General features: G+C 39.2%; 1 protein-coding gene across 1 annotated transcript; it reads left to right on the top strand.

The window, feature by feature from the left end:
• Positions 1-33098: 33098 nt before the first annotated feature.
• MAP3K5 (mitogen-activated protein kinase kinase kinase 5) lies at positions 33099-258911 on the top strand (the record flags this gene model as incomplete). The annotated part of the gene is made up of 30 exons (XM_079716111.1): positions 33099-33522; positions 107268-107407; positions 120368-120391; positions 126246-126439; positions 127211-127379; positions 128546-128652; positions 131130-131300; positions 157652-157764; positions 168984-169143; positions 170584-170737; positions 182934-183041; positions 188946-188995; positions 191300-191395; positions 195028-195109; positions 208884-209017; positions 216364-216491; positions 217141-217277; positions 218207-218312; positions 223564-223721; positions 226125-226302; positions 227021-227041; positions 229993-230170; positions 230261-230429; positions 236091-236276; positions 239876-239981; positions 249742-249985; positions 254631-254743; positions 255731-255843; positions 257365-257441; positions 258157-258911. The coding sequence occupies 30 exons, from the start codon at positions 33099-33101 to the stop codon at positions 258215-258217; spliced, it is 4101 nt and encodes a 1366-aa protein (XP_079572237.1). The 3' UTR covers positions 258218-258911.
• Between the last annotated feature and the right edge of the window lie 5582 nt (positions 258912-264493).

Genomic DNA, 264493 nt, shown 5'->3' with positions numbered 1-264493 from the left:
TGCAGTTAATAATTAAGCCAGGTCAACAGGTACAAACCTAGTCATACAGCCACTTCATACACCAAGTACAGTGCTAGGCACTGGGGATTCAAATGCAATAAGATATAGTTTGTGTCATCAGTTAAGTGTAATCAAAAAACTGTAGGTGCTATGAGAAATATATAGGGGCTATTTTTAAAAGGAATTGTCAGTACTGGAAGATGGGGCATGGGAGAAAAACCTTCAGGAAACAAGTAATGATTGTGTAAATGATGATAAGGTTTTCTTTAAATAGACAAGGAGATGGAGGTCATTATAGTAGCAGGAATAACAGGAGACCTAAAACAGCATGACCCATAGGAGATTGTGGCTGCCAGGTATCAGCCTGCCCAGATGGGGTATGGTGAAGAGTATCGGACGGAGAGACTAGAATATTGTATTGATTCATGAAGAGTCTTGTGTGCAATACCAAGGGAATTTGACTTCTACTGTAATGTAAACAATGGGGAACCATCAAAGTTTTCTAATGTGAGAAATTAGATGACCAAGCTTTCATTTTAAAAGATCTTCTGGCAACACAAAACTGGAAAACAGAGATTGGAAATGGGGAGGCCAGTTGAGACTTTAACAATAGTTCAAGCAAAAGATAAGAATTTAAACAAAGATTATGGTAATGGGAGTGAAAAGAGTCATGCTTTACATTATTGTGAGATTTACGCCTAGGAGGCCAGCCAGTTTCTCACAGTAAATATCGGGAAATAACCACTTTGTGCTTCCTGCGGAGGGAAGAGAAAAGGAACCATTTTGAAATAAGCCAGCGCATTCTGTTCTTCTTAACAAGGCCTGGTCTCAGGGAAAACTAGTTAACCAGAGCCTAACCTAGTAGGATATTTTCAGAGCCTAAATAACCTGGAAGTTCCCTTGTGCCCGTTTTCAATCAAACCCACCCCTACCCCCTGATACAGGTTTTTCCTGTTAAGGACTGCCTGAAATTCCAGTAGTAGAAATGTATTCCCCGAGAGTTTTTTTTTTTTTTTAATTTATTTTATTTATTTATTTTTGGCTGTGTTGGGTCTTCGCTGCTGCGTGTGGGCTCTCTCCAGTTGCAGCGAGCGGGGTCCACTCCTCGCCCCGGTGCACGGGCCTCTCACTGCAGCGGCCCCTCCCGTTGCAGAGCACAGGCTCCAGGCGCACGGGCCTCAGCAGTTGCGTCACTTGGGCTCAGCAGCTGTGGCACGCGGGCTCCAGAGCGCAGGCTCGGCAGCTGTGGCGCACGGGGCTCAGTTGCTCCGCGGCATGCGGGATCTTCCCAGATCAGGTATTGAACCCATGTGCCCTGCATTGGAAGGCGGACCCCCAACCACTGCACCACCAGGGAAGCCCTTACCGTGAGTTTTTAAATTACTTGAAGACTCCTCTTTTATTTTTTTTTGCTCTGGATGCGCAGGCTCAGCGGCCATGGCTCACGGGCCCAGCCGCTCCGCGGCATGTGGGATCCTCCCGGACCGGGGCACGAACCCGTATCCCCTGCATCGGCAGGCGGACTCTCAACCACTGCGCCACCAGGGAAGCCCGAAGACTCCTCTTTTAAAGGCAAGTAGGCTATAGGACAAAGAATACTGAGGTTCAATCTCAATTTGCCCTTTACTTTTCAGTAATATACTTTCCCTAGATTCTTGTTTCTTCCTATGTAAAAAGGAAAGGTTTCAACTGAATCAGTCATTTCTAGCCAGGAGGTCTTTAAAACTATAACAGGATTAGATAAACTAATCTAAATATTTCAAAAGCCAAACAGGAATTGCACATTTATAATTCTGCATCAAAGGCCAGCCTGAAATTCTAATTTTCTTTGTTTTCAGGATGAGATTATATGAATGCAGTGTGGTTACACTCATTCTCTAATGCTGATATTAAGTTCTGATTGATTGCTTATGAAATCGTAATGTTTCTGGAGCTCATGAAGGAAAAAACTTTGAAAAGGTTTATAGATACTGAACAGGTTGATCTCTAAGGTTCTGTGCAGCCAAGAGGATTGAGGAATGTAGTTGCTGGCTGTCAGGCACACCTTATTGGGATAATTGAAAACTATGAATGGTAGTTAGATAAAAACTATTGTATCCATTTGTGTCCCAAATGTGGTGACTGTATTGTAGCTACATAAGAGAATGCCCTTATTCTTAGGAAATACTTAGGAAGTAATACGAGGTAAAGGGAATTATAAAAGGATAACTCTTCAAATGGTGCAGAAAAAATAAATAATATAGACAGGCACAGTAGAGAGAAAGATAAAACAAGTGTGGTTTAAAATGTTAAAACTTTGGTAATCTGGGTAAAAACATATATGGGTACTTCAAGTATTATTCTTATAATTTTTCTGTAAGTTTGAAATTATTACAATTAAAAGGTTTTCTTAAGTATATGATTAAAGATTTTACTAATTCAGACTTCTCTTTGTCCAGTTAGTTTGAATTAGTAAGAAATGGCTCTAATTTGTTAAGTAACACCTGGGGGGCCTGTGAAAAATTTCCTATACTGATGCCCACATAGTCCCTATGGGTGAGTCACATACCAGAAATGTCTGTTGTGTGATTCTGCTAGGACTTCTGACATCTATAGATTTGAGGGAAATCCAGGTCAACTATAATTCCCATCCTGACTAAGTGGCATAAAGACTCAGAATATGGTGACCTAGAGCTGACCTCAGAGAGAAATCACAGTCGGATCAGGATCACTCATTTCCAGGGTTCTTTGTAGGGTTGACTCGACAATTCATAAATCTTACCATTTACAATGAACACAAACCTAGGTCACTATATATATTTCATTCTCTCAGACAAATATGCTCAATAATACCAAGCTATTTCTCAGGACTGTGTATGTGTTTATATATTCTTAAGAAAGATAAGTTCAGATAGAGAAACAACTTACCAAGTACAAAAGCAATATACATGGTCATCTTAAAAGTGAGTGTCAGACATTAAAAACCTAGTATGTTCATTACCTGTCTTGGATTTCTTAGCTCTGGAAAATAGCATATTCTTCAAAAGCTATCGTTTTCATTAACTAAGAAGTAGAAACAGCACTGATTTCCTTCAAACCTGTGCAAAAAGGCAGGCGTGCTTTCATGTGAAAGAGAAATCTTAGAAGTTGTCTGGCATTCTTCTCATAGTCCCCAGACTGCGTGATGATTTACAGTACAGTATTATTCACAGTAAAAAAAAAAAAGAAGTGACTGCATTGTGAGTCAATTCATTGCAAATAATGATGAATACAAATTTTAGCTCAGATGTGTTTGATGGTATGATTCTGAGCAAATAATTTATCTCTTCGAGCCTCAGTTTCTTCATAAAATAGAGCTTCTGAGAAGGGCAGGCAGAACAGTGAGGGATCTGGAAGCCATATGACTTAGAGAATTATTAAGAGTACTGGGATACCACTACACACCTATAAGAATGACCAAAATCCAGAACACTGACACCACCAAATGTTGGTGAGGATGTGGAGCAGCAGGAACTCTCATCCATTGCTGGTGGAGTGCAAAATGGTACAGATACTTTGGAAGACAGTTTGGTGGTTTCTTACAAAACTAAACATACTCTTACTATACAACCCAGCAGTTGTGCTCCTTGGTATTTACCCACAGGAGCTGAAAACTTATGTCCACAGAAAAACCTGCACATGGTTGCTTATAGCAGCTTTATTTATAATTGCCAAAACTTGGAGGCAACCAAGATGTCTTTCAATAGGTGAATGGATAAATAAGCTGTAGTGTATCCAGACAATGGAATATTATTCAGCACTAAAAATAAATGAGCTATCAAGTCATGAAAAGATATGGAGAGACTATACATACATAATACTTAGTGAAAGAAGCCAATCTTACTGTATGATTCCAACGATGGCATTCTGGAGAAAGCAAAATTATGGAGACAGTAAAAAGATCAGTGGATGCCAGGGGGTGGAGATTGAGGGGGTTGGAAAAGATGAATAGGCAGAGTACAGAGGATTTTTAGGGCAGTGAAAATATTCTGTATGATTCCATAATGATGGATACATGTCATTATACGTTTGTCCAAACCCACAGAATGTACAACACCAAGACTGAACCCTGATGTAAACTATGGACTTTGAGTGATTATGATGTGTCAATGTAGGTTCATCAGCTTTAACAAATGTACCACTCTGGTGGGACATGTTCATAGTAGGAGAGGCAATACATGTGCGGGGTCAGGGAATGTATAGGAAATCTCTGTGCCTTCCCCTCAGTTTTGCTGTGAACCTAAAACTGCTCTAAAAAATAGTCTTAATTTTACAGAAAGTCTGGTGCATTAAAAACAAACTTTAATGTTCTTAAGTAAATTGAAAAGTTTTATAATTTAATTTTATTCTCCACCACTCTTCAGAGAGAAAACTTTCAAAAAGCTAAAAAAGAAAATAAAATCTCCCCTCCCCCACCTCACTAACACGGATTGCCTACAGATTTCTTCTGAAAGCTTCTTTTGTTCCCTACACCCACTAACTTTTCTGGGTGTTCTCTAATGCTACCCCCTACGCAGGAAAAGTCTTTGCTTTGTTATCCCACAAGCTCTCTGTCCTCTTTCATATTCTCCCTCAAGGTTGAATACTTCCAGAAGTTCTAACTCATCTCTAGAACTTAACTTCTGAATATGAAAAGAACATGCATCTAATATCATTTTTAAGAATTGTAATTGCTTTTCTTATTTTCTCTTTTTTTGGGGGGGGGGGTTGTGCAGGTCATATCCTTTTTATGACAAGTCTAATGAATAAAATATTTATAAGGATAATGATTATTAAGGTTTTTTTTTTAATGGGAACAGTAGTGGACTGAATGTCAGGAATCTTTGTTTTATGTTTTGGGACACACTGCTTTACATTTTGGTACTCTCTTTCTCAGGTGTACAATAAGTGTGATAGATTCTGACTCTTTTTATCTCTTAATATCATGACTCCAAGATTTGTCTTAAAGAAAAGTGATTGTAAATGAAGGTTTTTTAAATTCAAAGTAAGACCACCAGGCTGTAGCCATACTTTATTGGATTCTACATTTCATAGACAACAGAGTAACATTTCCTGTTAGAGGTGAGTTGATTTTAGGTAGCATCACAACCCAAAGCTTAATTCAGAAGGTAAATATTGCCGAAAATCATGCTCCTCAAGAAGAAGAAATTGTGCCACAAAATTAAAAGAGACATAAAATGGCCTTGAGTTGGTTTTCTTTAAAATCTTACTATCTGTTTTTAAGATCTTTATCCAAATATTAAAAATATGCAGACGTTTTCTTGTATGTACATTTTACAACTGAGAAAAATAATACATGCACATGGTTAAAAAATTATTCAAGAGTATATAGTGAGAAGCAGTGTCCTTCTCACTCTTAACTTTTCAGTGCCCCTGGTCAGAGAGCAATATAGTGTTTACTAAAAAAATAAAGTACGGAACAGGGCTTTAATATGCCACCATTTGTGTTTTATATGTGTATGTGTGTAGATGTCTTGTTATTCAATTCATAGAATATCTCAAAAGAAACACAAGGAAACTGGTAATAGTGGTTGCCGCTGGGAAGCAATAATGGAGACACTAGGAGATAAGATGGAATCAAGACTTGCTAGTCACTGGATATTTTTTTAAATCTTTTAATTTTAAACCATATGCAACTATCAATTAAAAATTCCCACAATATATCTTGGAGACCATTCCATAACCACACACAGTTTTAATCCCATGCTTTTTAACAACATAGAAGTTTCTTAATCTACTTTGAAATTATGTATATTCAGTTTTACCCCAAATAATATTGCTGAGAACAGGCTTTGGAACTAAGCAGATCTGGTTTGAAATCCGGGTTCCACCCTCTCAGTTCAACTATGGGCAAGCCACTTCAATTTTCTTCTCTGTAAATGGATATAATAATAGCCTCTAGGGTTGTTGTAAGGATTTAGTGGTCAGTTTATGCAAAGGGCCTAGTATTATGCCAGGTACATAGTAAGCGCTCAGTGAAGTTTAGATTTCTTTCTCTCTTGGCTTTTTAGTCATTTGAAAAAGTTAGTTAAATGCCTGAAATAGAAAGACAAAAGTATGTTGTTGTTGTTATTAACTATTTCTGTCTTTGTGTTCATAGTAGACTTCTGCTCTGAAGAAATAAATTCTGAAGAGTAAGTGTTAAATTAAATGGGTCTAAGACCATGTGCCCTTTGAAAGGAAGCTTGTTTTTTTTATTTTTCAGGTAGTTAAATCAGGGAAATGAGAGCGCATGGAGCAATTATCCAGTCTTATAGTCAGTTAAGCTATCCAATTTGAATAATTAAGGCCCAAAATGAAGAAACCCTTTGAGACATTAAACTAACATATAGCTTATGTATTTCATCTACTGCGTTGCCACAGTTATCAAGAAATGATGGTAGAGCACGGCTCTCTGTGTTACTGTTTGTGGTGGCCTGAACTGTCTTCCCCCTCCCCCCACCCCCAGTTTATATGTTCAAGCCCCAACCCCCAATGTGACCGAATTTGAAGATAGAGCCTTTATGGAGGTGATTAAGGTTAAATGAAGTCATAAGGGTGGGGCCCTGATCCAAAAGGATTGGAGTCCTTATAAGAAGAGGAAAAGACATGAGAGTTCTTTTCTCTCTGCGTGTACACAGTGGGATAGCCATGTGAGGGTACAGCAAGAGGGTGGCCATTTACAAGCCAGAAAGAGACCCCCCCACCAGAAACTAAATTTGCCAGCACCTTGATCATAGACTTCTAGTCTCCAGAACTGTGAGAAAATGAATGGCTATTGTTTAAGCTACCCAATCTGTGGTGTTTTGTTATGGCAGCCTGTGTAGACTAATATACTACTGAAGGAATTTCCCCCCTGTCAAGGCATCTGGAAAATATGCTGTTGCTTTTGTTGATATATATGCCAATCTTTCAATCAAAAGTGTTTCTAAGACAAAAACAAAAACAAACCAGAGATATAGTACAAATTCAGAATTCTTTCAAGAAGTTACTGTGACAGTAATTGAACTTAATCACTGTCATTTTACAAATTAGGAAACTCAGGCCAAAAGAAAGGAAGTCGGCTCTTCCACAACTGAGCCAGAACTGAGCGTATTCCAGGTGCACAGAGCTCTTACCATTACACCCACTACTTTAGAGCCACAGGTCTCTTCCATTCCTGGGGCTACAGGGCATGGTAAAGAGGAGAGGAAGGGAGAAGCTGAATGTGCTCTCACCTCCCCGCTTACATCATTAAGACATCAGAGGTTAAGGACACACACTCTTTTACCTGAACCAAATACAGGACCTCTCAGAGGAGTCCTTTTTTTTTTTTTTTCTCTTATTTACGAAATCAGGGAGATCTTTTTGACTCAGATTATAAATACAGTAAGGAATCGGCAGATTATTTTGAGAACTAAGGATAGTGGATTTCACTCAGTGAAATGAGTGACAGCCCATACCCCACACTCCTTAAACAATAACTGTCTAGGTGGGATAATCACTGTAAAAATTTAAAGATGGGTAGATGTCTAATATGTAAAAATTTAAAGATGGGTAGATGTCTAATATTTAAAGTTAGGGTTTATATATATGATTTTTTACAAGGGTGAAAATAGCCCCCCAAATACTATATATATATGATGAGTCCCCTTTATGATGCTCTAAAATTTCTCCTTGTACATCTGCCTATCCATCTACCTACCTACCTACCTATCATCTCTCTATTTATAGATACATACACACACATGCACACGCATTATATTGAAGATTAAGATATATGTGACAAAGAGTATTGCTTACCCAACATCCATTCTCTTCTTCTTTCCTGGTAACAAAACCTCTAAATTGTTGGCTGCGTATACTTGCCATGTTTAAAGCTACAGTTTCCAGGCTCCCTAGCAGATATCCCTTCTCTAAGTGAATATAATTGGGCGAGGCTTCTAAGAAAGCTATTTTAAAAGAGCTGATCAGCATGAAGTCACGGTCTTTTGCCTGCACTCCTCTCCTTCCTGCTGCCTGGAATATAGACATGATGACTGGACTACATCAGCCATTTTCTGAGTATGAGGTGATCCTGAGGATGAAAGCTATGACACAAGGCTGAGAAAGAACGAATAGTGAAGGAGTCAAGATCCTTAGTGACAGTGGAGACACCAATGGAGCCTTGGACTGACTAAATCTGGACTTATTTTATAAGAGAGAAAAAATTATATTTTGAGCCTCAATTATTTCAGATTTTTATTATATGTAGTAACTGGAGTATATGTTCCACGAGGGCAGGAATCTTTGCCTGTTATGTTCAATGGTGTATCCCAGGGACCTGAGATAGGCATTCAGGAAACATTATTATTGAGTGACTGCAGCGTAATACAAGCCTAAACCCTCACTGTACTTTTTGTAATAGTGCAAAGAGTAAATTAGGAAATTTCTGGAGTTTTTCGCAATGCTAAAGAGAAGTTAAGAAAATATTGAAGTGAGCAAGCACAAAACAGCTGGAACCTTGGCCAAGAGTGGTACAGGAAAATTTCCAGTCTAAGCTAAAAATAGTGTGGTCTCTATGGAAAGGACAAAGGCTGGTTCCAACTGGGGTAAATTGTTTATGATAATCCTGACCATGGAAAGAATTCTGAAGGACTCTGAGATATTAGCCCTAGTAATACATGACTACAGCATTGTAGAATACTGTAGTTCATCCCACAGGCTAGGTTTTCTAGAATAAAAACAAACAAATACATAAATAAACCCACTCCTATACTGGATTTTAGGCACTTGAAGTCAAGTCCAGGTCTAATTTGTTTGAATCTCCAGAATCTTAAAGAATGCTCAATGTACAGTAAGCCTTCCATAAATGTTTGACAACTTGAGTTGAATTGGAAAATTAAGGAATAAGAGAGACATGAAATATTTTTTATGTTCTCCTATCTCTCCCTTTCCCTCTCTTCACACCTCTCCCCACACCTGTACTCTCCAAGTGGAGTCCAGCTTTGCTAGGCGTATGGATGGAAGTAGAGTCAAAGACTGCCTGAAACTCCAGTACTAGAAATTACTGGAAATTACTAGAAAGTACTGGAAAGTACTAGAAATTATTGGAAACTCCTAGAAATTACTGGAAAAGCACTAGAAAGTACTGGAAATTACTAGAAAGTACTAGAAATTACCCAACGCAGCCAAAAATAAATAAATAAATTTATGTATTTATTTATTTTAAAAAAAGGAATTTATTCCCTGTGACTTTTTAAATTAATTAAAGATTCCTCTTTTAAATGCAAGTAAGCTATGGGACAAAGAATACTGCATTTTAATCTCAATTTGCCCTTTAATTCTCAATTCCATACTTTCCCTAGATTTTTATTTCTTCCTCTGTAAAATGGAAAAGTTTCAACTGGATCAATAATTTCTAGCTAGGAGGTCTTAAAAGACTACAACAAGATTAAACTAGTCTAAATATTTCAAAAGCCAAACAGGAATTGCACGTTTATAATTCTGCAGCAAAGGCCAGACAAAATTCTAATTTTCTTTGTTTTTAGGCTGAGGTTATATGAATGCAAGGTGGTTACATTCATTCTCTGATGTTGATATTAACTTCTGATTAACCGCTTATGAAACCATGACATTTCTGGAGCTCATGGAGGAAAAAACTTTGAAAAGGTTTATAGGTATTAAACAGATTGATTTCTAAGATTCTGCACAGCCAAGAAGACTAAGGCATAGACTTGCTGTCTGCCATGCACACCTTATTGGTACTCTTCTTTCAGCTTTATTGGGTAATTGGTAAATAGAAATGGTATATATTTATACATGTTTCGCTATCATTGTGAAACGATCTCCACAATCAAACTAGTTAACATATCCATCACCTCACATAGTCGTGTGTGTGTGTGTGTGTGTGTGTGTGTGTGGTGAGAATACTTAAGATCTGCCCTCTTAACAAATTTCAAGTATATGATCCAGTATTGTTAACTGTAGTCACCATGCTGTACATTAGATCTCCAGAACTATTCATCTTGCATAACTGAAACTTTGTGTCCTTTGACCAACATTTTCTCATTTCCCCCACCCCAGCCCCTGGCGACCACCATTATACTCTGTGCTTCTAGGTATTCAACTATTTTAGATTCCACATATAAGCAGGATTATGTAGTATTTGTGTTTCTGAGTCTGGTTTCTTTCACTTAGCATAGTGTCCCAAATCACAGGCTTTCTTTCTTCTTCAAAACTGAATAGTATTCACTTATTGTGACTTTTAACAGAAGTCTTGAAGAGGAGGTAAGATACCAGGTCATTCAACGTCCGGCAGAGAGACCATTTCCAGCACTTAGAACACTTAGAGCATTAGCAGCACGTATACAGAGCTCCCTTTATTATTATAATATGCTTGTCTACTACCTATCCTCATTATCATTTCAGGGTATTGGTTTTTCACAACTGAGATAGAAACTGTTTTCATCTAAACATTCATTAAACCTCAGAATTGTGTAACTCTAAACTTGGCCAATGCTGTGGAAGCCTAAAATAACGTAGGTAGACATGGCTAGATGTCAGGTTTATGCAAGGATCTACAATTATATTTAAATTGTTTTGCTTTTATAACTGCTATGGTGACCTCATAAAGACTCTAATTGCAAATATTTACCAACCCACATCTTTATTGAAACTAGTTTATCTTTCCCATGGAGATAGACAGGAAGTAAAATAATTGAAATGCATGGTCTTTCCACCCAGGTGCATCCGATTATCCAAGGTAAATGAACAGGTTGCTATGTTTAAGGCTGCATATGGTAGTTATAGGAAAGAATTCCAGAAAAGGATGGGTAATTTCTTTTTCCCTTTTAGTTCTGTGCAGCATTGTGCTGGGCACATAGGAAGCTTTTAATCAATGTTTGCTAGAGGATAACATAATCATCATCCAAACACTTTAAGCGTTATCTTCGAATATGAAGGATATTTGGACTAATGTACTGTAAAGTCTCTTCGAGCTCCGAGAGTCCATAATTGTGGGCTAATTGTCTGTATTACTCATTGTTCATCACTAACCACTTGTATATCACTTGAAATCTTGTAGGAATGCAATACGATACAGTCAATGTGCAAAACAGTATAGCAGTTCCTCAAAAAATTAAACATAGAATTACCATATAATCCAGCAATTCCAATTCTGGATATATACCCAAAAGAATTGACAAACAAGTATTCATACACCCATGTTCATAGCAGCATTATTCACAATAGCCAAAAGGTGGAAGCAACTCAAATGTTCACAGACAGAAGAATGAATAAACAAAAGGTGGTATATACATGCATACAATTCAGCCTTAAAAAGGAAGGGACTTCCTGGGACTTCCCTGGTGGCCCAGTGGTAAAGAATCCGCCTTCCAATGCAGGGGACATGGGTTCGATCCCTGCTCAGGAACTAAGATCCCACATGCCGCAGGGCAACTTAGCCCACGAGCCACAACTACTGAGTTCATGCGCCTCAACTAGAGCCTGCGTGCAGCAAAACTACAGAGCCCACACGCTCTGGAATCCGCGCACCACAACTACAGAGCCCACGCGCCCTGAACCCTGCGCGCCACAGCTAGAGAAGAGAAAACCCACCCGCCACAACTAGAGAGAAGCCCGCGCACCACAAGGAAGAGCCCACTCGCCCCAACGAGATCCCGCATGCCTCAGTGAAGATCCCACGTGCTGCAACTAAGACCCAACGCAGCCAAAAAAAATTAAAAGAAAGAAAATAAAATTTTAAAAAAGGAAGGGGGACTTCCCTGGTGGTGCAGTGGTTGAGAGTCCGCCTGCTGATGCAGGGGACACGGGTTCGTGCCCCGGTCCGGGAAGATCCCACATGCCGCGGAGCGGCTGGGCCCGTGAGCCATGGCCACTGAGCCTGCGCGTCCGGAGCCTGTGCTCCGCAACGGGAGAGGCCACAACAGTGAGAAGCCCACGTACCGCAAAAAAAAAAAAAAAAAAAAAAAAAAAAAAAAGGAAGGGACTTCTGACACATGTTACAACATAGATGAACCTTGAGAACATTATGCTAAGTGAAATAAGCCAGCCCCAAAAGAACAAATATTATATTATTTCATTTATATGAGGTACATCGAGCAGTCAAATTCATAGGGACAGAAAGTAGAATGGTGGTTGCCAGGGGTAAGAGAAGGGGGCAATAGGGAGTTATGGCTTAATGGGAATGCAGTTTCCATTTGGGAAGATGAAAAAGTTTGGGATATGGATGCCAGCGATGGTTGCCCAATGATATGAGTGTACTTAATGCCACTGAACTGTACACTTAAAATGGTTAGATTGGTGAGTTTAGATTGGTATGTATATTTTACTACAATAAAAATGTTTTAGCATCTTAACTAGAGTGTTAGTATTTACTGAATCTTTATGCAGAAAGAGAGGCAAAAATCTGTATGATTGACATAATCTGAACACAGTAGAAAATGCATTTAATCATTTTTCATATCTTCTGGAAAGACAGAGCTGTTAAGAGCACAGGCCTTCAGAATCAGGGACTTAGGACTGAACCCAGGCCTTGTGTTTTTTAACTTGTATAATGAGGAGAGTCTGACATCTTTTTGTCCACTTTCAGCTCTGGGGCAGGATAACATTTTAGGTGAGCTGCACATGTAATGACAGCCCCTTGATTAGTCATAGGATAAATGAGATAAATGGGTGGATTTATCCCATAAATGGATATTGGCTCACATGGAGAAATGGCTGGATAAATGAGTGCCCCTTCTGTAGGCTCAACTCAACATAATAATTTGGGTGTGATAAACTGGCCTCCTCAAATCTCCGTAAAGATAAAATCTCCCTCAAAACGTTGCTGTAATGATTAAATGAGGTAAAATGTGTAACCGTTAAGTCCTCATTTGGTAGAGGCTATTATTTTAGTTGTGCACCATCTAGCTTGGCTCAATTACTAACGTTACTTTTTCAAGGCAGATAACTGAACTCTTTAATTCCATTTAAGATTCAATTCTCTCCCTTAACCTTTTTCACTATCACCAAGGAATGGGGTTTCCCAATGCTGTTAGGTCTCGGCTAATTTTTCACTTCTGTACTCCCTAAAAGAATTTAGAAAAATTATGAACCCCACACAGGTTTTAAGTTGCCTTCTAAAATGTTTTCTCATAAGTTTAAATAGCTGCAAATGATATAATTTCAAGCTTATTGAAAAATGTCATTTTAAAATTCAAAATATTTTCTCATTCCTAAATGCGTCCAACAGATTCTAAAAACAATAGCCATTTGATTCACAATTATTATATTAGTTACCTAGTGCTATGTAACAAATTGCTCCTGCTCCCTCTATTGTAATAGCTGACGTCTGCTCTCTCTACCCCTCACTCCACAGGCCTGGGTTGAAAACCAAGGCCAAGCCTTTCCTAGTCCTCTGATCTAGATATAGTCTCATTTTGGAGATACACATGACCCTAGCCACAGTAGTTATTCCCTGGCACTTTTTTTCTAACAGCCTTCCAATTTGAGAAAGGCAATATCCTAGTGAATATCCTAGAAATAATGGAAATAGAATTACCAGGGTATGGGCCTTATTAAAGTGCTGTGCTCCACTGAAGTTTGCCCCAACTATCTTAAATGAACTAAAGACATCTCCCCAGAAGAGGTCAGATGTACTGAAATTAACTTCCTCATAGTCTAAAGCTTAGTATTTCAGAAACTAAAAATCAGAATAAGCCTAGACTACAAAGAGTAAAGAACTTTCCATGTTTGAAATAAAGAATCCCAGTGAAACAGAGGCAGTAAGTGAGCTGTTGATGAACTTTATTTTTTTATTTTTTTAAAAAATTTTGGTTGCACCGGGTCTTAGTTGTGGCCAGTATGCTCCTTAGTTGTGGCATGCAAACTCTTAGTTGAGGCATGCATGTGAGATCTCTTCCCTGACCAGGGATTGAATGCATGTACCCTGCATTGGAAGGCAGATTCTTAACCACTGCGCCACCAGGGAAGTCCCCTGTTGATGAATTTTAAATATTTCTAAATGTTAAGACTGTTTTACAGTGTGGGGTAATCTGTTATACAGACAAAATTTTCTATTCTATCCAAAAAGAGCTTGGAGTGCTGTGAATCATACAAACATAGTAGAAGTCTATTGAACTGGAAATGGCATTCAGAGATCTCAGGGCTCAAGAATGATTATCTAAGACTTGTGTATTCCAAACATGATTTAATTGAAATTAGGAAGTTTTAATTGGTAAAATACATGAAATAAAATGAACTGGAGGTTGACTATTGTACTTGAAATTGCTTTTATCCAGAAAGGGGGTAGGGCTGTGAATGTATTTGTATGAAGCTAAAAGTGATGTGAAATAAACTTTTAAAAATAATATATTTTTTCTGAAATCAGAGGTAAGCTCAAAAAAGTAAAAAAGAAATGTCATAGGCCACAGGAGAAGAATAGGAACTTCAAAGGGACTTCAAAGATAGGAAATAGACAAAGAACTTCAAAGAAATAAGGGAGAAAAAAAATGACAGTTTTAAATTTTATCTAGTTTTAAATAAAATCTCTGGTTTTACAAAGATAGGGATTAAACCAACCCTCCCATCCCTTTTGGTAGAAAAATGATTTATGAATTTCAGGATTTTTTTTAACATTCCAAATTTGGTTATTTTATATTAAACATATTTTAACTACCTAAAGATATAAAATAGTGCACAATGAGTCTGGAAGATTTAAATGTTTACCTTAATTTTTAAAGAAATATAGTTTTATTGGTTTTCTCAGTAATGACAAGCACAGTTACTAAAAAATACCAAATTGGGAATTGGGATATGGTATGTTTGATGGCATGCACAAATTCAGAATCGTGTACTAAAATTAAATAGTTAAATTTATGTAATGAAAAACATGAGGCTTCAAATGAAATGTATTGTGCTTGAAGTATATAAACACTTGTACATTTTGTGAATTAGTTCTAACACAAGTTAGGAAAATTGAAAACTTCTTGAATCTAGAGAAAATTTTCTGTTTTGAAATTGTGGATAAAGTTTAAATGTTTAGCATTTGACATATTTTTTTTTTATATACATAGTGCAGGTTAGAAATTAGGGCAGGATTTCTATGTTTCAGTCTTGGGGCAGAATTCTTTTTCCAGGAAACCTCAGTCTTTGCTCTAAAGGTCTTCAACTGATTGGATGAGGCCCACCCATGTTACAGATGGTAATCCACTTAAAGTCAGCTGTTGTATGTTTTAACCATTCAACACAATACTGTCATAGCAACGTCTAGACTAGGGTTTGCTCAAACAACTGGGCACTGTAGCCTAGTCAAGTTGAAACATAAAATTACTCATGACAATGATCAATTTAATTAAATGTTATTATCTAAATAAAATGTTATTTAAACAAATTCTTCTTGGTTGGCTTTTGTAAGTTTTAGTTCACAAATCATTAAGACAATAAATATTTGTATTTATTCAAAGGTCTCCTAAATTGGAACTCTATACTAGAGATCTGTAATTAAGATAAACATAGTAGAAATATATATGATATTTTGGCCCATACATTGAAACAGGATTTCAGATTATCTCAAGGCCAGCCTATATTTATATGTATCCATCTTTACTATTCATATAGCATTCCAAGATATCAGGATAATCTTTGATCATCCTAATGGAAATGAGAGACTGGTACTGGGTCAAGATATCACCGAGAGAATCATTTAGATTTACACAAACTATACTTTTAAAATATAATAATGATACATAACATGACATAAAGTTGATAGGGAGATGTTTGTCTTTTTTTTTTTTTTTTTTTTTTTTTTTACTTTTGGCTGCATTGGGTCTTCATTGGGCTGCACAGGCTTCTCATTGCACTGGCTTCTCTTGTTATGGAGCATGGGCTCTAGGCTTGAGAGCTTTAGTAGTTGTGGCTCTCAGGCTCTAGAGCACAGGCTCAGTTGTAGCACACGGGCTTAGCTGCTCCCCGGCATGTGGGATCTTCCCGGACCAGGGCTCGAACCCGTGTCCCCCTCATTGGCAGGCGGATTCTTAACCATTGCACCACCCAGGAAGCCCCGAGATGTTTGTCTTTTAAAGGAGGAAACTTGTAGCTCATAAAAGGGAAAAAGTAATTTTAAAAGCTTTCACCTGAAAAATCTTTAACATTTCTGAGACTCATATTACATGCATTTTAGAACACTTGATATCCCACAGGTCACTAGGCTCTGCTGGATTTTTTTCATTCTTTTTTCTCTGTGCTTCATTTTGGATAAATGCAGTTTCTATTAATTAAAGTTCACTGATCTTTTCTTCAGTAATGTCCAATTTGCTATTAATTCCATTCAATTCAATTTTAATTTTTAACACTGTATTTTTCATATCTTGAAATTCAATTTTGTTCTTTATTATATCTTCCATATTTTTCCCTCATTATGCTCATGTTTCTTTTGCATCCTTGAGCATTTGTGCATATTTGTAATAGCTGTTTTAATGTTTGTCTGATAATTGTACCATCTCTGCCATTTCTGGGTCTGTTGCTGCAACTGATTTTTTTCTTTGTTAAGAGTCACGTTTTGTCATTTTATCTAAGATGCTAGATATTACATGTTCTAGTTGATTGAATGTTATATTTTTGTTGTTTTTCTTTAGATATCAGGTTTTTTCTGACAAGCAGTTACCTACTTATGGGTGAACTTTCTTGTTTCTAAGCTCATTTAAGGCAGGGTTAGGGTCTTGTATACACATTTCTAGAATTCTTTTTCTGTATAGCATCCTCCTCTTGGATACTCTATCTTTCACATTCTAACCACCTAAGCTTCCCCAAATTCCAATCTTTTTATCTTCATGTTAAGATACCTGGCCTCTGTTGGAGTTCTCCTTCCTTACAGCACTGTACAGAAAATGACTTCTGACAGAAGTCACCTCATTCATTTCCCTTATTTCAGGGTTCCCAGTCCTGTACTGCTTGTTGTCTAATACCTGAAACCATAAGCAGTAGACAATTGTATATCACGTGTTACCATTTTATTAAGAAAATGAGACATATACATGTATGTATGAGTTTATATTACAAAATTCAGTAGCAGTATAACACATTACTTAAAAAAATTATTTCTTGAATTCACCTGGGATTATCATCCTAGTGAAAATAACCAGAAAACTAGAAAAAATGGTTATGGTTAGAGATAGTCAACATTCCTTTTTATAGCTGCATAGTACTCCATTGAATGACTATATCATAGTTTATTAAACCAGTTCCCAGACACTTGGGTGATTTTCAATCTTTTGCTATGGTAAATAGTACTAAAATGAACAGCCTTTAAAAGTGTCTTTCATAATTTCACCAGTGTAAACTCAGGATACATTTTTAGAAGTAGGATTGATTGGCCAGGGGTCAGTGAGTACATACTTTTGCTAGATATTGCCAAATTTCCCTCTGCAGGTATTTTATCATTGTTTTATTCCACCAGAAATGAATGAGTGCCTACTTTCTTACAGTCTCACCAACAGAGTGTGTTGTCAAAGTTTTGGATTTTTGGCAACTTAGTAACTGAAAAATGGAATACTACTGTAATTCGAACTTGCATTTACCTCATTATGAATGAGGTTGAGCATTTTTTATATGGGTAAAGGACACCCGTTTTTCCATGTTTATGAATTGCCTGTAGCTTTCTATAGCTCATTTTTCTATAGGGTTTTTAGTCTCTATTTTTAGAAACTCATTTTATGAGCTGTGCTATCAGCTGCAGATATTTATTCCCAGTTTGCTATTTGTCTTTCTAGTTTGTGACATCTTTTGCCATATAAAGACTTTATTTTTATGCTATCAGGCTTATCTATTTTTCCTTTTTAGTTTTTGAATTTTGAGTCATAGTACTGAAAGTTTTTCTTGCTCCTAAGCTGAAAAGAATATACCCATATATTTATTGAGTACTCATATCGTTTCATTTTTTATAATTAGATCTCATATCCATATGGAATTTTTCTTGGTGTATGGTGTGGGAAATGAATCCAATTTTATCTTTTCCATATGGCTTTGCAGTTATTCCAACACCACTTTTTTGAAAGTCCCTTTTTCCCAATACTCTAAAAGGTTGTTTTTATCTTATACTAAATTTTCCTATGTAATTTGATGTATTTCTGGATTTTCTATTCTGTCTGATTGATTTGTCTATTTATTCATGAAGTAGCACTATTAATTTTAGAAGTCTTATGTCTTTAACAACTGTAATTCACAGTTGTTTTCTGTGACAAAGAAAAAGTCACAGATATTGTTCCTGTGGAGCGACCTCAGCTATAGCTCCTGGCCTTTGAAGGCTTTTGGTTTCTGCCTTTCCTGAGCCTGGACGCCAACCTTGCATTGATGTGTGAGCCCCAATATCCTCATAGAAAATTCATTTGTTGGTTTTGGTAGTCAAAGTTGGTTTCCATTTCTTACACAGAAGCTCTTACTGTGGCTCTATCTATGTATTTGCCATGATTTGTTTATCTAAATTAAAGGGATGCCTTTAACAGTAAGAACGTTAGTCGAAGTGAGGGAGGAAGAAGGGGACACGTTGACAGTCTGGGAAATGGTGAGTATGTGCGTGGGACATAGAACAATACTAAATAGATAAGGCCTTGGTCTTCCTTTCACAAAAAGTGAAGAGAACCATTTCTCTGCATTAAAATTGCTTTAACTTATTAGGACAGAAATAGAAATGAAAATGTTGGCAACTACACTTTTAAAAGAAGCATATCGGGCTTCCCTGGTGGCGCAATGGTTGAGAGTCTGCCTGCCGATGCAGGGGACACGGGTTCGTGCCCTGGTCCGGAAAGATCCCACATGCCGCGGAGTGGCTGGGCCTGTGAGCCATGGCCGCTGAGCCTGCGCGTCCGGAGCCTGTGCTCCGCAACGGGAGAGGCCACAACAGTGAGAGGCCCGTGTACCGCAAAAAAAAAAAAAAAAAAAAAAAAAGATTACATCAAAAATCATTCCAGCTTGAGGAGCCCTGAGAGGCAACAAGATCACTACTCCTTCCCGAGGCCAGGCTTGGAATCTTACAGAAGCATCTTAACTTCCTTCTGGGTTTAGCTACAGGCCTAAACTTCTACAGCAAGCCATAGTTTTCTTTCTAAAATATAGATGGGGTCATATTACTCCTCTGCTTAAAATCCTTGAATGTCTCTTTTTCTTATAGGATGAAATTAAACTTGACTTTCATGAAGATGATTCAAAATCCGACCTCAGCCTTGGTTTCCATATTTTCTTAACAACTACCATATCAGACATGCATCCTAGTAATAGTAGTAGTAGCAGCAACAATAGAGCAGTTGTAGTAGTAGAAGTAGTTTTGTAGAAATAATTGTTACTGACCTGGGTTCTTGGACTCTTTAGAAATTGATAAGAGGCCAGGTGAGGGGAGGAGGTGTGGGTTAGGCCGAGGGGTGGCTTAGGTGGGCTGCCCACCCCCTTGGTGGTGCTGTATGCAGGCATCACATGCAGTACACTGCTTTTGCTTCCGGCACCTCAGAAGTGTCAGTTGGGTTTTGGTCTTTTTGTATTCTGTTGTTCATAATATGCCCCAACTGCACATGTTGGGCACGCATACAATTATTTTTAGTCCCTTACAGTGTCTTTGTATTCTGTTGCTTGAGGAGATGTTTGTCCAGGTGCAAGCGCTGCAGCAAAGGGTCTCAGGTCCCAGGTCCCAGGCTGTCTCATAATGAGTAGCAATAGCTAGTAGTGGCGGACTGCAAGACCATAATTTCTATGAAGCTATTACTACTATGACTCTTTTACACGTAATAGTACTTGAAATGCTTACAGTTTTCTAGAATTCAACATACCAATTCCTGTCTGTACTTTTTTTTTTTTTTTGCGGTACGTGGGCCTCTCACTGTTGTGACCTCTCCCGTTGCGGAGCACAGGCTCCGGATGCGCAGGCTCAGCAGCCATGGCTCACGGGCCCAGGCGCTCTGCGGCATGTGGGATCTTCCCGGACCGGGGCACGAACCCGTGTCCCCTGCATCGGCAGGCGGACTCTCAACCACTGCGCCACCAGGGAAGCCCGTGTCTGTACATTTTTGCATGCTTTTGCATAGGCCACAATTTCTTCCCATTCAGGGGAATAATATAGCTCCTCCTCCCACTCTTTCTGTACCTATTCTATCACAGCTCAATCTCTTTACACATCTGTCTCCAGATAGGAGTGAACTCAGTTGAGATCATACTTTATTGTTTAATACTTAAAGCTTAATGTAGTGCTAAATGAATGAGTACAAATCCTTTGAAGTATTATGGCAAATCCCTTTTTTTATTTTTTCAACATCTTTATTGGAGTATAATTGCTTTACAGTGGTGTGTTAGTTTCTGCTTTATAACACTTCATAACAAAGTGAATCAGTTATACATATACATATATCCCCATATCCCCTCCCTCTTTCGTCTCCCTCCCACCCTCCCTATCCCACTCTTCTAGCTGTTCACAAAGCACCGAGCTGATCTCCCTGTGCTATGCGGCTGCTTCCCACTAGCCATCTATTTTACGTTTGGTGGTGTATATATGTCCATGCCACTCTCTCCCTTCGTCCCAGCTTACCCTCCCCCCTCCCCGTGTCCTAGAGTCCATTCTCTAGTAGGTCTGAGTCTTTATTCCCGTCTTGCCCCTAGGTTCTTCATGAGCTTTTTTTTTTTTTTAAGATTCCATATATATGTGTTAGCATACGGTATTTGTTTTTCTCTTTCTGACTTACTTCACTCTGTATGACAATTCTTTCCATTTTTAAGCATTTATTGAGTCACTTAAAGATGAAAAGATATAAATAAATTTTTACTGATCTGAAAAAAAAAAGATGGAAAGAATCCCAAGAGTAAGATCTCTAGATAACAAAATTGCTTTCTCAAATCCTATAGGTATATTGAAAGCCTCCTGTTCTTAAACTTATTTAAATCATATCTCTGGGGTTAGGAGTTGGGGGGAGGGTCTCTATGTGTGTAAAATTCCTCAGGTGAATCTGATCTGAGCCCATGGCTAAGTACCATTGCTCCAGGAGTTTGCTGAAGCAGGTGGAGGGAGAATTAGAAGCTAATATATAAACCAAGGAACCTGGTTCATCTTCCACGAGCACAGGTTTTTCTCGGAGAATTAAGAAATCCAAAACATGATTTTGTATTAAATTAGCATTAATTATGAAATAAATGGCAAACTTCAAGACAAAACAGAAGCATCAAACAAACACAAACCACATTCACCCTTGTGGACTTTAGAAACACAGCTACTGTACCCAGCTGCCAGGATAAGAAGAAAGAATGGTCTTTTGACATGATATTTCAATTCCAAATTTGGCAGATAGGCTCTGTCAACTTCTCATCAGCCTTCGTTTAAAGTTCATGCAGCTTTAAATGAACTGGTTGTATGTCCTCACACCACAATGAAAAAAGCAGGTTGTTTGATATTTTCAGAAGCAATGGTCTTATCCTCCCATTATAACAAGCAGCACAAGCTCGGTATTGGAACCCTGGTCTTGTTACTAACTCCTTGCCTGATATTGGGTAACCTTTTTCCCCTGGGTTCCTGGATTTCTCATTATAAAGATGTGAGATGTGAGATATGCATAGAAAGCAGTTAGCATGGTGATGGGCACTTGTTATTTTTTCAAATGGAAATGGCTCTCAGACACATTTGATCATGTTATTACTAGAAAATGGGCTTAACGTCATTTACAGTGGTAGTAACTTACTTGTGCAAAAATTAAAACCAGTCCTTTGCTTGCAGAATTTCCCACCATCTAGATTTTACTCATTGCATCTCCAGAGTATTTTAACCTGTTTTTTTCTTCTTTGTATTTCCTGGAATTAGTTGTTGAACCTCAGCTTTGGATTCCAGGGCTTTGACGAGATTCACGCCTACTGTTTTTGGTATGACCACCTCATAATTGGTGGTCTGTTTTCCTATCAGGAGGCATATGACACACCCGGTTGTCTCTCCTTTACTGATGTTAGTAACAATTGATTATCCGTACCTGGATCCAAATTCACTGCGTTGCAAAATGGTGACATCCTAACTACCTCAGACTCTTTATATGTATTAGCTGAAATATTTCTATAAAGATAACATACCTTCATCCACTGTTTGGTTACCCAGTAGTACTTTGATTCTTTACACATTTCAATTCAGTATAAGAACAGGTATCCCTACTGAATTCTTAAACGAAGCACATTAAGGCTTTAAAGGATTTTCAATTTAATTTAATTCAACACTCTATTTTATGGATGAAGAAATAAATTCAAAGAAGTTAAATTAGTTTTCTAATTTCTAAAGGCTCATTGGTAGTTATTAGAGTCTCAACAGGAAACAGGATAATGTGAGGTGGGTTTATTTACAAAAAGACTAATTGCAAATGTGTGGAGGGGTTATAGGGAAGTTTTAAGGTATTGTGAAGTAACTTGGAGCCAGCAGTTTCAGAGCCATCATCATTTCTAGGTGCCAAAGGACAAGGTGAGGGATGAGTATGAAAGCCTGTGCTTCCTTTAAGATCTGCCACCTTGAGAAGAGCAATGACTTCTTATTGAGCAAGACAGCCAGCCTGAGGTGACTCATGAGTCCCAGTATTTGTCCTTCCTCAGAACCCCTGCTGGACTCTGCATTGACCAAACCCAATTGGTGAACAGAAAGCAAGGAAGCCCATTGATTTAACTCATACAGATTAGCCTCCGGAGACAGAGTCTATGGGGATATGAATGGAGAGTGGAGGGGAGAACTCAGGAACAGCAGGCCAAGGCAGGATGGGATTCGTATTCTTGTTCCTACTCTACCATTCTACCATGCACTAAAATGTTTGTCTACATCCACGGATCTTATATTTATGAAATAATTCACGGTCCGGGCCTCCCTGGTGGCGCAGTGGTTGAGAGTCCGCCTGCCGATGCAGGGGATACGGGTTCGTGCCCCGGTCCGGGAGGATCCCATATGCCGCGGAGCAGCTGGGCCCGTGGGCCATGGCCGCTGGGCCTGCGCATCCGGAGCCTGTGCTCCGCAGCGGGAGAGGCCACAGCAGGGAGAGGCCCACGTACCGCAAAAAAAAAAAAAAAAAAATAATAATAATAATAATTCACGGTCCAGGGTGATTTGTCTTTCTCTGGAGTGAATTTTGTTTGTTGAATGCCTGGAGTTACCTTAATCCAGTTTCAGGGTTTGAGACTTTTTTCTGGGTTATATGTTTGGAAGGAAGAGTTGCTATCCACGAAAGGGTCATTTTGTGTCCAATTCACACATACTTCTAGACTAGACTATAACACCCTTACTTTTTCTTCATCCTTTGAGGTGTCAGAAATGCAGTTCAGCCTCCCAGTCGCCTAATTCCTGTGCACAAAAATTGCCAGGCCCAAAGCGGCCCCAACTGTAGGCATACCCTCTGAATCCCATTCCTTTCTTTCAGAAGCTGGCCAGACAGTTCCTCATTGTCTCATTAGTTCTTTGATGCCTTTATTTTAAATGTTAAATTTTGTCCAGCCTTCTTAGTCTTCTCTAGTGAGAGGGTTGATCAGTATTACCTAATCTGTTGTAATCAGAAGCAGGCAATTTCTCCCTTATATTTCTCTAGCTCTTTATCAGGAGAATTCTTTGCCCTACCTGTAGGTGTTCTCCAAGGTGTCCCCAGGGCAATCTCTAAGTGGAAGTGCAACGGACTCTGAGGGAGGATATAATTGTGACTAGTAAACTTCAGTTCTGTTGCCTTTGCCTTTTTAAAGTGTAAAGATGTCACAGACTATTTACGAAGTTATAATTCTATCATTCATTGACTGTGATTTAATCTTTGCCAAAAGCTTCTAGGGAAGCCTGCTTTTGTGGTAAGGATCCAAGCAATATGTCACTTCTCTATTTCCTTGAATTCTTTTTTTTCCCTGCTCTGGAATGCCAACTTGTGAGCTTTCAGTGAACAATATAATCCCCTCAGTTCCTCTTTTTTATTAAGTTAATATAACCAGAAAGCATTGTATCTGACATATTATTTTAGATTCCTCTAAAATAATGCCTTCACTGAATTAATATTTAATATCAGGTTCTTGGTTTTAAAAATATTAAATCTAAATTTGAAGAACATATATAATTTTTTTTACAAATCCATATTCAATTGCACTGTATTCCCCAATGTCCTCTGTATCAGATTCTATGTAATAAAGTCTTTATAGAATTCAGTGCCAGGTTAAGACTTGACTCTTCACATGAATATATGTACTATCATGTGCTTTCTTTTTATTTTGGCAGTCAAAACACAGAGCTAAATTTAGCAATCAATTGAATTCTTAATTTATCTTAGCTGCTTGATATGTCTTTTACTGGCTTCCTTACTGATTTCTGATAACTTAAAATTATATATACCTTGTTTTGTATGTAGCATTAAATACTTTTTAGAATTAGGAGTATATAATATTCCTCACTCCCTATTGTGAGAGCACCAGAATCACAACTGACTGCTAAACAATCATCGACAGGAAGACACTGGAACTCACCAGAAAAGATACCTCACATCCAAAGATAAGGGAGAAGCCGCAATGAGATGGTAGAAGGGGCACAATCACAATAAAATCAAATCCAATAACGACTGGCTGAGTGACTCACAAACTGGAGAACAATTATGCCACAGAAGTCCACCCACTGGAGTGAAGGTTCTGAGCCCCATGCCAGGCTTCCCAACCTGGTGGTCCGGCAACGGGAGGAGGAATTCCCAGAGAATCAGACTTTGAAGGCTAGTGGGATTTGACTGCAGGACTTCGACAAGACTGGGGCAAACAGAGACTCTGCTCTTGGCGGGCACACACAAAGTACTGTGTGCATCAGGACCCAGGGGTGGAAGTAGCAGTGACCCCATAGGAGACTGAACCAGACCTGCCTGCTAGTGTTGCAGGTCTCCTGCAGAGGCAGAGGGAGGCTGTGGCTCACCACAGGGACAGGGACACTGGCAGTAGAAGTTCTGGGAGCTACTCTTTGGCATGAGCCCTCCTGGAGTCACCATTAGCCCCACCAAAGAGCCTGTAGGCTCTGGTGCTGGGTCGCCTCAGGCCAAACAACCAACAGGGAGGGAACTCAGCCCCACCCATCAGCAGACAAGCAGATTAAAGTTTTACTGAGCTCTGCCCAACAGAGCAACACCCAGCTCTACCCACCACTGGTCCCTCCCATCAGGAAGCTTGCACAAGCCTCTTAGATAGCCTCATCCACCAGAGGGCAGACAGCAGAAGCAAGAAGAACTACAATCCTGCAGCCTGTGGAACAAAAACCACATTAACAGAAAGACAAAATGAAAAGGCAGAGGACTATGTACCAGATGAAGGAACAATATAGAACCCCAGAAAAACGACTAAATGAAATGGAGATAGGCAACCTTCCAGAAAAAGAATTCAGAATAATGATAGTGAAGATGATCCAGGACTTCAGAAAAAGAATGGAGGCAAAGATCAAGCAGATGTAAGAAATATTTAACAAAGATGTAGAAGAATTAAAGAAAAAACAACTAGAAGAATTAAAGAACAAACAAACAGAGATGAACAATACAATAACTGACATGAAAAATACACTAGAAGGAATCAGTAGCAGAATAACTGAGTCAGAAGAATAGATAAGTGACCTGGAAGACAGAATGGTAGAATTCACTGCTATAGAACAAAATAAAGAAAAAAGAATGAAAAGAAATGAAGACAGACTAAGAGACCTCTGGAACAACATTAAATGCAACAACATTCGCATTATAGGGGTCCCAGAAGGAGAAGAGAGAGAGAAAGGACCCGAGAAAATATTTGAAGAGATTATAGTTGAAAACTTCCCTAACATGGGAAAGGAAACAGCCACCCAAGTCCAGGAAGTGCAGAGAGTCCCAGGCAGGATAAACCCAAAGAGAAACATGCCAAGACACACAGTAATCAAACTGACAAAAATTAAAGACAAAGAAAAATTATTAAAAGCAACAAGGGAAAAACGACAAACAACATACAAGGGAACTCCCATAAGGTTCATAGCTGATTTCTCAGCAGAAACTCTGCAAGCCAGAAGGGAGTGGCATGACATATTTAAAGTGATGAAAGGGAAGAAACTAAAACCAAGATTACTCTACCCAGCAAGCATCTCATTCAGATTCTATGGAGAAAACAAAAGCCTTACAGACAAGCAAAAGCTAAGAGAATTCAGCACCACCAAACCAGCTCTACATCAAATGCTAAAGGAACTTCTCTAAGTGGGAAACAGAAGAGAAGAAAGGGACCTACAAAAACAACCCCAAAACAATTAAGAAAATGGTAATAGGAACATACATATCGATAATTACCTTAAATGTGAGTGGATTAAATGCTCCAACCAAACACACAGTCTTCCTGAATGGATACAAAAACAAGAGCCATATATATGTTATCTACAGGGATGAATTTCAGACCTAGGGACACATTCAGACTGAAAGTGAGGGGATGGAAAAAGATATTTCATGCAAATGGAAATCAAAAGAAAGCTGGAGTAGCTAGGCTCATAACAGCTAAAATAGACTTTAAAATAAAGACTGTTACAAGAGACAAGGAAGTACACTACATAATGATCAAGGGATCAATCCAAGAAGATATAACAATTATAAATATATATGCACCCAACATAGGAGCACCTCAATACATATGGCAAATGCTAACAGCTATAAAAGAGGAAATCAACAGTAACACAATAATAGTGGGAGATTTTAACACCTCACTTACATCAATGGACAGATCATCCAGACAGGAGATTAATAAGGAAACACAAGATTTAAATGACACAATAGACCAGATAGATTTAATTAATATTTATAGGACATTCCATCCAAAAACATCAGATTACACTTTCTCCTCAAGTGTGCATGGAACATTCTCCAGGATAGACCACATCTTGGGTCATAAATCAAGCCTTGGTAAATTTAAGAAAATTGAAATCATATTAAGCATTTTTTCTGACCACAATGCCATGAGATTAGAAATAAATTACTGGGAAAAAAATATAAAAAACACAAACACATGGCACCTAAACAATATGTTACTAAATAACCAAGAATCACTGAAGAAATCAAAGAGGGAATCAAAAAATACCTAGAGACAAATGACAATGAAAACACGACGATCCAAAACCTATGGGATGCAGCAAAAGCAGTTCTAATAGGGAAGTTTATAGCTATACAAGCATATCTCAAGAAACAAGAAAAATCTCAAACACACAATCTAACCTTACACCTAAAGGAACTAGAGAAAGAAGAGCAAGCAAAACCCAAGGTTAGTAGAAGGAACGAAATCATAAAGATCAGAGCAGAAGTAAATGAAATAGAAACAAAGAAAACAATAGCAAAGATCAATAAAACTAAAAGCTGGTTCTTTGAGAAGATAAAATTGATAAACCATTAGCCAGACTCATCAAGAAAAAGAGGGAGAGGACTCAAATCAATAAAATTAGAGATGAAAAAGGAGAAATTACAATGGACACCACAGAAATACAAAGCATCCTAAGAGACTACTACAAGCAACTCTATGCCAATATAATGGACAACCTGGAAGAAATGGACACATTCTTAGAAAGGTATAACTTTCCAAGACTGAACAAGGAAGAAACAGAAAATATGAACAGACTAATCACAAGTAATGAAATTGAAACTGTGATTAAAAATCTTCCAACAAACAAAAGTCCAGGACCAGGTGGCTTCACAGGTGAATTCTATCAAACATTTAGAGAAGAGCTAACACCATCCTTCTCAAACTCTTTCCAAAAATTGCAGAGGACGGAACACTCCCAAACTCATTCTATGAGGCCTCCATCACCCTGATACCAAAACCAGACAAAGATACTACAAAAAAAGAAAATTACAGACCAATATTACTGATGAATATAGATGCAAAAATCCTCAATAAAATACTAGCAAACAGAATCCAACAACACATTAAAATGATCATACACCATGATCAAGTGGGATTTATCCCAGGGATGCAAGGATTCTCCGATATATGCAAATCAATCAGTTAACAAACTGAAGAATAAAAACCATATGATCAGCTCAATAGATGCAGAAAAAGCTGTTGACAAAATTCAACACTCAATTATGATACAAACTCTCAAGAAAGTGGGCAGAGAGGGAACTTACCTCAATATAATAAAGGCCATATACGACAAACCCACAGCTAAGATCTTTCTCAATGGTGAAAAACTGAAAGCATTTCCTCTAAGATCAGGAACAAGACAAGGATGTCCACTGTCGCCACTATTATTCATCATAGTTTTGGATGTCCTAGCCACAGCAATCAGAGAAGACAAAGAAATAAAAATAATACAAATTGGAAAAGAAGTAATAAAACTGTCACTGTTTGCAGATAACATGATACTATACACAGATAATCCTAAAGATGCCACCAGAAAACTACTAGAGCTAATCAATGAATTTGGTAAAGTAGCAGGATACAAAATTAATGCACAGAAACCTCTTGCATTTCTATACACTAACAATGAAAGATCAGAAAGAGAAATTAAGGAAACAATTCCATTCACCACTGCAACAAAAAGAATAAAATACCTAGGAATAAACCTACTTAAGGAGGTAAAAGACCTGTACTCAGAAAAGTATAAGACACTGATGAAAGAAATCAAAGATGGCACAAACAGACAGAGAGATATACCATGTTCTTGGATTGGAAGAATCAATATTGTAAAATTGACTATACTTCCCAAAGAAATCTACAGATTCAATGCAATCCCTATCAAATTACCAATGGCAGTTTTTACAGAGCTAGAAAAAAAAATCTTACAATTTGTATGGAGACACAAAAGACCCTGAATAGCCAAAGCAATCTTGAGGGAAAAAAACGGAGCTGGAGGAATCAGACTCCCTGGTTTTAGACTATACTACAAAGCTACAATAATCAAGACAACATGGTACTGGCACAAAAACAGAAATATAGATCAATGGAACAGGATAGAAAGCCCAGAGATAAACCCATGCACCTACAGTCAACTAAACTGTGACAAAGGAGGCAAGGATATACAACGGCGAAAAGACAGTCTCTTCAATAAGTGGTGCTGGGAAAACAGGGCAACTAAATGAAAGAATGAAATTAGAACACTCCCTAACACCATACACAAAAATAAACTCAAAATGGATTAAAGACCTTAATGTAAGACAGACACTCTAAAACTCTTAGAGGATAACATAGGAAGAACACTCTTTGACATAAATCACAGCAAGATCTTTTTTGACTCACCTCCTAGAGTAATGAAAATAAAAACAAAAATAAACAAATGGGACCTAATGAAACTTCAAAGCTTTTGCACAGCAAGGAAACTATAAACAAGACGAAAAGACAACCCTCAGAATGGTAGAAATATTTGCAAACGAATCAATGGACAAAGGATTAATCTCCAAAATATATAAACAGCTCATGCAGCTCAATATCAAAAAAACAAACAACCCAATTAAAAAATGGGCAGAAGGCCTAAATAGACATTTCTCCAAAGAAGACATACAGATGGCCAAGAAGCACATGAAAAGCTGCTCAACATCACTAATCATTAGAGAAATGCAAATCAAAACTACAATGAGGTATCACCTCACACCGATTAGAATGGGCATCATCAGAAAATCTACAAACAACAAATGCTGGAGATGGTGTGCAGAAAAGGGAACTCTCTTGCACTGTTGTGGGAATGTAAATTGATATAGCCACTATGGAGAACAGTATGGAGGTTCCTTAAAAATCTAAAAATAGAATTACCATATGACCCAGCAATCCCACTACTGGGCATATACCCAGAGAAAAACATAATTTAAAAAGACACATGCACCCCAATGTTCATTGCAGCACTATTTACAATAGCCAGGACATGGAAGCAACGTAAATGTCCATCAACAGACGAATGGATAAAAAAGATGTGGTACATATATACAGTGGAATATTACTCAGCCATAAAAATGAATGAAATTGGGTCATTTATAGAGACATGGATGGACCTAGAGTCTGTCATACAGAGCGAAGTAAGTCAGAAAGAGAAAAACAAATATCGTATATTAATGCATATATGTGGAATCTAGAAAAATGGTACAGATGAACCAGTTTGCAAGGCAGAAATAGAGACACACGTAGAGAACAAACGTATGGACACTAAAAGGGGATAGCGGGGGCGGGGGTGATGGTGGTGGGAATAATTGGGAGATTGGGATTGACATATGTATACTAATATATATAAAGTAGATAACTAGTAAGAACCTGCTGTATTAAAAAAAAAAGTATATATTATTTCTACTTATCTTACCTGAGGATACAGAGAGAGGCAAACTTGTCACCTAAAGCAAAAGCTAGTTAGCTAGGAGACGCTTGCCCATTTCAGGTTTAAAATTCACCATTTTGCATCTTCAAGAAGAAACCTGGAAGCCCAAGATAGGCAATGAGTTTTCTCCTATCCACCATTACCATATTAGATGTGCTTTTGGCCTAGAAAAATGTGCACCTTCTATACAGACGAATTGCAAAAAGCACAACTGCTGGGTGATCGAATTAGAAAAAGGCTTTCATTCCTCCAGACAGACACCCTGAGGCAGGCCTGGCAAGCTGAAGGCAGGCAGAATTTCAGCACTACGCCCATGCCCTCTGCCTGGTGCCCCTGCCTATGCACAGGACTCAAATTTGAGTTGTAAATTGAACCATCTGAATTTACATACTTTCAACTGTTTATCAGCTATAAAAATGGAAATTTCATGTGGTTACACATTGTGCAAGATTAATCAGCTAAACCATGCCTTTTAGGTGGGAGAGCCTTGGGACCAAGGCTTGGGACCAATGTAGTCTTTCAGCATTGCATTGGGGTTTGGGTGCCAGTAATCAGTAACATCTTTAAAGTTATTAAATCAATTCAAAGTAAAACAAAGTGAGCAAAATAAAACAAAATTATATATGAACAATGTCTCTGAAAAGATCTGGAAGGGAAGCAAAGGTGAAATGGTCTAAAAATTATGGTTTTTAGAAAATAGTTTTATATATAATTTTGGGCCTTATTTGTGTAGTCAAGTGCTCTTTGAGAATTTGGGCATTTTAATTTTCCAGACATGGTCTCAACGACTTTCCTGTGTTTATTGTTTTGGGCCAGTATGGGGTGGAGGATTATACTTTCACAGAAGCTTGGAGGTTTGACAAGTTGTTGGAAATATTAAAAGATACACATCTATTAGTAGTCCATCAACGTTTTGTTTCCTTATGATCACGGATTCAGTAAGTAATTACTTTCCCAATGATATCAAGTTCAAAAGCAGATGTGGATCACATAGAATCCAGTTTCCTTGCTAGAAATTTACTTCTATCGTTTTACAAGTCTTTAGAAAAAGCTAACGTCACTTTGCTTCATTAAGGATACAATTGTGCAGATGCAATTGTTCAGCTGCTAGGTGTTTTCCGACATTACTATTTTCTTCCTTCTTTTCACCGTTTACTACTCAACTGTTTTATCCTTCCTTTTCCCCCTAGCTTGCATTAATTTGCAATATTCTTCAACCTTTTTCATAGAACACATTCATCTGGGTTCCTGGAGATGGGAAGCCCAAACCTGTTACTTTATTTCACTTCAGCTTTCACTGGTTTTCCTGAAGTTATAGCATTTTGGAGTTCTCTGAGAACTTACACATCTGTTTTTGTTTCCCAAATAAGTAGATATTTTTTGATTGCTCTGAAGCAATTCAGGCATTCCCCCCCGCCCTCCCGTGGTGCAATTTAAAAAAATAGAAGTAATCACTTAATTTCCCTCTTTCATCTGGCGGATGATGAGTTGCCAAGTCCAGTATAGAACCGGTTTTCTATCTGAAGTAAGTATGCGTGGTGTTGGGGGAAATTTTAAGAACCTAAATGGGAACGCTATACCGTTCAGCACTTGGAGCTAATCAATTATTCATGATAGCAGAGCTATTGAAAATTTGAAAATGAAAAGTACCAGGGCCGACCCGATAAATTTAGCCTGCCACTTGCGGAGAGCCACTGTCACCAATAAACCACCCTCCAGTTCAGGCCGGCTGCAGGACTGTAGTTGAAGTCTTCCCGCCTCGCGCAATGCTGGCCTCCAGATGCTGCCCTAGTCTTGCCAGCGCCGCACGCGTGACCGGACCGCGCTGCCGAGCGAGGCCGGCTGGGGCCGGAGGGGGGCGCCCTGGCCAAGGGGAACGCTGCAAATGCCTCCTGCGCTGGCTCTGAAGACTCGAGTATTCGCAAGAGAGACTTTTTTTGCGCCATCCTGTCGTCGCGTGCGCTCCGGGCTTTTGCCTACTCCAGGTCTTCTTGGGTGGGGGGCCCGGTGGGTGACGGTGCAGAACCTTGGCCCCGGGCAGCGCTCGGGGCTGGGTTGAGGTCCGGGAGCCGCGGCGCACTCGGTTTAGTCCGGACTCGAGCTTCCCAGCAGCGCCCTCCCCCCGGGGCGGGCCCTGACTCTCGGTGCCGCGACGAGTGGGCGGCCAAGAAGCCGGTGGCCGACTGGGCGAGGGGCTGCAAGGAGCGGTGAGACTGGAGCGGCCAGGCTGTTGCCAGGACGAAGCGGGCGCGGCAATCGGAAGAGAAACGAGGCCGGGGAAGGAGGAGGAAACAGAGCAGATGAAGGGGAGCCGCCGCCGAGGAAGGAGGCGGATCCTTTCGGCGGCCGCTGCAGCTGTTCCGGGACGCGGTCCAGGGAGTCTGCCCACCTGTGAGGTGCTGGCCAGGTAGCTCCCCACCCAGAGGGCGCCCTCCCCGACCCCTCCCAGAGCGCCCGGCACGGAAGGAGCCAGGACCGCGCTCCGGGTGGCTAGGGCGCACCGCACCCCGAGAGGGGCGCCCTTGAGCCGCGCCGCGGCGCAGGTTCGCTAGCCGACTTGTCCGCCAGCCAAGAAAAGGAAGCGCCGTCCTTTCCCGCTCAACCCGGTTCCCCACCCCTTGTACTCTACACCCTGCAGCGGGCGAGCGGCGCGGCCACGGAGGCGCCGAGGAGGGGCGAGCCGCCGCCGGGCAGCGGCGTCCCTTCGGGGGAGAGGGCGCCGGAGAGAAGGCGGCGGCGCGGCGCGACGCGGGATGGCAGCTGCTTAGCCCGGCGCGCGCGGAGCAGCCCCGAGCTGTGGCTGGCCAGACGGTGCGGCTGGGCGGGGGACGCCGCCGCCACTGCAGCCCGGCCGGGAGAGATGAGCGCGGAGGCGGGCGAGGGCATCACTTTCTCCGTGCCACCCTTGGCCGAGGGCGGCAGCTACCGGAGAGGAGGAGCGGCGGCGGCCGCCGAGGGTGAGGAGAACCAGCTGCCGCCGCCGGCACCGGGCAGCTTCTGGAACGTGGAGAGTGCCGCCGCCCCTGGTGCTGGGTGTCCCAGTGCCACCTCCGGGAGCAGCGCCACCCGGGGCCGGGGCAACTCTGGTGGCGGAGGAGGCCGACGGACCACGGTGGCATATGTCATCAACGAAGCGAGCCAGGGGCAGCTGGTGGTGGCCGAGAGCGAGGCCCTGCAGTGCCTGCGGCAGGCGTGCGAGACGGTGGGCGCCACCCTGGAGACCCTGCATTTCGGGAAACTGGACTTTGGGGAAACTGCGGTGCTGGACCGTTTTTACAATGCAGGTGCGTGTGCAACCCCTTCCCCATCCTCCGCGGTCAGGGTTCACTTTTTCTCAGGCCGCCGCAGGGGGGAAAATGTTTTTTGTTTTCTTTCCTGGGCAGGAAAAAACAATTTCTGGGCAGCAGTCGTGCTTCCTACTTATTTACTTCTTGCCCCATCTTAGAGGCAGCGAGGCGCGCTGCGTGACTGCTCCGGGCGGCCTCTCGCAGCTCTGGGGAGAGTGTATTTGTGCGAGAGTCTGACTGCCCAGCCACCAGGAGCCTGGGGTGCGTGTGGTCCTCTTAAGGAACTTCTGATCTCGTGCATTGCGAGATATTTGGCCCAGTCAGCCTTTCTACATTTAGTGTTTTGGTTTCTGTTCTGTTAGGTTTGGCCCACATTTTCCTTCTATATATACCTGTGCCTGTTTTAGATGATGTCCTCATTTTTTCTGTGTACTTTTGAGAGTACAGAAATCATGACTTCTGCCACTCAGCCAGCGGCAGGCAGAGCGGATCTGTATGAATTTGCATGTTATGTCATGATCTTCCCAGCTCCCTTTACCTTAAGTTTAGTGGTTTGATTTCCCATCTCTTACCAATTTGAAGTTTCAAGTAATTACTTCCAAAAGCAACTCTGTAATTTACACTAAACTTGTATGATATCTTTGTTAGGATTTTGGTGAAAGAACCAAGGCCTGTTTTTTTATTACTCCATATGCCCTGATGGGCTGGAAAGTATATAATTTTAACATTGTTTATGCTATTTTAATAACTAAGATTAGATCGGCCATTAAAGTGTGCCCATTAAAGTGGTTGCTAGAATAATTCATGAAAAAAAATCTTTTCAACCTATTACAGATTTCAGAAAGTGTCACTGCAATTCAAGTGACTGCAGCAATTTGCTATCTGTTAGCAAATGTTAGGGATGAAAGCATGTTATTGAAATTAACCTTTAGCACCCTGTACAACCAATGTTGAGGATATATATGTATTTATTTTTTTTATAAGTGGGGGCATAAAATTTGATTTAATGGTGGTTTCAAGCAATAAGGTTCTTGCATTTGTGATCACGTAGAAGGTTTTATAATCCAATCTTGTTGCCAGTTCTAATTCTCTTCCGTCTCTTCAAAACACCTGAAGTAGGCTTGTGTCCGTCTTGGAATTCAGCCAAAGCTGAATATTTTAAGAACAAGAAGAACTTCATGTTAAGGAAGCCAGACTAAATAAACTAGGACTTTGGTTCGGGTGTATTTTACAGTCTTGGTTTTCATAACTGGACATGAGTATAATATATTTTAGGTTGGTTCTTTGTGTGGCTTGCTTTTCTAAACAAGGAACGTAACTTTTCTAAAAATTACAACACTTTTATTTTTGGATTATAATTTGGAAGAAGTTTCAAAGAACTGAAAGGTATGTGAGGAAAACACCCAGTGAAATAATAAGCCTGTTTTTATTGCATTGATAGATTGGGTATTTTTTTATAAAAGTAATCTTAAATTCTAAGCTAATTCGAAAGAGTTTCCTAACAAGGCTCACGTACTGTTTATTCTCCAAATACCGTCTCTGAGAAAGGGAGAGAGAAAGATTAGACGGACCAGACATTTGAAATGTATCTCATTTAATCCTCCAAACAAGCCTGTGAAGGAAGTACTTAGCATCCTTCTTAGATGAGAAAACCAAGGGGTCCATCACTGGCCCAGGGTCATAGGTAACAACTGGTTAATGGAGAATTTCACTTTGGGTGCCTGATTCTAAAAAGTCCGGCTTCGCCCTTGCTACCTGCATTTAGCTGGGCTGATTTACTCTCAGAATCAAGAGAGGGAAGCATCGAACTCATGTGACAGAGAGCTGGCAGGGACCTTATGAGCCATCTTGGTGCAATGTGGAATAGTGGGGAGGAGGACACGCTCTAGGAAAACCAGTGTTTCCGGGCCAGCTCTGTTCCATCCCACTGCTTTGTTCAACCTGGGCAGGCCCCAGTTTCACCCCTGCCTGTGACATGATCTCTGAGCTTTCTCATTCAGCATGAAGATGTTGAAGATGTGACCGAATAAGGATGGTATCAGTTTTGTCCAAACCCTTTGTTTTTCTAAACTGAGGGCGGCCAAGTTAGATAGTAGTAGAACTTGACTTCTGATTTCTAAGAGAGCGCTTGCTCGTGCTCTACCAGGGTTCAGCAGATTTTTCTGTAAAGGGCCAGATGGTATAAACATTTTAGACTTTGCAGGAGGTGTCTCTCACAACTCCTCAACTCTGCAGCTATTACTCAAGAGGACCTAAACAAATCATCGTGGCTGTATTCCAGTAAAACTTTGTTCATGGACACTGAAATTTAAATTTCATGTAATTCACAAAGTCTTATTCTTTTTTGATGTTTTTCCCCCAACCATTTAAAAATGGAAAAACCAATCTTAGCTTGCAGGCCTTACAAAAAACAGGCCTGGCAAGGTTTTGGCCCCATGCTGACCATTGCTCGACATCCACTACCTCCGCTCGAAAGTTGAACCGTTATGATATAGTGGGAAGAACATCGTCCCTCAAGTTCCATCTGAGTTTTCATCCTGGCTCTGCTCTGAACCACATAATTGTGAGTGAGGCCCTTTGTCTCCTTCAGCGGCCTATAAAATTGACCAAGGATGGAAGTAGAGGGGGAAATTGAAGTAAATTTCTAAGATTCCCTCATGTAATCCTGTGAGTTTGAAAAGGGAAGACAACAGGGTGTGCGGGGACAGAGCATCGGAACAAGAGTTTCAAGATCTGGATCTGGTCCTGGTTCTCCAATTTGGAGCAAGTAATTTAAAATCTCAGAGAAGGGTTGTAATAATTGGGTTCTACGATTCCTTCCAGCCCCCAAATTCTGTACCTTAAAATTATGACAGTATTGATTAAAAAATGAACCACTTTAGTCCACAGAGATGAATGAACTGCTTGTATTAATATCTATCACGTTGCCGCCTCCAGGAGCTCAGGGTCCATGAGAAGCGCAGATTCCAGTCCTGGTTGTGAGGGTCTACACGGAATGCCTTGGGCTTCCAGGAAATAGCCTCTAGAATCAAACTGGGGAGTGGGGTTCACAGGTGGCCCCAATCTGTAATAGAATGGTAAGCAAGAGGGACTTAACAAGGGCCTCAACATTTAAAAGGGAATGTTGGTGTTAGAACAGCTCAGCTTAATAGAATGAATAAGAACTTAAAGCTTGTTTACATTTTTAGAAGCTTCCGCTATCTTTGTGTACTGGTATCTTTCTAAAGAATAGATTGCAGTTAAAGGTTTTCATTGATTTTCCCTATTTGATTATCGTTTAACTGTAATTGAGTTTGTTCTTTGACTACACTTGTCATTCTCTCTTTCATTCCCGTTCTGAGAGGAAACTAATGTTCTATCAAAGATTTTATGAAAATTCATTGTACTTAGATATACAATACTGTCACTCAGAGATGGCAGTTGCCAAGCTAACAACACCCCTTCCCAGCCCCCTGCATTGTAGGCAGTAAATTTCTGTAAAATCTAAGAGTTGTCAGTGATACAGATGTTAGTGATACAGATGTTAGTGATGCAGAACTATTCCATTCAGGTAGACAGACCCCAACTGGCAGGGTCTCAACATTTTTAAAAAAATGAACATTAGTTTTGTGAAATATGGCTGGTATAGGCTTTATTATTCCCCTACTTTGCTTATGGAAAAACTGAACCATAAAGAATTATATTCGTTCATTCAGGCTAAATGATTCAAGATTGCTGCTTAGATCCAAGAGCACACTTTTTCTTAGAAATAGTATTATAGCTGGTGGTTAAATTTGGGGCTAGACTATAAGAAGCCTTGTTAACTCACTGTACTTGAAGTGTGAAACCCATTTATCTGTTTAAACATTCAGAAAATTATGTTCCTGCCAACCTAAAACTGGGACTTCTTAAAAAAATTAATTAATTTATTTATTTTTGGCTGCATTGGGTCTTCGTTGCTGTGTGTGGGCTTTCTCTGGTTGCGGTGAGCGGGGGCTACTCTTTGTTGTGGTGCGTGGGATTCTCATTGCGGTGGCTTCTCTTGTGGAGCACAGGCTCTAGGCATGTGGGCTTCAGTAGTTGTGGCATGAGGGTGCAGTAGTTGTGGCACGAGGGTGCAGTAGTTGTGGCACGAGGGTGCAGTAGTTGTGGCTCGCAGGCTCTAGAGCTCAGGCTTAGTAGTTGTGGCGCACGGGCTTAGTTGCTCTGCGGCATGTGAGATCTTCCCAGACCAGGGCTCGAACCCATGTCTCCTGCATTGGCAGGCGGATTCTTAACCACTGCGCCACAGGGAAGTCTTAAAACTGGGACTTTTTTTTTTTTGCGGTACGCGGGCCTCTCACTGTTGTGGCCTCTCCCGTTGCGAAGCACAGGCTCCGGACGTGCGGGCTCAGCGGCCATGGCTCACGGGCCCAGCCGCTCCGCGGCATGTGGGATCTTCCCGGACCGGGGCACGAACCCGCATCCCCTGCATTGGCAGGTGGACTCCCAACCACTGCGCCACCAGGGGAGCCCAAAACTGGGACTTTGAATACATCTTTTCCTGTGTTAGAATCAGGAACTTTTGCGTTCATCTAGCTTCTGGTAGCATCCTGGCTGGATGTAGGAGCATCACTTTGGATTGGTGGTGTTGAGAAGAGGGGCTCTGGTGAGGCAGGGGACAAAGGAAGGATTGGGTGGCTTTAGGGAGAGGAGGGAGGCTGGGCAGGGACGGAGGAGGAAGGATGCTCAGCGAAGGAGGAAGCGATACCGGCAGGGGATCCATAAACACGTTCACCTTCGTCCCCTCCAAACCTATTTATGGGGCTTGACTTCCAGCTGATGTAAGACCCAGGGACAGTGCTTTGCTCAAGGCCACCTCACTCCCTCTCAGGGGGCTCAGGATTGGATGGCTGCCTGCTTCCCCTTTCCCTGCCCCTAGCCAGAACATCGCCTGGCCTTTCTCTTAGGCTCTCTGTATTGCAATCTCTTACTCAGCCTTTCACCCAGTAGCAACAGTGGGTAGCAGGAAGGAAACACATGGAGGCTGAAATTTTAAGAATTTAGCCTTTATATTTTCATCTCTATAGTGTTCCCACCTTACTTGGGTTTGTGATAAAAGTCACCCATTTGGGCCATGTCACTGGACAGGCATCTGAACTTTCTGGGTTTGGTTCCACTTGCTTCCAGCACAGCTCCTTAGGACTTCCAGTCTTATTTGATAACAAAACAAAAGCAAACATAACCTTTGTCTCCTCTCTATCTCAGACTGAGAAGTTCCTAAGAATCTTCCAGCCCACTTCTGCATTTTCTACTTTTAAATCCAGTGAGGCTTTCATATATACTGTCTCATATACTTGGAGGGAGAAGTATACTTGGGTGACATCAGTATTTCCTAAATAGTGGTTCCCATGAACTGGTTTAAAAAAATTGAAGACTGACATGAGTTTGTCAACATTTTATCTTTCCAGGTAAGTGTATAATAAAGAGAGAAAAAGAAACCTTGACAACCAGCCAGCTACTGCCACGACTTCTTAAAAAGAAAACACATTTTTTATGTTGAATTAGGGAAGGCATAACCTTAGAATAAAGAATAGCTTTTTGCATACAGTAAATGTATGGCAAAATGCATTGTTTATTATTCTTTTTCCCATTTCACCATGATGGATGAAAACTTTATCATGCTAATTAACAGAGCAGTGTTTGAGAGCCTCTAATCTAAACCGCCTTATAGCCCCTTCCTACCTCCAGTCACTGCTTCTTCACCCAAGAAACAAGCCTTAGCAAAATTATCAAAAGAGCAAACATAGGCAAACTCATAAAGAAAAAGTCTAGTTTAGGAAGGGACTAAAAAAAATATCCCAGTGGAGGCCCACTCATCGTTTTTCTCTGGGCTGTTGACTTTTTGCTGGCATATCATTGCCTGCCCCCTGTGAGCTCAGAACACTGTGCTTCCTCTTGCTTTCTTGGAGGCAAAGCTAAAATTTTCCAAAAAGAGCTTTACTAGAAAATTGGAAAAAAGCAAAATGAAAAACAAAGCTCCAAAGCACAAAAATAACATTTGTTTTTAGAGCACCTATTTCTTATCCCAGATAGTCAACTGCAGCTTGTCACCACTGGCCCTGCTTCCCAGGCTCCTGGGATCCTGGTTTCTTGCTTCAATTTGGTTGCCTTTTGTCTGCTTCATATGTTCATCAGTTGATAGTTCAAGTTGGTTCCACCTCTAGGTGAAGGCTAATTATGGGCACACAACTTGGCCTTGTCTCACCAGTGGCCTTGGCTGGTGCCAGCCTTCTGGGAGTTCTCTGCTACAAGTCAGTTCCCCTCTGGTGGCTGCAGGGACTGTCCCTTGCTTCCTGTTTTGGAGGCCTAGTTAGAGGCCCGTTCAGTTCCTGTTTCTTGTTTGCAGGATAAAATTGGTTCACTGCTTCTTTGTGGAGCAGTGGGAGGTTGACAAGCACAATGCCCAATGAATGTGCAAGTTTCCACCAACAGGTACCAACTGGTTTTGCTTTGCAAGTAGTTGCCCTAAGCGGACCCTTCAAACAGCACCCCGCTCTGCCTGAGGCAAGGTGAGAGTTGAGACTATAGTAAATGAGGTGGGTGTGGGCAGTGTTGCAGGAACTACAGCTGTGTGAGTATCAGGAAGAAACCGGTAACCAACAGCCTTGGGAAAGGTGTATCTTGGGAAAACAGCCTCACTGTCCCATAAACTGGATATAGGTAAGTGGGGAAACTGGCTGTTTAAGAAAGCTACCCCTTATTTTCAGGGAGCAAAATTAGATTTACAAATTTTATTAGTGTCATAAAAGAAAAATAGGAAAGCAAAGCAAAATTATAATTTATTTTAAAATCCACTGGTGATTCTAATATGTTGACTTCTTTCATTGCTTTAATATATTGGCTTTTATCTCTGGCTGGAGATGTTGACTTAAGAAACTCATCAAGGGCTTCCCTGGTGGTGCAGTGGTTGAGAATCCGCCTGCCAATGCAGGGGTTACGGGTTCGAGCCCTGGTCCGGGGATCCCACGTGCTGCAGAGCAGCTGGGCCCGTGCGCCACAGCTGCTGAGCCTGCGCTCTAGAGCCTGTGAACCACAACTACCGAGCCCACGTGCCACAACTACAGAAGCCCGCACGCCTAGGGCCCGTGCTCTGCAACAGGGAAGCCACCGCAATGAGAAGCCTGCGCACAGCAACAAAGAGTAGCCTCCGCTCGCTGCAACTAGAGAAAACGTGTGCGCAGTAACAAAGACCCAACACGGCCATACATAAATAAATAAATAAATAAATTTATTTATTTATTTTTTAAAAAAGAAACTCATCAAAATATGTGTCAGATTATTGGCGAAGGAGAGAGGGTATGAGACAAAGCTGATTTTTTTTTGCCTTTTATTTTATTTATTTATTTATTTATTTTTTACATCTTTATTGGAGTATAATTGCTTTACAATTGTGTATTAGTTTCTGCTTTATAACAAAGTGAATCAGTTATACATATACATATGTTCCCATATCTCTTCCCTCTTGCATCTCCCTCCCTCCCACCCTCCCTATCCCACCCCACTAGGTGGTCACAGAGCACCGAGCTGATCTCCCTGTGCTATGCGGTTGCTTCCCAATAGCTATCTGTTTTACGTTTGGTAGTGTATATATGTCCACGGCACTCTATCGCTGACAAAGCTGATTTTTAAAGTCTTGTCTAATTATTCCAAAAAAATTTGAAAGTGAGTACTTACATCTTATGTTTTATTTTGTAATTTTGTTTTTTTCCAAAAGAAAACATAAAAACTAAAAGATACAGAACCCAGGCTACATTGTGGCAGTTTTCTTAGGGGGACACAGAAGAGAGGAGAAAAAATTTAAATGTTAACAGCGTCTTCTACTGAAAATCCTAGCAGAGCAGATCTGTGTAACTTGAATGCTTCAGAAGTTGCACAAGGTAACAGTAAATATTCCACAAGCAAACCATTTCTGTTACAGTAGGTAATCAACAATGGGTAAAGCAATTGCCTTTGGTATATGATTCATGCAGGAAGGAAGTTATATTTCTTTGTACAGCAAGGCTTTAAAAGAGGTTGTGACCAGTTACATTAGTATTTTCCAATACTTTTAGTCTCTTCTAAGAACTCTTAAGAAACAGAAACATGGAGGAGAACTACTCTAGTGAGTTATCAGTGGATGTCAGGCTATCTGACCACTGACTCCAAACCATGTAAAACCAGGTATTTGCCTAAGCCAGAGAATTCACTCTCCTTTCAAAATCTAAGTTGCCCCTATTTCTTATTTAAAAATCATCCCCAAAGAATTAAGGAAACCCAGGCTTTTACATGTCAAATACCTCTTGATATCACATTCAAGTTTTCTAATAAGTTCATTGTGACAAGTATCAGCTTAGAACCAAGGCAACCCAGGACCAGGAGTGTGATTCCTGCTGTCCAGGGGCCATGGCGGCTTTTACCTCCAGCTAGGTATTTTCCAATTTATAGTTTGGTCACACTGGGGCATAGGTGATTTTACGTGGCTAAATCAGAATGATAATGTAAATGTATATTGTTCTATGCAATGCAGTCCTCTTTTGATTATCTTATTTGCTGCAGAAAATAAATAGATGTGGCAGTGTAGTCCTCTGTCTTTCACAGTTGAGGCAACTCCTCCTTGGAGAAGGGTATTTGACTTGGCCAGAATAAATCAACTTGTTGATTATGAAGTCGAACTCACCTCTTCTGAATCCCAAATAATCCAGGGTTTTCCCCAGTATACTACAGAGAAAACCATGAAAAAAACAGCAAGAAAATAAAATTGGTTCAAAGGATAATTTGAAAAGCAGATATTACACACACACACACACACACACACACACGTGCATGCACACAATCAGGAATGCTGAAATGAAATTGCTAATAGATGCCAAACTGCTAATGTACTGTAAGGCAATTTTTTTTTTTTTTTTTTTTTTTTTTTGTGCAGTACGCGGGCCTCTCACTGTTGTGGCCTCTCCCGTTGCGGAGCACAGGCTCCAGACGCGTAGGCTCAGCGGCCATGGCTCACGGGCCCAGACGCTCCGCGGCATGTGGGATCTTCCCGGACTAGGGCACGAACCCGTGTCCCCTGCAATGGCAGGTGGACTCTCAACCACTGCGCCACCAGGGAAGCCCACATGACTCTTTTTGAATTATGGTTTTCTCAGGGTATATGCCCAGTAGTGGGATTGCTGGGTCGTATGGTAGTTCTATTTGTAGTTTTTTAAGGAACCTCCATACTGTTCTCCATAGTGGCTGTATCAATTTACATTCCCACCAACAGTGCAAGAGGGTTCCCTTTTCTCTACACCCTCTCCAGCATTTATTGTTTCTAGATTTTTTGATGATGGCCATTCTGACCGGTGTGAGAAGATATCTCATTGTAGTTTTGATTTGCATTTCTCTAATGATTAATGATGTTGAGCATTCTTTCATGTGTTTGTTGGCAATCTGTATATCTTCTTTGGAGAAATGTCTATTTAGGTCTTCTGCCCATTTTTGGATTGGGTTGTTTTTTTTTTGTTATTGAGCTGCATGAGCTGCTTGTAAATTTTGGAGATTAATCCTTTGTCAGTTGCTTCATTTGCAAATATTTTCTCCCATTCTGAGGGTTGTCTTTTGGTCTTGTTTATGGTTTCCTTTGCTGTGCAAAAGCTTTTGAGTGTCATTAGGTCCCATTTGTTTATTTTTGTTTTTATTTCCACTTCTCTAGGAGGTGAGTCAAAAAGGATCTTGCTGTGATTTATGTCATAGAGTGTTCTTGTAAGGCAATTCTATAAGTATAAATGTTGGAGTCATCTTTTCTATAAGGTGGAAATCAATTATATCTCTACCAAACAATATTCATTTGTATCTCTGTGGACAAGTATTATTTGCATTACTATCAGTTTTATACAACTTAACGTTTATCCCAAAAGCATTATAAAATGGTTTTATCACTAGAAAGACAGTCAAAGGTCCTTTTTTTTTTTTAAATCAGATAGTTCCCAGAGGGTGCCTTGACCAGAAACAAGTCAGAAATACACCAGTGTGTTGCTTGCAGTGTCTGCAAACCCAGCTTCATTCATATACTAGGAAATCATCATTACTAACAGGAACTTCAGTAGTCTAGATCACTCCAAACAGGTTTATTTTTTGGAGGGAAGAATGCATATAATACTATAGAGGGCTGGCAAATTGCTCTAAGACTCCACACACCAAATATGTTACTTTGATCTTGTAATTTAAGGCAAGTCATTCCCAAATGAACACCATGTGTTACTGAGTGCCAGGTGCCGTGCCAGTCACTCTACATGCCTGATCTTATTCAATCTTTATGAGGCAGATAATACCAGTGGATCAATTTTACACATGGGGAAACTGAGACCCTGCAGAGTTATCCACGTTCCCAGTGCCACTTGGTAGAACCAAGTTTTGAACCTAAGACTGTCTGATCCCAGAGTCTGTTCATTTATAACTATGCTCTCCTGTCTCCTAGAAATAAAATTTCTGTTTGACAACATTAAATTACAGTCTTCTCATCAGTAGACATTTGTTGACTACTTAAAATCTGCAAGATTTCTTCCTAAAGTCTGCACAGAATTAGGTTAAGAGTGCAATTTCTGCCTTTTATGGTCTTACAGTCTGCCCATTGAATTCAACAATTTAATAAATAATTATTGGGAGCCTACCACATGCAAGGTGATGCTCTAAGTAGTGAATAAGTGAAAAATCCAAGGGAATTTTTTAAGGACTTCACAATATGGATGATTTCATTAAACTGGACACATGAGAACAGTGTTCATTACTGCTATAACAGATGTGAAAATGCATTGAAAATAATAATCTTATACACCTGTAAACTATGCGTTAAGCTCTTCACTTTATTTTTATATGAAATCAGTATCATCTTCCAAAAGTAGTTAAATAAATACCCAGATTTTATTAAAAACCTTTAAGGTCTTTTATAAATATTGACAAAATCTATTAAATTGACTTCAAGGAGGTATTGTAATTCTTTAACCTGGAAGAATTTTTTTATATAATGACTCATAGAAACAAGTGGAGTTATTACTTGAGACTTAGGATCTTTTTTCTTATATACTGTTTCTACAGTAGTGGAATTTGATCTGTATTTAAATTCTCTTGTATTAATCCTATCAGTTTGTGAAAAAAATTGAGGCTATTTTAGGTAATTGCAACATGTCAACAATGTAGTATCAATATAGGATTCCTTAGGCATATAGTCCATGATAAAATTGTGTTGCTTGCTTGTTGATAATGCCTGGGGCCTACGTATGGTCCTTGGTTGACAGAAAATAGTCAGCTTGAATGCCAAATTACTGAGTGGCTGGGCAAGAATGAAGATAGTAAACAAACAAAATTCCATTTAGAGAATGGAATCTAAATGGCAGACAAGTGTTAGATACCTTGTTGATGCTTGCAGAACCATATCTGTGTTATGGTATACATAAAAATGACTAAGGTTGAAATCTGGGCTACCTTTGAACTTTCTAAGCAACATTATGAATGTACACTTTACGTAACTTTTCTAATTATTTTTTTTACTGTTTATTTATATTTTATTTATTTATTTTTGTCTGTGTTGGGTCTTCGTTGCTGCATGTGGGCTTTCTTTAGTTGTGGTGCGCAGGCTTCTCATTGCAGTGGCTTATCTTGTTTCAGAGCATGGGCTCTAGGCACACGGGCTCAGTAGTTGTGGCTCGCAGGCTCAGTAGTTGTGGTGCACGGGCTTAGTTGCTCCACGGCATGTGGAATCTTCCCAGACCAGGGCTTGAACCCGTGTCCCCTCCATTAGCAGGCGGATTCTTAACCACTGCACCACCAGGGAAGTCCTCTAATTATTTTTGAGTCACATACATACAATTGATGTATCTTAGATCTACCAAGACAATTTCTAGATTTTTAGGAATTGGTCTTGGGAAACTAGCTTTGGTTGATCCAGTGAAAATTCAGATCTTCGGATCTAGATAGTAGGATTTTAGCTTTTCAAAGCTAACTCTTGGTCAGTTTACTGTTTACTATTTATATGCAGTCAGAGTAAGAAAAGATTTCTAGACTATGTAGAGTGGCAGAGTCTGGCTTTAAAACCTAATGTATCTGTGTGTGTGTGTGTGTGTGTGTGTGTATGTGTGTTGCAAAACAGGGTTGGGGTGTAAGTTGCTTGGCTTGATCTAGTGAAATTCGAGAACAATGTTGTAGCTTGCACGTGAGTTATGACAATAGTTGGCCTAACTTTTCTTGCCCAGCAACTTAGTGCTGCCAATAGTTTACATGCTTAAAGTACACTTGGCAGTTGGTAAATCTGAAATAAAGTTGGAAAGGAAATGCTAGCCTAGACTCTTCTTTCCTTTGTAACTCAGTAGGGTAGAACATTTATTTGATCATTAAATATGCCACATGAGTGGGTTACCCAAGGACTGATCCTGCTGTGTTTACAAGAGTGTCAACCTGCAAATCTGCATTTGTGTTGTTTCCAAAGTCTAAAATTAAGGGTTGTCAGCATTATGAAATCTTTGCACAGTCAGCTCTGCTTTTGACTTAACATTTAATTTCCAGGAGTATTTTATTAGTGTTTACTGGTCCATATAGCATGTATTCAAATGAGTGACACACTTGGTCATAAGTTTTTATTTGGATTGATTTATGTCACACCAAGGTATAAGTGACAAAAATTCATATTTATCACGAACATAATATGTTTCCAAAGCTCACTTTTTAAGGTTCTTTTGAAGAAATGAGTTAGATGCAAAGATGTACTAATGAAGAAGTAAATTGCAGGAGCGTTTACAAGCTGCTAACATGTAAATATTCATTGGCGTTCATTAATGACAAGGTTAAGGCATGGTTTGCTTGGATTTACAGAAAGTTTAAAAGTTCAGACAGAACCCTGTTCTCGATTCTTTGTTTAAGGCAACAGAAGTCAGAAAAAAGGCAGACAAGAATTGTAGGTGACTGAGCTCAAGTAACCTCTGTGTAGTTTTATGGTTACATTTATAACTGTCGTTCGGTGCCCATTTATGAAATCTCGGAGAAGGTAAAACCTTGATAGCACGAGAGTGACACTTTTCTGTGTCAGCCAAATCTCTTATACACTTGGAACCAAAGTTAAGATATTGCTCTATCTCTTTGGTTTGCCTCCAACATTGAATCATATTTTCACTGTTTGGTGAAAGGGAGATAAGTAATGGAAAATTGCTACTTCACAATTTCCAAGCTGCTCAGAGCTCAGGACTCTGCATTTAATAAAGCTCTGTTTTATTAAAGAAGCAGGTTTCATCTTTATAAATATATAGTGAACATTCTTCGTGATTGATAATCTCTTGATTATCCAAGGCTGGTATCTTCTTCTTATTACCTCTTTCCATTCATGGTTAATCTTGGAATAGCCCAAGAGGGGCTAGACACCATCCTTAGCAGCAAGTAAGTTGTTCACACAAAAGCTGTTGCCCCTGTGTTGTGACACTGCTTGGGAATTTTGAACAAAATTGTACTATGATATTTATGTGTTGTCATGCCTTAATTTTCCCAGACCACCACTATTTAATAGGTTTGTGCTTTCCTATGAAAATATCATTAGACATGTTGGAATAAGTTTGCAGAGACTTATTCTGCAAATAAGGCTGCAGAATTGTATGAAGGCTGCAGGGCTGTATGAAGCAGCCCTGATTTTTCTGTTTTCAAATTCCACTTTTTGGGGTTGGTTCTCCTTTATTTATTTGTCAGGGGAGCAAGAGCATGTTCCCTAAACAGAGTTCTGTGCCAGAGGATAAGCCAACTTAATTTGAGAAGATTTTCTAAGAGCATTAAAGGAGATAAAATAAAGCTATGATTGGAGAATCCAAGGCCCTAATCTGCTTTCAGTTTTCAGTTACCTGGTCTAACTTGTGAAAGCTCCACCTAAGACTTGAACTGGCTTATGAGCTTCTGATGACTTTATATTTAGTCTATGAGAATTACCTTCTCAAGTCTTGTAATTGTCCGCTTTAACCACAGAAGAAAATATTGCCCAACATTTGAGCTATAATATGTGGTCACCAGGGAAATTCCTTCCTAAATCCAGCATATTGCATAGTTATTTATGAGCTGGAGCTTAGCATTCTTTTTTATTTAAGCTAAGAATAATCATGGAACTCTTTAACTTTCTATTTTTTAGCCCCTCTTTAAGATCTGTGTAATTTTTTATTGATGTTTATGTTAGTCTATCTGTTACCTCTTAAAATAATCTCTTAAGAACTATTAAATACATCTCTTTGGGGGATATAAAAAAAAGCTGTTGCTCCATAAGTGTTGCATCATATGTGAAATGACTAAGAAGGAACAACCTAAAAAGTCAAGTCCAATGTTGTGGGATAATGAGAAATCCTTTGTTAGAAAGGTCTGACTGACATAGAAGAAGCAGTTTCAGGTACTTTAAAGGATCGTTAAAGTATAATTCCATGTCTCTTTTCCTTGTCTGTCTTGTTTATCCTGTATCTCTAGTACCTAATACAGTGCTTGGCACTTAATAGGCACCTGACACATATTGATGGATTGAATGTATGAATATTGCATTTTCCCTTACTGGTGTTTAGTTATTGATTTTGAAATCTGCCTTTTCTACTTAAGTGTGAGTGAAGTTCCTAGGTGGCAAAGATCACATTTTATGGATCTTGACATCCCCCAGGTCTTCTGTATCTGTGCTTGACCTATAGATCTGTGCTTGATCATGAAGTGGCCGCACTTACGGAATTCAGTGAAATCAACCCTTCTGTTGAGGGGCTCACAGTCCAGTGCAGGAGAGCAGCTATAAAGATAGAGTAGGCTATGCTGATTGCCGATTGCTGATTGCTATATTAGAAGTTTATATAAAGTGCTTTGAGAACACAAGTGACAGAGGATTCTTCTGGGGAAGAAGGGAGTGTGGAGGAGGTTGGCTAAGGCTTTGGATAGAAGATGATATTTGAATTGGGTTTTGAAGGGTAACAGTGAAAGCATGTATTACGTGCCAGGCGTTTTAAATTCTGAGAATAAGTGAGACTCCCCATAAGAAAGAGGTAGAATAAAAAGAGGGCCTATGGTGGAACAGAGACAACACCAGCATTTAAAGATGGACAGAGGAAGCCATCAACTAGTGAGAAGGAGAAGTGGTCAAGAGGTAAGACAAGGAACGGGGGAAAGTTCAGAGAGTGGAAGAGAGAGGAAAAGAGTGAGCTAGCTGAAAGCGACAGGAAGAAGTCAGAAGTCAGTAAAGTTGGATGTTTCAGAGAAATAGCTGGACTTGGAGATTAGAAAGCCCTTGATAACTTTTGCCAGAGCAATTTCAGGAGAGTAGGTGGTGGTGGTTGTCTGGAATAGTGTCTTTGAGTGATTGCTGGTGAACAACGGGAGGCGTATAACCAAGAGTAGTTTTTTTAAAGAAGTGTGTTGCAAATGAACCCGTCTATGAAACAGACTCACAGACCTAGAGAACAGACTTGTGTTTGCCAACGGGGTGGGGCTGGGGGAGGGGTGGACTGGGAGTTTGGGTTTTACAGCTGCAAACTGTTACATACAGCGTGGATAAACAACAAGGTCTTACTGTCTAGCACAGGGAACTGTATTCGATATCCTGAGATAAACCATAATGGAAAAGAATATGAAAAAATACATATATATATGTATAACTGAATCACTTTGCTATACAGCAGAAATTAACACAACCTCGTAAATCAACTATACTTCAATTAAAAAAAATAGATAAATAAAAATAATAAAAAAATAAATAAACCAATGTGTTGGTGAGAGAAGCAGAAAGAGAAGGCAGCTGCTGGCAGCCGTGTACCCTGCTCCCGGGCTAAGGGACCTTGCCTGGTCCTGCTGGTGTTTATGCCTTAGAGACACGATGAGGTCAGTAAGCCTTTGTGGGCTCAAGTATTATTTAACATTGTTTCTGAGGGAACGTGGAATACAAATTCCCAACCACTTTCTTCCAGAAAGAACTTCAGAGTGTGACCCTTTGTAAGTGTACTTCTTTTCTTGGCTAATTGTAATTAGCTGAAAGTAGAGCTGATTTTCCTTGTGAAATTCTGTAACTTAGATAATAAATTTGAATTCACAGTGATACAACTTAAGTTGAGGGTTCTTTACTGATGGAACTCAGTTTACAGAAGTGTCGGACTTGTTCAGGAGGTGAAAGTGTTCCCTAAGAAAATGGATAGCTCAGGCTAGGTAAGGTTTTCATTCTTTTCTCTCCAATGGCTGGATTTCATAGGTTTTTTAAATTTTTTTATTTTTTATTTTTTATTTTTTATTTTGCTTTATAACAAATTTAATCAGTTATACATATACATATGTTCCCATATCCCCTCCCTTTTGCGTCTCCCTCCCACCCTCCCTATCCCACCCCTCCAGGTGGTCACAAAGCACCGAGCTGATCTCCCTGTGCTATGCGGCTGCTTCCCACTAGCTATCTACCTTACGTTTGGTAGTGTATATATGTCCATGCTGCTCTTTCACTTTGTCACAGCTTACCCTTCCCCCTCCCCATATCCTCAAGTCCATTCTCTAGTAGGTCTGTGTCTTTATTCCTGTCTTACCCCTATGTTCTTCATGACATTTTTTTTTCTTAAATTCCATATATATGTGTCAGCATACACTATTTGTCTTTCTCTTTCTGACTTACTTCACTCTGTATGACAGGCTCTAGGTCCATCCACCTCATTACAAATAGCTCAATTTCATTTCTTTCTATGGCTGAGTAATATTCCATTGTATATATGTGCCACATCTTCTTTACCCATTCATCCGATGATGGACACTTAGGTTGTTTCCATCTCCGGGCTATTGTAAATAGGGCTGCTATGAACATTTTGGTACATGTCTCTTTTTGAATTATGGTTTTCTCAGGGTATATGCCCAGTAGTGGGATTGCTGGGTCATATGGTAGTTCTATTTGTAGTTTTTTAAGGAACCTCCATACCATTCTCCATAGTGGCTGTACCAATTCACATTCCCACCAGCAGTGCAAGAGTGTTCCCTTTTTTCCACACCCTCTCCAGCATTTATTGTTTCCAGATTTTTTGATGATGGCCATTCTGACTGGTGTGAGATGATATCTCATTGTAGTTTTGATTTGCATTTCTCTAATGAGTAAAGATGTTGAGCATCCTTTCATGTGTTTGTTGGCAGTCTGTATATCTTCTGTGCAGAAATGTCTATTTAGGTCTTCTGCCCATTTTTGGATTGGGTTGTTTGTTTTTTTGTTATTGAGCTGCATGAGCTGCTTATAAATTTTGGAGATTAATCCTTTGTCAGTTGCTTCATTTGCAAATATTTTCTCCCATTCTGAGGGTTGTCTTTTGGTCTTGTTTATGGTTTCCTTTGCTGTGCAAAAGCTTTTAAGTTTCATTAGGTCCCATGTGTTTATTTTTGTCTTTATTTCCATTTCTCTAGGAGGTGGGTCAAAAAGGATCTTGCTGTGATTTATGTCATAGAGTGTTCTGCCTATGTTTTCCTCTAAGAGTTTGATAGTGTCTGGCCTTACATTTAGGTCTTTAATCCATTTTGAGCTTATTTTTGTGTATGGTATTAGGGAGTGATCTAATCTCATACTTTTACATGTCCCTATCCAGTTTTCCCAGCACCACTTATTGAAGAGACTGTCCTTTCTCCACTGTACATTCCTGCCTCCTTTATCAAAGATAAGGTGACCATATGTCCGTGGGTTTATCTCTGGGCTTTCTATCCTGTTCCATTGATCTATCTTTCTGTTTTTGTGCCAGTACCATACTGTCTTGATTACTGTAGCTTTGTAGTATAGTCTGAAGTCAGGGAGCCTGATTCCTCCAGCTCCATTTTTCGTTCTCAAGATTGCTTTGGCTATTCGGGGTCTTTTGTGTTTCCATACAAATTGTGAAATTTTTTTTTTTTTTTTTTTTTTTTTTTTTTTTTTTTTTTTTTTGTGGTATGCGGGCCTCTCACTGTTGTGGCCTCTCCCGTTGCGGAGCACAGGCTCCGGATGCGCAGGCTCAGCAGCCATGGCTCACGGGCCCAGCCGCTCCGCGGCATATGGGATCCTCCCAGACCGGGGCACGAACCCGCATCCCCTGCATCGGCAGGCGGACTCTCAACCACTGCGCCACCAGGGAGGCCCCTAAATTGTGAAATTTTTTGTTCTAGTTCTGTGAAAAATGCCAGTGGTAGTTTGATAGGGATTGCATTGAATCTGTAGATTGCTTTGGGTAGTAGAGTCATTTTCACAATGTTGATTCTTCCAATCCAAGAACATGGTACATCTCTCCATGTATTTGTATCATCTTTAATTTCTTTCATCAGTGTCTTATAATTTTCTGCATACAGGTCTTTTGTCTCCTTAGGTAGGTTTATTCCTAGATATTTTATTCTTTTTGTTGCAATGGTAGATGGGAGTGTTTCCTTGATTTCACTTTCAGATTTTTCATCATTAGTATATAGGAGTGCCAGAGATTTCTGTGCATTAATTTTGTATCCTGCAACTTTACCTAATTCATTGATTAGCTCTAGTAGTTTTCTGGTAGCATCTTTAGGATTCTCTATGTATAGTATCATGTCATCTGCAAACAGTGACAGCTTTACTTCTTCTTTTCCGATTTGGATTCCTTTTATTTCCTTTTCTTCTCTGATTGCTGTGGCTAAAACTTCCAAAACTATGTTGAAGAAGAGTGGTGAGAGTGGGCAACCTTGTCTTGTTCCTGATCTTAGTGGAAATGGTTTCAGTTTTTCACCATTGAGGACGATGCTGGCTGTGGGTTTGTCATATATGGCCTTTATTATGTTGAGGAAAGTTCCCTCTATGCCTACTTTCTGCAGGGTTTTTATCATAAATGGGTGTTGAATTTTGTCGAAAGCTTTCTCTGCATCTATTGAGATGATCATATGGTTTTTCTCCTTCAATTTGTTAATATGGTGTATCACGTTGATTGATTTGCGTATATTGAAGAATCCTTGCATTCCTGGAATAAACCCCACTTGATCATGGTGTATGATCCTTTTAATGTGCTGTTGGATTCTGTTTGCTAGTATTTTGTTGAGGATTTTTGCATCTATATTCATCAGTGATATTGGCCTGTAGTTTTCTTTCTTTGTGACATCCTTGTCTGGTTTTGGTATCAAGGTGATGGTGGCCTCGTAGAATGAGTTTGGGAGTGTTCCTCCCTCTGCTATATTTTGGAAGAGTTTGAGAAGGATAGGTGTTAGCTCTTCTCTAAATGCTTGATAGAATTCGCCTGTGAAGCCATCTGGTCCTGGGCTTTTGTTTGTTGGAAGATTTTAAATCACAGTTTCAATTTCAGTGCTTGTGATTGGTCTGTTCATATTTTCTATTTCTTCCTGATTCAGTCTTGGCAGGTTGTGCATTTCTAAGAATTTGTCCATTTCTTCCAGGTTGTCCATTTTATTGGCATAGAGTTGCTTGTAGTAATCTCTCATGATCTTTTGTATTTCTGCAGTGTCAGTTGTTACTTCTCCTTTTTCATTTCTAATTCTATTGATTTGAGTCTTCTCCCTTTTTTTCTTGATGAGTCTGGCTAATGGTTTATCAATTTTGTTTATCTTCTCAAAGAACCAGCTTTTAGTTTTATTGATCTTTGCTATCGTTTCCTTCATTTCTTTTTCATTTATTTCTGATCTGATATTTATGATTTCTTTCCTTCTGCTAACTTTGGGATGTTTTTGTTCTTCATTCTCTAATTGCTTTAGGTGCAAGGTTAGGTTGTTTATTCGAGATGTTTCCTGTTTCTTAAGGTGGGATTGTATTGCTATAAACTTCCCTCTTAGAACTGCTTTTGCTGCATCCCATAGGTTTTGGGTCGTCGTGTCTCCATTGTCATTTGTTTCTAGGTATTTTTCAATTTCCTCTTTGATTTCTTCAGTGATCACTTCGTTATTAAGTAGTGTATTGTTTAGCCTCCATGTGTTTGTATTTTTTACAGCTCTTTTCCTGTAATTGATATCTAGTCTCATAGCATTGTGGTTGGAAAAGATACTTGATACAATTTCAATTTTCTTAAATTTACCAAGGCTTGATTTGTGACCCAAGATATGATCTATCCTGGAGAATGTTCCATGAGCACTTGAGAAAAATGTGTATTCTGTTGTTTTTGGATGGAATGTCCTATAAATATCAGTTAAGTCCATCTTGTTTAATGTATCATTTAAAGCTTGTGTTTCCTTATTTATTTTCATTTTGGATGATCTGTCCATTGGTGAAAGTGGGGTGTTAAAGTCCCCTACTATGATTGTGTTACTGTCGATTTCTCCTTTTATGGCTGTTAGTATTTGCCTATGTATTGAGGTGCTCCTATGTTTGGTGCATAAATATTTACAATTCTTATATCTTCTTCTTGGATCGATCTCTTGATCATTATGTAGTGTCCTTCTTTGTCTCTTCTAGTAGTCTTTATTTTAAAGTCTATTTTGTCTGATATAAGAATTGCTACTCCAGCTTTCTTTTGATTTCCATTTGCATGGAATATCTTTTTCCATCCCCTTACTTTCAGTCTGTATGTGTCTCTAGGTCTGAAGTGGGTCTCTTGTAGACAACATATATATGGGTCTTGTTTTTGTATCCATTCAGCCAATCTGTGTCTTTTGGTGGGAGCATTTAATCCATTTACATTTAAGGTAATTATCGATATGTATGTTCCTATTCCCATTTTCTTAATTGTTTTGGGTTCGTTATTGTAGGTCTTTTCCTTCTGTTGTGTTTCTTGCCTAGAGAAGTTCCTTTAGCATTTGTTGTAAAGCTGGTTTGGTGGTGCTGAACTCTCTCAGCTTTTGCTTGTCTGTAAACGTTTTAATTTCTCCATCAAATCTGAATGAGATCCTTGCTGGGTAGAGTAATCTTGGTTGCAGGTTTTTCTCCTTCATCACTTTAATTATGTCCTGCCACTCCCTTCTGGCTTGTAGAGTTTCTGCTGAGAGATCAGCTGTTAACCTGATGGGGATTCCCTTGTGTGTTATTTGTTTTTTTTCCCTTGCTGCTTTTAATATGATTTCTTTGTGTTTAATTTTTGACAGTTTGATTAATATGTGTCTTGGCGTATTTCTCCTTGGATTTATTCTGTATGGGACTCTCTGTGCCTCCTGGACTTGATTAACTATTTCCTTTCCCATATTAGGGAAGTTTTCAACTATAATCTCTTCAAATATTTTCTCAGTCCCTTTCTTTTTCTCTTCTTCTTCTGGAACCCCTATAATTCGAATGTTGGTGCGTTTAATGTTGTCCCAGAGGTCTCTGAGACTGTCCTCTGTTCTTTTCATTCTTTTTTCTTTATTTTGCTCTGCAGCAGTTATTTCCACTATTTTATCTTCCACGTCACTTATCCGTTCTTCTGCCTCAGTTATTCTGCTATTGATCCCATCTAGAGTATTTTTTATTTCATTTATTGTGTTTTTAATTGATGCTTGATTCATCTTTAGTTCTTCTAGGTCCTTGTTAACTGTTTCTTGCATTTTGTCTATTCTATTTCCAAGATTTTGGATCTGGGAAATAGAATCTTGGATCATCTTTACTATCATTATTCTGAATTCTTTTTCAGGTAGACTGCCTATTATCTCTTCATTTGTTAGGTCTGGTGGGTTTTTATCTTGCTCCTTCTCCTGCTGTGTGTTTTTCTGTCTTCTCATTTTGCTTATGTTACTGTGTTTGGGGTCTCCTTTTTGCAGGCTGCAGGTTCGTAGTCCCCATTGTTTTTGGTGTCTGTCCCCAGTGGCTAAGGTTGGTTTAGTGGGTTGTGTAGGCTTCCTGGTGGAGGGGACTAGTGCCTGTGTTCTGGTGGATGAGGCTGGATCTTGTCTTTCTGGTGGGCAGGTCCACGTCTGGTGGTGTGTTTTGGGGTGTCTGTGGACTTTTTATGATTTTAGGCCACCTCTCTGCTAATGGGTGGCGTTGTGTTCCTGTCTTGCTAGTTGTTTGGCATAGGGTGTCCAGCACTGTAGCTTGCTGGTCGTTGAGTGAAGCTGGGTGCTGGTGTTGAGATGGAGATCTCTGGAAGATTTTCGCCGTTTGATATTATGTGGAGCTGGGAGGTCTCTTGTGGACCAGTGTCCTGAAGTTGGCTCTCCCACCTCAGAGGCACAGCGTTGACTCCTGGCTCCTCAATTTGGGATGATTTGTTGTCTATTCATGTATTCCACAGATGCAGGGTACATCAAGTTGATTGTGGAGCTTTAATCCGCTGCTTCTGAGGCTGCTGGGAGAGGATTCCCTTTCTCTTCTTTGTTCTCACAGCTCCTGGGTCTCAGCTTTGGATTTGGCCCCGCCTCTGCGTGTAGGTCGCCGGAGGGCGTCTGTTCGTCGCTCAGACAGGACAGGGTTAAAGGAGCAGCCTCTTCAGGGACTCTGGCTCACTCAGGCCGGGCGGGAGGGAGGGGCACGGAGTGCGGGGCGAGCCTGCAGCGGCAGAGGCCGGCGTGACGTTGCACCAGCCCGAGGCGCGCCGTGCGCTCTCCCAGGGAAGCCGCCCCTGGATCCCGGGACCCCGGCAGTGGCGGGCTGCACAGGCTCCCGGAAGGGCGGTGTGGACAGTGACCTGCGCTCGCACACAGGCCTCCCGGCGGCGGCAGCAGCAGCCCCAGCGTCCCACGCCCGTCACTGGGCTCCGCGCTTTCAGCCGCGCCTCGCGCCCGTCTGTGGAGCCCCTTTAAGCAGCGCTCTCAATCCCCTCTCCTCGCGCACCAGGAAACCAAGAGGGAAGAAAATGTCTCTTGCCTCTTCGGCAGCTCCATCGTTTTCCCGGACTCCCTCCCGGCTAGCTGTGGCACATTAGCCCCCTTCAGGCTGAATTCTCGCCGCCAGCCTCAGTCCTCTCCCTGCGCTCTGACCGAAGCCCAATCCTCAGCTTCCAGCGCCGCCCGCCCCGGTGGGTGAGCATACAAGCCTCTCGGGCTGGTGAGTGCCGCTCGGCACCGATCCTCTGTGCGGGAATCTCTCCGCTTTGCCCTACCCAGGTATGTGGGGAGTTTCTTGCCTTTTGGGAGGTCTGGGGTCTTCTGCCAGCGTTCAGTAGGTGTTCTGTAGGAGTTGTTCCACGTGTAGCTGTATTTCTGGTGTATCCGTGGGGAGGAAGGTGATCTCCGCATCTTACTCTTCCACCATCTTACCCGGAAGTCTACACCTGTTTTTCTTCATAGGTTCTTGAAGCTCAAAGAAGAAGAACTGAGATCAAAAATGCTTTTGTTATTTCCTCAGCCACTTGAAACACTTCATTGCATAGAACACTGGCCACTTATAAGTAAAAATGATTCTTTCTTTAAAAGAGATCTTTTTTACTTAGTGCCATCTCACTTCGTAAACCTACAATGGAAACAAATTTTTTAAAAACTCTGACCGCTTTTTAGGCTTTCTTCACCTTAGGTTCCAGTCACTGCCAAGTGGAGAGCTGCTCTGCCTACAGTACTGGTATAAACCCTGGATTACTCTGAAGGTGCTCTCACTATCAGACAGGCTCCTTCACTTGTATTCTTTGTCTGTTTGTCCATTCCAAAAGAAGCTCCCCCCTTCTCAAAAAAAATCTTATCTGAGTAGTTACTATTGTTTTACTGGCTTATCTTGGAATCAACTCCCTTCAGCCTTATCTTTTATGCATCCAGTGAAGGACACATGTGTCTCATGTTGACTCATGTTTCTGATGATACCCCCTTGCTCTTTCGTGTAATACTCACTGGAGTAGGAGAGAGAAGGAACACATTTACTTAGAAACATTTGCTTAGAAACATTTCGTTTACCTAAGGATGACTTTACCAAGGACTAAGTTCTCTCTCTGTCTCTCTTTCTCTTTCTTTCTTTCTCTCTCTCTCTGTCTCTCTTTCTTCCTTTCTCTTTCTTTCCTTTAGTAAAAAACCATTACAGAGCCCAATCTTTTAACAACTTGTCTCGAAAATCAGTTCTCAGGGTGAAACTTGAATTTTCTAAAAGAGCATTTCCAAAGAAAACATATTTTAAAATATTGGGTTGTCAAGATAGTACAGAATCTTCTAATAGTAATAATAATATTATTATTATTTGATAATAATAATGATGGTAATTACAATAAATAAAAAGATTAGAGTAGAAGGGTTTAGTTGTCCAGGTTTCTAGTAACAATATGGGGGATTAGGTGGATTTCATTCCTTTAGTCCATGTGAAATGAACAAAATGCCTGTTTTGGTGTCACATGTCTCCCTACTATGTCTTTTTAGCTCAGAACCCCCTAGCTGTAGCTTTAACTGTCTGATGTATACTCCACATCTGCTGTGATCCCAGATAACCTTCAAACTCATTTCCCTACAGAAATTGGTCCCCTCCTCTAGTTCCTAACATCTCATTAAATGGCACTCAATTGGGACTTCCCTGGTGGTCCAGTGGTTAAGAATCTGCCTTCCAATGCAGGGGACGCGGGTACCCTCTTTGGTCAGGACACTAAGGTCCCACATGCTGCTGGGCAGCTAAGCCTGCGCACCAAACTAGAGAGCCCACGTGCTGCAATTACTGAGCCTGCACACTGCAACTACTGAGCCCAAGGGCTCTAGAGCCCGTGCGCCACAACTAGAGAGAAGCCTGCACGCTGCAATGAAAGATCCTGCATGCCACAATGAAGATCCTGCATGCCACAACTAAGACCCAATGCAGCCAAAAAAAAAAGAGAAAAAGAAAAATGGCACCCAATTTTCAAAACCAGATTCTTTTTTTAATTTTTTTTTTTGTGGTACGCAGGCCTCTCACTGTTGTGGCCTCCCCTGTTGTGGAGTACAGGATCCAGACCCGCAGGCTCAGCGGCCATGGCTCACGGGCCCAGCTGCTCCGCGGCATGTGGGATCTTCCTGGACCGGGGCACAAACCCGTGTCCCCTGCATCGGCAGGCAGATTCTCAACCACTGTGCCACCAGAGAAGCCCTCAAAACCAGATTCTTTTAAAATAATCATGAATTATATACATGTTAAGAATATCAGTCCTTTATTTTTCCCAATGTATTACTTTATTTCCCTAGTTTGATGTTTAGTTTAATTTTTGTCTTAATTCTTGACATATTTTTATAGTCAAAACTATTATCTTTTGTGAATTCTACTGTTGCTTTTAAGTGTAGATTCTTGCTTCATCTGTAGATCTGAGAATTATTTATTTGTACGTTTTTCTAGAAAATTTAAGACTTTCTTTTACACTTGACTCCCTCCTCCATCTTGAGTTAATTTTGTTGTAATGATGTAGGAAAAGTAATGCGTCTGTATGCCAATGTACTGCGATTCACAAAAGGAAACAACTTGTGAGCTAAGTGAAATTTATAAACATGACATTTCTTTAAATAGCACTTACTGTTTGTTCATGCATGTCTGAACTACATCCGTTATTTCTATAAATGATCTTGTCTCTTGCTCTTAATATTACCTAATGCCTCCAGCCCGTTTCTCGGAGGGAAAGATACCCCTTACATGGCTTCCCCTCCCCTTGGGGGAAGAGGCAAACTTAGTAACAATCATTTAGTTTTTACTTTACAGAAGTCATTTACTTTTTAGTGTAGCACATTGATGTGCTTAGAGTTAGCATTATTGCTGTATGTAGTAGCTGTCTGCTCCAAACATCCCCTTTTTCCTCATTTATTCATTCGTTCACTTGTTCATTCATTCAATAAACATTGGTTGGGTCTGCATCATGTGCCAGACTTTGGAGAGAGAAAGCGGCTGGGACATAGTCCCCGCCCACAGAATACTCAGGTGGTGGTTGGTCTTCACTCTCCCATCTCCTCACCATTTGTTTTTCTGTTTACTGTTTCCCCATCCCACTTCTATATATTTATCTCTTCTTTTTATTTTTTCAATCTATTTTTAAAATTGAGATTATAACATAGACCATAAAATTCACTTTTTAAAAGTGTCTAATTCAGTGGTTTTTAGTAGATTTACGAAGTGTGCAGCCGTCATCAATATTTAATTCCAACACATTTTTATCACCTCAAAAATAAACCCTGTACCCATTAACAGTCACTCCCATGTCCCTCTCCCCTCAGTCCCTGGCAATTACTGTTTTTGGTCTCTGAATTTGCCTATTCTAGATATTTCATATAAATGGAATCATACAGTATGTGGCATTTTGTGTCTGACTTCTTTCACTTAGCATAATGTTTTCAAGCTTCATCCATGTTGTAAACAGGTGTCAATACTTCATTCCTTTTTTTGGCTGGATACTATTCCACTATGTGAGTATATAACATATTTTGTTTATTCATCTGTTGATGGACATTTGGGTTGTTTCCACTTTTTGTCTACTATGAATAAAGCCACAGTGAACATTTATACACAAGTTTTCAGTTCTCTTAATTATATACCTAGGGGTGGAATTGCTAGTTCACATGGTAACTAAACTTTCTGAAGAACTACTGAAACACTTTCTAAAATGGCTATATCATTTTCTGGTACCACCAACAATGTATGAGGGCTCCAGTTTATCTACATCCTTACTGATGCTTGTTATTGTCTGTCTTTTTGATTCTAGCCATCCTAGTAGATATGTAGTGGTACCGCATTGTGGTTTTGACTTGTATTTTCTTAATGACTAATGATGTTGAACACTTTTTCATGTGTTTATGGCCATTTGTATATCTTTTTTTGGAGAACTGTCTCATCAGATCTTTTGCCCATTTTAAAATTCATCTTCTTACTGTTGAGTTGTAATAATTCTTTACATATTCTACATGTAAGTCTCTTATCAGATATATGACTTGCAAATATTTTCTCCCATTTTGTGTTTTGTTTTTGGTAGTATCTTTTGAAGCACAAAAGTTTTAAATTTTGATAAAGTCCCATTTATCTATTTTTTCTTTTGTTGCTTGTACTTTTGCTGTCTTAACATAAGAAACTGTTGCCCAATCTGAGGTCATGAAGACTTATACCTATACTTTCTTCTAAGAGTTTTATAGTTTTTGCTCTTGAATATAGGTCATTGATCCTTTCTGAGTCAATTTTTATATAACATGTGAGGTAAGGGTCCAGCTTCATTCTTTTGCATGTGGATATCCAATTGTCTCAGCACCAATTATTGAAAAGACCATTCATTCTTTCATCATTGAATTTTCTGGCACTCTTGCCAAAAATCAATTGACTATAAAAGCATGAGTTCATTTCTTGATTCTGTTCCATTGATCTGTATGTTTATCCTTATGCTAGTATTATATAATCTTGATTACTTGAACTTCGTATTAAGTTTTGAAAAGGAAGGAACTTTGAAAAGGAGTATGAGACCTCCACCTTTGTTCTTCTTTTTCAAGATTGTTTTGGCTATTTTGGTTCCCTTTGTATTTCCATATAAATTTTAAGCTTGTTTATTTTTGCCAAAAAGACAGTTGGGTCTTCTTACTGTTTTTAACTGTCCTTGATATCCTTTCCTTTCTCTTTAAAATGTTTCCCTTCCTGTTTCTCTTGCCTTTCTTGGCTTTTGTGGCAGCCAGTCTCAACTTTTGCTTTTTATTTATTGGCTATTGGACTGATCATGGAACCATGGATTGCAGAGTTTTCAGGTTTTGGGCATTTATTGTCTTTGTCATACTCAGGGTTGGATAGATTTCACTTCCTCCCTTCTTTTCCTCCTTTCTTTGTTTCCTTTCTCTTTTTCTTCTTCCCTCCTTCCTTTCATCCTTCCTTCCTGTGGGTTTGGCACTTATCAGAATTAGGGATGTTGGTAGAGTCTGACATCAGAATAAATGGGGAATCACTACTTACCTCTGTCAACTTATTACTTAAAATTTAAATATTTAAATGTGAAAAGTCAAATATTTCTTGAATTGTGGTGATAAACTTATGATTTGGTTTCTTATACAAAACATAGAAAATCTGGTTTTTATAAGAAAAAACATTAAAATGTTAATTTTCCTATAACATACTTGTTAGTTCATGCTCTCTTTAAAAATAATCCTAGTCTGTAAATATTTCCAGGTTTAGCACTCTGTGTTTTGCAGACAACATCTTAGTGTTAAGATATTAGATGAAGGAATGGAGTTTATTATAGGTTTAATCTGCCCAATATGGTCTTATGTTGGTGTAATGTGAAACCTTCTCTGAACTGTTGCCTTAACTTGGGCAATCACATTGACAAGCTCTTTGCTCTGTAAATCTCTTAATGACCTCCGTCCCCAACCACAGATTCCAACCTGTCTAGTTCTGTTGAGCCAGATATCCTACTACCTAGTACCCTAAAGCGTAGTTGTTGACTGCTGTATCTGGTAATGAAGGGAAGAGTCAAAACTCCGGTAATCTATCAGTCTGTTCGTTACCATGGGTGAATCGAGGTAAATCGGGTGTGGAAGTATGGAACAGCAAGGGCACAGACTTGACCTACTTGGCTATGAGACCAGTGGTGCCCAGCTGTTTTAGTTTTTAAATTGTGAAGGATGACCCAGAGGTCATCCTTATGGGCAATTCTTTGCTGAGTTATTGCTTGGCCTTGTTCGAAGGGGAAACTAGAGCTTCAACTCAGAAACACACCCTGCAGAACAGTTGGTGCAGATTTGCGGGTGAGGTATTTAAGCGGACAGTGTCTGACTGCTCCCCAGGGTGGGTATGGGGGTCCTGGCTTTACCTGCAGCTTCCTTGGTTTTATGCTGTACCAGGTAGATTCCTGCCCACCTCATGACCTGTGGCACAGCTGGGAAGGCTCATCAGGGTTAGGGACTGTTTCTTGGAATGTTCACATTGGGGATTTCTGTCTCCACTGATCAGAGGACTAGAAAAAAAAATCATGTCTTCCTCATGAAGGGAGGGAAGCCATATACTGTAATGATGAAAACGTGGACTGTGGCTGTGACAGACCTCTGTGTTTGAGCTTTGACCCTGCCAGTGTCAAAGGAGCTTTGACTCCTGGTTCTGTGTTCTTACTTCTCTAAGCTTTATTTTCTCATCTATAAGATGGAGGTCAAAAACAGTCACTGCCTTATAGATCTACTGAGAAGGTTAGGTGGGATCGTGCAAGCAAGGAACTTTGCACAGTGCCAGGCAGGTCATAGACTGTTGGAATAAAAAGAACTTTAGAGACCATTTAATCCAGTACTTAATCTGATGCTTGAATCTAACAAGAGGCTCTTAGATGTGCTTTTATTATGTTGCCATATTGCCTTATAAATTTGATTGTCATGGTGGTGGGGACATCTAATGATGACTCCTGACTTTGTTAAGATACTGTTTAAAAAGTTCTCCATTGCCTGGGCATTTGGGGCTGGGAGAGCGACGCAGTCCCGGAAGCAGATGTGTGGCAGTCATGGTGCCCAACTGACAGATTTGCAGGGAGCCGAGAGGTGACCCCACACAGTTCACACGTTTCAGTTCCCGAGACATGGTGGGAAGAACACATGCTTTAGGGTTAGGAGGCTTGCTTTGAGTTTCGGTTCTGCCTCACGTATCCTCTCTGCGATGAGAAAGCCTATATTTACCATCGTTTTGAGGATTAACTGAGAAAGTAGACAGGAAAGGAGCGGGCAACATTTATATATTCACAGTGACAATTTATTATTTTGAGAAGTGTGTGTTTCACTTTTCTGTGTGCTGCATAATAAACCATACAAAATGCAGTGGCTTCTAACAACAATCTGTTATTACCCCTCACAACTTAGAGCGTTGACTAGGTTCCGCTGGGCGGTTCTTCCGTTTCATGTGTAGTTGGTTGGGTCGGCAGTCATCTAGGGGCTGGACTGGGCTAGAATGTCCAGGAAGGCTCATTCCCATTCCTGGATGTTGGTGTGGGCTCTCTGCAGTGGCCTCAGTTCTCTTCTTGTGGCCTCTCCACATGGCCAGGTTGGACTGCTCACATGGTGTTTGCATTCTGAGACGGAGTGTTTCTCAGAAGAAGGAAGTGGAAGCTGTTAGTTCTCTTATGCTTTGGTCTCAAAATTCTCAGGACTTTGGCTGCATTTGGTCGGTCAAAGCAGTCACAGTGCCAACCCAGACTCAAGAGGAGGGGGATAGCTCAATGGGGAAGTGGGCATGTGCAGACCGAGGGGTAAGGAATTGATGGTGGTGGTCTTTGGAAACATCCACCAAGTCTGAATGTCCTTGTGTACTTCACACCATGTGGGTGTGCACATGTGCAGGGGGTTGATCTCCAAGTCAGTAGCTCTCTGCCTGCTTCACTTCCATGTAGTAGCTAAATCATGGAGAGAACCAAGGCCTGAGCCTCAAGGAGAGTCATTGAATTTTGAGAAAGGAGCAATTAAAACTCAAAATGGAAGGTACCTGAATGGATTCAGCAAGAATATGCTTTACATGGAAAACATTTTTCCCCTATAAAAATTTTTATTTTTTCTCTACAGATAGGGCTGGTAGAAAATTTGCTGTCAAAATACTTTCCTGAGACTTTTTGCTATCCACCAAAAGAAAGGTTGTCTGAAAGCTGACCTGGTTCCCCACATATTTGGGTCTATTGGGATTAGATGGTTGAACAGAGACTGGACAGCCGAAAATTTGCCCTGGCTGCTGCTTGAAGTGGACAATGAAGTGAACAACTTGGTGAAAATCCAGTTTATACATCCAAGACTCCGGATCTTTTTAATTAATTAATTCATTCATTGGCCATGCTGCGGCTTGTGGGATCTTCGTTCCCCGACCAGGGGTTGAACCCACGCCCTCAGCAGTGAAAGCACGGAGACCTAACGACTGGGCCGCCAAGGAATTCCCCAAGACTCCAGATCTTAACTGACTCATTATGCGAAAAAGTGGAGATTGATGCTTTTCAAAAATCTATACAAATTAACATGCATCCAAGACTCACTACCCCATCTCCGCTTTGGGAATGGACAGGATTTGTTTTTTCCCTCCAGGCATGCAGCAGGCAAGGCAAGGAAGGCGTAGGGCCACAGAGAGGACCAGGTGGTAGCAATGGCCTGGCCACTAACCAAGAGGCCTCAGGAGGCTGGGAATAAGAAGGGGGAGAGAGCTTCCCTTAGGGTCAAGTGCACATACAGGCATGTGGTTCACGGACTGGTTTAATCTGCAGGCAATGTGCCTATCCCTGGAGAGGTTTGCAGCCAGCATTAAAGTTTCCAGAGAGATAAAGACAGAGTACAGGAGGTACTTTCCCTTGGTGCTTTCCACCTGTTGAATTCTACGTGGCTTTAGAAACTCGACTAGAAGTTTACTTTTCTTTTTGTACTTTTCCTAATCTAAGCTCTCCTCTTGCCTTGCCCTCCCACACTCTCTGCTGTATTTCTGGTGCCATCCATGGCTGGCTGAACCAGTGACGAGCATGAGCCAACCTCTCTTTCTAATCTTTGCCCACAGAAAACCTGAGAGTCATGTGCAAACATCGGCAGACAGTTCTTGGCTGGGTATCCTATCAAACGTACTGTTTATATTTGGAAAAAGCATTGGTTCTTCTACTTGGCAAACAAAGTGTGTCCAGCGTTAACCATACAAAGTCAGGAGCCCTGTTGTCCTGTTGGCTCTTTCCCATACCCACTCCCTTCCCCATTTGCTGCCCTGCCTCTTTCTTGCAACTCTTCTCTGGCGGGGCCATCAGTATAGATTTTCCTTTCTTATTTTTGTCCCTCGATCCGGATGGACAGTGTTGTCCTCTGCTTAAATGAGAAACCAAAAGTATATGCCTGCCTTCCTTTAAGGTCATGGATTTTCAATTCAAAGAAGTTGAAGTCTTAATATTAAAATTATTTTGTTTCCTTTTTCTAGCACCTTTGTTGGTCAACGAAGACACTAGCAGTCTTGAATTTTTGGTAGAATTGTTGACTGAGCCTGTCTTCCCCAAACGCATTCATTCTTTCTGTCTTTGGTCTCAAGAGGGCCGTTTGGTGGCTCACTCTTTTTACCTTCCTTCTCCATCGCTTCTCTTTTGTGTTGTCTGAGTAGTCGCTAAGAAATGGCTTTTTTTTTCTTTTTTTAAATAAATTTATTTATTTATATTTATCTTTGGCTGCGTTGGGTCTTCGTTGCTGCACGCGGGCTTTCTCTGGTTGCGGTGAGCGGGGGCTACTCTTCGTTCTAGTGCGCAGGCTTCTCATTGCAGTGGCTTCTCCTGTTGCAGAGCACGGGCTCTAGGTGCACGGGCTTCAGTAGTTGTGGCACGTGGGCTCAGTAGTTGTGGCTCACGGTCTCTAGAGCTCAGGCTCAGTAGTTGTGGCACACGGGCTCAGTTACTCCGCGGCATGTGGGATCTTCCCAGACCAGGGCTCGAACCCGTATCCCTTGCATTGACAGGCGGATTCTTAACCACTGCGCCACCATGGAAGCCCCAGAAATGGCTTTTTAACCAGTGCAGTTTCTTGCTTCGGGCTCCTGACCAGCTGCAGGAGGAAACTTTTTAGCACAGCATTTGCAAAGTCTGCCCAGGTTGGGCGTCCATTTGCCTCCTCCGCAACTCCCTCTCCCCTGTGTTTGGACCCAGATTCAGGGCTGTTTCCCTAATAAATCAAGCTCAGGGATCTCTCTATTTTTGTGTACAAATGTCATTTTCCATTTGTTTTTCCATTTCCCCCCTTTCAAGTTCTGTAGTTTTACTGTGATGATAGGTTTTAGACCCGATGATTTCGAAAATGGGACCCAGTTCTTCTAGGCTCCTTTCTTCTTCCTGCCTGGAATTTACTTCCCTGCCTTGCTGGGGAGCTCCTTTGCATCCTCTAGGCCAGTTCTGTAAACCTCTCCTCAAGCATCCCCACCCAGGCAGTTAGTAACTTCCTCTTCTGTCTTCCCACAGTGCCAGCTGCCAGGCTCCTACTGAATTTTCATGATTGGCCTCCCTGTTGAGACTGTTAGTTTTTTAAGTTAGGTTAAGGTCTGTTTTCTTCATTTTTGTGTCCCTAGTGCTCACCTGTAATAGGTGTTTGATAAGTATTTCTTAAATAAATAAATAGTGCCGTTAATTAAATTCATTGAACGTATGTGACTTAAGGATTTGATCATTTTCATCAGCAATACCTCATGTAAGAGCTTTATTCAGAAAATCTTTTGCCTTTTGTTCTAGCTGTTGCTCATGGCTAAAATGAAAGCGGATCAATATGTATAATGGCATGTATCTTGATATTTAGTATAGGATTTACTAGTCTTAACTGCCTTTAAGTCCTTTATTGTTTTGGGAAGGAAAAAAATAATCTAGGCTGGTGACAGTTATATGTTACTGACTGCTGACTGTACTTTGCTGTGTAGGCTTGAGATGTTCTTGCCATTTTATGGCAATTTGAATATCGCAATTGGATATGTTTCATTTATTTTTTTAAAGATTTATTATTTATTTAATTTATTTTTAGCTGCGTCGGGTCTTCGTTGTGGTGTGCGGGCTCTTCGTTTTGGTGTGCCGGCTTCTCTCTAGTTGTGGCATGCGGGTTTTCTCTCTCTAGTTGTGGTGCACGGGTTCCAGGGCACATGGGCTTTGTAGTATGCAGCACGTGGGCTCTAGTTGAGGCGCGTGGGCTTAGTTGCCCTGTGGCATGTGGGATCTTAGTTCCCTGACCAGGGATCGAACCTGTGTCCCCTGCATTGTTAGGCGGATTCTTTACCACTGGACCACCAGTGAATTCCCCGGATACATTTTAAAAATACCATCGTTCTTCCACAAGATGAGGGAGGACTGATTCAGTCATCTCATGTGGTTTCTATCCTGCTGTCCCTGGTGCCTGTCAGAACAGGATTCAAAAGTTAGGCAGTGATCGTAGCCCCCTCTCCTGGCTTATTGCATTTATTTGGCACTTGGAGATATAAAAAACTAGGTAAAAACTTTCAAAACCCATTCCCTGCCTCAGTAACTTAAAACGTGTAAAAATGTTGTTTTAGCTTATTTTCATTTCCCCTTTAAAGTTCTGTGGACTTTTCCCATGTTAATAGTAGATACAGCCTGTTCTTTGAAAATAGGGGATAGTTTGTGTATGGGTAGTCTTTTACATCCTCCAACTTGTACTTTATGTATAGTTTTTAGTATAATGGCTATTTTAGGAAACTTTCTTCTTTAAAGATCTCAGGACCATGTTACTCTTAGGTTACAATATAGATTTTTGTTACTGATTCCTGCCTATCATCAGCAATGGGAAATATGGCACATACATGAATCAACTTCTTATTCATCTTTGTCCCTATTTTTCAACCTAGCACCTGGTGTATAGTGTTTATTCAGTAAATATTCATTGAATGAACAAGTAAATTAGGCTGTATAGAGACCAATTTACTTTCAGAAGCCTCTACTTAACCAAGGTTTGGCACATAGAAAAATAGGCAAAAAACAGGGTTCCTACTGTGAATGTAAGATATGCAGAAACTCAAAACACATTTTTATTTTCTCAGAGGGACTAACAGTTTTAATCAAGGCAGAATACACTTAAACCTAATAATTGATTATTTATAAATTATTGAAGTATAAACAAAGCTTTCACTTATGAATTTGCAAATTGCTTCCTGCTGGTCTCTATTTTACTGATTTTTCTAAAGCTCAGGTAAGGGAGGCATAAAAATGTTTTTCTTCCAAAATCTACAGATCTGGACTGAATGCATTAACTACAAAAATTATTTGATATGCCAGTTGAAAATGGTTGGGCAGGAGGGCAGAACCCATTTTTTAAAAATGAGAAACAAAAGGTATTATTAGTTGTAGTAGTAGCTTAGAGTCCTGGAAGAATGTCTCAAAGACCTGTAAATGCAGCATAAATGCAGAGACAATTTTCATTTTGGTTAAATTTTCATCATATAAAGTTATAAGACTTTTAAAAAAATCATAAAAGATAAAAATTAATCAGAGTAATAAAAGTAAAAAATTCCAAAACTTTTTTATGTAATGATTTTTTTTGCAGTGCTTTAAAATATTATGTAAGACTAAACTTTGCAGGGGCTAAGAAGCTAACTTTTAAAGTGCGTGAAAATTGTTTAATTTTAAATTTTATTTTATTTTTTAAAAATTTATTTATTTTTTATAAATTTAATTAATTTATTTATTTATTTTGGCTGCATTTGGTCTTTGTTGCTGCATGCCGGCTTTCTCTAGTTGCGGTGAGCAGGGGCTACTCTTCGTTGCATTGTGTGGGTTTGTCACTGTGGTGGCTTCTCTTCTTGTGGAGCACGGGCTCTAGGGCATGCGGGCTTTAGTAGCTGTGGCACACGGGCTCAGTAGTTGTGTCTTGCGGGCTCTGGGGTGCGCGGGATTCAGTAGTTGTGGCATGCGGGCTCAGTAATTGTGGCTCGCGGGCTCTAGAGCACAGGCTCAGTAGTTGTGGCACACGGGCTTTGTTGCTCTGTGGCATGTGGGATCTTCATGGACCAGGGCTCTAACCCGTGTCCCCTGCATTGGCAGGCAGATTCTTAACCACTGTGCCACCAGGGAAGTCCCAATTTTAAATTTTAGTATGATGTAAGGACACTAATTTACAGTGCATTTAAGTGAAAGTAAAATCAAAATAGTATTTCTCCTAAATTACTAAAGAACCTAATGTACCAAAATATTTAAATAAAAGTCTTACATTGGGTGCCTGTATTAAAATAGGCATTAGTTATTTACACAAAGGCTATTACTTTAGTTCTAATACTTTTATGTAACACTCATGACTAGTTTACCACTTTAAATGGTTTCATTTTTACGTTCTCTATTTTATGTCTAAAATGTATTCAGGTATTTCAAGGGATGAAAAGAAGTCTCTAAAATCTATAAAATGAGTTCTCTGATTAATATGTCTGATGAACTTTTAATTTTTCTAATAGGTAAACATTTTTCAATTTTTCTAATAGTAACAAAAGAGGATCTTGTTAATAGTTAATATATGAATATTTCACAGATCTGTGGTGCTATCTGACAAGACAGGTGACTCATAAAAAAATTCTTACTTCCCAATATTTGAACAGCTCCCTTGATCTTATTTCTCTGCACACCCAGCCCTGACTCTCTTCCTGTAAGCTGTGTTGAAACTGAGATGCTGTAATAGTTGTATTTGGCTGGGTTCCTAAGGAATACGATAATTCTTCCCTGGAACTTATTTTCATGATAGATCCCAGAGGTAGGTATGTGGCCAGAAAATGCAGCAAGGCAAAGCATCTCTTGATTATTACATGGGGCTCTGGCCTCAGGCCCCAGTATAAAACTGGTGAGCTAGGCTGGAGTCCTTGAAGATCTCCTTATCTGGGCTAGGTGGCTTGCATGGTTTGGAACCAAAGCAGGTCAAAGAGCCTTCCTATCAGTTTCTACCAAAGCACTGAAACCTCTGAGTTTCCTCAGGTCTTAACCCTGACTGGATGGAAGTTCATGAAGGTGCTGGAGGAGCAGAAAGGAGCTTTGCTTCAAGGTCTAGAGTGGCTCTGAAGAGAAAGCCCATGTATACACTTGAGAAAGTGTCTTCTGGAGGTGCCTTTGGGGTAACTCTTCCTGACAAGCTGGAAGAGGAAAAGGAGACCTTACCCATGTACTGGACCATCAGCTCCTGTGAGGCCGAAACATCTCTGATAAAATTCTTGAAAAAGTAATCTCTGCTCTCTGACTCATGTTCTTCACCTCTTATGGTTGTCTTTCCCCCCATCACTTAATAGAAATCCATCTCTTCTGATGAATCCACAGAGACTTCAAGTACCACATAATATGGCCTTTTGTCTTCATTCTCCTTAACAGGAAAGTACGTGAGGCTGACAGCTCTCCCTCTGTCTTTCTTACTGTTCTCTCATTATTTAGGATATCTGGGATGAAAAGATGGTGTCAGTCAGTTCAGGCTGCTACGACAGAATACCATAGACTAGGTGGTTTAAACAACAAACGTGTATTACTCACAGATCTGGAGGCTGGGAAGTCCAAGATCAAGGCACTGGAAGATTCAGTGCCTGGTGAGGGCCTGCTTCCTGGTTCGTAAATGGCTATCTTCTCATTATGCCCTCACTTGGTGGAAGGGGTGAGGGAGCTCCTTGAGGTCTTTTTGGTAAGGGTGCTAATCCCATTCATGAGGGATCCATCCTTATGACCTAACCATCTCTCAAAGGCCCATTCTCCAAATGCTATCACTTTGGGGACTGTGTTTCAACATGTGAATTTTGGGGGGACATGATTGTTCAGTTTATAGCAGCAGGAAACCATGGAGCTTATGGTACCCTTAAGGAGCTTATAGTCTAGTTGGAAAGACAGACATCCCAAAAGATCATTTCACTGTGCTCTGACATAGCCATGTTGTTAACTTTCAAGTGCATATTTGCAGCCCATTCTTCCCTCCTTAGCTCCATTTCCATGTATCCAACAATCTACTGAACGAACATCTCTTCTAACCTCAAATTAATGCTATCATCTTCTGTCTGAAACCCATGTCCCTGGTTGTATTTTCTCTCTGGTCATTCAGACTAGACACCTCAGTGTCATCTTTGGTTCCTTGCTCCTTATTCATCCATTCATCTGAGTGCCTAGCCAGCCTCTATGGATACAGAGAGCCTACAGTACTAGCTGTAGTGAGCACTGTTGCTGCCTAACACTGGGTTCATATAATTTCACAGGAAGGAAAGGTAGAGAATCCAGCATTCACAGGAAAAAAAGCAAAAAGCCCTCTATTACTGTTTTATGGGTTGATGACTCAGATTTATTTAAATACAGGCTTCCCACATACGAAAAATTATCTAAAATGTAGGCATTCTTTTGTATAGCATTTGTGGTCCCCCAGTAGGTCTGAAGAAAATGTCACTCAATAAACAAGCAGTCAAGTAAACAAATAATGACTCCCTGTTGGGATAAGTACCTTGAAGAAGAAATAAGACAGCATAGGGCAGAGGTGGACTAGAGCCAGGAATTTTAGGTGGAGGGGCAAGAATTACGAGGAGATAGTATTGAGACACAGAGCCTGAATGATGTGAAGGAACCATGCAGAGATCTGGGAGGAGCGTGTATCAGGCAGAGCAGGCAGAACCCACCTTCTAAACCCTACACTCGGACTTGAACCTGGATCCTCAAACCCTTAAACCTCTGCCTGACCTCTGTCTCCCTTGCTGCCAGCCACTGTCCTAGCCACGCTGAAATTCTCCCTTTTCACAACTCTATGTCTTTGCATTATTTCCTCAGTCTAGAGTGAAACCACACTTCAGAACACATCTGAAATGTCATATATAACCCACATATTCTCCCATGCACACCTCCCTATCATATAGCCCCTATTGATGCAAATTACAGCCGATTTGTTTAAAATCCTCCCCCGCCTCTAGACTGTAAGCCTTTGAAAACACAGACTTACAGATTAATCATCTCAGTAGCACCAGTGCCTAGAACCATGCTTGGGGCATGATAGGTGCTAAAAAAATTGTGGAATATTTGAATGAATGAGGGAGAGAGGGAAGGGGAGAGGGAGGGATAAAGGGACGCAGAGAATGAATGTACAAATCTTTCTTGGAAGGTATGAAGCACCCTGAAAAAGATGAACTAAAAGTAAATAAAGATGACTTTAAAAGAAGACTAGAGATGTTTTTACAAATTGAGCTAGAACCGTGCAAGCTATTATATATAGAATGGATAAACAACAAGGTCCTACTTTTATAGCACAGAGAACTATATTCAATATCCTATGATAAACCGTAATGGAAAAGAACATGACAAAGACTGTATATGTATGTATAACTGAATCACTTTTCTGTACAGCAGAAATTAACACAACACTGTAAATCAACTATACTTCAATAAAATAAATTTTAAAAAAAAGAAAAAAAGAAATTGAGCTAGAACCCAAATGATAACCGTGGTCATTGGGATGCCATCAAGCATAATCATACTAAAGTTTCACCTATATTTCTAGAGTGGTAACCTTCTAAAAGTAGGAGTAGCTTGGCTTTTTCTTTTAAGTTGGTGTGTTTTTGATATTTTACGTGTTTGGTGAGTTGGACTACAAGAATACAAGCCTGAATCTACTTTCTGTATAACCACATCCCTTCTTGAGCAGCCTGGGTTGGGAAATAATACTTTGAACCAGAAAACAAGAACCGTAACAACACGCTGTCTTCTTCCCAAGCACTGTTCACAGCCTTTCTAGGCTGAGGTCACATTTTTAAAACATTGTTCTTTGATTGTTGAGAAGGGTGGGGAAGGATTGTTTAATTCGGCACCTGCAGGCTGTAACTTGCCAGCAGATTTCTACATTAGAGGCATCTTGGCATTTTTATGTTCACTGGATAGAAGGAAGAAATAAGCAGGTTATTGTCTACCAATACGTTTCTTTGTGAACATATTACTATATTTGGCCAAAGTCCTCACAACTATATTTAACATCCTGTTAGCATTTGCTTCTGTGTTTCTTTAGTGCTAGTAAACTCCACATCTCCCAAATTCCCATGGGCTATAATAATGCAATCTGGAATTCAGTCCTTTTTACTAATCTGTGATTTAAACTACCGAAAGATATTGCTGTAATCCCCAAATAAAAGCTTAACATGCCTGGGAAAATGTAGGATGACGGGTCTTTTGGTGACCTCATCCAAAATGAAGGTGGTAAAATCATAAACCAAAAGAGCAGCCAGAGCCCAAGGGGAAGCAAAGATTATGAGCAGATTTCTATAGAGCACTTGAATTATGGCAAAGGAATGCTGCTCCAGAAGGATTAAGCAGTGAAGAAGAGGGAGGGAAGAAAAAAAAAAAAAAACAGAAAAAGAGGGAAATGCACTCACTGGAGTTTGAAGTCATGAGAAAACGACCTAACGAGGTCCCCAAAGAGAGGAACAAATTCTCTGTTTTACTTGTCATTCTGACAAGCAAAATTTTAAAGTTATATCAGAAAATCCAGAATTTTTAGCATCCCTGAAACACTAAGTGACATTAGTGGAAAGCTTCGCATTTAGTAGTTGATCCTTAGAAGCAGGAGACAATTGTATAAACACACTGCAGGATGAGGACTTAGAACTACTTTATTTAGAGAGGGGAAGAAAATGAAATGTCTGAGATGATAGCTTTTGACAAATTTAAGACCCTTTTTCTTCCCATCAATCAAAACCAAAGATAAATCAGGGAGAAAAAAAGCCAAAATTTTTAGTCTAGATTCAGAAATACCTTTTAAGAGCAGCATGTTCTAAAGCTACCTAAGATACCATGTGATCTTGTTGAGGAAGTAATGTGACAAGTTATTTTTAACAACAAAAATACTTCGATGCACCATGAACTCTAACAATTCATCCCTCATCATTAAGGAGAACTAGTGGTCCTCGACAGTTCTTTGAGACACCAAACTAGCATGAGAAGAGGTGTTTATTGTCTTTCAGGGGACAGTAGGATGTGCTTTTGAACCATTCTGTATTGGCTAATGAAAAAATGGAAGGGCAAGGGGCTGTGACTTTTCCCAGAGTCAATGGGGTAAGGAGGGAAGGTGACCACATCTTGTCTCTAATTTCTGCTTTGATGAGTATATTGGTGTAGGGGTGTTTGTGTAATGACGGTTGTTTGCATGTTGCTAAGTTGGAAGAGGATGAGTTTGAAAGGTGCATCAGTAGGTGGTTCACCTGTACAGATGCTCGCCATGAACTGTACTGGGTTGCTCCTTAAAACTCTGGATGGAGATGTGCTGCAAAGTGCAGCCTTCATGAGCCCTCTTCATCCCTAGCCTCTAACATCCAGCGTTATTCACTCAGTCACTCAATAGGCATTCGTGTAGGCTTATATGATGCTGATGAATTAGGCTCATTTTTTACCTGGAAGCTCACATCCTGTTGGACAAGACTGATTAAAAAAATGACAGATTCTAAGTTCATGGTAATTGCAAACTAGACTTTGTGCTGTGGGTGACAGAAGATCTAACAGGAGGTCATTTTTGAGCTCAGCCTTTTGGAAGATGAGTGCGCATTCTGTTCGTGTGAAGGGGGTCATCTAACTATAGGCATGAAAATGGTCCTGAGACATTAAAGTCTAGATTCATATTAGACAACCAGGTAGCGTAGAGTGATTGCATCTTCACTGGTTGCCTTAGCATAAGTATCCTACTGGGGCCCCAAAAATTATTAAGGCAAAATCTTTTACAACTTCTCAGCCATATTATATAATTTTCTATATTGTTCCACTTTTATTTCTTAACTAAGATCAATAATTTGCCTATAACTGTATAAGAAAGATACTGAAGAAACCCCTTCCACTGGCTGAATTTTTCCTCCTTAATTATAAAAATTATGGGTATATATGTATTATATATATTATATATATGTGTGTGTGTGTGTGTGTGTGTGCAGGCATCCAAGAACCTTAATTGGTGTTGATTTATTTAAAGCTGTTTTATTCTATGGCCTTTCCTTGGAAGTAGTTGTCTCATTTTTTTAAAAAATTTATTTTATTTATTTTTATTTTTGGCTGTGCTGGGTCTTCGTTGCTGCACGCGGGCTTTCTCTAGTTGCTGTGAGCAGGGCCTACTCTTCGTTGCAGTGCGCGGGCTTCTCATTGTGGTGGCTTCTCTTGTTGCGGAGCTTGGGCTCTAGGCACGCGGGCTTCAGTAGTTGTGGCACGTGGGCTCAGTAGTTGTGGCTCACAGGCTTTAGAGAGCAGGCTCAGTAGTTGTGGCACACAGGCTTAGTTGCTCTGTGGCATGTGGGATCTTCCCGGACCAGGGCTCGAACCCATGTCCCCTGCATTGGCAGGTGGATTCTTAACCACTGCACCACCAGAGAAGTCCCTAGTTCTCTCATTTTTTATCACAGTTTCTACAAATTGTCTACTTCACCTTTTAACTTTCTTAGATTTGCCTTCAATTTTAAATTCTTAATATCAAAGGTATTTCTTATTGTACTATGCCACTTGTTAAGTTCTGTAGTTTAATTTCACCTTCATTCTTACACAAAACAAAACAAAATACCGAAAAACTCCCCACCGTTGTATTGACATCATGAAATCTTATATATAATCTTTTTTCTTTTCTTTTTTTTAGCATCTTTATTGAGGGATAATTGCTATACAATGTTGTACTAGTTCCTGTTGTGTAACAAAGTGAATCAGCTATATGTATACATACATCCCCATATCCCCTCCCTCTTGCATCTCCCTCCCACCCTCCCTATACCACCCCTCTAGGTGATCACAAAGCACTGAGCTGATCTCCCTGTGCAATATAGCTGCTTCCCACTAGCTACCTATTTTACATTTGGTAGTGTATATATGTCAATGCCACTCTCTCACTTCGTCCCAGCTTACCCTTCCCCCTCCCTGTGTCCTCAAGTCCATTCTCTACGTCTGCGTCTTTATTCCTGTCCTGCCCCTAGGTTCATCAGAACCATTTTTTTCTTTTAGATTTCATATATATGTGTTAGCATACAGTATTTGTTTTTCTCTTTCTGACTTACTTCACTCTGTATGACAGACTCTAGGTCCATCTACCTCACTACAAATAACTCAGTTTCATTTCTTTCTGTGGGTGAGTAATATTCCATTGTATATATGTGCCACATCTTCATTATCCATTCATCTGTCGATGGACACTTAAGTTGTTTCCATGTCCTGGCTATTGTAAATAGTGCTGCAGTGAACATTGTGGTACATGACTCTTTTTGAATTATGATTTTCTCAGGGTATATGCCCAGTAGTGGGATTGCTGGGTCGTATGGTAGTTCTGTTTTTAGTTTCTTAAGGAACCTCCATACTGTTCTCCACAGTGGCTGTATCAGTTTACATTCCCACCAACAGTGCAAGAGGGTTCCCTTTTCACCACACCCTCTCCAGCATTTATTGTTTGTAGATTTTTTTTTTACATCTTTATTGGAGTATAATTGCTTTACAATGGTGTGTTAGTTTCTGCTTTATAACAAAGTGAATCAGTTATACATATACATATGTTCCCATATCTCTTCCCTCTTGCGTCTCCCTCCCTCCCACCCTCCCTATCCCACCCCTCTAGGTGGTCACAAAGCACCGAGCTGATCTCCCTGTGCTATGCGGCTGCTTCCCACTAGCTATCTGTTTTACGTTTGGTAGTGTATATATGTCCATGACTCTCTCTCGCTTTGTCACAGCTTACCCTTTCCCCTCCCCATATCCTCAAGTCCATTCTCTAGTAGGTCTGTGTCTTTATTCCTGTCTTACCCCTAGGTTCTTCATAACACTTTTTTTTCTTAAATTCCATATATATGTGTTAGTATACAGTATTTGTCTTTCTCTTTCTGACTTACTTCACTCTGTATGACAGACTCTAGGTCTATCCACCTCATTACAAATAGCTCAATTTCATTTCTTTTTATGGCTGAGTAATATTTCATTGTATATATGTGCCACATCTTCTTTATCCATTCATCCGATGATGGACGCTTAGGTTGTTTCCATCTCCTGGCTATTGTAAATAGAGCTGCAATGAACATTGTGGTAGATGACTCTTTTTGAATTATGGTTTTCTCAGGGTATATGCCCAGTAGTGGGATTGCTGGGTCATATGGTAGTTCTGTTTTCAGTTTTTTAAGGAAGCTCCATACTGTTCTCCACAGTGCCTGTATCAATGTACATTCTCACCAACAGTGCAAGAGGGTTCCCTTTTCTCCACACCCTCTCCAGCATTTATTGTTTGTAGATTTTTTGATGATGGCCATTCTGACTGGTGTGAGGTAATACCTCATTGTGGTTTTGATTTGTATTTTTCTAATGATTAGTGGTGTTGAGCATCCTTTCATGTGTTTGTTGGCAATGTGTATATCTTCTTTGGAGAAATGTCTATTTAGGTCTTCTGCCCATTTTTGGATTGGGTTGTTTGTTTTATTGATATTGAGCTGCATGAGCTGCTTGTAAATTTTGGAGATTAATCCTTTGTCAGTTGCTTCATTTGCAAATATTTTATCCCATTCTAAGAGTTGTCTTTTGGTTTGTTTATGGTTTCCTTTGCCATGCAGAAGCTTTTAAGTTTCATTAGGCCCCACTTGTTTATTTTTGTTTTTATTTCCATTTCTCTAGGAGGTGGGTCAAAAAGGATCTTGCTGTGATTTATGTCATAGAGTGTTCTGCCTATGTTTTCCTCTAAGAGTTTGATAGTGTCTGGCCTTACATTTAGGTCTTTAATCCATTTTGAGTTTATTTTTGTGTATGGTGTTAGGGAGTGTTGTAATTTCATTCTTTTACATGTAGCTGTCCAGTTTCCCCAGCACCACTTATTGAAGAGGCTGTCTTTTCTCCAATGTATATTCTTGCTTCCTTTATCAAAAATAAGGTGACCATATGTGTGTGGGTTTATCTCTGGGCTTCTTATCCTGTTCCATTGATCTATGTTTCTGTTTTTATGCCAGTACTATACTGTCTTGATTACTGTAGCTTTGTAGTATAGTCTGAAGTCAGGAAGCCTAATTCCTCCAGCTCCATTTTTCTTTCTCAACATTACTTTGGCTATTCAGGGTTTTTTTGTTTCCATACAAATTGTGAAATTTTTTGTTCTAGTTCTGTGAAAACTGCCATTGGTAGTTTGATAGGGATTGCACTGAATCTGTAGATTGTTTTGGGTAGTATAGTCATTTTCACAATATTGATTCTTCCAATCCAAGAATGTGGTATATCCCTCCATCTGTTTGTATCATCTTTAATTTCTTTCCTCAGTGTCTTATAGTTTTCTGCATACAGGTCTTTTGTCTCCTTAGGTAGGTTTATTCCTAGATATTTTATTATTTTATTTGTTGCAGTGGTAAATGGGAGTGTTTCCTTAATTTCTCTTTCAGATTTTGCATCATTAGTGTATACGAATGCAATAGATTTCTGTGCATTAATTTTGTATCCTGCTACTTTACCAAATTCATTGATTAGCTCTAGTAGTTTTCTGGTAGCATCTTTAAGATTCTCTATGTATAGTATCATGTCATTTGCAAACAGTGCAGTGCAGTGAGAGTTTTACTTCTTTTCCGATTCGGATTCTTTTTATTTCTTTTTCTTCTCTGATTGCTGTGGCTAAAACTTCCAAAACTATGTTGAATAATAGTGGTGAGAGCGGGCAACCTTGTCGTGTTCCTAATCTTAGAGGATATGGTTTCAGCTTTTCACCATTGAGAATGATGTTGGCTGTGGGTTTGTCATATATGGCCTTTATTATATTGAGGTAGTTCCCTCTATGCCTACTTTCTGGAAAGTTTTTATCATAAATGGGTGTTGAATTTTGGCAAAAGCTTTTTCTCTATCTATTGAGATTGTCATATGGTTTTTATCCTTCCATTTGTTAATATGGTGTATCACATTAACTGATTTGCATATATTGAAGGATCCCTGCATTCCTGGGATAAACCCCACTTGATCATGGTGTATGATCCTTTTAATGTGCTGTTGGATTCTGTTTGCTAGTATTTTATTGAGGATTTTTGCATCTATGTTCATCAGTGATATTGGCCTGTAGTTTTCTTGTTTTGTGGCATCTTTGTCTGGTTTTGGTATCAGGGTGATGGCGGCCTCGTAGAATGAGTTTGTAAGTGTTCCTCCCTCTGCTATATTTTGGAAGAGTTTGAGAAGGATAGGTGTTAGCTCTTCTCTAAATGTTTGATAGAATTCGCCTGTGAAGCCACCTTTTCCTGGGCTTTTGTTTGTTGGAAGATTTTTAATCACAGTTTCAATTTCAGTGCTTGTGATTGGTCTGTTTGTAGTTTCTCTTTCTTCCTGGTTCAGCCTCGGCAGGTTGTGCATTTCTAAGAATTTGTCCATTTCTTCCAGGTTGTCCGTTTTACTGGCATATAGTTGCTTGTAGTAATCTCTCATGATCCTTTGTATTTCTGCAGTGTCAGTTGTTACTGCTTCTTTTTCATTTCTAATTCTGTTGATTTGAGTTTTCTCTGTGTTTTTCTTGATGAGTCTGGCTAATGGTTTATCAGTTTTGCTTATCTTCTCAAAGAACCAGCTTTTAGTTTTATTGATGTTTGCAAGTGCTTCCTTCATTTGTTTTTCATTTATTTCTGATCTGATCTTTATGATTTCTTTCCTTCTGCTAACTTTGGGGTTTTTTTTGTTCTTCTTTCTCTAATTGCTTTAGGTGTAAGATTAGGTTGTCTATTTGAGATTTTTCTTGTTTCTTGAGGTAGGATTGTATTGCTGTAAACGTCCCTCTTAGAACTGCTTTTACTGCATCCCATAGGTTTTGGGTCATCGTGTTTTCATTGTCATTTGTTTCTAGGTGTTTTTTAAAAAAAAAAAATTTATTTATTTATTTATTTTTGGCTGCGTTGGGTCTTCGTTTCTGTGTGCAGGCTTTCTCTAGTTGCAGCAAGTGGGAGTTACTCTTTCATTGCGGTGTGTAGTCTTCTCATTGCAGTGGCCGCTCTTGTGCAGAGCACAGGCTCTAGGCATGCAGGCTTCAGTAACTGTGGCATGCAGGCTTAGTAGTTGTGGCTCACGGGCTCCAGAGCACAAGCTCAGTAGTTGTGATGCATGGGCTTAGTTGCTTTGCGGCATGTGGGATCCTCCCAGACCAGGGATCAAACCCGTGTCCCCTGCATTGGCAGGCAGATTCTTAACCACTGTGCCACCAGGGAAGCCCTCTAGGTATTTTTTAATTTCTTCTTTTACTTCTTAAGTGATCTCTTGGTTATTTAGTAGCTTATTGTTTAGCTTACATGTGTATTTTTTACAGTTTTTTTCCCGTAATTGATATCTAGTCTTATAGTGTTGTGCTTGGAAAAGATACTTGATATGATTTCAATTTTCTTAAATTTACCAAGGCTTGATTTGTGACCCAAGATATGATCTATCCTGGAGAATGTTCCATGAGCACTTGAGAAGAAAGTGTATTCTGTTGTTTTTGGATGGAATGTCCTATAAATATCAATTAAGTCCATCTTGTTTAACATGTCATTTGAAGCTTGTGTTTCCTTATTTATTTTCATTTTGGATGACCTGTCCATTGGTGAAAGTTGGGTTTTAAAGCCCCCTACTATTATTGTGTTACTGTCGATTTCCTCTTTTATGGCTGTTAGCATTTGCCTTATGTATTGAGGTGCTCCTATGTTGGGTGCATAAATATTTACAATTGTTATATCTTCATCTTGGATTGATTCCTTGATCATTATGTAGTGTCCTTCTTTGTCTCTTGTTATAGTCTTTATTTTAAAGTCTATTTCGTCTGATATGAGAATTGCTATGCCAGCTTTCGTTTGATTTCCATTTGTGTGGAATATCTTTTTCCATGCCCTCACTTTCAGTCTGTATGTGTCCCTAGGTCTGAAGTGGGTCTCCTGTAGACAGCATATATACGGGTCTTGTTTTTGTATCCATTCAGCCAGTCTATGTCTTTTGGTTGGAGTATTTAATCCATTACATTTAAGGTAGTTATCGATATGTAAGTTCCTATTACCATTTTCTTAACTGAATTGGGTTTGTTATGTAGGTCTTTTCCTTCTCTTGTGTTTCCTGCCTAGAGAAGTTCCTTTAGCATTTGTTGTAAAGCTGCTTTGGTGGTGCTGAATTCTCTTAACTTTTTCCTGTCTGTAAAGGTTTTAATTTCTCCGTGGAATCTGAGTGAGATCCTTGCTGGGTAGAGTAATCTTGTTTGTAGATTTTTCCCTTTCATCACTTTCAATATGTCCTGCCACTCCCTTCTGGCTTGCAGAGTTTCTGCTGAAAGATTAGCTGTTAACCTTATGGGGATTCCCTTGTATGTTATTTGTTGTTTTTCCCTTGCTGCTTTTAATATTTTTTCTTTGTATTTAATTTTTGATAGTTTGATTAATATGTGTCTTGGAATGTTTCTCCTTGGATTTATCCCGTCTGAACTCTCTGCGCTTCCTGGACTTGTTTGACTGTTTCCTTTCCCATGTTAGGGTAGTTTTCAACTATAATCTCTTCAGATATTTTCTCAGACCCTTTCTTTTTCTGTTCTTCTTCTGGGACCCCTAGTATTCGAATGTTGGTGTGTTTAATGTTGTCCCAGAGGTCTCTGAGACTGTCCTCAATTTTTTTCATTCTTTTTTTTTTATTCTGCTCTGCAGTAATTTCCCTTATTTTGTCTTCCAGGTCACTTATCCATTCTTCTGCCTCGGTTATTCTGCTATTGATTCCTTCTAGAGAATTTTTATTTTCATTTATTGTGTTGTTCATAATTGTTTGTTTGCTCTTTAGTTCTTCTAGGTCCTTGTTAAACATTTTTTGTATTTTCTCCATTCTGTTTCTAAGATTTTGGATCACCTTTACTATCATTACTCAGAGTTCTTTTTCAGGTAGACTGCCTATTTCCTCTTCATTTGTTTGGTCTGGTGGGTTTTTACCTTGCTCCTTCACCTGCTGCAAATTTCTCTATCTTCTCATTTTGTTTAACTTACTGTGTTTGGGGTCTTGTTTTCGCAGTCTGCAGGTTCGTAGTTCCCGTTGTTTTTGGTGTTTGTCCCCAGTGAGTGAGGTTGGTTCAGTGGCTTGTGTAGGCTTCCTGGTGGAGGGGACTGGTGTGTGTGTTCTGGTGGGTGGGGCTGCATCTTGTCTTTCTGGTGGGCAGGGCCACGGCCAGTCGTGTGCTTTGGGGTGTTTGTGAACTTAGTATGATTTTCGGCAGCCTCTCTGCTAACAGGTGCGGTTGTGTTCCTGTCTTGCTAGTTGTTTGGCATGGGGCGTCCAGTGCTGGAGTCTGCTGGCTGTTGGATGGAGCTGGGTCTTAGCGTTGATATGGAGATCTCTGGGGGAGCTGTTGCTGATTGATATTACGTGGGGCCAGGAGTTCTCTGATGGTCCAATGTCCTGCACTCGCCTCTCCTACCTCAGAGGCTCAGGCCTGACACCAGGCCAGAGCACCAAGATCCTGTCAGCCACACAGCTTTTGGGAAGTCTGAGGTCTTCTGCTAGCACACAGTAGGTGTTGTGTAGCAGTTGTTCCACATGCAGATGTATTTTTGATGTATTTGTGGGGAGGAGGGTGATCTTCATGTCTTGCTGCTCCCGCATCTTGAAGGTCCCCTTTTATGAAGTCTTTAATACATTTTCTCAGATTTTGTTTGCCCTGTTCCTTTTCTTTGCATATGTGTTGTAAAGAACCCTCTTTATTTTTTCAAAGAAAAATTTATCTTCCAATTTTTTTCTGAATAAATACATATTTGTGCAAACTCACATAAATAGACATATTTGGGATTCATTATGGATAGTTATAAGGCCCAGATGTGGGATGTGGATATGTAATGGTAAATATTAACATTTTTCCAAGTGCCTCCTTTATCTGAACACATTTCAGAAAGCTTACCAGCTAAGATTTTCATGCCTGATGCAGAAAGGTGGATTAAGACAGTTAGACAGTTGGGTAAGGATATGAGAAGGATAACATTTCATACAGTATGCCTACCTACATGCGTCCACAGCTTTACACATGACTCAAGGAGTACTGGTTTATTTAGGATTTCTCACTTTGGGACAGAAAATGGAAATGTGTTTCTTTCAGAGACTTGGCATTTTGAAATCTCTCTCTAAAATTATGGTAATAGATGTTGTTGCCCCAAAAGAGTTACCATATATCTGATAGACTGGAGTTGTTTTTTGTTTGTTTGTTTTGTATAGCAATGTTTGCCGTGTTGGATAAAGTTTGTTTCACTTTATGCTAAAACATCCCCTATATCCTGTTTATGGATTTGCAATATGGCTGTTGCTTCAAAGGGTGATCACTGTCCCAGCAGCATGGGCATCATCTGGGTGCTTGTGAGAAAGGCAGCCCACAACTGAATCAGAATCTGTTTTTTAAAATTAATTAATTAATTTATTTATTTTTGGCTGCGTTGGGTCTTAGTTGCGGCACGTGGGATCTTTCATCATGGTGCGTGGGCTTCTCTCTAGTTGTGGTGCGTGGGCTCAGTAGTAGCGGCACGTGGGCTCTCTAATTTGGTGCGCAGGCTTAGTTGCCCCATGGTATGTGGGATCTTAGTTCCCCGACCAGGGATTGAATCCCTGTCCCCTGCAATGGAAGGCAGATTCTTTTCTTTTTTATTTTTAAATATTTATTTATTTATTTATCTGGCTGTGCCGGGTCTTAGTTTCGGCATGCAGGGTCCTTTAGTTGTGGCATGTGAACTCTAGTTCTCTGAGCAGGGATCGAACCGGGCCCCCTGCATTGGGAGCACAGAGTCTTAGCCACTGGACCACCAGGGAAGTCTTGGAGGGCGGATTCTTAACACCTGGATCACCAGGGAAGTCCCCAGAACCTGTTTTTTTAAGAAGATCTGGTGATTCATGTACATGTTAAATTTGTAAACTCTGGTCTTCACTCACTATTTTTACTTCATAATCTCCCACTTATTCTCCAGTTATTGTCTTTAATCCACTGGTCTTACGAAAGACACTAATGACAGTAGTTTAAAGATGCACATTGTTTCTCAGCCTTTGTCATACATTTTCAGCACATACCCTCTTGAATTCTGTAAGTCCCATTAGGAGCTACACTTTGAAAAGTAGTTCTATGTAATTTCACCCCAGAAAACCCTTTTATTGGTCCTTGGCTCCCTATACATTCCTTGGTCAGAGTATAGCCAGAGAGCAGGCATGTTAGCAGAACTGGAAATCCTGTTACCGTACGAAGGGACTAGAGATGTATGTAATCTGGGGAAAAAAAGATGTCAGAAATGCCAAGATTGTTGTTAAACATCTGTAGGCTTTTAGAGGAAGAAGAATTTGGAGGAAGAGGAATTTTTTCAGGGTGGCTTTAGGAAAGTGGAACTAGAAACAAAAAGTAGAAATTTAAGCAGATTTTGCACTTAGACAAATTTTAAAATAGAATTTGAATATTCCAGCAACAGTGGAGTGCATTTCTTCCAACTACATGTGTGGAGCAAGCTGACCATCCTTGGAGTACAGAGGCTGCTCAAGCCAAGGTCTCTGGGAGTACTGACGGGTCCTGAGGGGGAGATAACCGGGTGATTTCTGCAATTTTTTCTCATCTTCATTTTTTGTTGTTGCAAAAAAGAAAGAATATTATCGTGCATTCTTAAATTCTTTCTTTTTTTTCCTTTCTTAAACAGTGATTATACATAGATTTTGCCTTTCTTTCTTGGACATTAGAACCCTGTCTGGCTTTCTCTGTATGGATGGGCCACAGCTTTCTACTAGGATGGTTTTCAGGATGCAAACTACTTTCAGTGTTACGTCTAGTATTCTTTCTATGATGTTCAGTGCTTCACTGGTCATTTTAGTCTAAGATCATGGGGCCAGTATCTTCAGGCAACAGTAGTTGGAAACTCCTACATCTCTAAATTACAATTAATGTTGTAACTAACAGTTCATAGTCAGATATCTTATTACAGTTTAGATTAAGTTCTCCTTATGTGTATCCTTTTTCACAGACCTAAAAATGAACATGCTTTTATTTTTCTGGCCACTCAGAATTTTATGTTTTTCCATTTGATTCCCTTATGCCAAGTCTTTTATAACTTAGACCTAGGGAAATCTTATTAATTTTAATGTTAGGCCATAAACCTGCTGTATGTACTGTGACAGGTATTTGCTTTATTGAAGAAGTCAAGAATTTTAGATACTAAGTCTAAATTTTATTGGGATTTTATTGGGATACCAGTTGAGCTTTGGTGGAGGTATAGAAAATGATACAGATCAGGGTTTTTTTTGAAATCAGTAACATTTCACTGTTATCTTCCTCTTTCTTTTAAAAAATTAAAAAAAATTTTTTTTGAATAGGTAATATATTTACAGAGTTTAAAAGGTACAAAAGTATGTACACTGAAGGGTCACCCTCCTACCATTGTTTCACTGCCACCTAATTATTCTCTCCAGATTCAACAACGATATCAATTTCTTCTGTATCCTATAGATACATTTTTTATTACATAGCAAGGAAATGCATGTCTTTTTTACAGAAGATGATAACACACTTTACTTTTCTGCATCTTGTTTTTTGTTTGTTTAGTTAATATATTTTGGAGATAAAAATAATCTAGATATTAAATCATGTTAAGCATCTATGATTCTCTAAAATGTGTCTGGAACCTATTTGTATCTTTCCATTGTTACTGCTATATCCCTAGTTGTAATAACATCTTCTTCTCATACCTGGACAAGTACCTCCTGGCTTATTTCTCTGCTTCTTACTTGCCCTGTTTCCAGGCTGTGCTCACTACAGCAGCTGGCTGATCCTCTATAGCTTAAGTCCCAAAAGCCAACTTCCCAGAATCAATCCAGGTTTTGACGAGAAGAAAACTTTAGAGATCAAACTGATTTTAACTTATTAACTTGAAATGTGACTAAGACATCCCTGGATCACACTGACTGTACTCGAAATTGTCTAGATTAAATTATCTGCCTCAAAAAAGAACAGATAATACATGCCTTCGTTGAAAATATTGCAAAGTAGCACACAGATTTCACCCCCTTCTTGTGTATGTGTGCGCACGCACGCACGCGCCCTTTTTCTCTGTGTGTAGCTGGAAGGTGTTGAGGTAGCAATCAATAGAAACATGCAGAATACCTGCAGAGAAACAGATGGAAGCAATGGCAGGAGACAAGCTCATGAATTAAAGGGATTTTATTTTCAAAGTCCACCTTGTGAATAGGGTGTTGTGATTTTCATAGTCAGGAGTGTAGGTATGCTGGGGGTCATGGCCTGTCTGTACTCCCAGCTCAGAGAAGGGAAAGAAAGATCCACTTGCTGGGAGAGTTACCAGCATCTTCCCTCCCTCCCCATAGCAGCCAGAAGAGAGCTGGCTGACCTTTGATTTAATGCTTTGTGTGCCCAGATAAAACCTCTTTTCTAGGCCACATCAGTGTTATTTCATTACTGAAAAGTGTGTTCATGTGTTGAGGGTCGGAAGTTGAAAATGCAAGGAAACTTGTTTTCTTCCCCCAAATTTGTATATTGGTGGAATACATGAGTATAATTATGTTTAGCCCATTTTTAATAATTTGATACAGGAAAAGGGAAAAGTAGTCATTATTCAACTAGTTGAAAGGAACTTTTCCAAACAGGATACATAACAGATGCAAAAGCACCAATTAAAATTAAATTGCTCAAAAAAATAAAAATATTGAATAACTGCCAAGTGTATGCCAGCTGCTGCCCTGTCAGCATTCTGAACAGGAAAAATTGAGTTCCATCCAAACACAGCTTACCGAGGTCTTCATTATAAGAGCCGTTTATTTTCATTAGTATGCAAATGAATATTTGTTGGCAGCATTTCTAAGGAGCACAATAATGGGTCAAAATGCTGAAATAAGCAGCCTGTGCTTTGCTTCTAGGCAGGTTGCATGGTTGATGGATGAGTGAGCATCTTTAAATCAGCTTCCAAATTGGTGGCTCTGAGCCCTGCTGAAAATTAGAATCACCTGATTCTAAAAATCCTGATGCCCACGCCACACCCCACAGCGAGTAAATCGGGATCTTTGGAGCGAGTTCTCAGGCTGTTTTTCGAAGCTCCTAGGTGATAACAACCTGCAGCCAAGGCTGTGACTCATCTTGAAATGACTCGGTCTTGTAGCTGCCCTGCATCTGGCTAGGACTCCCAGGTGTGGGGTTGGTGAGGGCTGTGCAGGGTGTGAATGCCAGTGCACATCGGTGCAGATGGGGTCGAAGGGATCCGCTTTCTGCTACCGGAGTGGAGTAGCCGATTCCACACTCTGGTGGCAGGGAACTAGATCCGCCTTCCAGTACGATCTCAGGATGTGTGGGGGCTCCTGCGAAAGGAGCCCTCTTTATAAAATCTGATGTCATGAACACAGCCTTTTTGGGGCAGGGGAGAGGGATCTAGGATTCTTTTTTTAAAAAAATAGACTTTATTTTGAAGAGCTGTTTTAGATTCACAGCAAAATAGAGCAAGAAGTACAGAGATTTCCCATAGACCCCCTGCTTCCCACAGAAGCATAACTCCCGCCCTCCCCCCAATCAAAGTCCCCCGCCAGAGTAGTACATTTGTTACCATTGCTGAACCTACACTGACACATCATCAAAGTCCATTAGGGTTCACTCTTGGTATTGTACATTCTGTGGGTTTTGAGAGAAGTATAACGACATGTATCCACCATTATAGTATCATGCAGAGTAGTTTCAGTGCCTGACAATCCTCTGTGTTCTGACTGTTCATCCCTCTCTCCTCGCTAACCCCTGGCAAACACTGACCCTTTTACTGTCTCCTAAATTTTGCTATTTCCAGAATGTCATATAGTTGGAGTCTTACAGTATATAGCCTTTTCAAATTGTCTTTATTTCACTAGTAATATGCACTTAAAGTCCCTCCATATCTTTCAATGGCTCGATAGCTCATTTCTTTTTAATGCTGAATAATATTCCATTGTCTGGATGTACTGTCGTTTACTTATTCACCTACTGAAAGACATCTTGGTTGCTTCCAAGTTTTGGCAGTTATGAATAAAGCTGCTATAAACATCCATGTACAGGTTTTTGTGTGACAAGTTTTCAGCGTTTTGGGGTAAATACTAAGCACGATTGCTGGATCATATCGCTAGAATATCTTTAATTTTCTATGAAACTGTGGAACTTCTTCCAAAGTGACTGTACCAGTTTGCATTTTCACTAGCAGTGAATGAGAGTTCCTGTTGCTCTAAATCCTCACCAGCATTTGGTGCTATCAGTGTTTTGAAGTTTAGCCATTCTAATGGGTGTGAAATGGAATCTCATTGTTGTTGGGGTTTTTTGTTTGTTTTTAATTATTTTTTATTGAAATGTCGTTCATTTACAATGTTGTGTTAGTTTCAGGTGTACAGCAAAGTGATTCAGAGAGATATATATATGTTCTTTTTCAGATTCTTTTCCCTTATGGGTTATTACAAAATATTGAGCAGAGTTCCCTGTGCTCTACAGTAGGTCCTTGTTGCTTATCTATTTTATATATAGTACTGTGTGTGTGTGTGTGTTAATCACAAACTCCTAATTTATTCCTCCTCCTCCCTTTCCCCTTTGGTAACTGTAAGTTTGTTTTCTGTGTCTGTGGGTCTATTTCTGTTTTGTATGTAAGTTCATCTGTATCATTTTTTCTAGATTCCATATATAAGTGATATCATATGAGATTTGTCATTCTCTGTCTGGCTTACTTGATGTAGTATGATAATCTCTAGGTCCATCCATGTTGCTGCAAATGGCATTATTTCATTCTTTTTATGGCTGACCAGTATTCCACTGTATATATATACCACATCTTTATCCATTCATCTGTTGATGGACATTCAGGTTGTTTCCATGTCTTGGCTATTGTAAATAGTGCTGCAGTGAACACTGGGGTGCATGTACCTTTTCAAAATATGGTTTTCTCCGGATATATGCCCAGGAGTGGGATTTCTGGATCATACTGTAGCTCTATTTTTAGTTTGTAAAGGAACCTCTATACTGTTCTCCATGGTGGCTGCACCAATTTACATTCCCACCAACAGTGCAAGAGGGTTCCTTTTTCTCTACACCCTCTCCAGGATTTATTATTTGTAGACTTTTGGATGATGGCCATTCGGACTGGTGTGAGGTGATACCTCATTGCAGTTTTGATTTGCATTTCTCTAATAATTAGTGATGTTGAACATCTCTTCTTATGTCTTTTGGCCATCTGTGTGTCTTCTTTGGAGAAATGTCTATTTAGATCTTCTGCCCATTTTTTGATTGGGTTGTGGTTTTTTTTTTTTTTTTGATGTTGAGCTGTATGATCTTCTTCTATATTTTGGACATTAATTCCTTGTTGGTTGCATCATTTGTAAATATTTTCTTCCATTCTATAGGTTGTCTTTTCGTTTTGTTTATGGTTTCCTTTGCTGTGCAAAGGCTTTTAAGTTTAGTTAGGTCCCATTTGTTTATAAGAGATGGATCCAAAAAGATATTGCTGCAATTTATTTCAAAGAGTGTTCTGCCTATGTTTTCCTCTAGGAGTTTTATAGTATCCGGTCTTACATTTAGGTTTTTAATCCATTTTGAGTTTATTTTTGTGTATGGTGTTAGAGAATGTTCTAATTTCATTCTTTTACATGTAACTCTCCAGTTTTCCCAGCACCATTTATTGAAGAGACTTTTCTCCATTGTATGTTCTTGCCTCCTTTGTTGCAGATTAATTGACCAATTGTGTGTGGGTCATTGTTGTTTTAATTTGCATTTCTCCCTGATGACATATGCTATTGAGCGTTTTTTCATATGCTTACATACCACATACCATCTATATGTCTTCCTTGGGTGAGGTGTGTATTCAGGTCTTTTGCCTGTTTTTAAATCTGGCTGTTCTCTTTCTTATTTTTAAGTGTTCTTTGTATATTTGGGGTAACAATCCTTTATCAGAATTTCTTTTACAGATCTTTTTTCCCAGTTTATGGTTTGTCTTCTCATTCTCTTAACCGTGTCTTTCTCAGAGCAGAAGTTTTTTATTTTAATAAAATCCATCTTATCAATTATTTCTTTTACGGATCATGCCTTTGGTGTAACTAAAAAGACATTGCCATATTCAAGGTCATCCAGAGTTTCTCCTATGTTATCTTCTAGAAGTTTTATACTTTTACATTTAGGCCTGTGATCCATTTTGAGTTAACTTTGTGTGTCTAGATTCATTTTTTTTCATGCGAATGTCCAGTTGTTCCAGCACTGTTTGTTGAAAGGCTATCTTTGCTCCATTGTATTGCTTTTGCTTCTTTGTCAAAGATCAGTTGACTATATGTGAGTCTATTTCTGAGTTCTCTATTCTGTTTTATTGATCTGTTTGTATATTCTCTCACCAATACCACATTGTCTTGATTATTGTAGCTTTATAGTAAGTCTTAAAGTCTGGTAGTGTCAGCCCTCCAACTTTGTTCTTCTCCTTTAATATTGTGTTGGCTATTCTGGGTCTTTTGCCTCTCCATATAGAATCAGGTTTTGTTATCTTTACAAAATAACTTGTCATGATTTTGATTGGGATTCCATTGGATCTATAGATCAACTTAGAAAGAACTGACATCTTGACAATATTGAGTTTTCCTGTCCATAAACTTGGAATGGAATATCTCTGTATTCATTTAGTTCTTTGTTGATTTTCATCAGAGATTTGTAGTTTTCCTCATGTAGATCTTTTACATATTTTGTTAGATTTATATGTAAGTATTTCATTTGTAGGGTCCTTATATAAATGGTATTTTCTTTTTAATTTCAAATTCCATGTGTTTGTTGCTGGTATATAGGAAAGTGATTGACTTTTGTATATTAACCGTGAATCCTGAAACCTTGCTATAATCACTTGTAAGTTCTAGTCGTTTTTTTGTTGATTCTTTGAGATTTTCACATAGATAATTGTCATCTGCAAAGACAGTTTAATTTCTTCCTTCCCAATAGTATACCTTTTATTTCCTTTTTTTTTTTTTTTTTTTTGTCTTTTTGCATTAGCTGGGACTTCTAGCACAGTGTTAAAAAGGAATGATGAAGGGGGTGCATTCTTCCCCAATTCCTGATCTTAGTGGGAAAATTTCAAGTTTCTCACCATTAAGTACTGTTAACTTTAGTGGGGGCTTTTTGTACATGTTTGAACACAGACTTTTAGTATCTTGATTCAACAGCAAATTGTGAACATGAAACTCAAGCTTTCCTAAATGTAAACTTAGCAATTAGAAGTGGTTATGATTGGAGCATTATATGTAGAATAATTGCAGTTTTGCCCTCATACCATATGGGTGTGTGTACGTACGTATGTGTGTGTACGTGTAATAATTGTATAGGGAAAAGCCAAGAAAGAAATACACCAAAATGCTTAATATCTCTATGTGATAAGTTTTAACCATAGATCATTTTAGTATGCATAATATTTTACTTCTTTAATGCTGAGGACTAGATACACTATATTTCTGAGAGTTGACAACATTTAAATTTATATCATTTACCTGTATATAGTTTTATTGTTTGATAAATTTAGTAAAGAGAGTCACATTGATGGGGTCATGTTGATAGTTTGTTTAGCTTTAACCAAGACAGTCTTATTGATAGAAAAGCACGTGTACATATTTAATGAGATATGATGACAGTTAACTGGGAATTCAACATGAAGAAGTAAATAGTGGCTCCAGAAGTGAAAAACATTTACCATTTTAATTTAACCCACATTTCTAAGAAAAGGAAAAAATGTAGCTCTTCTTCAGAGGGATAGGCTCCAAATAAACGGCAGAAAATTGCTCCTTTGTTATTGAGCCCTCAAGCTCCCTTTCACAAGACTGGTTTGTTTATGACAATAGGTACAAAAGGAAGATCTGCAGTTTAAGAAAATAATTTGTGTCATACTTTTTCTAAAAGTAAGCTAACATAAAAATAATTCAGGAATCATAGTCAAAATAGCATCTGGTTTAATTGTGGTATGATTATGGGTGGTGGAATTTCAGGTAATTTTTCTGTTTTTTTTTTTTCAGTATCTCAGTCATGCTCTGAAAGAAATCACATGGGAGTAGAAATAGCTGGGGAGAATACAGTCTTTCAGATCTGGCTGCCTGGTTTAAACCAGTTCCCAAAAGGCCATTTGGGACTTTTAGTCCCAGACTCAGGGGACACGTGTTCTGTTGTAAAACCAGCTCTGGCTTGTTGAGTCTAAAAGAAACTTGAACCTGACTTGTGTATTTTCAGTAGAAATGGTAAGTAAACAGCAGAAAGATGAGAGGACAAATATAAACTCTTGGAGGAAGATGCAGATTCCTAAAAAGGAAAACCAAGATTAGAGTGAAAGAGGGGCCAGGTAAAAAGAGGGAAACAAACACACACACACACACATGCATGAGTGCAGACAATGACCAAAGGAAAGGTGAAAAATCCCAGCAAAATGAAATGCATTTCATTGGGAGGAGCAAGAGGCTGAGTTTGAAAGCTGTCTGATTCTACTCCATGCCATTTACACAGTTTCCCCTATTACCTTGGTCTGGGAGATTTGGAAAAGCAGCTATGTCCAAAAGTAATTTGAAGAACATCCAGGTCTGAGGTCTTCGTCTAGTGAAAGACCCAGGGCCAAGCTTAATGGGGTGGGGTGGGGGGTTCTTACTGAGGTTTTTGACAGCTGCAGCAGGCCCCCTGCTACCATGGCCTATGGAAGGGGACAACACGGTGGAACAGGAACTGCCCCATTGCTCAGGGTGAGAGTGAAGGGTGCTGTACTAGAAATTACAGCGGGACAGCAGGCATCATCTGGGATTGTTTGAAGCAAAACAGGATATGTGTTCGGCTGGCCATTCCAGCACCTTCTGGGGGCCTTGCAATTATTTGCCCTCGTCTGCCTCCTTCAAACCCCAAAATACTAACCACAACTGTTGGTTGTTTCCATATGGTCTAGGGCCTCTCTTGAAGATGTTGTTTAACTAGAGACTTTGTCAAGGCAGCAAGAGTCTGTTGAGGGGAATGAAACTCATTTTATGGATTTTATACGCCCTGTTTATCAAACAGGAAAAGTACAGGAACCTATTTATAAATTGTGGACAGTTCTCCGTGGTGGAAATAAGGTGTGAAGGTACCTCCCAATCCATGGCCCTCTCTCTAATAATGGCTAATAGGCATTGAGGGCTCATTGTTGTTCAGCCCTTTCTATGACAGGGACTGTTGTTCTTATTTGACAGATGAGGAAACCGCTGCGGGAAGGTGGGTTTCCAGCGTAGGGCTACACCGATGAAGCGCAGACTCGGGCAGCCTGACCCCAGCCAGGTACGCCCCGCCCCCACCTGGCAGGAGGGACACCTGGCTGTTTGTAATACCTGGTCAGTACTGACTACTGATAGGCCACATTTATTTTGATCTCCCTTTATTTCTGCATCTCCTTCAGATCCCATGACTTGGTCAGGGGAGCCCCATCAACTAACTAGCTCTCTCTGTTGTACCTTTCCAAACGCCCTCTGTTTTATCATTTGCATTTGTTTTTGTATGATTATTTGATTTTCTGTCCCCCTACTAGAACATAAGCTTTCTGAAGACAGGAACTCTGCATGTGTGTGTGTGTGTGTGTGTGTGTGTGTGTGTGTGTCTGACTTTTGTATCCCTGGGCCTGGCATGTAGCAGGGATGGGTTGAACTGATGGCTGAACTGGTACCTGGTGTGTTGGAGCTGACGTGGCTACAGGTTACTCTGAGTCCAATAGCAGCTGCTCCAAGAAGACATGCATGTGCTGCCTGAACTCTACTCACTGTAATTTCAGTTCTTTAGCTCTTTCTGTTTCTGGTTGTTAATATACACATAGAAACAAATGCTGAGAATTCGGGAGATATATAGCTGTCCTTGAAGCAAATTAACTGTGTTAATGCCTTTAGTAAATACACATTTTGTGTTCCCCACTGCCTCAGAATACTCTCCATGGCTGTGGTGATGTTTGGTAAACATATCTTTCAGCCAGAGCACTAGCTGGAAGACTTTTTTCTCTTACTCAGAAGCCTTTCCTGTTGGTTGGTTTCTGTTTGTCTCTCCTGCGTCAGCAACGGGAATTAAAAGTTGTCTCCTTACCAGCGTTTTCTGTTCAGCAGATCCCTGGCTGTCGGATTGTGAGAAGAGAGAGCTCTGAAAAGGGAGGGGGGTGAAACTCACCTTGGACCAAGGAGTAGGGAGACGGATAACATGGGCATCCCAGTGACACATGAGGGAAGGGGATGCACTTAGTAATGCAACTTAGAGTGTGTAAAGGCACAAGCAAAATGAAATCTCTCTCTTCCTAGTAAGAAAAAGGTTTTTACTGAAAAGAATTCCAGAAAAAAACACAAGGCCCACAACATTTGTGCAATTTGTTTTACTGTCTGTAAACTTCCTGCAGGAAGACCAGGCAGATGGAGCAATAAGCCTTTCCTTGGTCAGTGGGAGGTTGTGCCCACGTCCATTCTTTTTTTCTTTTTTTTTTTTTTTTTTTTTGTGGTACGCGGGCCTCTCACTGTTGTGGCCTCTCCCGTTGTGGAGCACAGGCTCCGGACGCGCAGGCTCAGCGGCCATGGCTCACGGGCCCAGCCGCTCGGCAGCACGCGGGATCCTCCCAGACCGGGACACGAACCCGTGTCCCCTGCATCGGCAGGCGGACTCCCAACCACTGCGCCACCAGGGAAGCCCCCCACGTCCATTCTTAGGTGGTGGGGTAGTTCTTCTGGCGGAGAGAAACTCCTAAATTATGCAGTCACAGAGTAGCCAGAAATGGCCTTCCTTGCCAGCCTCTGTGTACTGAAATATTACCATTTCTCAAGGCTTACCTCAACGCTGTTGCCCCTACAATGCCTTCCCTGAGACCCCCATCAGAATCAATCACTTCTCATTCAGTGCTCCCATGGAATATTTACATCTGTTTCATTTGACCCTGGACTTCTGTAGCTCACATGCACTTGAAGGGCTGGTGCTGATTTCTTTGACGTCTTCACAGTCCCTTGCACAGAACAGATAATAAATGCTTGTTAAAATAAACAAGTGTGGGCTTCCCTGGTGGCGCAGTGTTTGAGAGTCCGCCTGCCGATGCAGGGGACACGGGTTCGTGCCCCGGTCCGGGAGGATCCCACATGCCGCGGAGCGGCTAGGCCCGTGAGCCATGGCCGCTGAGCCTGCGTGTCCGGAGCCTGTGCTCCGCAACGGGAGAGGCCACAACAGTGAGAGGCCCGCGTACCGCAAAAAAAAAAAAACGAACTGTAACTCTCCTAGAGAATAAGTGAACTCCTGAAGATTGACAGATTTAACTTTAGTGAGAAGGCAAAAAAAGGACGCAGACTATTTCGTTACAGTCAGTTAAGGTCAGCAACCTAAGTCTGACAGCAATAAAAGGATTATTTAACAATGAATAGTTTCAGTTCTACTCATTCTCTCTAATAGATCATCTTCCAGAAAGAAGTGTTTAAAAAACCCCAGAATGAATTGTTGTACTCTACTGAAATATCAACATGTAAGCTGTGGAGTGAAATCATTGGTGGCAGAATCATATTTACACATCTGTTGTGCGAACAGAATTACAGATACTCTTAAAAGAAGAACAAAGTAAATTTGAATAAAAATAGCGCACATTTTGACCAGATGCTGATTACTTATTAGGGGTTGGGAGTGACTTGGACAGCGTACAAAGAAAGCAAAAGCTTGGCGTCTTTTAGAGACATGCAAGATGAATCCTGCTTTAGGGGGGTTTCCGCCTGTCTGCACTTTAAGAATCTGGAGCACCGTGGAGCTCCCCGGCACTCACCCACACTTCTTAGATCCAGTTGGGTTTATGAGTACAACAGACGACAGTCATATATGCAAGAAGTAAAAACCCATTCAAACTGACCTGCTTACCGTGGTGAGTCACTATTTCTGCCAAACAAGTACTGTGCAAGCCGGGCTTCTTTCATTTTACTACCTGTGTTCTTTCTACAGCAGGAACAGTACAGTGTTTATTACTTGCAATTAAATTTCATATTGTGTGAGGAATAACACTCTTTGATAAAGAATACATATGTGTTAAAAAAAAAAAAAAGAAAAAGAATACATATGTTGTGTGGTCCCATACGCTAGCAGTTAGCTTTTTTTTTTCCTTTTTGTAATATAGGATTAAATTACCATGCTCCTACCACAGGCTCTTATCACACTTAAAATAATTTCTTAATATCATCAATCATCCTGCCAGTTGTCAAGTTTTCTATGTGTCATGATTTTTTAACATTTATTTTAGTTAGAATCCAAATAAGGTCCCTACTTTGCAGTTGACAGTGTCCCTTAAGTCTCTTTTAGTATGTAATTTTTCCTTTCAGCGCTCTCCCTCACCTCCTGTAATGTTTCTGTTGAGGAAACCAGGTCATTTTTCCTGTAGAATTTTCCATCGTCTGAATTTTCTTGATTGTATCCCTGTGTTACACTCCTTTAATCACTATTGTTGTTTATGTAGATATAGCAAACATTTACTACAGCTATTTCCCTAGACAGAGTGAGAAAAATCTCCCCTTAATCAGAACAACCTTAAATGGGAATGACGTTGCCACAGCCATTTTTGCTTTAGAACTACGTGAGATAATGTTCAGGTGCTCTCTGGCCACTGTCTGTTGTCTCTGTGTGAATAACTTGAAAAGGTGTAAAGCAGTTAGGGAAGAGTATGTCACTCAGGATGCACATCTGTGAGGAACAATTAGATTCTTTTTACAGAAATGATCACACATGGACTCTTGTAACCTTACACAACTTAACGCCAGTGCCAGTTAATCCGGTTGGTAAGGATGATGCTTGTGTAAGTCTTACAGTGACAGAGGGCTACTCTGTGTGCTTGGGAAATTAACTGAAGCATAAATGCACACAGCTATGAAGAGTTAATTAAAATTAAATATGAGAGACCTAAAAAAAAAATGCCATGCACCATAACCACCATAAAAACTAGAGTAAACTCTAAAAAAGCCTGTTCAAATTTTTATGAATAGCTCTTTCAGTATCTAATGAAAATAGATTGGTTACTTAAGGACTGAAATTTAGTACATAAAATGAGTTTATAGAGATCTAAATTTGTGATTATAGACCCTTAAACCCAGTATACCTTCAGGAACTAGAATAATTTCAAGGAGAAAAATAATTTTCAACGGTGACATAGACATTTTTGCCCTCAAAACAGCCTCGTATTCCATTTCTGCATATAAGGTGCACCATGGCCCTGTCACATAAATAACTTTAGATTTAATTCTGACTCATACTTTTCTTATATAGCATACTCTTTATAGATCATTGTCCAAGTCTATTGTAATTGCCGTAACATTTAAAAATAAATTCTTAGATTATAAACTAGACCCTTTTTTGTACATGCTACGCAACTTTTTTTTTTTTTTTTTTTTTGCCATTCCCCGCGGCATGAGGAATCTTAGTTCCCCAGCCAGGGATTGAACCCGTGCCCCCTGCAGTGGAAGTGGGGATTCTGAGCCATTGGACTGCCAGGGAAGTCCCTAGACCCTTTTTTAACTTGGAAAGAGAGTTAATACTTTTTGATGTAGGACCTATTTGTATTTCTTTAATAAACAAAATTGTAGGGGACTGCTGTACCTGTGACCAGGAAATATCACTTTATGAAGTACTTGCTATTCACCAAAGATGAAAATTGTGATTTATCTACTTTCCTTGTGCACTGATATTGAAGGATTCACTTGAAGATTGAATCTGGTTAGATATTTACAGGGCTCCCTTAATGACACTTACTAAATCACCATCAAAATATTGTGTGCTTGAAATTCCTCTCTGATAAGAAGGAAGGATTCTTTATTAGCCCAGTCTGCCTTGTGACCAAGAATACTCATTTGTAAGATTGAGATTTTCATGTCTGGTTAAGGTTTTTGTCTGTAGCCAGTAAGCAGAATAAAATTGAACTCTATTCTTTGGCGTCCCTCTTTTCGTCAAATACTCCTTTATTACATCTTAGGCAGTAGAAGTAAGGAAAAAAATAGCTTTTGGTTCTTATAAGGCTTGGGTTCACATCTTGCTTCTGTAGCTGCAATAGTCGGCATTCTTACTGTCACAAATGACATAAAGTTCTCCTGAAAAAGAAATGTACCGGGGTCATGACTTCCAAGAGCAGAGGTAGTGCCGCCTTCTGGCATGTTTCCAGGGGTGTCCACAGGATGTAGGCTTGTTCTTGCCTTCCCTGGGCTGGGCTTTCCTCTCTGTTGGCCACCAGCACCCGAGCTCTGTCCTAAAAAAGGTCCTCACCTAAACTGAAGGATCTCAGCATTCTCCCTTCCACTTTATTATTTCTCTGTCTTTGTTTTGTACTACTTCCCTTTTTCTTAAAAGTATCCCTCCTTTTTTCCAAGTTGACTTTTCCCCTTCACCTTTGATCCCGTCCCATCTGTCTTATCCAAAAATATAGAGACGGTCTCCACTAATTACTTCCCCCTCTTTAAAATCTTAATCTTTCTACTAACGTTTGAGCGCACCATCCTAAAACTAAACACCTTTAGCCCTTTCAAATCCCCTTCAATTGTTTGATCTCTCAATTTCCTTATTGAATGTGAAAATCCCTCCTCTGGACCTTAGTGGGTGTTAATCCTCTTCCTTGCTGGAGAATGTCTGTGCTTGTTACCTCCATTTCTTAGCTCTTACTCAACACCTTTAGTTCTGCTGGGTTCACCTTCCTCATCATGTGGCTTCTTTATAAGCCTTGTGGTGGGCTGAAAAATGACCCTCACCCCTAGGCTTCAACATCTATGTCAAAACACAGGAACCAGTGCATGCTACTTTATTTGGAAAATTTGATTGCATATGTGATTAAATTAAGGGTTTTGAGATGAGGTGATCCTGGATGGGCCATAAATGCCATCACACGTGTCCTTATAAGAGAAAGGCAGAGGACACTTTGACACTACAGGCACACATACTACAAGCTGAGGAATGCTTAAAACTTCTAGGTTCTGGAAGAGGCAAGGAACACATTGTGCCCTAGAGCCTCTGAGGAAGCCTGATCCTGGCCCTGCTGACACCTTGATTTTGAACTTCCAGCCTCCAGAACTGTGAAAGAATAAATTTCTGTTGTTTTAAGGGACCAAGTGTGTGGTAATTTGTTAAAATGGCCACAGGAAACTAAATATAGCCCTCTTTTGATATTCTGGACAAAATTATTGACCAAAATGAACATGCCTGAGTAACCAGTACCTAGGTCAGGAAGCAGACCCTTACTAGCTCTCCAGAAGACCCCTGGAGCCCCTCTCAGCCATTGCCTCCCACCAAAGAATCTTCTATTTTGATTTTGAATATCACATTTATGAACCTAATATGAACGGGATCATAAAGTACCTACTTTTTTGTATCTGGATTCTTTCTTTTAACAATCTGTTTGTGAGATTCATCCATGTTGTCACATAGGGTTATAGATTTTAAAATTCTCATTGCTGTGTAGTATCCATTGTCTGTATATAGCACATGGTATTTCTCCTACTGTTGATGGTTTATAAATACTGCTGTTACGAACATTCATTACATGTCTTTTGGTGAACATCTATTTGTGTTCCTATTGGATATATAATGAAGAAAGGATGTCCTGAGTCAAAGATGCCTTCTCACTTCTTTCTACACTAAGTTGATAATCTCATCTACAATTCTACTTCAACTATCACCCATCATTCTGACTCTTAAATCGGTCAGTCTGATTCTCATCTTTCTGCTTAGATACAAAGTGACAGCTGTCAGACACACACACACACACACACACACACACACACAATGTTTAGTGTGTCCCAATCCAAAGTCAAGTTACTACCCAAAAAATGGTTCTTCCTCTTGTCATTTATTATGTTAATGACAGGTCATCAATCTTAAACATTCAAGTTCAAAACAGAATCATTTTTAATTCTTTTTTTGATTATCCTGCATCCACCAAATTTCTAAAGCTTCCCTACCATGATTTCCCCACCATGTTATCTCTATATTAGTTTAGGGGCACATGTCCCTTGAATGACTCCTTAACTTAACTGGTTTCCCACCTTCCAGTCTGTTTTGATACTCATCCATCCACAAATTCTAGGTTTATCTTCAGAAAAATTTGATCCTGCTGCACCCCTTCTCAAAACTCATGGACATGGATGGATCACCACTGATTGTAAAGTCAAGCCAGAATTCTTTCAGTTGGCTTTCTATGCCTTCATAATTTGATTTCAACATCATTTCGATGAGTAATTATTCATCTGAGGCTTCATCAGGTGGTATTGAGTTATATATTCGCATTGTTTTCAATAACATGATAAATTGCTCAAAGGGCTTCCTATGAACATTTTTCATAGTGGCTCCATATAATGATCATTTATTGAGAGTTTGTGCCTAGTGCACAAGTAACCCTTACAACAGTTTTATGTGGTAAATGCCTGTGTTACTATCCTCAATTTACAGTTGAGGAAACCGAAACTCAGAGAATTTAAGGTGTCTAATGTCACCCAGCCAGAAACCTAATTAGGATTCAGACACTGGAAGTCATGAAACAGCTTGCCTGCCTTTTGCATATTCATGACTCCTCTCAAGGCCACTGGAGGTGGGGAGGTTTCCTTTCCAGCTTTTCAGCTCTGTGGTGTGCTTTTCTGAGGCTGCATCTCCTCCTGGCCGAGAGCTGTGGTTCTAGTTCCTGCCACTCTGGGCTGGGCACCTCCTACAGATGTGTGCTCTTTCCACCTTGCATTCTCTCAAGCTGGTGCATCGTGAACTGAACTCTTGCAGCTATTGCCCAGGCAAGGGGATTTTAGTTCTTACACCACCAATCTTATTTGGTTCTGCTCCCTCCTTTCTTCTTTCCATGTTTCTCTCCTTCCCCTTTCCCCCCTCTTTCTTTCTCTTTTGTTTCTTTTTCCTCTCTAGGCTTCTCCCCTTTTCTCTCCCCACACCCCCACCCCCACCCCGCTTTGGTAGGTGCAATGGCTCTGAACATTTTTACAAGACCAACCTCTGGAAGTGCAAACCGTCCCTCTGATCACTTACCTCCCAGGCTTCTTTTCAGGTTAAAAAACCCCCCAATACCTCAGTATAATAAACATCAAACAAGCAAATTAGGGTTGGGGTGGGGAGATTGTATATATATTTACTTGAGCAATATATGAATAATTCATGCTTGAATCACTATGCATACATTTATTGGAGTTTAGGGATGACGAAATTGGGGGCCAAAATCTACTGTTGATACAAATATGTATCATTATACACAGTAGGGTTAACTAAATAACATACAAGAAAATAAAAGGGTGCTGATGAAACTAAATGAGTAGTAATTTAAAGCAGGAATTGCCAAACCATGACCAATTCAAAACAACGATGATGGATTGTTCTTCTATCCTTCCTGAAAATCTCAGCAATTCTAGCTGTACAATCAGAGTTTTGCAATTTCTCAACATTGTATCCCTGCCAGACTTTAGAAAACTTACTTAGAATCTTCAGGATACTCTCCTGGGGCACTACTTTTAGGCTATGAGTAACATTTTAGTAATTTTCATATTGTAGATTAGTTGTAAACAGCCCTTATTCATTCATAAAAAAAAAATCAATGGAATGCAGGTTATGCTTCCCTTAAGAATTAGGAAGGGATGATCATTTGTGGGTTAGTGTCTGCTCTTTAGAGAATCTCTCTTGGTTCACCCATTAAGGATCCCATTGGGAACTGACATAGTTTTCTATTGCTGTTTTCTGTATTTCTCAACCAAGTCCCTGGTATCCTTCCTTTCCTTGGCTTCTTCCATAATGCCTTTGATGTGCCAGGGGTGCTGTTTGAGGTGCTCCACTTTCTGACTCCATTGCCAGCTGATGCCTCACCCACATAGGTTTCTGTCATCCATCCTACCAGAGAATGGCTCAGGATGTTTGCTGAATTAAACTGGAACTAATGGGTCATTGTGGGGATTAATCCATCATGACTGGATGCGTAGTTCTGTGTGATAACTTGGGAAGTTTCCAGTGATTATGAAACTTTAGAGCACCTTGTAGACTACAGAACAAGCTGAATCACTACTGGGCTCTTGCTTTGTCATCAGCGATCCTGATGCTTAAGGAAAAAAACTGAATAGATGGAAATAAACATTCATGTCTTCCTTCAATGCTGCTTTTTACAAGCAGCAGCAGTAGCTCTTGTGAGATATTTAACTAACAGATATGGTTTACCAAGGAAAAATTAAATAGAAAGTAATGCAGACCATGAACCACTGCCATTTGCTGACCAAAATGCAATTACGCACAACAGTCTTATGTGATTGTCCTAGAAATTTATTTTGCTTTAATAAACTCCTGGCAAACCTAATTTGATGCTCCATTTAGCATTAATTGAATTGGAACAAGGAAAGAAACTACACCTTATATACAACTGTGAGAGATTTTAATGTCTTTGCCTATATTTTTAAATGACTGACTTAGCCTTAAATTTTGAAATGTGGCAATTTTACGCACAATATTACCACAAAAACTCAATTAGATGATTATTAAGTGCATTTACTCATGAAATACATTACAGGAGTATATGCATCAGTCCCCAAATCTATTTTTGCATTTCATTTTTGTTCTGGTCTTTGGAACCTCCATATCCTATAAGTGTAGTATGTGGCTCATTTAAGAATTAAGGGCATGGATTCTCCAGCCAGATTGCCTGGGTTTGAATCCTGGTGCTACCACTTTCAGACTGATTTTGGGCTGATTACTTATACCTTCTCTACCTCAATGTCCTGAGATAATAACATTACCTACCACAAAAGGGGTATTATGAAGATTAAGTGATTTAATATTTGAAAAGCACAGAATGTCTGACCCATGTAATTACTAAATACATGTTTATAAAATAAAGTGGGTAAACTGTACCCTATATAAGTGGGTTTCAAAGATGGTGGAGTATCAGGCATTTATTTAGTTTGTTTTAATTACATCATCTTATGCATTTTTAACATGTCTTAGGATGATTTCACAAGGAAAAAAATTTTCACCTGTTTATTTCATTACTTTTGAGAAGATATGCATCCAAGTCAGAAGGTAGCCATAATAAGATAATATTTTCTTTAGTTGGATAATGAAATATTATTGTGTAAAAAAATGCTGTGTAACTACAAGTCCTAGCCAGTATAACAAGGCAGAACAAAATAACCAACCAGAAAACAAAAACCATGAAAGACATACAGATTGGAAAGGAAGAAAGAAAACCATTTCTAGTTACAGATGATATGATTGTCCATGTAGAAAATCCCAAAGCATGTACTGAAAAAAAAAAAAAAGCAAGCTCCTTGAACTAATAAGTGAGTTTAGTAAAGCTTCAGGATACAAGGTCAATATACAAAAATCAACCATTTTTATGTACTAACAATGAACAATTGGGATTTGCAATTTTAAAAAGAGTACCATCTACAATAGCACCCCCAAAATGAAACAGGTATAAATTTAACAAAATATGTGTAGGAACTATATGTTGAAAATTACAAAATACTGATGGACAAAGTAATCAAAGAAGACCTAAATAAGTGGAGAGATATGCCATATTCATGCACTGAAAGACTCAATGTGGTTAAGATGTCAGTTCTCCCCGAAATGATCTATAGTCATCATAATCCTAGTCAAATTCTGGGAGAATTTTTTGCAGCTATCAATGGATAGCTCTCAGCTACCAATTGATTCTAAAATTTATACAGAAAAGCAAATTGAAGAACTAAAATAGCTACAACAGTTTTGAAAACAGAAGAGTTGGAGGACTCACACTGCCTGATTCCAGTACCTACCATGAAGCTACAGTAGACAAAACAGTGTACATAGCACAGATGGTCCCCAACTTACAATAGTTCAATTTATGATTTTTGGACTTTATGATGGTACAAAAATGATACCCATTCAGTAGAAACCATAATTCAAAATTTTGAAGTTTGATCTTTTCCCGGGCTAGTGGTACAGTCCTCTGTTGTGATGCTGGGCAGTGGCAGCGAGCTGAAGCTCCCAGTCAGCCAGGCAATCAGGAGGTGAAACAACTGATACGCTTACAACCATTCTGTTTTCACGTTCAGTACACTATTCAATAAATTATATGAGATATTCAGCACTTTATTATAAAATAGGCTTTGTGTTAGATGATTTTGCCCAACTATAGGCTAATGTAACTGTTCTGAGCACATTGAAGGTAGGCTAGGCTAAGCTATGATGTTCGGTAGTTTAAGTGTATTAAATGTATTTCAATTTACAGTACTTTCAACTTATGGGCTTATCTGGACATAACCCCACTGTAAATCGAGGAACATCTGTATTGGCAAAAGGTAGACACATAGATCAATGGAATGGAATAGAAAATCCAAAACTTTTTGGAAGAGAAAATCAAAATGGATCATAAACTTAAATGTAAAATGTAAAAGCTATAAAACTTTTGGGAGAAAACAAAGGAGAAAACTTTTGTGACTTGGGTTAGGCAAAGAGTTTTTTGAGATACCACACCTAAAGCACAATCCACAATAGAAAAAAATTTTGATAAATTGGGCTTAAAGTTAAAAACTCCTGCTCTCCTAAAGGCACTTAACAGAATGAAGAGGTAAGTCACAAACTGGGAGAAAGTATTTGTAAATCACATATCTGACAAAGGAAACATATCCAGAAAATATAAAAACACACAAAACTCACAGTAAGAAAACAAACTCAACAATAAAAAAATGGGCACATGCTTTAACACTTTACAAAGCAGATGAAAGAGTAAATTTTCCTCTATGGAAATTAAGACCCTAAATGGGTCTGTTCCTGTTTAGATGTTTAGATCTAGTGAATATACCTTAGTTTGCTTTTACCATTTATTTTAAATGTCTCATTTCTCTCTTAATCTGAAAGCCTTCTGCAGCATTTGTATTTTGTTTTAGCAACAAATTCCACGAGTCAGTTCTCTGGAAAGAACCCATTTCCCCCCTCTTGTCACTACTTTAACTTAGCATTTTTCTTTGTATATCTCTCATTTATTTTTCATCGGCAGCTGTTTTATTTGGTTTCTCTCAGCCGCACTGTATGCCTTCTCTTGATTTTAAAGGGGTGTCGCTGACTGTGAGTGGCTGACATCTGTGGGAGGAGCAAGCTGTGTGGGCGCAGGAGGCAGATGGGGCGTGTGGGTGGGATGCGGTGACTCAGTTTGTTCGGGTGTTGATTTTTGATGTGTAAATGGTAAGGACCCCAAAAGAAAGCTCTCCATTTGTATTAAAGAGCCCTGAAGTCATGGTTAGCCTTGAAAACATCTTTTGAAGCTCCTGTGACCTGTCCTCCCCTTTTATAACTTCACTCAATCTTCTGTGTCTTTAGCCTCCATTTGATCTGATTTATTTCTCCTTCACAGAATGCAGACTCTAATTTCACACTCATTAGATAAGGCCGACTGTCTCAAACAGCCTCTCGAGGGTCTGTGTCCCTTTTATAAAAGTGCTGCACTTTGGTTTTACGTTCAGTCACGGGGCTTCAATGTTCTTTGTGTATTTTGGTGGGTTCCTAAATTATAAAAGTAATCAATGTTCATAATAGAAATTGTGAAAGACATAGAAGGTATAAAGAGGAAAGGGTAATTCATAATTCCATCACACAGCTATTATCACAGTTTACATTTTGGTATACAACTTTCCAAAACTTTTTTATTCATGTGAATATATACACATAGAATATATATAATAATCTATTCATTATAATATATATATTATATTTTAATGTATATGCTATACATTATAATGTATATATTTTAATATTTTTCCTTAATATAGCTTGAATTTACCCCAATATTAAATGTTCTTCTATAATATAGTTTTCAATGATTATATAATGTGCCATTAATTGAATTTATCAGTGTGTGTGTGTGTATGTGTGTGTGTGTATGTGTTTTGCCATTTTTCTACTGATGGATATTTAGGCATTTTCCATTGTTACTGCAAAAATAATATTTCAGTGGATATACTTACAAGTAAATTTGCCACATGTCTAGGAATTTTCACAGGATAAATTCTTAGGAATGGAATTATTGAGTCAAAGAGTGTGCATAATTTTAAGGACTCAAGTCTCCTAAAATGTTTACACTTCCTCACAGCATGTAAGAGTATCATTTCTTTGCATCTCCATTGGGTATTTTGAAATATCTTAGGCCACTTGTTAGGGAAAAAACTTGACACTTTATTATTCATTTAATATGCATTTATTAGTGAGATGTAGAATATTTTTATATGTTTATTTACCATTTTAGTTATACTTTTGTGATTTTACCTGCCTGTGTCCATAGCCTAATTTTCTATTGTAATGTTCTTATTTGTCTTATTTGTTTTAAATTGACCAATTGAGATAACTTATAAAGATATTAACCTTTCATATGTCACATATTGCACATATTTTAAACAAATTAGCATCATCTGTTAAATTTGCAGTATGTTAACATTTTCATTTTAATTGTGAGTAGGCTCTGTTTAACTATTACATTTTCCAGAAGCTTATTATGATTATAAAGGAAGCTCTTGGTTTTCATAATTTTGCATCTTGACACCTTACTAAATTGTATTATTACTCATAGTGGTTGTTTAATTGATTCTACTGGGTTTTTTTGGTTGGTAATTGTAACATCTGCAAGTAATGATAATTATGTATTTTATTTTATAGAACTATGTTTCCATACTTTGTGAAATCTTATTGCATTAGTTAGGATTTTCAGAAAGTGTACTAGTAGTGAGAATAGTTGACAGCCTTGTCTTTTTCCTGATTTTCATGGGAATACCTATAAGCACAAAGTTGGCAGTTGTTATGAAATATATATTATTCTTCACTTTAAAGAAGTGCCCTTATATTTTCAGTTTGCTGTTATTTTTAATGAGAAATGGAAGTGGATTTTGAATTTTAGTTAAAGTATCAATACCAATACTTGGGGCATCTTTGGGAATGCTGATGATTTTTTTTCCATTGAGCCATCCTTGCATTCCCAAAATAAATTTTAAACCCATGGTCTAGTGGCCTTATAGTATAGTGCTTGGTGAATTTTGCTCAATTTTCTTTCATATTTTTGTCTGTATACATAAATGAGTTTGAGACTAATCTGAATTTTATTTTTGGGACATTGTCAAATTTTGGTATCAAGTTATGCCACCCTGGTGTTAGTCATCTATGAGCTTTGGAAGAACTTGTATCTGTGGTTATATTCTCCTTCTTAGTCATAATTTCTATACCTTTGCTTTCTCTTTTTCTTGATTATACTTGCTAAGGACTTGCTAGATATTAATTATTATAAAATACAGCTCTGAATTGAGTCATCATCTTACCTATTTGCTTTTATAAATCTCATTTTACATTTATTACTTGCTTCTGTTTCCCATGGATCTGCTTCTGGAACGTTTGTTAAGTTGTTTTCAGTGTTGAAATTTAACAGAGAGATTAAGTCCTGCTTCCCACCATTGCAGACTCTCCTTAGTTTCCAGTAATTATATGACACCCTTCTTGTTTTAAAAGTGCAGTTTTGCTGCAGTTTGTAAAACCACTTCTGATAGAACTGCTAATTAAAAAGTCAGTGGTAAATGAAGAGGGAAAGTCCCTATCGTTTCCTCATTTCCTCTTTGAATACTAAGTAACTGAAACCGAAAAGTGCTTACTGGGCATTATTTAGGTGTCATCTTTTGGGGGACTTTGTTTTCTGTTTGCAGATATTGCCGTGGTGGAGATGAGTGATGCCTTCCGGCAGCCGTCTTTATTTTACCACCTTGGAGTGAGAGAAAGTTTCAGCATGGCCAACAACATCATCCTCTACTGTGATACTAATTCAGATTCTCTGCAGTCACTGAAGGTACCTCGCTTGTTTACTAAATATTTACTCTAGGCACCAGAGTTTTAGGGATAACTCTCTGTCATCCAAAAAACAATTCAAGTAGTGTATGTTTATGAAAGGATGTTTTTGTTAGTCCAATGTTTATGTAACAGTGACGAATTACATTGTGAGGTTTACCTGGAATTCAATGTGGAAATTTGATGATACACAGATAGGGGAAAAACTTAGTGTTGATTTCTGACCTCCGATCGGAGTTGCAGTTGAGGAGACTGTTGTTGATAGGAAGTTGTCAGTATACACACCGGAGAAAGAAGAGGAGATTGCATAAGGTATGGACAGCCCTCGTGCTGTGTCACCATTGTGGGTTTCATTGGGCACACCTGTCTCCAAGTAGAAATACGCTGCCTACTGAAAGTACTCTGAGTAGAAATTCTTTATCACCAAAAATTGCCATCCTCTTTCGCTGGGATATGATTTCAATTAAAGTGGGAAAAGGGGAAGGAAAACTTAGCGTATTTGTCTGCAAAATTCAGCATGTTTCATGGCATTCTCTCCATTATAGGAACTTAATGATAGGAGGGTATTTCCTCCATCCAAAGAGATTGCCTAAAATGCTTTTGCAAGGCCAAGTGATTTTACACTGTGTGATTCTTTGAAAAGCATCTAACAGTTCAGCACATAACTCATGCTGAACCTGATATCATTCATTTCCTTTGTGAAACTTCCATCTACCTCTTTGTGGCTTTTTCTCATCTATACTTTCAAGTTCCCAAATCAAAGCCAACCTTGGAACGTGGAGTCCTAAAACCCAGAGCCATACTTCTAATAGCTTAGGAATTGGTAATATGAAGATCTCTAACCCAAAATTCCAAGCCAAAAAAAATTTAGTAGTATTTTGCTTTTATCTGAATATCTGAAGCTTATATGACTTTCTCTAAAAAATCTGCAGAGTGTCATTTAGCAAATACCTTTACTGCATGCCAGGCATTGTGCTGGGGATTGATAGGCTATCCCTTTCCAGAATACTCTGAAATAGTACTAAGATATTTTCCCCAACTCCGTCTAAATCTATTTTTCACCTGGAACAATTCTTTAAGCAACCTCTACTTAATTTTGCCCCAGATGTACCCCTTTAATTAATGTATCATACATTTCATGATGGTGTATTTTTAATTAAACATTTTGATTTGGTACTATTTACAACATATATTAGCAGTTGATGAAGAGATTATTTTATTTACTCTTTGTATTCTGCTATTTTATTTTCTTTGCATTAAGTTTATTTTCAGCAGGCAGTGTTGTGTTGGACATTTTTCACACTACACTATTTTTATTCTTGTCCTACTGGTATCTGGTGATTTAATTTTATGGCCATCCTTTCCTAAGGAAATTTTTTTTAATTACATTTGAGAGAAAGAGATAAAGCTAATCTTATCAGAAATTTGTGTGGGACAAATAAACTGATTTATTTAATTGCTTTCAGCCAGCCTTTGTATAGAAGTGTTATTGGTATTTGAATAAAACAGTCCTTTAAAGAGGCTTGTCTATCTAAAATATACTCATTTATCTTGTACATAATCGCTGCTTGTTATTGAGCACTTACTATGTGCTAGGTACTAAGTGCTTTACCCACATACATATTCACATTTAATTCTTAAAACATCCCTGTGAGGTATATAATATTTTTTAAATTAATTAATTAATTAATTAATTTATGGCTGCGTTGGGTCCTCGTTGCTGCATGCGGGCTTTCTCTAGTTGTGGTGAGCAGGGGCTACTCTTTGTTGTGGTTCGTGGGCTTCTCACTGTGGTGGCTTATCTTGTTGCAGAGCATGGGCTCTGGGTGCGCAGGCTTCAGTAATTGTGGCTCATGGGCTCTAGAGCACAGGCTCAGTAGTTGTGGCACACGGGATTAGTTGCTCTGCAGCATGTGGGATCTTCCTGGACCAGGGATCAAACCTGTGTCCCCTGCATTGGCAGGCGGATTCTTAACCATTGCGCCACCAGGGAAGTCCCTGGGGTATATATTCTATCACCAAATTATAAGATTGCAAACTGAGACTCTAACAAATTCAATCATTCGCCCAAGGTGATATGGAAAATTTGGGACCAGGTCTGCCTGACTCCAAGGCCTGTTCCCTTTAACCACTAAACTTGGTTGCAGTTCCTTTCAGTTAGAAGGATATCAGACATTCCTGCTAAGTGCGTTCATTTAGAAAACCCCATCAAGCATACGTCCTGAGTTGTTCCATGCAACATGCATCCCCTCTTTTGTCTTCCTCCTTCCATTGACTGTATGTTATTGACTGTATTCCCTTAGCTTTTGCCATTTTCTTATTTAGTTTGTTCCTGGCCCAGATAGGTATCTGGTTGCAGAGGACAAAGTTCTGGGGTAGAAAGTGTTTTTTGTTCAGTCTCTGAGCAATGGAAGTTCCTCGGGTTCTGCTACTGAGGAAAGTCTGTGTGTGTGTGTGTGTGTGTGTGTGTATTTTTAATTTTTAAAATTTGTTTCTGTTGCAGGTAGTTATAGGTGTAACTGTTATCCCTGCCATCTACCAACAGAAAGGAAAACTGCTGTGAAATAAGGCAGAACAAGAGATATTTATAAATAATATATTATGTATGGATTAACCAAATAAAAACGAAGCATCTCCCTATTTTCACAGTGCAAAGACAGAATGAGAATGTTATTCTTATCACATATCTAGCTTCACTTAGGTTGATTCTTTGGGCATCGAGAAAGTACAGCTGCACCAGCTTTATTTTCATCTACTGCTCTTTGTTGAAGAGAGCAGTTTCTCTTTGGCAGCAAATTCTTACGAAGAAATCATAGGAAAAAATTTTTTTAAGTTTAAGCTTCTGAAAAATAATTGTAAGGAACCATATAAGTACTTAAAATCTATGTCTGAGTTTTCATATGAAAGAATATTTAGAATCTAATCAAATCATGTACTTGCAATAGGATTCGTAGTCATTTTAAATTACAAGTACTCTCATTGTAGCAAGAAGTATTTAATTTTCTTCAAAAAAAAAGATCATCGTTGCACTTTGAGAAAGGGAAGTTTACTGTAAAAAAATCTTTGGCATGCATAAGGAGATATAATCAAGACTGTTTATGTTAACATTGTTTGTAATAAACTCTCCCCCAGAGGAATTGGTAAATATCTATCAACAGAAGAATGAATAAATACTTTCTGTTATAGTCATTTAATGGAATCTTATAGAGCACTTAAAATGAATTAACTAGAACTTTCTGTACCACTATCAATATATCTCATAAACAGTGTTGTGGGGAAAAAAATTATAGAAGCTTGTGTACAGTATGGTGCCATCTATACAAAATGTAATGACGTGCAAGACAATTTTTTATACATTTATATTATAAAAGGATAGAAGTATGTATGGGAATTATAAATAAATTAAGAATAGTTACCTCTTTGAAGTATAGGAGTGGAATAGAGTTGAGAGGGGATAACAGGAGTCTTCAACTATATATGTAATATTATATTTCTAAGTCTAGGTGGTACATGCATAGGTGTGTGAAAAAGTTTTGTTTATTTTAAATTTTTTAAATTGAAGTATAATTAACTTACAATATTGTATTAATTTCAGGTGTACAACATAGTAATGATCACCATAAGTCTAGCTACCATCTGTCACTATACAAAGTCCATTACAGTGTTATTGACTGTATTCCCTATGCTGTATACTACATCCCCATGACTTATTTATTTTATAACTGGAAGTTTGTACCGCTTAATCCCCTTCACCTATTTTCCCCATCTTCACGCACCCCTCCCCTCTGGCAACCATCAGTTTGTTGTCTGTATCTATCAGTCTGTTTCTGTTTTGTCTTGTTTGTTTGCCTGTTTTGTTTTTTAATTCTGCACATAAATGAAATCGTATGGTACTTGTCTTTCTCTGTATGACTTATTGCACTCAACATAAATATTCTCTAGCTCCGTCCATGTTGCAAATGGCACGATTTCATTCTTTTTATGGCTGAGTAGTGTTCCACTGTACATATATAAACATATATATGTACTACATCTTCTTTATCTGTTCATCTATTGATAGACATTTAGATTCTGTATCTTGTTTCTGTATCTTGGCTATTGGAAACAATGCTGCAGTGAACATGGAGGTACATATATCTCTTCAAATTAGTTTTCATTTTCTTCAGATAAACACCTAGAAGTGGAATTGCTGGATCATATGGTAGTTCTTTTGAGGAACCTCTATACTGTTTCCACAGAGGCTACACCAATTTACATTCCTGCCAACAGTGAATGAGGGTTCCTTTTTCTCCACATCCTTGCCAACACTTTGTTGTCTTTTGATGATGGCCATTCTGACAGGTCTGAGGTGATATCTCATTGTAGTTTTGATTTGCATTTACCTGATGATTAGTGATGTTGAGCATCTCTTCATGTGCTTGTTGACTATCTGTATGTCTTCTTTTTAAAAATGTCTATTTCAGATCTTCTGTCCATTTTTTAATCAGGTTTTTTAATATTGAGTTGTATGAGTTCTTTATGTATTTTGGATATTAATCCCTTATTAGATATATCATTTACAATTATCTTCTCCCATTTAGTAGGTTGCCTTTTTGTTTTGTTGGTGGTTTTCTTTGCTATGCTAAAGGAGTGTATGATTAAGTTTTATATTTTTATATACTTGAAATATTTCATAATTAACCTTTTTTAATGAAAAAGTTGTTATACTCTGTTATTTCCTGTAGCCGTCAGGATAATTTACATATATTTTGGGCATTTGAATCTCAAAATATTTTTTTAGTTTCTTTTTTCTAATGTTCTAGCTGTGGTTAGAAAGCCTCACATGCATTTGGATCTTTCTTTCTGCACTAGGATAGGCTTTATTCCCATTTTATCCATTGAAGAATAAATCTTTGTCTAGAGATTGATATACACATCAGTTAGTGGTGACACAGCTTGTGTTGAAGCTTAATGATTATGTGAGATTATTCCTTATTCAAGAAATTTAGTTGTATTTTTCTCTGTAACCATTGCTTTTTTTTTTTTAAATTGGTCCAGGGATCCTTTATTTATTTATTTATTCATTTATTTAGGCTGCGTTGGGTCTTTGTTGCTGCACGTGGGCTTTCTCTAGTTGCAGCAGTGAGCAGGGGCTACTCTTCATTGCAGTGTGCAGGCTTCTTATTGTGGTGGATTCTCTTATTGCAGAGCATGGGCTCTAGGCGTGCGGGCTTCAGTAGTTGTGGCGCATGGGCTTAGCTGCTCTGCGGCATGTGGGATCTCCCCGGACCAGGGATCAAGCCCGTGTCCCCTGCATTGGCAGGCAGATTCTTATCCACTGCACCACCAGGGAAGTCCCTGTAACCATTGCTTGAAAAGTCATTTTCCAGATGGGATTTGCTTTCATAAACTGTTCTCTACAGCAGTCTATCTACGTGTTTAATCCTTCACAATCTCACTGAATATAGTACCTACATGAGATATTTGTACACCCGTGTTCATAACAGCATTACTTACAATAGCCAAAAGATGGAAGCAACTTAAATGTCCATCAGTGGTTGAATGGATAAAACAAAATGTGGTATACACATACAATGGAACATTATTCAGCCTTAAAAAGGAAGGAAATTCTGACACATGCTACAACATGGATGAACCTTGAGAACCACCGTAGTTGCTCATTCAAACAGTTCCATGGTACCTAGACCCATGATGTATATCTGTAGATACAGAGAGACCCAATCTCCTTTAGTGCTTATATATGAGAAATTGGACGTTGTCTGTTTTTCTGGTAATCATTCATTTCCACCTGAAGGAAATGGTTATAGTTTTGCAAAGAGCAGGCAGTCATGTCCATGTTGTAAATTTTGGTGATTATACCAGTTTCTAGTAAATTGGTGAGGAGATCAAGGTAACTTTTGTTATAAATACCTTGAACTTAAGTTAAATTTTTACATGTATTTGGCAAATTTGCACAGATTCTAGAGTGTTCTTCAACCCATAAAACTTTTTTTTTGTCTTACACCACTGCTTACTTTTCTTAAAGTTTTATCTCCCTTACCAAGATAAATAACTAAGATGAGTTTAGTTTTAGATTGAATTGCGTATGAAATTAAAATTTGTTATTTTCCCAAAGGTTTATGATTCTTTAGTTTAGTAATGAATTTTTACTGCATTCTTTTCAGCACTCTAAAATTGCACTTAACTTAGTCAGTGGTACAAGGTACACAGTAAGTATTAGGGAAAAAAAGTCATTTGAGAATATGATCCTATAAAGTAGTCTAACGATTTGTGAACGTTGGCGCTGCCCCATATAACAGTGCTGCTCCTGGACATTTTCACAAGTGTCTTGCTTACTTGATAACTAACTGTTGATTTGTAAACCGTGGCATTCTGTATCTCCCCTGTTCAACTTAGCCATCACATACACTTTTTTTTTTTTTTTTTTTTTTGCGGTACGCGGCCCTCTCACTGTTGTGGCCTCTCCCGTTGCGGAGCACAGGCTCCGGAAGCGCAGGCCCAGCAGCCATGGCTCACGGGCCTAGCCGCTCCACGGCATGTGGGATCTTCCCGGACCGGGACACGAAACCGTGTCCCCTGCATCAGCAGGTGGACTCTCAACCACTGTGCCACCAGGGAAGCCCCCACATACACTTTTTAATATTTCATGGAAAGATTTTTTTTTTCTGTTGAGAGAAAAAAATAGTCTTGTTCTTTTATTTTACTTATTCCAGAAATGATCTAACTTTCACCTGAGCTATAATAATTCCATGTCAAATTGGGGGAAGAAAAAGAGACAGTTTTGGGGAGGAACAGCTAAGAAATACCTGTGATCACTGCTGTATCAAGATTTTCTCTCAAGATCTTGAACTGACAGACTAGATGAATGATTTCTTTAGCAGGAATTGATTTCCATTTGTTGAATCCCTGAGATTGGGGAAAGGGCTTGAGACTGGAAAATCCAGTTTTCTTTGATGTCAATTAGCAATATTACATCTTCAAAGGAATTATCTGTATACTGGATAAAGTATGCCCTTGCTTTCCTTCCTAATTCCTCCTTTACCCTCCCCCATCCCATTGTTTCTAACATCTTATTTCCATTTTGTCAAAGGGAGAAGGGAATCTATGCTACATAGTGAATGGAAGATGATGTCATATCTCTGGGTTGGCACCAGGTATTCTCTTCATTTGTAGAGACTTTCATCACAGGCCCATGAGTTCGAATACCTTAAAAAGCAAGAAGGAATACCTCTGCACACAGAAGGTGTGAGTCTGAAAGCCTCCTAACTCCCACCCAAATGGGGCAAGGCTTGCTGGATTCTGTTCCCTTTTGTTCATTATAAATAATTGATTCTTTCTGTGGAAGTTGATCTTTGTGGCACTGCAACCCATCATCCTATTTGAGTCCTTTTAGAATGCATCCGTGAAATTTTTACTGAAATCTATGTGTAAAATGTAATTTACTGTGCCGAAATTCATTATATTGTAACTTTGCAACAATACAGTTTGTTTTTTGAGAAATACTTGTACTTGAATAATATGGTCCAATTAGGCATTGCTGAAAGAAACAGCTGATGACAAAAAAGAGGAAGTTGATTATAATAATAACAACACATTATAAGAAGTTTGCGTTAAGAAGCTCTTTCAAATGCTGTACGTATAAAATGTCACTCTTCAGCATCTCAGCCGTTTAAAGATATGTATCTACTTACAGTAGAGTTCTCCCACCAAGATAAATTTTTTTTAATGTGAAACAAAAGTAATAGAGGAGGAGAAGAAAGTCTAGAATTTCTTTTAGGATTACTTTCCAGCCTGGGTATAATTTAACCTGATTTTTGGTACACATTGTTTTTATTGACAGTTGCTCATATGTCTTACCCATGATCATGATGTGTTCTTCCCCATGATCATGATGTGTTCTTCCCCATGATCATGAACAACACAGGTACAAGATGCCTCTGTATCTGATAATGGTGGGAATTGAGTTGGGGTTGTCTGCTTTGATAGTATTAATACCTCATATTGCATATGGCTTTAAAGCACTTAAAGGTGTCTCATAAACTTATTTCATTTGGTCTTTCAAAATGACCCAATGAGATAGACAAGTTACTGTGTAGACTGAACAGATAGAAGATGCTTTCTTTACAGATGAGAACTAAATCCACAGAGATTCAATGACTTAGAGGCACACACAGTTAATAAGTGTCAGAGCAGGACAAGCCCCATATTCTTGGACTTGTCATCAGGTACATTTCCCTCTAAGTCTGTCCACAGATTTCATATGTCCATTAAAAATATGATTTTCCAGGTTGTTGTTAGATTTTTTTTTTTAACTCGAGCTTTTATGTAAGCATAACATGTAAGCACAAGTCTACTTAGTTCCCTAACTTTAAAGATGGGCCAGTTCTGTGACACCTGTGTTGGAGTGTTCTTCCTAAGCCCGCTCAGCATGTGGAAGGGTAATGATGAGTCCCACCTTCTCAGTGAGGCCCGTGGTGTTCACAGCAGCCCATCTGATATTTCTTTGTTTAGCTTTGAAGCATTGAAATCAGGTAAGAGGATGGAGGTGGGGAGTACGAAAAAGATTCCTTTTTCCCTAACTTTAGTAGAAAACTAGCCACGTTCCACTGGGACGAAGGATATATCAGAAGAGAAGACCTAGAAGGTCACCAGCAGGGGAGCCATGGTCTTTTTTCCTGGCCAAGAACTCCCAGCCCTCTCCTTTCTTTTCTTTCAGGAAACAGATCCTGGTTGCTAACTCTGTTTCTTCCACCCTAAGTCCATTTGACTTGGCAACCTCACACCAGCTGTTCCCACTTCCTACTTCTGGCTGTAATTACCTAAATGTTAGTCACAGAAACTTTCCAATTTTGGGGACTCTCCATTTATTTCTCCTTATGATGACCTCTTCAATGTTACGTTGTCCCAAATAGCTCTCAAAAGTTGTCTTTGTCTTCCCTTGGAATGAGACCTAGGCTAGATTGTCTCATTTGTCTTGCTTCTGGAGTTGGTTATCAAAGGGTCCTGGAGTATTGAAAAAACATTTGAGGATGTTTTTGTTACAGCCAGTGAGTGCACTGATCAAAAGCCCCCTAAAGACTTTAGGCAAGAACAAATTTGTAGTGGGGTAATGCATCTTCAGAAACATTTCACTGGTAAGGAACTGGAATTTATGTTGACTTTTATTTTTTTCATTTCTAGGCACTTTAGGTGAAAAGTTTCCATGAAGTGATGTGAAATATTGCAGTTGCCTCTTAAATTTATTCCCTTCGTCCTTTTTTTTCCTTCAATGGATTTAGCACAAATTAAACATTCACTCTTCTACCTCAGTAGTTAGATACCTTTTGAGGTCTTGTTTGCTATTTATTTGTACTGAGTTAAAATGCACAAATAGTACCTTTCTTTCTTTATAGTTGATGCCTCCTTTAAGGTTGCATCGTAAGCGGTAAGTAAACTCTCCTTCAAGAGAGCCATTTGTATCCATTTAGCTTCTATAAAACATGAGCAGGCGTTCATAAGAATTCAGTAGATTGCTATAGGGGTGATTTATTATAGTTTTAGAATTTGTTATAATGCATGCATTACATGAAATGAAAGCAAAGAAGACATGTAAGAGGGTTATTACTTCAGTGAGCAATTCTTCAGGAAGACATAACGTGTTGGCTGTAGGCCAGTAGCAGCTGTGGTTATTTCCTATGGTGCCAAGCAGAGGGGAGGCTTCAGTGCCCTCAGCCCTCACCACAGCTCCCTTCATCACCACTTCCATTTCTGTGCCAGATGCACCAAACAGAAATCATGGTAGAGTAGCTCCTGTGCTGGGCATGAGGACATCTCTCCTTCCACTGACACAGGACAGTGCTGACTCTGATAGGCCTTTAGCTAAAAGTAAATGATAGAATACAGAGTTGGAAGGGACCAGCGATCACTCAATCCAGTTCTTCGTGTGTTAAATTAGAGAGAGGTGAAATGGCACGTGGCCACTCAGGAGCAGAACCAAGACTGACACGTATCTATCCTAATTCATAGTCCAGTAGTTTATACATTCATTAACTAATTAGTGTGTTCATCCTTTTATTGAGCACCAACTGTATGCCCTGCAATCTGCTAGGCCATCAATGGGGATACAAATATGAACTAAACATGGCTCTTGCATCCAAGGAACTCATGATGTAGGATAGGAGAATTGTACGAAGCCATATTTGCAATGTCCTACATGCAGTGCTTCATAGAGGTCCGTATGAGGGGTCATGAGGGCAAAAATAAGGACATCACCTGTTTCTGTTAGGAGGTTAGGTGTCAGTGAAGGCAGTCAAGGCCTGCTTCACAGAGAGCAGGTTTCTTATGCTATTCGCAGAGCATGCTGTGTGGTACAGGATGAAGATAAGGGTGTGTTTTTTTTGTTTGTTTGTTCTTTTGTTTTTTTACTTTGAGGGATGAGAGGAGGACATGCCTATCTCAGAATGGGGTGTGGTTTGCTACTCTGGAGAGATGCTCCATAACTTAAGTTTGGAAAATCCCGCATGCTACGTTCCTGGCTTTGTGATTATCCAACATTTTCCTATTTATGTTTTTCATGAACCGTGTGTGTGTGTGTGTGTGTATGCATGGGTGGAGAGATGCATTAACCACCTGTGAAACACTGTGGGAAAAGCTACTTTCAACCTTCCTCAACAACATCACTCATTTGTCTCTTAATTTCCATCCCCCAGGGCACCACCATTGTCCAGGTCCTTATTTTGGCATCCTTGGGCTTTGGCAATAGCTACCTAAATGCTTTTTCCCATCCAATACTAAATGCCACTATCTAATTCATATTTTTAAAACTTTAACAATGTTTACCTTATAATTATTTGTCTTTCTTGGGTAATGCATTCACCTGATACAAAAATTTATAAGTGCAAAAGGATATGTTAGTGAAAAGTCATGCTCCCATCCTTGTCCCCCAGCCAGCCAGCTCCCCTCTCCATTGGCAACCACTGTTAATAGTTTCTTGTATATTCTTCCAGAGAGATTTTAGAAATACACAAATTAGAATTTTCTTTTTCTCCCTTTTATATACATAAATAGGAGCATAGGGTAACGACCATTCTATCCTTTGCTTTTGTTCACTTAGCTGTATATCTTGGAGACCTTTCCATATCACTCTGTAGAGAACTTCCTCATCCTTTGTTCAGCTGCATTGGATTCCATCGTATGGAGGGACCATAGTTTATTCAACCAGTTTCTAGTTGATAGAACATTCGTGTTGTTCCAAACCTTTGCTTTTACAAACAATGTCCTTGTGTGTGCTGATACTTCTTTATGTATATCATTCACCTAAAAAAAACCACTTTTACTGTCATATGCCCAAATGCCCACACAACAAAGTACTTTATTTTGACATTCAAGGCCTTCCTCAGTAAGGCCCCAGATAACTGTTTAATATTATCAATGTGTGCCAAAATGAACTTTCTGTTTAGCCCAATGATTGAATTCAAGATCTTTTTCAAGTACCCCTTTATTTCTCTCTTCTGTACTTCTTGAAATGATCTGTTTTCTTTAGCCCCCAGTAATAGTATTTATCGTGCCCTAAATGGGCCTTTGTGGCTCCCAGTCCTCTAGCCTGGATCTCCACCCCCCTGCTTCACCTTTGGAAGGTGTGACCTGTTCTTGGCTCCTCTTGACTTCCACCTTCTCTGATGATCTTTTCAGCCTTCTGCAAACTCTAGGAACATCCTCCTCTTAGAAACCCCAGCCCTTGCTACCGTATAGCTCTTTGGGTGTAGCATGTATGTGCGTACATGCCTGTGCATACAGGCTTATAATGTTTCTTTATAAATGTGTATATGTTCTTTTTTCATGAGCAAGATTGTGAGGTATTGATGGGTCTCTTTTAGTATTTTATATACATCTTCATGACTCTCACAATTACGCTGCACAATTCCTTCCTCTATAGATTTTTGTTTCCTCATCTGTTACCCATAAACGTTCAAAAATCTTACATGCTGCTCCAAGCCAAAGCCCTCCTAGGTTCCCTTTTGCCCCCTATTGATCCTGGGATGAATGGCAGCTGGTCCCCTGGGCCTTGCATTCCTCCACTGCTCCTCTCTTACCTCCCCTGAGCTGGCTCCTCTTCTTAGCCAGATGGACCACCCTTTAGGCTCCACGAATGCCTTACATTTCCTGTTTCCATGGCAACATACATGCCATCTTTTCCAAAACACTGTCCCATCTCTCTTTCCTAAATCATGATTCCCCAACCTCAGGGAAGCCCTTATGCCACAGGCTCTTCTAGATTGTCTCTTCCACGTCTCTAGTCATTTTAAAGTCTAGGAATAATAATATGTTAGCTAGCTTTATTGAGAACTTTCTATACACCAGACACGGTATAGCCATGTTATTTGCATGATCTCACTTATTTCTCACAGCCTAGAAGATAGGGACACTGCCTGCAGTGTATTTATCACATTTCACTTCTTATGGAACAATACGTAACAATATTTATGACTAGTTATTGTCAGATGTTCTTATTGTCTACATGTGGATTTGCCCACTCTGCCAAGTAGCCAATACCCTTTATTTCCAGCTTTATTCCAAGCATGCTGCTAGGTTTCTCCCCAGGGCATAAGTGAGATTGTGCTTTGGGAAAGCAAACTTGTTTAAATCTCTTCCCCCAAAAATTGTAGCTATAAGATAATTCTGCACATACATACTCTGCAGAAATGATTTTTTGGTTATTCGGGTTTTGGATTCTACGTGTTTATGCTGTTTTCCTTCAACCGTAGACGGTACCTTTGTGCATTCTTGTCTCCTCCATCAGACTGTAAACTTAGATGCAGAAGCTTATTCTACACCTTCTGTTCATATTTTAAATTTCCAATTGCTAAATTAATAAATGATAAAATCACTAATACAAATTTTTCTACATAGAATATTTTAATTAATTAGTTGAATTAATTTTGTATTAACTTCTGCCTTGCTTTTCTCTTTTGTCATTTTTCAGGAAATCATTTGCCAGAAGAATACTGTGAGTATTTTACTTAACCCTTCCAGAAACTTTTTTATCTTTTCTTTTCCATCAGCTGATCTCTGGTATATTTTCCAATTCCACAATTATTAATTTCTATTTCTTTTTTTCTTCTTTAGAATTTCTAACATATCAATATAAATGTGGGTTATTTTACATAAATATTCCTTTATAGTGAAACTTTATACTAATGGGAGATGACACTGATACCTGTTTTCTTCTATATGTTTTAGAAAAAAATTTCCGTACTATATTCAATTTTGTGTAATTATGAGTGTTACTAAAGCAGCTTATATACATACACTGATACACACACATATGTATATGTATGTCTATCTGTATATACACATACATATATGTCTATATATACACTGTATATATACACTATATATACAAATTATAAATATACATATACACATATATACACATGTACACACATATGGAGATTTGTATCGATATATTGATATATACATACCTCTATCATCTTTACATTGGTACTGACTTAAGTTCCTAAGTCCTTTTTTTCTTTTATAATATCATACATATTCTATTCTTTTTTTTTATTAAAGTTATTTATCTTTTATTTATTTTTGGCTGCATTGGGTCTTCATTGCTGCCCACGGGCTTTCTCTAGCTGTGGCAAGCGAGGGCTACTCCTCATTGTGGTGCATGGGCTTCTCATTGAGATGGCTTCTCCTGTTGCGGAGCATGGGCTCTAGGTGCGCGGGCTTCAGTAGTTGTGGCACACAGGCTCAGTAGCTGTGGCTTGTGGGCTCTAGAGCACAGGCTCAGTAGTTACGGCGCACGGGCTTAGTTGCTCCGCATCATGTGGGATCTTCCCGGACCAGGGCTCAAACCCGTGTCCCCTGCATTGGCAGGCAGATTCTTAACCACTGCGCCACCAGGGAAGTTCAAGTTCCTAAGTCTTGTAGACCACACTTTAAGACCTTTGAAACCACACTGCAAAGTTCTTACCCTCCACACAGAATTAAACAAAAGTTAAAAAGTGATAAAAATAAATTTAAAAAATTTTAAATGCATGAAAGATAATTATAATATATTCTGAAATCAGCCTTGTTATGCCAGTGGTTTTTCATTTTGGAAGGTAAGCCAGTATTTAAAACCTTAAAGAATGTATCTCTGAAACTTAGAGTGGAAATAACATACTACATAAAGATCTGCACATGATTCCATTTAAGATGAGGATAAGATTAAAAGTACAATGGGTAAATTTCCCTTAGATTGGAAATTTAAGAGATAAAGATTTAAGAAATTTAAGAGTTCAGATCAGAGACTCATTGCAGCATAAATAATGTTGCCATGATAAACTCATTCTTCACATCTCAACAGGAAATGAACAATTACTGCTTCATGCATCAATTCAGTGTAACAGATTTTGTGAAGCAAATGTTGATGGAACATGAACTGTGTGCCAGGTTTTGAGCTTGGTGCCACAAGAGACTCACTGTGAAGGCTGAAAGTAGAGACAACCCATTCATAACTGTCCCAGGAGACAACAACTTAGAAGTGCCAGAGTCTCGCTAGGGGAGAAGGTCAAGCAAATAAGCAAACAAACAAATTAGAAATTAACATAAGGTAGTGTGCCAAAGAGTGGGCGCCCCTTACCTCAAGTGGGGATGGAACGTCTTTCAGAGGAGGTGGCATTTACCTGAATGGCAGGGAAGAGCTAATCATGCCCCGTGATGTGTTGGATGTGTGGGGAAGCAGGTTTATAAGTGGACCCTATACTGCACGTTATGAACAAGTCACCCATTGACTTGAGTAAGCTGCTGTGTTTCCGGTGCTGGGTGTCCTTCTCAAAAGTTGAGTATTTTGAGCTTATATTTCAATATGTTTGACTGCTGAGAGCATATCTTCCCAGAAGCTTAATTCATTTTCCATACATACTTATGTTCACCTTTATGTAACCTTTAAAAATTGAAAAACAGAACTGGCATTATTATTTTTTAAAACAAAAGCAGTGAAGATAATCGGAGAGAATACATTTAGATTTTGAGCTCTGTGTTTTTATAGCCATGAAAACAAGCATGGGCCGGAGAGATCAGCCTTGTTATTTTATGATCATGCCTTAGTATTTTGAAATGTAAAGAAATGTGCTGTGGTCTTTCTTTTTCAAGAAGTAGGTTTAAATATTTTAGAATTAGTATCTTATTAATAAAAGACAGTTGTTGCACCTGAAATGTCTTTTCTTGATCACACAGTCATTGTTTTTATTTGCTTTGGATTATTAGTTATTTCAAACTCGGGGTTTGGTAGCAATCTGTAAATAGAAATTGCAGTAATGATATTTCTAAGTTGTATGTGAGCCAGCTTGGGAAATAAATGTTCCCTTATTATTAGTGTTCATCATTTTGAAAAAGTGCTTTTCTCAGCAGCTGTTATCTTTTTAAAAAAACACGAAGGGTGGGAGGGAGATGCAAGAGGGAGGGGATATGGGGATATATGTATACATGTAGCTGATTCACTCTGTTATACAGCAGAAACTAACACAACATTGTAAAGCAATTATACTCCAATAAAGATGTTAAAATAAATAAATTAATTAATTTTAAAAATACAATCTGAAGTCCACACCCCACTCCCCGCTCTCTGCACGCACACTTTCTCTCCACTGCATGTTCACTGGGCTGGCTCTCAGCTAAGGCCTAGAAGCATCCATGTGCCTCCTGCTGTTTACTGCTCTCCCCCTTTTTGGGCCATAAACAATGGGACATTGAAAAAAAATATTGCCTTAGAAACATAGGGAAGAGACTCCAAAAAGAGCAGTGAGGCCAGGAACTTGGGAAAGCCTTAGCATGCTGAATACCTTCAACAAGGATTCTGAAACCTCATCCCATGGGGTTTGAAGACAGTTTCAGGAATCTCATTTCCTCTGCTGTTTGCATGACTCTCATTTCCTCTCTTTACCCACCTACTGCTCAACACACACCCAGACATCTGATAGTCATCCTTTCCCAGAATTAGTTTTACACAGATGCATTGTTCTCCAATATCCAGTCTTTCAGTAATAATGTGTCCTGGTTCATGTCTTATACACAGATACACATGGTATTAAGGCTTCTGAGGTTACAGAACTTTATCCAGCAGCAGAAGAAACTCTAATAGTGCTTTTCTGGTTTATTGGCTTCTCATCTGTTTGTCCTTATTTTGTGACTTAGAAGATTCAGAGCCTTTCTTTGTAACTTCGAGTCTAAGTGCTTATCTAAAACAAGAGTATTTGATTCTGTTGCTCTTTTATATAGCTCCCTCATAGTTTAAGCTCCAGAAACTTTGAAAAGCAATCTCTTGATATACTTGCCTTTCTTTTCTGTTTAGACAGTGGCTTGGGTAAAAGGATTAAAATGGTGGACCTGCTGTGGGATCTTGGTAACATTTTAGTAGCAGGATATGTTTATTTTTCCTCTTCCCCACTAGTCTTACAATTATTGGTCCATGAAGGAGAACTTGCAAAAGGAACAATTTAATGTGATTGATTTAAAAATCAAATCTCAACCTTTGGAGGTTTTTCTCGCACTTTAAATGGAAGTAATGTCCAGTTTCTGCTTCATCATCTAAAATACAAGTGCCTCAAAGAATAACATGTTCATAAATAACTAAACCTAGCCGTAAGGGCATTTGACACTTCTCATCTGTTTGCTACGAGGCAGTAACTTGGCTCATGCAGGGGTCCGTGCAAGGTGACCTGAGGCAAAGGGGTTGGTGTGCCGGCAGGTCAAGGCCAGGCGGGAGGGTGCCCAGCCCCCAAGACATAATGGCAGGCCCTCTGGAGAAGGAGTTCCTGGGCTGGAGTCCCAGACACATCACAGCCCAGCTGTGTGACCTTGCCAAGCCTTACCTGAACCCTCACCTGTAAAATGGAGACAAGATCCCCTCCCTCAGTGGGCTGTTGTGAATGTACGGCCATTCATTCCCTGGCACATGCCAAGGTGAATAAATGTTAGCTCTCATTTGTTTAGTTCAAAGGATAAGAGAAGTGATGCATCGTTCTCTGTAATTCTGACATGGAACAAATAATTTGGGCTTCTGGACTCCCTAGAACAGTGATAAATAGAGTTTTCCACCCATCTCATTCTAGTTTTCAGCCCCCTGCTTTTTGCTTTCTCTCTGGATTTTTCTCTTAGAGGTCTCTCCCTTTCCTCAGATTCAGCCATGCCAAAGAATTACCAGGTCTGTATTTTGGCTTGAAACTCTTTTACATTCCAATCACACATGTCCAACTCTGTTTTGGACATTATCCCTTTAGATGTCCTGTTCCCCTTAAATCCCAACCTTTCAAAAGTATGCATGTCACCCTACCCACCCCAAATCAAATCTCACCCACTTGAAGTTCTTCTCATATTTTAACTGGAAGTCAGGCTCTGTGTATGGTGTGTTACCTGGTACATATCAAGTGCCCCCGAGTGTAATCTGTTCATAAATAATTAAGTCTGGTTTCTGAATTTTTGCTTTTTGTTAAGGATCCCACTTTTCTTTAAGGAGCCCCATTTACAACTGTAGAGTCACCTTTGATGCCTTCCTCTTCCTCTCAATATCTGTAATCGGCTGGCTGGTCTCGAGGATTCTTTCTTCTTGATGTCAAATGCACACGTCCACTGTTGCTGCTGCCAATCTGGTCATGCTTTGTAGCTTCCCACCTAATTTCCTTAAATCTCGTTTCTTTCTCTTTCAGTTGTTGCCATTTTCTGGCCAGACTGTCAAAATGCACAACTTTGTTTATGTCTTGTTTCCTGCTCTGAATCCTTCCATGATTCCCACTGCCCAGCATACAGAGTTTGAAACCCTTATCTATTCACTTCTCCTTCCCTGAGCCCTAAGCTCTGGTCGAGACTCGCTTACTCAGGGGTGTCCAGTTCAATTTCTCCTTTATACTTCCCACCTCCACTTTTGTTTGCACTAGTGCACCCTCACTTGGCATCATCAGGAGCGGACAGAAGGCGGTGCTGAGTGAGCGGAGAGTGGCACAGGCTGAGGCTGGAGAAAGAGAGGCAGCGTTTGGATAGTCAAGCCCTTGTAGGCTACAGTGACCTGTTTTATCTTCATGCCAGGAGCAAGCGAGGGGGCTTGAAGCACCTGAGGGAAGTCATCTGATATAGGTTGTTGAAAGATCACTTTGACAGCTGGGTAGAAAATAGATTGATGGGCAAGAAGAGAAGCAGAGAGCCCAGCTAAAAGCCAATTACAATGGCTCGGGCCAGGTATGTTGGTGGCATGGTCTGCAGTGTTGGCAGAGAAGATGGAGGGAAATGGACCAATACGAGGTGGAATAGACAGGACTTTGATAGGCTATGGAAGGAAATGGAAGCATCAAGGATAACTTCAGGGTCTCTAGATTTAGTAACTGGGACACTAATGGAGCCACGACTGCGATAGAGCAGCCTGGAGGGGAGCAGCTTATTCTGGCATCACTCATACGTTGCTGTCACGTGGGCAGCCCTGAAATGTTAGCTCTTATCATTTCCATGTATTTATGCTGTGTCTCTCTGACTAAAGTTTAATTTCCCTGAAGGCCAAAGGCTGTGTTTTAAGCTACCCTGTTTTACCTACAGCATATATCATTTTGCCTTAGCCATGAGAAATGGTGAATAAATATTTAGTCAATTGATAGAAACTGTGCCATACTTTTTTTTGATCATCTGTAAGTCCTAATTATTTGAAGTAAGGAATTAAAGAAATTGGAAGAGATTCCGTTTTCATAGGTCATTAAATAGGAAATGAGGTTTTTAAAAATTTACCTTCACATTCAGGATTATTATTTAAAAGTAGGATTTAGGGTTACATCAGTGTGGAGTCTGCAGGCCAGCTCACCACCTTCTGGCGCCTCCTCTTTCCACAGATGTGCACTGGGAACTACACATTTATTCCTTACATGATAACTCCACATAACAAGGTCTACTGCTGTGATAGCAGCTTCATGAAGGGCTTGACAGAGCTCATGCAGCCAAACTTTGAGCTGCTCCTTGGACCCATCTGCTTACCTCTTGTGGATCGTTTCATTCAGCTTTTGAAGGTGGCACAAGCAAGTTCCAGGTAAAGTTTAGTCATGCTATTTGGTGGTGATAATGAAGTGTTCATCTACTTCATTTATTTGTGCAACTTATATGTTTCTTACATGCAGTACTCAGCCAAGAACCAGGGAAAAATATATAATACCCTCTAAGTGGATAAAATAGATGCTGCCTAGTCCACCTCTTGCATTTTGTCCACTTTATTCAGAGGAGAACAACTTGAAATCAGAAAAAAAAAAAAAAGAAAAAGACTGTTAACTGTGTTGTAGTAATGGTAGAACTAAAAATATGTTCAAAGTACAGAAATATTATCTGAATAAATGTCCAGAGACTTTTAGTGTAAGGACAAGAACTCTCTAAAAATTGCTGAAAGCACTATTATATTTTAGTTAAGAGCAGTCATTTAGGCTGATAAATGATGATGCTGGATCAGAAGGAAAATGTTATATTGTGTTCAAATCACAGGCACACCTAATTTATTTAGAACAATTTCTACTCAAAACAGTAAAATGAAAAATAAAGTTTTAGCATTTTAAGTGGTACATTGCAGGGTCTTGGAAAATTCATTATCATGGAGTGTCTTTACATTTAATTCTTACTGAAGCAAGGCAGAGTGTAAAAGAATAGGATGCCCCAGTTTTTAAATAATACCAGATAAGGTGTTCATTCTGTGCATCTTAACGAACTGAAAGGTACGAATGCTGCAGATGTCATTCGTTTCCTTATAAGATCATTGCTTTTCATTGAAATCCTTTTTACTATTAACTCTAAAAAATGTGTGTTTTCCCACCAGCCAGTATTTCCGGGAATCTATACTCAATGATATCAGGAAAGCTCGTAACTTATACACTGGTAAAGAATTGGCAGCTGAATTGGCAAGAATTCGACAGCGAGTGGATAATATTGAAGTCCTGACAGCAGATATTGTCATAAATCTGTTACTTTCCTACAGAGATATCCAGGTGAGAAGCTGCTCAAAGTCACGTCTTTGTCATGTAGCACGTTGGAGGAATGAGGGAGTGTTAATATCCAGTTTTAGTTAGCTATTAAGTCATTCATGTCACTACATGTAATTTTTTATTGACTCTCCTAAGCTTTCCATCCAGAGATTTTATGATAAATGAAACAGACTCATATAAGTTAACGATCAGTGATTGTGAAAGACTTGTACGGTAAAGGTCTGACTTTTTCCTCCAAAAGAACAAAAAGAAAAATTTGCATGCATAGCTAATCTGCAGACATCCTGTTCTATTCCATTAGCCTCCGGCACACCCATCAGTCAATAAGTGAAAGCTTTGTTTTGGCAAATAGCAGAAATTTTTAGAGCTTTCCAGACATATCTCTTACTCCTGGAATTTGTGTTGCTTGAAATTGATAGTGCTGGGTCTAACTAGATAGAAGTATGAAATGTGCAATTGATTAATTATAAAAATAACTTTAAAAATATATAAAGTAAAGCATGAACATGCAATATTATTTTTATTGGGATGTCTTAAAATTTTTAAATTGTGGTAAGTAGAATGAAATCCTCTCTGAGTTGGGGATTTGCTATTGGATTTTTACAGTAAAGTTTAAGCGACTTCTGGTTTCTATTCCCAACCTTTCAGGCCCAAGTAAAGCTTCATGTGGACAACAAAGATTCACATACGTGGAAAAAGTGTGGCACTTAGGATTCCATGACTAGAGAGCTTACTTGTGTTGAAACGGGATAGTTTTGTTACTTATAACAGAAGTTCAATTAGTTGTTCCATGTCCTTGATATTTTGGAAACTATTTCCCTGAAAGTAATTGATAAGACCCTGCATACCAGGAATCTGGCTCCAGGGAGAAGTAAACCACCCATATTTAGACAATGTAGCATTACCATGTTAGATGGTTTATTGTTTTTTAGGTCAGATGTGGTGACTCAATATTTCTAATGTTTTATCTATGTAATCCAAACCCCTTATTTAAACAAACAAACAAACAGTTTCTTCTTGGTTTTAGATTCTTCAAAGTATTCCATGGGTTCTAGTTCTTTTTTTTAATGCCCTTCTCAGATTCAGGTAGCTGGTTGGCCAAAGGCATTTCATTGTCAGGACTTTCTCCCAATGGTTTAATTCTATGTTATTCTCATCTTGTTTAAAAGGACTATGATTCTATTGTGAAGCTGGTAGAGACTTTAGAAAAGCTGCCAACCTTTGATTTGGCCTCCCATCACCATGTGAAGTTTCATTATGCATTTGCACTGAATAGGTAAGAAGAAAAAGTTTCCATCCACAGTGTGCTAACATATTATTTTTTAACCTCCATATTCTTTCTATGGTATGTTTTTGCTATAGCCGTGCAACCACTCCCTATTAGAATGTAATGTTAATATTTCTACTTCAACCATGTAAAATATAGGAAGCATGCATTCTGATTTTTTCTGACTTTTTTGTCAGTAAAAAAATGTCCCTCAATGCTTCTATATTTAAATTCTAAAAATTCTTTTTCTTCTCTGTCAAAATTTGTATTTGCTATTTATATATTTTTTAGGATTTTTTAAATTCCATGGATATGATGTTATCTTTAAATATACTCAACACCAAATGATTATTTACACAAAAAGTAACTAGAGTAGGGATAGTTATATCTAGGTGAACATATTCCTAACCAAAGAATATATTCACTGGGATTGCCCTGAACATACCTGGTTATAATTAAAACTCTGTAGGCCACATTTTAGGTCATGTGTCCATGAATCTTCTAGGACCAGGACTAACACTGCTGCTTCCAGTCCTGCCTCCACGCCTTCTGTTGGCATCATGGCTGGCACCTACCTCAGTGCCACTTTCTACCCAGAGTCACCATGGAGGATCATCCCTGCGCTGGCCATAGAGAGGCCTAGAGCACTGAACTGTCCAAAACTTAGTTGTACTGTTCTCTACCATGGCGGAGAGTTGAATATGTATGTAATTACTACAACTGGAGAGAATGATAAAAAGAAAAAGGGAGGGGACCTCACATCTATCATTCATTTGCCATGAAGGCTTAATTAGTTTACCGATGAGAAACTGAAGAGGTGGAGTAAGCATATCATAAAACTGGGGCTCAAACCCAGATCTAGCTCATGCTGGTATTTCTGTTCTTCATCACTAGATTCTCCTGCCTTTGTCTCCAAAGAAAAGTCAGCATGCTCTTCAACCAGAGATTGTGTGTTTCCTTTTTTATCTACCCAAACTCTAGAAATTGCTAACTTTATCAGTACATGTATAATGAAAGTCTATTTTATCTCCCCATTTATTAAACATCTTTTTCTTTAGATTTGGGAGAGTGAGATGAAACCTCCAGAGATTATCTGTTCCAACTGGTTTTCAAATAAATCCTTTTTTTTTCTTTTGCGGTACGCGGACCTCTCACTGTTGTGGCCTCTCCCGCTGCAGAGCGCAGGCTCAGCGGCCATGGCTCATGGGCCCAGCTGCTCCGCGGCATGTGGGATCTTCCTGGACTGGGGCATGAACCTGTGTCCCCTGCATCAGCAGGTGGACTCTCAACCACTGCACCACCAGGGAAGCCCCAAATAAATCCTTTTTGAGAGATGAAATGAAAGACGGAATGAAATATATTCTATATTGAAATGAAAAATGAAAGTCCATAGAGCCTCTTATATTTTCCTTTATCCATATTTTGTCTCTGTCTTTCCTAAAATAGAATAGAATGAAATGATAAATGTATTTGTATGCAGCATTATTCTAAACTCAAGGTATTTAGTACAAAGCGTAAAAAGGAATTTCACGCACAGAAAGATTTAAAATAGTAGTTGAGAATACAAATAACTTTTTATATAACAGTTTTATTGAAATATAATTCATATACCATACAATTTTATTTAAAGTGTACTATGATTCAATGGATTTTAGTGTATTAACAGAGTTGTGTGACCATGAACACCAAGACTTTTAAAACATTTGTATCACCACCAAAAAAAGCCCCCTCCCCATTAGCAGTCACCCTCCCATTTCCTCTCAAATCCCCCAGACCTAGGCAACCACAAATCTACTTTCTGTCTCCATGGATTTGCCTACTCTGGACATTTCATATGATGAACTCATACAACATGTAGTCTTTGTGACTGGCTTCCTTCACTTAGCACAATGCTTTCAAGGTTCAAGAAATAATTCTTAAGAGAATTTTAATCTTTGAGAACAATCTATACGTACTCGCTGATTTTAAAATGAGCTATATAAAACAGCTTCCTTAGATAATCAATTGGTCATGTGTAGAAAATAAGCGACTCTTGGGTTAAAGTTGGATTGTTGGTATTGTCTGTGAATTAGTTTGCTCAGTGTTTCGGAGTAAAAGCCATTGAAACCTATAGCATCAGGGTTTTGTTTTTGTTTAGATTCCTTGACTCTGCCCCAGTCAGGGCCACAGACTGCATTCCTAATCTCACTCCATCAACTTAAATTTGCACAGAGACTGCAGGGAAATTGGAAGGACTATGGATGGATAAGCACAAATCTATCACCATTAGCAGAAAAGCAACTCAAAAGAAATCCTTGTTAAATGCAGTAGACATGCAATAGGATAAAAAGATTTACAGAAGACTCTCAAAATATAATTGTTGTTTTTATCTTGCCAAACTTCACTAATGTGAATCAATATATTAAATAGAGTTTTAAAAAGATAATTGGCCTAAACTGCTTCTGTAATCTATACTGAAACAATGATGTTTCCCTCCTCTACCTTAGGAGAAATCTCCCTGGAGATAGAGCAAAAGCTCTTGACATTATGATTCCCCTGGTGCAAAGTGAAGGGCAAGTTGCTTCAGATATGTATTGCCTCGTTGGTCGAATCTACAAAGATATGTTTTTGGACTCTAATTTCATGGATTCTGAAAGTAGAGACCATGGAGCTTCTTGGTAAGTGCACAGGAAAAGATACTTGATAAATCCATAACATAAAAAATTGTTTGCAAATGAATGTTAAATTATTGTTATTATCCTTTTGATTGTGTATTATGAAATAAATCTCACAATTTATAGCTTTAGTAAATAATTTTGTTGGAATTCATTTAATAAGGCAGAGTAAAATGGGATAGATTGGTTGAAAAGATAATGATTTAAGAAAAAAGAATTTTTAAAGATATTATAAAGTATAATACAATAAAAACATAATTTGGGGGAAAATTCAGGAGACATGAAAGAAGACCTGAATGGAAAAATATACCAAGTTTGTGGATGAGAAGACTTGATATTTTAAAGACGTTAATTCTCCACAGCAGGGCTTTTCATGTAATTCAACAAATTGATTCTAAAATTTATTTGAAAAACTAAAGGGCCAAGAATGAGCAAAGCAATTTTGGAGAACAAGGTGGAGGGACTTGCTCTCCCAGATAACAAGACATACTATAACAATGTAATAGTTAAGATGTTGCAGTATGAGTGCAAGCACAGACAAATAAAACACTGGAACCGAAGAGAGAGGCTGGAACAGACTGAGATATATAGATTTGAGACTAGATTTATGACATGGTATGCTTCATGAGCCAGAGTGGAAAGAATACACTCTTCAGGAATGGTACTGGGAAAATTTGTTTATCTGCTTGTAAAATAAAAATGAATCCCTAGTCTAACCCATGCACAGAAAATAAAATCCAAGTGAATTAAAGATCAAAATTTTTTTTAAAAAAACCTTAGAAAAAATATTTTTAGAATAAAATATACAAACTGAATTTATGACTTTGGGGTAAGAAAGAATTTCTTAAACAAGGTATTTTTAATACCATAAACCATAAAAGATTGGGAAAACTAGAGTCCACTAAAATTTGCATCTGCTCATCAAGGTTCTGTCTTTTGGAAAGAGTAGGTTCTATCGCATTGATCGTCCTGCCAATAACAATTATAAACATTGGAAAAACACTTAAAAAAAAAGTTTGAAAGCACCGAAGAGTGACTAAAGATAGTAAGAAACTGAAGAGTTTTAGATCTTTAGATGAAGGGTACCACATTAGATAAAATCCATTTTTAAATGCTTTTTCCTTTGGGGGAGCTCTCTGATCTGCAGGCACAGGGCGGTTAGAACTGAAGATGAAAATCATAGTTTCACTGGTTGGAGGAGTTAGTCTGAGGCTGCCAGAGTGCCTGGAAATTGAGTGATAGACCCCCTAAATGAAGGAGCCACAGAGAGAGCCCAAAATATAAGTATAAACGGCCCTTCCATTCTTGGCTGACCCCTGACATGTGCACATGTGGGGTAAAACTCAAAGGAGTCCAGCAGAAAATAGCAGCCAGAAGGCTGGAGCTGAACAGAGATTTCAGCAGTTGTGTAATGCAGAAGAGACAGAGTTTGGAGTTTGAACCTCACCAAGTCAAAGGGGCTTGGGTAAACGATTTGAGCTTTCCACTGAAACTCCAGAAGGTCCAAGGCTTCAGAATAAAAAAACTACATCCCAGGACTAAGGAAAATTAAGAGGAAAACCAAAACAGAGCCACCCTAATAAAACCTAAAACCAAGACTCCACATGAACAAGGTGAACTGCCAGTGATTTATTTATGTGTTGGAACAAAATTCAACCCTCTTAAGAGGAAGATAACAGAATCCAAACTCTCTACAACATATCATCCAAAGTGTCTACTACACCATCAGAAGCTACTAGATTTGTGAAGAGATAGGAAAGTATGATCCATAGTAAAAAAAAAAAAATCAGTAAATAGAAGTAGACCCACAGACAACAAAGATTTTGGAATTAGCAGAGATGGATATTAAAATAACAATGATAAATATGTTGAAGAGACTACTGAAAAAGATGGATATTATGGGTGAAAATATGAAGAATTATAGGAGATAAATGTAAACTGGAGAAGAACCAAATGGAAATTCTAGAACTGAAAATATAGTATTCAAAGTCAAAATTCCATCCAATGGGATTAATAAATAGGACACAATACAAGAAAGGATCAATAAACTTGAAAACAGGTGATTAGAAATCATTCAAACTGAAACAGAGAAAAGAAAAAGATTGAGAAATAAATTAATGGTCTCAGTGACCTGTGGAATAGCATTGAGCAGTCTAACATACATTATTGGAGTCTGAGAAGTAGAGAAGAGAGGTGATATATCAGGAAAAATATTTGAAGAATTAGTGACCAAATATTAACCAAATATGATCGAGCAAACAAACAAACAAACAAAAACAGCCCACAGATCTAGGAGGCTCAGCAAAAACCCAAGCAGGGTAAATACAAAGAAAACCATTCCTCAGCACCTCATAGTCAAATTCCTGTAAAACAAAATTAAAGAACATATCATAAATGCAGCCAGGAAAAAAGATACATTATATTCAAGGGGAAGAGTGAGTTCTGACTTTTAATCAGAAGGAAGCCAAAGACAATGGAATAACATCTTTAAAGTACTTAAAGCAGAAAACAGTCAACCAAGAATTCTCTACCCAGTGATAATGTCTTTCAAAAGTGAAATAAGGATATTTCTTGATAAATAAAAACAGATAATTTGTTGCCAGCAGACCTTTACTACAAAAAATGTTAAAGGAAAATCTTTAGGTTGAAGGGAAGTGATACCAGATGGAAACATGGATCTGTTAGAAGGCATGTAGAGCGCTGGAAATGGTAAAAATATTTATGAATACATAGAGAAGATATCATCAACAAAGTAAAAAAATAAACCACAGGCAGAGAGCAATGCATGTAACCAATATGGGATTTATATTCAATATATATAAATAACTCCTAAAAATACTTAAGAAAGAAAGAAAAAAGATTAAAAATGGGCATAGGAGAAGAACAGATCACTCACAAAAGAGGAATCACAACTGGCCAACAAACATATTTTTTAAAAAATACGAAAAATGCTGTACCTACAAGCTAAAACAGACATACCATTTTACACTATGAAGATTAACAAAAATTTATGAATTTGACATTGTCAGTTGTTGGCAAAGATGTTTGAGAAATGGGAGTCCTAGTCCACTGCTGGTTGTGGCAGAAAATCTTATGACTACTTAAAGATTTTGGTATTATCAAGGAAAGTTGACAGTTAGCCTTCCCTAGGTCCAGCAGATCTACTCCTAGTTTATACCCTAGAGAAATTCTTGAAGTTTCTCTACATAAAAGTTAAAACATAAAAAAAAAGAATCTTAAAAGAGTTGAGCAAAATAACCAAATGGCAGGATACATAGAGTATGATTTCGTGTATAGAAACTTTAAAAACAGTCATACACATCTAGTAAAAGTAGAGACGCATGAATGTACATCATAAATTCCCAATTCAGTAGAATAGTTACCAGTGGGGAAGGAGTAAAAAGGTATCATGAAATGCTTCACACGCAGCTGCAAGAATATTTAAAACATTTTATTTCTTAAGTCGAGTGGTGGGTATATCAGTGGGAAGTGTTGCTTATATTATCCTTCTGTACTTTTTAGTATTTCTAAAATGTTCCCCAAAGAGTGCCTGATTTAAAAAAATATTAGAGGTTGACTTACAGAAAGAGACAAACACCATATGATATCATTTATATGTGGAATGTAAAGCATGACACACAGGAACCCATCTACAAAACAGAAACAGACTCACAGATGTAGAGAACTGACTTGTGGTTGCCAAGGGGGAGGGGGTTGGGGAAGGGATGGATTTGGAGTTTGGGGTTAGCAGATGTAATTATATATGGAATGGATAAACAACAAGGTCCTACTGTGTAGCACAGAGAACTATATTCAATATCGTATAATAAATCATAATGGAAAAGAATATAAAAAAGAACATATATATACATGTATAACAATCACTTTTCTGTACAGCAGAAAGTAACACAACATTGTAAATCAACTATACTTCAATTTAAAAAAAAAGGAGGTTGACTTAGTTCAGGTGTTCCTCAATGATAGCATAACTTTTTTAAAATTGTGAAACAGAAATCTTAACGTTTCAAAATCTTGTATCACCTTAGCAGTTTAATGGTGGCCTGAAATTGGGATAATCGGTTATAATAAGGGAGGAAAACTTCCTAGATTTTCATTGACGGCTTTGGGTTGGACTTTTAAGTTTGTATTATAAATTGTTACTGCAATTCAGAGAGTTTTACCGTTTCTCTTAACTGATTTTTTCCCTGATGTTATAAAAGAGAAATGTAACTATGCAACCTTTCTATTACCAGAAGATTTCCACTTTTAGAAGATTCTTAATTGTAGGAGAATTAGAATCTGATATTTGGAAGCACTGTGCTGGTATAAATGCTTTGATTTGGCAGTGATAATGAAATGCATAGGTAATCTTTAAAAGCCTGATTTTCATGGTCAGCAGATTCAAATGGAAAACATCTTATGAAGTTAATGTGCATCGTGCACAGGAATAAAATAGAAGTGTTTCCCCATTTGAAAAACCAAACAATTTAGACTACTGAGAGTTTTCAAGGTCACATAAAGTTCAATAAAGGAGCACAAGTTTTTTTTTTTTTGGTTGTGTTTTTGTTTTAGCTTTCTAGACTTCCCAATTCTGGCTCCTTTTCAATGGTTCCCATTTAGCTGAGGAACATTAACTACATTAACTGTCTCTCAAAAGATCTTTGTGGGGCTTCCCTGGTGGCGCAGTGGTTGAGAGTCCGCCTGCCGATGCAGGGGACACAGGTTCGTGCCCCGGTCCAGGAGGATCCCGCGTGCCGCGGAGCGGCTGGGCCCGTGGGCCGTGGCCGCTGGGCCTGCGCGTCTGGAGCCTGTGCTCCGCAACGGGAGAGGCCGCAGCAGTGAGAGGTCTGCGTACCGCAAAAAAGAAAAAGATCTTTGTGTTCAAAGTTTTCAGGTCAAATTGAAGATGTCAGTTTTTTATGATTTCATTTTAAGCTATTCATTAATTTTCTTTTAAAAAAATTTATTTTATTTATTTATTTTTGGCTGTGTTGGGTCTTCGTTGTTGCGCGGGCTTTATCTAGTTCCGGTGAGTGGGGGGCCACCCCCCACTCCGGTGTGCGGGCGTCTCATTGTGGTGGCCTCTCTCGCCACAGAGCCGGGCTCTAGGCACGTGGGCTCAGTAGTTGTGGCACACGGGTTCTAGAGCGCAGGCTCAGTAGTTGTGGCGCACGTGTTCTAGAGCGCAGGCTCAGTAGTTGTGGCGCACGGGTTCTAGAGCGCAGGCTCAGTAGTTGTGGCGCACGGGCTCAGCTACTCCGCAGCACACGGGATCCTCCTGGACCAGGGCTCAAACCCGTGTGCCCTGCATTGGCAGGCAGACTCTCAACCACTGCGCCACCAGGGAAGCCCTCATTAATTTTCTAGTAAGAACAGGGAAAGCAGTTAGAAATCAAAGCCTTTTCATGGGAAGAGCCTTAGGAGTTGACCTGGGTGTGTCACTCACTGATTTATCAAGTAATATAAGAATGTCACTTCTACTGTAGATTATCTGTCTATAACCTGCCATTATTATCATTATATCCATTTGTCCTACAGGTCGTTAAGAACAATTCCCCCCTATTTTAAAATGGGTGTTTTTTCATGCCCTCACACTTGTAAAGCCACTTCAGTATTTCTTAGTGTTTCAATCCAACTCCCACAGTCCTGCAAACACACTCATTCGTGTTGGTGTGTTGGCATCATCTGTAACCTCCCTTTCTGTTAGAACTGAGAAGTAAAAGCACGTTGTCAAGGTGCTGACCTAAGAGGGCATTACCAAGGATATTAGGCATCTGGCCAGACTTACCCAGGATTATGCATTTCCTGAGTCCCAGAGAGTTGTTGCAACTGACCTTTTTTAACCCATAATCCTCTGAGCTTTCACTCATCAAGTGCCACGATGGGATAAGGAGTGAGTGGCAGGCAGTCAGTCCCTAAAGCTTCTTTCCATGGACAGTTTCCATAGCCTGAATCATTTTCTGTTGGCTTGAATGGACAGTCATCTACTGAGCATGGGAAGTTTAGGATAAGAGCTTCAACTCAATAGAAAAAGAGCCCCAAGTAGTTGGGATTACAATGGCACATAGAACTCTTTCTTGAAATTTCCCTTCTTTTGTTTTTTAATTTATTTTATTTTAATTTATTTATTATTTTTGGCAGTGTTGGGTCTTTATTGCTGAGTGTGGGCTTTCTCTAGTTGCGGCAAGCGGGGGCTACTCTTCATTGTGGTGCGCGGGCTTCCCATTGCGGTGGCTTCTCTTGTCGCGGAGCACGGGCTCTAGAGCGCGCAGGCCTCAGCAGATGTGGTGCGTGGGCTCAGTAGTTGTGGCTCGTGGGCTCTAGAGTGCAGGCTCGGCAGTTGTGGTGCACAGGCTTAGTTTCTCCACGGCACATGGGATCTTCCCAGACCAGGGCTGGAACCCGTGTCCCCTGCATTGGCAGGCAGACCCCCAACTACTGCGCCACAAAGAAAGTCCTGAAATTTCCCTTTTTAACATCTTTAATGAGTTTACTGTTCCTGACTTACACCACAGGGAGAAAGCTTGACATTCCTCTGAGCATTCATTGTGTTTGGTATCAGGGCACTTTTTTACTTCTAGGGAGGTCTTCTAATGCAGGTCTATTTTCTGAGAGGTTTACTTGGGATTCAGAATGCAAAAATACAAAATAAGAAAAAAGTTTATGGTTTAGATTTTTTTTAAGTTTGGAGAATAGTAATATGTTGTAGAACAAACTTTTCTTGTTGAAGCTTATCTGGGACAGAGGGCGAGTGGTTTAAAGGAACACATCCTGCTGATTTAAGTATAAAAAAAGAGTAGTTTTCTAACATTTGATGTTTTTCATTGTCACTTCCTTAGTTATTTTTGGTCACTGAAGCTCTTGCGGATGGCTAAAATAATGCTAATTTTTTTCTGTATGTAAGTTTTGGGGGTTTGTGTGTGTGTGTGTGTGTGTGTGTGTGTGTGTGTGTGTGGTATGCGGGCCTTTCACCGCTGTGGCATATCCCATTGCGGAGCACAGGCTCCGGACGCACAGGCTCAGCGGCCATGGCTCACGGGCCCAGCCACTCCGCGGCATGTGGGATCTTCCTGGACCTGGGCACGAACCCGCGTCCCCTGCATCGGCAGGCGGACTCTCGACCACTGCGCCACCAGGGCAGCCCTATATGTAAGTTTTTATAATCCAAGTTAAGGTATGAAAAATACCTTTTTGATCTTTAGGTAACTAAACTGAGTTTGACTTTTAGTTATTAAACGGTTGTAGCTTTTTTATCATGGCTTGTCAATATAAAGTTAAATATAAGTTAAAGAAAGCAGCAATGGTACTCGTCACAAGTGCTGGTTTGAGGATGTTTGGGGCTACTATAGAATCAAGAGCAAGGTCGGGACTTTCCTGGTGGTCCGGTGGTTAGGACTCAGCTTCCACTGCAGGGGGCGTGGGTTCGATCCCCTGTAGGGGAACTAAGATCCCACATGCTGCAAGTTGCAGCCAAAAAAAAAAAAGAGCAGGGCAAGAGAGTGAAGCTGGGAGGATAGCCAGCTTTCAAAGGCAATATTGTGACCCAAGAGCCTAGATTTACATCCTAAAAAAACGCAAGAAACAAAACCCACGGAGTTTCTGAAGTGACAGACTGAAATGGAATGACCCAAGGCAATATTATGGACCATGACTTGGAGGTCATGGAAGGTTCATTGCCAAGATTATCTCTACAACTTCTTTTTTAACCTAATCTGAAAAAGAAATAACCACAAAGTAGTTATGCTGAATTCATATGTAGAATGACTTACTGAGAACATTTTGATATATGCAGTATTTGTTCAATACATAGAAATAATAATCAATCCCTTAAACATTAGAGTTCACATAAGGTTTTTGTATATGTTATTAACCACTTGGAGGCTTAACACACCTTGTAAAGTAGGCAAGGCTGACATTTTTCTTTCCATTTTACAGCTAAGGCAAGTGAAACTCAAAGAACTTAAGTGAATTTCTTGATGTTTTGTGATTAATAAAATTTCAAGTACAATTTTTTCAGATCCAGTGTTGTTTTTACTACATCCTAGGCTCATTTTCCTGGAATTTCTAGGAACAAACATTCCTAGGAATATGTGTACTGTTTTGTTGAGGAGGCCTGGACTTTTGGGAGACGGGCATGAAATAAATCTTGACTCAGTACTTGGAAACAGTGTGATCTTAGGCAAATTACTTAACCTTTAGGAAATTCAGTTTTCTTATTTGAAAAATAAGAATAATACCTACCTAGATGAATTAGAAATGTTCTTAGCATCCTAAAAGTAGCCGAATACCTTACTCCAATGGGCTTAAGCAATAAGAAAATGTAACTTCTAAAACATGAAGTCCAGAAATAGGGCTGGGTCTGGTTAAGTTGAGTCGGCAGCTTAAAAATGTCAGCCAAGTCTGTTTCCTTGTTATTGCTATGGGTGGCTCTGCCCTCAGTCTGGCCTTCTTAGAGTTGCAAGGGGCTGTGGCCATTTCCGGTATCAATCTAACTTAGCTATGCCAGGTCTGAGATGGGAGAAAAGGAGGCCATCACTTTTTGTATCTTTTTCTTAGGACTAAGAAAACACTCATAAAAACCTACCCCACACTTTCCTTACATTTCTTTATGCTTCTAGTATTTCATCATCACCGCAGCACTACACAAGTCACTAGCAAGGAAGATGGCATTATTACAAATGGTTTAAACTCATCACTTTAGGAGGAATAGATGCTCTGTTTGAGAGATTAAATGAAGCAACATATGTTCAAGTCCTGGAATTTAGTAGGCCCTTAGAGTTATATCCTTAGTATATAATATGAGAAAATATTTTATATTTCTTTATATAATGTTATATTTATCCATGTTCAAACTGGACATTGACTAGATAAATGGATATTGATTAGATTCCTTTTCCCCAAAATATGCCTGAGTTTCCTTTCTCTTATTTCTGGATCTAGTTGAACATTTTAGCTAATGAGGGAAAAGAGAGTCTGTATACTTTGTACATAGGACTTGCTAGAATTTCATATATCAATACCACAGCTGTCATGGGGTCACTGGGATAGGCACTGATTGCTTGAAATCATATTTGGTTTTAGAGATCATGGTATTCTTGAGAGGAGATAGGAAGTCATTTTCAGAATTTTGAAAGGGAATTAGGTGCCTATACTGTATTAGCATAATCATGTCTCCCTGTTGTAATGCCAAAAAAGATCCATAGCCAGGAAATTAAAAGCATTAAGTCTGTTTTTAGCATTAACACGTTCATTTTTCCATAGTAACTTGGGAAAGAACAGACAGCTTTGCCTTATCAACTAATTTTCTTTTACGTCAGTGACAGTGCTATTCAAACAGTATTGCGTGCCTAGTAACTGTTTAGTTTTTACATGATTAATGGGGTTGGCTTTACTTTGGAAGAGTTATGTAACAAACCAATCGACATACAAATAAAGACTAATGTCTATTTTCCATTTGCCAGATTAGCCCCCCCCTTTTGTTTTCTTGGCTTTGAGATATCTTTCTCTGTGTTATCTCTATTTCTACCACCCTCTTCCCCCTTCCCAGAGTTTTATCTCACCATTATTTCACTGACATTTTTGTTTAGTCCTTGGTTGTCTCTATAAGTGAGTTTCCAAATTTTGGATGATTTTTATCCTTAGAGCATAAAACCTGAAGAGTTCTTCGTAACTCAGTGTGACACCCAGCTCATTGGTGTCCAGATGTAGATGGCTCTTAAGGGACCAGCAATTCCAGGATGACCTGGAGACTTGGGTAAAACATAGAGTGTGTCCATGATTGCTCTGTAAACAAGTGCCCTGGTGCATTGCTCTCATGCCTTGACCTTGATTTAACATGGGATTCAACAGATGACAGATTGCGTGAAGCTCTGTTGTGGCATGACCAAGTCGAAGTCCAAGAATGGTCATATTTAATAAGTCACTGTGGAGGTTTTCTAATTGTGGCTAATGAGCATTATGCACCTAAGGAGAGAAACTAAGGCTTGCTTTCTGTAACCCAGTCGTCAGAGGGATGAGTGAGAGAACTAGATGTTTACCAGGCATTATGATGAAAAGGAAGGAGCATTTGGAAGAATAAGGGTGATTTCACTTAGTGAACCAAAGCAATTGTTTCCAGGCCTGGCTGGATATCAGAATTGCTTGGGGAGTTTTTCAACAATGCAGAGTTCTTTGTCCCTGGAAATTTTGCTTAGTGGATCCATTTTATTGAATAGATTAACCATAATTGATAATATGACTGTTCCTTTTTTATTAAATGTTTAGACTTTCCCTGTATTTTGCTGTCAGTCCCTCCTTCCTAAACCTTTACTGCTCTTCATATCTTTAAAGAATAAGTTTAAACCCCTGGCCCTACCTCCCCTTCAGAGCTTTCCCGAATCTGTCTCCTCCCATCTTCCCAGCCTTCTTAGAATATGAGTTTTGCATTTTAATTTGAGGGAATTGGCAGTTATTGGAAAGATGAGTTTAGATTGGTCATACACATTTGAGAACTCTTCGCTCTCAGAAGCAATCAAGTAAGTGCCCATTAAAATCCTGAGCTGTGCTTTCTTGTTATCAATTAGCAAGAATGAAAAGAGACGAGAATACTTTAATTTGGCATGGGTGCGATATAAAAGTCTCTCTCCTATACTGCTCTTGGGAATGTGAATTGGTAAGAACTTTCTGGAACGCAGTTTGGCATTCTGTATCAAGAGCCTTGAAATAATTCATGTTCTTTAATCCAGTTATGTACTTCGTAAACTATCCTAAAAAAATAGCAGATATGGAAACAAAGATGTGTTTACAATGTTCCTGCATTGAATTGTATGGTAACGAAAAATTGGAAGAAACCTAAATGTCCAACAGTAGGGAAAATGTTAAATGGAAGGATAACATCCCCGAGTGATGGAATATCATTCGTTCAAAGTTGTGTGTGTTGGTGGTAAAAATATACATAAATAAAACTTAACATTTTGACCATTTTAAGCGTATGATTCAGTGGCATTAAGTACATTCACACTGCTGTGCTCTCATCACCACTGCTCACCCACAGCCTTCTCAACTTGCAAAACTTAAAGTCTGTACCCATTAAACAGCTTTCGATTCTCCCCTCCCCCCAGCTCCTGGCAAACACCATTCTTCTTTCTGTCTCTCTGAGTTTGACTACTCTAGGTATCTCATATAAGTGGAATCATATAGTATTTGTCTTTTTTGTGAATGGCTTATTTCACTTAGCAGGATGTTCTCAAGGTTCACCATGTTGTAACATGTGTCTGAATTTCCTTTTTAAAGGCTGAATAATATTCCATTTAATGTATATACTACATGGTGTTTATCCATTCACCTGTCAGTGGACACTTGGGTTTGTTTCCACCTTTTGGCTCTTGTGAATAAATGCTGCTATGAACATGGGTGTACGAATATCTGTTTGAGTCCTCTGCGTTCAATTCTTTTGAGTATATGCCCAGAAGAAAATTCGGGTTCTGTGAATTTCTTTCTTCTTTTTTAAAAAAATTTTTTGGCTGCGTCGGGTCTTAATTGCGGCGCATGGGCTCTTTGTTGTGGCACTCAGGCTTTCTCTCTAGTTGTGGCCTCTGGGCTCCAGGACACATGGGCTTTGTAGTTTGTGGCACACAGGCTCTAGTTGAGGCGTGCAAGCTCAGTAGTTGTGGCACTCAGGCTTAGTTGTCCCACAGCATGAGGGATCTTAGTTCCCCAACCAGGGATCAAACCTGTGTCCCCTCATTGGAAGGTGGATTCTTTACCACTGGCCCACCAGGGAAGTCCAGAAAATTGTGGTTTTAAACAAATATTTAATAGTAACATGCTTCATGATATCATGTGAAAATTAAAAACAGATTATTAAAATAGCATGATTCTCTTTTTTTGGAAAAAAATATGCAAATAGTAAAAGGACTGAAAGAAGGTAGTTAGAATTTTGAGTTTTTAGATCTTTCATCCTGACTTTTCTTTAATAATAAAGATCATATACAAATAAGTAGTTTGAATTGGAGAGGGTTTCTCCCCCATCTCCAGATCAGATCAACAGAGTGATTTGGCACTAGTTTTCATCCCATGCTGTCTTGCTTTACCTCTAAGTTATTTTATGAGTGATAAGTTCAGAAATATCCCTGGAGATGTAAGGCACTGTGAAATTCTAATTTAATTACTTGTATGTCTCACAGAAAGAATCACAGCTGTTGTATCACAAAGAAGGAAAATGACAGCTAAATAGAAGGAGCTTGAGTTGAGCTCAGTTTCTTCATTGATGGAAAGTAGATGCTCTTTAGCTCGAAACAATTGATTTAAGAATATTTTCTTTATTCTTGACTTTGTTGAACACCTCAGTACAGATGCAAAAAGTGAGCTATGTCTTTATTATAAAGAGCTCATCACTCCATTATCAAGTACTTAGCTCTTTTAGAGCTAGCTTACAATCAGGTGACAAATACAGTGCTGATATAAGGCAGCCCTTGAACAAAAACCTGTTGCTTTGAAAACTTGAACAAAAACTTTGCAACTCTTCAGTGTAATAATGAGTTGAAGAATACAAATTATTTATCCTCTTTCAACAAATATTTAGTACTAAAATAGAAAAAAATCAACAATAGTGGAAATAACTTCATACAGTTACTCAAATATACTCACTAGAATTTTCTTAAGATGCCTGGTTCCATCCTTAAGATTTGTTTCCTTCATGAAGTCTTAATTTAGCTTCACTTACCTCTAATCATTTTACTTCTCTATTTTTATAGATAGTTTTCCACTAGTAATCACTGTTTATAGATTTCTTTATGTAAGAACTAACATATTGTTCATGTTCATCTATCCTCTTGCTAGTTAAACTGTAAAGTTTTCAATGACATGAAATGTCTTTGGTGCATTTTTATGGGCACATTCAGCAGTATTGCCATATCAGTCTTTTAAAAATATTAGTCTATAGTCTAATAAGATTGATCAGGGCTTCCCTGGTGGCGCAGTGGTTGAGAGTCCGCCTGCCGATGCAGGGGACACGGGTTCGTGCCCCGGTCTGGGAAGATCCCACATGCCGCGGAGCGGCTAGGCCCATGAGCCATGGCTGCTGGGCCTGCGCGTCCAGAGCCTGTGCTCCGCAACGGGAGAGGCCACAGCAGTGAGAAGCCCACGTAATGCAAAAAAAAAAAAAAAAAAAAAAAAGATTGATCAAATACATTTTATGACAAACACCATTCTTTCCAAGAATATATCAATACCTGTTTCTGTAGTATATAGAATCCAAGCTTCATCCTTCATATAAAAGCAGTTCTATTTTTATTTCTCATTATTATTCTTCCTATTTCACCCAACTCCCTTTTACTAAAAAGCAAAAACAAAAAAAGAGGTAATGAAAAAGGACTAAAAAAAATTTTTTTTAAACACACACCAAAGGATAAGCAGAGTCATACAGAGAAGAGGGCTCAGGTTTGGAATCCAGCAGAACTGGGTAAAGTTCCTGCTCAACCACTTTTAAATTGCGTGACTATTTCCATGCTTCAATGTTCTGATTAGTAAACCTGAGAGAATCCTTCCTACCTTAAAGAGTTGTCAGAATTAGAAATATTATGCTCGAAGTGTCAAGTACAATGCCTGTACCCAGTAGGTGCCCAGTCATGATAGGTAGCTATTGTTATTGTTTCTTTTACTATCTGGTGGTACCCACAGCTTCCTGTGGTAGAGAATATCATCAGGGCTATATTGTATTATTGTTAGAAATACACTGTCCCTGTTCATAGGAAGATGATATATTCCCACCCCATGACACGAGGTTCGGGTATGTGTGTTGGTTGATACTCTTTATCAGCAGAAGCTTTAAAAGCTATGTCACGGCTATGTCAGGTATACTTTTCCTTAGCTATTTTCTGGGGAAAGCCCCTCCTTTAGGCTGGGTCCCAGAGGGAGAACAATGTCAGGCAGCGCTGAGCCAGCTGATACAGAAACTTGCAAGCCACTGGGATTTGCTGTTGATACTCAGCACATTTACCCTAAAATGACTAATTTATCATCTTCAGTCGAAATGGATGGTTTCATTATTTTAGCATCTATATTTATTTTTATCAAGTTTGAATTTTAAAAAAAGCAGTGAGGGCTTTCCTGGTGGCGCCGTGGTTGAGAGTCCGCCTGCCGATGCAGGGGACACGAGTTCGTGCCCCGGTCCGGGAGGATCCCACATGCTGCAGAGCAGCTGGGCCCGTGAGCCATGGCTGCTGCGCCTGTGCGTCCGGAGCCTGTGCTCCGCAACGGGAGAGGCCACAACAGTGAGAGGCCCGCGTACACCAAATAAACAAAACAAAAAAACAAAAAAAAAAACAGTGAAATGATAAAATATATATGGAAAGTTAGCACCGGGGAACACAGATACTCGAGTGATAAGGATCAACATGCTCTTTAAAATAAGCTTTTAAGTAACAGCATGAAAAGTGAATCATATGCCACTTCTTCAGAGGAGACTATACTCTCCCTAGCAATAAATTAAAGGAGTTTCTCATGTAAGACTCTAAGTAGGCAGCAATGAAAACTATATAAACAATGTCTTCAATAATTTTATTAAATAGTGAATTCCAATAATATTAAAACGTAATGTGGTGAAGATGGTACGCAATTTAGTAATGTGGTCCAAGGATGTAGCTTTCTGGTCTTATGGTCTTATCAAGGTCAGGATTTAGATTACTAGGGAAGTGAATAGATTATTTGAATTTTATATGACCTGCTGTATTTATCACTTGTCTCAGCCTGGCTCTTGGTAAGAAGTGGATGCAGTTTTTCTTCATTCAGCAAGTATTTTGTTACCACCTGCAATGAGTCAGGCATCCTGATGGATCAGGCACTGGAGATTTAGTACGCAACAGGACTGACAAGGTCCCTGCTCTCAGAGAATATACATTCTATAGTGGGAGATAGATGATAAAAAGAATAATTTCAGATTGCTATAAATTCTGTAATAGATATAGAACTATTCAGTTTCCTTTCTTTTTCTTGTGTCATGCTAATCTGTGATTTTCAAGAAAATTTTCCAGTTCACCTAAGTTGTTGTATTTATTGGGATAAGGTTATTCCAAATATACTTTTAGTTTCTTTTTAATGCTAGTAGGACCTATACTAATGTCCCCCTTTTCATTTCTGATACTTTTGAATAACAGTAATTTGTATTCTCTTTCTCTCTCTTATGAGCAGTCTACCTAGGAGTTTATCAATTTTATTTATCTTCTTCTAGAACCAACTTTTGGCACTGTTGATTTTCTTTATTGCACATCTATTTTCTACTTCATTGATTTCTGTTCTTTCCTTTATTATACCCTCCTTCCACTTTGTGTGGGAATATATTCTGTTATATTTCTAGATGGAAGCTTAGAGCATTGATTTTTCAACCTTGCTCCCTTCCCAGCATATGCATTTAAAGATAAAAATTGTTCTGCATCCCAGAAGTTTTCATGTATTGAACTTTCAATATTGTTCAGCTCAAATACCTTTTAAGTTTCAGTGTGGCTTTTTAGACCCCTGGGTTCTTCAGAAGTAGGTGCCCAATTTACAAACATATCTTTCTTTCTTGTTCTCTAGTTTAATTCTATTTCTATGAGAGGTGCCTTTACAGCCCAGGATATAGTCCACTGTTGTTGGGCGTAGTGTTCCACATAAGTCAGGTAGATTAACTTGATTAATCATGTTATTCAAATCTTCCGTATCTTCACTGATATTTTTTGTCTGCCTGTTTGATCATCACTGAGAGTGGTGTTTTGAGATCTCCCACTATGAATGTAGATTTGTCTATTTTTTAGTTTTGTCAGTTTTTGCTTTATGTATTTTGAAGCCATGTTAACAAGTGTGTTTAGGATTATAAATCTTCCTGTTGAACTTACCCTTTAATCATTATGAAATGTTCCTCCTTATATCTTGCAATAATTTTTGCCTTAAAGTTAGTTTTGTCTGATATTAATATCTAATCACAACAGATTTCTTTTGGTTAGTAGTTGAGTGATACATCTTTATGCATCATTTTACTTTCAACCTAACTGTATCCTTATATTTAAAGTGTGTCTCTTATAAATGCATTATAGTTGTTTCTTTTTTCTTTTTTTTTTTTTTTTTTTGCTGTTGTTCTTAAATCAAATTTGAGAAGTCTTTTTTATTTGGAGTGTTTAGGTCATTTACATTCAATGTGGTAACTGGTAGTTGTGCTTATGTCTTACCATCCTGCTATTTATTTTCTATTTATTTCGTATCTTCTTTGTTCCATTAATCCTCCATTCCCTCCATTTTTTCGATTAACTTAGTATTACATTTTATCGTCTATTAACACTTTAGTAATACTTTTTATTTTATGCTTTTAGTAGTTCCCTAGAGGTGACAATCCACATCCTTGGCTTTTAGTCTACCTTAAATTTGTACTTTACCACTTCCTGAACAAGGAAAGAAACTTAGAGCAGTGTAAATATTTAATAGTTTAGTTAATATCTTTTATATATAGTCAAATATTTACCCTTTCTGATGCTCTTCCTGCAGTTCAGTGCTTCCAACTGGAATCACTACTCTTCAGCCTGAATACGTTTAGTATTTTCTATAATGTGGATCTGCTGGCAACCAATTCTGCCAGTTTTTGTTTGTATGAACACATCTTTCTTACACCTTTTCTTTTTCTTTTTATCACTCTAAAGATGTTGTTGCATTATCTTTTGGCTTCCATAGTTTGTATTGCAAAGTCAGCTCTCAATTGTATTACTCCTTGGAAAGTAATGTATCTTTTTCTTTCTGGCTGATTTTAAGATTTTCCTCTGTGTCTTTGGTTTCGACATTTAGGCTGTGCTTATTATTTAATCGTGCTTGAAGTTTACTGAGCTTTTTGGATCTGTGGGTTAATGTTTTCAACAGTTTGGGATATTTTTGGCCTTATGTCTTCAAATATTTCTTGTGTTCTGTATGCTCTCTTTCCTCTTCCTGGGGCTACAGTGATACATATGTTAGACCATTTAACTTTATCTCACATGTCTCTTATGCTCTGTTTTGTTTTTTCCCCTATCTTTTTCACTCCCTGCTTCAGTTTTGATATTTTTTATTGACCTGTTTTTTTTATTTCACCAAATCTATCTTCTGCTGCATCTAGTCTGCTATTAAACACATACAATGAATTCTTATTTTCAGGCATTGTATTTTTTAGTTCTACATTATTTGATTCTCTTTTTTTAGATTTCAATTCTCTGTTGCAATTGTTTCTCTTTTATTCATTTGTCCATTTTTTTCTTGATTTTCTTCACCATATTTGTAATAATTATTTAAAGTCCTTGTCTACAAACTCCAACACCTGAATTATCTGTGAGGCTGGTCCTCGTCTGTTTTGCTCTTTTGTTTATTGGTCACATTTTCCTGACTCTTTGCATGTCTCATAATTCTTTAATGTCTGCCATATATTTTGTATTTAAGAATTATTGAGACTGAGGATGATTTTATTTTCTCTCATAGAAGGCTCTTACTTTCCTCTGTTAGCCAGGCAGGGTGAGAAGCTGATTACCTCAAAAACCACAACTGAGTTGAGTTGGTCTGGCTTTCAGGGTTTTTTTTTAATAACTTTATTTTTTTTAATTTAATTTAATTTATTTTTTATACAGCAGGTTCTTATTAGTCATCGATTTTATGCACATCAGTGTATACATGTCAATCATAATCTCCCAACTCATCCCACCACCACCCCACCCCACTCCCGCTTTCTGCCCTTGGTGTCCATACGTTTGTTCTCTACATCTGTGTCTCTATTTCTGCCCTGCAAACCGGTTCATCTGTACCATTTTTCTAGGTTCCACATATATGTGTTAATATACGATATTTGTTTTTCTCTTTCTGACTTACTTCACTCTGTATGAGTCTCTAGATCCATCCACATCTCAATAAATGACCCAATTTCGTTCCTTTTTATGGCTGAGTAATATTCCATTGTATATAGGTACCACATCTTCTTTATCCATTTGTCTGTCGATGGGCATTTAGGTTGCTTCCTGGCTATTGTAAATAGTGCTGCAATGAACATTGGGGTGCATGTGTCTTTTTCAATTATGGTTTTCTCTGGGTATATGCCTAGTAGTGGGATTGCAGGATCATATGGTAATTCTATTTTTAGCTTTTTAAGGAACCTCTATACTGTTTTTCATAGAGGCCATATCAATTTACATTCCCACCAACATTGCAAGAGGGTTCCCTTTTCTCCACACCCTCTCCAGCATTTGTTGCTTGTAGATTTTCTGATGATGCCCATTCTAACTGGTGTGAGGTGATACCTCATTGTAGTTTTGATTTGCATTTCCCTAATAATCAGTGATGTTGAGCAGCTTTTCATGTGCTTCTTGGCCATCTCTATGTCTTCTTTGGAGAAATGTCTGTTTAGGTCTTCAGCCCATTTTTCGACTGGGTTGTTTGTTTTCTTAATATTGAGCTGCATGAGCTGTTTATATATTTTGGAGATTAATCCTTTGTCCATTGATTTTTTTGCAAATATTTTCTTCCATTCTGAGGGTTGTCTTTTCGTCTTGTTTATGGTTTCCTTTGCTCTGCAAAAGCTTTGTAGTTTCATTAGGTCCCATTTGTTTATTTTTGTTTTTATTTCCATTACTCGAGGAGGTGGATCAAAAAAGATCTTGCTGTGATTTATGTCAAAGAGTGTACTTCCTATGTTTTCCTCTAAGAGTTTTATAGTGTCCGGTCTTACATTCAGGTCTCTAATCCATTTTGAGTTTATTTTTGTGTATGGTGTTAGGGCGTGTTCTAATTTCATTCTTTTACATGTAGCTCTCCAGTTTTCCCAGCACCACTTATTGAAGAGACTGTCTTTTCTCCATTATATATCCTTGCCTCCTTTGTCATAGATTAGTTGACCATAGGTGCATCAGTTTATCTCTGGGCTTTCTATCTTGTTCCATTGGTCTATGTTTCTCTTTTTGTGCCAGTACCATATTGTCTTGATTACTGTAGCTTTGTAGTATAGTCTGAAGTCAGGGAGTCTGATTCCTGCAGCTCCGTTTTTTTCCCTCAAGACTGCTTTGGCTATTTGGGGTCTTTTATGTCTCCATACAAATTTTAAGATTTTTTTGTTCTAGTTCTGTAAAAAATGCCATTGGTAATTTGATAGGGATTCCATTGAATCTGTAGATTGCTTTGGGTAGTATAGTCATTTTCACAATATTGATTGTTCCAATCCAAGGACATGGTATATCTCTCCATCTGTTGGTATCATCTTTAATTTCTTTCATCAGTGTTTATAGTTTTCTGCATACAGGTCTTTTGTCTCTCTGGGTAGGTTTATTCCTAGGTATTTTATCCTTTTTGTTGCAATGGTACATAGGAGTGTTTCCTTAATTTCTCTTTCAGATTTTTCATCATTAGTGTATAGGAAAGCAAGAGATTTCTGTGCATTAATTTTGTATCCTGCAACTTTATCAAGTTTATTGGTTACCTCTAGTAGTTTTCTGGTGGCATCTTTAGGACTCTCTATGTATACTATCATGTCATCTGCAAACTGTGACAGTTTTACTTTTTCTTTTCCAGTTTGAATACCTTTTATTTCTTTTTCTTCTCTGATTGCCGTGGCTAGGACTTCCAAAACTGTGCTGAATAATAGTGGTGAGAGTGGACATCCTTGTCCTGTTCCTGATCTTAGAGGAAATACTTTCAGTTTTTCACCATTGAGAATGATGTTTGCTGTGGGTTTCTCGTATATGACCTGTATTATGTTGAGGTAGTTTCCCTCTATGCCCACTTTCTGGATAGTTTTTATCAAAAATGGGTGTTGAATTTTGTCAAAAGCTTCTTCTGCATCTATTGAGATGATCATATGGTTTTTATTCTTCAGTTTGTTAATATGGTGTATCACATTGATTGATTTGTGTATATTGAAAAATCCTTACATCCTTGGGATAAATCCCAGTTGATCATGGTGTATGATCCTTTCTAATGTGTTGTTGGGTTCTGTTTGCTAGTATTTTGTTGAGGATTTTTGCATCTATATTCATCAGTAATATTCGTGTGTAATCTTCTTTTTTTGTAGTATCTTTGTCTGGTTTTGGTATCAGGGTGATGGTGGCCTCATAGAATGAGTTTGGGAGTGTTCCTTCCTCCACATTTTTTGGGAAAAATTTGAGAAGGATGGGTATTAGGTCTTTTCTAAATGTTTGATAGAATTCACCTGTGAAGCCATCTGGTCCTGGACTTTTGTTTGTTGAAAGATTTTTCATCACAGTTTCAATTTCATTACTTGTGATTGGTCTGTTCATATTTTCTATTTCTTCCTGGTTCAGTCTTGGAAGGTTATACCTTTCTATGAATTTGTCCATTTCTTCTATTGTTGTCCTTTTTATTGGCATAGAGTTGCTTATAGTAGTCTTAGGATGCTTTGTATTTCTGCTGTGTCTGTTGTAACTTCTCCTTTTTCATTTCTAATTTTATTGATTTGAGTCCTCTCCCTCTTTTTCTTGATGAGTCTGGCTAATGGTTTATCAATTTTGTTTATCTTCTCAAAGAACCAGTTTTTAGTTTTATTGATCTTTGCTATTGTTTTCTTTGTTTCTCTTTCATTTATTTCTGCCCTGATCTTTATGATTTCTTTCCTTCTACTAATTTTGGGTTTTGTTTGTTCTTCTTTCTCTAGTTTCTTTAGGTGTGAGGTTAGATTGTTTATTTGAGATTTTTCTTGTTTCTTGAGGTAGGCTTTTATAGCTATAAACTTTCCTCTTAGAACTGCTTTTGCTGCAGCCCATAGGTTTTGGATCATCATGTTTTCATTGTCATTTGTCTCTAGGTATTTTTTGATTTCCTCTTTGATTTCTTCAGTGATCTCTTGGTTTTTTAGTAACGTATTGTTTAGCCTCCATGTGTTTGTGTTTTTTACATTTTTTTCCTGTAATTCATTTCTAATCTCATAGTGTTGTAGTCAGAAAAGATGCTTGATATGATTTCAGTTTTCTTAAATTTACTGAGGTTTGATTTGTGACCCAAGATGTGATCTATCCTGGAGAATGTTCTGTGTGCACTTGAGAAGAAAGTGTAATCTGCTGTTTTTGGGTGGAATATCTTATAAATGTCAGTTAAATCTATCTGGTTTATTATGTCATTTAAATCTTCTGTTTCCTTATTTATTTTCATTTTGGATGATCTGTCCATTGGTGTAAGTGAGGTGTTAAAAGTCCCCCACTATTATTGGGTTACTGTCAATTTCCTCTTTTATAGCTGTTAGCAGTTGCCTTATGTATTGAGGTCCTCCTATGTTGGGTGCATATATATTTATAATTGTTATATCTTCTTCTTGGATTGATCCCTTGATCATGATGTAGTGTCCTTTCTTGTCTCTTGTAACATCCTTTATTTTAAAGTCTCTTTTATCTGATATGGGTATTGCTACTCCAGCTTTCTCTGGATTTTCATTTGCATGGAATATCTTTTTCCATCCCCTCTCTTTCAGTCAGAATGTGTCCCTAGGTCTGAAGTGGGTCTCTTGTAGACAGCATGTATATGGGTCTTGTTTTTGTATCCATTCAGCAAGCCTCTTTTGGTTGGAGCATTTAATCTATTCACGTTCAAGGTAATTATCGATATGTATGTTCCTATTACCATTTTCTAAATTGTTTTGGGTTTGGTTTTGTAGGTTCTTTTCTTCTCTTGTGTTTCCCAGTTAGAGAAGTTCCTTCAGCATTTGCTGTGGAGCTGGTTTGGTGGGGCTGAATTTTCTTAGCTTTTGCTTGACTGTAAAGCTTTGGATTTCTCCATCAAACCTGAATGAGATCCTTGCTGGGTAGAGTAATCTTGGTTGTAGGTTCTTCCCTTTCATCACTTTACATATATCATGCCACTCCCTTCTGGCTTATAGAGTTTCTGCTGAGAAATCAGCCTTTAACCTTATGGGAGTTCCCTTGTATGTTATTTGTCATTTTTCCCTTGATGGTTTCAATAATTTTTCTTTGTCTTTAATTTTTGCCAATTTGATTACTATGTGTCTCGGCATGTTTCTCTTTGGGTTTTTCCTGTATGGGACTCTCTGCGCTTCCTGGACTTGATTGGTTATTTCATTTCCCATGTTAGGGAAGTTTTCGACTGTAATCTCTTCAACATTTTTCTCGGGTTCTTCCTCTCTCTATTCTCCTTCTGAGACCCCTATAATGAGAATGTTGTTGCATTTAATGTTGTCCCAGAGGTCTCTTAGGCTGTCATCATTTCTTTTCATTCTTTTTCTTTATTCTGTTCTGCAACAGTGAATTCCACCGTTCTGTCTTCCAGGTCACTTATCCATTCTTCTACCTCAGTTATTCTGCTATTGATTCCTTCTAGTGTATTTTTCATTTCAGTTACTGTATTGTTCATCTCTGTTTGTTTGTTCTTTAATTTTTGTAGCTCTTTGTTAAACATTTCTTGCATCTTCTCGATCTTTGCCTCCATTCTTTTTCCAAAGTCCTGGATCATCTTCATTATCATTATTCTGAATTCTTTTTCTGGAAGGTTGCCTAGCTCCACTTCATTTAGTTGTTTTTCTGGGGTTTTATCTTGTTCATTCACCTGATACATAGCCCTCTCCCTTTTCATCTGGTCTGTCTTTCTGTGAATGTGGTTTTTGTTCCACAGGCTGCAGGAATGTAGTTCTTCTTGCTTCTGCTGTCTGCCCTCTGGTGGATGAGTCTATCTAAGAGGCTTGTGGAAGTTTCCTGATAGGAGGGCCTGGTTGTGGGTAGAGCTGGGTGTTGCTCTGGTGCCCAGAGCTCAGTAAAACTTTAATCCGCTTGACTGCTGATGGGTGGGGCTGGGTTCCCTCCCTGTTGGTTGTTTGGCCTGAGGCGACCCAACACTGGAGCCTACCTGGGCTCTTTGATGGGGCTAATGGCAGACTCTGGGAGGGCTCACGCCAAGGAGTACTTCCCAGAACTTCTGCTGCCAGTGTTCTTCTCCCCATGGTGAGCCACAGCCACCCCCCTCCTCTGCAGGAGACCCTCCAACACTAGCAGGTAGGTCTGGTTCAGTCTCCCCTGGTGTCACTGCTCCTTGCCCTGGGTCCCGATGCACACATTACTTTTTGTGTGCCCTCCAAGAGTGGAGTCTCTATTTCCCTCAGTCCTGTCGAAGTCCTGCAGTCAAATCCCACTAACCTTCAAAGTCTGATTCTCTAGGAATTTCTCTTCCCGTTGCTGGAGCCCCAGGTTGGGGTGCCTGACGTGGGGCTCAGAACGTTCACTCCAGTGGGTGGACTTCTGTGGTATAAGTGTTCTCCAGTCTGTGAGGCACCCACCCAGCAGTTATGGGATTTGTTTTTACTGTGATTGCGCCCCTCCTACTGTCTCATTGTGGCTTCTCCTTTGTCTTTGGATGTGAGGTACCTTTTTTGGTGAGTTCCAGTGTCTTCCTGTCAATGATTGTCCAGCAGCTAGTTGTGATTCTGGTGTTCTCACAAGAGGGAGTGAGAGTACGTCCTTCTACTCCTCCGTCTTGTGTTTCAGTTTTATTTGACCCTGTCTATCTCTGTTTTGTTCCTGCTTCCTGGATGTGACCGCCCTCAGCTTTTGATTGAGAGCCAAGCAGGGCTCTATCTTCTTATCCCTTAAATACTGTGGAAGATTTTATAACTGCCCTTTGGGGTTTTGAGTTTGAGTCTTTATTCTCTTATATTATACATATCTAGACTTTGGAGGAGATTGCCATCTATTTATTGCAGGCTCCTCCCTCAAGTAACACTTCACTCCTAAGTACTGCTGGACTTCATATTTCACTGCCATTCCAGCCATACCTCATCCCCAACTGCCCATATAGCCAGCATTCAACAAATGTCCTATGGAGAAAACCGGCTGCACATTTGCAGTTGCTCCAGGTTTCACCCTGTCATGCCAGCCCATGCAACTATCAGGAAATCCACTTGTTTCTATTTTCCCTGGTAGAGTTTCAAATAGGTAGAGTTTCTCTGCCTATGCCAAGCCTATGCTTAATATTATGGTTGGAATCAGCAAATGCCCCTATAGCGACAAAAGCAATTCAGCTCTCCTTGGTAGGACACTTCCCTGTTCGGAATTTTATCTCAGTGATTTTGTTGTGCTGTTGCTTCCATAGATCTCCAGCATCTATAAAAATATGTTTTTGATGTGTATCCTTTTTCCCACCTAGTTGTTGTAGCAGGAGTGATGGCTCCCAAGTAGACTATTACATCTTACCTGGAAACTCAGATTTTCCCCTTACATTGACTATTCTTCTAATTTAAACAGTTACATAGCTTTCCAACATTTGGAATACATTTTATTCCATATTCCATTTTATAATATTGTGGGAAACTTAGGAAGTACTTTTTCATTTTGTAACAAATATTCTTGTAACCAAATTTCTGATTACATATTTAATGTTTTTTCTTAGTATAAACCCATAGATATGGAAATCTTGTGTCAATAGGTATGCATTGCTTTTTTTAATATTTTACAATTTTTGATAGATATTGGCAAATTTCTTCCAAGAAATACTATACTAATGTACTTTTACAGTGCATGAGAATATCCACTTCCTTAAGACTTTCTCCTCAATACCCAGCTTATTCTTATGGAGTGCTGTGAGCCATAAAAAGTATAAATTATTAATTTATTGCATCTATATTTTGGTTAAAATATTTTTAAATGTATTGTTTATGGTAACAGAAAATATAAGCCCAACTTTTCATTTTGGTTAGTTTGGCACATAGGAAGCACTTAGTCAATATTTATTGGTTGATTTGGTGTTATCTTGCTTTCTGCATCTTCCTTTGAGTATGTTGAAGAGAACTATTCCATGTTCTTTTCTTTTAGGAGAAATGAAAGAATTTATTTGTTGAAAAATATTATGTATCTTGATATGAATTTGTGGAAACTATAATGTATTGGTAGAAAGAAAGGTATTAACTCCTTTCTTCTCCTATATCTTTTTTTACTGAGACCTTCTACTTGCCTCTGAACAAACACAAAGACCTTTGTGTCTTATATGAGTCTAAGACTTATAAATCATGTCTTTCCTTGATATGACCTGCTTTGGATATCAGCAGTCTGGGTACATGCTTTTTCCATTTTAGATTTGGGAAACACCAGTACTTCTGGAGAGATAAAAATACTTTTTAATCAGCAACAGTGATGCAGTTGGAAATATTTTTTTCTTATTTCACATACATAACTATTCGAGCCAACTAGTTAAGATTAATAGTTATTTGATTTTTGTTTCCTTTCAGAGACACTTTTTTGCTTAAAAAGTAAGACCCTTAAAAAGGGCACATGATTCTCAATATTCAGAAAAGATGTACTTTTCTTTTGAAGTTTACCTTACCATTTTAAATTATGGAAAACTTCAAGTGTATATAAAAGCCAAAAATATACTCTAATGTACATTATTGTGCTGGCTGCCATTTTGGCAATTCACATCTTTCAGTTTCACAGTTAATGATTTTAATAAGAATGCCTTTATCTTGGAATTTTAATGTGTTTTTCCCTATGTATCCTTTTTTTTGTATCATTAAATAGTTATTCATTAGGTATTTAGTCTTTATATTTTCCTTGATCTGATTTTTTTAAATAGCTATTTCATTTTTCATGTTTGGCTCAGCTTCTATTAGTCACTAGGGCATTTACTTTAATTTTGTTCTTCTTCATGCTCTTAAATGAAATAATATTGAATATTGTTGCCTGTTAAATGATGTATGTGAGGAGACCCTTGAATGGAACCTAGGAAGTGTTACCTTGAAAATACAGGGAATGTACAGACACTGAAGTCTTTTCAAATGTTGAAACGTTTGTAAAGGTTGATATTCAGTTTCATGCATATTCAGAAAAGTGTTCTCATTCTCTTTGAGCCAAAATTAGTATGCATAGGCACAATCTCTGTTTTCCTTATTTCTTACTGAAACTGACCTTCTTTATTGCATTTCTATATCACTCTTATGGAAGTGATTGTTTCAGTATGTTACATAAATGATCTTCCTCATTGTTTTGTGTATATATGTATATTTTTGCTTTGTGTATTTTTAAAGCTTTTAAAAACCACTTAAAAATATGTACAGGGTTCTTATCTTTAAATTTTCACTGTTTACACATGTTTGCACACACACACACGCTCTCTCACATTTCTGGAAGACTTTGAAGAGAGGATTTTTTTAAAGACTGGAGATGCTATGATGAGGCTGAGTTAAGTGGGGGGAATGCCATTTTGCTGAGGGTGAGGGTATATAGTCACTTAAGCATTAAATCCTAATAGCACGCTAGACTCTGGGGTGAAGACCAGTGGAATATTTTTACTTGCTCAGGCTTTGGAATTATGCAAACAGAAGCTATTGCAAACTCAAAGTTTCATGACTGAAAAAGTAAACTTGTACATTTGTGTGTGTGTGTGTGTGTTTTTTATAGGTTCAAAAAGGCATTTGAATCTGAGCCAACACTACAGTCAGGAATTAATTATGCGGTCCTCCTCCTGGCATCTGGGCACCAGTTTGAATCTTCCTTTGAGCTCCGAAAAGTTGGTAATTACAGCTTGACGTTTTCCATGTAAATCAAGAAACTGTACCCAACGATACAAAGAAAAAGAATCTTTGATAGATAGTCCCTTTGCTTTCTGTCCCATCTGACTTCCTAAAAAACAAATTACATCTCCTTATTTAATGTTTCATATTGTTGTGCAAAATCCTGACACTGGGTTGTAATTCAGTTTTTAGTTTATTTTACCTGATATATATATATATATATATATATATATATATATATATATATATATATATTTTTTTTTTTTTTTTTTTTTTTTTTTTTTTTTTCCTGTACGCGGGCCTCTCACTATTGTGGCCTCTCCCGTTGCGGAGCACAGGCTCCAGACCCGCAGGCTCAGCGGCCATGGCTCACGGGCCTAGCCGCTCCGCGGCATGTGGGATCTTCCCGGACCAGGGCACGGACCCGTGTCCCCTGCATCGGCAGGCGGACTCTCAACCACTGCGCCACCAGGGAAGCCCTACCTGATATTTTTAATTCCAGCTCAAACTAATATTAAAAATATGGGCTCTGCATTCAGCCCTCAACTGCCAAATAAGGTAGTGTTTTGTGGAACATCAGGGAAGTTTCCTATCTTAGATTGATTTTGCTTTCCTGGGGCTGAAAGAAAGAAAGAAAGAAAGGGAGGAAGGAAACTTTGATATTTCCTGTTTCTGTTTCTTGTACACCTGCCCGTATGATTTCAGTTTTGTTGGAGGTGGAGCCTCCCAAGCCCGTAGAACAAGCAGATGGCAGTCTTGGCAGTGACTGGTCTCCTCAGAGACCGTCTCTGAATTGTAGCCATTGATAGAATGTGCTTTTTTCCCTTTTATCAGTGGACATTGCCTCATATGCTGACCCTTCTTTGGAATTTTTGAAGATTAGGATATCTCAGTGAACAAATTTTGTGTGATTTCCTTGGTTCTGGCTTTGATAACATTTTTTAAGGTTCTAGATATTGCATACTATCTAAGGTAATCAGACTTTGCTCTCTTTTGAGAGTCTAACCCCTCTCTTTCAGAGACCTGTTACAACTCTTGCAGGAGTTTTTACTACAGACATAGAAATAGTTTGCCATATTTTTCGTAGAGGAAAAAAATTTTATCGTAGTTAAGCTATGAATTGTAGAAGAAACTTTTAAGATTTTTAACTGGAGAAATGTTTTGTTTAATTTGTCATAAGAAAAAATGAGCCCTGGACTTTTTTTTTGCATTATTTGGGAAAGACTAATAAAATGGCCTTATATGATGTTCTAGGAAATCTTTGAGGCAAGTAAAGTTTGAGTATTAAGTACTTTTTAAAAGACGCAGACTAAAAGAATGATACAATGCTTGTTGCTGCTGGATTGCAATGGTATTCAATGCACAAAGTTTTATTTGAAATAATATTTTTAGCTGGAAAATGAAATCAGAAAAATATACACTTTTCATAAAATATAATTATTTTATTATAAATAATTATTTATTATAATTAAATTATAATTATAATAAAATTCTGCATCTAAGGTTATTTAAAAAACTCTACACTAGCCAAAACTCCTTATGCATCAGTGATCTAAAAATGATTTGTATTGCTCTGTTCTTGAACTTGAGGTTGAAGCCTGCAGCTCATCACAGAATTTGACACTGATTTGCATGCGTAGGTAGAGCAGTAACATAGTGGTTTGAAATGTACCTATTCTAAATTCTCATTTTTAAGTTAAATGTAGATTAAAATGGTCAGTAGATCTTAAATGTTCTCACCACAAAAAAGAAATGGAAATTATATGACATGTTGGAGGTGTGAGCTAAGGCTACAGTGTGATCATTTTGCTAGATATAAGTGTATCGAATCAACACATTGTACACCTTAAACTTACACAATGCTATGTCAATTATACCTTTCAAAAGATGGGGGAAAGAAAAAGGATGGTCAGCACTCTGAGGTTTGAGGAACTGTGATTAATGTAACTTTGTAAAGGAAACACACTTCAGTTTTTTCCAATAAAAGCTGATTCATAATACATGTTGAACAAACATTTGAAAGCATATGAAGTTGAATTTTTAATTTTGGAAATTGCAAAACATACACAGACTTAAAATCTGACTTGACAGTGAATTTTTAGTTCCCATAAGAGCTAAGTTTTAGGCTTCTAAAATACTGTGATATACACTCTAAATTATATGTCCTTAAAAACTAAAAGGCAATTAAAACTCACTAATTTAGATTCTACTCAATCACAAATTATGCTAATCAATATAGGTTGACCTAAAGTTAATATTTATACGGTAAAATAGAGTTAAAGGGATTTTCAAGGAAAATAGGTTGACTAAATAAATGAATATTTTAATATAATTTTATTAATTAATAGTATATAATAAAAAACAAGATTTATAACATATTGGGCATATTTTAAAATATAAGTTGCATTCTCTTTTTAATCAAAATTTTTAGTAATTTATATCTTCTCCCACTTTTTTTATTATTGGTCCCCTGCAAATATACAAATTAGTCTGAGTTTCTGAGTTCTGATAGTAGTCAGACTTTAATTTATAAAATATTTTCTTTAGATGTATTTTGAAATTTGATTTATTCATAAAGGATAAACAATTAAAGATTAAGATGTCATAAGAAGATCACTAAATCTGAGGCTTTCCAAATATATTATCTTAACTTTAAGAACTCTAATGTAAGAACAGTTCTTAACTGTCATAATCTGTTGCCCAAAGACTCTTAATTCTAGTCATGTGTTTGTTTGAGGTTATGACTAATTGCTTCGTGATCTGTGTTTTAATTTCCCGGTTTTTGAATAATCACTGATGTTTGGACTATTTAGAACTGGGATTTAAAAACACAGAACCGCTTCTTACATCTTTATCCTTTTTTCAGCTTCACAAGCCTTAAAATTAATATTCAAACTTTAGCTAAATAAAAGATGATTCTCCCATCTTCTGTGGAATTTTTCAACCATGAGACACTTTATGAGATGATGATGTAATAAAAAAACAGTGTGATTGGAATTGAGACAAACCACTGTTTGAATCTTATTTTCAGGGAGTTATTAAAATAAAATTTGTATTACTGAATATAAAAATCCATGAGTCTAAAAGGATAATCAAGAAAAAGAAATCAAAACTAAAACAAAACGCGTCACCAACCACAAAACAGCTCACATTGCCATCTATGACCAAATTCTTAGAAAATTGAAAATTATAAGGAAAAAAATTCAGTACTTTCCCTTCCTTTTAAAGGGATACTATAGTTATCCAGTTGAGCAGGTAAAGCTCTTCTTAAGACATGCTACATACTAACTGTATATTCTTCAGGAGAATGTATTCTTCAAAAGAGTGCTAGTTAATAAAGTAGAAGGAATGATAAAGTTGATAATGCTAGTGATATTAAAATAATGATTCTGACAAGGATCATCAATTAGAACTAAAACTTAAGTTAATTAAGATGCTTATTTTTTTAAATTTTCATTTGCCATATTTACATGATACCAAAGCTCACCCACAGATTGCTTGTTAATCACAAAGGAACAAACATTCCCATAAAATTCATTGTATATATTCCCTCCAGGGATCCAGCTGTCAGTGATCCAACCAGCATCCCTAATGGTGGGATGGCTGGATGTGTGCCACCTGATATGGTGAATGTGAAATAAGCAGCATCTCCTATGAAACAGTCTTGCCAAAAATGTTTAACCCGAATCTTAAGATCTAACAATGGGTTAATAGAAATCACATTGACTAGAAAAATAAGTCAGACAACACCAGGAAGTGCCATCAGACAGATCCAGAATGTGAAGACCTTCTACAAGACTCCCCTCCTGGTCTCTTCAAAAAGTCAATGTCGGGCTTCCCTGGTGGCGCAGTGGTTGAGAGTCTGCCTGCCGATGCAGGGGACATGGGTTCGTGCCCTGGTCCGGGAAGATCCCACATGCCACGGAGTGGCTGGGACTGTGGACCATGGCCGCTGAGCCTGCATGTCCGGAGCCTGTGCTCCTCAACGGGAGAGGCCACACCAGTGAGAGGCCCGCGTACCGCAAAAAAAAAAAAAAAAAAAAGTCAGTGTCATGGAAAAAAGTGGGGGTTGGTTGGGTTAAAAGAGATTTAGAGACATAAAAAAACAAATGCAATTAATGATTTTTGTTTGGATTCTGGTTTGGGGGGGGGGGAAGCTATAGGAGATATTTGGGGAATGATTGGGGAATTTGAATCAGGACCAGATATTAGATAATATGAGGGACTTATTATATTCGTTAGGTGTGATAATCAAATGGGATATGTAGGAGAATTTTTAAAGATATATGATGCAGTATTTAAGGGTAAAATGTCATGATATCTGTAATTTAATTTGAAGTGGTTCGGCAAAAATATTCAGGGAAATGAAGCAATAGTAAAATGTTAGCAGTAGTTGAAAATGTGATCATTCATTGTAGTATTTTTTCTGCTTTCATGTATGCTTGGAATTCTTCACAATGGAAAGTTAAAATGAAAAGAAGCTAATCTCCACCAGGGCTGTGTGACCTTCAACAAGTTGCTCAACATCTCTCAGCTTTTTTTTTTCCTCATTGCAAAAGGGATATAATCTCTAACTCATTGTGGTGTTGTTTGGATTTGCAGTTTGCCATGAATAGTGCTAGGCATGTAATGAGTGTTCTGTGGAGGCTCCATTTCCTACCTTTCTTTGTTAAAACAGCTTTGACTCTAATAGCAACTGCAAGATGTAAAAACTATGATAGAAACTAAAGTATTAAAAAATCTTCAATTCTTAGAAGTCAACCAATTCTAATTAGAGCGTTGTCAACATTTAAATCGCCTAAACAGATGACTGAATCAAAGAACTGGTATTTAAAACAGCAATGACATACTGTTAATTGCTTATAAATTTAGGCAAACTTTTTTTTTAATCCATTTTATACACATCAGTGTATACATGTCAATCCCAATTGCCCAATTCATCACACCACCAACAACAACCGCCCGCCGCTTTCCCCCCTTGGTGTCCATACGTTTGTTCTCTACATCTGTGTCTCAATTTCTGCCCTGCAAACGGGTTCATCTGTACCATTTTTCTAGCTTCCACATATATGCGTTAATATGCGATATTTGTTTTTCTCTTTCTGACTTACTTCATTCTGTATGACAGTCTCTAGATTTATCCACATCTCTACAAATGACCCAATTTCGTTCCTTTTTATGGCTGAGTAATATTCCATTGTATATATGTACCACATCTTCTTTATCCATTCGTCTGTCAGTGGGCATTTAGGTTGCTTCCATGACCTGGCTATTGTAAAGAGTGCTGCAATGAACATTGGGGTGCATGTGTCTTTTTGAATTATGGTTTTCTCTGGGTATATGCCCAGTAGTGGGGTTGCTGGGTCATATGGTAATACTATTTTTAGTTTTTTAAGGAACCTCCATACTGTTCTCCATAGTGGCTGTATCAATTTATGTTCCCACCAACAGTGCAAGAGGGTTCCCTTTTCTCCACACCCTCTCCAGCATTTGTTGCTTGTAGATTTTCTGATGATGCCCATTCTAACTGGTGTGAGGTGGTACCTCATTGTAGTTTTGATTTGCATTTCACTAATGATTAGTGATGTTGAGGAGCTTATCATGTGCTTCATGGCCATCTGTATGTCCTCTTCGGAGAAATGTCTATTTAGGTCTTCTGCCCATTTTTTTGATTAGGTTGTTTGTTTTTTTAATATTGAGCTACATGAGATGTTTATATATTTTGGAGATTAATCCTTTGTCCGTTGATTCATTTGCAAATATGTTTTCCCATTCTGAGGGTTGTCTTTTCTTCTTGTTTGTGGTTTCCTTTGCTTTGCAAAAGCTTTGAAGTTTCATTAGGTCCCATTTGTTTATTTTTGTTTTTATTTCCATTACTCGAGGAGGTGGATCAAAAAAGATCTTGCTGTGATTTTTGTCAAAGAGTGTTCTTCCTGTGTTTTCCTCTAAAAGTTTTATAGTGTCCAGGCTTACATTCAGGTCTCTAATTCATTTTGAATTTATTTTTGTGTATGGTGTTAGGACGTCTTCTAATTTCATTCTTTTACATGTAGCTGTCCAGTTTTCCCAGCACCACTTATTGAAGACACTCTGTTTTCTCCATTGTGTATCCTTGCCGCCTTTGTCGTAGATTAGTTGACCATAGGTGCGTCGGTTTATCTCTGGGCTTTCTATCCTGTTCCATTGATCTATTTTTCTGTTTCTGTGCCAGTACCATACTGTCTTGATTACTGTAGCTTTGTAGTATAGTCTGAAGTCAGGGAGTCTGATTCCCCTGACTCCGTTTTTTTCCCTCAAGACTGCTTTGGCTATTTGGGGTCTTTTGTGTCTCCATACAAATTTTAAGATTTTTTGTTCTAGTTCTGTAAAAAATGCCATTGGTAATTTGATAGGGATTGCATTGAATCTGTAGGTTGCTTTGGGTAGTATAGTCACTTTCACAGTATTGATTGTTCCAATCCAAGAACATGGCATATCTCTCCATCTGTTGCTATCATCTTTAATTTCTTTCATCAGTGTTTATAGTTTTCTGCATACAGGTCTTTTGTCTCCCTAGGTAGGTTTATTCCTAGGTATTTTATCCTTTTTGTTGCAGTGGTACATGGGAGTGTTTCCTTAATTTCTCTTTCAGATTTTTCATCATTCGTGTATAGGAATGCAAGAGATTTCTGTGCATTAATTTTGTATCCTGCAACTTTACCAAATTCATTGATTAGCTCTAGTAGTTTTCTGGTGGCATCTTTAGGATTCTCTATGTATACTATCATGTTATCTGCAAACAGTGACAGTTTTACTTTTTTTTTTCCAATCTGTATTCCTTTTATTTCTTTTTCTTCTCTGATTGCCGTGGCTAGGACTTTCAAAATTGTGTTGAATAATAGTGGTGAGAGTGTACATCCTTACCTTTTTCCTAATCTTAGAAGAAATGCTTTCAGTTTTTCACCATTGAGAATTATGTTTGCTGTGGATTTGTCGAATATGGCTTTTATTATGTTGAGGTAGTTTCCCTCTATGCCCACTTTCTGGATAGTTTTTATCAAAAATGGGTGTTGAATTTTGTCAAAAGCTTCTTCTGCATCTATTGAGATGATCATATGGTTTTTATTCTTCAGTTTGTTAATATGGTGTATCACATTGATTGATTTGTGTATACTGAAGAATTCTTGCATCCCTGGGTTAAATCCCACTTGATCGTGGTATATGATACTTTTAATGTGTTGTTGGATTCTGTTTGCTAGTATTTTGTTGAGGATTTTTGCATCTATATTCATCAGTAATATTCGTGTGTAATTTTCTTTTTTTGTAGTAACTTTGTCTGGTTTTGGTATCAGGGTAATGGTGGCCTCGTAGAATGAGTTTGGCAGTGTTCCTTCCTCCACAATGTTTTGGAAGAATTTAAGAAGGATGGGTGTTATCTCTTCTCTAAATGTTTGATACAATTCACCTGTGAAGCCATCTTGTCCTGGACTTTTGTTTGTTGGAAGATTTTTAATCACAGTTTCAATTTCATTACTTGTGATTGGTCTGTTCATATTTTCTATTTCTTGCTGGTTCAGTCTTGGAAGGTTATACCTTTTTACGAATTTGTCCATTGCTTCTAGGTTGTCCATTTTATTGGCATAGAGTTGCTTCTAGTAGTCTCTTGGGATGCTCTGCATTTCTACAGTGTCTGTTGTAGCTTCTCCTTTTTCGTTTCTAATTTTATTGATTTGAGTCCTCTCCCACTTTTTCTTGATGAGTCTAGCTAATGGTTTATCAATTTTGTTTATCTTCTCAAAGAACCAGGTTTTAGTTTTATTGATCTTTGCTATTGTTTTCTTTGTTTCTCTTTCATTTATTTCTGCTCTGATCTTTATGATTTCTTTCCTTCTGCTAACTTTGGGTTTTGTTTGTTCTTCCTCTAGTTCCTTTAGGTGTGAGGTTAGGTTGTTTATTTGAAATTTTTCTTGTTTCTTGAGGTAGGCTTGTGTAGCTATAAACTTCCTTCTTAGAACTGCTTTTGCTGCATCCCATAGGCTTTGGATTGTGTGTTTTCATTATCATTTGTCTCTAGGTATTTTTTGAGTTCCTCTTTGACTTCTTCAGTGATCTCTTGGTTATTTAGTAATGTTTTGTTTATCCTCCATGTGTTTGTGTTTTTTACGTTTTTTTCCCTGTAATTGCTTTCTAATCTCATAGCATTGTGGCCAGAAAAGATGCTTGATATGATTTCAGTTTTCTTAAATTTACTGAATTTAATTTTTTAAATTAAATTTTGTTAAATTTTCTTTAAGAATTTTTCTTAAATTTACTGAATTCCTAAATTTGTGACCCAAGATGTGATCTATCCTGGAAAATGTTCTGTGCGCACTTGAGAAGAAAATGTAACCTGCTGTTTTTGGATGGAATATCGTATAAATATCCGTTAAATCTATCTGGTCTATTGTGTCACTTAAAACTTGTGTTTCCTTATTAATTTTCCATTTGGATGATCTGTCCATTGGTGTAAGTGTGGTGTTAAAGTCCCCCACTATTTTTGTGTTACTGTCAATTTCCTCTTTTATAGCTGTTGGCAGTTGCCTTATGTATTGTGGTGCTCCTGTGTTGGGTGCATATATATTTATAATTGTTATATCTTCTTCTTGGATTGATCCCTTGATTATTACATAGTGTCCTTCCTTGTCTCTTTCAACATTCTTTATTTTTATTTTTATTTTTTTTGCGGTACGCGGGCCTCTCACTGTTGTGGCCTCTCCCGTTGCGGAGCACAGGCTCCGGACATGCAGGCTTAGTGGCCATGGCTCATGGACCCAGCTGCTCCGCGGCATGTGGGATCTTCCCGGACCAGGGCACGAACCCATGTCCCCTGCATCGGCAGGCGGACTCTCAACCACTGCGCCACCAGAGAAGCCCAACAACATTCTTTATTTTAAAGTCTATTTTTTCTGATATGAGTATAGGTACTCCAGCTTTCTTTGGATTTTCATTTGCATGGAATATATTTTTTCCGTCCCCTCCCTTTCAGTCTGAATGTGTCCCTAGGTCTGAAGTGGGTCTCTTGTAGACAGCATATATATGGGTCTTGTTTTTGTATCCATTCAGCAAGCCTGTGTCTTTTGGTTGGAGCATTTAATCCATTCACGTTCAAGGTAATTATCGATATGTATGCTCCTATTACCATTTTCTAAATTGTTTTGGGTTTGGTTTTGTAGGTTCTTTTCTTCTCTTGTGTTTCCCAGTTAGAGAAGTTCCTTTAGCATTTGTTGTAGAGCTGGTTTGTTGGTGCTGAATTCTCTTAGCTTTTGCTTGCCTGTAAAGCTTTTGATTTCTCCATCGAATCTGAATGAGATCCTTGCTGGGTAGAGTAATCTTGGTTGTAGTTTCTTCCCTTTCATCACTTTTCGTATATCATGCCACTCCCTTCTGGCTTGTAGAGTTTCTGCTGAGAAATTAGCTGTTAACCTTATGGGAGTTCCCTTGTATGTTATTTGTCATTTTTCCCTTGATGGTTTCAATAATTTTTCTTTGTCTTTAATTTTTGCCAATTTGATTACTATGTGTCTTGGAGTGTTTCTCCTTGGGTTTATCCTGTATAGGACTCTCTGCAGTACCTGGATTTGAGTGGCTATTTCATTTCCTATGTCAGGGAAGTTTTCATCTATAATCTCTTCAAATATTTTCTCAGGTCCTTTCTCTCTCTCTTCTCCTTCTGGGACCCCTATAATGCGAATGTTGTTGCATTTATTCTATTGATTCCTTCTAGTGTTTTGTTTTTGTTTTTGTTTTTGTTTTTTTGCGGTACGCGGGCCTCTCACTGTTGTGGCCTCTCCCGTTTTGGAGCACAGGCTCCAGATGCGCAGGCTCAGCGGCCATGGCTCACAGGCCCAGCTGCTCCACGGCATGTGGGATCTTCCCAGACCGCGGCACAAACCCCTGTCCCCTGCGTTGGCAGGTGGACTCTCAACCACTGCACCACCAGGGAAGCGCAGCATAAAGTTTTTTAAAGGTTGTTTTGTTTTGTTGAAGTATAATTTTCAAAAAAGATAAATTTATGACTGTCAGAAAATGTAAAATATTATTCTATTTAATTCAGTTAACATGGAAACAGTAAGAGGCTCTGTCCCGTTTAAAGTTTATTTAAGAAGCTAGGGTATTTATAATTGATGAAAGAAATGTTAAAATCAGATATCTGAGTTTGATTGTTTTAAAAAGCTTGTTTATGTCCAGCAGGTTATAAATCTTAGGGATTCACTGTTTAACTAGGCAGAAATTATTTACATCTCTCCTGAATAAAATCATATTATACAAGTTAACAGGTAAACTTCTCTAAGATCGTTAATAAATAGTGAGATGAACTAGCTACACTTTCCCTAGACAGTCCTTGAGTGGCCTTATGCCTCCATATGATATTGAAATGACATGTTCCACATTTTTACCTTACTCCCAAACCTCAGATAACTTTCCTGACATTTAGTAACTTTCCTGTCATATGTTATGGATGTTAGTGGCAATTCTACGGAGGTATTTTTTTTTAAGCAAATAAATCCTTCCAAATGCAAAAATAATACAAGGCAGAGTAGAGATAAAAAGTTAGAATGAAATGCAAAGAGCCCAGAAGTAGCAAAACAATGTTAAAAAAGAAAAAAGTTGGAGGATATACATGACCTGATTTCAAGTCTTGTTACAAAGCCACAGTATTCAAGACAGTGTTATTTGTCAGTTTCCTTATTTCTTTAACTTTCTAAGTGTATAATAACTGTTTTTGCATATAAAATTATTAATTATTATAGCATTTTACTCTTGCAAAGTATATATACTGTATACATTTATACTTCAACTGATGGATAGAATTTCAGCATATTTCCCTTTCAAGTAATTAAAGAATCCATGATATAGTAAGGGAAAGAAGGAGGTTACACAGCAAGAGGTTGAATGTTATCACCTTTTAATTTATGCATATATGCATATATAAAAATTCTAGAATGATGTACATCAGTGTGACACTGGCAGTTATTTTGTGGTTTTCAAATTGAGGGAAATTTTCACTTGCTTCTGTGTACCTTTCTGAGTAGTCTGATTTTTTTTTTACAGTGAACTTAAGCCCTTTTTAGAATCAGAAACTTAACAAAACTATTTTAATCTGAAAGGAGGGATGAAAGCTTAGTTTTGCTTTTTAATAAAACGTCAGCTCTGCCTGCCTACCATGTGTTGTAAAGTTATTCTTCCTATTCATCTTCTAGGGGTGAAGCTCAGTAGCCTTCTTGGTAAAAAGGGAAACTTGGAAAAGCTCCAGAGCTACTGGGAAGTTGGATTTTTCCTGGGAGCAAGTGTCCTGGCCAATGACCACTTGAGAGTCATCCAAGCATCTGAAAAGCTCTTTAAACTGAAGACACCTGCATGGTAATAGTAAATTGTTAGGTGTTCGTACAGTTATTTTTGATAAAAGCTCCTATCACTTGTTTCTAAATTGTTAAATCTGTTGAACTGACAAGGGATTTTATTTGCTTAGAGAATAAAATGCAGAATCTAGAGGAAAAAGTGATTGATGCTCGTGAATAAAATGTGTTATATGTAGGTTCTGATGGCTTTGGACACAGGTGTGTCCACCGGCCACCAAGCTTAGCCTTTCCATCACACTGACCAACCTGCTAGCCTAGGTTGGCCAGTGTCACCCACTTGAATCATGCAAAGGCCTCTAATTTTACACCTGCAACTCTAATCAGGAGATTCACAAGCTTCCATCTCAGCCTTCCCAGCATCCGCTCCAAACATGTGCCCTTTGTTTCCTTCATGATCTAATCTCACTTTTGGAATTCTCATTCTTGATTTTCACTTCTTTTTACTCAGGGTTTACTGACACATTTAGATGTTTCCTATGTGTGTTTTTCTAATTTCAAATTTTTCTTGGGATGTACCCAAGTCTCATCACTATGGATGTGGTAATTGGAGAGATGAAAACAAAATTCCATCTGCATTTAGGACTGTTTTTTTAATGCTGATTTTATCGTGCATCACATGTAATGATTGACCATTAGCTGTAAAGACTTTTAAAGGTTAACTGTGATATCAAGAAAGGCTCAGAGCGCTCAGAGCTCAGGCCACTGACTTCTTTTCATCAGAGGGACCATTTGAGGAAATTCCCACCATGGTAGACCTTCATGTCTTCTTAATGCCTTTCCTCACGTTCAGATCTCCTTTATTAGCAAATCCTCCCCAGCATTGCTCCCATAGTGATCTTTCTAAAATGCATGTTTGACCCTTCCCCTCCACTGAAATCTTTAAATCAGCGTAGTCTAATGGCTCCTCGCAGCCTAAGGGATAAAGTCCACCTCCTTGGCATGGCAAACAAGGTGTGCCCTTAGTCATTTAACCTCAGCCCTTGTCACACCCCTAGGTTTACGCTGCTCTCTATTTACTCTGAACATGCCAGTTTCTGACGTCATGCCATTGTGTCTCAGCACACACTGAGCATCGTCTTCCAGCCCTCTTCTTTTAAAACAAATGCATTAACCACTTTCTTGAATAGAATAGGCATTACTTTAAAAGTCATGCTTTAAGTAGATGTATTGTTCAGTCCAAGTTACTTAAGCTATCTAAGCCTCAGTTTCCTCATCTTTACAATGGAGGTAAAATGGCCTACTTTACTGAATTTTTGTGAGATTTAAGCGAGGTAACGTGTGATAGTACATGACATATAACAAATAATAAAGTTTAGTGACTTGGCATGTATAATTATTAATGCCATATTTAAATTATATTTACAGAGTAAGACTGGGGTAGATGGAACAGGTGGTTCTAAATTTGCCTATTACGTGTCTTATATCTTTTGATTTTTTTTAGGTACCTCAAGTCTATTGTAGAGACGATTTTGATATATAAGCATTTTGTGAAACTGACTTCAGAACAGCCTGTGGCCAAGCAGGAACTTGTGGACTTCTGGATGGATTTCCTGGTTGAGGCCACAAAGACAGATGTCACTGTAGTTAGGTTTCCAGTAAGTACTCTTCACGTAACTCTAAGGACATTTATGTTTTGTTTCTTTTATTTAAAGAACATCTTACACTTGTGATTGTGACTGTATTAATGTGCTGGTTTTCATGCCCTAAAATGAAGATGGTCATCTGGTTAATATATTTATTTTCTACAAATTGGTTTGCTTTAGCTTACTTTCTAAAATAACTTCTCACAATCAGAGAAATAAGATACATTTTCATGTTTTTTCCATGAAACTTGTTGGTTTCCTTTGATAAGTTGTAACATGTGCTTTCCCAAGAAAAGATTATCTCTTAGCTCAGGAAGTCAAGATATCTCTTCAGACCAGATGAATGGCTGTTTTTCATTCATACTACAGTTTTGTTGACATTGTCAACATCAATATCATCAACATTATTGTGGTGAAAAGTGTCAGGCTCACCTGCATTGTTACTCCATCACTACCACTTACTACCCATGTGGGTCAGAGTTAGATGCGGTGTCCCCAGTCACTTTTTACAGTGCTTTAGAGGCTGGGAAATGATGCCTTATAGGTTCTGGTCTGCAACTCATTTTGGCTAGTCTCTATCAAATTTACATATTTAAATGTATATCACACACACACACACACACACACACACACACACATACATACACATACACTTTAAAAATATATTGTCCATCTCAGCTGGTGCCAACCCCATACTGGTAGTTCTTGGAATACCATCCAAAGCAATATAGCTTTGGTATCCAATTCAAGAATTACTGGCAACTGACTGTGTACACAGATCTCTTCCCATGTCAAAGTGATGCCATAAATCTCTCTGTTTTGAGCTCTCTTTGTCTCAGTTTTTCATACTCAGAGGTGGTGACAACTCTCAATTTTTTTTTCAATTCTTTTTATAAAATCTTGTTTTCTAGTTCTTGTTAGTAGGATCAAATTTTTCATTTAATTAAATCCATCACTGGCATTAACTCTCTTCCTTTACTCTTGCTTCCAGATGAAGCCGTAAGCTCAGCAGTATCTTTAGTTGAAAAGCCTTTCAAACTAAAACACTTCACTCTATTTTCTAGCCTAGATAATGTGTAGTCTAGGAAAATACTTATCTCAGAGTGAGCTGGCAGCTTGCCTTTAGCTAGTGCTCTGATGGTAGTAAACGTGGTAGTGAAAGAAGGCAGCACAGAACTGAAGTATTTAATCAACTGTTGCTGGACTAAGAAAGTTGGCTATGAGAGGAAACCACTCATATTAGCTATTCTGAGCTAATTTAAATTACTTTAACATGAATTAGTCTGTCATAAGGTGAATATAAAAAAAATAAAACCAGAAAATAATAAGAGAGAAGCCAGGAGAATATAGGTATATACTCCAGGAAAGAGAGGCTTTCTTAAGCAAGAAAGGGACCTATAAGCCCCAAAGGCAAACATTGACCAATTTGGTTTCATTAAAAATTCAAGTTTTTGTTCACCTTAAAAAAAAACCCACCATAAACATGGCAAATGTTAGTTAGGGAGAGAATATTTAATACTAGTGCTGCAAAAGGATCAATTTGTCGAATATGCAAAAAAACAAAACAAACACAAACAAATAAAAACAACTCCTACAGACTGATAAGCAAGAGAAACAGAAAAATGGTCAAATCCTATGAAAAGGTAAGTAACCTCACTAGGTAGCCAAAAAATGCAAATTAACACAAGATACCATGGTACGTCTGCCATTTTGCATGTGTGCAAATATATGTGTAGGATAAATTCCCAGAAGTGGAATAGATTCATATTGCATGTTGCCTTCTGTAGGGATAATATCAATTGACATTCCCACTGGCAATATATGAAACTACCTGCTTTCACAAAGTCTCTCCAAACAAGTGTATTTATCAGATTTGTACTTTTGCTAAACGTATAGATGAAAAATGGCATATTGGGGTCATTTGAGTTAGTATTTCTCTTATTATGCGTGAGTTTATGCACATGATTAAGTTCATATGTTTAAAAGACCACTCAGTGATTTAAAAAAAGAAAAGAATTTGTTGCCAACATTTAAAAATGAAGAGAGTTGAACCTTCTGTGCTGGCTGTGAGGGAGTAAATGGTCTTGATACTGCTATAAATCACTGTAAAATCTGAGATAATCTCTTCTTGGGAAAGCACATTTTACAACTTGTCAAAGGAAACCACCAAAATATATAAAACAACTGTTTGCAGGCATTAAACAGCAATCATGTGAGGGCTGCCATCCTTGAGAGGGGAAGTACTAGAGCTGAGTCCCAGCTTCATCTGCTCTTTTTTCACTAAGGTCATTTTTCTGGCTGCAGCCCAAGGAAGTGGCTTCTCGCTGGGCAGCACCAGCAGGGATCAGTGTTCAGGATCCTAAGACAGCTGGAATATGAGGGACAGGGTGTTGGAGAAGGGGGAGCCTTGACGAGTGAGCCCCAGGATTCTGCCTGCGTATTTCCCTTGAGCCCTAGGGCACCTCCTCGACAGTGTGAACGAGGAGTAAGCACGTCCTGAATTAAAGATTACTAGATTACTAGACATTCTAAGGAGCAGGAAAAAGTGACATAATAAGAGCTAAAACCAACCAATAGAGGTATTCCCCAAGCTGATTCTCATGTTGTAGTTCCCAGGTAAGGACGTCACATAAGTATAATACGATTTTAAGGAAAATAAAGGAAAAGATGGACAAAATGGATGGAAAGGTGGAGTATTTCAGCTGAAAAATAAAGTTTATAAAACGTCAAATGAAAAATAAGGAGAATTCACATAAAAATCCAGATCTTTAACTACTCTTGAAAAATTAAAGGGATGGGGAATTTGTAACTGCATTCTCCAAAAGCAGCAATCTCCTGAGCCAACTGGATGCTACCATTTAAGAGGTCAATTACAGTCCCATTCATCCTGCTTCACTCACTCACCTTTTCCACTCACTCCCTGAAATCACTGGAATTTGCTGCCCATGCTCTACTGCATAGAGAAAGGCAAGCTTCTAGTGCCTGTGGTTCTGCATCAGTCACTATAACTCTTCGTGTCCTTAGAGTAACAGCTTCTGTAGCTCACACTTGTGAAGGCTGCGATAGGTCTTGATTGTGGTGATTACCTTATCCTTCTTTGGAAGTAGGTTTGACCAGGTTACTTATATTAGAAAATATTTAGGGGAGATTGGGTCAAGATGGCAGAATTGAAGGACGTGCGAGCACTCCCTCTTGCGAAAGCACCAGAATCACAATTAACTGCTGAACAATCATCAACAGGAAGACACTGGAACTCACCAAAAAAGATACCTCACATCCAAAGACAAAGGAGAAGCCACAATGAGACTGTAGGAGGGGTGCAATCACAGTAAAATCAAATCCCATAACTGCTGGGTAGGTGACTCAAAAACCAGAGAACAATTATACCACAGAAGCCCACCCACTGGAGTGAAGGTTATGAGCCCCACGTCAGGCTTCCCAACCTGGGGGTCCAGCAACAGGAGGAGGAGTTCCCAGATTCCTTTGAAGAACCAGTTAATGTAGGGATCTGAGTGTATGTATCATATTGAGAACTCCATAATGGGCCACGTAACAAATAATGCTACTGGTATGAATATTATTGAGAAGTAATCTATTTTTCAGCTAAGTGTTAATTTAAGGGTTTGAAGGGTGATCCAATGTCAGTTTGAAATAACTATTTCTTGGCCTATATGGACAAATATAATTGTTGGAACTAGTCTGGTAATGAAAGTATATGAGACAGACTTCAGACTTTGAAGGCTAGCATGATTTGATTGCAGGACTTCAACAGGACTGGGGGAAACAGAGACTCTACTCTTGGAGGGCACACAAAGTAGTGTGCGCATCAGGACCCAGGGGGAAGGAGCAGTGACCCCAGGGGAGACTGAACCAGACCTACCTCCTAGTGTTGGAGAGTCTCCTGCAGAGGCGGGGGGGTGGCTTTGTCTCACCAGGAGGACAAGGACACTGTCAACAGAAGTTCCGGGAAGTACTCCTTCGCAGGAGCCCTCCTCAAAGCTGCCATGAGCCCCACCAAAGAGCCTGTAGCCTCCAATGCTGGGTTCCTCAGGCCAAACAATCAACAGGGAGGGAACTCAGCCCCACCCATTAGCAGACAACCAGATTAAAGGTTTACAGAGCTCTGCCCACCAGAGCAACACCCAGCTCTACCCACCACCAGTCCCTCCCATCAGGAAGCTTGCACAGCCTCTTAGATAGCCTCATCCACCAGAGGGCACAGCAGAAGCAAGAAGAACTAGAGTCCTGCAGTCTGTAGAATGAAAACCACATTCACAGAAAGATAGCCAATGAAAAGGCAGAAGACTATGTACCAGAGGAAGGAACGAGATAAAACCTCAGGAAAACAATTAAATGAAGTGGAGATAGGCAACCTTCCAGAAAAGGAATTCAGAATAATGATAGTGAAGATGATCCAGGACTTCAGAAAAAGAATGAAGGCAAAGATCAAGCAGATGTAAGAAATGTTTAACAAAGACCTAGAAGAATTAAAGAACAAACACCTAGAAGAATTAAAGAACAAACAGAGATGAAGAGTACAATAAATGACATGAAAAAGACACTAGAAGGAATCAGTAGCAGAATAACTGAGGCAGAAGAACAGATAAGTGACCTGGAAGACAGAATGGTAGAATTCACAGCTGTAGAACAGAATAAAGAAAAAAGAATGAAAAGAAATGAAGACAGCCTGACACCTCTGGGACAACATTAAATACACCAACATTTGCGTTATAGGGGTCCCAGAAGGAGAAGAGAGAGAGAAAGGACCTGAGAAAATACTTGAAGAGATTATAGTTGAAAACTTCCCTAACATGGGAAAGGAAATAGTCACCCAAGTCCAGGAAGTGCAGAGAGTCCCAGGCAGGATAAACCCAGGGAGAAACACACCAAGTAATCAAACTGACAAAAATTAAAGACAAAGAAAAATTATTAAAAGCAACAAAGGAAAAATGACAAATAATATACAAGGAAACTTCCATAAGGTTAATAGCTGATTTCTCAGCGGAAACTCTACAAGCCAGAAGGGAGTGGCACAATATATTTAAAGTGATGAAAGGGAAGAACCTACAACCAAAATTACTCTACCTGGCAAGGATCTCATTCAGATTCGATGGAGAAATCCAAAGCTTTACAGACAAGCAAAAGATAAGAGAATTCAGCACCACTAAACCAGCTCTACAAAAAATGCTAAAGAAACTTCTCTAAGTGGGAAACACAAGAGAAGAAAAGGACTTACAAAAACAAACCCAAAACAATTAAGAAAATGGTAACAGCAGCATATATATGGATAATTACCTTAAATGTGAATGGATTAAATGCTCCAACCAAAAGACACAGGCTCGCTGAATGGATACCAAAACAAGACCCATATATATGCTGTCTACAACAGACCCACTTCAGACCTAGGAACACATATAGACTGAAAGTGAGGGGATGGAAAAAGATACTCCATGGAAATGGAAATCAAAAGAAAGCTGGAGTAGCAATACTCATATCAGATAAAAGAGACTTTAAAATAAAGAATGTTGCAAGAGACAAGGAAGGACACTACATAATGATCAAGGGATCAATCCAAGAAGAAGATACAACAATTATAAATATATACGCACACAACATAGGAGCACTTCAATACGTAAGGCAAATGCTAACACCTATAAAAGAGGAAATTGACAGTAACACAGTGATAGTGGGGGACTTTAACACCTCACTTACACCAATGGACAGATCATCCAGACAGAAAATTAATAAGGAAACACAAGCTTAAAATGACACAAAAGAGCAAATAGATTTAATTGATATTTATGGGACATTCCATCCGAAAACAGCAGATTACACTTTCTTCTCAAGTGCACATGGAACATTCTCTAGGATAGATCACACCTTGTGTCACAAATCAAGCCTTGGTAAATTCAAGAAAATGGAAATCATATCAAGCATCTTTTCCAACCAAAACGCTATGAGATTAGAAATGAATAACAGGGAAAAAAACATAAAAAACACAAATACATGGAGGCTAAACAATACATTACTAAATAACCAAGAGATCACTGAAGAAATCAAGGAGGAAATCAAAAAATACCTAGAGACAAATGACAATGAAAACACGACGATCCAAAACCTATGAGATGCAGCAAAAGCAGTTCTAAGAGGGAAGTTTATAGCAATACAATCCAACCTCAAGAAACAAGAAAAATCTCAAATAAACAATCTAACCTTACACCTAAAGGAACTTGAGAAAGAAGAACAAATAAAACCCCAAGTTAGTGGATGGAAAGAAATCATAAAGATCAGAGCAGAAATAAATGAAATAGAAACAAAAAAAACAATACTGAAGATCAATAAAACTAAAAGCTGGCTCACTGAGAAGCAAAATTGATAAACCTTTAGCCAGACTCATCAAGAAAAAGAGGGAGAGGACTCAATCAATAAAACTAGAAATGAAAAAGGAGAAGTTACAATGGATACCGCAGAAATACAAAGCATCATAAGAGACTACTGCAAGCAACTCTATGCCAATAAAATGGACAACCTGGAAGAAATGGACAAATACTTAGAAAGGTATAAACTTCCAAGACTGAACCAGGAAGAATTAGAAAATATGAACACACCAATCATAAGTATTGAAATTGAAATTGAAACTGTGATCAAAAATTTTCCAACAAACAAAAGTCCAGAACCAGATGGCTTCACAGGTGAATTCTATCAAACATTTAGAGAAGAATTAACACCCATCCTTCTCAAACTCCAAAAAATTGCAGAGAAAGGAACACTCCCAAACTCATTCTTTGAGGCCACCATCATCCTGATACCAAAACCAGACAAGGATGCTACAAGAAAAGAAGATTACAGACCAGTATTGCTGAGTAATATAGATGCAAAAATCCTCAACAAAATACTAGCAAACAGAATCCAGCAACACATTAAAAGTATCATATACCATGACCAAGTGAGATTTAACCCAGGGATGCAAGAATCTTCAATATACACAAAGCAATCAATGTGATGCAGCATATTAACAAACTGAAGAATAAAAACCATATGATCATCTCAATAGATGCAGAAAAAGCTGTTGACAAAATTCAACACCATTTAAAAAAAATTTTATTTATTTATTTATTTATTTATTTATGGCTGCGTTGGATCTTCGCTGTTGTTCGCGGGCTTTCTCTAGTTGTGGCGAGCGGGGACTACTCTTCGTTGCGGTGTACAAGCTTCTCATTGCAGTGGCTTCTCTTGTTGCAGAGCACGTGCTATAGCTGCGCGGGCTTCAGTAGTTGTGGCTCACAGGCTCTAGAGCGCAGGCTCAGTAGTTATGGCGCACAGACTTAGTTGCTCCGCCGCATGTGAGATCTTCCCAGACCAGGGCTCGAGCTCGTGTCCCCCTGCATTGGCAGGCGGATTCTTAACCACTGCACCACCAAGGAAGTCCCAACACCCATTTTTGATAAGAACTATCCAGAAAGTGGGCATAGAGGGAAACTACCTCAACATAGTAAAAGCCGTATATGACAAATCCACAGCAAACTTCATTCTCAATGGTGAAAAACTGAAAGCATTTCTTCTAAGATCAGGAACAAGGCAAAGATGTCCACTCTCGCCACTATTATCCAACATAGTTTTGGAAGTCCTAGCCACGGCAATCACAGAAGAAAAAGAAATAAAAGGAATACAGATTGGAAAAGAAAAAGTAAAACTGTCACTGTTTGCAGATGACATGATAGTATACATAGAGAATCCTAAAGATGCCACCAGAAAACTACTGGCGCTAATCAGTGAATTTGGTAAAGTTGCAGGATGTAAAATTAATGCACAGAAATCTCTTGCTTTCCTATACACTAATGATGAAAAATCTGAAAGAGAAATTAAGGAAACACTCCCATGTACCACTGCAACAAAAAGGATAAAATACCTAGGAATAAACCTACCTAGGGAGACAAAAGACCTGTATGCAGAAAACTATAAACACTGATGAAAGAAATTAAAGATGATACCAACAGATAGAGAGATATACCACGTTCTTGGATTGGAACAGTCAATATTGTGAAAATGACTATACTACCCAAAGCAATCTACAGATTCAATGGAATCCCTATCAAATTACCAATGGCATTTTTTACAGAACTAGAACAAAAAATCTTAAAATTTGTATGGAGACACAAAAGACCCCAAATAGCCAAAGCAGTCTTGAGGGAAAAAAATGGAGCCAGAGGAATCAGACTCCCTGACTTCAGACTATACTACAAAGCTACAGCAATCAAGACAGTATGGTACTGGCACAAAAACAGAAAGATAGATCAATGGAACAGGATAGAAAGCCCAGAGATAAACCGACGCACCTATGGTCAACTAATCTATGACAAAGGAGGCAAGGATATACAATGGAGAAAAGACAGTCTCTTCAATAAGTGGTGCTGGGGGCTTCCCTGGTGGCACAGTGGTTGAGAGTCCGCCTACCGATGCACGGGATACGGGTTTGTGCCCCGGTCCAGGAAGATCCCACATGCCGCGGAGTGGCTAGGCCCATGAGCCATGGCCGCTGAGCCTGTGCATCTGGAGCCTGTGCTCCGCAATGGGAGAGGCTGCAACAGTGAGAGGCCTGCCACCGCAAAAAAAAAAAAACTCAAAGTGGATTAGAGACCTAAATGTAAGACCGGACACTATAAAACTCTTAGAGGAAAACATAGGAAGAACACTCTTTGACATAAATCACAGCAAGATCTTTTTTGACCCACCTCCGAGAGAAATGAAAATAAAAACGAAAATAAACAAATGGGACCTAATGAAACTTCAAAGCTTTTGCACAGCAAAGGATACTATAAACAAGACGAAAAGGCAACCCTCTGAATAGGAGAAATATTTGCAAATGAATCGTTGGACAAAGGATTAATCTCCAAAATATATAAACAGCTCATGCAGCTCAATATTAGAAAAACAAACAACCCAATCAAAAAAATGGACAGAAGACCTAAATAGACATCTCTCCAAAGAAGACATACAGATGGCCAAGAGGCACATGAAAAGCTGCTCAGCATCACAAATTATTAGAGAAATGCTAATCAAAACTACAATGAGGTATCACCTCACACCGGTTAGATTGTGCATCATTAGAAAATCTACAAGCAACAAATGCTGGAGAGGGTGTGGAGAAAAGGGAACCCTCTTGCACTGTTGGTGAGAATGTGAATTGATACAGCCACCATGGAAAACAGTGTGGAGGTTCCTTAAAAAACTAAAAATAGAATTACCATATGACCCAGCAATCCCACTACTGGGCATATACCCAGAGAAAACCATAATTCAAAAAGACACATATGGGCTTCCCTGGTGGCACAATGGTTGAGAGTCCACCTGCTGATGCAGGGGACACGGGTTCGTGCCCCGGTCCAGGAAGATCCCACATGCCACAGAGCGGGTAGGCCCGTGAGCCATGGCCACTGAGCCTGTGCGTCCAGAGCCTGTGCTCCGCAACAGGAGAGGCCACAACAGTGAGAGGCCCGCATACTGCAAAATAAATAAATAAAAAAGACACATGCACCCCAATGTTCATTGCAGCACTATTTACAATAGCCATGTCATGGAAGCAACCTAAATGCCCATCGACAGGCGAATGGATAAGGAAGATATGGTACATATATACAATGGAATATTACTCAGCCATAAAAAGGAACAAAACTGGGTCATTTGTAGAGACGTGGATAAATCTAGAGACTGTTAAACGGAGTGAAGTCAATAAGAGAAAAACAAATATCGTATATTAACGCATGTATGTGGAACCCAGAAGAATGGTACAGATGACCCGGTTTGCAGGGAAGAAACAGACACAGATGTAGAGAACAAACATATGGACACCAAGGAGGGAAAGCAGGGTGGTGGGGTGGTGGTGGTGGTGGTGGTGTGATGAATTGGGAGATTGGGATTGACATTTATACACTAATATGTATAAAAAAGATAAGAACCTGCTGTATAAAAATAAAATACAAAAAAAAGAAGAAAATATTTAATTTAATTGTCTCCATTTATCTCACTACCATATCCATTCTCATGCTTCCAAGAAATAAGTGTGACCCTGGGCAAAATAAAAGAGACGAAAGTTTCTTTGGGAAATGAAAGGTCCCATCATTTATTATTATTTGAGTTTAGGTTGATTTATTCTTTTTCCTGACCTCTCTTCTGTGTATATTTTCTTTCCTGCCTACATTGGAGACCATCAACCCATCACTTAATGTCAGTCAAGAAGAAGAGGAGGTGGTGTTTTCACAGATGCTATAGGAGCTTAGATATGTACCTCTACTTAATATCTGCTCTTTAGAGTTTACAGGCCTTGCTGTCTTCCTTCACACTTCACAAGTTAGCCATTAATTGTAATGTTAACCGATATAAAAGACTAGAAACTAAAAGCAAGAATGTGTATACTCTCTAGCAAGTTGTATCTAGCTGGTTTTGTCAAATTGCCTCCTTTTTTCTTGTCTTTTCTCAGGCTTTCTGTGACATCCACAATACGTGCTACAAATTCTTCACATTTTGTCGTTTCAAGGCCAGTTCAAAGGGCTCAGCGAGCATTAGAGAATAATAATTGCAACCAGTTTTTTATTCCTTATCTCAAGATAAGAAACACATAGTTCAGATTTTATCTATTAGAAATATTTGAGACAATACTGCCATCATTTAAGAAGACAGGAGATAATCTGTGCTGTGCTTTTCTAATGTTAGATAGCGGGCCATTAGGGAACGAGGTATGTTCTCATTGTCAGCGGAGTGACTTGGGTGCGATTTTGGGAAACCCACCTTTTATTCCCTATTGTTCGTTTTAATTTCAAAGCACTGGGATACTCAGATTTGAGAGCACCATTTGTGCCAAATTCAGATTTAATATTAATGATTTTCATTATTATTAATTGGTGCCACTTAGCTGTCTGTTGATGGGAATTTGTACCTTGATTCACACGATATGTTTCTGAATCAGACTATGTTCCCCAGTGGGCTCTTACTGTGTGTTTATTTTGATACATGCCATCTTATTTTCATAGCTAGAGCCTGACCAAGAATTCTGTATGCCCTTAAAGTTTTTTATGCTCAAGTAAAGAAAATTTTGTCTTTCTAATCCCCTTTCTCTAGTTCTCTGTACCTTAACTTAAAGAAAAACAAGTATTCCAGTTTCTCTGAGTGTTAAGTATTTCCTTTTCTTTCCAAGTATTTCTACTTAAGACTGCACAGAAATTTTGAGCTAGATAGGTGCCTTTAAGTGTTTGTACGATTAGGTAATATCTGTAGCACCTTTGAAATCAGGGCACGTGTGGCATTTTAATGTTATTTGCTCCTAATATGAGATATTAGCAATAATATAATACATCATCCAGTCCTTTGATGGAGATTCTCATCTCATTTGTCATATATCCGTCATATATCTCCAAAACAGGAGCAAGTTTTATTTCTCTCACAAAATTAAATAAATCATTATTAAAGATACCGGTCTTATCTTGAAGGCAGTGCAAAAACATTATTTCATGCAACTATGTTCATTTCTTTGGTTTATATATAAAACTCTTTCAATAATAATCAAAATCATTTCTCAATCCCTTTATAAGGGTATGAAAACCATACTACTACATCTTTATGATAAGGTGTGGCCGCAGAAAATCAAAAATAAGGATGTGACACTCTATATATGGAATCTTTTCTGTGCACAGAATTATTTGTTTTACCACATTTCTGCCTTTCTTTGACACATTTATATTTATAGAAATAGATTATGGGAAAAGAATATGAAAAAAATAGATATGTATCTATGTGTAACTGAATCACTTTGTTGTACACCTGAAACATTGTAAATCAACTATAAAAAAATAAAATTTTTTTAAAAACTAAAAGATTCTGTATTGATTGTAAGATAAAACAAAAGTTTTTGAATATATATATATATCATTAGTAAATTCCCTGGGGATAGCAAACCAACATATGGATTTCAAACATTTATTTCTAATTTCTTTAGCAATGAAAGGTAATGCATTACTGGAATTTATAATAATTGTTTAATACCATAAAATGCTCAAAGGACTCATAGGGGTAGCAACAATCAGAAGTTAAAATGGTTTTACTCCAGTGTTGGACTCAGCCTCATCCGTTAATCTCCTGTGTCAGTGCAGTGTTGTTATAACAGCTCTAAATGGCTTAAATCTTAAGTCACTAATATTAGCCTTATATTTTCAAGGTATTAATATTAGAACCAACCAAAATCTATCAACCTTCGTATTTGTCTATCAACAATGAAGTGGAGGAAAAGACAATATCTATCTGGCACGTACTTCCTGATGACAAGGTAAATTGTGCAATTATTAAGACAAGAGCATTCGTAGCGAAGAACTTTAGACCCTTCGGGCATTTATATATTCCAGCAAATATCTGCATTAGTTAAGAAGAAATAGCTTCCTGTGTATTTATCTTGGCATAAATACATTCTGTAATATAAAAGCAGTTAGATTTTTTGGTTATGGATTTCACTCACTTAATAAAATATAATTCAACTGTTTGGATTTTTATTATAGATAGCATAGCCCTCCAAAGGGCACCCAAAATGGGATTGTTTCTGCTTTGCAAATTCATGCTATAAATTATTATGTGTCAAAGACCTGACTTAAAATATATGATTTAAAAGATGCATATCTTAATTCTAGGAAGCCTGTCAGAATAACGCTATTTCTAGTCTTACACTGGTATGATTAAAGTTATAATTGCATCTCGCCGGTTGGTTATCAGAGTAGCTGCTACATTTCAGATTACCCACTGACTTATGTGCCGGGTATAACATGCGGTGGGCTGCGCTGCCACTGGTTTTGAAAAGAATCATAAATGCTCTCATTTCCACTCATAACCATCATTTAGATAATCCTTACATTTCTATATTTCATCAGTTTTAATGCATGTACAAATCATACTACTATTTTTAAAAAATAGAAACTTTTCAAGAGCTGATTCCAGTCCATAGGATAAACCACAGAAATGAGGAGTCTTGTGGCAAAGTAGTTTTGTGGGGTTTTTTGTAATTACTTTGTAAAATACCCTTGTCATTTTCCTTAAACATCATCCGTGCACTCAGCAAATCTTTATGGAGCACTTAGTCTGTGACAGGCACTACCAGGCTCTGTGTTAAGCACGAGGGAAACAGTGTATACAAAATAGGCCAGATTCCTGCCCAGGAGTTTACCTTCTACTCAGGGAGCCAGAAGATAAACAAATAAATAAAAGATATAGGCATCTTAAATGGTGAAAAGCGGCAAATAAAGCAGAAAAGGGAATTAGGAAGTCTATTTGAGGGTGTGGGGTTGTAGTTTTTTAAAATGTCAATGTCAGTTTTTTGAAATGTCTTTTTTGAGTCCACAGACCTGGGCTCAAATCCCTTGGGCAACATGGCATCTCCAAGCTGCGGTGTTCTCATCTGTGGAATGGAATAATAATAATAATAATATCCACCTAAAAAGTTGTGAAAATTAATCAAAATAATTTAGGTAGAGTATATTGCGCAGAGCCTGGCATATAATGAATACCGAGTGTATTTTAACAACAGTAACAACAACAGTAATAAAATTGCAGCAGTACGCAGACCCTAACATTGAATTCTCCTTAGATGACATGGCAGCAATCATTTGGGAGGTTGTTCGTGTTATATTAGGGAACTGTGATATTGCAATTTATAGTAAGAAATATATATTTGATCTTAGTCCCTGTTTCTGCCACAGGGTTCCTAAAACCCTTGAATTTCCTAGGTGCTGAGAGCCACAGAGGTGTCTTTTGTTAGGTTAATGAGGTGATGTTTGGAAAACACCTAAGGATGGGGTCTGGTTGCCAGGGGAACCAACCAGGTGATTAGAGGATTGGAACTTTCATCCCCACACCCCTGACCTCCAGGGAGGGGACAGCGGCTCTGGTAAATTAATTGAACCGAAGGAGGGGGTCCTTGGAACCTCCAGTGTCTACTCCACTTGGAGTCATGCCATCATGACGAAATTGATAATGACTAATATATCTATATGCATCTCATTAACCTTGTTTGAAAGTACACAGTGCCTTATTTACATTATTTTAAATTATATGCATACATATTCTCATAAGCAGAAGTAGAGTAACCATCCACTTGAAACTACAAAACCAAGACAGGTTAGAGACATGAACGTTATTATCTGGGAGAGATTTTCAGAAGCTTGATTGGGAAGAGCAAGGTTATCCAAGGACACTTGGAAACGGAATGGGGCTAAAGGAATTAGCAATTAGCCAGGCCCTGAGAGTGAGTGGAGAGCCAGAAGTTATTTGGAAGACAGAAAAAGAAGAGAAAGTAAGCCAGAAGTTTTTGGAAAAAGAGTACTATTTCCAGTTGTCATTATTTTCTTTTTCTGGAGGTTCTATGTTCAATACAGTTAGCCTTGTTTTGATTCTCTTATGTTTTGTGACAATTGTAGAGATAATTTTTATATTATGCTAAGAAGTATATTAGGATATAAATTAGTACATTAAGAAGATTTGTAGATTTAGGCTGTGAATTGTCCTGCTTCCATTTTTACCATCTTTTGATCAAGAAATATTACATTTGCATTGTCCCCACTGCCTACTACCTTTAGTGCTAAAAATAGTCCTTGTTCAAAAATGTAAGCTTTCTTAAATCAATCTGTTTCCATTTTAAATTTTTATCAGTTTCTTTGCAAACCCTAGTTCTCTCCATAGTGTGTTCATTACCACTGCCGTTTTCTCTGTTTTTTAAAATAGAAGTGACATAACTGGAATGAGGACAAGCAATGAAGATAACTTTGTTATTATTTTATTAGTTTAAAGCAACTGTAATGGCTATAATTAAATAACAGATAAGCAACAGGTTTAGTAGGTCTTACTGTTAAACAGGAAGTGGATTTTTGGGTCATAGAATGTTTAATTTTTTTCCTCTGAAAGTGGAACAACAGAGTGTTGCTTTTCATTTATCATATTTATTTCTTTACTCCCTCTCTCAGTATTTTCATTCTAAAATGTGGGATGAACAGTTATACGAGCTAGTATATACTTTATATTGCAATTTTCAAAACTTTAAGGTCATTATACCAAGTCCCAAGAGTTCAGGGAGTCTTCGAGAGTTACTCTATGGTCAGGGGCAAATTAATTGAAATCCCAGTCTTTTAACAGCTCTCCCTGGTTGCTGCTTAAAGTAAGTTGGTGCTTGAAGAAAGTCTGCATGAATACATGAAAGAAAAACCTAGAATGAGGAAGAGAGAAGTTATTTGCAAGATATTTTAAATCGTTGTTATTTAGAATTCCCCTCCTTTGAGGTTTGAAGCTAAGCACTCCTGGCCTATCTGGTGGCTTCTCAGGCCAAGGTAGCAGGGTCCCAGGGGAGGACTTAGTGTTGACTCCCCTTCCTCACTCCAGCTCCAACCAGTGGCCACTCAGAGAAGACCCAGGAAATTTCTTAACGGGAATATATTAACCCCAGATTCTAGATTTTGATGATATGATGCTGTCATCCATCAAGGAAGTTTTTAACTACAAAATTCCCAACTAAAAGTGGCTTAAGTAATAAGGAAACATTGTCCCATATTACAAGAACTTCTGAGGTGGATCATTCTGGGGGTAATTTCAGTGGCTTAACAGTGTCAGAATTCTAGTTGGCTTCTCTGTGTGCTCTTGTTTTTTCTCTTGTGGTCTTAAATAGCAACTCCAAGCATCACTTCATATGGACAGCATCCAAAGAAGGTTAGGGCCTTTCCCCTGGACCAAAAGTTACATCACATGTCCATGCCTAAGGCAATCACCAGCAAGGGAAATGGGCTTACCATGGCCGATTTAGGGAATCAATTTCACTGTCCCTAAACTTTGCCACCTGAACCTGAACAAAATTCATTTTTTCTTAGCAAAGAAGGAAGGGAATGGCTGTCGCCTGGGGAGCCAGCAGTGTCTGCCACAGGAATTCCTGCCATCTTAGCTCAGTATTAACTCCTTGTCTTCATTCTTGCCCTAGCTGGGGCATAGGATCTGAGGCTAACCAGTTTCAAGAGAATGGTGCTTGTGCTGACTGGATTAGGTTGAGTGTTGGTGTGGGGCTTGTTGGGGTTAATTATCACTCAGTTCTGCCTCTGCTCTGCCCTTTTCCCCTGATTCCCACTCGGACCCAGAAGACTTTTACCCTACCTGTTGGCTTTTAAAGCTCACCAGTGCCTCTCTGTGGTGAGAGGCAAGGGAGGTGGAGAGAGAGGGCTCTTCATCCCAGATCACTCCTCCGGCCCTGGGCTTTGCACCACTGAAATGGAACGTTTCCTGGCAGCACTGACAACCTTCCAGGAACCTAAACTTCTGAAAATGCTCTACCTCTTTCCTACAAAACCAGCCCAGTCACTCTGGGAAGTCTCTCCTCGGCTGTTCCCAGAAAAGGGCTGATGGAGGATAGACTTTACCAGGGCTGTCTTGCAGGTGTTTGTCAGTTGCTGTGTTCCGTCGCAGGTTTATACACTGCCCTGCCGGCTCCGCACTCAACCCCACCTCCTGATCCTGGGGATGGCCTTAGAAAGCAGCTCAGTTGCAGGCTCTGAGGATAAGGCGGCATTGTGTGCAAGGAGTGTGCAGGTAACAGCTGCAGCTCTTGGGTCACATATTTTTAGAAGGTCACCTGAGGCCGACAGGATTTAGAAGCAACTTTCCAAATTACCAGCTGAAGCTGCAGGCTGCTATTTTAATTTAAGCCCCTCTGTACTCCTGTGAAGAAAGCCGCATTCCATGAGTACCTTTCTGTGGTCTCTGCCCTCTCTGGGCCTCGTGCACAGCGGCATTTGCTCTGTGTTAATTCAGGTCACATCCCCATGACCTGACTGATGTGCATTGAAAGTAGTGTTTTAGTAGATCTACTTCGGATTTGAGAGGATCTTTTTTTTTTTTTTTTTTTGCGGTATGCGGGCCTCTCACTGTTGTGGCCTCTCCCGTTGCGGAGCACAGACTCCAGACGCGCAGGCTCAGCGGCCATGGCTCACGGGCCCAGCCGCTCCACGGCATGTGGGATCTTCCCGGACCAGGGCACGAACCCGTGTCCCCTGCATTGGCAGGCGGACTCTCAACCACTGCGCCACCAGGGAAGCCCGAGGATCTATTTTTAAGTTGCATGGCCCTAGCAAAAAACTAGGTGCTGTGGATATAAATTATGGCTTTTTGAGTTGCTTTGGCCAAAAGGAGAGTTCTGGGCCATCTCAGAGCCATGGGCTTCATTACCCATTTCACTAGCCCAGCCAAGACCTCAGCCTCTGAGGTCTTAAGTGGGTGGATAAGAGCTTGTTTCCCTGGTTGTTTTACATTTACAGAATTGAACTGCAATCAGAATTGACTACAAAACAGTACAATACAGAATTGACTACAATACATGTATCAACTCCTTTATTTCCATAAAAATATTTGTTATTAATTCTATTCAATATATTGTCACAAATATTTTTATAGAGAATGCCATCTAGCTTGTCATTTATTTAATTTAGATACATATGAATTTAATACTAATTTTAACTCGGATTTAGTAATAAACTCAAGAAATAAATTCCCACATTTTTTTTTCATCTTGGCCCTGTAAATCATCCATGTTTATCATATGATAATTAAATGTCTTATGTTTAAACTTTATTAGCATATTGACTTTTGCATAAATTAGGTAACAACACATTGTAGCAACGATGGACACCGTATACATGTGTCTACACACATACATACTTGCTGAACTATTTTCTGAAGAAATAGAACCACCATTTTAGTTAGAAAATGTAACTAAAGATAATTCAGAAGTAATTATCTTTAAACCTTGAAGAGATTTTATTCAAATTAATGTTTTTCTTTCTCAGAAAAGAAATATCGCTCGACTATAATTGAATTACCTTGATCACTGGGTTTTTTACTTGAAAATTTCAGGCTCTACTGTTATTATGTTAATATGCTAAAAATCAAGTTTTAGAATTTAATGAGACTAAGTCTCCTAGGTTCTCTTGGAAGCTGTTTTATTGAAGTACAGAAATTATTAAGTAGAGTAAATATCACCCTTGTGGCTTGAGAATGAACTGCAGTTTCCATCCAGATAGTTTGTCCCTGAAGAATTATGCACTAGGAAAAATGACCCTGTGTATATTTTTAAAAAGTAATAAAACACAATTACTGTTACGTTATTTTCATTTGGATGACTCAACCTTTGTTGCTGTTGTTCTTCCCCGTGTTCTAGAAAGGTATACATGAGTGGAATTTTAGTGCTTCTTCCGTCAGGGGAGTGAGGTAAGTTTCCTTGGTGCATTTCGTTTACTTAGAAGATGTTTTTTCTAGAGTGTGAATGTCTTGGATAGGACTTGTAGTCATGATTTAAAAAGGCAAAGAACTTCAAGAATCCTTCTGTTGATGAAAATGCTCAGCCTTCTTCAGACTCTTTATCTCCGTTACAAAAAGATTTGCAACAAAACCTTCACTGTTTGAACTGACTCTGCACTTGTCACCTACTTAAAATGTGGTGACAGATAAATGTGAACTGTGGACCAGAGTCAAGGTGAGGATAAAAGTGAGCTGTGTGGGGTCCTCTCTAGCTGGGTTTATGTTAGAGGATGGTTTTTCTGGTCTTTTGGTATCCCAGGAACTAATCTCTCCTTAGATGTATTGAAAACATACATACCATCTGCCAGATTGTATCCTGTAGCTAATATTAATATGGTGAGATTATGGGAATTCATTTTTCTACGACTTTTCCTGAGGTCACCGTTAATGAAGTGTTCTTGAGGTTACAGTGGCTCCCTTCAGTTCTGACATTGCCATCATAATGCCAATTCCTGGGGTTTAGAAATGAGATTTATTTCAGAATCAAGAGCCACTGGTTAAATGTTTACATACTTGTTCTACAGAAGTTTATGATACACCAACTCTTGCAAATTTCAAACCAAATTAGTTGTGTTTACTACTGTGTGCCCCATATAAACAGAAATGAGAAAAATCAGATTTCTGCGTGCCAGTTATACAATACTCTCTTGCTTTTGGCATAATAGTAATTGGTTTTGTTGGAGCATATGAACTGGCAGAGTCATCTGGGTCACTGATAATTGGAGTTTGCCTGGTAAAAACACCTGTTATCACATGAATGATGTGAATGGAAACAGGCCAGACTGACTCATTATATATCTTTCCAATCCATGCCTTCTCAAATAAAGCATTACTCTCTAATATTTAATTTTTAAGACCAGTCATTAGCAAGACACTCATTGCTGCCTTTTTAAGCCATCCATCTAGGAAAGTATGGTAAATATAAATTTCACTTTATCAGCATGGAATGATTATAGGCAGCTACTGTTGGTTTATATGTTGAGAAACTTGAGTTCCAGTGTGTGACTTCAAAGAGACCTAACTTTTCTTGACTTCCTCCTCTATAAATAGAAGACAAACTATAGAAGAAAATCAACTGTCAACAGTTTGTCTTGCATCAGCTTAGAACTTGCTCAGCTCGGTCAATGGGCATTTATTGAGCACCAGCTATCTATCAAGTGTTGAGTCCTGTTCTCCTAAGGATACACAAAGGACTAAGACATGAACTCTGCTCTTGAAGCACTCACAGCCCAGCAGGGCAACACACAACTAATGATAGTTCAGTGTGAGATTAACAGATGTATGTTCAAAGACCAGAGGGGCAAGAGGAAGTCTTTCTGTTTCAGGTAGAAGTAGTGAAGGGAGAGAGGGTAAGGTCTAAGGTGGGCCTTAAATGGTGAATAGAATTTCTTTAAAAAGTCAAAAATGATGTGCATTCCAAATGGAAGGAACAGCAGATGCAGAGGCATAAAATAGGGATTGGAGAACTATAGCCCACAGGCCAAATATGGCCCGCTGCCTGTTTTTGTAAATAAAGTTTTATTGGAACTCAGCCATGTTCATTCATTTATGTATTGCCTAAGGCTGCTTCAATAGCAAAACTGAGTAGTGTGGCCTACAAAGCTTGATATATTTACTCTCTGGCCTGTTACAGAAAATAGTTGCCAACCCTTGGCATAAAAGAGCATGGCCTGACTGGTAAACTCAAAATTGTTTCAACTTCTGTAAAGTAAATGACTTGCTGAGTCCAAACCAAGTGCTGTTTCATATTTCTTCACTCCTTTATAATCTCTACAATAATGAGGTGCTTTACCTGCCTCCACACATTGCTTTCCTAGCTTCAGAAGCATTTTATTGTTTGACACATCTTACGGAACCAGAATCACCAAGGTCAGTAAGCCAGTTGATATTTATGCTTTTCTTTCAAGCACACAGTTTAGTGCTACAGCAGGCAAGACTCCTTCCCCATGCTAAGTTGTAGGACACATAGCTTGTGTGCCTACAACACCCCAGAGCAACATTATCTGCAGATACAAGCAGGAGGACAATGCTCAGAGTATTAAATAATTTTAGTGTTGTGGTACAGGGAATGTCACTTTTTAAAGTGCTATTTATAACATTTTGGTATAAACAACACTGATATCATAATTGGGACTGAATATAAAACGTATTTATTTTTCATTACAGTACATGGAAGTATTGAGATTACTGTGAATAATTCTTTGTTTGTTTCAGTATTTCTAAATTTGAAGAACGATGCTGTTTTCTTTATGTGCTTCACAATTCTGATGATTTCCAAATCTATTTCTGTACAGAACTTCATTGTAAAAAGTACGTATTAGTCACTGTTTATATGTGAAAAAGTCTGTTCTTACCTGATCATTATTTTTAATTAATAAATAAACATGTAGCTCCTGTAAAGAATTCATGGCCATGTGCTTATATAAATATTTCATTTGCACTGATATCTTATAATTATGTGGCATGTTTAACTGAGAATTTGGGGAACTTTCTTTAATAAATTAACCTTTTTCTTAGTCATAATTTATTTTTCCTTAGACAAAACGTTAACCAAATTTACCAGTTAATTGCCAAGTATTATGACTCGTTTTTAAAGTGCTCATGTATTATGTGATTACCAAAAGTTTCATTCTTGAATTCTTTCGAATAATCTCACCATCGTCTACAACAGTGGCTCCTAACTCTGGTTCATATTAGAATCAACTGGTGGGCTCTAGAAAGTGCCTGAGCCCAACCCTCGACGACTTACATTGGATTTTTAGGTGGAGGGACAACTTGAGCTAAGAGCCAGTGATGTAATCTACACCCATAAAAGATAATCCAAAAATCCATGGACTGCATTGTATGTTTGGGTTAACCTCCCTGGGTATATTTGTCTTGGGCTAATAACTAAGTACTTCCTGGTCCCTTAGAACACAGTGACTAATTGTGGGGACCTATAGAAGTGCGTGGCAATTTAGACACCAAAGTGCAGGTAAAAGCCAGCTTGGACTTAAGATTTTGCTGGGGTTGTTCTTTCAAATAATAACTGTTTGACCCCATTATAAATGATTGATATGCTAGCTGCAATATACAGTCAATCATTTTTATCTTGGTACCAAAAATATGTATGTTTAATTTAAGATTCTTAGCTAAAGTTTTATCTTTATTATTGTAAAATGTGTAGTAAAAAGACTTGGAAATAAGAAAGAATTCCTAGCACGTGTATGGTCGACTTTTCTACTTACGCTTGAATTCTCAAGGCTATTCATTTGTTTCAGTGATAATTACAGCTAAGATTTATGGAGTACTGACCTCAGACCTCATATCTATTTTAATCTTCAAATAAACTTTATTAGGTAGGTAATATTAATATTTTTGTTGAAAAGAGTAAAAAAAAAAAGTAGAGTCTTGGAGAGTTTAACTAGCCTATAATCATATATAGCCAAAAAGCATAAAACCTGGGATTTGAACCAGGCCCATGTTACTTCAGAATCCAAGCATCTAAAAATTACACTGTACTCCCACCCCACTAGAAGTGTTATATTCTACTTAAAGAAGTTGTTGTTGAAAATTTTTGTGTGAGTAGCTGATGGAAGTCTTTACCCCAAATCTTAAAGTCTATCTTTAAACCTAGAATTTGTTTAGGTCTTTTCATGTTCTTCCTCTTGGTTGAACTTGCTTTTGTCTGTAACTCATCAGGATATGTAATCTTCATCAGAGCATACCATCATTCTGATCAGGTTTGGGATTTTCTTTTCTTGTCTTTAACCTCCAAAGAATGTATATATAGAGAAAGGAAGAGTGAGGAACTAGGCATCACATGCAGACTCCATAGAGAGGCTTCCAACTCCATAATGGACTTTGTCTATTTTGTTCGTTGTCATGTTCCCAAAGGCCAGAACAGTTTTTTATCCTAGTGGAAACTTGATGAGTATTTGTTGGATGGATGGTTGGATGGATGGATGGATGATAAGAGGTACTGTATAAGAAAAGGTTTTTTCCTTCCTGTGTAGGAAAAAAACCAGTTCTTCCCTACTGTGTTTCTTTCCTTTGTGTCTCCTTTATTCCTCACACAAAACACTTCATTTCTGACATTTCTGGTCCCCAGATGTGTGGAGGTTTTACCCCACAACAAGCAATTCTCTGTGACACCTACAATTGAACTCAATCTACCTGGAGATAGAGTGAGATCCCACAGGTTAAAGGCTCAGTCCCATAAGACTGTTTCTTCCCCTGACTTCAGATGCCAGTCACAAGCCCAGATTATCACCTGTGCTTTAGATATACCAGCTATAGATCAGAGGTTCCAACGACCCCCTTCTTGGGTTCGATTAATTTGCTAGAGAGGCTCACAGAACTCAAGGAAACACTTACTTTCATTTACCAGTTTATTAAAGGACATGATACAGATGAACAGCCAGATGAAGCGATGTATAAGGTGAGGTCTGGGAGGGTCCCCAGTGCAGGAGCTTCTGTCCCTGTGGAGTTGGGGTGCATCACCCTCCCTATATGGGTATGTCCACCAACCCAGAAGCTCTCTGAAACCCCTACTATTGGGATTTTATGGAGGCTTCCTCATGTAGGCATGAACAATTATTAACTCCATTTCCAGCCCCTCTCCCCTCTCTGGAGGAAGGTGGGAGGATGAAGCTGAAAATTCTAAGCTTCTAATCGTGGCTTGGTCTTGACCAGCCCCCATCCAGGAGTCCACCCAGAGTTGCTTAGAACAAAAGATGCTCCTGGTGCTCTATCACTTAGGAATTTACAAAGGTTTTAGGAGACCTATGTTAGAGATGGGGTCTTAGACAAATATTAGAACACAAGAGATGCTCAGAGTGTTCTTATGACTTACAAGGGTTTTAGGAGTTCTGTGCCAGAACCTGGGGGCAGAGACCAATATTTATTTTCTGTTATCTCATAGGTACAGAGATAGCATAAAGGTTCTGCGTTGTGTTAGGGAAACTTTTCTTGTCACACAGTAACCTGCTCTTCCCTTGGGCTGGCAGTACGCAGCATCACGTGCCTGTGAGATCATCAGCCCCTGTTCACAGTGCCTCCCTTACTCCACGTCTGGGCTAGAAACCATTAGCATCCCTTCTGAATGGATAGACACAGCTAGCGTTGCAGAGGGAAGATCTGTTTCTTACCATAATTTTGGGGGGGAGCTCTGAAATGACCTCTAGGAAGAAAAAAAAAAAAAGGAACTTTACAAGAATAGTTCCTGAAGAAAATGTTTGTCACCAACAGAAAGGTGGCTTCTGTCACAAACATATAAGCTAGCTGTTCCTGATTCCATCAGTATTTTGCAGACTGTATATATGGGACCCCACATGTATGACACTGAGGTGCTCAGGCAGAAGATTCAGTAACTGAGATCAAATGTAGTGGCCAGCACTGTGTCGCAGAGTCAGCTCAGAATTTAGAGACACTATTCCAGAATATCGGTATTTTTGTTATGTCCCATTAAAAAGAGTAATATTAACAGCAGCAAAACAATAATAGCTAATATTTAAAGAGTGCCCTGTGCTGAGCACTTTACAAGTATTACCTCAAGTCATCTTCACAACAACCTATAAGATAGATACTCATATTCCCCATTTATAATTAAAGAATGAGACTCAGAGAGGTGGAGAAACTTGCCCCAAATCATGCAAATACTAGCAACCTTGGTATAATATTCAAGTCCATATTCTTAACCTTTCTATGACCTTGTCTAGCCTTACTGTTCTAATTCTATAACATATCATGTTACTATGACTTGTGAGGCATTAGGTCAGAAATTTCTGGCAAATCCTACCAAAAATATGAAAAATCATATTTTTCACACTGATGCTGATATTTTGTTTATTGCCTGACTCTTCTAGGGCCCATTTTTTTGCTCTGAAGTCACTTTGAAACGTGCTTGCTTATATTTAATATCTTCTGTATTATGAGTGACCATATACCAATTTTCATTGCAGGTTTTTTGAAATGGTGGACACCATTACCGAAGAGAAAGGGAGAAATACAGAGGAAGGAGATTGTGAAGGTGACTCCCTGGAGGTAATGACTGGTTTCTGAGTTCATTTTACTAAATTTCTCTGTGGCTAATTTTTTAGAATGAACTATTTAAAGCTTTACTGAGGGGAAGGGGTGTGTGTGTGTGTGTGTGTGTGTGTGTGTGCGTGCGCGTGTGCGCGTGCACTTCGTGAGTAGTAACGAAGGGTAGAGAGCTCAGCCAGAGTCTATAAGCTTTCCCTTAATGTTTAAAAGCAGCTTCTAGAATTCCTTTGGTTAAAAAGGGCTGAAAAGCAAACATTGGAGAACTCTTAGTCAGGAATACTGAGTTTTTTGTATCTTACTCTGATAGTGAGTAACTGTGCTTTATCTTTGAGGGTGTTGATAACCCTCAATGCAAGAGTCACAGTGCCCTTACACATTTTTTATTCTCCTCTGAGTTATGTTGCAATTCAGACAAGCAAAATTCAGTGAAAATTCTGAATGATAGAACCGTTCACCGTCCTCATTCGTATGCTTATGCAGAGAACCTGAAACAATGAAAGATTAACAAAATAAAGAGAGGAGGTGATAACAGTCACCCCAGTGCTGTTGCTCTCAACCGCAGTGCTTTTCCTTGTGCCTCCTAGATATAGTACGCTGCAGACACCTACTTTTCGACTGTGTCCATTTTCTCCATCATGTCTTTCTGCTGTGTATAGCACAGCCTTCCACCACAGTGAGGACAGTGCTGGGAACTTTCAAGAGAGCTGACTCTTGCACTTGAGCATCTTCAGTGTGTGAAGGTTGACACTTCTCCAGGCATGGTCGTGGGCCTCTGTTTTCTCCAAGTCTTTCCCAGTGTATGACTTGGGACCAAATTCTGAATCCAAGCAATATTGAAAATTACATTTCTAATGTTAAACTGAAATTGAAGAAACTAGAACACCAACCTGACTGGTATACCTAGTATATTAGATCACTTCGATAATGTCATCTCGTAGGCTAGAAGTTTTAGGTAAGCATTGAAATAGTAGGGTAACAGTCGAGGGGAATTTAAATATAATAACCAGTTGTTAATTCTGTCTGTAGTTAAGTTCTATACTTCTCTAGCTGTTGTGTAGCTTTTGATATTCCTGGGTAAGCCTAAGCCTCTTTCATTTAATTCTCTAGCAGTTGTGTAGCTTTTGATATTCCTGGGTAAGCCTAAGCCTCTTTCATTTAAGTTGTAAAAAGATGATAGACCTAATTTGGAAAAAAGAAATCTTCCCCACGCACTAGCTTGCTGTCTACAGAAGTAATAGACAATACTTCTTATTTGTTATGCTTTATATTTTGCACTGTTATATTTTCTTATTTAAGTGATTGTGGTTAGGAACTAGATCTCTTGATTTCTACATCAGTGCTCTTTTGACTGCACCTCATTATCTCTGTTTTTATTTGGGTTAAATTTAGAATCACTTGATACATAGCAACTGCCAGGGTAAAAGTTAACAAAGACAATGAAAATGAAACAGTTCCATTAGTAATAAAGTAGCACGTGGATAGATTTGAAAATCCATAAAGTTATTGTACAATATCATAAATTGCTGGGTTTACAAAAGCAATAACAGTGATAGCTATCCTTTATTTCATACCCTTCTTTGAAAAACTAAATCCATCTTACAAAAAATACACATAGCACAGACAGGCTATGGTAGCCATGTTAGACAAGCTTGGTCTTCATAATTGATTGAATCAACAGTTCAGAGACTCTGCTTTAGAAACTCATTTAACCCTATGCATTGCATAACACGGCTTTAATTGCCTTAGAATTTGTGGTGAATCTGGCCAGCTGATTTTCCTAAGACTCAGTCTCCTATAATGTAAAAGCAGTAGGTAGATCACTTTTCAGAGAGCTGTCAAGAAGATCCAGGGTCAAGATCTCCTGATCTGTGTGCAGTGGTACTAAATGGGGTGGATTTTGTAAGACACCCTTCCTGATCAGACAGTTCTCCTGCAAACGCTGAGAACACTCACCAGCCAAAGATGGAGGGAAGTGCTCAGGTTTCTTCCTAGGAATATCCAGAGGGTTTTAGTAGGTCTACTGACCTCACAAAAACCAACTCATACCATAGTGCTCTCCGATTCATCAAAGTGCTCCTAACTCACACTTCTCAAGAAAGCACAGGTATACTATTTTTTTATACTAAAAAAAAAAAGAAAGAAAAAAATTATTTATTTTTATTTGGTTGTGTCAGGTCTTAGTTGCGGCTTGGGGGCTCCTTTGTTGTGGCATGTGAACTGTCAGTTATGGCATGCATGTGGGATCTAGTTCCCCGACCAGGGATCGAACCCGGGCCCCCTGCACTGGGAGCGCAGAGACTTAACCACTGCGCCACCAGGGAAGTCCCATTATCCTTTTAATGTTAGAAAAACACTCGTGTACGTCTGTCCTTTGCATTCTATCAGAATAATTTAAAGTCTATGACATAGAATGACTTCTGCAGTATTCCCAGTGGACTGTATAGTCTATACAGTGAATTCAAGAGTACTTGTTTTAAGTATTGAAGTAACATTTTGGCTTAGTTTGCCATTTTGCCACAACCAGTGACATTGCTGATGTTGTAGTCTTGGGTGTTCTGTTAGCATAACATTAATGAATGGATACGGTGATGTGCTGGGCTGTGAAGATGATGAAATCCATCTTGGGTCTCCCTCTCACGGAATGTCCCTTCGTAGCCAGAACACCTATACAATATGAGTTATTGAATAACCTTAACTTATATTTTTGCGTAAGTTATGATAACTCCATTATACCCTTGATCACATTTCTTAGCTATTTTCAACATTCTCGACTAACATTATTTTTTCAGTATTCTGAATATTTGATTAAAATGAGTTCCTTAATTTCATTACCACAAACTGAACTCAAACTTCAGCCCATGAATGACATAGCAAAAATAATTCCTCCTCTTCCCATTCTTTATAGTATAAACAAGAAGGATTACTTTGGAGATTTGTATGCAGAATAATTATTTTCTGATCTTTACCTTCATTTGAGATAGAATTAAAATTGTTTCAATACACGTGTCAGTTATTCCTGAAGCCTTTGGGTACCTTGGCCCAAAACAAAATTAAAATGTTGGAAAGATCAGATGCTTTTAAAAAGTTTTTAACTTCACTTGGGGTGGCATCAGCATTTGGCAAACATTAACTATTAATGTGGTTCCATAAACCACAAATGTGAAGCTAATCCTTAGACTTCCTGGTGTTTGAAAAACTTCTTATTCGAAGCCCAAGTTAAGATTTACTTTTCTTTTTGATTTTAAAAACTGAGGTTTCTTTGAAGCATTATAGTTGTGGGAGGGGTTCAGCCTCCTTCGGGTCATGGTCAGACCCCTCCTCCAACTGATTATATCGGACCCTGCTCTAGTATGATCCTTGTGCTGGGGTCAGTGGTCTTGGGTTCTGGCTCAAACTTTGCCAGTAGCCAGTTTTATAACTTTGGACAAAATTCTTACTCCTGCTGGGTTAAGATGATATCATTCCTTACATGAAAGTTGAACAAGAAGATCTTAAATGTCCTTTCCTAGCTCACATTTTTTATAATTTTCAAGGTTAGTATAAACTGTACCAGGTCTTTTAAATATAGCTCAATACCACTTTCAGTGGACTTTTCTGTTTTTAAACAGAAAGAGAAACAACTTCTTTTGATTCAAGGCCATGTTTTTTGATTCAAGGCTGTCTTTTGAAATGGAAGGGTTATGAACCCATATCTTAAATAGTTTAATGTATTAATAAACTTATATTGAAATCATTGAACAATTGCTTACAGTTAACTGTAAGAGTTCTAACACTTGTCAGCTGTGGTCCCTGTTTTTGTTCTCCGAGCCTTTCATAGCTTCATTAAGAACAGGGGCATCTACACGGTTACCCAAGCCAGACGCCTCAGAGCAGCTTCTGCTCCAGCCTCACCCCCAGCATCTCCTCCAGTCCCTTCACCCCACTCTATCAGTCCCCCATCTCAGGTCCTCAACATCTCTCATGCGGCCTGATATCTCTCCTGCCATCAATAATACACTGTCCCTGCCATCACTGGAGAGATCTCTCAGGCAGATTTAATCCGGTGACTCCCCTAATTAAAAAGTTTTGTTTTGTTTTTTTCCTTAATTTTTTAAATTGGAGTACAGTTAATTTACAATGTTGCATTAGTTTCTGCTGTACAGTAAAGTGAGTCAGTTATACGTACACATATAGCCACTCTTTTTTAGATTCTATTCCCATATGGATCATTACAGAGTACTGAATAGGGTTCCCCGTGCTATTCAATAGATCCTTATTAGTTATCTATTCTGTATATAGTAGTGTGTATATGTCAATCCCAATCTCCCAATTTATCCCTCCTCCCCCCACCACCCCGTTCCCCCCTGGTAACCACATGTTTGTTTTCTACATCTGTGACTCTATTTTTGTTTTGTAAATAAGTTCATTTGTACCATTTTTTTAGATTCCACATATAAGCGCAATTATATGATATTTGTCTTTCTCTCTCTGACTTACTTCACTCAGTATGATGATCTCTAGGTCCATCCATGTCGCTGCAAATGGTATTAAAAAAATTTTTTTAATTAAAATGAAATAGCTTTGATGCTACTCTTTGTAGAAGATTTCCGCACCCTAGAACATGCTTACCTCCCTGGCTGTAACTTAGCTTTCCTTTGCACTCTGTGGTCCGGCAATGCCAAACTCCCTTCCATTATTCAGACAACCAGGCTGTTCCTGCCTCTGGGCTTGACATGCAGGTGCCCAACTCCACATGCTTTTTCTGCTTTGTCCTACTTGGTGACTGCTTCCTAATTTTTTGAGATCCAGCTGAAGGGTCATTTTTACTTTTGAATCATTTTACTTTTGAATCGTTTTCGACACCCCTTCTCACTTTTCTCTGCTCTTACGGCATTTTTGCCCACTCCTCTGCCCTGGCTCTTCTCATTGCCTTGTAATTCAATAGCCTGCGCCAGACTGTTTACATCCCAAGGCTGGACTGTGGCTCTCTTTCCCTTTTCACCACAGTCTTGCATGGTGTCAGGCATCCAAGCAGAAGTTCATTCAGAAGGGTTTGAAGCTGGGGAGTGACAAAACCAGAGTTGTTTAAACCATATCTCAAACTGGGGGGAGGGGGATATGGATTGCAGGGGGCAGAGTAAATGCTGGGAAATGAGCTTGAAGATTGCTGAATCAATGTTAAGTCCATAATCAAGCTGAATACCATAATCAAGACACTCAACCCATTCTCTTCATCTCTCTCTCTCTCTCTCTCACTCTCACTCTCTCTCTTTTAGTTCCTTGAAAAAGCCATAAATTACTGAGGTCCTTTGGTGTTCCATACAGAATATGTTGTCTTCCTCCTCATGCCTCTCCCAAACATACATATATTCTCCCTCCCTTTTTCCCTCCTCCTCCTTTTTAATGCATTTGTAATATTTACCTCACTGTTTTATCAAAATGGATGTATGACTGACACAAGCCTCAGGTAATCATAGCAGCTGGCCCTGTGAACCTGTTTATATGTAGTTTCCACGGTGCATAGAGAGGAAGTTGCCCCCTCGTGGGATGGCTTAGGGACAAGCAAGATAAAATGAATGTTTCCCTTTCACTCAAACATCTGCCGGATGATGAAATACCTTACCGTTTCTTCTTCTGTTGATTTGTCTCACAGACATTAACAGTGAATGATAGTTTAGAATTCATTTAAATCAATTCAGAGTCATCCAGTGGCACACTGGTTTGTTTTTCTTTGGAGTCCTATTTCTATTTTTGTACAGATCTCAAGTTGAACATCCACAGTTACTGCACTGCCTGAGAAAAGCTATCCCTTCTGGTGTTGTATGACAAGAATATCAGTTTGTTACTCATTCATTTATTCTGTTGCGAGAAAAAAAATTTTTTCCTCTACCACCTCAGGTTCAGTGATTGGGAGCCTGCAAATTAACTGACGAAAGACAGATTACAGAAGGAAAGACAAAGTTTATTTCTGTACGAGGGAACACACAAAGAAGTGATTCCTGAACAACTAGAGTTAAGAGTTTATTTATCTTAATAAGAAAAGTTCTTAATAGGACTTCAAGGGAAAGCAACATGGTGGGAAACTAATGAGAAACAAGTGGAAGGTACTGAAAGTTTTGAAAAGGTCTGGTTTAGTAATTTCTTATCCAGGTATAAGTGGTCCTAAACCTCCTGGAGAGGGGATTATGGCAGCTGTATTTTCGAGAGACTTTGCTTAAGTCAGCAAAAGAAGTTTAGATAAGGTTTTTTCTGCAGCTGCTATTTATTCAGATGTTTTCAGCTTAAAATAATCTTGGTATCACATTAGTGGGTCCAAGTGGATTCTATCAGTTCACTCAAGAAATGTTTATTGGACACCTGTGGAAGGCACTCTCTAGGTGCTGGGGATCCAGCAGAGAACAAAATACAGAAAATCCGTGTCTTCACTGAGCTTACAGTATAGTGGGAGACTGATAATAAATAAGTGAAATACATGTTATATTTGATAATGATCAGTATAAAGGAGAAAAATTAAGCAGGGAAGGATTTAGGAAGTTACAGTGAAACAGGGTGTATAATTTTAGACAAGGAAGCCAGGGAAGTCTCCTTGAGAAGAGAAGGTCTGAGTAAAGATCTGAGGGAGGAGAGAGCTATGAGATTAGATATTTGTACCTACAGCGTTTTTCCTATTCTATTAATGCTATTAGTAGCATTAATGTTTTCATTAATTATGAAATAAATTGATGTAGTTATTAATGTTTTCAGCATTTACATATTACTAAGGCAACATAGACTGAAAATTAGCAAAGCTATCGTTTGGCTCTTTGAGGTGACTGCTCAGCTAAGGTAATTAAGTGCCGGGGGAAGTGCATGGCTTTTTAGAAGGTGGCTGTTTTACTGTGGATCCCTGGACGGTGCAAGGACTAAGTGGGTCATCACTTTGTTGTTTGGCCTTGTCAGGACTGTCTTCCTACGCTCATTCTGCTCCCAGTGCCAGTTTAAGCAGTTGGCAGGCAACAAGAAAGGGCTGATTCTAGAAGCGTTTTCGTCACTGCTTCAGAATTCAGTGGTCTCCCTCAGCAACAGCCTGAGTTGCTAGCCCTTTGCCATAGAAATAGAATGCAAACTATATAAGCAGTGTAATTTTATTATTATTATTTTTTTGCGGTACGTGGGCCTCTCACTGTTGTGGCCTCTCCCGCTACGGAGCACAGGCTCCGGACGCACAGGCTCAGCGGCCATGGCTCACGGGCCCAGCCGCTCCGCGGCATGTGGGATCTTCCCGGACCGGGGCGCGAACCCGTGTCCCCTGCATCAGCAGGCGGACTCTCAACCACTGCGCCACCAGGGAAGCCCTAAGCAGTGTAATTTTATTCTTATTTTTTTAAATACTGAATTCCCATTGTCCCCACCTTCCTTTTTCTACCTACTTGTCATTTAACAGACCCTGCCTTCCCTTGGCTTTTGGCCAATGCTCTGTTCTACTTTTTCGGCCATCACATAGATAATTCTCTCTTCTTGTAGGTCAGGGCAGTTTTCTCAAGCCTGCTTTTTCAATTTAGATCTCTATATTGTAAGAATAGGAAAAGGGGGTTAAAAAAGAAGGAGAAACCAAGCGGCAACTACCCTTTGGAACGGTTTTCAGTTTTATTGAAAACCCTTTTGATTTTTACCATGACCACTTCATTTAACAGGAGTCAACTTCTATACTTAATATTGTTTTTTTAGAAAAGAATAGTCTGTTGATGCTTTACATTTCTTAGGGAAACTAAAACTTGAGCAGTTTCATCAAGGCTTATATATTCTTCTCTATGTTAAGTAAGTATCCCTGGGGCAAAGCTCCTTTCAATCAAACATAAATGGATGGCAACATTAAATGTTTTGTTTTGGCACCTGGTTTTTAAAAAGGTTCTCATCAATTTTTTTATAGCCTGATTGATTAATTAAGCCAATAACCACTGAGCCTCTACTACAAGCCAGATATGGCTAGGACTAGGGACAGAGAAATTAAAGTCCTGGTTCTCAAAGAGCTCAGAGTACAGACTGGAATGCAGATTTGGGTAAGAGAAGAGTGAAAAAAGTGTGAGCGAGTGAGGGCAGAAGGCCTTGGAAGCATATCAGACCAGAATCTAACCCAGCTTTTGAGGGTCAGGTGGACAGTTCAAGAAAGCTTCCTTGTTTTTTGTTTTGTTTTTTTTTTTGTTTTTTTTTTGCGGTAGGCGGGCCTCTCACTGTTGTGGCCTCTCCCCTTGCGGACCACAGGCTCCGGACCACAGGCTCAGTGGCCATGGCTCATGGGCCCAGCCGCTCTGCGGCATGTGGGATCTTCCCAGACCGGGGCACGAACCCGTGTCCCCTGCATCGGCAGGCGGACTCTCAACCACTGCGCCACCAGGGAAGCCCGAAAGCTTCCTTGTTTTGAAGGCAGAATTACCTAGGTAGAAAACGCATATGTGTAAAGGCACAAAGATCTGTGGAACCTCCCTGGGAATTCTGGGGGGGACACTGATGAGATAGAAGGTTAGACACAGAGGCAGCAATAAGGTCCTGAAGGGCATTGATGCCAGGCTAAGGCGTTTGGATTTGATCCAGAAAGTCATGAGGAACCGATAAAGCAGAGGCAGTGGTATGAACATGGAAAGCTCACTTTGGAACTTTGAACTTTGGAAAGTTCACTGTCCACTTAATGGAGAATGAATTAGGGAACAGCTCAACAAGAGAGGAGAAGACAGGGAGGCCAGTTAAGAGTCTGTAGAATTAGTACAGAAGCAAGGAAGGCCTGAAATGAGGCAAGAGCAGTGAGGATTAACCTGGTGGCATTTGGAAATCAGTTTGATGTGGGGAGTAAGGGAAAGGGAAGAATGGAGTCTAAGATGGCCAAGAGATGTCTACTGTATGCTTGAATAAGTGAATGGGTGTTCAGTGGATATTGACAATGTGCTGGAACATCTCTACAGTACTGGTGTTTGGAACCAGAACTAAGAACTAAGATGCAGCTCTCATGCTGTAAAAGGATTTTCCTTCACCATTGGCAGTAGAAAGAACAGAAAACTTGGAACCTGATGAGCTGGTTTAAACCACTGCTCTGACATATTTTCAGTGGAAGATACTTTTGATCATTTGTAAATTGGAGCTAATCATAGATCTTCCCTACTATGACAAAGGCTTATTATGACCATCAAATGAGGTAGGTTATTGAAAGCTGGGTTTTTTTTCTGTTAATTATAGTGCATTATAATAATGTAAGGTGGTGGTAGTACTAGGTTCAGTGTACAGGTTTCCGTCCCTTTCATAGGCCACACTGGCAAAGATGAGCTACTTTGGTGATGGTCCCTGTCCTGCCTCCTGCCAGCCTGGGCCCTGGCTGGTAGATTTCCAGCATGCATGGTACAGCATGGCGGAAGTCCAGGCCACAGGAGTTGGGTGTAGAGACTTGGACTCCTTCAAGTGGAATTTTTGGACTATGTTTACTGCCTCTTTCCTGGAGTTTTATCTTCTAGTGTGGGGAAATTGCTAAATGATCCCTGTTTCCTGTTCTTTCATCCTGTAAACATATCTAGTTTCCTCCTCTGGTCTAAGACAGCCTTCAACCATATATTAGGTAGCTAGGAGTATTCTCTATTGTACACTGGGTACAGTGTTGCCACCGGGCAAGTAGACACCTCTCTTCCAGAGCTTGACCTCTTTCCTCTGCCAAAGAAGGGTCTACAACAGGGAGACCAGTGCTCACCCGGTGCTAGCATGTGGGCATAGCTTTCCACAAAAGAATACAGCCCGATTGCCTTCTGTCAAGGCTTGGAAACCTATTGGAAACAAATAAACAAGCTGGTAACAGTATGCCCCCATATTCCTCATCCTCTGTGACAGTGGTCTCTCAAGTTGAGAGTGTATACCCCAGAGAGTTCACCGAGTAATCTGATTATCTACCTTTGTAGGTAATTTGTCCTTTTTATTTCTGCTTTCTTTTATGATCTTCTCTTTGCCTTTCATATTTTGTAGTTTCCCTATATCATATCTGAGTGTGAATTTATTTTTATTTTTCCTATTTAAGGCTCAACTTCTGGAGGTTAGGTTTGAGTCTGTCTCAAATCTGTCTGGCCTTTTTTAGAGTGTCTTATCCTTTTCTCATGTTTTGGATTTCTTATTTTATAACTTTATGTTAAATGTACTTATTTTAGAGTTTCAGTTTCTTTTATTTTGTGAAATTTTAGGGATTGATATTTGTCAAATCAGCCAACACTCACTGATGGTGAATTGTTTTGTTATATATTTTAAAATTTTGGATTGTGAGCTCAATTTCAGTGGTGCATTGTATCAGTGAGAATCCTGCATAGCCTGTATTAAGGGAGTCTTCCTTTTAAATGTTTTGCTTTGTTTCTGTTGTCACTCCAGGGATTTCCCAGGCTCAAGACCAATTACGGGTATAAATTATAAGTGTAAATGTGAACTTCAGGCAGCATGAGGATCAGCCAATGGTTGGAAGTATTCAGAGGAGACTTGTTTTTGTCAACTCAGAGCTTAGTCTAAGACAGATAAGCTTTCTTTTTGTTTCTCAGTGCAGTGGGCTGACTTTTTTCTAATCTACCATCTCACCATGTTACAGTCCTCAAGGACCCTGGTTTTATGTGTTCCAGCTCTTCACCTTGCATAGGCACAAGGCTTCATTTCCTGTCCCAAATGAGCATTAAGACCAAAGTCTCAGATAAGGAATTGGTGAACTGTAACCCAAAGACCAAATCCAGCCCACCACTTCTCTTGGTAAATAAAGTCTTATTGGAACAAAACCATGCCCATTTGGTTGAGCTATTTACAGTGGCAGAGCTGAGTTACTGCCACAGAGATCGTATGGCTCACAAATCTGAAAATATTCAATATCTGGCCGTTTACAGAAGGTGTTTGCCAACCTCTGCCCTAGATTAATAAGTCTGAAAGCCCTGCCCTCATCCCCACCGCTTGGGCTGCAGGGACATCATTTCTTGTGATTATCCCTTTAGTGTTCCTTTTCCTCTTAATCTCTAGCTCCTTGAAGTCTTCTTTATGTTTTAATAAGCCTGGCTAGGCATTAAAAGTATTTTATTTTATCTAGGTATTTTGGACAGGAACATTTTCTTTTTTTTTTTAAGTGATTATTTTTTTAACATCTTTATTGGAGTATAATTGCTTTACAATGGTGTGTTAGTTTCTGCTTTACAACAAAGTGAATCAGTTATACATATACATATGTTCCCATGTCTCTTCCCTCTTGCATCTCCCTCCCTCCCACCCTCCCTATCCCACCCCTCTAGGTGGTCACAAACCACCTAGCTGATCTCCCTGTGCCATGCTGCTGCTTCCCACTAGCTATCCACCCTACGTTTGGTAGTGTATATATGTCCATGCCACTCTGTCACTTTGTCACAGCTTACCCTTCCCCCTCCCCATATCCTCAAGTCCATGCTCTAGTAGGTCTGTGTCTTTATTCCCGTCCTACCCCTAGGCCCTTCATGACTTTTTTTTTTCTTAGATTCCATATATATGTGTTAGCATACAGTATTTGTCTTTCTCCTTCTGACTTACTTCACTCTGTATGACAGACTCCAGGTCCATCCACCTCACTACAAATAACTCAATTTCATTTTTTTTATGGCTGAGTAATATTCTATTGTATATATGTGCCACATCTTCTTTATCCATTCATCTGTCGATGGACACTTAGGTTGCTTCCATGTCCTGGCTATTGTAAATAGGGCTGCAATGAACATTGTGGTACGTGACTCTTTTTGAATTATGGTTTTCTCAGCATATATGCCCAGTAGTGGGATTGCTGGGTTGTATGGTAGTTCTATTTTTAGGTTTTTATGGAACCTCCGTACTGTTCTCCATAGTGTCTGTATCTAATGCAATCCTTTAAAGCCATGAAATTTTTCATCTCCATGTCATTCTTTTCAACTATTTTGTAATTCCTATGATCATTTACTTTTTAATCCCTTGATAATTTTAAACTGTAATAGTCAGTTTTCAAACATAGTTTTTGGGGCTTCCCTGGTGGCGCAGTGGCTGAGAGTCTGCCTGCCGATACAGAGGACACGGGTTTGTGCCTCGGTCCAGGAAGATCCTACATGCCGCGGAGCAGCTAGGCCCGTGAGCCATGGCTGCTGAGCCTGCGCGTCCGGAGCCTGTGCTCCGCAACGGGAGAGTCCACAACAGTGAGAGGCCCGCGTACCGCAAAAAAAAAAACAAAACGTAGTTTTGGGCTATCTTATTTTTAATATCTTGTAGTCAAAGATCATGGTTTTTATGATATCTATTCTTTGAAATTTGTCTAAATTTTCTTTGTGGCTTAATATGTGACTAATTATTTTATATTTTTCATATATGCACAAAAGGAATTTATATCTGGATACAGGATTCTCTCTGTATTTGTTATACCAAACTTGTTATTTGTGCCATTAGGGTCTCTATTTTGAATTTGTCTGCTAGATATATTGGTTTCTAAAAGAGTTCTATTAAAACCTATTGTGGTTTATATTTGTCTATTTTTCTCTGTAATTTTGTCAGGTCTGTATATTTTAAGGCTATGTTGTTAGTGACTGTCAAAATCCATTATCATTATCCTCTTTTGGATTATTTTTTTGTGTTAAAGTTAACTTTGCAGGTTTATGAATGTTAGAAATCAGGTTTTTTTTTAATGGCTAACTCAAACCCTTCGGTGAGTTGAACCTAGCTATGTGCTGCCAGTTTATTTTTTTTGTTTGTTTTTTTTTGCGGTACGCGGGCCTCCCACCGCTGTGGCGTCTCCCGTTGAAGAGCACAGGCTCCAGACGCACAGGCTCAGCAGCCATGGATCACGGGCCCAGCCGCTCCACGGCATGTGGGATCCTCCCAGACCGGGGCACGAACCTACGTCCCCTGCATCGGCAGACAGACTCTCAACCACTGCACCACCAGGGAAGCCCTGTGCTGCCAGTTTTATACTCTAGCAAAATGTAGACAAAAGAAGGAGCTTGTGCTTATGATCTCTCCTGCTGGTTTGTAGTTTTACATTGGGTTTCTACAGACACTTGGCTTGATCATTTGATGACCCTGAATCCTGTAGTTTAAGTTCACAACAAAAGATGTGCCTTTCTGGGTGACACCTCCAGGTCTGAGAAGGTCCCTACCAAATGTCACTATACCCATTTCATTTGATCCATTTTCCATATTCAACGGACATGCTTGACACTTTGGGGTTTAAGGCTGTAAATATGTCCTTTTTACATCAAAAATGAAATTTTTCCTTCATTTTTTATTTTTAAAATGTTTTTTAACCTTGGGGAATTGGGAATTGGGGCTGAAGTACAAATAATCCTTACTTTATTATTGTCAACCAGTAGGACCTCAAAATTTTCCTCTTAAGCAAAGCCTTTCAGTGGTTTTATTCCCCTGGCAGAGTGTGAAATACTTTCATAGTACCAAAAGCTAAAAAACAAAAGAAAGGCTAATGAGATGTGATAGCTATTGATAGACATTGATGCTAATCATACTCATCTCCAGAATCAATGAAAACCAGGATTCAGTGGGTAGAAAAAATCCAAGTGGGCTTTTGGAGAAGTACCTTTATGGGTTTAAATACATAGTCCCCCCTCTATTCATAACAGTTGTGAAAATGTGAATGCACTATGCTCTATGTTGAGTCTATTTTTTGGTTCTTGAAGCTGTTGCTTTGAACTTCGTCTTATTCTTTCCCATGTTAAAGCCATTTGATAAAATAAGGAAAAATGCTCTTGGAAAAAGTTGATGTTTAAAATGTGGACTGCAACTAATTTTCAATCTTCTCTCCCTCTTTTTCCTTTTGTAGTATGACTATGAATATGATGAAAATGGTGACAGAGTCGTTTTAGGAAAAGGCACTTATGGGATAGTTTATGCAGGTCGAGATCTGAGCAACCAAGTCAGAATCGCCATTAAGGAAATCCCAGAGAGAGATAGCAGGTACAGTAATTGTGACTAATGAAAGCTGTTTTCTAAGGTATTTCGGTCGTTAATAGCATTTAAAAAAATATTTTGGTAATATTCTAATTAATGAAACTCTGTCTGAAAACTCCATGGCTTTAATTAGCTCCCTCTGAGGTTTAGCTGCTGCATCATTCAGTGATTCAAGCACAACACTTTGGTGGGGAAGGATGGCATCTCTGAGGTGACAAGGACAGGACTTTCAAAGAGAAGAAAAGAGAATAGTCCTGTGTGTGTTGGGCTCAGGTTATGTTGGATCATGGTTGGTTTATTATCTGGATAGATGGGGAATAAGCACCAGCAGAAATGGTTTGAACCAGGGGTTCCAATTTCTGGTCAGACACGTAATGACGTTGGAAGTCAGCACTCTGTCCTAGACAGCAAGTGGAAAGCTGAACAAACTGAGAAATCAACAACTCTACTTTTTCCGAGCCATTGGAAAAGCGATGTCACAGGACAAACCACCGCCCCCCACATTGGAGACACAGTTGTAGGGCAGAAGCCCTATCAGATCCTCACAAAGAATGTCAGAGAAAGTCCCCTTCCCCAGGCTTCCTGCAGAGGTAGAGGGGAAATAACCATTTGGAAATGCACCTGTTCTTAACAAGGCCTGCCCTCAAGAGAAACTATTCTACAAGAGCCTAAACTCTGTGTCATCAGAGCCTAACTAACCTAGGGGAAGAGACGTGCCCAACCCCAGGCCACTCTAGCTATCCTATTCCACCAGAGCGGGGACTGAGAAACATTTGTGAAGTTCACAGCCCAGCAGTGCAGGCTCACTAAAAGACCAGAGAGTAATTCACAAAACCACAGAACAATGCTTCCCCGCACCCCACACCTCACCACCATACCACTAAAGGTCTATTTAGCAGAGTTCTTTTTACCTAATACATCATGTCCAGCTTTCCACAGCTTTTTTTGTTTGTTTGTTTTGGTTTTTTTTTACAAAGCATACTAAAAGGCAACAAATACAGTTTGAAGACACAGAGCAAGCATTAGAACCAGACTCAGATATGACAGGGATGTTGGAATTATCAGACTGGCAAATTTAAAACAACTGTGATTAATATGCTAAGGGCTCTACTGGAAAAAGTAGAAACCATTCAAGAACAGATGTCAATGTAAGTGGAGAGATGGAAATGCTAAGAAAGAATGAAAGAGAAATGCTAGAGGTGAAAAACACTGTAACAGAAATGAGTTTGAGGATATGTCGATAGAAACATTCGAAACTGTTAAGCAAAGAGGAAAAAAGACTGAAAAAATTGAACAGAACATCCAAGAACTGTGAGATGACTGTAAAAGGTGTGACATACCTAAAGGGAATACCAGAAAGAAAAGAGGAGAAGAAATATTTGAGGAAATGGTTTGAACCACACATAGTGGGGCCTTGAGGAAAATGGACTGGTTTTTAGGCACAAGAAAGTTGTGCAGGGATCAGGACAGCTGTGGTGGCAGGGTGATCTGTTGCTCCATGCTCCAGTGCCCTGTCCTACCATTTGTTTCTCCAAACAACAATTCTCTCTTCTCTCAGTCTCATGATTCCTGCTGCCTCATAGCTTTTCTTACGGCTTCTCTTTGTAAGGTAGCTGCTCCTACAATCAATTATTTACATTTTCTACATGTTGTGGATTCAGACTCTGAAAGAGAGAGAATTGGATTGAGTCTCTTGTTGCAATATTTCTTATTCGGCCAAACTTCAGTGCTGGGCTACATCATGGACTTATTTTGGCTGCCCCTCAAGTTCACGGTATTTGGCCACCGTGGTACAGTCACACGATCGGCTTTCTTCAGAAAGGACACTCCTGTGTTTACCCAACCTCTCCACTTGTAAATCTAAAAGGCACCTCAAGGTTAACATGGCCCAAGCTGAACCATGGATTTTTTTACCCTCAAATGTACTTGACCTGCAGGATTCCCTATCTCAGTTAATCTCACCCCACCCATCCAGGTGTTGAGGCTACTAGAATTCATTTGGATTCCTCTCTGTCTCAGTTTACGTTACTCCATCATAAGTTCTACTGTTGTCTCAACCTCTAATGTTTTCTGAATTTTTCCACTCTTTCCCATCACCAATCTAAGCCTTCGGGTTTCCCACGCAGACTCCTTACTGCAATTGATTCATAACTAGTCTCTGCATTTGAGGTAGCAGATAGATGGGCCCCTGGGCTGGACAGCTGGTGTTTGTCAAGTGGAGTAAAATTGAAGCCTTGTTTTCCCTAGACACTCCAAGGACAAAATTAGTGGCCAGAGCTGAACTCTGCTGAGGTAAAGAGATAAGATGACCACTCCTAAGGTCAGGGAAAACTTCCCTGTCTGCACATGCACAGGACGCCTCCTTGGGGGTCAAAAAGGGAGAGGGCACCACCCCATAATAAGTGTGGACATGCACCCACAGGCCTCTGCAGTGGAATCCATCTCAGCAAAAAATTGTGCATGCGTGTTGGGGAACAGGTCAGGTGTGAAAAAAGAAACAAAGTAATCGGCCAAAGGTAAACAAAGACCCGGAAGGACTGTCCTATATGAGTGATTTAAATTACCTCTTTACTGCGCTCCTCCTCTTTAGAGAGGACGCCTGTACCCTTTCTCTCTGGGTGTGTATTTCTGCCTTGCTTCTGTCTTAAATAAATAAATGGTTTCTTAGTGTGCTCTCCCACGTGTTGTGCTGTGTCTCTAATAATAAACTTTGTGCCTGTTTTAGTTTTTGCCTCCTTGAAACATTCTTGCTTTCAAACGGGGACAAGAACCAGGGGAACTTTGCTTCTAGCCTCTAGCCCCTGGTGGACTAGCAGCTAGGATTCCTGGTTTTAATCCAGGCTACCCAGGTTCGACTTCTGAGTAGATAACTAAGATCTCTTCAAGCCTGCTCACTGCTGGCTCTCCAAGATCACTTCACTCTTTCCTCCACTCCTACTCCACCCTTCCTCAGAGAAGGCACAGAGATCGTTCTCAAGTTGAAATCACATCATGTCACTACCACTTAAAACCTTCAGTGGATTCTCATGTAACCAGTGTAAAGCCCAGAACCCTTAGCATAGACATCTGCCTCCCTCTGGGGCCTCACCATCTCTACTGCAGCCACGCTGTCCTCTCTCTGTCCATCAGGCCCACCAAGACTCAGTCCCCAGATTTTGGCAGGATTGCCTCATTTTCATCAGTTAGGTCCCAGTTCAATTCTCAGGCCCTCAGAGACGCCTTCTCTGATTACCCCAAGCTGAAAAAGACACCCTTCTTTCCCATGCATCCAGTGTCCCAGGCCTCACCTCTCTTTCTGCTTCTCCATCCTTAGTCTCCATCCTTGGTGCATGACTGTGACAAGTGGCCAATGTGCCTTCAGCCTCCATATCTGCATTCCAGGCAGGAAGAGGAAAAAGGAAAACAAATTTTCTCAGAAATGTCCAGCATACTTTCACCTCTGTTTCATTGGCCAAAAGTGGACACCCATAACTACAAAGGAGGCTAGAAACTCCATAGCTTTTATGTTGGCCAGTTGTTTCCCCAAACAAAATCATAGAAAGAGGGAAGAACAGATATTAGATAGGCAGACAGTAAATTCAATTTTATGTTTTCTGTGATATTTTTACAGTTTCCCCTTGGTTAGTTCATGAGACATATATATGAATTCTTACGGAATGGTGATAGAAACTATTCATTAAATACCTAAGGGAATATACATAAATTTGTCATATTAAAAATTTTGTTAAATATTCCTATAGGTTCTTAAGTATTATATACATAGAGTGGATTTTTAAGCAATACAAAATTTTAAAGGGTTGTCACTATCAAATTGCTGCAGCAAACTCACTAATCTACAACAACATCACCTCCTTTCCCACCACCAGATAAATTTAAATAGGTACTTGGAAGGAAACCACTTTTAAAACTATCTTTGTAGCTTAAGTTTATTCAGCTGCCACTGTGCACACACAGAGTACACCAACACCACTAAAGATCCATTTGGTATAATATGGGTTGTTTGAAAATACTTGCGTGACAAGCCCTTCTCTTGAACAGCTAGTGTGGGACATCTTTTTGTTACCTCTAAAAGAAGATTGCAGTGAAGTCTATCATGTTATTGTGAGATACAGCACACAGAGGTATTTCCACCTTTGTGACCTGGAGAGGATTTTTCAGGTTGCTTTTAACAAGGTAGCAGTTACAAAGGATAATTGCTAAGATGGTAGAATGGGTATGAATAATGCATAATCCAGCATATACTAACCACTGCCATCTGTAGTGAAGGATCATAGCAACAAAAACAGCTTCTTCTGTGTTTCCCTCACATTCTAAAAACACTTTGTTAGATCATCAGAGTCGTCGTAAGAGCGAGCTGGTGCATTTTAAGGACACTCTCATAGTCTGTCTCAGCTAGTTGTTCATCTCAGGTTGGCTTCCGCTAACATTCTACACACCCCTCGACTATTAACTTAGATCAGGTATTTCCACCCAGCTGTATACTAGAGCCATTTGGGGAACTTATACTGATACTCAGGCCCTACCCCTCAGAATTCTGGGGTGGGTCGTGGGCATTGATATTTTTAAAAATCCTTCCAGGAGATGCAAATGTCCAGCCGAGGTTGGGAACCACTGCTTTGGATGGTTGTAGTGGGAATTTGACTCAGCAGAGGTGCTCTGGAGACATGTATGATTTAATAATTTTTCAAAGCTAAATGCATGTATCTCTATCTGTACCATTTCTTCTTTCCATTGTCACAGCTAATTGAGAAGAAACGGGATTTTCTTGTAATTCCTGTAGACGAACATTGCTTATTGACCTGAACAAATTATAATTTCATGCTAATTCAGTGCTTGATACTTAAACTTTCACTTACATTTAGTGAGAATTGCTAGGTGTTACTAATCATTTCCATATTGGAGAAAAGTTCTTTTTCTTAGCCAGGATGAATCCCGACTATTATTGTAACTTTGAGCTATCCTTTGGTTACGTAAGGAGGAGTGTGTGTAGTACATTTGTTTCTCCAGGATCTTATATTTAAACATTTATGATTGATATTTAATAGAGTGTCAGGGGTGGGAGCCCTTTAATTATCATAAACTGAGTTAGCCTCTTGCTTCAGATAATTTAGTCATCTTGATCTACCAAATCTATAGAATTGGCCCAATATTGCCACTATTTTATTTCATGCATATCAAGAGCAATCTTAGTAACTAGTGTTAATAAATTGGTTTAAACTCCATGGAAAAAGTTACTTGTAAATGTCTTCATAGTTGAGAGTCATTACCTAAGGATCTTCTTGGTAACACTGGTATTTCTTGTGTTAACTCATTCAAGCAATAATCAAAATGGTGTCCCTAATTAATACCTTGTTAAGGGGGTTAGTTTAATACCAGCCTTTAGTTCCTAGAGCAATTCTAAAGAAAACTAAAATTAGTAAAAGATCTAATATACAAGTCAATTTTTTGTTGTTGTTGGCAGCTTTCTGAGTAATATTTCACAGAATATAAAAGTTTGTTTAAATTAAATGAATTTGCAGGAATTCCCTGGCGGTCCAGTGGTTAGGACTCAGCGCTTTCACTGCCAGAGCCTGGGTTCAATCCCTGGTCAGAGAACTAAGATCCCACAAGCTTGGCAGCATGGCCAATAAATAAATAAGTAAATAAATAAATTTTAAAAATATATTTTAAAATTAATTAATTAAATGAATTTGGGTTTTTGTAACCTACTAATATATTATTCAATACTAACTGATTCTAGTATTTCTTACTGGCATTCAAAAAAATCCATTCTCCTTATATGGATTTGCCATTATAAGATCTGAGCATTTCTTACATGTAGAACTGAAGCAAATTATGAGGCAGCATGCTTGTATTTTATGTTTTAGTGGTTAATGCCTTTCATACCTGTAGCCTCCATTGTACGACAGAAAAAAATTAGGGAATAGCTTTGAGTCTCTGTTTATGTTTATCGTTGCTGACATCCTACCACAGTTAGTTATACAATAATTATATTAATATAATATATGACGGTATATTAATATTCAGGATTGTTAAGAGCCTACAAACTTCATAGTACTTCAGATAATCATCAAAAGTGTTCTTCTGATTCCACATATATGCGTTAATACATGATATTTGTTTTTCTCTTTCTGACTTCACTCTGTATGATGATCTTATTTACAAAGCAGAAATAGAGACACAGATGTAGAGAACAAACATATGGACACCAAGGGGGGAAAGTGGAGGGTGGGGGGAAGGGGGTGGGATGAGTTGGGAGATTGGGATTGACATGTATACACTAATATGTATAAAATAGATAACTAATAAGAACTTGCTGTATAAAAAATAAATAAAATGCAAAAAAAAATCTATGGGTACCAAAGGGGAAGGGGGGGATGAATTGGGAGATTGGGATTGACATATATACACTATTGATATTATATATAAAATAGGTAACAAGTGAGAACCTACTGTATAGCACAGGGAACTCTACTCAGTGCTCTGTGGTGACCTAAATGGGAGGGAAATACAAAAAAGAGGGGATATATGTATATGTATAGCTGATTCACTTTGCTGTATGGTAGACACTAACACAATATTGTAAGGCAACTATACTCCAACAAAAATTTTAAAAAAAACAAAATGTTCTGTCTGTTCCAGAAATACAAAACACTTTCATCTTATAATTTGATAAAGCAGTATATACCAAGTGCATGATTTTGAGGTCTGGTCTAAAACTGGTCTTTCAGTATGGAGGCTCGGTTAGGATTGGGTAAAAAAAATATGATAGAATAGAATTGGATAGAATAGAATCAAGGAGGCTTGGCATATAATGGTTTTATGTTTTCTACTGAAGAGTTGCTGGGCCTTTCAGTAAGTTCTGGAATGAATATTAAAATTATTTGCAATTTTTGTCTTCCTGAGCAAGAATCTCCTGGAACAATAAACTTATGAAGCCAATGGAATAGAAGGTCATGTTAATGTGGACAGTGAGCTGTGTGGATGATTTCAATTTTTCTGGGTTCAAATCTTAGCTCTTTCCCTTACTAGCTTTGAGATCTCGGGCAGGTTAGTTATCCTCTCTGTGAATCAATTTCCTTATCTGTAACGTGGGCATCTTAGTAGTACCTTCTCATGGGCTTGTTGTGAGAAATAAGTTAATATATACAGAAGACCTAGAATAGTACCTGACACATTTCCCCTTAGACCCTACCAGGGCTCCAACTTCACAGAATTTATGTGATGAGAAATAAAGGCCTTAGATGGCCATATTTGATTTCATATATGGGAATTTTCCATTTGTATTGCTTAAATTTTTACACAAAAGTCTGTCTACATAATTAGCTCACTGGCATTTGCATGTCTTTCAGATACTCCCAGCCCCTTCATGAAGAAATAGCACTGCATAAGCATCTGAAGCACAAAAATATTGTTCAGTATCTGGGCTCTTTCAGTGAGAATGGTTTCATTAAAATCTTCATGGAGCAGGTCCCAGGGGGTAAGAGATGGTTTTCTTTCTTTAAAAAGTGTAAGTTTCTACTATGTATAAATAAGGTAGAAGGATATATTGTATAACACAGGGATTATAGCCAATATTTTATAATAACTATAAATGGAATATAACCTTTAAAAATTATGAATCACTATGTTGTACACCTGAAACTTACATAATATGGTACATCAACTATATCTCAATAAAAATAAATAAAGTATAGGAAAACCTCAGAAAACAACTTACTTTAAAAGAAATATATGTTTCTAGGGCCTTGAAGAGGAGTAAAATTGAATGGGATTTACTAGTTTACAGGTCTTAATTTGTCTAAATGTACACAAAAATTTGACATATGACATTACCTTACAGTTTATTAGGGGACAATAAATAAGTATCAGAACTGTTTTTGTATCAATCATCGTGACTTGGATTAAAGTTAGCAAACTGAGTGGTCTTTGACTGTATTTGATAATGACCATCTTCAGAGCAGGGACACTTTCCTATTTATATTTGAGCCCAAGTACTGTATCTAGTACAGTACCTGGGCCACTGTTAATAACCGATAAATGTTAGCTTAAATTCATGTTACATTATTAACGTGCTTTAAAGAATTCATTTGGATAAGATTTTATCCACTGTTTCTCCCTACTTACAGGAAGTCTTTCTGCTCTCCTTCGTTCCAAATGGGGCCCACTGAAAGATAACGAGCAAACAATTGGCTTTTATACCAAGCAAATACTGGAAGGATTAAAATATCTCCATGACAATCAGATAGTTCACCGGGATATAAAGGTAGGATGAACTAGGATTCATTCTCGTAAGTTCCCTGATGGGTAATTGTTTTATTTGCAAAAGTCATATTGTCTTATGGGTACTAATTTGGAATGATAAATAAATCCTAGAAACAGCAGAAATATATCACTCTGCCCTGAGTCAGTTATTGATATTCATGTCTTATCTCTTCTACTCAAGGAATAAACCCCTTAACCATGTTCAACCAAAAAAGATTCAGTTTCCACTATATGCCTGGCCCTGTTTCAGGTGCCCTGTGGGACTGGTGGCTCAGCAGAACAAAGTTAAACAGGATATGGTCCTTGCTCCTGAGAGGCTTACAGGCTGGTTAATCTTTGTATCCTTACTACTCAGTAAATATTTGTTCAATTAATGGATGAATAGTTAGAAGGAAAAAATAAAATCCCCACTTCTCACAAGTATCATATACTCATGCGTAGAACTAAAATTAGATAATTTATGAAATTCTCCTTAAAAAGGGAAAATTCAGAACTAGTAAATTTATGACAAAGTCTGGACTATTGAAAGTAAGTTAATATTACTACCCTAAAACCAACCCAAATACCCATTTATTTGTGCTACCCCTAAATATTCCAGGAAAAGAAGTAAAACAACATAGAAAAGAAAGGAAAGTGATTGAGAAGTTATAAATATTGTAAGTTAACTTATCATACCCATATCACACACAAATAACCCCTACTATCTGTAAACCTCGTTTGACCTTGTGACCTGAGTAGCAGATTGTGAACTGATAATATGTAAACAAAAGTGGTGTCAAGAATTCACTACTGAGATTAACTATTAAGGAAGAGTATAGAATCAGTGTCCTTTTTGCTGTAAGGACACCTTTACTTACTAGACTTTCAAGCCAACAACAAACAATATTGGAAGAAAGATAACATTTTTCATTAAAATTCTCTCTTCTCTAGGGTGATAATGTGTTGATTAATACCTATAGTGGTGTTCTCAAGATCTCTGATTTCGGGACATCAAAGAGGCTTGCTGGCATAAATCCATGTACTGAAACTTTTACTGGTATGTTTTTGCAATGATGATAGACACCTTATGTAATTAAAGAAATAATTGCTGCATTTGAGCATAATGTGAGAGAGAAATTTAGTCTGTGTTCTCACCAACATTAATGCTGATATCTTTTGATGCCCTGAGAAATGTTATAGAGAATTTGATCTGGCCCATTTCTTACCTCGTATTTATATGACTCGCTCAGTCTCCTGCTTAATGCCGCTGAAGATTTTTTTTTTTAACTCTCAATTTGTTATTTGTTTTTCTTTTCATGTCATTACTTCTCTCCTGGTTGGTCTACAACCACTATAATCCTGACAAGATTCCTTTTTTTAACGTTTCTTTAGCCCAGCCTCTCAGTGATTCTTACTTATACTTTAATCATTTCCCATATGAGTTCCCTCTTTCCTAATCTGTTTACTCCCTGTGGTCTGTTCCCCTACACAGCACATAAATAACTAAGATTTTAATTCAGAAAAAGGAAGTGACTCACTAACTCAGAAGCCGGGTGAGGAGAAAGCTTTCCCGAGAAATTAGGCAATGCAGATACTGAGCTGCCGCTGGAGCAAAATCCTGGGAGGGTGGAGACAAAGTGATTTCCAAACAGGTGACAGTAGCCAAGAGGAAACAGAGGCTCAGAGAGATTGACTGCCCAACAGTTATGGGGAGGACATCTGGAACTCCAACCCTGCTCTCCACTCCAAGTTTTTACCACTCCATTATTCTGCTGATTCTCATGAAATGTTAAGTTCTTGTTATTGGGAATTCCCTGGCGGTCAGTGGTTAGGACTCAGTGCTTCCACTGCTTTGGCCCTGGGTTCAGTCCCTGGTTGGGGAACTAAGACCCTGCAAGTGCCATGGTGCTGCCAAAAAAAAAAAAAAGATAATGAATTACCTTTGGTCTAATATAAAGCAAAATGGCCAGATGTCCCCCTTTCTGAATTCTATGAGGAGGTGGCATGGCCTCCATTTTGCAGATGAGGAAATTGAGAGAGAGAAGGGACTTCATACCCAGAAGTCACAAGTGTTTGTAAACGATAGAACTCAGATTTGTAATCCACCCCTTGTTCTTTGCTTTGATCTTCTTGCCCAGTCCATCTTTCTCTCCACCTTGCTGAAGAATCTGTTCTGGAAGCCTGGAAAGGGGAAAGGAAGAGAGAGAGAAAGTCTATAAGGCTTCTCCTCAGAACATTCAATCAGCAAATTCTCTGACCCCATTCCTACTCTCACGGCAGTGGGTATTTCAGGGCACAGAATTAAACACACTTAGAATGTATTTTTTTGAACAAAATAACTTTCATCCTTCTAGCAACTTTAAATATATTTACATTTCTTTTCCTCATACTCCCTCCATTTGGCAAGAGTCACTTTAGATGCTGCCAAGACTCAGTAATTTCTGCAAAGAAAATCCTTACTTTCAGACTCTTGATTTGGGCAAGGTGTTAATTTACTATCTGCTGCTTATCTTTAAAACAATTTTTTTTAATCACCAGAGAAGTTGTAGTAAAGCAGTCCTCCAGGACCCCTTTGCTTGGACTTCTTGCACTGACCTCTCATGATGTGATGTGTGTGACACATATGCGTGGGTCTGTCTCCAGCGCTGATCACGAGGGCCTGGGGTGTGCAGGCCTCACAGCACTAACTCAGCACTGGCCAAGGCACAGGTATAGGCAACCTCTGGTGAATTGAGTTGAAAGACAGTGACCTGTGTGACTTCTTAGTGATTTGGTGAGAGGGAAGGCAGCAGCAACTACTCCCTATGGAGCGCTTACTGAATCCCCGTTAAGTGCATTATATGTTATTTCATTGAAATTCATATATCAACCCTAATCCTTAGGTATCATTTTCCCAGTCTATGGTGAGAAAATTAAGGTTCAAAGAGGTTAAATAACTTGCCTGAGGTCACAAATCTAGTAAGGAAAAGAGCTGCAGTTCAACTAGACTTAACATGCCAAATGGAATGAATTAGCTTCTCCCGAAACCTGTTCCACCCACCCTCTTCTCTGTCTCGATTGGCCACTCCAAACTTAGAGTTATCCGTGGCGCCTCTCTTTTCTCACGCTTCAACTCAATCCACCAAGGAAACCTATTGGCTCTGCCTTCAAAACGTGTCCAAATTTGGACCAGTTCCTCCCTCCTTCCACAGCTCCCACCTCACCTGCATGACCTCAATAGCCTGTTCTCCCTGCTTCCACTCTTGCCCCTACTGTCTTCCCTCAACACCACAGCCACAGCAATCCAGTAAAAACATAAATCAAGCCCTATCACTCAAAGACCTCAATGGCTTTCTATTTTTTGAGTAAATAGACACCAAAGTCCTTACAATGATGGACAAGGCTCAGACCTACTCGGAGTCTATTACCTTTTAGACCCACTTCCTACCCTTCCCACCTTGCACAGGCCTTCCTGCACTTCCTTCATTACACCAGGTGGGGTCCTGCTGCAGGGCTTTGCACAGGCTTTTCCTTCTATAACACTCTTCTCCCAACTCTCTCCCTGGCTAAGTCCCTCACCTCCTTCAAGCCTTAACTCAGATGTCATCTCAGTGAGGCCTGTGATTGCCCTGTTTACATGGCAGCCCTTCCCTGGGCACTTCTGATCCTGAACCCCTGCTTTTTTTTTTTTTTTTTTTTATCTTAACGCATCACTTACTAACATTTATATAATTTATTTATTTATTGTACTATAGTTTATTGTCTGTCTCCCACTGCAAAAATGTAAGCTGTACAAGCCCAGGGATTTTTGCCTGTTTCAGCCACTGCTATATTCTAAGTGCCTGGCCTCAGTATAGTAGACCCTCAGTATAGATCTGCTAAATGAATGAGTGGATGTAGTGTGACATCAAAGTTTAAGCTTTTAACCACTAACTTGTAGTGGCTCCCTGGGTGGTTGCAGTGGCAAAGAAATTCTAAAACAGATTATTTTAAAGTAATTTTTTATTTTAATGAAGATATATGAGCTATGGGTTTTAGAGTTAATACTCTCACTTGTTTTCCTTGGGCTAATGTTCAGATTGGCTTGATCTTCATTATCCAACTCTATAAATCTCTTTATATAAAATATTGTGTCATGTGCTTGTGGAGTAAGGAGAGCAGATAGGAACACATGACTAAGCCTGCTTTTTTTGGCACTTGCTCGATGGGGGATAATTAAACACAATTGGCAGATATTGCTCTTTGAAATATTATCTGATGAATAAAAACATTGCATAATTCATTGTTAAGATATTACTTGAATTGTCCAATTTTTTAAATTCACTATAGTTTGGGTCAATTGTAATTCCTACTGAGATATTAGTATAGCTTAAATTCTTTCATTAAGTCTATTTTAGATCCAGAGATAAAAAAAGAGTGGTAGACTTCAACACATATTTTCTAAACAATCACTTGATTTTATTTACATTGTAAAAAATGATCACTTTGGGGGAAGCTATCAATGAAGAGAAATCATAACAGTTTTCTACTAAGGGTAGTGATTTGAGGAGCGTGGTTACCTTCTCCTTCACCAGGAGAAATGCTTTCCTCCAGCAATGTTACTGATTTAAGCTGAGAGCAGACGTGTGGAGTCGTATATGACTGTGAACATGAGCTACTGTCATGTAATGATGAGGTCTGGAAGATAAACCTGGCAAAATGGCAATATGTGACAAAAATAATATACTTTTCCTTATGTTTATAAACACAGCCAGTTTCTAGCCTTTGATAGTGGATTTTATAGGAACTGTTAAGAGGAAATTTGTGTAGCAGTTTTCACCTATAAATCAGGCATGGATCATTCATAAAAGGTGTTGCCTGTATTTATCAAAATGTCTGTCACTTTGGTTATGAATCAGAAAATACTGAAGTGGCTCTTTTGGCAAATGCCTCAGAACTTGAAATAATTCATTATGGCATCTTGGATGGGTTATATCATTTGTGTGATTATATCATTTGTGTGAGTATATCAGAAGCCAGGGATATGCAATTATCTGTTCCTGTTCACACTCCTGACTCATTGCTGGACTTTGAGAAATCACTGCAGGTTAGACGTATAAATTTAGCCTCTAGTTTGAGCCAATGAGACGATTGCAGTTGAGTGTCCACTTGGGATATACGAAGCCAGAACTAGAACCGGAGTTTTTGGTCCCCACTTAATGCTCTTTGTGTCATACCACACTCTTCGACTCTCTGATTCCGTGAAGCCTTTTAAATCTCCTCTCTTTTTCTTTCTGTTCTTCTAAACTCTGGTGATTTGTCTATACTGATGGCTCATGACCTGTCTTTGACCCATTAAATCTGTTATCCATGGACCACAGGCTCACAGCAAGAGCCACGTATGTTAGATTTACAGAATAACGTACACCCAAAACCATTTACATTATTATTAATTTTTTTTTAGAGGATATTGGGGGTAGGAGTTTATTTATTTATTTATTTTGGCTGTGTTGGGTCTTCGTTTCTATGCGAGGGCTTTCTCTAGCCGTGGCAAGCGGGGGCCACTCTTCATCGTGGTGCGCAGGCCTCTCACTATTGTGGCCTCTCTTGTTGAGGAGCACAGGCTCCAGACGGGCAGGCTCAGTAGTTGTGGCTCACGGGCCTAGTTGCTCCGCGGCATGTGGGATCCTCCCAGACCAGGGCTCGAACCCGTGTCCCCTGCATTAGCAGGCAGATTCTCAACCTCTGCACCAGCAGGGAAGCCCCTATTTACATTATTTTTAACAGTGACTTTCAGAATCTTCATGCTTTCATGATTAAGAAATGAGAATGAAAATAGAAGAACTGAGCATTCAATCAGGAATTGAGAAATAACAGACTAAGGAAATGGATGAATGACCTAAATTTTTCCTGGAAAAGATTAGAAGTATACATAAAGGGAGTCTTCATGTATTTGAAAAACTGATTGCAGAAAAATGTGTGTTGATATATTTTCTGTTATTCTCAAATGATTGTTAGAAGTATCTAAGAGTTCCCAATGAAATGATGCCTCAATTATAATCAACTATCTAGGAAAGGAGAAAGTATCTATTTGTAAACAGATAATATTAGTATGCTATTTTTATGTCACCAATGAAATCCATTATGAAAACTGCTATTTCCCCTTTTATTAACAGCAGAAAAAACTGGAATTCAAAGAAGATGCGCTATTAAGACCCGAATCATGCTTTTTTTTTTTTTCCGAATCATGCTTTTAAAGTTATCTTATATATATAAAGAAATTGAAACTGTCATTAGGTGTTCATCTGTTTTCTCTTTTTAAAGTGTAACTGTGTTTGAATTATGTGCAGGTACCCTTCAGTATATGGCACCAGAAATAATAGATAAAGGACCAAGAGGCTACGGGAAAGCAGCAGACATTTGGTCTTTGGGCTGCACAATCATTGAAATGGCCACTGGAAAACCACCCTTTTATGAACTGGGGGAACCACAAGCAGCTATGTTCAAGGTCACATTTCATATGTCTTAAATGTCTTAAAAACCAGTGGTTAAAGCTCTTCATAGCTTCTGGATGTTCCATGTGTGTATGTCATATTTTTTTAGGTAAAATGAAAGGAGCCTAAGTAAGCACAATCTAAGCTATAAAGTTCAAGATTCACTCCCCCTGGTCAACACCTCTGCCTCACATGGAGCATCTCTCTCCATATTAGTTTTCCCAACTATAAAGTGAGATTCAGTGTAACTTCCTGTGACTGCCCTTTCACAATGCAGTATAAATAACACATCACTCCACAGAAGATGATTCAAGCTCTTTGGGAAACACAGTCTGAAAAATCTTCCACTGAGGGAGATATAAAAACATGTTTTATCCATTTAGGTATTAAAGACATATTTTCCTTTACTCCTCTATCATAATAGTTTGAAGGCTCCTTAGATAAAAGGGCATAGTTGCTATTTTAAGTACATCAAACTTATTCTCATCTATCTACTCTTCTAGCCTGTTAATTTGCCCATTAGTAACTGTTTTGGGGGTGAGAAAGGAAGCAGCTCCATCTCTCAAAACAGGGAGCACATGATATGCAAATAGGCCTGAGAGAGCTCAGGGGCCACAGCTTCAGCATCCGGGGCCTGGGCAAACAATGACCTGCCCATGAATCCCTGTAGTCCTCACCTGCCACCCCACCAAGCCAGAGGAATATTAAGCTGAACACCTGTTTCCCAAGAAGTAAAGCTCACATGTCTGCTAGTCTCTAAGGCATCGGACTTTTGATCATAATTTGTTATTCCTTTCCCTGCCACTGATCGTGTTTCTAGTACTAACTCCATTTGTGAATAGCCTCTTATGAGGGACCACGTATTACATACCTTCTGTGTTTGTACAAAGCTTGGTTTACTTTAAGACACAATATGATAGGCTACTGCTGATACAGAAATAGTAGTGTAACCAAACCTGAAAGAACAATGAGAGCTGCTCAGGGAGCTGCCTTTCTGGACCTGAATGGATGTCTTTCTCTTCTTGGCCAGTCTTTCAAGTTTTCACCAGTCTCTAGGACTTCACTCTGAAATGCTCCTCTGTTACGCACATGGTGCCGGGATTATTATACAACATGCTTTAGATGAGATAGCATACTCTGGCACGGATTCGCAATGTTTGAATCCAGGCTCTGACACAGTCAAACTATTTGATGACTTTAGGTAAATTACTTAACCTTCTTGTATCTCAGTTTCCTCATCTATAAAATGGGTATAAAAATAGTACCTATCTAATAAAAGGGTTTTGAGGAGTGGATAAGACAATATGTGCAAAGCACTTAGGATAGTGTCTGACACATAGTAAAGGCTTTATAATTATTACAGATAATTATATCTTATTATCTATATAATAATAAATTCATATAAGCTATTTATAACAAAGAAGATTTCCTTAGGAAGTTTTCTCTGTAGTAAATACATGAAAACATTACTGAAAAAAAATTAGAATGACGTCAATGAAAAGAAAGTTCTCATTGTTATAGAAAAACTGTTTAATTTTAAGTATTTTTATTTATTTATTTTATTTATTTATTTTTGGTTGCATTGTGTCTTCATTGCTGCGCGGGCTTTCTCTAGTTACGGAGAGTGGGGGCTACTCTTCGTTGCGGTGCACGGGCTTATTGTGGTGGCTTCTCTTGTTGCAGAGCACGGGCTCTAGCCACGCGGACTTCAGTAGTTGTGGCATGCAGGCTCAGTAGGTGTGGCTCACGGGTTCTAGAGTGCAGGCTCAGTAGTTGTGGCACATGGGCTTAGTTGCTCCGCGGCATGTGGTATCTCCCTGAACCAGGGCTCGAACCTGTGTCGCCTGCATTGGCAGGTGGATTTTTAACCACTGTGCCACCAGGGAAGTCCCAATTTTAAGTATTTTTAAATATCTCTTTTAATGTAGGCAATTTGAGACAGGGAAAACTTTCACAAACCATGGCACAGGAGAAACAACATATGCTTTAAGCCAAACAAATGAAGTTTCAAATACCAGATCTGCCTTTTCATAAGCATATAACCTCACACCTGTGAACCTCATTTTTCTCATTGCTGTAACAGGGATGATATTTAATCCACTGGGTTGCTGGGAGTATTCAGTAAATCTCATAAATGGAAAAGCCAAGCACAAAACTTTGAGGACTGAATTATTATTTCATAGTGCTGCTGTCTACTCTCTTAAGCTAATTACTATGCCTGTGTCATTGATAAACTTACAAAAGTGCTCTGGAAACTTTCCATAACCTACAGAAAACAAGTCCTGTCTCACTTTGAGAAAAGCCATGAATTTGTAGTATATGATAAAGGAGCTTGTTGCATTAGGTGACCAGGTTATGGAACCCAGAGCCCATGGGATAAGATGGTCACTCAGAAGTCACGTTGTGCTGTGTCTTAGGTGGGAATGTTTAAAGTCCACCCGGAGATCCCAGAGTCCATGTCGGCAGAGGCCAAAGCGTTCATATTGAAATGTTTTGAACCAGACGCTGACAAGAGAGTCTGTGCTAACGACTTGCTTATGGATGAGTTCTTAACAGTTTCAAGCAAAAAGAAAAAGACACAACCTAAGCTTTCAGGTATGTCGTTGCCTTGAAGGGGGTATAGGTCAGAGTCACTAAATCCTAAACTTTTAAGGAGGAAGATTTTTCCAGAAGTAAGCTAATTTGCTTAAAGACATCACTGAAAACTGGTCAGGAAGCAGTGTTACCATCAGTTTCACAAATGCTAAGACCTCACCCATAATAATCTTCCATCACATGGTTAGTAGGGAACTAGAATATAAGCATCTGTATACTAGCATTGGTGATACAAAGATCAAAGTTAAAGGGGTGAAATGTAGCCTTTTCAAGCTGAAACTCCAAATCACCACAGATGGGCTATAGGGCTATTACAGAGCTGTTAAACTTCTAAGCCATCTAGATAATATGTTCTTTTAATTTTAGGTAGTAGAAAATACTCATTGCCTCTTAGAGGAGACTATCTTTCTGAATAACTAAACCCCCCTCAAAAAAAAAAAAGGAGAAGATTGCCAGTTACAAATAAAATAGCAGTGTAAAAATATAAATTGTCTTTTTGCAATAATTTCCATAACTCCTTTCAGAAAAGAAAAAAAAAGCAAATGATTCGTTTGTTGTTAGCATTTTTGGGGACTATGTGGGATGTCATGGGCAGACTGAATGTTTGGAAAGGACATCAATCCCATTTCAAGCATTCACTTCATCTTTTGTTGATTTCTTAGTTTAGCAACAAACCCAACGCCTGCTTATGTTGCTGTGTTTGCTTTTCTTTCCACAGCTCTTTCAGCTGGATCGAATGGTGAGTTTATTTTTGTATTGTCCATTGAGCTGAAGCTTGGTGCATCATAGTTAAGCTCTAGACTGCCTGTCAGAGAGCCTCATCCTCTGCTTCTTGCTTACATGGAGGGGCTCCTCTGGGTACTAAGGATGTGTGGCTGCAAGCCTGGCTGGGTTCCTTCCTTCAGAAAACCCCTCGCCTTCCTCCTGCATGAGAGAGGCTTCCGTTGTTCCTCCCTAAATGGAAGACGGTGACTCTGTTTTTGAAATCTTCAATTTGAGAGGAGTCCATGCTTTCTTATTGAGGAGGCAGTTGGCCACCTAATGGATTTCTTGTGGAAAATTTCAATGCCAGACACCTTCCTGTATCACCTCTGGCGTCCTATATTCTCTCTGGATTTAGTTGGTCAGGACAAGTTGTGATTTTTAATATTGGCCTTTGCAGATCATAACTAGGAAGGTAAATTTGCTCTAGGAAGATCAACTAATGCATTTCAAGGAACAGGAAAGAACTGACCATGGCTTTGGCTCTTCCTAAGTTGGATGAGCTGTTGATCACGTAGGCTGGGGGCTTAACTGTTCACTGTGAGTGTCGTGTGCATTCTTCCACAGGCCAGGGGCAGGCTTTTGCAGGTTCCTTAAGGTTCCTTAAGGTGCCTCGGCCCAGAGAAGAGGCCCAGTAATTGGGGTTTCTTGGCCACAGCCTTTCCAGATTCCTCCTTGAATTCTGAGAGTCAAGGAGAACTCTGTGAAGAGAACCGCCTCCCTTTCCTCCTTTCTCCACAAGCAGCCTAGACGCCGGAAGGCAGTCACTGCGTCTCACAAGGTGGACCCGGGGTGCTCCACAGCCTCCCGACCAGCCTGTTTTTGGTGTCATAAAATGGGCACTGACTTTGGACTTAAGCAGAAGTTGATTCACTTTGGACTTAGTTGGAAGTTGGTTCTGATCCCAACTGAGCCACTTTCTAAATATGTGACATGCGGCAATTTACTTGTTTCATCAGGTATTCTGTTGAGAACAGTACCTACTTGACAGATTTAGTTCTGAGAACAAAATAAAAACTATATACCAAAAGAGGCTGGAGCCATGCCCAGAAGCTCAATGCATGATAGCTTTATCCCTTCCATATGGGTCGGTTTTTGTTTTAGGAAACATTCTCATCACGCACATATTTAAATTATGCGAACTCAACTATACACACTTGGCAAGAGAGAGCTAGAGAGAGAGAATTTAAGCTGATAGTTTTGCCCACAAGCCCTCTCGGTGAGCATGTGCCTTAGAACAAGCATGAGATGGAAGGTGTCCACCTGCTCAACTCTGGGTCACCTTTCCCCCATGCCCTCCCCCCTCTGCACTCAGGATGACTCAAGAGCATTTGGGACTCTGCTCTGTCTTTAGAGTCTAACTTAAGATATTTTAGAATCTTAAGGGACTTCCTAGCAGTCCAGTGGTTAAGACTCTCTGCTTCCACTGCACGGGGCACGGGTTCGATCCCTGATTGGGGAACTAAGATCCCATGTGCTGCACGGCCAAAAAAAAAAAAAAGATATTTTAGAATCTTAAGATTTTATAGAGTCAGAATTAAGAGGATGGGCGTTGGGGGTCAGAGCTGGGTTCATGCATTAACTGGGTGACCTTGGAAATGACTTACCCTTAGTCACCTCATCTGTCCAGTGGATTCAATTAGACAACCTGCCCACGGGTCTTTGTAATTATTAAATACGATTACACGTGTGAGGTGCTTAGCAACTGCCGTAAGGTGGTTATTATGACTATTATTGCTGGTCCCTTCTTGCTCTGGCCTGCCCATGCCCCAGTGGCTCGTTTAGAATTGTAGACCACAGTCCAAGAGTCCCCTCTCCTTTTTTTTTTTTTTTTTTTTTGTGGTACACGGGCCTCTCACTGCTGTGGCCTCTCCCATTGCGGAGCACAGGCTCCGGACGCGCAGGCTCAGCGGCCATGGCTCACGGGCCCAGCCGCTCCGCGGCATGTGGGACCTTCCCGGACCGGGGCACGAACCCGTGTCCCCTGCATCGGCAGGCGGACTCGCAACCACTGCACCACCAGGGAAGCCCTCCCCTCTCCTTTTCCTAAACACCCTCCTGTTCCTCCTCTCTCAGAACTTCTTCCAGGCCTCCTGAATTCTCCGGATGTTTTTTTATCTCCCAGTGACCCATCTGTTTCTGTTCTGCCCTCTTGGCCTGAGACATTGATTTGCTTGATAAAGATGTTTCTGGCAAAAATTACTTATTTTAAAACCAGTATTTGATGAAATGTAGGTACCTCCTATTGTGCCAGTTCAGTCTCCATCAAAATAAAATAAAAGCTTACATTTGTTATAGGAATCATAATGTCTGAGAACTGGGAAAGACCTAAGAGATCATCTAGTCCATTAGTTTCCAAAATCTGTGTTTAGTAAAGAACCTTTTTTTAAATATGAATCCTTAAGCAGAGCCCTGATATATGACTGAAAGAACATATTTGTTTCAGGAAAAACAGGGTTGGAACCTGTGTTCTAGAATCACAGAATCCTACTCACCCCATCCAAGGCAGCCCCAAGAAATAGGTGAACCTTAAACTTCTGAGGCACGCAGTTTACAAATTATGAATCTGGTCCTTTATTTTATAGATATGAAAACTAAGACTCATAAATGACCTTCCAAATAGGAGGACAATAAAAACGAAGGGCTCAGAACCCAGAACTGTTGGGCCTGGTGCTTCCTCCAGTTTCACACCCCTGAGATACTCCTTTCAGAGCCCAGGAGGCCCTTTCCTCGCCGACCCCCTGCATGGGTTACACTGAGCATTGGGAGGCACCGTGGTCCCACGACCAGCCTCTTACAAAGCATAATTTTGCTACTCACTGAAACGAGACACTTGACAAATAATCTTGCTGTCTTTCAATAGGTGTGTCCGTGTGTGCACGTTTTTAGAAGCATTAATCGTCTCCTTTCCCCTCTCGTGACATGCAGAGTATCTTAGGAGCATCTCCCTGCCAGTGCCTGTCCTGGTGGAGGACACGAGCAGTAGCAGTGAGTACGGCTCAGTTTCTCCAGACACGGAGTTAAAGGTGGATCCCTTCTCTTTCAAAACAAGAGCCAAGTCCTGCGGAGAAAAAGATGCCAAAGGAGTACGGACGCTCTTTCTGGGGTAAAGACCTGGCTTGTTTTGGGTGAGAGAAGTATGTTGTGTGTCATTTTGTGAAGAAAATTATGATTTGTGCTGTCTGAATTATTACAGCATCCCTGACGAAAATTTTGAAGACCACAGTGCTCCACCTTCTCCTGAAGAAAAAGATTCCGGATTCTTTATGCTGAGGAAGGACAGTGAGAGACGGGCCACGCTTCACAGGATCCTGACGGAAGACCAAGACAAAGTTGTGAGAAACTTAATGGAATCTTTGGCTCAGGTAAAACCCCTCATGGAGACTTCATTTCCCCTATTTTAACAGTGTCGTAACCACTTGGAACTGTCACACGTGATGTGAAGACATGAGGAAGCTGCTGCTCTCCTGATGATAAAACAAACCAGGGATAGGCAGATCCCTAACACAGAAACTGCGTTTTTGAACATCAGCTATTTTTAAGTCAGAAGCAAAATTTTCATGTTGATGAAGTTCCAGCTGGTCCCTACAAGACTTTTCACCCTTCATTCATTTGTTTATTCATTCAATCAATAAACATGCACTGAGCCATGTGAACTGCTAATTTTGATATTAGCATGAGGGTACCTGCCATTGGCTCCTCTGAGCATTTGGGAAACATCACAAATTCAACAGAGACCCCTGTGCTTGGAGGGCTACAATTAGATGGAAGGTGATGGGCAATAATAAGTAAACTATCTAGCGTGCTAGGAGGCCATTCGTGCTATGAAAAAACAAAGCTGGTCAGTCAAACTCGTTTTCCCTGGTGTATTTGTTTGCTAAGTTGCCGTAACAAAATACCTTAGACCCAGTAGCTTAAACAACAGAAATTTCTCTCTCACGATTCTGGAAACTGGAATTTTAAAAGCAAGGTGTTGGCAGGTTTGGTTTCTCCTGAGGCCTCTTTCCTCGGCTTGCCGATGGCCACTTTCTTGCTGTGTCCTCACCTGCCCTCTTTTCTCTGTGTGCCCCTGGTGTCTCTTCCTCTTCTTCTAAGAACACTAATCCTATTGGATTTGGGCCTCACCCTTATGATCTCACTTAACCGTAATCACCTCCTAAAGACCCTGTCTCCAAATACGGTCACATTAGGGGTTAAGGCTTAAAAACGTGAATTGGGGGGTGGGGGGAATGGCACTGTTTCATCCATAATACCTGGGAAAATGTATTCCCTGGGATTCTGTTTACAGAAATGAGGAAGAATCCCCTCCGAACTCTGCCCCAGTGGAAATAGAGTTTCCCCCACCTCCAAGCTGTAGGTGATGCCTCCTGTGCCTGGAGCAGAAGCTCAGGCCCCCTGTGGGTGTAAACCTCCCAGACATGCTTGGCCCAGACATGATGCTTGCATCCTCTTTCAGTTCTGTTGGCGTCAGGGACTTGTGTACCTGCTTTAGCACCTGTGGCCACCACCTGTCCCTCTGTGATCACTGTGGATGACACATAACTTCTTCCCTCCCTTCTGTCCTAGGAAAATAGCTGCAAAAAAGGATGGAGCTGGAGGGATGGGGTCAAGTTTTAGTCTCAGTCTAGCAGTTTACCTGTTCTCAGCTTTTATTGGGATGTAAATGGAGCCAGGCTCTCTCTTTCTCAGCTCTTGCTCTATAGCCCCTGCTTGTCTTTGTCTCAAGAACCCCACTAAGTTTCTCTGCTGATTTCATCGCCTTAGGAATTCTGAATGTTCACATCTTTAGATCCCATAGGAGGAGCTGAAAGGCCATGTGTGTGTCAGCAGGGTCTCTGGGTACAGGGAGAACTGAAATTTTCAGGTTCTGGGAAAACTCTGACTTGGGTCCTTAAAGGAAGCTGCCTGCAGTGAGCAGGGACCCTGAGGCCCAGAAAGCAGGTGCTCTGGGGTGCAGGGCAGCCAGGCCTCTGAGTTGGAGGTAGAGTGAGTGCTGAGGATGCCATGCAAGAATCTGGAGATGTGGAGGAGATAGCAGCAGTGTGGAACCTTTAGCTGTCGCTGTTTCCTTTCTGTCTGTTCACTGTGGTCATTCAAGGACTGAGAATCGGATGACGTAAGATAAGAAGGGGAATCAAGTTTAGACAGAAGGAACAACTGGGCAGTCATTGGAGGTCATTCATTCAACAAATACTTACTGAGCATCTACTAGATGCCAGGCACTGTTCTATGTGCTGGGGACACTATAGTGAGCAAAATAGAAAAAAAATCTGCATCCCATTGAAGCTGACATTCTAGTGGAGGAAGAAAAGCAATAAAAACACAGTAAACATGTAGTTGAATATATAGTAACAAATACAGTTAAATATATAGTTATATGTTGCCACATACTGTGTGTTACATATATGTTTCTCTATATGGTAGATATATAGTAATACTGGCAAACACTTTCTATGGGCCAGATATGGTTCTTAGTATTTCCTGTGTCTCTACTCACTTAATCCTCTTGACAGTAGTCCTACAGCACTAGTTTTATTATTATCCTCATTTTGCAGATGAGGACACAGAGGCACAGAGGTGTTGAGTAACTGACCGAGGCCATGCAGACCTAAGTGATGGAGTCGGGATTTGAACACAGTCAGCCTGGCTCCAGGGTCTGTGCTGTCAAGTACCACACTGCTCTCCCCACTGCTACACCAGAGGGTGACAAGTGCTGGGAGAAACATAAACCAGGGGAGGGGACAGGGCTTGGGTTGGGGGAGGGAATCACCAGCAGCCACTGTGGAATGAAGGCTTCTGTTTTAGGTCAGAAACACAGAACGCAGGGATTGCTTAAATCTCGTAATCATCCCCCAATGAGTGTGCTTTTCTAATACAGAAAGTATCTGCTTGTTTGGGGGTTTTCTTTGTCTCCCTGCTGGACTGTAGGTCCATCAGGGCAGGGACTGCCTTGGTTAGTATTGTTGTCCCAGCCCTCAGCAAAGAACCTGGCAGGTTCCATGACCATGCTGAAATTCTTAAATTTGGAGTTGATTAATCCTATTCAAGTGTTTGTGACTTCCTAGTTTTTTAAGCTTGAATGTTCTCTATAAAAGGAGAAAGGGGGGCTTCCCTGGTGGCGCAGTGGTTGAGAGTCCGCCTGCCGATGCAGGGGACACGGGTTCGTGCCCCGGTCCGGGAAGATCCCACATGCCGCAGAGCAGCTGGGCCCGTGAGCCATGGCCACTGAGCCTGCGCATCTGGAGCCTGTGCTCTGCAATGGGAGAGGCCACAACAGTGAGAGGCCCACGTACCGCAAAAAAAAAAAAAAAAAGAGAAAGAAAAGAAAAACTTAAAAGCGACTGTCAGAGGACATGCCTCAGTGCACCAACATGAAGTGACCAGTGGGGACCAGAAGTGATTCTGGGGTCAGAATCACTTAGTAAATCCAGAATCGTCAAGGGATAGACAGGGTGCTTCTGACTGTACTGCTGGGGACTCTATGAACCCTTTCCTGTGGCATCCCGTGGTGATCTTGTGATAGAGCAGGTCCTGCCCCAAGGTTACTGCTGGTTCATCCAGCTGATTGGGGCAATAGAAGGTAATGATTAGGAGCTTGGGTTCAGCCTAAACTTGACTTTGAGGCCTGGTTCCACCACATAAAGGCTATGTGACTTGAGCAAGTTACTGAACCTCTCTGAGGCTGAATTTCCTAATCCATAAAATAGAAGAAACAATGGTATTAACCTCATAGGGTTGCTATAAGGAGTAACTATGATCATGAATCACTGAGATAATAATAGAACGTATTCCACAAATGTTAACTATTATTGTTATTATTATCATTATCAAGCAGGCTAATAACAGTTATCTAGTATCTTTAATTTTCTTCTACTACCAGATGGAAATAAGTCTTTTCATTGTATTAAATATTTCTATTAATAGATACATCTTTACATTTAAACCTACCCTTTAGAACAAGACTAAAAGGTAGATGTTGGTCAGGTCCTCAAAGCGGCCCATGAAAGCCCTTTCAATCTGTAACATCCTTCTGAAGTCCACTCACCATTTTTAAGGAAGTTTAAGGAATAAAGAAGAGAGAGCCCCTTTGCAGGAGAATCTGTGATGGTCCTCTGAGTGCTCAGGAAAGGCACACTGTCAGATGTTACTTTCTGATACTGAATCAGTCTCACCCGGTACCTAAGATGCTTGTTCATGAAGGCACGTTGATGAGTGCACACGGGGAGGCAAGAGTGAAAACAGAAATAACCATTAGGTACGTGATGAAACATCCCAGACAGAAGAACATTTTCCAAGGTAGACAGCATTCCTTTGTAGGGCAGTGGCATCAAAGACCAGAAGCAGCATGTTTTTCTGTTGTGAAAACAAAGCTAATGTCCAAAAAATGATTGCTATTTAAACTGCTGGCAAACACATAACTGATTTTTCACTAAGATAAGCTTCCAATTTCTGAATAACTCACATTTTTCTTCTTGAACATATTTTCATGTTACTGTGGTATTGCCTATGCATCTTTACTTTGGTTGTAATTTAGTTCGTGGTAAGAAAAGAAACAAAGTTTATAATTGTTCCCAGTCTGATTTTAAAATATTCCCTTAATGACAGTTTTCAAGCTTTTTAATATAAACTTTTCTCATCAAAACATAAACATGAGAGGGAGCTCCCAAATGAAAATATATTGAGAGAAAGAATTTGATGGGACATTTCTCTTTTATTTTAATAGACTCCTAGAAATTGTAATTTTCACAGCCCAGCTGAGGAATTTAACTTTAAAGATGCAATAACAAAATGTGCAATATGAGATAGAAATGAGCATAATAAAAATCCAGTTGTTTCTTAAAGTTTAATGAGGATAAATAACATCCTACTATGTTTCCTTTAAGGAAGTAATGTTCCTTGCTCAAAGTAAAAAAAAGTTCAGCTTGAGGGAGGGAATTTGTTTAAATATTGTATTTAATTTTTAATATGTGAAGTCATCCATTTGGTCCATTCTTATAACTAATGCCTTATCGGTGGGTAAGGAAAGGTTTCCCGGATGGAGTCTGAAGCGAGCCCCTTTTGACTGCAAGGAATTGACGTGCTTTAAGGGCAGTTGAAGGACTGGGAACATGTAGGCAGACACACGTAGCAATGAGGGAAGTGACCTCTTCAGGTTAATTTCTACCACGGTGCCTAGCTGAGCCTCACACAGGCTGAAACTAGAGTGTGATTCCAAGGGCCTTCAAGTCCCAGGAGTCTGTACATCTCTCCTCTGGCTCGGTTGCTATTGGCCCGCTTGGTGTGCCATTGCTGTTTCCATCCACTTCTCTCCCTACTGATCATCATTCTCAACTCAGTTGTTTCTGCTTCCTTCCTTCCTTATAACTGGATGTACTCTTGCCCCTATTTTATTATATTTTTTTAAAGTTTTTTTGATGTGGACCATTTTTAAAGTCTTTATTGAATTTGTTACAATATTGCTTCTATTTTATGTTTTGGTTTTTTGGCCATGAGGCATGTGGGATCTTAGCTCCCCGACCAGGGATTGAACCTGCACCCCCTGCATTGGAAGGCGAAGTCCTAACCACTGGACTGCCAGGGAAGTCCCATTGCCCCTATTTTATGACTTATCTCTCACTGGACCGCCAGGGAAGTCCCATGCCCCTATTTTATGACTTATCTCTCTGGGCTGACTTTGAGCCTGAGATCCCATGGCTGAATCTCTCTTTAGCTCCCAGTTAAAATTTCTGAGAGTGGAATCTTATGGCCCCAGCCTGTCCCTGTTTGGGCAGAGCTTTGTCTATCTGACTATAACATGACTGTTAGACAATGTATGGGGCAGGTGCCTTTCCTCCCAAAGTCTGATTATTTCTCTTTTTTTGCCGGGGAAGGAGCCATATAGTTCAAATATGGTCTTTCCCCTTAGCAGGGGGGCATTTCTAAGCCCAGTTCTTCTTGGCAGTGGCTGTGGGATGGCAGACCCATGGCTGATACATCCAGCACAGATACATCTGATCGACAGACAGATTATTGGTTATTATTCACAGGGGGCCGAAGAACCTAAACTAAAGTGGGAGCACATCACAACCCTCGTCGCAAGCCTCGGAGAATTTGTGAGGTCCACTGACCGGAAGATCATAGCCACCACCCTGTCCAAGCTGAAGCTGGAGCTGGACTTTGACAGCCATGGCATTAGTCAAGTTCAGGTGGTGCTCTTCAGTTTTCAAGATGCTGTAAGTATATTTTGTCCATGTTTTCCCGCAGACTCCAGCCAAAATTAGTCGGAAAAATAGGATAAAAACATAAGTTGTTATCTTTTCTTTCTTTAATAATTTTGTTCAATTCTGTTCTCTTTGGATCATAAATAAGTATGAGATGGTTGCCTGTCCATGTGCCTCAAAGCACCAGATTTGTTGTTTGGTGTGTAATCTTGTATCTCCCCAGATTAGATACACATAAAATTGAACACCATGGAAAATAACAAAACTCACAAACATCTCCCATGGCTGCACTTTGTTCTTATGAAATCATGTAGTCAGTCACTTTTATTTTGATGATTTTAGCAACAGAGCACACTTTAGTCCTGCACTTTCTAATTCTGTATGAGACATGCCATCTAGTGGTCATTGAGAAAAATGTAACCGTACAGACAGGAATGATCGGTAATTTTTTTCCGCCCTGCTGTGGTTTCCATGCAGAACATTTTAAACATACTTGTTTAATAAATATTCACTATTTCCTAGCCAGCAATATACTTCAGAGCACAAGACATCACTGGATGAAAATTAATTCACAGGATCTGGTGAGAGATTGCTGAGGATTCCTCTCTCTCATATTGAGTTGCTATGCAACACAAACTTGAAGCCAGTTTTCCAGAAGCCTGATTCAAACCATATGTGATATTCTTGAATGAGACTTATTTGTGGAACTGTGTACCAAAAAAAGCCTGAGGTCCTTCCCGGAAGGCCCTTACGAGGTGTGGGAGACTGAAATAAGAGAGTTCTTAAGTGGCGGGGGTGGGGGGCGGATGGTGGTGGGGTGAATTGGGAGATTGGGATTGACATGTATACACTAATATGTATAAAACAGATAACTAATAAGAACCTGCTGTATACAAAATAAATAAAATAAAATTTAAAAGAGAGAGAGAGAGAGAGAGAGAGTTCTTGACAGTGCCTGTCATGTGAATAGGGAAGCACTTTGCATAATTTTATTTAAATTCCCCAAACTGACTCACTCCTAATGTGTTTATTGCTCCTACATAGGCGATGTCTTGACAATTGCATTTGGTGCATCAAATGATCCCTGATTTAAAACCAAATTGTAATCCTTCAGTGGCCACTTGTGCTCTCAGGAACTCTGTGTTAGCCGCTCAGTCTTGTGCTGTACTGTGGGCAGGGCAACGCTCCTGACTCGATTGGGGTCATGGAAAATGAGAGCAAAGCCTATCACTAATATTAAATGCTAAAGGCACACTCACTCTGTAGCTAGCGAGCCCCAGCCATCTGCAAACCAAATGAAATAATTTAGTGACTTTTTACTTGCCTACACACTTGGCTTCCAGCCTAGAGATTGGAAGGCAAATAGGCGAGTAGAATTCAGATTGAGAGTGGGTAAATTGTAATCCTGGGCCACAGGCCAGGTCTCTCTCTCTCTCTTTCTCTCTCTCTCTCTCTCTCACACACACACACACACACACACACGCCCCGTTCTTCCTCACTCACTGTCCAGGATGGGAATGAACCCAAAGAATGGGCCGGATATAATATACTGTTTAATGAAGGACTATGAGAAGCTGGTCATGGTGATAGAGGACCCCTCTTCCATTTACTATTTGTGACCCTTGAGAGAAATATTCTTAGTTACTAAATGTTATACCCGCATTTGTCAAATAAACAGGCAAGTCCTTTATGAAAGTACCAGGACAAAAATCAGTCTGAAAGGACTTCCTAGAACAGGTGGGAACCTAGCAATGGTTCACTTCCTTAGGAGCAACTACTCTGAGGAATTCCTCAGATAGACTGCCGTCTAAACTGGGGGATTTTGATGAAGATGGACCAAGGGCAGGAATAAGCAGCTGGAGCTCCAGCTTTTGGTGTGAGATTACAGCTAGGTCCCCTTCTCCCCAGCTTCTTCTTAGATCTCGAGTCAGAGCCCTGTTGGGAAAATAGCCTCTTTTCTTAGATGCCCATGTCAACCAGACATTAGTGGAGTTAACTCAAATTTTAGATAAGCCTGTCTTAACCTTATGATAAAAGTTATTTTTAAAAAGGTAATGTGGGGACTTCCATGGTGGTCCAGCAGTTAACACTCCATACTCTCAATGCAGGGGGCCCAGGTTTGATCCCTGGTCAGGGAACTAGATCCCACATGCATGCCACAACTAAGAACCCACATGCCGCAACTAAAGATCCCACATGTTGCAACTAAAGATCCCAGTGCAGCCAAATAAATAAATATATTTTTTAAATAAATAAAAATTAAAAGGTAACATGCATGGCTTATACATACAATGGAATATTATTCACCCTTATAAAGGAAGGAAGTTCTGACATACTACACTAAGTGAAATAAGCCAGACACAAAAATACTGTATGATTTCACTTATGTGAGATACCTAGAATAGTCAAATTCATAGACAGGAAGTGGAATGGTGGTTGTCGGGCTGGATGGAGAGGGCAAGCGGAAATTGTTGTTTAATGGGTGTACAGTTTCAGTTTTGCAAGGTGAAAAGAGTTCTGGAGATGGAAGGTGGTGATGCTTGCACAACAATGTGAATGTACTTAAGCCATTGAACTGTACATTTAACAATGGTTAAGATGGTAAATTTTATGTTATGTGTATTTTACCATAATTTTTAAAAAGAAAAAGAAAAGTAATGCATATATCTACTTCAGTGTCTACTTAAATATGTGAAATATTACTAGTCACTAAAAAAAGATAGCCTGACAACAAAGGTTTTTAATGTGAACAACTTTTCTGGAATAGTTTGGCAGATTATTCCCCCGTTTAAAAAGATATAAGCAACACACCATTGTAAAGCAATTATACTCCAATAAAGATGTTAAAAAAAAAGATATAAGGAAGCGTGGGAAGGAAAACAAGGCATGCACTGTGGCACATCTGTGGGTAGCATGTATGTGCTCATATTCCCCCCTTACTGGTGTTTCCAAGTCACCAGAGTATGCTGCAGCATTTGATTGTGTTAAACAGCATTTATAACGTTTAAGAATAGCAATTATGGGCTTCCCTGGTGGCGCAGTGGTTGAGAGTCCGCCTGCCGATGCAGGGGACACGGGTTCGTGTCCCGGTCCGGGAAGGTCCCACATGCCACGGAGCAGCTGGGCCCGTGAGCCATGGCCGCTGAGCCTGCGCATCCGGAGCCTGTGCTCCGCAACGGGACAGGCCACAACAGTGAGAGCCCCGCGTACCACAAAAAAAAAAAAAAAAAAAAAAGAATAGCAATTACTTTTATTTAAATCCCCTTGGACTCTTTTTTTCCTCCTTTGCCGCTTCCACCATCCAATCTGCTGACATCGTGAAAGGCGGGAAGCTACAGGTTCTGAGTCCCAAAGAGGCAACATTCCCATTTAACCAGATTGCCTTTCATTTAAGTGGTGTATCTCACTTGCTTACATGAGGATCACCAAACTTCATTTTGAAGTGGCAATTTTGCATTTGTTTTCCACTGACATAAAGAAATTATCCACCATTCAAGGTAAAGAAACCTTTTAGTTATTTTTGTTGATGGAATGACGTCCAGATGTGTGCATCAGCTAGGTTATTTGCAACTAAATATTAAAGTAGACCAAATGTCACTCTCTTCCTCCAGGTCAATAAAGTTCTTCGGAATCATAATATCAAGCCACACTGGATGTTTGCCTTAGACAGTATCATCCGAAAGGCGGTGCAGACAGCCATTACCATTCTGGTTCCAGGTCAGAAATACTTAATTACTTGGCAAATATTTAGTGTTTGATATTTTCAATTATTGTTCATTATCATTTATGGTGTCTCCTCACTGTTTTTAAGACCAGGTTAACCTTTTTTTTTTAATCTTTCAACGCCACCAAATAATATTTATCTAGTGCATATAGTCTGAGCAATGGTACACCCAGCAAAACATTTACTATGAGTGAGGAAGACTTGCTTCCTTGTCTTTAAAGAGCATAGTTGGATATGAAGACAAAGAGACAACTATACAGGTGACCCAACTACATATGCATTTCAATATACAGATATCTGTGCCCACAAAACATATTCCCATGTCATCCTTTACCAGTGGTTCCCACACCTGCCAGTGCATTGAGTGATGTAATGAACTGCGTGATGTAAGGAGCTCTTTAAATTACAGCTTTCAGAGCTCCGTCCCAGACTGGGTGAGAATCTGCTGGGGATACAGCCCAGGAATCTGATTTTCATCCAGCTTCCAGGTCATTTTGATTCACAGCCCGGTTTAGAAATCACTGGGCTAGACAGGTCCCAGCTGTGTTTGCAGTGAGATACAAAAGGGGTAGTGTTCATGAAACCAGGTTTTATGGAGTAAGGGAGAGATGTATTCATATTCTAAGACAATCTTCCAAAGTGTTTTGATAGTGTACCCATTAATAAAAATTTTAAGCAGATCTCTTCCACCGTACGTGTGTGTGTGTTGTGTGGATGTGGATAGAGAAATAGATTGATTTAGATATACGAATTAGAAACATGTTCTATTGTACTAATTTTACATGTATTGTAAAGTGTTCTAAAATAGAAATCTAAAAATATAAGTAGGGGGCTTCCCTGGTGGCGCAGTGGTTGAGAGTCCGCCTGCCGATGCAGGGGACATGGGTTCGTGTCCCGGTCCGGGAAGATCCCACATGCCGCAGAGCAGCTGGGCCCGTGAGCCATGGCCGCTGAGCCTGCGCATCCGGAGCCTGTGCTCTGCAATGGGAGAGGCCGCAACAGTGAGAGGCCCGCGTACCGCAAAAAAATAAAAAATAAAGTATGAAACATTTTAAATTTTATGTTATTTATAAATGGTACCACAAACTTTTAAGTTATCATCAACCCTTCTGAGTTGTGGAATTCCCTCTCTTCTCTCAGAGTACCTTGTTTGGTTTGAGAGTGAGGAATTAACTTATTTCTTTCTTATGAAAGGAAGGAATGGAAGAAGTTTTAACGTCCCTGAACTTGCTCGTCCTCTAAAGAGCGCACCTGCACCCCTCGTCCCTCCTGCCACCTACCTTTGCATTCTTGTACCTTTACCTTCTTCGGGTCTTGGGTTACAGCATGCCTCTGCAGAGAGTCCTGACCGACCCCGAAGTCTACAGTAGGCTCCGCCATCCCTCTCTCTCCCTGGAAATGGTTTTACCCCATTGGTGACACTTGCACCAATCAGAAACTGCTTTTATTTTCTTGTCTAATAGCTGTTTCCCTCATCAGAGGGTCTGTTTTATTTTATTCTGTGCTAAGCACACTGTCCATCATGGTGCCTGGAAAATAATAGACTCCTGGTAAATATTGGTTGAAACAATAAGTAAATGAGTTTCACCTGGTTATAACAAATTAGTGTGAAAATTTTTGCAGAACTTCGAAAAAAATCCTAGAGAGACTTTGAAATGCATGACTAGCGGTTGGATGTGAACCTGAGGAATCTAAAGCTGTTGGAAACCTACTGTAATGCTCTAAGGAAGTCAGCACATACTTACATTTAGATGGTTGATCACTGGAATAAGCTTGGATGTGGGAAATGTACCAAAGAGGGGTTATAAACCCAAAAGATACAAGAGGTGAGAGAGATTAGGTGTGTGTCAGTAAAAGCGATAGGTATAGGCCATGAGTTATATCCAGTAGTAACCTAAATTAAGAGTGCTCAAATGAGGAGAGGAGGGATTATACTTTGAAATAATTTAACTAGCATATAAATAATCTGTTAATCTAATTTTTGTTAAAAAAAATCCTTTTAAAATGGATTACCTAAATACAATGGATTGTATCCTGGAATAGGAAAAAGAACATCAGTGAAAAACTGGCATAATTTGAAAGTAGTCAGTAGTTTAGTTAATACAGTTGGTACTGCACTGATGTTAATTTCTTAGTTTTGACAGAGGTACCACAGTTACATAAGATGTACTGGGGGAACTGGGTGGAAGGTACACGGGAGTTCTCTGTATTATCTTTGCAGTGTTTCTGTAAATCTAAAATTCTTCCAAAATATAAAGTTTATAAAGCACACTGATTATCACACTGTAGGTGAAACACTGTTAAGTTTAGAGAGAGTGACAGGGACAGTGCAGCAAGGCATGTCTCCTCGCATGGGTGTCCCCGTGGTGGGCACTGCTTCAACCCAGCCATGTGCAGAGCAAGGCACGTTCTTTATGCAAAGGGTTTGCTAAGGAAAGTTATTTGTCCTTCCACTGTGAATTGGCTTCTTTGAGGCCACTAGGGGTCTCTGATGACAACTGAAATGACTGTTTGGAAGCATTTTAAAAAGTGGACCAAAAAAAAAAAAAGGGATTCCCTGGCAGTCCAGTGGTTAGGACTCCACACTTCCACTGCAGGGTGCACGGGTTCAATCCCTGGTCGGGGAACAAAGATCCTGCAAGCCATGTGGTGCAGCCAAAAAAATAGTAATAATTTTTAAAATAAAATAAAAAGTGGAAATTTTAGAGAATTACATTAAGAAAGTATTTTTTCATATTCCTCTTGGGATAGGGGAAGACAATGTTCAGTGTACACCAACATATAAATGATGAAATATATGAACAAGAGGAATTGATTTCAAGCATTTGACAATTCCATCAAATTTCCAAATGTCCCTAAAGATTTTGTTATACAACTAAGATTCAGAGAAACACTAAAAATGTCTCTCTTTATAGTCCCCTGATAAAAATTCCTTTTAGATGACAAAATACTACAATTTACCTACCAAATTTTAAAAAACATGCCAAAGAAACCAACAGATTCAAAAGTATACCATCATAAATACATACATTTCCTAGATGTGTTTGCTGAGAGAACCCAGATCTTGGTTTCTAAACACCATTCTCTAATAAAAGGAATCAGAGCTCCTTGGAGAAATGGTTGATTTCCAGGCCTAGGGCAGGGGAAATACAAGATGAACTTGGAACATACTGTGATGGCAGAAAGTAATGAAGTGCCCCCAAGGGATGGAAGCTTATTCAAAGGACACTGGAGACAGCTTGAAGGAGTTGCCCAAAGTCTAAGCCAGAACAAATTAAGCAAAAATTAAAATAAAAGAATAATAGTATTGGATTATAGCCCATAGAATAAACTAAATATCCATGAGTCCATACTGATATAAGTAATTAAATAAATAACTATATGGAAGAGAAGGGCCAGCTCTTTTTTTTTTTTTTTTTTGCGGTACGCGGGCCTCTCACTGTTGTGGCCTCTCCCATTGCAGAGCACAGGCTCCGGACGCGCAGGCTCAGCGGCCATGGCTCACGGGCCCAGCCACTCCATGGCATGTGGGATCTTCCCGGACCGGGGCACGAACCCGTGTCCCCTGCATCGACAGGTGGACTCTCAACCACTGCGCCACCAGGGAAGCCCACCAGCTCTTCTTTTTTAGTAGAATTCCAATTAATAAATGTAGAAGGAATGAGGGAAATAGAAAATCACCATTAGGCAAACATTACAGTAATAATTATTGCAAGCAAGAACAATCAATGGCTGCTAAGATCAGTAGACAAAAGTGTGCTGAGAAACAGGATATTTGAATGGTCTTGGGGAATCTCCCCACAAGATATCTACTAATTACAAAGAGAAAACCGTGACACCCCCTTTATCAAAAGATCAAGGTAAGCATCACTCGTAATAAGACACATCAGCATTATGTACCTCTTGATATGATGCACTGAGAAGGGCACAACATCACCTTTGTGGTATTCTTGTCAAAAATGCAGAGCCACAACTTCATCATGTCAAGACATAAGTGAACTAAAAATGAGACACAGTACAAAAAAAACTGACCCGCACTCCTCAAAAATAAGGAGATCATGGGGGATAAAGAAATACTAGGGTTAGGACTTCCCTGGTGGCACAGTGATTAAGAATCCACCTGCCAATGCAGGGGACAGGAGTTCGAGCCCTGGTCCGGGAAGATCCCACATGCCGCGGAGAAACTAAGCCTGTGCGCCACGACTACTGAGCCTAGGCTCTGGAGCCCCCGTGCCACAACTACTGAGCCCACGTACCACAACTACTGAAGCCTGTGCACTTAGAGCCCGTGCTCTGCGGCAGGAGAAGCCACTGCACTGAGAAGCTTGCGCACCACAATGAAGAGTAACCCTGCTCGCTGCAACTAGAGAAAGCCTGCACGCAGCAACGAAGACCCAACACGGCCAAAAATAAATAAATAAATTTATTAAAAAGAATAAAAGAAAGAAAAAAATGCTAGGGTACTGTCACAGATTGGCAGAGACTAAGAAACATGACAACTAATGCAGTGTGGGATCCCCTATCAGAAAAAGAACATTCTGGGGAAAACCAGTGCAATTCAAATAAGGTCTATAGATTAGTTAATACTATTGTATCCATGTTAACTTCCTGGTTTTGTTAATAGTGCCAAAGTTGTGTAAGATGTTAAGTTTAGGGCAAGCTGCTAAAGGATATACAGGAACTCTCTGTACTGTGTTTGCAACTTTTCTGTTATCCTAAAACTATTTCACAATGAAAAGTAAAAAAAAAAGTGTTCAATCTTCTTTCTTCTGAAAAAGAGCACACAGAACAGAGAGTACAGTGCAAGCCCCTTAGGAGTTTTTTTTCTCAGGCTATTTTCCCACTTGTCATCAAGGATCAGCCTGTGGATTACTGGCAACATTAAGTATCTGTTGTTACTTCTCAAGTACAGTCTGGCTGTGGGTGACCAGATGGAGAAATGCTGAGCGTGAGATCGTGTTGGCAGTGCTAAGGTAGAGAGAATCAACAATGTAGGCACACTTCTCATAGAAACTCTAATTGTTTAGACTGCTAGAGCACTTGGTATTACTACCAGTTATGAAGCTGAATCGGTCATGTGCCCCATGTCGACATTAATGTAAAATGACCAGCATTGTAAACTATATGCAGTGCTTGATGCAAGGATCATACATCGTTCTGACAGGTATTGTGATCCTAATTGGCATCAGAAATACCTTGTGTTAAAGAAGCTTGGTCTAGTTATTTTCCTCTGGGGAATTAACCGGTTGGGGTGGAGTGGGAGGGTAGGGAGATGGGAATAATATCGTTGTTTACTCCTGTCTTGCTGTTTTGGAAACATGCACCTGCTCTAATTTCCCACACATGGGCTTAAATGCCATCCACTCATTCCAGGGTCCCCTGGGTCCCTGCCTTTCTCCTGACACTTGGCTGACACATGTTATCTTTGTACATACGCTCTTATGACTCTTCTGTATATTTGCCCTAGTTCTCCTTTAGGTTGTTATCTCTTTGAGAACAAAGACCAGATGCTCTATCTCATTTGCATGTTTTACAATGTCTATTCGATGATGTGTCCTCGGGGAGCCACCATTGAAAGACCAAAATAACAAAGTATTGCATTCACTTACAATTTTTTTTTTAATAAATTTATTTATTTGGCTGCATTGGGTCTTCGTTGCTGCACGTGTGCTTTCTCTAGTTGTGGCGAGCAGGGACTACTCTTCGTTGCGGTGTGTGGCCTTCTCATTGCGGTGGCTTCTGCAGAGCACGGGCTCTAGGCGCGCAGGCTTCAGTACTTGTGGCCCACGGGCTCAGTAGTTGTGGCTTGCAGGCTCTAGAGCCCAGGCTCAGTAGTTGTGGCACACAGGCTTAGTTGCCTGTGGCACGTGGGATCTTCCCAGACCAGGAACTGAACCTGTGTCCCTTGCATTGGCAGGCGGATTCTTAACCACTGCACCACCAAGAAAGTCCCTACAATTTTCTACTTTTTTCTAATTACTGAGAAAAATTTTTAGTCACTTGCACATAAGTAAAATGATAATATATGATAATTTAAAGTGTACAGAGTTAGGGGAATGTAAGGGAACATTTAAATGTAATAATAAATATCAGAAATTTTCCTCCCCCCAAAGTGAGATTATATTCAGCAGCATGATGAACCTTTTAAATTGTTTTTAAAATTTCAGTTTAGAGACCATGAGAAAAAATTTAGAAAATTTAAAAGGCCTACTGTTGCTCTAATTTAATATAGAATTGAACTCTCTTAAATTATTTTTAAAGTAAGATTTTTTTCACTGTTTTGTTCCCTTATAAATACAAATAATACTAGTAGGATAACTTCCATTCTGCCAACATTTTTTGAGAGACTAATATGTCTTAGCCCCTATACCAGGTGCCAGGCTTACAAAACTTAAACACCTGATTTTGAGTCACACCTACTATAGATGATCTAGGAAATAGAATTTTGGAAGGAGAAAGGAGATAATGCAAAAAAAAAGCAGTGTAGAGGTGGAGTTTGGTTAACCTTAAGAGATAAAGGGTGAAGATGTGGAGAAATTAGAACCTTTGTGCACTATTGGTGAGGCTGTAAAATGGTGCAGCCACTATGGAAAACAGTATAGTGGCTCCTCAAGAAATTAAAACTAGAACTACCATATGTTCCAGCAATTCCTCTTCTGGGTATATATTCAGAAGAATTGAAAGCAGGATCTCAAAGAGACATTTGCACACCCAAGTCCATAGCAGCATTATTCACAATAGCCAAGAGGTAGAAGCAACACAAGTGTCCAATGATAGATGAATGGATAAACAAATGTGGTATATCCATACAATGGAATATTACTCAGCCTTGAAAAGGAAGGAAATTCTGACACATGTTACAACATGGATAAACCTTAAAGACATATGCTAAGTGAAATAAGCCAGTCACAAAAAGACAAATACTGCATGATTCCACTTTCATGAGGTATCAACAGCAGTCAAATTCATAGACACAGAAAGTAGAAAGGTTGTTGCTGAGGACAGGAGGGAGGGGAGAATGCAGAACTGTTGAATGAGTATAGAGTTTCAGTTTTGCAAGATGACGAAGTTCTGGAGATTAGTTGAAAAATAATGTGAACATACTTAACACTACTAAACTGTACCCTTAGAAATGGTTAAAATGGTACATTTTATGTCATGCATTGTTTCACCATGATAAAAAAAAAATTGAAAATAAACAAAGATTGGTAAAGGAAGTCAGGGCTACATAAACCTGGCCCTGAAAAGGGCACTCTGGTTTTGTTATGAGCAAAAGATGAGTCCTTGTTTAGATTGTTGAATTTGAAGTGCTGCCTGCACAGGAATATTTAGAGATATTGGATGTAACAGAATCAGGGCTAGATTGTCATCCACACATCACATGTACTTACTCTTCATAGATTTTAATGAGCTCATCCATGGAGAGTTAAGTAGAAACATAAAACTGAAGAATGGAATTCAGGTTCCAGCTTTTAAGGGGCAGGTCGTAGACAAAAAGGCTCTGACGAAGAGAAGCAGCAGCCAAAGATTTAAAGGAGAATACCATGCACAGGTCAGTAAGGCAAAGAAAGAAAAGTTACCTGGAGGATTTGGCGATGGGTAGGCCCTTTGGTTGCCATACGGCTATATTGGAGTAGTGGGAGGGGTCTTGCATCACTCCCACTTAAGAGCCCTCCCCCAGCACAGGGGCTCTTAACCTGTGGTTCACAGACCCTTGGAACAGGCTGCAGGGAGTCAGTGAGCCCTCAGGAAATCCAGGGAAAATGCTGTATGAATGTGCTTCTCTTCTGGGGAGAATCTCCATTGGCTTTCATCAGATTCTCGGTGGGTTCTGTGATCTAATGAAAGTTCCAGGTGCCCCACAATGAGACATCACCTCAGACCTGTCGGAATGGCTGTCATTAAAAAGAACACACATATATTAAAAAAAAAATTTTTTTTAAAAAAGGGCTTCCCTGGTGGCGCAGTGGTTGAGAATCTGCCTGCCGATGCAGGGGACACGGGTTCATGCCCCAGTCCGGGAAGATTCCCACATGCCGTGGAGCAACTAGGTCCGTGAGCCACAGCTACTGAGCCGGCGCATCTGGAGCTTGTGCTCCGCAACAAGAGAGGCCGTGACAGTGAGAGGTCCGTGGACCGCGATGAAGAGTGGCCCCCGCTTGCCGCAACTAGAGAAAGCCCACGCACAGAAACAAAGACCCAACACAGCCAAAAATTTTAAAAAATTAAAAAATAAAAAATTTTAAAAAGAACACAAATAACAAATGTTGGTGAGGAGGTGGAGAAAAGGGAACCCTCCTACACTGTTGGTGGGAATGTAAATGGGTGCAGCCACTGTGGAGAACAGTATGGAGGTTTCTCAAAAAACTAAAAACAGACCTACCATATGACCCAGTAATTCCACTCCTGGGGATATATCCAAAAGAAACAAAAGCAGTAATTTGAAAAGATACATGTATCCCAATGTTCATAGCAGCGTTATTTACAACTGCCAAGGTATCAACAGATGAATGGCTAAAGAAGATGTGCGTGTGTGTGTGTGTGTGTGTGTGTGTGTGTGTGTGTGTGTATAATACTAGTCAGCCATACAAAAGAATGAAAATTTGCCCTTTGCAGCAACGTGGATGGACTTGGAGGGCATTATGCTAAGGGAAATAAGTCAGACAGAGAAAGACAAATACAAAATTTCCACAAATATGATTATCACTTTTATGTGGAATCTAAAAAAGATAACAAACTAGTGAATAAAACAACAAGGAAGCAGACACTGATACAGAGAACAAACAAGTATTTACCAGTGGGGAGAGGGAAGGGGGGAGGGGAAATACGAGTGTAGAGGGAAACTAAGGGTTATTATGGATCATATAAAATCATGTGTGTGAAACTGTTGCAAGTTGTAAAGGACTATAGAATGTAAAGAATCTTTCATTCAAAAAAAAAGTTCCATGTGTCATAGCATATGGAACCAAGACCCAGTATTTCTGCTATCCTGATTTCACCTAAATTATGAATGTAATTCCTTTTGGGGGGCCATTTTGAGAACCTAATCACAATTTATAATAGTTTTTCCCATGGGAAGGTATCATCCCAGTTCTGAAATGACATGCAGATGAACTCGTGTCATACAGTGTTTTTAAGCTGGAGACTTGTAACTTTTACGCTTTAGATTTCAATGGTTAGTCAACAGGTTAGGGTAGGACACACACCAAAAATTAACCCAATAGTCAAAAGCAGATAGTCTTCTAGAGTGAATATAAGCATTGTGTTGCATTTTCAGTACACGTCCCCCCCTTACATTTTGAATGTTACAAGCAAAAAGCGTTCTGTGTTCTTACTTTTGTTTATACAATCTCTCTATATCTCAATGTCCTCATTTCTAAGTGAGTTAATAGTTGCCAGATATTATATAATTGAAAATATGAATTTTAATTGTGTAAACAAATTTTTATATTCTTAACAGGTTTTTACATAATTGCTTTCTGATTTTAACATATTTCCCACGTACCTTATGCACAGTGTCGAAGTTTCTCTTCTGTTTGAATTAGATCATTCTGAGTTTATACATCTTGTGAATTTTGCAAATTCACTGGAAAAACAAATCTGAAGTAATGCGCAGAAATCCATCATCACTTTTGGAAAAGCAGTTGGGAATACATCTCTTACTGATAGCAGGGGAGATGACATTCATGTCTTAAGAAATTAAGGCAATCATTCTTATTTCATTAACAGTGTTGTTGATCATATGCTTAACAGAACTGAGGCCACATTTTAGCCTTGCATCTGAGAGTGATACCGCCGATCAAGAAGACTTGGATGCAGAAGATGACCATGAAGAACAGCCTTCAAATCAAACTGTCCGAAGACATCATGTGGTCCTTGAAGATGCTGTGGCCACCTCAGGGGTGAGCACACTCAGTTCTACTCTATCCCACGACTCCCAGAGTGCTCACCGATCGCTGAATGTACAGCTTGGAAGGATGAAAATAGAAACAAATAGGTAAGTCCTATTCTGACATGGGTGGGTTTCTTTTTTCTTACTTTTATATAAGTGCATGTGTTTGGGGTCTACTTTAAAGATTGGTCTGCAGAGGGCTTCCCTGGTGGCGCAGTGGTTGAGAGTCCGCCTGCCGGTGCAGGGGACACGGGTTCGTGCCCCGGTCCGGGAAGATCCCACATGCCGCGGAGCGGCTGGGCCCATGAGCCATGGCCGCTGAGCCTGCGTGTCCGGAGTCTGTGCTCCGCAACGGGAGAGGCCACAACAGTGAGAGGCCCGCGTACCGAAAAAAAAAGAAAAAAAAAAAAAAGATTGGTCTGCAGAATATACAAAATACTATTCCGTTATCCCATTCATATAAACTTGATTTAATGCTTTATTCATTAAAACGAGAGATTTATTAGTCTCTTTAGTCAAATACGTTTTCTGCTTCTACCAGTTCAGTCCTTCAGCAGCTCTTCTTTGGTCACTGCTTTATCTCCAAGTGCACTGAGATTTTCAGAGTAACTTAGTTGTAACCTCATAGACTCTCTGGGATGCAGACTCAGAGCAGCGTGTACCATCCAACAGATAGCTGAGAGACAGGCAGAGAGTTTGTGTTCTTGAGAGCCTGTGATTTGGAATATCAGGTTCTTTCAGGAGAGGAAGAGCTCTATTCTGGAGGAGATAAAATTAATGGTTCTAAAGCTTTTCATTTTAGAATCTTGAAAGGATGATCTGTTGACCACATTTGTGATTCTACTTTATTTTTAATATGCTGTGTCATATCTGGAGTTTAATTTTTCTTTGAGAATTTGATAACACAGAACCCACATGATCAGGTCATTAAGTGAACAGTAAATATTTCCTGTTCTTCACAGATGTTGGCACAGTTCAAGGTCTGAATCTTTATGATTTATAGCTTCCTGTGCTGGTTACAGTTGACATGTGGGCAACTGACTTTATGACTTTGGGTTTTGACAGGGAAAACTTTTTTTTTTTTGAGTGAATCAATAAATGTTGTTCAAATATTTAACAACCTTAGTTGAAAATCTGAGTTGTTCACCAGGGAGATAAAACCATTTTATTTTTAGTCTTAAGTTCAGGTTTTTGATAAGTTTGAATACCAAGCTGGTATGAGTAGTACAGACCTCATCCTGTATTTAGAAACATGAATTTTAGTTGCATGATTAAGTAAATCCATACATATCTTCTATGATTTACATACAGAAATCTTTCTGAATAAAGGGAAAGTGGCTTTCGGACTTCCTTATCCCAGTCTTGTTCTCTGAAACCCAGCTCTTTACTTCACATCTCTGTTACTTAGTGGAAAAGAACGGAAGCCTTTTCTAATACTTCATCTAAATCTTCGTGTCCCTCTTTTCCTGCTCTTCTCAAGTAATAGTCCCATTAGGATGCTCGATCCATTATAGTAGCCGTCGACTTCAGTCACTTCTCTTCAGTTTACTGTCTGTTGCTCAGTCCTGGAGTTGTTTTTTCATACCCTTCTCTGATCCTCGGAGGAGGAAAGTGCACTCATAACTGTTTGGGTCCAGCCACCCAACCCTGCCCTGCCCATGCCTTCCAGACAATAGAGCTACTTTATTTACCAGCGAGCTGGTGCATTTGCTCCCCCGGCCCCTGAACCTTCTGTCTACGTATCCTGGCTTATGTCACTAGAACGTGTCTCTCCTGAGTGCGGTCTTTTCCTTCTCTCCTCAGTCCATTTGCATTACCCTGACTTACACCCCGTCCCCGCCATCTGTCCACCATGCTCGATCCATCTGTAGTCCCTGAGGGCTGCCTTTCTCCGCCTGCTTTCTTCAGGTCTTCACATCTCTTTTCTGAGGGTCTTGAGCTAGCTGAGGGCGTGCTTCCCACGTCTGCCCACAAGACTGACCACATTTCTTTACTACATTAGTAAAGAATGTAGTAAAGAAATGTGTTGTTAGAAAGAAAAGTGTTGTGAACACTTCTTACAAGGGCCCACTCAATGTTTTTTCTCTGTGTATTTACACATGTATCTGTGAAATCTATATGGTTGTTGGCCTCCTTTTTTCTTTTTCTAGTAGGACCTCCCACAGCTCCTCCATCACCCCCAGAAAAGTGAGACCAGGTACAACATTCCCTTCACTTAGGATTTAAAGAAAGGGCAGCTGCTTCTGTCCAAGTGCTGAGCAGGGGCTGTTCATGTCTATATTGGTCCTTGTAGTTTTCAGTGGAATATATTCCTTGCTATATAGATGTACATATATTGAAAAATAAATTGAGGAAATGTTAGTGTGTTTTTAGGAAAGCTTGTAAACCCCAGGGCTAGAAATCTTAAGCTTATATTTAGGATAATCACTGATAAGGATACATCACGTTTATCCAGCTCTTGATGATTGGATCATCGATAATACTAAATGGCAGAAAATAACAAAATAGCTTTAGAATGTATGCTTTACTTAAAGTATATGCTTACAGAAAATGTTCTGACAATAATTTGCTTCACACAAGGAGTCGGGACAGTACTGCAGTGGTAGTGAAAATCGAACTCAGGAGGAGCTGACTGGTCATCTCATTTCCCTTTCCTGCAATTCTGGAATTACCCGCCAGCCCAGCTCCTTACCCACGCCCATCTGAGTTAAAAAATTGATCTCATGGCTGATCCTTGCCAAACGTCTCTGGAACAGAGAGGCAGTCATTTGCCTTGGTGTCAAAGGATTTCCCCACTAACCGAAGACAAAGTAAAAATAAAACTGATGGACTGGATGGATATGCCCTTAAAATAAATAATTTTGAGAGCTGGATTTGGGCGAAATGAGGTGGCCTGTCAATGCTTTGCTTCCAGTGTTAAGTTCTGGCTTTTAAGATAAAAAGGAAATATACAGTCTAGGTAAACATGGGTTACATTCTAGAAAATTTCACTTGTGTTCTTTGAGAAAAAACCATAAGAATATGCTGTCACTATTCCATACATGTAAATTAGCAAGAAAGACAAAAATATATACCAGACCAAAAAGTTGCTAACTTAAAAAAATGCATAATGAGCGTGCTATCCATTTCTTTGAATATCATTCGTATTAGAGTAGATAAAAGTCTCCCTTAATCGTCTGCTTCCCTCTTGCTTTCAGTTCCTACTGCTTAATCCACCTAATTGTGCACTGTTTACTCTGCAGCTGTGCAGTTGTCTCTAAACAAGCTGTCTTCCTGGAACCACTTTCTCTGTCTGCCTCTCATTGTGTTTTCCTTTTGTCTCACCTCTGCCACCTACTCTACTGTGACCCTTTCTCGTACCTAATGGCCTCACGGTGTCTCTGTTGTGTGGAAAAGGGGTAGAGCCTGGGGGTCAGGGAAACAAACCCTATTAAGCCCTGGATGGCCTCTTTTCCGGGGCCTGAGGCGGCAGCAGGGAACAGAACAGCCCTTCTTAAAGGCCAGGCACTGTGCTTGGCACTTTACCTATACTGTCTCATTTAGTGCTCACAGTAATCCTTTCAGGAAGTTCTACTTTTCCTTTTTACAAATGAGAAAACTGAAGGCCAGAGGCGTTAAGTCATTTGTCAAGGTTAACACAGGAAGTGGGTGGCTGAACCAGGATACAAGGCCCAGGGCTGTCTTCTGTCGGGCTGGGCTGCCTTCAGACCATGTCAGCTGAAGCAGAAACAAACTTTTGGAATGGAATCTGGTCCTGAGTTAAATCTGTCAATACTCAGAAAGTAAAATAAATACAGCTTGCTAAGAGCTATAGGGCATGCAACAATGTACCTTGATGATCTTATAAATAATTATGTATCTTAAATTATTATAATTCTGAATCCAAGTTACTCGAAGATGGTTTTCTAAAAAATCAGAACATCTCTCTTCACAACCTGGAATGTTTTCCCAGAAAACTGTGTTGGGAATGGTGGGTGGGTTACCACGTGGCTCTCAGCTGTATAGTGGACCTTTCAGGGGTAAGAACTATGTGTAATAATATTTCTCCTTGTTTCTTTGGAGAATGCATCAGATGCCAACTGGGAACTGAACGTACCAGGAACACAGCTAACCTTTTACCCACTTCACCGCTCGCCTTAGAAGGAGAGAAATAACAGTAACAACCACAACAACCCAAGCAACCACCATTAACATTTATTGAGGATTTATTATATGCCAGGTACTATAGGTGACCTCACCTATAGTTACTTCTCAAATTTTCATAGTTTAAAAAAAGTGACTACCTTTCTGCTTTGCATTGCCTATTGTATTACCCATATTGACCAACTGTTTTTGATGAGGGGCCATACATGTAAAATATAGGTCTGTTAATATCATATATAAACTCTTTTTGCCATTTATGGTCATAAAGAGAAATAGAACAACATCTCTGAAGATTTTGGCAGACAACTGGGGGTGGAAGTTTTAAATTCTTGTCTGGAAACACGCCTTCTAGAGCTTGGCTGCTCAGCCTGGAGGGTCTGTGGACCAGCAACATGAGTATCATCTGGGAGCTCATTAGAAATGCAGGAGCTCAGAGGTCCCTCCCCTAACGCTCCCCAGCCCCAGGCTACTGGATCAGAATCTGCATTTTAATAAAATCCCAGGGGTGTCTGTGTTCATTACAGCTTGAGAAGACCTTGCCTAGAACATCACTCTGTGGCTGCTCCAGCTTTATTATCCTGTCAACCAATATAATTTCCTTCTGCAGATTACTGGAAGAATTGGTTCAGAAAGAGAAAGAATTACAAGCACTCCTTCATCAAGCTATTGAAGAAAAAGACCAAGAAATTAAACACCTGAAGCTTAAGTCCCAACCAATAGGTGAATAGCAGAAAACTTTAAAGTAATACTGTTCAACCAGGCTGCCACAAAAAGCTAGAAAGCCAACAGGTAGCTTTATGTCATGGCTTAATCAGCATCTGTCACTTGTACCACAACTGCAAGCAGAAGTTGCCTTAAAAAAAATCCAATTCTTAATTGTAGCAAGCTATCATTTCTTATAAGTGCAGTAAAAATAAGATGATTCATAATCATCATTTCCTGAGATTATGTCTTATTGAGTAAGTAGGGCTCTCCATTTTTTGGTCCTTATTTCTTTTTAAGATTTCACAATGAAATTACTAGAATAAAATAATATTTTTTGTCATTTTGCATTTGTATTCTGTGTTTTCTAGTGTTCCCACCCCCCTCATAACTTGACAAGGCTTAAACAGAATCAAGATACAGTAATAAAAAGTCATAAATTGGACACACCTTAAACTAATAAAATGTTATATGTCAATTTTATCTCAATTTTTTAAAAAAGTCAGATGGAACTTTGAAGAAATCTATTCTCTGAGAAATTGGGTATGAAAGATAATCTTTAGACAATCTTATTTAGCCTGTTTAGAGGAAAATAAAGTTCATTTTTTTTTGATATATGGTCCTTCCATATTATTGCAAATAGTGGAAAAAGAGATTATTATATGGCGCTCTGCTAATTATGCTCATCTTTGTTGCATGAAAAACACACAGTACAATTTTGGTGTACCATTTTATTCTAAGAAGCTATAAAATTGATATGAAACTATAAGGTGGGAGTATCATTAATTATTATTACTGACTCTCCATCTACTAGTATATTAAGCAGTGTTAAAGAGTTTTATTTATATTATCATGTAGACTACCAATCTCAATGGTTTCTATTAATTATACTCTGATTAGAGAAAAATCTTTTAAAGTATCAATAAATGTTGACCAAGAGGGTCTCAGATGACCTCTGTTAGCTGAAGCTAAGAACGTCCTTCCCTCCTCTCAACACTGTTCTAGATATTCCTGGGTTGCCTGTGTGTCACCTGAATTCTCCTGGCGCAAATACTGAAGATTCTGAACTTACTGAATGGCTGAGAGATAATGGAGCTGATGAAGACACTATAAGTCGGGTAAAGAAAACATTCTGTGGGACAAGCATCCTTTCACTTTGTTTCATAATGTTGAGTGCCTACTATGTGCTAGGCACAGGGGGTACACTGGTGAGAAATGCAGACCCAACCCTGCCCTCACAGACGAGGGTAGGCAGATGATAATCAAATAATCCCATAGATACAAGTGTAATTATGTCCTGGTCAATTCTGTGAAGGAAAGGTTATCAAGTGTTACGAGACAGAGGGAGGGACAAGCTGGGGAAGGTTTTTTGAGATGACCAGTGAGCTGAAGTCTAAAGGAGTATGTAAGAATACACTATCTGTGTGGATGTTCTGGGGTGGGGGGCAGATGAGAAGGGAAAACTATTTGGGGGTAGAGGTGCAGAATGTGCAGAGGCAGGTGAAAGCTCTGTGGTCCACAACTCCTAAGGATTTTTATGGTTTTAAGTTGAAAATAAAGAGTAGGAAAAGTCAAGACAGAACTGAAAGAAAAAAGTTCTTCTGTTTCTCATTCTTTCTCTTGTTTGTTAACTTTTTAATTCTCTTGTGACATTCTTAGACTCCCCTGGGCAGCAGCTATTTATTGCTACTTAATAAACTAGACTAGTTAGTGAACTTATGGCAGAAACAGACACTTTCTATATAAACTATATTATGTCTATAAGAGCCTAATTCATCTCTGCTCCCTATAGGGAGCTTTTGTAGTCAGCATGAATAGCATTTCTTTATGTTTTAAGATTACATAATATGTATACACATATATACATAGTAAGAGGTTATATTTTTATTATTTTATAGAAAGGGCCTCAGTACAATATTACATTGATTTCAGTTTTATATTTAAATTTTTTAAACAACTAAGAATAAAGATGTGTTTCTCTTGACTTGATAATTTATTGGACCACTAAATAAAATTTAGGATCTCCTTAGAAATCTGCATAACAAATTAAATAAATTGAAAGGACTCTCTTGCCTATGGGAAATAATGTATCCAATCAAGTTCATCAAAATATTTTTCCCTCTAACTTAGGTTCAAATCAAAATTAAGGAGTAGTAATTGATGATCCACTAAATCACAGCCCTTAAAAGATTTAGAATTAAAAGCTTCACTTAAATTCAGGACTCTGATTTTGTAGTAAGTATTGGAAAGTACCTTTTATCAGAAATTAAGTGTAAGCAACCCTTTTTATCCACTGGAGAAAAATAAAGCTACAAAGCAGTAAATCCTAAATAAAAACATTATCTTATAAGCAACAGGTGTAATTACAAGCAAGTCTTATCTATTTATCAGAAGACCAATCAGAAATTCTGTGTTGCTTGTAATCTTTATGCTCCTGGAAGGCATATGGATGTATTTCTTCATAATTATTTTGTAATAGGGGGAACTTTTTTCTAATAATTCCAAAAGATTATGTCTTTAGTGGATTTCCTTTTAGATTTTTTTTTCATTATTGCCAATGTTTACATTATGGATAGTTTGCTACTTATTGAAAGTACATAAAACATCTTACTTTTGTGCATACTTTACTTTCTCCACAGTTTTTGGCTGAGGATTATTCACTAGCAGATGTTCTCTACTATGTTACACGTGACGATTTAAAATGCCTGAGACTAAGGTACCACTTTTCTTTCTGTTCAGTCTCATCATGATGGAAAGAGCACTGGGCTGAGCTCAAGAAGCCTGGGTCCCTTCCATCCTGGGTCGCTACCTAGCTCTAACTAGCTCTACAGTCCTGGGTAAAGCTCTGTGGTTCTCAGCTGCTCTGAAAAACCTGAGTTAGTTGTAGCAGGCTATTATTGGGAGCTCTAATAAGCAATGTGTCTATGTCAGTAAATGCAAAGTCAGCTAGAAGACTTTTCTTGATGACACATCAGATTAAGACCATACAGATATTCTAAAGCTGCCTTAAACAAATGCTCTAATTTGGTTCATGATTGTGTCATGCTTAATAGAAATATCAGGATGAGGTACTGATTTGCCATCCAAATACCTGCTATAATCTGATACAGTTTCTTATAATAATTTGTTTTTTCCATCAGGCCAAGCACATACATAAATATTACTCTGACCCACCTCTAGAAAGACACATTTCAAAAGTGCAGAAAGTCTAAAATGACGCTTTGGGCCCTGGTAGTCTGTGGGAGTGGAAAGGAAAGGCATGGAGGGATGAGGAGAAAATATATACAAAAAGAATACATAATGAGTGATAAGACTTTGGGATCTTCATGTTCTGATCAGAGCCACTGAAAGATAAGAAGTCACTTTCATATTTCAAGGGCACTGTTTCAAATGAAGCGATCTCTTGACCATGTTCTTGTGTCTTTAAACAGGGGAGGGATGCTGTGTACACTGTGGAAAGCCATCACTGACTTTCGAGACAAACAGACTTGACTGTCGCTCAATTTGTATCCAACTTTCCTTGGAGATTCTAAAAACGAATACAGACCTGATCTTCTAGGCGAGGGAGAATCGAAGGGAGAGGAGAAAGAAGCTGCACTTTAAATCCAGTATTTGTTTACTCAAAAAAAACAAAACAGACAAAATACACTGAAATTTCCTAACTGCTTCTATTTCTATGATTCATAAGGACTCTCAAAATAATCCTAAACACTGCAATGTTTGGGATTATTTTAGTCTGAACATTTTTATGGAAATATTGTTAATTCAGCAGCTATAGCACTTCAGCTAAGTGTTTATTTCACACGAAACGGATAGAACATTTCATGTGATTGTGCATCACTGGAACAAAACCAAAATGTGACCATAACTTTTTAGGCTTATGTGTGTTTGTAATATGCCCTAATAATTTGAGTAGAAATGCGTGATTTTGATTATTGTATAAAGTTTATGGGTTTTTTTTAAGTGTGCAGAATCTGAGAGCAATGGTTTTTACTTACCTGTATTAATTGTAATATTGACTATATTTTGTAACTTAAGTTTCCGGTCTAGAGTACATTTGTTTGAGTCATTTATGTACTACTGAACTGTACCAGTTGCACCTGCCTGAATCCTAGTAACGTTAGCTTGTTCTAAAGCTACCCCTTGTGTCATATTTACTCTAAAAAGTAAAAAGACTCTCGACATACTGTTTTGATAAATTCTAAAGAATTCGTATTTTGTTTTGGCAATCTAGATAATTACTGTGTCAAAATTCTAACCGTTTCTTCATCTCTAACATTAAATAGAATCTGTCTTCTCTTCAAGTAGTCAAAGAACAACTGACGTCCAAGTCATTCCTCAGGGCTACAGAGTGGTAAAAGAGAGAACGTGGAAAAACAGAATAAAAGAAAGTCAGTGTCTTTTTCTCAAGGCCCCAAGTTACCATGGATGACTATTGTGTACCTCAAAGGGGCTGCAAATAGCAACCCAGTGGAGAACACTGCATTTTCTATTCCCTTAATTTTAGTTCTCATATTTGAGGGAAATATTTTTATTTTAAGCTGGATACATATTATATTTTATAAGCCTGCCCATGTGAATAGGAGGAAGTCTGAAGCTCCTAGGTGGATGAATGACATAAACAAATTTCTTAAATACAGAGGAACCTGTTTATTATGCAAGATAGAAATATCAGAGCTGTATCATGATTTGATCCATACAGAACAGTCTTTGATAAAACAGGAGGCATCTTTACTTCTATGTAAAAATCAAGATACTATATATATATATATATTTTTTTTTTTTTAATATTCATTGATTTATTTGGTTGCATTAGGTTGTAGTTGGGGCAGGTGGGCTCCTTAGTTGCGGCTCCAGGGCTCCTTTAGTTGTGGCTTGCCAGCTCCTTAGTTGCGGCTCGCAGTCCCCTTAGTTGTGGCATGCGAACTCTAAGTTGTGGCATGCATGTGGGATCTAGTTCCCTGACCAGGGATCGAACCCAGGCCCCCTGCACTGGGAGCACAGAGTCTTACCCGCTGCACCACCAGGGAAGTCCCCTCAGCATACAATATATTTTTCGTATATTGCACTAGACTATGTGAAAAGTTCTCACCGATATGTCCTCATTGGATACTTGCAACAACATAGGTGCATCTTTTTCTTACATCCCAATCCTGAGGACAGATAGTTGCCTCCTCTGTCCTGTGAGGAAATCTCAAAGGAGGTGAGGTATAAATTAAATGATATATCATTTCACTCATATTGAAACACAGGGTAACTTCTTTATTAAGCCACAGTTCATATCCCCACCTGTAATGGTAAAGTGCTTTTTTTAGACCATATATAGGATCATGCTACCCATCTTCAGCCGACTCTTTAATGATATAATCTCCCCTTGGGATCTTCCTTTTATCCTATGTCCATGGGCAAATATTCCACTATCCCTACATGGTTCATAATACATTCCCAGACTACCATCACTAGGTTTTTTAAATTCTTGTTTTTGTTTTTGTTTTTTCCAGAATGCTGGGTCTTAGTCACAAAAGAAGACAATTCCATTATGGCCCAACTTTCATGAAAGGTTTGCATTAAAAGGCCTTTGGGGCTTCCCTGGTGGCGCGGTGGTTGAGAGTCCGCCTGCCGATGCAGGGGACACGGGTTCGTGCCCCGGTCCGGGAAGATCCCACATGCCGCGGAGCGGCTGGGCCCGTGAGCTATGGCCGCTGAGCCTGCGCGTCCCAACCCAGCTTCACATTACCATGACCTGGATGCTTTAAAAACTATATCGATGCTACCACCTCAGAGAAACCTGTTGTTATTGGTTTGGGGTAGGGCCCAGAGGTCTTTTTACAAAGCTCTACAGATAACTTAAAACTATCAAGCCCCACCTCCTAATTCCAAGTGCCACCTGGAGAGATACAGGGACATCCCCTTTCCATTGAGGTGGCCATCAGATGGTTACTATTCATTGTTCATTTAGTGCATCAAGAGTCTAAGTATGCAGGCCTGGAGCAAAACTACCACTTACTGGTGACCTTGGGCAAACTAATTAACCTCTCCAAGTCTCGGTTTCCTCATTTGAAACGGGGAAAATAACATGGGATTGTGGTAATATTTTAAAAAAATAATTCAGGTGAGGTGCATAGTGCAATGCTTAGCAGAGAGTGAACACTGCGATGCTGCCTGCTAGTGTTACCACATTATTCATTCCAAAGTACTTATTAAATACGTACTGGGTACTGCATCCTGTGCGTGAAGAAGACACAGTTCTTGGCCCTGAAGCTCACTGTCAGAGGTGGAATCAAGACAATAAAAGAACAGTACATGTAGTAAGTGCTATAGTTACATGTAACTGCCAGAGGGGGTCAAGAAAGGCTTTACAGAGACGTGAAGGTCCAGAGCTGAACCCAGAGAGATGGTTTGTAACAAAACAGTTACGCATGGGTGCTGGCGGCAGCCTCATTAGAGAAACAAAACTGGAATTTGCTGGGAAAAGTAGATCCAATGTTTCTTTTTAACCACATTTTGACCTCTCTCTCCCAATTCTGTCATTGCATATTTTGTTTCATTCATTCCCAAGCCATCACATGAAACAGTCTGACAGTGAGGAATTACTGCGAACCCACTGGAATGCTTACTCTGGGTGAGGCGCTGTAGCAGCCGGAGAGAGATACGTGAAGCCCGTCAAGTTCAGAGTGCAGGCAAGGCACGTGTGTCATCAAGGACATCTGCAGTCTGTCAACAAATCAAATAATTGATGGCTCCAGACTTTACGGACACCTACAGAGAAAGAGAAGACAAAGTCCCTGCCACCAAGTAATTCGTATCAGATTGAAGAGACAGATTTGCAGTAACAAATCACATCTAGTCTGTGTTAAAGGCTGGACAAGTGGCAAGCTCAGAAGGCCCTGGAGAGGTTCAGAGGACAGGCTTGCTGGGAGCCTGGGCAGGTGGAACAGGCTTCACTGAGGAGGCCTTGGAAGGAAGGAATGATTAAATTAGTCAGGACCAGAGAAGTCGCTCTGGGCAGAGAGCTCCAAGAGCACAGGCAGAAAGAGATTTTCAAGGTGTTCTAGAGAAAGTGAACAACTTTTGTATTGCATTAAAGCATACAAACATTTTAACTCATTCAAATTCTTACTTGGCTGGAAATATAGAGATGAAAAGTGGAAAATGGGATAGGAGAGAGCTCAGGATGTGATTGGGGGGTGGTCAGGGAGGGAAGTGAAGTTAGTATTTAATGATGTAGAAACGGGGACTCAGTTTTTTTGAGCAAGGGAGTGGGTGTGTGTAAAGTAGCTGTGTATTAGAAGATTAACCTGGTGAAGTTGTGTTGGGTAAATTAGGGGGAATGGAAATTGAACAGAGCAGTTCAGAGACTGTTTCAGATGTGAATGAGGGTCTAGTAGGAGTTAGAGCAATAGGAATTGAGAAGGTGGAATTAGAACAATGAATTGACAAGATTTGGGAACACGGATTTGGGCAGTGATAACAATGAAAACGAAAGGATAGATATTGAGCCTATGTGAGTGAGAGAAGGATTCAAAAATAGGCAAGTTTGGGGTGGTGCTGGTCTGGGACATGTTGAATTAATGGCAGGGCATCATGCTGGAATGTGCGGAGACCATTGAGAATGTATTGGTGGAAGTCAGGACTGAGGTCAAGAGTATTGATTCTGGATTTAGGAGTCACTTGGATGGAGATAATAGTAACTGAGGACTGTGAGAAACAGTAGAGCAGAAAGGTTATGGCCTAAGACTTGCAGAGGAGGGAAATTTGGGGACAAGTCAAGAAGGAGGAGGAATTTAAGTCCCCAGAAGGACAAAAGAACTGGTCACAGAGGAATGAGAAAAAACCCAGGCCAGTGGTGTAAGCCAAGAAGAAGACAATCAGGGTCCAGTGCTGCAGAAGATCTAAGGGAATGATGGATTAAAAAATAATAACAGGTTTTTTGATTTTGTAACCTAGAAAGTTTTTATAGACAGGTAAGAAAGACCACAGCTGGTTAAACAAAGATGATAAGCTGATGATGGTACCGGAGTCCACACGTGTATACCCTTTGGTGAACAAAATGTATGACAAGAGATTGGGAGGGTGGGAAGTCAAAGGAAGAAATGTTCTGAATCAAAGACTCCTAAATGTATTTGTTGGGGCAGAGCGCCTTGAACGGAGGCACTTGAGGAGTAGGGAGGAGGGAGGGCTGAGGTTTCAAAGGAGGCAGGAGCGGAGGGGGTGGCATCAGGAAGCTTAGCTCCTCCCCCGGAAAGGGAATCATGATGATTCCGTGAGATTCTGAGATGGATGTGAAAGCTCAGGACAGAGGGCTTCCATGTTCTAAGTAAAGGACAACAGAAAGCACAACGTGGTGGTGTGTGACATTTAACAGACGTCATCCATTCCTGCATTCACGCAACAGTCCACCCTGTTACAGACACCGGGTGAGGTTTGCAATGCAAAGTCTGTACAGGGCCCAAGTGAAGAATTTTGGTGTGTTTCTTATTGCATTTATTTTTGTGTAACTTGTGACAAACTGAAACATAAGTTATCAAAAGAATGAGAGAAGGGATAAGCACACACAAAACCAAAAAACACCCATACAAATGAAAACACCAATTAGTTTTTGATATTTTGGGGGATGGGGAGTCAAAGAAAGAACTCATTGGTTTACTTCAGTAAATGGTATAGCAGAAAACAAACACCTCCTTTTGAAAACAAATCACCTCCTTTTCCCAAGGTTCTTCCAGAGAATTCAACTCTCAAAATTCAGCTAAGGGAGTCTTTCTGATGTTCACAGGAAAGTGTCTTAAACTCTGGTGACAATGTAGTAAAATATATCTTTGCTTGGGCCCAAGCTGAGGTCTAAAACTACTTCCTCCCACCTGGTGTTTTATTTTTATCGATTAGAAGTGTGATAAGAGTTATTTGAATGTGATTTAGGAAGATCATATTGCTAAATGATCAGTTTGCCTAGTCCACTGGAGAAATGGCACTAAGGGAAAATCCATGACTACAAACCACAGCACAATTGTCCCTTAAGCAAAACCTCTACCTAGTCAGCCAGTGACCCAGTAAACCAAACAAAACCAGTCCACTGCTGGGCTCAGAGTGGCAGGATGTGCATGCAAGGATGGTAAGAATTGTCACCCTAGCGAGAAATCCAGCACTGGTTCTCAGGCACGCTTGGGTGTCCAATAGATTCTGCTGAAGTCCTTGAAAGGGTTTTAAACTGTTGGGAGCTTGCCGTTTGCGTTCAGCCGACCGAGTCTGTGGGAGTCCATCTCTGTGTAACGAGGCAGAACTGAGCCCTCCTCAGTTTTGTTCCTTTATGTTTCCATTTATACAGGCTACTGTTTTTTTCTCATCATTTTGTTGCTTAACGTTTATTTGCTTATTAGAGCAGAAATTGGTTTCTCCGCAGCTAATAATGTTTCTTTAAAAAAAGAAACTGTTGTTGCCTACTGCTTTTTTTCCTGGTCTCCGGAGCAAGACAGGAGTCACAAGGTAGTTGCTAACCGGAAATCAAGAATAAGAAAAGCCACATTACTGGGCACAAGTTTCATTAAGCTGTATGCCCTGGGGTTCATAAGCTATAGAAGCCTGGTGAAAAGACCGGTCATCAACAATGGCGTCCTAAAACGCAGAATGGAGACCGGACCGCAGTGTGGAATCCAGCCCGTGTACTTTGGCTTTCCACGTGGCATCATACTCTTTGGCGGCTGTCACCATGAACGCCAGTCCTGGCGAAACTAACATTGACCTGGCTGCTTCAGAGCTCAGAGACGAATAGAG

This window comes from Hyperoodon ampullatus, assembly GCF_949752795.1.
Source record: "Hyperoodon ampullatus genome assembly, chromosome: 12".
NCBI classification, from domain to species: domain Eukaryota; kingdom Metazoa; phylum Chordata; class Mammalia; order Artiodactyla; family Ziphiidae; genus Hyperoodon; species Hyperoodon ampullatus.
The sequence above is the reverse complement of the archived record's forward strand: the minus strand, read 5'-3'. Positions and strand labels throughout refer to the sequence as shown.